Source organism: Pristis pectinata, chromosome 6, assembly GCF_009764475.1.
Source record: "Pristis pectinata isolate sPriPec2 chromosome 6, sPriPec2.1.pri, whole genome shotgun sequence".
NCBI lineage: Eukaryota > Metazoa > Chordata > Chondrichthyes > Rhinopristiformes > Pristidae > Pristis > Pristis pectinata.
This window is the reverse complement of record NC_067410.1, coordinates 109,736,807-110,007,887: the sequence shown is the minus strand read 5'-3', so window position 1 is coordinate 110,007,887 and position 271,081 is coordinate 109,736,807. Positions and strand designations below refer to the sequence as shown.

At 45.6% G+C, this 271,081-nt stretch overlaps 3 protein-coding genes across 8 annotated transcripts; all 3 read left to right on the top strand.

Annotated features, from left to right (window-relative positions):
* Window positions 1-29,469: 29,469 nt before the first annotated feature.
* Window positions 29,470-177,011, top strand: LOC127571990 (segment polarity protein dishevelled homolog DVL-3). 2 transcript variants are annotated; one of them, XM_052018790.1, is made up of 16 exons: window positions 29,704-30,149; window positions 70,870-70,939; window positions 83,388-83,509; window positions 99,864-99,970; window positions 118,497-118,661; window positions 136,178-136,313; window positions 144,813-144,906; window positions 145,809-145,878; window positions 147,013-147,152; window positions 154,546-154,622; window positions 155,764-155,831; window positions 162,679-162,828; window positions 166,046-166,177; window positions 169,453-169,620; window positions 173,748-173,966; window positions 175,301-177,011. In XM_052018790.1, exons 1-16 carry the CDS (start codon window positions 29,989-29,991, stop codon window positions 175,747-175,749), a joined length of 2,328 nt encoding a protein of 775 aa, XP_051874750.1. In that variant the 5' UTR covers window positions 29,704-29,988; the 3' UTR covers window positions 175,750-177,011. The 2 variants fall into 2 exon arrangements, with proteins under 2 accessions (XP_051874751.1, XP_051874750.1); XM_052018791.1 differs by lacking the exon at window positions 118,497-118,661 and having other exon boundaries at window positions 29,470-30,149.
* An 11,999-nt stretch (window positions 177,012-189,010) lies between these two features.
* Window positions 189,011-238,466, top strand: LOC127571326 (AP-2 complex subunit mu). 5 transcript variants are annotated; one of them, XM_052017606.1, is made up of 11 exons: window positions 189,011-189,166; window positions 201,112-201,228; window positions 209,966-210,231; window positions 210,693-210,775; window positions 214,310-214,445; window positions 220,154-220,295; window positions 223,117-223,236; window positions 226,504-226,639; window positions 233,915-234,012; window positions 235,712-235,823; window positions 237,150-238,466. In XM_052017606.1, the coding sequence occupies exons 2-11, from the start codon at window positions 201,155-201,157 to the stop codon at window positions 237,282-237,284; spliced, it is 1,302 nt and encodes a 433-aa protein (XP_051873566.1). In that variant the 5' UTR covers window positions 189,011-189,166; window positions 201,112-201,154; the 3' UTR covers window positions 237,285-238,466. The 5 variants fall into 5 exon arrangements, with proteins under 5 accessions (XP_051873566.1, XP_051873567.1, XP_051873569.1 ...); XM_052017607.1 differs by lacking the exon at window positions 189,011-189,166 and adding an exon at window positions 199,229-199,439; XM_052017609.1 differs by lacking the exon at window positions 189,011-189,166 and adding an exon at window positions 199,643-199,800.
* A 12,419-nt stretch (window positions 238,467-250,885) lies between these two features.
* mmp23bb (matrix metallopeptidase 23bb) lies at window positions 250,886-268,996 on the top strand. The gene is made up of 8 exons (XM_052018659.1): window positions 250,886-251,014; window positions 252,917-253,059; window positions 254,575-254,711; window positions 256,121-256,288; window positions 261,600-261,764; window positions 263,918-264,028; window positions 266,312-266,441; window positions 268,783-268,996. The coding sequence occupies exons 1-8, from the start codon at window positions 250,886-250,888 to the stop codon at window positions 268,994-268,996; spliced, it is 1,197 nt and encodes a 398-aa protein (XP_051874619.1).
* The last annotated feature ends 2,085 nt before the right edge of the window (window positions 268,997-271,081 follow it).

Below are 271,081 nucleotides of genomic sequence, written 5' to 3'. Positions count from 1 at the left end.
TCCAGAGAAAACAGTCCCAGCCTGTCCAGTCTCTCCATTTAACTCGAGCCCTCCAGTCCCAGTAACATCCTTGTGAATCTTTCATGTTCCATGTATCGCGAAGGGAGGAGAATTATTCTAATAATTAATTCTACCCCCCATCTATTGAAATAGTGGTAGATGATCCAGGGCAGCTGGGCAGAGTTCAGTGACAATCATTGGGCCACGTTATAATGTCAGTGGGACAGTCCCTTACCAAGACCACAATGCCATGTTTCAGGTCTTTCTTCAGGCATCCTTCACAAGAGTGAGGATCAGAGATCTTCCATTAATAGAGCTCTTGCCTTCATGCAGAGGGATTTAAAAAGTTAACATACTCGCACAACCTGCAGAGACGATCGCTTATGGGAAGTAGCTCATTCACGGTTTGTTGCCAGCACTTCATTTATTCCCATCCCCAATCGCCCTGTACTGAGCAGCTTGCTGGGTCCAATTAATGTCAGTATTGATGCCTTGGGTCTAGAAGGCCAGAATGATTTAGGACAACAGGTTTCCTGAAGAATGTTGGTGAATCAGATAGAAATACACTGTAATCCAATAGTTTCAAGGCCACTAATACCAGTACTGGGGTTTTATTCCAAAATTTATTTAACTTCCCAGCTATTATGGTGAGATTTGAAGTCACCTTTTTGCAGATCATTAGTCCAGGGCTTTGCCTTATTATTAACATAACCACTGTGCGACCATACCCCATAATCGGTACCAACTGAAAGGCACTGGTGTGTTCCCACAGCCCGAACTGTGTTGTGCAGACACACTGAAGCAGGGTTGCAGAGCCTAATGTGGTCTCTAATGCTCTGTACATTGTGTCTGCTCACTGAATGGAAAATTGTGTATGGGTGGGGATAGTACCAAGTTCATCTGCAGTGCACTCTGGTTAAATAGTCATTGCGCTGTGTTGAAGCTGACATGAAGATCTGGACATTTTGGCAAAACCCAATGCCAGTGGAATGTCGACCTCAACAAAGAGTTGGTTCCCAAGGACCCTATACCAGCCAGGAGTAGCCATACCCCAAGCTGTGACCAGTGGAACAAGCACCCCAGCTTGGAATCTGCTTCAACAGAGTGCCCAGAATTCCAAGATTTAATCCAGGCGGAAACGATGGAACCACGTGGAATTTGTAAGTCAGGAAGAGCGTGCAAGTTGGGATGAGATTGTATTCCCTTGACCCTCTCAAGATCATAGAAGCCACAGGGTTGGGAGGTCCTGTTGAATCAGCTGTTTGCTGAGTTAAATGAAGTTCGGTAAGTGCTTGATTGCTGCACCTAGAAGTATAAATGACCCGTGTGGTTAGTGGATTGTTGCTGACCGAGCTCCGCAGGGCTGGTCTTGTGGTCAGTGATTGACTGAAGGGCAGCACTGAGACCCAGAGGGCAGGAGCCGGTCACTTGTTTGTGGCTGAAACTCGCTGGATTGCACTGCCCTGTCGGGAGTTTACATTTTCTCTTTCTGTGCACATCTGTGAGTGTGGAACGAGACTCAAATCTCCAAGGATTCTCCAATATGCAGAGGTTGGCAGCAGTTCCAAAACCTGCTCAAAATAAATGCTATTTAAGGAGCTTGAAGTCCGGTTGGACCTTGCAGTTATTTATTTTAATTTTTTACTCAGCCATGTTTTTGGCACACATAGTTAAACTAGAGAAAACATTTTTTTATACGTGCAGTTGTGAGAGGGTGAAGGGATTGTGGGTTGATGGGTGTGGTGGTGGGATTGATTGGTGTGCCAAGCAGCTCCTGAAACACTCATTACTCACTCTCTTCCAACCTAGGACACCATTCGACCCATTGAATCTGTGCTAGCTCTTGATGCACTTCCATCAATCCCTTCCTCCCACTTATTCCCCTGTAACCTATTCTGTCAAATGCCCATCAAACACCCCCCTGATTTTCCTACCACCCATTGCATACTGGGGCCAATTAACCCACCTGCCCATTTGTCTTTGGGATGTCGGAGGAAACCCACACAGTCCCAGGGAGAATGCAAAATCCATGCAGCCAGCACCAGAAATCAGGCAGCTGGAACTGTAAGGAAGCACAGGAAGGTGGCGTTTGGCACTCTGGCCTTCATCAGTCAGGGCACTGGTATTGGTTTATTATTGTAACTTGTACCGAGGTACAGTGAAAAACTTGTCTTGCATACCGATCGTACAGGTCAATTCATTACACAGTGCGGTTCCGTTGAGTTAATACAGAGTGTATTGAGGTAGTATAGATAAAAACAATAACAGTACAGAGTAAAGTGTCACAGCTACAGAGAAAGTGCAGTGCAATAAGGTGCAAGGTCACAACAAGGTAGATCGTGAGGTCAGAGTCCATCTCATTGTATAAGGGAACCATTCAATAGTCTTATCACATTGGGGTAGAAGCTGTCCTTAAGTCTGGTGGTACGTGCCCTCAGGCTCCTGTATCTTCTACCCGATGGAAGAGGAGAGAAGAGAGAATGTCCTGGGTGGGTGGGGTCTTTGATTATGCTGGATGCTAGAGTGTAGAAGTTGGGAGGTTGTGGTTCAGTTGTACAAGAATTTAGTGAGGACGCACGTATTGTGTTCAGTTTTGCTTGCCCTGCTATAGGAATGATTTTATTGAACTGGAAAGAGTGCAGACAGGATTTACCAGGATGTTGCCAGGACTCGAGGGACTGAGTTACAGGAAGAGGTTGGACAGACTAGGACTTTATGCTGGCAACTTTACCGAGGTAGTGGGAAGTGTAGGCAGAGTCCGTGGAGGGGAGGCTGGTTTCCGCAATGTGCTGAGCTGTGTCTGTGACGTGCTTGCTCTTTGTATCAGGACTGGCCACTTGTGCTGCCTTTCCTCTGCCCCGTTTTATTTCCATTTGTATATTCTGACCTGCTTGGCACATCCCTGTACAACGTCACCTCCACCTCCCAACGTTAACAGCACAATACACAGACAGAGGAGCTCAAGTCTCCATTCAGTGGCTACATCATTTCACCCTATTGTCGATGTTCCCACTGTACCACCCATTGCCCTCCACCACCTCTGCCACTTAGACTAACTTGCTTTCTTTCTCAGTTCAGATGGTTTCTCACCTCACAGATGCTGCTCAACTGTCTGAGTTCTCAAGTTTATTATTATGGGCATACATACCCAGGGTATAAATGCTGTGAAAGTTAGCTTTCTACAGTAGCGGCACAGTATATTACAGACATGACTAACATAAATTGTACACAAGTTACTTGACAAAATCAACATAACGACACAAGTGCAAGTTGAGAGAGAGAGAGAGAAAAGAAATCCAGTCCGAGGTAGTGTTGGGGTTTTTCCAGATCGGTTCAAGAACCTGATGGCAGTGGAGAAGAAGCTGTTGAACCTTGAGGTGTGGGTCTTCAGGCTCCTGTACCTCCTGCCTGATGGCAGCATTGAGAAGAGGGCATAGCCCGGATGGTGAGGGTCTGAAGCAATGCAATTGTTTTCACCAGTGAGGAGCCACTCACAATTAAAAAGAAAATCAGCTTAGTTTGAGTTCAGTGCCTTCCCACAGATCGCATGTACTGGTTTTGTTGCCATTGACAAGTTTAACACTTCCAGTCCCTATTGAAGACACAAGAGATTCTGCAGATGCTGGAATCTGGACACACACACACACACACACCCCCATTCTCACACACACACACACACACACACACACACACAGAGGCACACACACACATACTGACATACATATTGACATAAACACACTTACAATCACAGTCAAACAGATGCACACACACACACACACACAATGCTGGAAGAACTCAGCGGGTCAGGCAGCATCCATGGAGGGAAATAAACAGTTGACGTTTCGGGTCAAGACCCTTCATCAGGACTGCTGGAAGGAAGAAGGCAGAAGCCAGAATAAGAAGGTTGGGGGAGGGAGTGAAGGGTCTCAACATGAAACATCGACTGTTTATTTCCCTCCATGGATGCTACCCTGAATCCAGTCAGGGCCCCTCTTGCCCCCTGGGGATATGGAGTAGAGGAGACTGCAGGCTGACGTCTGTCTGGTGTTGGAGAATTAAGAGAACAAAAGGAGAGACCTGGAGCTTTGTGAGCGTGGAAGGAGATGGCTTCAAGGTGGGTGAACACCGAGAGGCTGCTCCCCGACACAGCCAGGGCGAGGAGCTGACCACTGAAGGACAAAGCTCTGGAGAGGTTGAGGGGCTCTGGCCACTCAGTCACTGAGCATTTTCAAGACCGGGATCAAAAGAACAGTACAGTGCAGGAATAGGCCCTTCGGCCCACAATGTCTGTGCCGACCATGGTGCCAATTTTAAATCCCATCTGCCTGCACGTGGTCTATATCCCTGTTCATGTGTCTGTTTAAATGCTTCTTACATGTTGTTATCAGTTTCCACCACCAGCCCTGGCATCCTGTTCCAGGCACCCACCACTCTGTGTAAAAAGAAAACAAGAAACTGGCCTCTATGCAGGCACGGTAGTGTAGAGGTTAGCGTAATGCTATTACAGCGCCAGCGACCCAGGTTCAATTCCGGCCTCTGTCTGTAAGGAGTTTGTACGTTCTCCCTGTGTCTGCGTGGGTTTCCTCCGGGTGCTCCGGTTTCCTCCCACATTCCAAAGACGTACAGGTTAGGAAGTTGTGGGCGTGCTATGTTGGCGCCGGAAGCGTGGCGACACTTGCGGGCTGCCCCCAGAACACTCTACGCAAAAGATGCATTTCACTGTGTTTCAATGTACATGTGACTAATAAAGAAATTTTATTAGCATTTGACATTTTGACCCCATGGAAAAAGACTATATATATGCCTCATAATTTTATATACTTCTATCAGGTTGCCCTTCAGGCTCCAGAGAAAACAATCCAAGTTTGTCCAACCTCTCCTTATAGCTGATATTCTCTAAATCCAGGGGAACCTCTTCTGCAAGTTTTATACAGCTGCAACACAACTTGCCAAACTTTTATGCTTTTCATCCAAATCATTTATTTATATTACAAACAACAGAGGTCCCAGCACTGATCCTTGCAGAACACCACCCAAACTCCAGTAAGAAGAACATAGAACAATTACAGCACAATTCAGGCCCTTCAGCCCACAAAGCTGTGCCGAACATGTCCCTACCCTAGAAATTACTAGGCTTACCCACAGCCCTCTATTTTACTCAGCTGCATGTACCTATCTAACAGTCTCTTGAAAGACCCTATCGTATCAGCCTCCACCACCATTGCCGGCAGCCCATTCCATGCACTCACCACTCTCTGAGTAAAAAAACTTAACCCTGACATCTCCTCTATACCTACTCCCCAGCACCTTAAACTTATGTCCTCTTGTGGCCATCAATTCAGCTCTGGGGAAAAGCCTCTTGACTATCTACCCTATCAATACCTCTCATCATCTTATACACCTCTATCAGGTCCCCCCTCATCCTCCAAGGAGAAAAGGCCGAGTTCCCTCAACCTGCTTTCATAAGGCATGCTCCGCATTCCAGGCAGCATCCTTGTAAATCTCCTCTGCACCCTCTCTATGGCTTCCACATCCTTCCTGTAGTGAGGTGACCAGCACTGAGCACAGTACTCCAAGTGGGGTCTGACCAGGGACCCATATAGCTGCAACAATACCTCACGGCTCCTGAATTCAATACCCTGATTGATGAAGGACAATACACCATATGCCTTCTTAACCACAGAGTCAACCTGCGCAGCCGCTTTGAGCGTCCTATGGACTCGGACCCCAAGATCCCTCTGATCCTCCACACTGCCAAGAGTTCTACTATTAAGACTATATTCCGCCAACATATTTGACCTACCAAAAACACCGTCCCACCGCTACTCTTTGTCTTCTGAGACCAAGCCAATTTTATATCCAACTTGCCACAGATCCCATGTGACTTAAACGTATGGACCAGCCTAACCAAGAGGGACCTTGTCAAATGCTTCTCTAAAGTTCATGGAGGCATCGTCCGCTGCTCCACCCTCGTCCATCATCTTCCTCACCTCCTCGAGTTTGTGAGACACTGCTGACTGCCCCTCATGTGTCAGTGCTTTTCCTTAGGCACGAGGGGAATCCAGAGTGTGGGTATAGAGTGGGAGTGGAGTTAAATCAGGATCTTACTGTATGGCCAAGCACCATGGCAGGAGCTGTTTAACCTGAACATAGAACAGTGCAGTGCAGTACAGGCCCTTCAGCCCATGGTGTTGTGCTGACCCATTAAACCTCACCCACATACAATCTCTCCCTCTAGTTTTCTTTCACCCATGTGTCTATCTAATAGTCTCTTAAATGACCCTATGGTATCAGCTTCCACCACCAACCCTGGCAGTGCGTTCCAGGCACCCACCACACTCTGTGTAAAAAAAAACCTACCTCTGACATCTCTACTGAACTTTCCTCCACACACCTTAAATGTGACCTCTGGTATTGGCCATTTCCACCCTGACTGTCCACTCTGTCTATGCCTCTCATAATCTTATAAACCTCTATTAAGTCTCCTCTCATCCTCCGCCTCTCCAAAGAGAAAAGTCCTAATTCGCTCAACATAAGACATGCTCTCCAATCCAGGCAGCATCCTTGTAAATCTCCTCTGCACCTTCTCCAAAGCTTCCACATCCTTCCTATAATGAGGCGGCCAGAACTGAACACAATACTCCAAGTGTGGTCTAACCAGAGTTCTAGAGAGCTGCAACATCACCTCGCGGTTTTTGATCTCAGTCCCCTGACTAATGAAGGCCAGCACACCATATGCCTTCTTAAGAACCCTGCAACTTTGAGGGATCTATGGACTTGGACCCCAAGATATCTCTGTTCCTCCACACTGCTAAGAATCCTGCCATTAACCTTATATTCCGCCTTCAAGTTCAATCTTCCAAAGGGTATCACTTCACACTTCTCCGGATTTGAACTCCATCTGCCATTTCTCCGCCCAGCTCTGCATCCTGTCTATATCCCGTTGCAACCTACAACGACCTTCTACGCTATCTACTACACCACCAACCTTCATGTCATCTGCAAACTTAACAACCCACCCTTCCACTTCTTCAAGTCATTCATAAAAATCACAAACAGCGGGGGTCCCAGAACAGATCCCTGTGGAACACCACTGGTCACCGACCTCCGGGTCGAATACTCCCCTTCTACATCCACCCTCTGCCTTCTGTGGACAAGCCAATTCCGAATCCACGCAGCCAGGTTTCCATGGATCCCATACCTCTCGACTTTCTGGATGAGCCCACCATGGGGAACCTTGTCAAACACCTTGCTAAAATCCATATACACCACATCCACCACACTACCTTCATCAATTTGTCTTGTCACTTCCTCGAAAAACTCTATTAGGCTCATGAGGCACGACCTGCCCTTCTCAGAGCCTTGTTGACTTTCCCTAATAAGACTATGCTTCTCTAAATGCTCATAAATCCTGTCCCTAAGAATCCTCTCCAATAGTTTGCCCACCACAGATATAAGACTGATCTGTAATTCCCAGAATTATCCCTTTCACCTTTCTTGAACAATGGAACAACATTAGCCATCCTCCGGCACCACTCCTGTGGCCAGTGAGGACTCAAAGATCATTGTTAACGCTCCAGCAATCTCTTCCTTCGCTTTCCATAGTAACCTGGGGTATATCCTGTTCAACCCCAGGGACTTATTATCTTCATGCTTTTTAGTAGCTCCAACACCACTTCCTCCTTAACCTCGACATGCTCCAACACATTTGCCTGTTCTACACTAACCTCACATTTGTCTAAGTCCCTCTCCCTGGTGAACACGGAGGCAAAATATTCACTCAAGACCTCCTTTGCTTCCAGACACATTTTACTCCCCTTATCCCTGAGCAGTCCTACCCTCACCCTAGTCATCCTCTTATTCCTCACATATATGTAGAACGCCTTAGGGTTTTCCTTAACCCTACTTGCCAAGGCCTTCTCATGTCCCCTTGTATCTGTCCTATGTCCCTTCTTGAGCTCCTTCCTGGCTACCTTACAACTCTCAAGAGCCCTGCCTGATTTTTGCTTCCTAAACCTTAAATATGCTTCCTTCTTCCTCTTGACTAAACCTTCCACCTCCCGTGTTTAACCGTGGTTCACCCTGCCATCCTTTCCTTGTCTCAGCAGGACAAACCTATCTAGAACCCCATGCAAGTGGTCCCCAAACAACCTCCACATTTCTGCGATGCATTTACCAGAGAACATCTGTTCCCGGTTTACAGTCCCACATTCCTGCCTAATACCATCATAATTTGCCCTCTCCCAATTAAATACTTTCTCATAATGTCTGCTCCTATCCTAAAGGTCACGAAGTTGTGGTCACTATCCCCAAAATGCTCACCCACTGAAAGGTCTAACACCTGGATCAGGTTCATTGCTAGATTCAGTACAGCCTCTCCTCTGGTCGGCCTGTCCATGTACTGTGTCAGGAATCCTTCCTGTACACACCTAACGAATTCTTCCCCATCTAAACTTATTGCACTAAGGAGGTGCCAATCGATATTAGGGAAGTTGAAGTCTCCCATGACAATAACCCTGTTATTTTTGCACCTTTCCAAAATCTGCCTCCCAATCTGTTCCTTGGTGTTCTGGTGGCTACTTGGGGGCCTATAGAATACTCCCAATAGAGTGATCACTCCCTCCCTGTTTCTGACCTCCACCCACACTGACTCAATAGACGGTCCTCCCTTCCTACAGCTGTGATACTATCCCTGATCAGCAATGCCACCCCCCACCCCTTCTACCCCCTTCCCTACACCTTTTGAAACATCAAGCAGCCACTCCTGCCTTTGCGACATCCAAGACTCTGTAATGGCTACAGCATTGTAATTCCACATACTGGTCTGTGCTCTAAGTTCATCATCCTTATTCTTAACACTTCTCGCATTAAACACATTTCAACCCATCTAACTGACTGCGTTTATCCCCCGTCCGCCGCCTCTCCTTCCTCACAGTCTCTCTGCACGTTGCATCTACCTTTACACCAACTGCTCCATCATCTGACCTAACCACCCCCCTGCCAACCGAGTTTAAACCCTCCCCAACAGCTCTGGCAAACCTGCCCGCAAGGACATTGGTCCCTCTCAAGTTCCCATGTAACCAACCCATCCCTTTTGTACAGGTCATATCTACCCCAGAAGAGATCCCAATGATCCACAAATCTGAACCCCTGCCCCCTGCCCCAACTCTTCACCGCTCATGAGTCTTCCGTATCTTCCTATACTTGCTCTCCCTGGCTCATGACACAGGCGGCAATCCAGAGATTACTACCCTTGAGGTTCTGCTCCTTAGCTTCCTTCCTAACTTCCAATATTTGGTCTTCAGGACCTCATCCTTTATCTTACCCATGTCATTGGTGCTAACAGGTACCACAACATTTGGCTCCTCACCCTTCCCGTTAGGAATGCTGTGGACTCGATCCAAGACATCCTTGACCCTGGTACCCGGGAGGCACATACCATCCGGGAGTCTCGTTCTTGTCCACAGAATCTCCTGTCCGTTCCCCTAACCAATGAATCCCCTATTACTATCGTACTCCTCTTCTTCCGCCCCTCCCCGCCGCAACACCCTTCCTTTCTGAGCCACAGACCCAGAATCTGTGCCAGAGACCCGGTTGCTGTGGCTCTCCACTAGTGATTCATCCGCCCCACCCCCCCCCCCAACAGTATCCAACACAATATACCTGTTATCAAGGGAAATGGCCAGCAGGTATCCTGTATCGACTGCCTGTTCCTTTTCTGTCCTCTAACGGTCACCCAACTACCTGCATCCCGCAGCCTAGATGTAACTGCCTCCTGGTAACTCCTGTCTATCGTCTCCTCAGCTTCCAGAGTGATCCGGAGTTCATCCAGCTGCAGCTCCAGCTCCCTAACGCGGTCTGCAGGCCTCCGCTCACCTACTCCGTCTCTTTACGCCGAAGCCTCTTTACACTGAAGCCTCAGCTCTCCTCTCTAACACTGGCCCACTCTCACAGTGGCTGCTCCGCTTGACCCTAAGCCCTTTTCATTGGCAGCTGCTGCCTAATTATCCAATTATCTAATCAACAGGCCAATCAACTCACCATAGCAACAAGGACAACAAGAACGGGCCTACCTTTTTAAAGTGCTTCCCGCACACCCACTCTAGTTCTCGTGGTACTTACCACGGCAACAAGACTGCCCCGCTCCCGTACTACTCACCATAGCAACCTGCCGCTGTTGATGGTCGTTTGTCTCCGGAGAAAGGGAAATCTGGACGATGTCAAGCCACCATCACAGGGCAAACCTGTAAAATCTAGGGTGGAACTTGTGACACAGTTCTGCAGCTAGTAGGGATACTGCCTCAGAACGTCAGAGACCCAGGTTCAATCCTGACCTCGGGTGCTGTCTGTGTGGAGTGTACACATTCTCCCCCAGATGCTCCAGTTTCCTCCCACGTCCCAGAGTCATGGAGGTTGGTAGGTTAATTAGAAGTCAAAGTCAGGTTTATTGTCATCCGCACAAGTCCACGTGTGCACAGGTGCAATGAAAAACTTGCAGCAGCATCACAGGCACAGAGCACAGATACACAACTTTCACAGGAAAAACATAAATTAAACATAAATTATACACAATTTTTATAAGAAAACACAATTAAAACAAACAAAGTCCATTTTAGCGCAAAGTGATCACAGTGGTCATAGTGTTGCTAAACTGTAGTGATTAAGGTTGTGCTGGTTGGTTCAAGAACCGAATGGTTGAAGGGAAGTAGCTGTTCTTGAACCTGGTGGTTTAGGCTTCTGTACCTCCTGCCTGATTAGAACAGTACAGCCCAGGAACAGGCCCTTCGGCCCACCACGTCTGTGCCGACCGTGATGCTAAATTAAACTAATCCCACCTGCCTGCACGTGATCCACATCCCTCCATTCCCTGTCTGTTCATGAGCCTGCCTAAATGCATCTTAAAAGTCATTATCGTGTGTGCTCCTACCACCAACCCTGGCAGCCCGTTCCAGGCACCCACCACCCTCTGTGCAAAAAAAACTTGCCCCAAACATCTCCTTTAAACTTTCTCCCTCTCTCCTCAGTGCTACGCCCTCTAGTATTTAATATTTCCACCCTGGGAAAATGATTCTGACTCTCTACTCTATCTATGCCTCTCATAATATTATAAACCTCTATCAGATCTCCCCTCAGCCTCCACCGCTCCAGAGAAAACAACCCAAGTTTGTCCAACCTCTCCTTATAGCTCATGCACTCTAATCCAGGCAGCATACCGGTAAATCCCTTCTGCACCTTCTCCAAAGCCTCCACGTCCTTCCTGTAATGCAGCGACCAGAATCGCACACACAGTACTCCCAAGTGCAGCCGAACCAAAGTGGCTGTGGTAAATTGGGTGCAGGTGAGCAGTAAAATCTGTGGGGAGTTGATGAGAATGTGGGGAGAGTAAAATAAGATTAGTGTACATGGGTATGTGATGATCGGTGTGGACTTGGGCCAAAGTGCCAGTTTCCATCTGTATCTCTCGAAAACTCTCCATTTAGAGAGCGAAATGGAACATAGAAGAGTACAGCACTGGACAGGCCATTTGGCCATTGATGTTGTGCTGATCTTGGTGCTAATTTATAGCAGGCACGGTAGCATAGTGGTTAGCATAATGCTTTACAGTGCCAGCGATCCGGGTTCAAATCCGGCCACTGTCTGTAAGGAGTTTGTACGTTCTCCCCGTGTCTGCATGGGTTTCCTCCGGGTGCTCCGGTTTCCTCCCACGTTCCAAAGACGTACGGGTTAGGAAGTTATGGGCATACTATGTTGGCGCCAGAAGTGTGGCGACACTTGCAGGCTGCCCCCCAAAATCACTACGCAAAAGATGTATTTCACTGTGTGTTTCGATGTACATGTGACTAATAAAAGATCTTATCTTATCCAAATGTCCCCTTCCTGTGTATCATCCATCTCCCTCCATTCCCTCCATATTCATGTGTCTGTCTAAAAGCCTCTTAAACTCCACCAAACTGCCTGCTTCCACTGCTACCCCTGGAAACCCATTGCATTGAGGTAGTACAAGGGAAAACAATAACAGAATGTAGAATAAAGTGTTACAGCTACAGAGAAAGTGCAGTGAAAGCAGATAATAAGCTGCAAGGCCATAACAAGTTAGAATTTGAGGTCAAGAGTCCATCTTATCGTACAAGGGAACTGTTCAATAGCTTTATAACAGCGGGATAGAAGCTGTCCTTGAGCCTGGTGGTACGTGTTTTCAGGCTTTTGTATCTTCTGCCCAGTGGGAGGGGGGAGAAAAGAGAATGTCTGGGGTGGGTGGGGTCTTTGATTATTTTGGCTGCTTTACTGAGGCAGCGAGAAGTCCATGGAGGGGAGGCTGGTTTCCGTGATATGCTGAGCTGTGTCCACAACTCCCTGCAGTTTCTTGTGGTCCCGGGCAGAGAAGCAAAATTTACAGCAAAATTAAGAAATGAGAGGACTTTAAAAAAATTACTTCTGGAATTTTTTAAACAGCAAACAAAATACCAGATGCTATCTGTTTGAGAAATGGATGATAAATCGCTTGCCTGGAACAACACTGATAATCCAATCTCCAGCTACTTTCTTGCCTCCTGGGAAAAGGCAAAGGAATTCCGAGCTCATCGGAGGACCTGGAGTGACAGAGATCATCAGCTGTTGATGCAGAGGTTCCAGAGGCTGGGGAAGTTTGCAAACCACACAAGCTCAGACTACACCAATGTAGCTAACATGCTCCAGTTCCCCTTGAATTTAAAACGCTCCTCGTTACAAACTTTTTGAGACTGCTGGAGGCTTTGGAACATAGAAAATAGAACAGCACAACACAGGAACAAGCTCTACTTTGTTAGGAGTTTGAGGAGATTCGCTATGTCATCAAAGACTTACAAATTTCCACAGATGTACGATGGAGAGCATTCTGACTGGTTGCATCATCGCCTGGTATGGAGGCTCCAATGCACAGAGTTGCAAGAGGCTGCAGAGGGTTGTAGACTCAGCCAGCTCCATCACGGGCACAACCCTCCCCACCATCGAGGACATCTTCAAGAGGCGGTGCCCAAAAAGGCGGCATCCATAACTGAGGACCCTCACCATCCGGGACATGCCCTCTTCTCGTTACTACCATCGGGGAGGAGGTACAGGAACCTGAAGACCCACACTCAACGATTCAGGAACAGCTTCTTCCCCTCCGCCATCAGATTTCTGAACGGTCCATGAACCCATGAATACTACCTCGTTATTCCTCTTTTTTCTGCACTATTTATTTTTGTAATTTATAGTCATTTTATATCTTTGCACTGTACTGCTGCCACAAAACAAATTTCACGTCATATAAGTCAGTGATAATAAATCTGATTCTGACTCTGATTCATCCCACAGTGTCTGCACCATGCACAATACCAAATTAAACTAAATCTCTTCTGCCTGCACATGATCCATAATCCCTCCGTTCCCTGCATATCCATGTGCTGATGTAAAAGCCTCTTAAAAGCCACTATCGTATCTGCTTCCCCTGGCAGCTGGTTCCAGGCACCCACCACTCTCTGTGTAAAAGAATTTGCCCCACACATCTGCTTTAAGCTTTTCCCCTCTCAACTGTAAAACTAAAAAAGTTCCCATAGATTTTATGGTGGTTAAAATCACAAATAATTTGTAAAGAATAAATGAGTAGGAACCATTTCCTGTGGTAAAATGTACAGACCAGATCTCTGGCGCAGAGGGGTGTGGAGCAGAATTTTGGAATTTGATTGTCGCATTTATTGAATGCGACGAGATATTGTGATCTGGAATGCATGACCGAAAGGAAGAGCTCTTTCACAGATCTGGCATCATTATGAAGGGCTGAATGGTCTCCTTCTGTGTTGTGTTGTCCAAGTCAATCCAAGTTCATTGTCATGTGCACAAGTACGATGAGGTACAGGTAGAATGAAAACCTTGCTTGCAGCAGCATCACAGGTAAGTAGATTCAGACAACAACACCCAGAACATAAATTAGACATAAATTACAACCAGGAAAAGGTTTTGCAAAATAAACTATCAGTGCAAAACAAGACCACGATCAGAGACAAATCCATGGTGGTGCAAGAGGTGGTCTGTAGTGTCCCGTCGCTGAGGTAGGACTATTTGTTTCCGTGGGCATTTATTTTTATCCATTAGTTTTGAGAAATTTGCTGTCACAGGCATGACCAGCATTTACTGCACATCCATAAATGCACTCTAGTATTTGACATTTCTATCCTGGAAAAAAGATTCTGACTGTCTACCCTATCTCTGCGTCTTCTAATTTTATAAACCTCTATCAGGTCTCCCCTCAGCCTCCAATACGGCAACTGCTCTGCCCGGGACCACAAGAAACTGCAGAGGGTTGTGGACACAGCTCAGCACATCACGGAAACCAGCCTCCCCTCCATGGACTCTGTCTACACTTCCTGCTGCCTCGGTAAAGCAGCCAGCATAATCAAAGACCCCTCCCACCCCGGACATTCTCTCTTTTTCCCCTACCTTCGGACAGAAGGTATAAAAGCCTGAAAGCACGTGCCACCAGGCTCAAGGACAGCTTCTATCCCGCTGTTATAAGACTATTGAACGGTCTCCTGGTACAATAAGATAGACTCTTGACCTCACAATCTACCTCGTTATAGCCTTGCACCTTATTATCTGCCTGCACCGCACTTTCTCTGTAACTGTAACACTTTACTCTGCTTTTTGTTATTGTTTTCCCTTGTACTGCCTCCATGCACTGATGTGATTAAATGATCTGTGGCATGCAAAGTTTTTCACTGTCCTCAGTACATGTGACAATAATGGACCAATTTACCAGTTGTGACCTCAATATCGTCCTCAAGCACCTGCAATTCTTGTTCCACAACTTTGAACACCACAATGGATTTTTCCAGGTTGGTAACAATCTTGCATTTCCAGGACAAATTGTGCGTGAAATTGCATTGGTTTCTCAGGATTTGGTTACGGAGATATTTATGGTCAAATTAATTTGCATAAGTACAAAACTAAAGGGCTTGCCTTTGGCTTGTCTCTGCCTGCATCTCGGCACAGAATCTCTGGACTCTTTCCAGCAAGCTTGAGCTTCAGCGAAAACATTGAATGCCGACTTTATTGACGAAAGGTCTGCAGGAACAGTGGTGCGGGGGCGGCATGGCAGTGTAGCGGTTAGCATAACGCTATTACAGCGCCAGCGACCCGGGTTCAATTCCCGCCGCTATCTGTAAGGAGTTTGTACATTCTCCCCGTGACTGTGTGGGTTTCCTCTGAGTGCTCTGGTTTCCTCCCACATTCTAAAGACATGCAGGTTAGGAAGTTGTGGGCATGCTGTGTCGGCGCCGGAAGCGTGGCGACACTTGCGGGCTGCCCCCAGAACACTCTATGCAGAACACTAAGTCGGGAGAACACACACCAGTCCTCATTGAGGGGTCAGCGGTGGAAAGGGTGAGCAGCTTCAAGTTCCTGGGCACCAACATCTCCGAGGATCTATCCTGGGCCCAACACATTGATCCAATCATGAAGAAGGCACGCCAGCGGCTCCACTTTGTTTGGAGTTTGAGGAGATTTGGTCTGTCACCAAAGACTCTTGCAAATTTCTATAGATAAGATATCTTTATTAGTCACATGCACATCGAAACACACTGTGAACACATCTTTTGTGTAGGGTGTTCTGGGGGCAGCCCGCAAGTGTCGCCACGCTTCCGGCACCAACATAGCACGCCCACAACTTCCTAACCTGTACGTCTTTGGAATGTGGGAGGAAACCAGAGCACCCGGAGGAAACCCACGCAGACACAGGGAGAATGTATAAACTCCTTGCAGACGGATGTACGGTGGAGAGCATTCTGACTGGTTGCACCACCGCCTGGTATGGAGGCTCCAATGCATCGGATCGCAAGAGGCTGCAGAGGGCTGTAGACTCAGCCAGCTCCATCACGGGCACAACCCTCCCCACCATCGAGGACATCTTCAAGAGGCAGTGCCTCAAGAAGGCAGCATCCATCACTAAGGACCCTCACCATCGGGGACATGTCCTCTTCTTGTTACTACCATCAGGGAGGTGGTACAGGAGCCTGAAGACCCACACTCAATGATTCAGGAACAGCTTCTTCCCCTCCGCCATCAGATTTCTGAACGGTCCATGAACCCATGAACACTACCTCATTATTCTTTTTTTTGCACTGTTTATTTATTTTTATAATTTACAGTAATTTTTATGTCTTGCACTGTACTGCTGCTGCAAAACAACAAATTTCACGACATATAGTCAGTGACAATGGACCTGATTCTGATTCTGTCCCACTGAGTTCCTCCAGCAGATCATCTTTTGCTCCAGATCACGGCATCTGTAGTCTCTTGTGTCTCTCCATTTTTTTCACTACTTGTGTTTGCTTTAATGCTTTGAACCCTTATTATTTTTATGATGTTACAATTTTTATTATTTTAAATGCTCCTGAATTTTAGGAACATTCGGAAGCATGGGAAAGATCTTGGCAGAGATCAATCGTTTGTGCAGGATTTGTTCTGGCCCACCTGCCACACCCAGTTACATCGATCAAGGTCTGCAGTTGCTCAGGGCCTTGCAGTTGGGTTTCATTAGAACTGGGAGCAGGAGTAGGCCATCTGGCCTTCTTTGCCATTAACGAATATGTGCTGATCTTCTACCCTAGCTCCACTTTCCTGAACTATCCCCATTTCTCTTGATTTCCTCTATATTCAGAAATCTACTATGATTGAACTGCAATCACAAGGAAGGCGCGCCAGCACCTTTACTTTCTTCAGAGGTTAAGGACGTTCGTCATGTCACCGAACACTCTGACAAACGTCTACAGATGTACTGTTGAAAGTGTCCTGACTGGTTGCATCACGGTCTGGGACAGCAATTCGAATGCGCGGGAACATAAGAAGTTGCAGAGAGTAATGGACTGAACCCAGTACATCACGGGCACATCCCTCCCCACCATTGGGAGTATCTACAGGAGGTGCTGCCTCAAGAAGGCAACATCCATCATCAAAGATCCCCACCATCCGGGCCGTGCCATCTTCTCACAGCTCCCATCGGGCAGGAGGTACAGAAGCCTGAAGTCCCACACCACCAGGTTCTGGAACAGCTACTTCCCTTCAACCATTCGGTTCTTGAACCAACCTGCACAACCCTAATCACTACCTCAGTATAGCAACACCATGACCACTTTGACCACTTTGCATGACAATGGACGTTCTAATTGCGTTCTTTCTTGTAAAAGCTGTGTATAATTTATGTTTAATTTATGTTTTTCTTGTGAACGTTGCGTATCTGATGCTCTGTGCCTGTGATGCTGCTGCAAGTAAGTTTTTCATTGCACCTGTGCACACATGGACTTGTGCAGATGACAATAAACTCCACTTTGACATATAGGTCCCACTTCCCTCACTGGTGAGTGTCACCAGTTCCAGATAGGAACAGTGTTATCGAGGTCCTGGAGTCACACAGCATAGAAGCAGGCCCTTCGGCCCACTCAGTCTGTGCTGACTGTCAAATACGTAATGACGCAAATCGAATGCTTATCTTAAACAACAAACAGTCTGCTGGAGGAACTCAACAGGTCGAGCAGCATCTGTCGGGGAAGAGGAATTGTTAACGTTTCGGGTCGAAACCCTGCATCAAGGTTTCTACCCAAAACGTCTACAATTCCTTTCCCCCACAGATGCTGCTCGACCCTCTTGAGTTCCTCCAGCAGATTGTTTGTTGTTTAAGATTCCAGCATCTGCAGTCTCTTGTGTCTCCACTGATTTATTTAAAAGATTTATCACTAAAAGGAAGTCTCTATCTGAGTACCGATGAGTAACAAAGTTTCTGTACAAATAAGCAATGCTGAGTGATTTACAAGTTCCATTAGTGTATGTAGGTCAGGATCTTAAATTACCATTTTTATTTTAGGTGCAAAGACCCAAGTAAAGATTCTAAATATTAAAAGTTAATCTTTAATAGCTGTCCTGGTTGGATGTAATTGCAAGTTGGACAGCCTCATTAACTGAAGCAAATAAGATATCTGTACATCAAAACACACAGCGAAATGCACCTTTCGCGTAGAGTGTTCTGGGGGCAGCCCGCAAGTGTCGCCATGCTTTCAGCACCAACATAGCATGCCCACAACTTCTTAACCCGTACATCTTTGGAATGTGGCAGGAAACCGGAGCACCCGGAGGAAACCCACGCAGACACAGGGAGAACGTACAAACTCCTTACAGACAGCGGCTGGAATTGAACCTAGGTCGCTGGCGCTGTAATAGCGTTACGCTAACCGCTACACTACCCTGCCTGCCCAGCCAGTTCTATGGGCTGCCATACTTTCCAACGCAATTTTTATTTAAACCAAAGGAAGAAATCAGTTGAAAGTGCTCTACACCTGACATCTCCCTCAGCCTTGAACTCTGCCATGGTGGGTTGCACGGAGCAACTCTATTTGATCCCTCTGAATTTGTTCTGTCTTTTACTCTGTCACATAGTTTGTTCCTTTAGAAACCAGGGTGCCTCTCCTAATCTTTTCAGAAGTTTTAAAGACACTGCACATGTTTATAAGTAACATTTGTGTATGTAAGAGGCTTGCAAAAATAAATCTTTTAACAATTGCATTGTGCTGGTCCACAAAACTGGCCACAGCCTTGATCGAATTAATGAGATGCCTGGTTTCCATCAATTATGCCTGATTGAGACAGTTCTTCATTAAAAGTTAACCTTGCTGCCCTGGCTGAGAGAGAGTTTCCCATGGCACCATTGTTGGAGAAATAATTCAGCGGAGGGTTCTCTCGTGATTTGTTACCTGGGCACCCTGAACTGGAATCCTCCTTTGCGGCACCACCGAAGGTTATAGTACCAGGCCATTTGGCCCACTGTGTCCATAGTGGCCAAGAAGAGGTTGGAATTGGAATTGGAACTGGAATTGCTATATTACTATCACGTGTACTGAGATACAGTGAAAAGCTTTTGTTTGCGTGCCGTCCAGGCAAACTGTTCCATGCACAAGTACATCGAGGTAGTAAAATGAAATCAGAACGCAGAACATCGTTGCAGTTACAGAGAAAGTGCAGTGCGGGCAGACAATAAGGTGCAAGGGCCATGACGAGGTCAGAATCAGAATCGGAATTACCTGGTTTGATCAGGTATTTTTTGCTTTATTATTGTCACATGTACTGAGGTACAGTGAAAAGCTTTGTTTTGCATGCCATCCATACAGATCATTTCACCACATCAGTGCATTGAGGTAGTACAAGGGAAAACAACAACAGAATGCAGAATAAAGTGTTACAGTTACAGAGAAAGTGCAGTGCAGGCAGACAATAAGGTGCAAGGTCATGATGAGGTAGATTGTGAGGTCAAGAGTCCATCTTATCATACAAGACGTCCATTCAACACTGGGATAGAAGCTGTCCTTGAGCCTGGTGATATGTGATTTCAGGCTTTTTGTATCTTCTGCCTGATGGGAGAGGGGAGAAGAGAGAATGTCCGGGGTGGGTGGGGTCTTTGACTATGTTGGCTGCTTTACCAGGGCTGCAAGAAGTGTAGACAGAGTCCACGGAGGGGGGGCTGGTTTCCGTGACGTGCTGAGCTGTGTCCACAACTCTCTGCAGTTACTTGCGGTCCCGGGCAGAGCAGTTGCCACACCAAGCCGTGATGCATCCAGATAGGATGCTTTCTATGGTGCATCGATAAAAATTGGTGAGGGTCGACGGGGACATGCTGAATTTGAGGCAGGAGCTTTAATTTTGCGAATCTTTTTGCTGGAGATAGTTAGATGAATTGGATATCAGGTGAAGGAAGTGTTGAGGGCAGTGAAGAGAGAGGAGATTGGGACATTCAGTGGATCACCAGTGGATCACCAGTGGATTACCAGAGCAGGGGGTTATCAACAAGCTAGAGGAAAGAGGAACCATGACTGCAGATAACGTCACCAAGGACATTACGTCGAAGGGGAGTGCCGTTATGGGTGGAGAGCTTCTCAGAGAAATCCCGGTGTAACAGAGCAAGGTTGAGAAGTTCAAGGTCAGAGGCACGGAAGGCCATTCAGCCCCTGAAGTCATTCACGCCAAAAATGACTGATTTATAACATTGCCATTTCCTTGTTTTTTTCCAAGTGCCCCGCTAGCTTCACCAAACAAAACACCTTGAACATTTTCAATTAAGCCCTGGCCAACACAGCCTCTTGCAGCAGAATTTCAATTTTCATGACCACAGCATCTGGGGAGATTCAGTTAATTAAATAAAACTGAAAGAAAAGTCTAGCATCAGTAATGGGCATCATTAAATTACAAAAACCCATCTGGTTCACCAGTGTCCTTTAGGGAGGGAAACCTGTCATCCTTATGCAGTCCGAACTGGTCTCTATGTGATGCTAGACCCAGTTCATGGGGAGTTAGAGGTGGGGTCCACTGATGGTATCTATCTCTCCAGCTCAGACCGGGTGACAATAAATGCCATCTTTGCCAATGACACCCACACATCCCTTGATGGAATAAAACATAAAATGAGGAGAAATATATCCTGGTTCCACAACTAAATGTCAAACTTATATTTTTCTGTCTTATTTAGGATTCTACCAGGAGAGAAAATGGCTTCACTCTATTGAATTTTTATTCCTTTCAACATCTCAACCAAATGCTCCCATAAAACAATGACTAAAACCTAATGTGTGTCCTTTGCATGCCTTCCACTCCTGAGTACTGCACTCGGTGTTCACATTGTGGTCTCCTCTACAATGGACAATCCAAACACAGATTGAGTGGTCACTTTACGGGACATCTGTATTCACTCCACAGGGACACACAAAAAACTGGAGGAACTCAGCGGGTCAGGCAGCATCCATGGAGGGAAATGACCAGTTGATTTCCCTCCATGGATGTTTGGGGTCAAGACCCTTCATCAGGACTGGAAAGGAGGTACAGAAGCCTGAAGTCCCACACCACCAGGTTCAGGAACAGCTACTTCCCTTCAACCACTCGGTTCTTGAACCAACCAGCAAGACCCTGGATCATTAGAGTTTAGCAACACTATTAGCACTTTGCACTAAAAAGTTTTTTTATGTTCTAGTTGTGTTCTTTCTTGTAAAAATTGTGTATAATTTATATATAATTTATGTTTTTCTTGTGAATGCTGCTTATCTGATGCTATGTGCCTGTGATGCTGCTGCAAGTAAGTTTTTCATTGCACCTGTGCACACATGGACTTGTGCAGATGAAAATAAACTTGACTTTGGCTTTGAAAGAGGGGAGATAAAAAGGTGAACGATAGTGTGTCAATCTTGTGTCTTCGGTCCATAGGGGTGACCCAGAGCTTCCCATTGGCTGCCACTTCAATTCCCCATCCCACTCTCACCCTGACATATCGGTCTGTGGCCTCCTGCACTGTCATACTGAAGCCCAACATAAGCTTGAGGAACAGCACCTCATCTTCTGTCCGAGCACGATGCAGCCTTCTGGACTCATTATTGAATTCTACAATCAGAATCGGTTTATTATCACTGATTTACATGATGTGAAATTTGTTGTTTTGTGGCAGCAGTACAGTGCAAAGACATAAAATTACAAAAATAAATAAATAGTGCAAAAATAAAGGAATAACAAGGTAGTGTTCATGGGTTCATGGACCGTTCAGAAATCTGATGGCGGAGGGGAAGAAGTTGTTCCTAAATCACTGAGTGTGGGTCTTCAGGCTCCTGTACCTCCTCCCTGATGGTAGTAACAAGAAGAGGGCATGTCCCGGATGGTGAGGGTCCTTAGTGATGGATGCCGCCTTCTTGAGGCACCGCCTTTTGAAGATGTCCTCAATGGTGGAGAGGGTTGTGTCCGTGATGGAGCTGGCTGAGTCTACAACCCTCTGTAGCCTTTTGTGATCCTGTGCATTGGAGCCTCCATACCAGGCAGTGATGCAACCAGTCAGAATGCTCTCCACCGTACACCTACAGAAATTTGCAAGAGCCTTTGGTGACAGACCAAATCTCCTCAAACTCCTAACGAAGTAGAGCCGCTGACTTCCCCTCTTGATGATTGCATCAATGCGTTGGGCCCAGGGTAGATCCTCTGAAATGTTGACACCCAGGATCTTGAAGCTGCTCACCCTTTCCACCGCTGACCCCTCAATGAAGACCGGTGTGTGTTCTCCCGACTTCCGCTTACGGAAGTCCACAATCAGTTCCTTGGTCTTGCTGACGTTGAGTGCAAGGTTGTTGTTGTGACACCACCAGCTGATCTATCTCACTCCCGTACGCCTCCTCGTCACCATCTGAGATTCTACCAAAAGCAGTGGTACCAGATGGATGACTGATACAGTGATTTCTCACCGTATCCGTCACCCAGCTGTAATTTTAGCTCAGATTGTTGGGTTTTCTTCTTCTGGGAATGAAGAAGAACCTCAGCTCCCATCGTCACACCTACAGTGTGTACTATCTATATAATCACAGCACCACCCAAAATTTTAACCAATGTTACCAAGATGGACAAGGCACATGGAACACCACCACCTGCAGATTTCCCTACAGGAGGCTAAAGAAATTCAGCATGACCCCTTTGACACTCACCAATTTTTATCGATGCACCAGAGAAAGCATTCTATCTGGATGCATCACAGCTTGGTATGGCAACTGCTCTGCCCGTGACCACAAGAAACTGCAGAGAGTTGTGGACACAGCTCAGCACATCACAGAAACCAGCCTCCCCTCCATGGACTCTGTCTACACTTCTTGCTGCCTCGGTAAAGCAGCCAACATAATCAAAGACCCCACCCACCCCGGACATTCTCCCTTCTCCCCCCTCCCATCGGGCTATGTTGGCGCTGGAAGCATGGTGACCCCAGAACACCATACGCAAAGATGCATTTCACTGTGTTTCGATGTACTGTATATGTGACTAATAAAGATACCTTATCTTATCTCATCTTATCTTAAGATACAAAAGTCTGAAAGCACGTACCACCAGGCTCAAGGACAGTTTCTATCCCGCTGTTATAAGACTATTGAATGGTTCCGTAGCACAATAAGATGGATTCTTGACCACACTATCTACCTTGTTATGACCTTGCACCTTATTGTCTACCTGCACTACACTTTCCCTGTAACTGTAACACTTTACTCTGCATTCTGTTATTGTTTTACCTTGTACTACCTCAATGAACTGCGTAATGAATTGATCTGTATGAACGGTATGCAAGACAAGTTTTTCACTGTGCCTTGGTACATGTGACAATAATAAACCAATTTATTTGAAAAGAGAGACAGAAAGCAAGCCAGATAGCTTAACATCTGTCACAGGGAAAATGTTAGAAGGTATTATTATTATGGCAGGGCACTTGGAAAATGTCAGGGGAATTTTACAAGTCAAAATTGTCTTGTAAAATTATGTTTGATTGAGTTATTGCAGTTCATTGCATTAGTAACAATGGAGCGTAGAAGAATGAGGGGTGACCTTATGTAGGTTTATAAAATCATGACAGGCATTGATAAGGTGGACGGTAACAGTTTTTTTCCCCAGGTCAGGGAGTCCAAAGCTAGGGGGCATAGATTGAGGGTGAGAAGGGAAAGATTTAAAAGGGACCTGAGGGGCAACTTTTTCAAGCACAGGGTGGTGAGTATATGGAACAAGCTGCCAGAGGAAGTGGTTGAGCCAGGTACAATAGTATCATTTTAGAAGGGGCAGGCACGGTAGTGTAGCGGTTAGTGTAACGCTGTTACAGCGCCAGTGACCCGGGTTCAATTCCGGCCGCTGTCTGTAAGGGGTTTGTACGTTCTCCCCGTGTCTGTGTGGGTTTCCTCCAGGTGCTCCGGTTTCCTCCCACATTCTAAAGACGTACGGGTTAGGAAGTTGTGGGCGTGCTATGTTGGCGCCGGAAGCGTGGCGACACTTGCGGGCTGCACCCAGAACACTCTACGCAAAAGATGCATTTCACTGTGTGTTTCGATGTACATGTGACTAATAAAGAAATCTTATGTCATCTTATCTTAACAATCTGATAGGTACATGGAGGGGCGGGGCATGGAGGGATGTGGGCCAAACGCAGGAAATTGGGACTAGCTGGTTGGACACCATGGTCAGCATGGACTAATTGGGCCGAAGGGCTTGTATCCATGCTGTATTGCTCTATGACTCCATAACATCTGCTGTAGATAGAGAGGGCGCAGTGGATGTACTGCACTTAAGATTCCCAGAGGCATTTGATAAGGTGCCCATCAAAGGTTACTGTGGAAGTTAAAGCCTCAGGGGATAGGGGGTATTACATATTAACATCAGCGTTGGCTGGGCCATTAGGAAACAGAGTAGGTGTAAATGAGCAAAAGTTAAAAGAAACTGCTGATGCTGGAATTCTGAATTCTGGAAACACTCAGCTGGTCAGATAGCACCTGTGGAGAGAGAAACAGTTAATGCTCAGGCCAACAGAATGAAAGGACCCCTCCCACCCCAGTTATTGGTGTTGGTATTGGTTTATTATTGTCACTTGTACCGAGGTACAGTGAAAAACTTGTCTTGCATACCGACTTGTACCGAGGTACAGTGAAAAACTTGTCTTGCATACCGATCGTACAGGTCAATTCATTACACAGTGCAGTTACTTTGAGTTAGTACACAGTGCATTAATGTAGTACAGGTAAAAACAGTAACAGTACAGAGTAAAGTGTCACAGCTGCAGGTCAATTCATTACACATGCAGTTACATTGGGTTTGTCCAGAGTGCTCTTCTCCCCCTTTCCATTGGGCAGAAGATACAAAAGCTTAAGAGCACGTACCACCAGACTCAAGGACAGCTGTTATCAGACTCTTGAACGGACCTCTTGTACGATAAAGATGAGCTCTTGATCTCTCAGTCTACCTGGGTGTGGCCCTTGTACCTTATTGTCTACCTGCACTGCACTTTCTCTGTAACTACAAAACTATATTCTGCACTCTGTTTTTTTCCCTTTTGTATGACCTCGATGTACTTATGTACGGAATGATCTGTATGGATGGCATGCAAACAAAAGCTTTTCACTGTATCTCGGTACATGTGACAATAATAAACCAATCAGCAACCTATTACCAATGAATGTTGGACCTGTAACATTAACTCTGTTTCTCTCTCCACAGACGCTGCCTGACTTTCTGAGTATTTCCAGTATTGACTGTTTTCATTTCAGGCAATAGTGAGACTTTTTTCTAATTGGCAAGATGTAATGAGTGGTATATCACAGGGATTGGTGCTGGGGCCTCAGCTTTTAACAATCTCTATAAATGAAATGAATGAATACACTGAAGGTATAGTTGCAGAATTTGTTGATTGCAAGGTTAGGTAAATGTTTCTGAAAATCAAAATAAAAACTGCAGAATCTAGAAATCTGAAATAAAAACAGAAAATGCTGAAAACACTCAGCAGGTCAGGTAGCATCTGTGGAGACGGAGACAGAGTTAACGTTTCATGTCTGAGATCTTCATCAGAAATGTTAACTCTGTTTCTTTTTTCACAGATACTGCCCAGACTGCTGAGTGTCTTTGGTATTTATTAAAGGCTGGAGGTTGAGTTGTAAGGAGGAAATTAGAAGGGGATATGGATAGGTTAAGTGAGCAGGCAAAGGTCTGGCAAATTTATGTTGGACAATAAAATAAAAAAGAAAGGGGTGTATAAACTAAGCATTTCGCTGTGTGTTTTGAAGTACATGTGACTAATGAAGATATCTTATATAAAAAGAAGAGATTGCAGAGCTCTGAGATGCAGAGGGGTCCAGTTCCTGATTCACAAAGGGCTAGTATGCAGGAGTTAGGAGAGCAAACAGAATGCTATCGCTTGTTGTCTGGGCAACTGAATGCAAAAGTAGGGAGGTTGTGCTTCAGTGATACGTGGCATTACCCCGTGTTATAGGGGAGGGGGTTGCATTCCTAGAAAATAAGATATCTTTATTAGTCACATGTACTGTGCTCAGTTCTGGTCGCCTCACTACAGGAAGGATGTGGAAGCCATAGAAAGGGTGCAGAGGAGATTTACAAGGATGTTACCTGGAATGCGGAGCATGCCTTATGAAAACAGGTTGAGTGAACTCGGCCTTTTCTCCTTGGAGCAACAGAGGATGAGGGGTGACCTGACAGAGGTATATAAGATGATGAGAGGAATTGATCGTGTGGATAGTCAGAGGCTTTTTCCCAGGGCTGAAATGGTTACCACAAGAGGACACAGGTTTAAGGTGCTGGGGAGTAGGTACAGAGGAGATGTCAGGGGTAAGTTTTTTTACTCAGACAGTGGTGAGTGTGTAGAATGAGCTGCAGCAACGGTGGTGGAGGCAGATATGATAGGGTCTTTTAAGAGACTTTTGGATGGGTACATGGAACTTAGAAAAATAGAGGGTTATGCGTAAGTCCAGTAATTTCTAAGGTAGGGACATGTTCAGCACAGCAAATTGCGCTGTAGGTTTTCTATGTTCTATGTTCTATGTACAGTGAAACACACAGTGAAATGCATCCTTTGCGTAGAGTGTTCTGGGGGCAGCCCGCAAGTGTCGCCACGCTTCCGGCGCCAACGTAGCATGCCCACAATTTCCTAACCCGTACGTCTTTGGAATGTGGGAGGAAACCGGAGCACCCAGAGGAAACCCACGCAGACACAGGGAGAACGTACAAACTCCTTACAGATAGCGGCCGGAATTGAACCCGGGTCGCTGGCGCTGTAATAGCGTTAGGCTAACCGCTACACTACCGTGCCTGCCCTACGTTACGGACCAAAATGCGATCTTCCACATGCATCAAAGAACATGAGTTTTAAAAAAAAAAGAATTTTGTGTTTACTTATTTACTTTTATTCACATAAATTCCGTGAGAGTGAATTTTATTCAGTATCTCAAATTTCTGGGCAGTGATTTGTGAGTTCTGGAAGAGAAAATTTCCGTTACCAGAAAGGCACAGTGTTCGCCTGGGTACTGTCCATTGTATTAGTCTCTTTCCTTACTGCACTGGAGGTAGTTTGCTGCACTAATACTTGGAATGGGCAGGTTGTCTTATCAGACTGACTAAACTTGTATCCACTGGATTTTAGAAGAGTGAAATGTGACATTTAAAACCTATGAGATTCAGCAGGTTCTTGAACAGGGTCATAGAGTTATACAGCACGGAAACAGGCCCTTCAGCCCAACTGGTCCATGCTGACCAAGATACCCCATCCAAGCTAGTCCCATTTGCCGGTGTTTGGCCCATAACCTTTCCAATCCATGTACCAGTCCAACTGTATTTTATAAGTTGTTATTGTACTTGCCTCAACATCGTGGGCCGAAGGTACCTCTGGCAGCTCATTCCACACGGATACCACCTTTTATGTAAAAAAGTTGCCCCTCAAGTCCCTCTTAAATCTTTCCCCTCTCACTTTAAATGTATGCCCTCTAGTTCTTGATTCTCCAACTCTGGGAAAAAGACTGAGTGCATTCACCCTATCGATGCCCCTCATGATTTTACACATGGTGGCTGTGCAGATGATGTAGAACTCAAGGTTACTGTTTAAGAATAATGGGTCTCCCATTTAAGGTAGAGATGAGACAAGTTTTTTCTCAGAGGGTTGTGAGTCTTTGGAACTCTCTTCCTCTAAGTGCAGGGGAAGCACAAGTCTTTGAATACCTAAAAGGCGGAAGGGGATAAATTCTTTATAAGTCAGGCAGGGTGTTGAAAATAGGTAGGTAGGAATACAAGGTTGAACTTACAATAAGACCAGCCATGAGTATAAGAGTCAGGAAGTCATACAAAACCTTGGTTAGGCCATATTTGGAGAATTGTGCTCACCGCATTACAGGAAGGATGTGGAGGCTTTGGAGAGGGTGCAGAAGAAGTTCATCAGGATGTTGCCTGGATTGGAGAGCATCAGCTATATAAGGAGAGTTTGGACAAACTTGGGTTGTTTTCTCTGGAGCATCGGAGGCTGAGGGGAGACCTGATAGAAGTTTATAAAATGATGAGAGGCACAGATACAGTCAGGGTCTTTTTCCCAAGGTAGAAATGTCGACTACTAGATGGTAAATTTGATATTGTATAGTACAGGAGCCCGAAGACCCACACTCAATGTTTCAGGAACAGCTTCTTCCCCTCCGCCATCAGATTTCTGAACGGTCCATGAACCCATGAACACTACCTCGTTATTCCTCTTTTGCACTATTCATTTACTTTTGTAACTTATAGTAATTTTTATGTATTTATGTCTTGCACTATACTGCTGCCACAAAACAACAAATTTCACAATATATGTCAGTGATAATAAACCTGGTTCTGGTAAATTGTTAAATTGGTTTATTATTGTCACATGTACCAAGGTACAGTGGAAAACTTTGTTCTGCATCCCATCCATACAGATAGATTCATTACACAGTGCATTGAGCTGGTACAAGGGAAAACAATAACTGAATGCAAGAATAAAGTGTTACAGTTACAGAGAAAGTGCAGCGCAGGCAGACAATAAGGTGCAAGACCATAACGAGGTAGACTGTGAGGTGAGAGGGGGAAAGTATAAAGGAGATTTGTGGGGCATGATTTTTTTTTACACAGAGAGGGTAGGTGCCTGAACAGGCTGCCAGGGAGCTGGTGGAAGCAGATACGACAGTGATGTTTAAGAGTTTAGGCAGACAGGGGATGGAGGGATATGGATGATGTGCAGGCAGATGAGAATAGTTTGGACTGGCATCATAGAACATAGAACAATATAGCACAAAACAGGCCCTTCAGCCCACAATGTTGTGCTGACCTTTAAACCTCGCCTAAGACTATCTAACCCCTTCCTCCCACATATCCCTCTATTTTAAATTCCTCCATATGCTTATCTAACAATCTCTTGAATTTGACCAATGTACCTGCCTCCACCACCACCCCAGGCAGTGCATTCCATGCCCCAACCGCTCTCTGGGTAAAAAACCTCCCTCTGATATCTTCCTTGAACTTCTCACCCATTACTTTGAAGCCATGCCCTCTTGTATTGAGCATTGGTGCCCTGGGAAAGAGGTGCTGGCTGTCCACTCTATCTATTCCTCTTAATATTTTGTGCACCTCTATCATGTCTCCTCTCATCCTCCTTCTCTCCAAAGAGTAAAGCCCTAGCTCCCTTAGTCTCTCCTGCCCAAATCATGTTGGGCATAGACAGCGTGGGCAGAAGGGTCTGTTCCCGTCCTGTACTGTTCCACGTTCTGGAATGAATGACCTCCTCCCGCTTCTAATTCCAATGTGGAAGCGCAATTTCCCTCCTCAACACCCAGGGAGCACCTTCACGACAAGGATTGGCAGCTCACCTCTACAAGGCGCTGGCAATAAACCTCTACAAGGGGCTTGGCAACGCCCACGTCCTGTGGCAGTATCAATAAACGTGCTGGAACCCGGCAGAATGTGCCCCCTACCCGGGACGGAGCAACGCTCCACATTGTTTGGCGTGGGGAGGTGTTGGGTGGGTAACCACAGCCCTCCTCCTACAAGGGCCGATTCTTTTTTTTATTTCTACCAACCCCCCCCCCCCCCCCACCCCGCATTGAAGCGTCGGGTGGAATCCGTCGAGCCCGCAGCCCTGGCACCGAGCGGCGGGGAGGGGAGGTGAGGCGAGGCGGCGGTGCCAGCTGGCAGGCCGGGCGGGCACAGGCGCCGTGACGGGCGGCGGCCGCTCCCCTCGCCGTCTGATTGGGGCTCGGGGTCGCCGCTGGCAGCCGCTGGGCGGAGCACTGGGCCTGGGCTTGCGGGGGCCGAAGGATACAAAGTATCGGGGCCGGAGAAAGGAGGAGCTCGGCGGGGAGGGGGGGGGGACAGAAAGAAAAGGGGGGGGATACAAAGTATCGGCCGATCGGCGGCGGGGGATACGAAGTATCGGCCGATCGGCGGCGGGGGATACAAAGTATCGGCCGATCGGCGGCGGGGGATACAAAGTATCGGCCGACCTGCGGCGGGGGATACGAAGTATCGGCCGGCGAAGCGGGCGCGATCGGCGGCCTGGGAGATACAAAGTATCGAGAGGCAGAAGGCAGGCCCGGCGAAGGGGAGATTGCAGGGCGGCCTCTCCGAGGCTCGGAGCCCGAGCTCCGGCGGGCGACCATGGGCGAGACCAAGATCATCTACCACATCGACGAGCAGGAGACGCCGTACCTGGTGAAGCTGCCGCTGGCCGCCGAGCGCGTCACCCTGGCCGACTTCAAGCAGGTGCTGAACAAACCCAACTACAAGTTTTTCTTCAAATCCATGGACCAGGACTTCGGGTGAGAGCCGGGGCCCGGGTATTGGTGGGGGTGGGGGGGGGATCCGGGGGGGGGGGGGGGAGACGAGAGGGGATCGGGTGGGGTGCGGGGGGGATCCGGGGGGGGTGGTGAGGAAGAGCTGAGAGGAGATCGGGGTGGGGGGGGGAGTGGAGGGAGGGCCGAGAGAGAGGGAGAGGGGATCTGGGGGGAGGGGAGGGATAGCGAGAGGGGAGCCGGGGAAAAGAGAGCGGGGGTGAGAGGAGAGGCAGAGGGGAGGGGAGAGAGGGAGAGGGGGGAGGCCAGAGGGAGAGGGAGGAGGCAGAGGGAGAGGGGGGAGGCAGAGAGAGGGGAGGCAGGGGCAGAGAGAGAGATGGGGAAAGGGGGGCAGAGAGAGAGGGGGCAGAGAGAGGGGAGAGGGAGTGGGAGGAGGGAGAGAGAGAGTGGAGGAGAGAGAGAGTGGGGGTGGGAGAGAGAGAGTGGGAGAAGGGGGAGTAGAGGCATGGGGGTGGGGAGTAGAGGCAGAGATGGGGGAGAGTTGGTGAAGAGGGAGATTCGGGCCAGGACGAGAAGTTGGGAGAGACGGGAGCTGGAGCCGGGGAACCAGCCCCAACCCCACGGCCTGCTGTTGTTTTGATGCCCGGCCATGAGTTTGGCCCTTTGGCCGGGCGTTGGCTCTGAAGCCGGGGCTTGGAGTTGACGTTACAGCCGACCAGTGGCTCCCTCTGTGCTCAGGGAATGAGTCTCCTGTTCATTGCCCGGGGTTGGGGCGATCTCGGGGACGGGACCGGTGAGGTCCCTCCAGCCGACGCCTGGGACCCCCCAACCCCCATTTTATTTTTCTCCCCCTGGAACCAAGGCCCGGGGGGCGAACAGGCCACTGCTGCCCACAGCCCCCGGCTCCGGGCTGGGGCAAGATCACCCCGGCTCCAGGCTGACAGTTCCTCCGGTCCTGTCTCTTCATTTGTCCCGGGACTGGAGGCTCTTGGCACGGGCTGAGGCGGAGCCCTTGGCCCGGGGCCGGAGGGTTAGGGAGAGTCCCCGGGACCCGAGGTCTCTCCCAAGCCCCCCATCAGTGCAGGAAAAATGGCGGAGCCTCTTTGTGTGGGACTGTCTGCTGAGTGTCCGGTGTATTTCTGCAATGGGGCCGAGTATTCCCCGGCGGCTGGGAGCCGGGCTTTCCCGGGACAGGAGATCCGGGAGCTGCGGTCTGGAGGAAGCCTAGCCCGGCGGCTGGGGCCTGGGACACCGTCCCAGTCTGACAGCTCGCTGGCTGCTTCTGAAACCTCCCATCGCGGCTGCAGTTTCACTGAAACCCCCGTTTGGGGAAAAGGCAGCGGTGTTGCCTTCCTGAAGAGAAACTTTAAACCCGGTCAAGTGTGGTCCGAACCCAGACCAGCGAGCCAGCAATGTGAGGGTCCCAGCAGAGGCGAGGGTGGGGAAGGCTTAGAGAGAGTGCAAAGGCCAGGAGAGTCACAAATGACCAGAATTAGAGCAACAAATAATCTGCTGGGGGAACTCAGCGGGTCCAAACGCTGGATCAGGGCTACAATCAGACCCTTTGGATGATTCCTTTCCGTCCACAGAAGCTGCTGGACCCTCTGAGTTCCTCCAGCAGACTGTGTGTTGCTCCAGATTCCAGCGTCTGTGGTCTCTGGTCCGAATTAGAATGAGGTTTATTATCGCTGACATATGTTGTGAAACTTGTTGTTTTGTGGCAGCAATGCAGTGCAAGACATAAAGACGTAAAAAATTACTATAAGTTACAAAAATAAATAAATAGTGCAAAAGAGGAATAACAAGGTAGTGTTCATGAACCGTTCAGAGATCCGAGAAGCTGTTCCTGAATCATTTAGTGTAGGTCATCGGGCTCCTGTACCTCCTCCCCGATGGTAGTAACGGGAAGAATCACCACTGACTGTACTTAAACAAGAGCTGGGGGCCAATATTTATCCCTCAAACCCACATTATCTGGTATATAAAGTGCAGGGGGAGTGGAACAAACTCAAAGGGATGAATGGCTGCCCCCCTGAGGTGGTGTCACACTGTGATTCTGTCGTCACACTCTTGTGTCTTAGGATCTTGCTGTACACAAATGGAAAGTTGACTTCTGATGCAGGGTTTCACCCTGAAACGTTGACAGTTCCTCTCCCCCCGCCCCCCCCCCCCCACCCACCCACACAGATGCTGCTCGACCCGCTGAGTTCCTCCAGCAGATTGTGTGTTGCTCCAGATTCCAGTGTCTGTGGTCTCTTGTGTCTGGGTGAACTCAGCTGGTCAGGTGGCAGGAAAAGGACTGTCGACATTTAAGAGGTAGAATTAGAGAAACACAGAAATCTGAAGATAAATGGTAATTGGTTTATTGTTGTCACATGTACCGAGGTACAGTGAAAAACTTTGTTTGAGTGCCATCCAGACAGATCATTCCAAACATAACTCTGGTTAGGCCGCATTTAGAGTACTGTGTGCAATTCTGGTCATTTCACTATAGGAAGGATGTCGAGGCTTTAGAGAGGGTGCAGAGGAGGTTTACCAGGATGCTGCCTGGATTAGAGGGCATGTGCTATCAGGAGAGGCTGGACAAACTTGGGCTCTTTCCTCTGGAGCAGTGGAGGCTGAGGGGTGATCTGTTGGAAGTGTATAAAATGATGAGGGGCATAGATAGGGTGGACAAGCAATATCTTTTCCCCATTATTGAGCAATCCAATACCAGAGGGCATGCATGTAAGGCGAGAGGGGGTAGGTTCAGAACAGACGTGAGGGGTACATTTTTTACTGAGAGAGTGGTGGATGCCTGGAATGTGTTGCCTGATAGGGTGGTGGAGGCAAATTCATTGGGGGCTTTTAAGAGGGGCTTGGATGGACACATGAATGAGAGGAAAATGGAGGGATATGTAGGTAGGAGGGATTAGCTATGTCGGCACAACATTGTGGGCCAAAGGGCCTGTCCTGTGCTATACTGTTCTATGTTCTATAGGTACATCGAGGTAGTACAAAGGGAAAAACAGTAATACTGACCAGCATGGAGCAACACACAAAATGCTGGAGGAACTCAGTGGGTCAGGCTGCCTCTGTGGAGCAAAATGGACAGTCGACATTTAGGTTTGACCAGAAATGTTGACTGTCCATTCCCTTCCAGAGATGCTGCCTGACCTGCTGAGTTCCTCCAGCATTTCCTGCATTGCTCCAGATTTGCAGCATCTACAACCTTCTCGTGTCTCCACACTGGTCAGTATGGCCGTAGTGGGCCGAAGGGCCTGTCTGAGTAGGTTTCTACGGTTGCAGAGACAGGGAGGGTGAGGCCAAGATGCAAGCTCTCAGGTCGGGAATGGAGAGGGAACAATCTAGCGGTCAGGCGTTTAGAAAGGTAAACGTCCTCCTTGCAGATCAAGGGCAGAATAAAGTGAGTGGTCCAGAAATAGGCTGCCCTCGCCCCCTCTGTCGAAAGGGCTGCCCCGCATCTTGTCTCCAGCACAGACACTGTCCTTCTGCAGCTGCTTCTGTTTATTTGTAGTGGTGGCTGGCCAAGAGGGTGGGGTTTCACCTTCTCCCCTCCACTGGGACCTTGGTGAAGAGTTGCAGGTGTGCACAATGTCCAGCCGGTGGTCACCCACCCCTTTGTTAGGAGTGTTCCAAACTTGGGTGCGACCTGCGCTGTTGGGCACAGTTCAGTACAGGTCTGCCAACATGTAACATTGGCTCAGTAAGGGTGGTACTGGTCAGTCATTGTATTTCAGTGGATGCAGTGCTGTGAAGAAGTTTGCCAATGTGTGGTGCTGGAGTACAGTGCAGTGTGCCTCTGTGTTATGACATTTTGAGTAATGGGATTCCCTCCTCATGGAATTCCCAAATCACTACCAAAAAGTTTTCAGATACAACTAAGAATTGCCATGTGAGGGGGAAAAAAATAACTAAACACAAAATGCGGAATAAATAAATTTTGTCAAGGGTCTGCGTTATGGAAAATTGCGATGGAGATGTTTTCCGAGGAATGAAACCCCGAAACCCCTTTGTAATGCAGAGGTGTGCTGTACTGGTAGGTACCAGTCACGCACTATTACACTGATGTGGTACGGGTGGGGACAAGTCTTTCCGTGGATAAGGCTGTAATACCTGCAGTGGATGTCTATTTGCCATGATATCAGTGATGGTTACAGGTCCGTCACTGTGTAACCACTGTATGAAGTGCAGTTGCAAGAAGGAAACCAGAACAATTTGTAGTTGAACAGCCTCTTTTTCTGTATGGTAAAACATCCTTGCATATCAGAATCAGAATTATTATCACTGACTTATATGAGGTGAAATGTATTGTTTTGCATCAGCAGTACAGTGCAAAGACATAAAATTACTATAAATTACAAAAATAAAAAAAAGCGCAAAAGAAAAAGGAACAGTGAGGTCGTGTTCCTGGGTTCATGGACTGTTCAGAAATCCGATGGCGGAGGGGAAGAAGCTGCCTGAATCTTCTGAATTATTGAGTGTGGGTCTTCAGGCTCCTGTACCTCCTGCCCGATGGTAGTAACGAGAAGAGGGCATGTCACGGATGGTGAGGGTCCTTAGTGATGGATGCCGCCACCTTGAGGCACTGCCTCTTGAAGATGTCCTTGATGGTGGGGAGGGTTGTGTCTGTGATGGAGCTGGCTGAGTCTACAACCTTCTGCAGCTTCTTGCGATTCTGCGCATTGGAGCCTCCATACCAAGGGGCTGATGCAACCAGTCAGAATGATCTCCACCGTACATCTATAGAAATTAGAAAGAATCGTTGGTGACATAACAAATCTCCTCACACTCGTAATGAAATAGAGCCACTGGTGTGCATTTTTCATGACTGCATGAATGCGTTGGGCCCAGGATAGATCCTCCGAGATGTTGACGCCCAGGACTAGATTGGATAATGAACTAATGGACCAATGTGTTGGCAGAAGAGATCAATTTTAAGGAGAGGAGAGTCTTAAAGGAAGAGAAAGAGGTAGAATTATGGAGGGGGATAGGGAGAGAATTCCTGAAGGCCCCGTTCCCAATTTTGGATTAAGAAATTTCGTAGAGATCGTAACCAAGGGAGCACACAGATTTTGGCATTGTGGAGCTGGAGGAAGTTGCAGACTTTGGAAGGAATCAGAATTAGGTTTATTACCACTGACTTATGACATGAAATTTGTTGTTCTCCTGCAGCAGTACAGTGCAAAGATATTTATACATAAAAATCTATAAATTACAAAAGTAAATAAATAGTGCAACAAAAAAGGAATAACGAGGTAGTGTTCATGGGTTCACGGACCATTCAGAAATCTGATGGCGGAGGGGAAGAAGCTGTTCCTGAATCGTTGAGTGTGGGTCTTCAGGCTCCTGTACCTCCTCCCTGAAGCTAGTAAGAGAAGGAGGTACGTCCCGGGTTGTGAGGGTCCTTGGTGATGGATGCTGCCTTCTTGAGGCACCACCTCTTGAAGATGGAAAGAATGGAAGGGGTGAGGTGTCCAGGGATTTGACTGCAGAGAAGGAACATTTTAAAACTGAGACATTACCAGACCAGAAACCACTGCTGACAGTGGTGAATGATGAGCAACGTCAACTTCCATTTATCTTACACTTTAACGCAACAAAATCCCCCTCCCAGGGCACTTTACAGGAGGACTGTCAAACTAGGACCGACATTGAGGCAAATATCGGGGCAGCTAACTAAAATCTCGGTCAAAGAGCTCGGTATTGAGGAGGAGAGGAAGGTGATGAGATTTATGGAGAGGATTCCAGAGCTTGGGATGGTCGCAGCTGAAGGCCAGGTTTGCAGTAGTGGAGCAATTGATATGGGCATGATAAAGAGGTCAGAATTGGAATCACACTGAGATCTCAAGAGGGCTGGAGGAGATAACGGAGGCAGAGAGGAGCGAGGCTGTGGAGGAATTTGAAAGCAAAGGCTAGTTCCAGGAGTGTGTTGAAATAGTCAAGTGTAAAGGTAGCAAAGGCAAGAAGGAAGATTTCAGTGCTTGGGGGTCAAAGTCAGGTGATGTTAAGGAGGTAATCTTGATAATGAAGTTCACCTGTAAGACAAACCTGATACCAAGCCTGTGGACAGTTTGATTCTGTTTCAAACATTTGTAAGGCAAACATCTGTAAGAATCAGTGGCCCAAGACTCCAATTTGAAAAAAGGGATTCAAGACAACAGCCTTGATCCTCCAAGTATTTAGTTGGAGGAAATTCTGCCAGCAGGCGCGGTAGTGTAGCGGTTAGTATAACGCTATTACAGCGCCAGCAGCCCAGGTTCAATTCCGACCGCTGTCTGTAAGGAATTTGTACATTCTCCCCGTGTCTACGTGGGTTTCCTCCGGGTGCTCCAGTTTCCTCCCACATAACGTACGGGTTAGGAAGTTGTGGGCATGCTATGTTGGCACCGGAAGCGTGGCGACACTTGCGGGCTGCCCCCAGAACACTCTACGCAAAAGATGCATTTCACTGTGTGTTTTGAAGTACCTGTGACTATTAAAGGAATCTTATCTTATCTGGGCAGGCAGTCTGACACGTTGTCGGCAGTGGAGGGTTTGAGGGACGTGTTGGTGAGAGGGAGTCGGGTGTCATCAGCACGCGTAAGTCAACTGATGCAGTGATTTCCAATGTTGCAGGAGGGTGGCGTGTAGGTGGGAAACAGGAGGTGGGGGAGTGCTCAGAAACGGGTGTCTGCAGGGTGGGAGGTGTCACCAGAGGTGTAGGAAGCGACACCATTGACGGCAGTTCTCTAACTGTGACTGGTTGGTTAAGGGTGCAGAGCAGCTTGGGGGCCTGACTGCATTACTCTGGCCCGTTTCTTCTGACGGAACAGGACACCTCCGGTCCGACCTAACTGCGTAATCAAAGCAGAAAAAGTTGGGAACGCTTTGCAGGTCGGACAGCAATCGTGGAAAGGGAGGAAAATTTAACGTTTTACGTTGAAGACCATTCGTCAGAAAGCTGCCTGACGTGCTGAGTGTTTCCGGCAACTGCAGTTTTATTTGAGATTTTTCACCTACCCAACTTGGTGACTGGTGGAGAACTGTTAAGAACACAGAACAGTACAGCACTGGACAGGCCATTCGGCCCACAATGTTGTGCCGATCTTGATGCCAATTTACACTAGATGTCCTCCTCCTGTGTATCATCCACATCCCTCCATTCCCTTCATACTCATGTGTTGAAGAGGATGGTGTGCTCAGCCATAGCAAAGGCCATTCACAGGCCGAGAAGGGGTAAACTATCATTCTCGTGGTCACATGGGACGGGGTCGCAATCTGAAGCGTGGTGTCTCAGTTGTGCTCAGAGGTTGGTGGGTGAGGAGATCCATGTAGGATCTGATAAGAATGGGAGACATTTAAAATCCCAAGAGTAAGGGACCCAGAATGGAGTACCCATGATCTGAAGTTTACAGAGGGTGGGAGGATTCTCAGAAGTAGCTGCATCTAGATGTAACAAAGATTGTGTTTAAAAATTTTATTAAACAGAACTACGCTGGAAACACAGGCTGCATCTGTGGAGAGGCAATCAGAGTTAAAATTTCAGGTCAATGACCCTTCATCAGCACTGATTTTTGAAGGGTCTTTGAGCTGGAATGTTAACTCTTTCTCTCTCCACAGATGCTGAGTGTTTCCGACAGTTTCCTGTTTGTATTTGGTAAATTGGTTTATTATTGTCACATGTACTGAGGTACAGTGAAAAACTTGTCTTGCAAACAGAACAATTCATTACACGGTGCACTGAGGCAGTACAAGGACAAACAATAATAGAATGCAGAATAAAGTGTCACAGTTACAGAGAAAGTGCAGTGCAGACAGACAATAAGGTGCAAGGCCAGGATGAGGTAGATTGTGAGATCAAGAATCCATCTTATCGTACTAGGGAACCGTTCAATAGTCTTATAACAGCGGGATAGAAGCTGTCCTTGAGCCTGGTGGTACGTGCTTTCAGGCTTTTGTATCTTCTGCCTGAGGGGAGAAGAGAGAATGTCCGGGAGTTTTCAGATGAGAATTCAGCTCGAGTCATACAGCATAGAAACTGGCCCTTCAGCCCAACTCGTCCATGCTGACCATGGTGCTAGTTCCAATCGCCTGCCTTTGACCCATGTCCCTCCAAACCCCTCCTATCTACGAACATTCCAAATGTCTTTTTAATGTTGTTGTTAAGCTTGTGTGGATCCAAGTGAGGAAATGTGTCACCGGGATTTTTGCTCTGACCTTTGTGTCAGCTTGGCTCAGTTCGAAGAACTGCTGTCACACTGATAACTAGAACCCGCAGTCACATGTTCTAATTCCAGACCACGCTCACAGAATTAAAGTCTCCTGTGAGTCTGCTGGCTGTGGTGTTTAATGAGTTTTAGCCATCACGACACGGTGCACAGGATGAAGTACTAAATGAATAATCTCAGATCAGAGGTCAATGGGTGGCCAGTAGAAGACAGTAAATTACATTAGGGGGCATGCTGTTATAATTGTACAGAGTCTATGAGGACAGAGATTTGCTCTGTATGTAAGAAATGTCCCTGACTTTGAATTGATTTAACACCTTACAACTAGAACACAGAAAATAGAGCAGGCCCTTTGGCCCATGATGTTGTGCTGAACTAATTAAACAAAATAAAATGCCTAACTAATCCCTTCTGCCTACACATTGACCATATCCCTCCATTCTCTGTACATCCATATGCCAACCTAAGAGGTCCTTAAACCCCTCTTTCGTATCTGCCTCCACCCCCACCCCAGGCAGCACATTCCAGGCACCCACCACTCTCTGTGTGAAAAAAAACTTGCCCCACACATCTCCTTTGAACTTACCCCCCCCCCCCCCCCCCACCTCACCTTGAATCCATGCCCTCTAGTATTAGACATTTTGCTCCTGGAAAAAAGATACTGCCTGTCTATCTACGCCTCTCATAACTTTATAAACTTTTATCAGGTCTCCCCTCAGCTTCCCTGCTCCAGAGAAAACAGCTCAAGTTTGTCCAACCTCTCCTCATTAAGGCAAGTTCATTTTAAAAAAATCAGTTTTTTGAATGGTGATGCCCATAAAATAAGGTGCATGTGGTCCACAGGGCATGGATATCTGGAACAGTTACAGCTGATTGTGCAGTGTGAGAGATTTCCTGGAATTTCTGTCAGGAAACGATGTGGTGTGGAGGTGGCTGGTGATCCATGACAAGCAGCTTCTGGAATCTCTTGGTCGCTGGCTCTGAATCAAATGCCTTGCAGTCTTTGTGTCTGTGTGTGTGTGTCTGTGTGTGAGAGAGAGTGTGTGATGTGTATGTCTGTGTGTGTGTGTGTGTGTGTGAGAGAGTGTGTGTGGTGTGTGTGTGTGAGGGTGTGTGTGTCTGTGTGTGTGTCTGTGTGTGTGAGAGAGTGTGTGTGTCTGTGTGTGTCTGTGTCTGTGTGAGAGAGAGTGTGTGATGTGTATGTCTGTGTGTGTGTTTGTGTGTCTGTGTGTGTGTGTGTCTGTGTGTGAGAGAAAGTGTGTGATGTGTGTGTGTGAGAGAGTGTGTGTGGTGTTTGTGTGTGTGAGAGAGTGTGGTGTGTGTGAGAGAGTGTGGTGTGTGTGTTGGGGTTTGAATGAAGTACACAGACACTGCTTAGGAAACGGGAGAAGAGTCGTGTCTGCTTCACCACTGAGATAATGGCTTAACTGAATTCGGCCTCAGCTCCACCTTTCTGCCTGCCTCCCATCACTCCCCCCAAAATACACAACAGAAGCTCACGAGTCCCCTGTAGTCCAAAAATCTACATCAGCCTGGAATATGACCTGCTCTTTGTGTTCTGAGGTGGCCGAAGAGTCTGATTGTGGGATCCACAGACTCTATCATGAAGAGACAGGTGGTTGGTTACTTTGGACAGTTTTGAGCTCCTTCCACCATTTATATTTGGCCTCCGCATGCTCCTCTGGTCGAGATTTGAGGTGGAGACACAAGAGGCTACGGATGTTGGAATCTGGAGCAGCAAATAATCTGCAAATCTGGAGGATCTCAGCGGATCAGAATCAGATTTATTATCACTGACATGTGATGCAAGGACGGCACAGTAGCATAGTGGTCAGCACAATGCTTTACAGCGCCAGTGACCCGGGTTCAAATCTGGCCACTGTCTGTAAGGAGTTTGTATGTTCTCCCCGTGTCTGCGTGGGTTTCCTCCGGGTGCTCCGGTTTCCTCCCATTTTCCAAAGATGTACAGGTTAGGAAGTTATGGGCATGCTATGTTGGCGCCGGAAGCGTGGCAACACTTGAGGGCTGCATCCCAAAATCACTACGCAAAAGATGTATTTCACTGTGTGTTTCGATGTACCTGTGACTAATAAAGATCTTGTCTTATATGTGAAATTTGTTGCGACAGCAGTACAGTGCAAGACATAAAATTACTATAAATTACAAAAATTAATAAATAGTGCAAAACAAAGGAATAATGAGGTGGTGTTCATCGATTCATGGACCGTTCAGAAATCTGATGGCTGAGGGGAAGAAGCTGTTCCTGAATCGTTGAGTGTGGGTCTTCAGGCTCCTGTACCTCCTCCCCGATGGTAGTAACGTGAAGAGGGCATGTCCCAGATGGTGAGGGTCCTTAGTGATGGATGCCACCTTCTTGAGGCACCGCCCCTTGAAGATGTCCTCGATGGTGAGGAGGGTTGTGCCCGTGATGGAGCTGGGTGAGTCTGCACTCGAGCAGCATCTGTGGGATGGAGAGGAATTGTTGACGTTTTGGGTCGAAACCCTGCATCAGGACTATGGGTGGAGAAGGAAGGTGGCCATTAAAAAGAAGAGGGGGGCAGCGGCAAGGACAGGGGTCCATGGGTGATTGGTGGTCCGAGGTGGGGTGAAGGATGATGGAATGATCAAGCCAGGTCGGGAAGGAGATTTGAGGCACTCAGTCTCTTGCCAGGTTTTTCTTCTCCATTTGAAGCCGTCACGGGCCAGGGTCTTGAATGAGCTGAAGGAGACTTTTCAGATCTTCCTTGACTTTTCTCTGACCTCCTAGAAATTTCTTGCAGTGGCTGAGCTCAGAGCAGAGCGCTTGTTTCAGTCTTCTAGTGTCGGGCTTGGGGATGATGTGGTTTGTCCATTAGAGATGCTCAGGTGCCCTCAAAATCTTGATCCTCGGGAAAGAACCCTAACATTCATTTATCTATCTTGCCAGTGGATTTGGAGGAATTTAGGGACGTGGTTGGTGGTACCTCTCCAGTACTTTGACGTATCTGTTGTCAATGCTCCTTGTCTCTGAAACACAGAGGATGGTTACCATTGCTGCTCAGTAGGCCATGAGCTTGTGTTAGGCTTCTTAGTCTTGCGCTTTGAACATTCTTTTCCTCATTGCTTAATAACTGGGCTTCCAGTTTTCTGGGGGAGAAAATTCCAAAGATATTTCTTTCATTTCCTTGCGAAGTAGAAGGAAACCATTCAATCCATCGAGTCCATGCTGGCTGTAAGATTAATCCCATTAGCCTGCATTTTTTCTGCCTCCCACCAATTCTCCTGCACTAGGGGTAATTTACAATGGCTGGCTGACCTACCAGGGAGAACATGCAAATCCACACAGACGACACTGGAGGTTAGGACCGAATCTGGGTCACTGGAGTTGTGAGTCAGCAGCACTACCTCCTGCATCACTGTGCTGCCCGAAAGCTGGTGCTCCATCAGACGACTTCAGTTACTAACTGTATCGGTCCATGAAATTTTAATGATCTGTTTACAGTGATCGACAACCCTGTCCTGATGCAGGGTTTCGACCCGAAATGCCAACAATTCCTTTCCTCCCACAGATGCTGCTCGACCCACTGAGTTCTTCCAGCAGATTGTTTGTTGCTCCAGATTCCAGTGTCTGCAGTCTCTTGTGTCTTGACAGGTCTTGTTGGACCTCTGGTGCTTCTAGCTTTACACCAAGTGTTCCAACGCTTCTAGGCCCCAGTTGCCATGGTTTTTCGCCATGCATCTAACTTGGCGGTTTTGCCTTGTCACATCTTCACTGCAACACAGTGATTGGCAGTAACACACAAAGCACTGGTCAGACCACACTTGGAGTATTGTGTTCAGTTCTGGCCATCTCATTATAGGAAGGATGTGGAAGCTTTAGAGAGAGTGCAGAGGAGATTTACCAGGATGCTGCCTGGATTGGAGAGCATGTCTTATGAGGATAGGTTGAGTGAGCTCGGGCTTTTCTCTTTGGAGAGAAGATGAGAGGTGACTTGATAGAGGTGTACAAGATGATAAAGGGCATAGATCGAGTGGACAGTCAGAGACTTCTTCCCAGGACGACAATGGCTAACACAAGGGGGCATAATTTTAAGGTGATTGGAAGAAGGTATAAGGGGGATGTCAGGAGTAAGTTTTTTACACAGAGAGTGGTGGGTGCGTGGAATGCACTGCCGGCAGAGGTTGTGGGGGCAGATACATTAGATAGACACTTGAATGATAGAGAAATGGGGTGCGATGTGGGAGGGAAGGGTTAGATAGATCTTAGAGCAGGATGAAATGGCGGCACAACCTTGTGGGCTGAAGGGCCTGTACTGTACTGTAGTGTTGTATGTTCTATGTTCTAACTCAGCAGGTCAGGCAGCATCTATGGAGGGAAATGGACAATCAATGTTTTGGGTCGAGACCCTTCATCCGGTCCAGATAGTCAAGTCTTTTTCCCCAGGGTGGAAATGTCAAATACTAAAGGGCATAGGATTAAGGTGAGGGGGGAAAGTTTAAAGGAGATTTGCACAGTGTTAGTTTTATCTTACACGGAGAGTGGAACATACTCCTGGGATAGCAACTTTTAAGAGGTCTTTAGACAGACGCATTGAGGGACAGGGAATGGGGGGAGACTGTTGAATGTCAAGATAAGATAAGATAAGATAAAATACCTTTATCAGTCACGTACATTGAAACACACAGTGAAATACATCTTTTGCGTAGAGTGTTCTGGGGGCAGCCCGCAAGTGTCGCCACGCTTCCGGCGCCAACATAGCACGCCCACAACTTCCTAACCCGTACGTCTTTTCGTCCGGAAACCGGAGCACCCGGAGGAAATCCACGCAGACACAGGGAGAACGTACAAACTTCTTACAGACAGCGGCCAGAATTGAAGCCAGGTCGCTGGCGCTGTAATAGCGTTACGCTAACCGCTACACTACCGCACCTGCCAATGTTGTTTGAACTGCTCCGAGCCAGACTTGAGAAAGATGGCAAAGTGAGTTTCTTTCATCTGCCCCAGTCCTGAAGGTGAATGATCCAGTGTGATCGTTGCTCAGTGATTACCACAAGCAGCAGCTTGTACTTGTAACACAAAAAGCTTGAGGGACGCTGGGTCGAGCAGCAGCTACGGAGGGAAATGGACAGTCAACGTTTTGGGTTGAGACCCTTCCATCAGGACCTGATGAAGCGTCTCACTTTGGCTGTCAGTCCTAATGAAGGGCCTCGACCCGAAACATCGACTGTCTGCTTCTCCCCACAGATGCTGCCTGACCTGCTGAGTTCCTCCAGCATTTTGTGTGTTGCTCCAGATTTCCAGCATCTGCAGTTTCCTGTCAGCATGTACTTATGAAATATATTTGCTGCAGTAAAACTTTCTATGATACTTCAGGAACATTTTAAGGCAATGATTTGAGACCAAGCCAATCTAAGAGGTGGTAGAATTGGTGATCAAAGATTTGGTCAAAAGCTGGGGTTTTATTGAATGTCTTAAAGGAAGAGCAGATGGCAGAGAGGCAAAGGGGGTTAGGGGAAGAGAACTTCTGGGGCTTGGGGCTCGGAGCTCAAGTGCGTGGGGAGAAAAGGCCGAGTTCACTCAACCTGCTTTGATAAGGCATGCTCCCCAACCCAGGCAACATCCTTGTAACTCTCCCCTGCACCCTTTCTATGGCTTCCACATCCTTTCTGTAGTGAGGCGACCAGAACTGAGCACAGTACTCCAAGTGGGGTCTGACCAGGTTCCTATATAGCTGCAGTATTACCTCTTGGCTCCTAAATTCAATTCCACGATTGATGCAGGACAATACATCGTATGCCTTCTTAACCACAGAGTCAACCTGCGCAGCCGCTTTGAGTGTCCTATGGACTCAGACCCCAAGATCCCTCTGATCTTCCACACTGCCAAGGGTCTTACCATTAATACTATATTCTGCCATCATTTGACCTACCAAAATGAACCACTTCACACGTCTGGGTTGAACTGCATCTGCCACTTCTCAGTCCAGTTTTGCATCCTATCTATGTCCTTCTGTAACCTCTGACAGCCCTCCATACTATCCACAACACCTCCAACCTTTGTGTCATCAGCAAACTTACTAACCCACCCCTCCACTTCCTCATCCAGGTCATTTATAAAAATCAAAAAGAGTAAGGGTCCCAGAACAGATCCCTGAGGTATACCACTTGCAAGTTGAGAAAAGGCATTAGTGTGAATCGCTTTATTTCTCTGAGTATGAGTGCAATGGGCTGAATGGTGTATCATAAATGTCTATGAGTTGGGATACAGGTCTGAGAAGTTGTTGATGGAAGTGAAGGTCTAGAGTGATGTCTGAGCTTCTCTCTTGAGGTGCTCGGGGTCTGGCCCAGCGGGTGTTGCCACGAGCCAGGCGATGTTATCCAGGTAGCTGCTTCATTGTGAAGCAGAACTGCACAGTGGCACAGCCCGTAAAGCTGCTGCCTAACAGCTCCAGTGACCCAGGTCTGACCTGACCTACAGTGTTGTCTGTGTGAGGATTTTTGGTATTGGTTTATTATTGTCACGTACCGAGGTACAGTGAAAAACTTGTCTTGCATACCGATCATACAGGTCAATTCATTACACAGTGCAGTTACATTGAGTTAGTACAGAGTGCATTGAGGTAGTACAGGTAAAGACGATAACAGTACAGAGTAAAGTGTCACAGCTACAGAGGAAGTGCAGTGCAATAAGGTGCAAGGTCACAGCAAGATAGATTGTGAGGTCATAGTTCATCTCATCGAACTGTTCAATAGTCTTATCCCAGTGAGATAGAAGCTATCCTTGAGCCTGGTGGTACGTGCCTTCAGGCTCCTGTATCTTCTGCCTGATGGGAGAGGAGGGAAGAGAGAATGACCCGGCTGGGTGGGGTCTCTGATTAAGCTGGTTGCTTCACCAGAGCAACGAGAGGTAAAGACAGAGTCCAAGGAAGGGAGACTGGTTTCTGTGACGTGCTGGGCTGTGTCCACAACTCTCTGCAGTTTCTTGCGGTCCTGGGCAGAGCAGTTGCTGTACCAAGCCATGATGCATCCAGAAAGGATGCTTTCTATGGTGCATCTGATTGCCTGGGTTTCCCCTGGGTGCTCCGGTTTCCTCCCTCATCCCAAACACATCTGGCTTGGTAGATTAATTGGCTGCTGTAAATTGCCTTTGGTACATAGGTGAGTGGTTGGGAGTGCGGGGAGTATTGACAGGGAAAAGTCGGGGGGGATTGGGATTGCTCTGTGAACTGTTTGGACTGAAGTACAAAAAGAAGGGCATGAATGGTCCCGAGCAGAGTAGAATTACAGTGAACTGCTTTTCATTCATGGGGTGTGTGCATTGTTGACAACATCAGCATTTATCAGCCATTCCAAATTGCCCTCAAGGCTTGCAGTTCTGTTCTGAATCAACTGTATTACTGAGACCCTGGAGGCTTACCCCTCAGTTTAAAGTCAAACATCTTGGTCAATGTCACGTTACTATGGAGCTTTCTCTGCACAAATCTGCTGCCTCTTCTGAATTCTGCAGAGGCTACACTTCAAAATGGCAGCACTTTGCAACATCCTGAGGTCGTGTATGATATAAATGCAAGACTTTTTATTCTGTGATAGATCCTTGCATCATGTGTGATATGTAATCTCAGTAATGGCATATATTAGCAGTGATGTGACTCCTGGTTAGATGTGCATGGTCATTTCACCCTGAGGCAGAATTACTGATCTGGTAACAGCTCGTAATAGAGATATATTCTGCAGAAATCGCATAAATGTTTTATAGTGAGATGTGGTAACATGGGAGAAGAGGTAATTAAAATGCAGTTTCAAGACCTATCTCTGCTGTTTCATCAGCAGTTTAATCGTTGTCAGAGTGAATTGTGAATCACAGCTTTGTATTAAAGGATCTGTGCACCATACTCCTGCTGTGTGCGTTCTTTTATGTCAGTAACGTTACTGAACTCTCTGTACACTTGTGCATTGTATACTGTACCCAGTGTCCAATACACCAGGGTTCTGTATGTTAACGTTCTGGGTCTGTTTACATTGCCCTGAGTGTCATACAATGTAGAATATTCCTGGAGAGAGGATTAAATTGGATGATTATTGTCATATATACCGAGGTACAGTGAAAAACCATTTTGCATGCCATCTATACATATTTCATCACAACAGTGCATTGAGGTAGTACAAGGGAAAACAATAACAGAATGCAGAATAAAGTGTTACAGTTACAGAGAAAGTGCAGTGCAGGCAGACAATAAGGTGCAAGGCCATAACGAGGTAGTTGTGAGGTCAAGAGTCCATCTTAACGTACTAATAGTCTGATAACAGCGGGATAGAAGCTGTCCTTGAGCCTGGTGGTACGTGCTTTCAGGCTTTTGTATCTTCTGCCCAATGGAAGGGGGGAGAAGAGAGAATGTCCGGGGTGGGTGGCGTCTTTGATTATGTTGGCTGCTTTACCGAGGCAGCGAGAAGTGTCGACAGAGCCCATGGAGGGGAGGCTGGTTTCTGTGATGTGCTGAGCTGTGTCCACAACTCTCTGCAGTGTCTTGCGGTCATGGGCAGAGCGGTTGCCGTACCAAGCTGTGATGCATTCGGATTACACTGAAATGGAAGCTTAATGGAGTGGAGAGTGAGGAAAGCTTGGGCTTTTAAATGGTATGGGGAGAGAGTTAGACATGACTGGTTTGGGATGTTGGATGGTACAGGGCAGAGGTATTAGATGGAAGAGAGTATCACCAGCACAGGACGTGTTCAGAAATTCCAATAAGTAAACCCAGGGCTGCCTGCAGACCCATTTTAGTATTCGTGTGATGTCAAGAGCTGCCTGTGCCTGAGCTGTGAAAACCCACTGTACAAAGTAAGTACACGCTTCCCTATCTGCGGTCTGTTTACCTTTGCAATGCTCTTTTCCTTGGGTTTCGTGTCTGCCTTTCTCTCTAATTGAGTTTAGCATCTGGTTAGTGACAGGCTGGGACCTGTTGGATTCTCCCAGTGTTAAGTCTGCTTTCTTGCCCTCCAAGGTCAGGAAACGCAGAGAATCTAGATTGATATCCTTTTCCTGTCAACTCACTTTCAGTCATTGTGTTTAATTCTGTGCATCGGATGATGCTTGGAGACTGTCAAATAATCTCAGCTGACATATTTAACCCTCAATCGAAATCCAAATATTGTTGAATCAGGAATAATACACAAAATTGTCTAAATACTCATCAGTTCAGGCAGGTTCTGTGGAGGGAGAAAAAGGATTAACATTTTGAAATGTTTCTCTCCACAAGTTGTAACAAATTGGTAAATTGGTTTATTGTTGTCACATGTAACGAGGTACAGTGAAAAACTCTGCCATCCATACCGATCATTTCATTGCAACAGTGCATTGAGGTAGTACAAGGGAAAACAGTAACAGAATGCAGAATAAAGTGTTACAGCTACAGAGAAAGTGCAGTGCAGGCAGATAATAAGGTGCAAGGTCATAATGAAGTAGATTGTGAGGTCAAGGGTCCATTTTATCGTACTAGGGGACCGTTCAATAGTCTTATAACAGCGGGATAGAAGCTGTCCTTGAGCCTGGCGGTATGTGCTTTCAGCCTTTTGTATCTTCTGCAGAAACTGCAGAGAGTTATGGACACAACTCAGCACATCACGGAAACCAGCCTCCCCTCCATGGACTCTTGTCTATATTTCTCACTGCTTTGGTAAAGCAGCCAACATAATCAAAGACCCCACCCACCCCGGACATTCTCTCTTCTTCCCTCTCCCATCGGGCAGAAGATACAAAAGTCTGAAAGCATGTACCACCAGGCTCAAGGACAGTTTCTATCCCATTGTTATAGGACTATTGAACAGTTCCCTCATACGATAAAATGGATTCTTGACCTCACAATCTATCTCATTATGGCCTTACACCCGTCTACCTGCACTGCATTTTCTCTGTAACTGTAACACTTTATTCTGCATTCTGTTATTGTTTTTCCCTGTACTACCTCAATGCACTGTGCAATGAATTGATCTGTATGAATGGTATGCAAGATAAGTTTTTTACTGTACCTCGGTACATGTGACAATAATAAACCAATTCCAATTCTACCCGATGGGAGAGGGGAGAAGAGAGAATGACCAGGGTGGGTGGGGGTCTTTGATTATGTTGGCTGCTTTATCGAGGCAGTGAGAAGTGTAGACAGAGTCCATGGAGGGGAGGCTGGTTTCTCTGATGTGCTGAGCTGTGTCCACAACTCTCTGCAGTTTCTCGTGGTCTCCAAACTATTCTGGAACTACACTCCCTATTCTGGGTCCAGGTACTCTCCTTGTTGAATGTAAGTCTCCACAGCTCTTTGGGTGGAGAATTCCAAAGATTCATGACCCTCAGAGAGAAATTCCTCCTCATCTCCATCTTAAGTGTGTGATCCTTATTCTGAAACTGTGCACCACCCCTTCCCACTACCTCCTGATCCCCTCACTAGGGGAAATAATCTCTTCACTTCTGCCTTCACACCCCCCCCACCCCAAGCAGAATCTTGCATGTTTCAGTTATATTGCCTCTTATTTTGCTAAACTCCAACGAGTATAGACCCAATCTGCTCAACCTGTCCTCATACTTCAACTTCTTCCTTCCAGGTATCAACTTGATGAACCATCTCTACACTGTCTCTAATGCAAGCACATTCTTCCTTAAATGTGGAGACCAAAACTGTACACAGTAATGCTGGTCTCACCAGCAACCTGTAAAGTTTAGTCAAAACTTCCCTTCTTTATTGCAAGGAACATGGAGTATTATAAGTCAACATTCCTTTAGCTTTTATAATTACTTGCTGTACCTGCATTCCAGCACTTGTACACTAGGACCCCTGGATTGCTTTGTACTGCAACATTTTGTATTCAGAATCAGATTTATTATCACTGATTTGTATGACGTCAAATTAGTTGTTTTGTGGCTGCAGTGCAAAGACATAAAATTACTATAAATTACAAAAATAAATAGTGTAAAACAAAAAGGAATAATGAGGTAGTGTTCATGGGTTCATGGACCGTTCAGAAATCTGATGGCGGAGGGGAAGAAGCTGCTTCTGAATCGTTGAGTGTGGGTCTTCAGGCTCCTGTACCTCCTCCCCGATGGTAGTAACGAGAGGAGGGCATGTCCCGGGTGGTGAAGGTCCTTAGTGATGGATGCTGCCTTCTTGAGGCACCACCTCTTGAAGATGTCCTCGATGGTGGGGAGGGTTGTGCCCGTGATGGAGCTGGCTGAGCCTACAACCCTCTGCAGCCTCCTTACTTTAACAGCCCAGTTCCTTGGCCTCTTCTACCTATCAGCTTATTACATATTCTCCCCCTTCCCCATCCACTACCCCCTCTCATCTGGACTCCCCTATCCCCTACCTGCATGTCCTCCTCCCCCTCCCCCCCACCTTCTTATTCTGGCTTCTGCCCTCTTTCTTTCCAGTCCTGATGAAGGGTCTTGGCCCGAAACGTTGACTGTTTGTTTCCCTCCACAGATGCTGCCTGACCTGCTGAGTTCCTCCAGCACTTTTTTTTGTGTATTGCTCCAGATTCCAGCATCTGCAGAATTTCTTGTGTCTCCAGTTCCTTCTTGTTGTCTTGCTGCCTCTGACTGACCACTGTACACATCACCTCCTGCCAGACATACACAAACCTTTCTGGCTTAACGTTAAATCCACAGATCTGTATTTGAAGTAGGGAAGATTAAAGGTTATAGATTCCAGATGCTTGCACTGGGGAGAGGTTCTCTGGATTTATCAAGCAAGTAAGTGCATGAGAGCTTGGCTGTCTTGACACAGTCGCTTTGCCTGATCTGAAACAATAGATGGGCAGATGGACAGATGAGACATGTGAGGGCTTCACATATGTGAACATGTGTGCTGAATGCAAAGAGAAGTCTCCAGACATTCAATTCCCAGCCAGGTCTCTGCAATGATTTAGCTAACGTACTGGTGGGGGGGTGGGCAGATGTTCACAGAATGCATTCATTTGTACTGCAGCAAACATCCAAAAAAGATGTTTATAACCTCTGTACTCTCCAACTTGTAAATACCGGGGTCAAGCACACATCTGTCATTTTAGCTCATTTATATAAATTTGTCACCGTAACATGGCTGCAGTAGCAGCGGTTACAGGTTGCTGGTGGGGCAGGTCTGTCGCAGATTTAGGTGCAGGAGTAGACCAATTGGACCTCGAGTGTGGTCTATATGGCTGATCCTATTATAATCTCCACTCCGAATTCCTGCCTATTCCATGTAATCCTTTCATCGAGAATCTATTGATCTCTCTTGAAAATATTCAATGAAGAAGCTCCCATCATTCTTTGAAGAAGAGCAAAAAAAACTAAAATAAAGATGTAAACTACGGGAGGAACTCAACAGGTCAGACAGCATCTGTGGAGGCAAAAGGGATGGCTGACATTTCGGGTCGAGGCCCTGCATTAGGACTGGTGTAGAATATAGAACAGTGCAGGAACAGGCTCTTCGGCCCACCTTGTCTGTGCCAGCCCTGATGCCAGTCTAACTAATCCCATCTCCCTGCATGTGGTCTGTATCCCTCTATTCCCTGCCTATCTCCTTTGAAGAAGGGATTTCTAAATACTCATGATTCACTGAGAAATTTCACCTTGCCTCTATCAAAAATGGGCTATCTCTTTTAAACAGTTCTAAGTACTAGAAAACACCCTCTTGACATCCATCCTGTCAAGACCTCTCAGGATCTTGTATACCTCAGTTAAATCCTGTCTCACTTTCCTACAGTCCTGAAGGTGGAAACCTAACCTTGGCAAACTTCCCTCAGAAGACAATTCACCCATTCCACACTGTAGTCTAGGAAACCTTCACTGAACTGTTTGTAACACATTAATATCCTTGGTTAAGTAAGAAGACCAATGCTGTATGCAGTACTCCAGGTGTGGTCTCACCAATACCCTATATAACTGAAGAATAATCTCCCTATATCTGTATTCAGTTCCCCTCACAATAAATATTAACTGTTAGCTTTTCCTATTACTTGCCGTACCTACATACTAGCGTTTTGAGAGTCATGCACGAGGATACCAGAATCCTCTGCATCTCAGGGCTCTGTGGTGTCTCACCATTTAAATAATATCCTTTTTTTAATATTTCCCACTAAAAGTGGAACATTTCACATTTTCCTATATTTAATTTGCCAGATCTTTCCTTTTACCTGCAACCAATCTATATCGCTTTGTAGCTTCCTTGTGTCTTCCTGCTGTCTCTGTGTCATCAGCAAATTTAGCAATGATACCTCTGGTTCCTTTCTCATCATCATTGAAGGTGCTGGTTCCTTATTCACACTATTTGTTACATCTTGCCAACCAGAAAAGGGCCCATCTATGCCTACTCAATACTGTTAAGCACAGATCTATCAATGTGTAATACAGGTGGGATATAATGGTGCATACAGGTCTGACCCTGTATAATATGGGCATTATACTGATGGTTATAGATCTGATACCTGTGACAGTCTGGATTTCACAGTCAAAATTGAGTTTATTGTCACATGCACAAGTCCATGTGTGCACAGGTGCAATGAAAAACTTACTTGCAGCAGCATCACAGGCACATAGCATCAGATGAGTAGCATTCACAAGAAAAACATAAATTATACACAATTTTTACAAGAAAGAACACAATTCGAACAAAAGAAAACAAAGTCCATTGTAGTACAAAGTGAACATAGTGTTGCTGTACTGAGGGAGTGACTAGGGTTGTGCAGGTTTGTTCAAGAACCGAATGGTTGAAGGGAAGTAGCTGTTTTTGAACGAGGTTGTGTGGGACTTCAGGCTTCTGTACCTCCTGCCCGATGGGAGCTGTGAGAAGATGGCATGGCCCGGATGGTGGGGATCTTTGATGATAGATGTTGCCTTCTTGAGGCAGCACCTCCTGTAGATACCACCGATGGTGGGGAGGGATGTGCCCGTGATGTATTGGGCAGAGTCCACTACTCCCTGCAGCTTCTTGCATTCCTGTGCGTTCGAGTGGCCTCAAACCCACAGAACCAGAGGGGAAGTGAGTCATCCTCAATTCTGAGGAACTGCCTACAGCATTGAGGTGCATACCTTTGACTGCAGAACCCTAACACACGCGTGGATTCAGATTCAGATTAGTTTATCGATGTACACACCAGGGTGCAATGAAATTCCTTGTTCACGTGAAGCTCGCAGAGTATACAGTGTACGTGGTGATAATCAATACAACAATAAATGCAGTGACGAGTGCAAAACAGCAGAATGGTGCAAAGCACCGTAGTGCAAACTGAAGCAGTGCAAAAAGAAATGCTAAAGTGACAAGAACGGAAGAGGTTGAATTAAGGGTTTGAGACTGCGGCTTCTCCGCTGGGAAGGGGATATGAAAGAGGTGATTGGTTCAGAAGTCTGATAGCAGTGGGGAAGAAGCTGTTCTTGAACCAACCGGCACAACCCTAATCACTAGAGTTTAGCAACACTGTGACCACTTTGATCACTTTGCACTAAAATGGACTTTGTTTTTTTTTGTTCTAATTGTGTTCTTTCTTGTAAAAAAAATTGTGTATAATTCATGTTTTTCTTGTGAATGCTGCTTATCTGATTCTATGTGCCTGTGATGCTGCTGCAAGTAAGTTTTTCATTGCAGCTGTGCACACATGTGCATATGACAGTAAACTCGACCCTGACTTTGTTCTTGAGCCTGGACATCTGGGCTTTCAAGCTTCTGTATCTTCTAGAAGGTAGAACAGAGAAAAGGGAATAGCCACGGTGGCAGGTATCCTTGAGATTGAGGGAATGGCCAGGGTGGCAGGCATCCACTGAGACTAATAAGTAGCTTAGAACAGTATAGGAATTGTATGCATGCACTTGGTGACAGATCCCTGAGTGTACATCGCGTTATAAAAGTGCACTGCTGATGAGCGGTTGTGGCAACTGTCGTACCTTGCCACACACAGTGGCACGGTGCCAGTTAGCAGGTTAGCCCCCTGAAGAGTATTCCAGCCCAGCCTGTCTGTGTTGGAATGTGAACAGGGTTGGAAATCCAGGCTCTTTCAGTGTCATAAGCACTGCAGGAGTGCTGCTCTGCCGGGTATGTGGTTTCAAATGAGATGTTAAACTGAGTGCTCCTGTGTCATCTTGGACTCCTTTAAAAATCCCCAGGGCATTCCCAAGTGGAAAAGTTGGAGAGTTCTTCTTGGCGTCATGACCAATATCTTTGTCACTTCATCAACATTGTCACTCACCATTGACTCTCACCAACTTTTATCGATGCACCACAGAAAGCATCCTATCCCATTGCATCACGGCTTGGTACAGCAACTGCTCTGCCCAGGACCGCAAAAAAACTGCAGAGAGTTGTGGACACAGCCCAGCACGTCACAGAAACCAGCCTCCCCTCCATGGACTCTGTCTTTACCTCTCGCTGCCTTGGTGAAGCAGCCGGCATAATCAAAGACCCCACCCACTCGGATCATTCTCTCTTCTCCCCTCTCCCATCAGGTAGAAGATACAGGAGCCTGAGGGCATGTACCGCCAGGCTCAAGGACAGCTTCTACCCCACTGATAAGACTATTGAATGGTCCCCTAGTACAATAAGGTGGACTCTTGACCTCACAATCTACCTTGTTATGACCTTGTACCATATTGTCTACCTGCAATGCACTTCCCTGTAGCTGTGACACTTTATTCCGCATTCTGTTATTGTTTCTACCTCAATGCACTGTGTAATGAATTGATCTGTACGATCGGTATGCAAGACAAGTTTTGCACTGTACCTTGGTACAAGTGACAATAACATACCAATACCAATACATTGTATAAAAACAAGAGTATCAGGGTGTGGGATCTTTCTGTGTCAACTGCCTGCTGAGTTTTCTACATTATTGCAATGTCTGTATTGTATCAGTACACCCTTGCTTATTCCGTCAGTGTCACTGATGGTGCCATCTAATAATTTAATCACTGCTACCAGACCCCCAAACTCGGCTTGGAGCTTCCTGATGCCGTGAATGGTGCTGTTCAAACGCAACTCCTTCGGCGACGCAGAAGATGCGAGAAATACTCGGCAGTTCAGGCAGCATCGGTGGGGGTGGGGGTGGGGGCGGAGTAGTTCGCAGCTCGGGTCAATCAGAGCTGGGAGAAGTCGGGAACTCAAATAGGTTGTGTGGCAGCAAAGGAAAGGAGGGGTGCTGGGGGTGTATGTAAGAGGGTAGTAGGCGGGAGGGATTTGATGACACAAGTGGTGGTGGTGCAGGCTGACAGGGCAACGAGGGCTGGTGTCTGGGGGAGGTGTAGGTAGGAAGACACCAATGAAACCACCAAAATTGTGACTGGATAAACATCTGGTCAGACCACACTTGGAGTATTGTGTTCAGTTCTGGTCAAAGATTTGATTGTCCAAATGACCTCCTGTGCCTTTGTAACTCTAAATACTCAGCAGGCTATAACATTCTTATAGGAAGGATGTGGAAGCTTTAGAGAGGGTGCAGATGACATTTACCAGGATGCTGCCTGGATTGGAGAGCATGTCTTATGAGGATAGGTTGAGCGAGCTCGGGCTTTTCTCTTTGGAGAGAAGGAGGATGAGAGGTGACTTGATAGAGGTGCACAAGATGATAAGAGGCATAGATCAAGTGGACAATCAGAGACTTTTTCCCAGGGCAACAATGGCTAACACGAGGGGGCATAATTTTAAGGTGACTGGAAAAAGGTATAAGGGGGATGTCAGGGGTAAGTTTTTCTTTTACACAGAGTGGTGGGTGCGTGGAACGCACTGCCAGCAGAAGTTGTGGGGGCAGATACATTAGGGACATTTAAGAGACTCTTAGATAGACACATGAATGATAGAAAAATAGGGGGTTATGTGGGAGGGAAGGGTTAGATAGATCTTAGAGCAGGATAAAATGTTGGCAGAGCATTGTGGGCCAAAGGGCCTGTACTGTTCTATTAACAGTCTCCTTCCAAAGCTGCTGTCACAGTTTGTTGAGTATTTAGAGTTATAAAGGCACAGGAGGTCATTCAGCCTATCAAATCTTTGACAGCTGCTGGAATGTCAATCCCCTTGTCCCATGTCTCCCAGACCTTGGATGTGAATAGTACCTGTCCAGTTACTCCCAACAACCACTGATTGCACTGTTCCGCAGGCAGGCAGTGAATTCCAGACCAACCTTGCCCAGCTCCCTTTTTATTTCTGTTTTTCTTTGTAATTCTGTAATTTTGCTCTGGTTCACATCTTCCTTGGCTGATCCACACCTCAGCCCGTTTATTCTGCTCAGTTATTTGCTACATACCGCTCGATGCTGTGAGCCAGCACAGAGGTCTCTGCCTCTGAAAGCTCCAACCACTGCCGTCCCCTGCCGACTTCTTGAGGTTTGTAAGATGTTTCAGATTTGTACGTTCCCTGTGCCGCTCAAAGTTGGAGAAGGTTTTTATATTTCGTAAAAGCAGTTTGGTTATTAGGAGAGAAAAAGAAAACAGGGTGACATTTAGGATGTAACTGCTGGTTCAGAATTGGTCAGAACTACTTCCGGTTGATATACTGCTGGGGTAGTGAAATGCTCTTTAGGGACATTTCCAACTGCTCTGTTCGTTTCCCCACCCTCCCCCTGGGTTGTGGGACAGCTGCTCTGTGGCATTGTTGACCCTGGAGAGGCATGCGGCCTTTTCGAGTGTAGACTGAAACGGAGTGGGTGTGGGTTTCCCCATTGCCTCTGAGGCTGGCCATTGATATGCATGACAGCACTGTAGTCATTTGGCTGACTTATTGTGATACCAGATGGTACGGGGACAGTACAGTGCTCCACACTCTGACAATTGAATGCTGCTCTACAGGAGATTACTCCTGCCCCTGTTCTCATTAAGCACGTTGAACAAGGAGGGGCCTATTCATGTATTTATCAGCAGAACACTGGGTCTCTACAAGCTGGGCTCTGTCCTGTGAACTAAAAGAATATAAACAGATTGGAACTAGGCCATAGCCTGCCTCACCATTCAATGGCTGATCATCTACAGAGTCCTGCAGCACGGAAATGGGCCCTTTGGCCCAACTGGTCCATGCTGACCAAGATTCCCATCTAAGATAAGATAAGATATCTTTATTAGTCACATATACATCGAAACACACAGTGAAATGCATCTATTTACGTAGAGTGCTCTGGGGGCAGCCCGCAAGTGTCGCCACACTTCCGACGCCAACATAGCATGCCCACAACTTCCTAACCCGTAGATCTTTGGAATGTGGGAGGAAACCAGAGCACCCGGAGGAAACCCACGCAGACGTGGGGAGAACGTACAAGCTCCTTACAGACAGCAGCCGGAATCGAACCCAGGTCACTGGCACAGTAATAGCATTACGCTAACTGCTACACTACCATGCCTGCCCTCTACACCACCATATTAACAGCACTTAAAAGGTACCTGGACGGGTACATGAATAGGAAAGTTTTAGAGGGATATGGGCCAAACAAATTCCTCCCACATTCCAAAGACGTACAGATTAGGAGCTGTGGGCGTGCTATGTTGGCGCCAGAAGCGTGGCGACACTTGCGGGCTGCCCCCAGAACACTCTACGTAAAAAGGTGCATTTCACTGTGTGTTTCGATGTACATGTAACTAATGAAGATATCTTATACCTGCCTCAACCACTTCCTCTGGCAACTCATTCCATATACTGACCACCTTCTGGGTGAAAAAGTTGCCCCTCAGATTCCTATTAAATCTCTCCCCCCTCACCTTAAACCTATGCCCTCTAGTTCTTGATTCCCCAACCCTGGGAAAAGGACTGAGTGCATTCACCCTTTCTATGCGCCTCATAACCCTACACACCTCCACAAGATCACCCCCCAATCTCCTCTGCTCCAAGGAATACAGTCCCAACCTGCTCAACCTCTCTCCACAACTTAGTCCCTGAAGTCCCGGCAACATCCCCATAAATTTCCTCTGCACTCCTTCCAGTTTAATAATCTCTTTCCTACAGCAGGGTGACCAAAACTGAACATGACACTCCAAATGTGGCCTCACCAACGTCTTTTCCCTTGTCCACTTCCCTGTCTGAACCACACAACCTGTGATTTCCTTGTGGAGATGAGACTTGAATACACTAAATTATTGTGTGTCCATAACCCTCTGGCCTAGAGAACTCCAGTGAGTTGGAAACATTTGATAATTTTTTTTTGTCCTTGTTTCATTCCAAATCTGACACACTGCATCTTGGTTCTGAGCTCACCAGCAGAGGAAATAACAGTCCTGAGGAAGGGTCTCGACCCGAAATGTCGACTGTTTATTTCCCTCCATAGATGCTGCCTGACCCGCTGAGTTCCTCCAGCATTTTGTGTGTGTTGCTGGACAAAATAACTTTCCGTAATCTGGTCTATCAAGCCTTCTCAGCATCAAATAAAAGGCCAATTCAACCTGGAATGTAGAACTCACAGTTGGTTGAGGTGCCCTTCAAGAGGAATCTGTATAAGCACATGGAAGGGAAATGAATTGAAGTATGCACCAATAGGCTTAGAATAAAGTTGGGTGGAGTTATGAATGCTGGTTTGATCTGTTCTGGGCTATAAATTGAACATAACTGAGTAGTTGTACTTGTACACATGACAAATAACTCGACTTGACTTGATAATCAGATCAGACAGAAAGTGTTGGAAGTAGACAACAAGTTAGTCTGCATCTGTGGAGGGAGAAACAAAGTTAATGTTTCAGATTATAATATTTCATTTGGTGACAGGTCTTTGACCATGAAATGATAACTAATTAGTATGGTTTATTGTGAGGGGAAAAGAAGGCAGTTTGTGCTTTAGGGCATTGGTGAAACCACAACTTATTGATCTTCTTATCTAAGGAAGGATGTTCGTCAATTGGAAGCTTTTTTTAACATCGGTAATGTTTGGTTTTCAGCCTCAATGGATGAAAGTATGGGTGCCAGTGTTGTGATGATGGTGAAAAATAGTGATGTGTATGGGATCGAAATTGTTAAACAAGGAAATTGGGGAAAGCGTCAGGCATTTGAGATCTGATGTCCATCTTCATCTCGATGGTGTTAAACAGACATGTCTGTGTTGTATCACGTCCTTGGACCAGCGCCCCTCTCCTCAGTAATTCCCTATGTACTGGTTCAGTGGAATTTAAGTAATGAATCAGATTATTATTTAAATGATGAAAGATTACAGCATGCAGTTATGCAGAGGTACTTGGGATTGCTTGTGCATGAATTGCAAAAGGTTGGTTTACAGGTGCAACAGGTTATCAAGAAGGCAAATGGGATGTTGGTCTTTGCTGGAGGGATTGAATTTAAGAGCAGGGAGGTTATGCTACAACTGTACAGGGTACCGGTGAGGCCGCACCTGGAGTACTGCGTGCAGTTCTGGTCTCCTTACTTGAGGAAAGATATACTGGCTTTGGAGGCGGCGCAGAGGAGGTTCACCAGGTCGATTCTGGAGACGAGGGGTTAGGCTATGAGGAGAGCTTGAGTCGCCTGGGACCATATTCGCTGGAATTCAGAAGAATGAGAGGGGATCTTATAGAAACATAAAATCATGAAAGGGATAGATAAGATAGAGGCAGGAAGGTTGTTTCCACTGGTAGGTGAGATGAGAACTAGGGGACATAGCCTCAAGATTCGGGGAAATAGACTTAGGACAGAGATGAGGGGGAACTGCTTTTCCCAGAATCTGTGGAATTCTCTGCCCAGGGAAGCAGTAGAGGCTGCCTCATTAAATATATATAAGACTCAGATAGATATTTGCACAGTAGGGGAATTAAGAGTATGGGGAAAAGGCAGGTAGGTGGATCTGAGTCCATGGCCAGATCAGCCATGATTTTAATGAATGGCAGAGCAGGCTCGACGGGCCAGCTGGCCGACTCCTGCTCCTATTTTGTATGTTCTTATCTAATTTACGGAGCAGAAAATGAAAGAACTACCATAAAGTCACCTCTGTGTCAGGAACTTGAGAGTTCAAGTTCACCCTGGAGACTTGAGCACAAGAATCGAGGTCAGTGTTCCAGGGCGGTACCGAGTAGGCGCTGTGCTGGTGAAAGTGGTGTCCTTCCAATGAGGTGTTAAACAGAGGTCCTGTCCTGTTGGGACTCTTTCAAAGAGTTTGTATATTTCACTTCAACAACATAGTTGAAATAGATTGTTGTAACGTTGTTGTCTGTGACCTTGGTGTGTGCAACATGGTGGCTGCATTTGTCAAATGATAAAAACAATGAAGGTTGCAACAGGCCAGGCAAATCCAGTCTTATGTCTTTATACCTTGCACTGTACTGCTGCCGCAAAACACAGTGATAATATTAGCATGAACATTTGAATTCTCCCATGTTAATTAATCCCCAAAATCTACACCCACCCCTAACCATGCCTCTTCTTTCCTTTCCTAGCCTATCTCTCTTTTTTCCTACCCCACTTTTATCCTCCTCACCTTTGAGCCATCCCCCGGTGGATCTGCTCTCCCCTCCTCCCCCACACCTACCTACCACTGTCTCTTACCTGCATCTACCTATCACCACCCTGTGCCCACCCCGCCTCCCCTCTTTTGTCCACCTGTCACTGCTCTGCTTTTCCCTCCTTTATATTGGACTTCGCCCTTTCCCATCTTCAGTCCTGAAGACGGGTCCTGACCCAAAACGTTGACCGCCTGCTTTTCTCCACGGATGCTGCCTGGCCTGCTGAGTTCCTCCAGCATCATCGTGTGATAATAAACCTGATTCTGTCTCTGTTGAGAGGGAAGCTAAGGCTATGTTTCAGATGATGACATTACATCTATAATAACTGAAACATTAGAACTCTCTCTCTCTCTCCACAGATGGTATTGGTATTGGTTTATTATTATCGTACCGATGTACAGTGAAGACTTGTCTTGCATACCGATCGTACAGGTCAATTCATTACACAGTGCAGTTACATTGAATTAGTACAGAGTGCATTGATGTAGTACAGGTAAAAACAATATCAGTACAGAGTAAAGTGTCACAGCTACAGAGAAAGTGCAGTGTAATAAGATGTAAGGTCACAACAAGGTAGATTGTGAGGTCAGAGCCCATCTCATCGTATAAGGGAACCGTTCAATAGTCTTATCACAGTGGGGTAGAAGCTGTCCTTAAGTCTGGTGGTATGTACCCTCAGGCTCCTGTATCTTCTACCCGATGGAGAGAAGAGAGAATGTCCCAGGTGGGTGGGGTCTTTGATTATGTTGGCTCCTTCGCCAAGACAACGAGAGGTAAAGACAGAGTCCAAGGAGGGGAGGCTGGTGTCCGTGATGAGCTGGGCTGTGTCCACAACTGTCTGCAGTTTCTTGCGGTCCTGGGCAGAACAGTTACCGTACCAAGCCGTGATACATCCAGATAGGATGCTTTCTATTGTGCATCGGTAAAAGTTGGTGAGAGTCAAAGGGGACAAACCAAATTTCTTTAGCCTCCTAAGGAAGTAGATGTTGCCTGACCTGAGTGTTTGCAGCATTCTCTGTTTTTATCATAGATTTACAGCTGGGGCACTGGGACAGGGGGACCATGGAGTATGAGAACATGGTTCGCTAAAGGTGGAGTCATTGGCAGACATTGTGGTGAAGAAGGCTTTTGGCACCCTGGCCATCATAAGTCAGGGAGTTGGGAGGTCATAGTGCGGTTGTACAGGATGCTGGTGAGGCCGCACTTGGAATATTGTGTTCAGTTTTGGTCTCCTTGCTATAGGAAAGCTGTTATTAAATTGGAAAGAGTGTGGAAAAGATTTACAAGGATGTTGCTGGGACTTGCAGGACTGAGTTATAGGGAGAGGTTGGACAGGCTAGGTCTTTATTCCTTGGAGCGTAGGACACTGAGAGGTGACTTTACAGAGGTGTCTAAAATCATGAGGGGCACAGATAGTGTGACTGCACTCAGTCTTTTTCTCAGAGTTGGGGAATCAAGAACTAGAGCGCATAGGTTTGTGAGAGGGTAAAGATTTCATAGGAACTTGAGAGGCAACTTTTTTACACAAAGGGTGGTATGTGTGTGGAACAAGCTGCCAAAGGAAGTGGTTGAGACAGGTACAATAACGACTTTTAAAAGACAGTTGGACAGGAACATGGATTGGAAAGGCTTCCAAGTTTATGGGCCAAACACCGGCAAATGGGACTGGACTAGATGGGGCATTTTGGTTGGCATGGACCAGTTGGGCTGAAGGGCCTGTTTACGTGCTGTATGACTCTGACTCTATCTTGAATTTTTATTTGCCTTTTCATTTGCATTTGAAGAATACTTCACTGGGTGTAAAGTGATTTGGGACATTGGTTTTGATAGGTGCTATAGAAATGCAAATCTTTATCACTGTTCACACCCTCAGGTTTCACAGTCAATTGGTTAGTTTTTAATGCCGCTGCTGTTAGACAAATAAGGAGACAGTTTGAATTTAAAAAGGTCCCCAAAATGCGTTAATCTGTTTTGGATCATCAGGTTAACAGACTCGATCCAAGAGCTAATTAATGCGAGGCCATTTTTGTATTGGAAACTCCATCATGTCTCGGAGGGGGAGGGGAGGGGGAGGGGTGTGGTAGGGGGGTGGGGATGGTGGGGGGCGGAGTGCCCACAGATGCCTGAAGGCCGAAGTTCAACAATATCCCCATTACCTAAAGACCAGATGGTGCACAGAAAAAGCACAAGAGATCTAGCAACCAGTCGATAACCACAACATGTGTGGCTTCTTCGGGGCCATGTATGGAGCAAACACACAAGGGACACACAAGGCAAACACACCTGCTGGGAAATTTGTTGCTTTGCAGCAGCAGTACACTGCAAAGACATAAAATTACTATAAATTACAAAGTAAATAAATAGGTCATGGTCCGTTCAGAAATCTGATGGCGGAGGGGAAGAATCTGTTTCTGAATCGTTGAGTGTGGATCTTCAGGGTCCTGTACCTCCTCCCTGATGGTAGTAGTGAGAAGAGGGCATGTCCTGAGTGGTGAGGGTCCTTAGTGATGGATGCCGCCTTCTTGAGGCACCACCTCTTGAAGATGTCCTTGATGGTGGGGAGGGTTGTGTCCGTGATGGAGCTGGCTGAGTCTACAACCCTCTTCAGCCTCTTGTGATCCTGTGCATTGGAGCCTCCGTACCAGGCAGTGACGCAACCAGTCAGAATGCTCTCCACTGTATATCTGTAGAAACTTGCAAGAGTCTTTGGTGACATACCAAATCTCCTAACGAAGTAGAGCTGCTGGCGTGCCTTCTTTGTACTGCATCAATGTGTTGGGCCCAAGACAGATCATCTGAGATGTTGACACCCAGGAACTTGAAGCTGCTCACCCTTTCCACCGCTGACCCCTCAATGAGGACTGCTGTGTGTTCTCCCGATTTCCCCTTCCTGATGTCCACAATCAGTTCATTGGTCTTGCTGACGTGGAGTTCAAGTTGGCGTTGAGTGCGCCCACCATTTGACTGTAGCTGCCACCCTGGGCTGATAGGTTGAAAAAGTACATCAGATAGGTACATCAGTTGAAAGATGACATGGCCCCTGGAGAAGGTGGTATTCTTGCTGAAGCTTTTAAAACCTCTTGGGCACAAATTCACTTCATTGTCTCCCTCATCTGGAAAGAGGAGGATATGTCATGGACCTAAGGTGTAGTCATGACCACCTTCATGAAAGCAGACATAACTAATGGCCATCATTTCAGAGAGAGGGGCTCTCCCATTCTGTCTGCTGTGGAGTCCTTGCAGGGTATTGGTATTGGTTTACTATTGTCACTTGTACCGAGGTACAGCGAAAAACTTGTCTTGCATACCGATTGTACAGGTCAATTCATTACACAGTACAGTTACATTGAGTTAGTACACAGTGCATTGATGTAGTACAGGTAAAAACAATGACAGTACAGAGTAAACTGTCACAGCTGCAGAGAAAGTGCAGTGCAATAAGGTGCAAGGTCACAAGGTAGATCGTGAGGTCATGGTCCATCTCATTGTATAAGGGAACCATTCAATAGTCTTATTGCAGTGGGGTAGATTACTGCCTCTTAGTGGCCAAAGAGGACTCCCTGAGTCTCCATCCATCGAGAGGTACAGTGAGCAACATGAGCACCAAGTCAAGTCGGGTTTATTGGTTTATTGTCATGTGCACAAGTATGGTGAAGTACAGGTACAATGAAAGCACAAGAGACTGCAGACGCTGGAATCTGCAGCAACACACAATGCGCGGGAGGAACTCAGCGGGTCGAGCAGCATCTGTGGGAAAGAAATAGTTGACGTTTCGGGTCGGGACCCTGCATTAGGATTGAGAGTGGAGAGGGGAGATGGCTAGTATAAAGAGGAGAAGGGGAGTGGCGAGAAAGGATTCTGAGGAGATTGGTGGACTGAGGAAGGGCGTAAGATGATCGAGAAAGGATACATGGCTGTCCCAGTGAGTCTGACACTGAAAAACTTGCCTGCAGCAGCATCACAGGCACGTACGTTCAGACAACACACAGAACATAAATCATACATAAATTATACCAGCCAGTGAAAAAAAGACTGTATAACACAAGACATTAGTGCAAAAAAACCCCACAGAGACAAGTCCATGGTAGTGCAAGAAGTGGTCCGTAGTGTTCCGTTGCTGAGGTAGGGTTAGGGTTGTGCAGGTTGGTTCAAGAACCTGATGGTTGCAGGAAAGTAGCTGTTCCTGAACCTGGTGGTGTAAGACTTCAGGCTTCTGTACCTCCTGCCTGTGACAACTCTGTGAAAAGTCACTGGGAGTAGCATCTACCACTGGATATACTTGTCCTTTCTCATCAGAAGGGTCAGACTCTGATTATGAGGAATCCTTCTCAACTTTGTCAGGATTTCATTTCCATTCAACATCTGTTACACGATGACGTGCAAGGCGTGATTCGAATCCGATCCCAGTGCAGATGCGGGGATCAAACAAGGCTCTGTCAGTGCCCCAACCATCTTCCTTGTCTCAATATCCCAGCTCACCTGCAACAAGCTCCCTACTGGAATGTTGCTGAAATACAGGATGGATGGGGAAATTCTTCAACCTTTGCCTCCAATTCCAGAACCAAGGTCTCTCCACCCCTTTGTCGTAGTCACTGAATGCAGATGATATTTCTGATATTCTTGGATAGATATTTTATAGATATTGCATATATATTTTTGGAGGCTGGTCTCCAAACTTTCATTCACTGAAGCTTACCAGAGAATGGGCCTTGCACATTATTATGACAAAGGTGCTCTGACATCCTGCTCTGCTACTCGACATTTACCCCACAGCGACGGCAAGCAAAAATGACCTTCCCAAAAAAACACCCACTCGGCTATCAAACATCGCCTGTGGCAGAGTCTGTGAGTGTGTGAAGAGACTTCATCAGTCACCTCAGAGCCGACAGAACTGGAATTGACCCAGAGGGACCCAGACGGAATTGAGGGCTCTGTGGCCAAGTTTGCGGATGATACAAAGATAGGTGGAGAGGCAGGTAGTGTTGAGGAAACGGAGTCTACAGAAGGACTTGGACATATTGGGAGAATGGGCAAAGAAGTGGCAGATGGAATACAGCGTAGGGAAGTGTACGGTCATGCACTTTGGTAGAAGGAATAAAGGCGTAGACTGTTTTCTAAATGAGGAGTGAATTCAGAAGTCGGAGGCGCAAAGGGACTTGAAGCCCTAGTGCAGGATTCCCTAAAGATTAACTTGCAGGTTGAGTCGGTAGTAAGGAAGGCAAATGCAATGTTAGCATTCATTTCGAGATGACTAGAATACAAAAGCAAGGACGTAATGCTGAGGCTTTATAAGGCATTGGTCAGACCACATTTGGAGTATTGTGAGCAGTTTTGGGCCCTATATCTAAGGAAGGACATGCTGGCATTGGAGAGGGTCCAGAGGAGGTTTACAAGAATGATCCTGGAAATGAAAGGGTTAATGTATGAGGAGCATTTGATGGTTCTGGGTCTGTACTCGCTGGAGTTTAGACGTTTAGAAGGATGAGGGGGGGACCTCATTGAAACCTACCGAATATTGAAAGGCCTGGATAGAGTGGATGTGGAGAGGATGTTTCCAGTAGTGGGAGAGTCTAGGACCAGAGGGCACAGCCTCAGAACAGAAGGATGTCCCGTTAGAACAGAGATGAGGAGAAATTTCTTTAGCCAGAGGGTGGTGAATCTGTGGACTTCATTGCCACAGACGGCTGTGGAGGCCAAGTCATTGGGTGTACTTAAAATGGAGGTTGATAGGTTCTTGATTAGTAAGGGCGTCAAAGGTTTCGGGGAGAAGGCAGGAGAATGGGGTTGAGAGAGAAAAATAAATCAGCCACGATCGAATGGCAGAGCAGACTCGATGGGCCGAATGGCCTAATTCTGCTCCTATGTTTTATGGTTTTATCTAAGAAGAATCTGATTTTTAATGGCATTGCTTGATAAATATTGGTAATGTCACTAGGAGAACTCCCCTGCCACTTTATAATGACATCTGTGAACTTTCTTTGTGCAGAGTGTGTGATTCGATTTGAGAGATTGCATACCCAACAGCACATCACTCCCTCGATGCCATGCCAAGGTTACGTGTGGAAAAACGGTTCAATTGGAGGGGTGATGAGTAAAATAGAATGATCCACACAAATATTAATCTAATAGTCTGTTGGGAGTTGGGTGGAGTCATCTTACTGTGAGCTGTGGTCTGTGGTGAAGTCTTGATTGGAGCTATGATTTTACCACAGCTTCCTGTATTGGTACCTCAGCCTCCACCACTTCCTGTCTTCTACGTGTTGCGAGGCCAACGGGGGAAGGCTTCTCACTTCCTGAAACACAGTCTTAATCAGAATAACACACTCAAGTGCTCTGAATCTCTTGGCTTTGGTTGATACTTGACTGCCTGTCAGGAGTGTAAGGGTCATAGACATTAAATTGTGGACATGGGCGTTTCCTCAATGACGCCATTTCATTTAGCGCTAGATTTAATGAGGGTGTTTTGTTGATTTTTCTAAAATTGGGACCGTTTAAAAAATTTTAAGCAATCCTTTTATCATTAGCTGGCAAATGTAACCCCTGCCTTCAAATGTGGAGATGGAACTGACCTGGGGAACTGGGGGCCAGCTAGCTTAACGTCAGAGGTAAGAAAGATCCAAGAGATTCGGAATAGAAAGCATCAGGAAATGAAGAATAAAATGAACCTGTTTGACCAATCTTCCTTGAAGAAAGAACAGAAAGAGTAGAAAAGGGCAATGCTGTAGACTACGACTGAGTTACGGACAGAAGTTGAGCGGTCTAGGACTTTACTCATTGGAGCATAGGAGAATAAGAGGTGATGTTATAGAGGTGCATAAAGTCATGAGAAGCATAGATAGTCTGAATGCGCACAGTCTTAAGACTGTTAAATGGTCCCTTAGTAGATAAGATGGACTTATGACCTCACAATCTACCTCATTATGGCCTTGCACCTTATTGTCTGCCTACACTGAACTTTCTCTGTAACTGTAACACTTATTCTATTATTGTTTTCCCTTGTGCTTCCTCAATGCATTGTTGTAATGAAATGGTCTGTATGGACGGTGTGCAAAACAAAGTTTTTCACATGCTCTTTGGTACATGTGACAATAATAAACCAATTTACCATCTTTTTTCCTAGGGTTAGGGAATCAAGAACTAGAGGACATAGAGAGGGAAAAGATTTAATAGGAGCCTGAGAGGCAACTTTTTCACCCAGAGGGTGGTCAGTATATAGAACGAGCTGCCAGAGGAAGTGGTTGAGGCAGATACATTAACAACATTTAACAGACAGTTGGACAGGTACATGGATAGGAAAGGTTTAGAGGGATATGGGCCAAACAGGGGCAAATGGGACTAGTTTAGATGGGAATCTTGGCCAGCATGGATGAATTAGGCTGAAGGGCCTGTTTCAGTGCTGTATGACTGGCATCATATGGATATTGCTGGATGGATATTGCTGGAATTATCAATATTTATTGTCCATCTCCTGTTGTCCCTGAATTGGAAGTTAGTTAGGAATGAGGCACTTTGGTGGGTCTGGAGTCACATAGTGGCCAGACTGAGTAAGTAATGGGTAAGGACATTTGTGAACTGGGTACTTTTCTCTGACGTCTGGTTGTTTTATGGTTATCCATAAGATAAGGATGCATGGAGTTGGGGGTAATGTATTAGTATGGATAGAGGATTGGTTAACCAATAGAAGGCAGAGAGTTAGGATAAATGGGCGTTTCCCTGGTTGGCAATCAGTGGTGAGCGGGGTGCCACAGGGGTCAGTGCTGGGCTTGCAACTGTTCACGATGTACATTGACGATTTGGAAGAGGGGACCGAGTGTAGCCTATCTAAGTTTGCTTATGACACAAAATTGAGTGGAAAAGCAAATTGTGCAGAGGATGCAGAGAGTCTGCAGAGAGACATAGATAGGTTAAGTGAGTGGGCAAGGGTCTGGCAGATGGAGTACAATGCTGGTAAATGCGAGGTCATCCACTTTGGAAGGAAAAATAGAAGATCAGATTATTATTTAAATTGTGAAAGATTGCAGCATGCTGTTGTGCAGAGGGACTTGGGAGTGCTTGTGCATGAATTGCAAAAGGTCGGCTTGCAGGTGCAGCAGGTTATCAAGAAGGCAAATTGAATGTTGGCCTTCATTGCTGGAGGGATTGAATTTAAGAGCAGGGAGGTTATGCTGCAACTGTACAGGGTACCGGTGAGGCCGCACCTGGAGTACTGCGTGCAGTTCTGGTCTCCTTACTTGAGGAAAGATATACTGGCTTTGGAGGTGGTGCAGAGGAGGTTCACCAGGTTGATTCTGGAGATGAGGGGGTTAACCTATGCGGAGAGATTGAGATGCCTGTGACTATACTCGCTGGAGTTCAGAAGATTGAGAGGGGATCTTATAGAAACATATAAAATTACGGAAGTGATACATAAGAAGGTTGTTTCCACTGGTAGATGAGACCAGAAATGGGGAAATAGCCTCAAGATTTGGGGGAATAGATTTAGGATGGAGATGAGGAAGAACTGCTTTTCCCAGAGAGTAGTGAATCTGTGGAATTCTCTGTCCAGAGAAGCAGTAGAGGCTACCTCATTAAATATATTTAAGATGCAGTTAGATAGATTTTGGCATAGTAGGGGAATTAAGAGTTATGGGGAAAAGGCAGGTAGGTGGATCTGAGTCCATGGCCAGATCAGCCATGATCTTATTGAATGGTGGAGCAGGCTCGAGGGGCCAGATGGCCTCCTCCTGCTCCTATTTCTTATGTTCTTATGTTGAGACTAGTTTTGTATGCAGCTTTCACAAACAACTTTCATTTTAACTAGAAAAATAGCCCATGCTGTTTCACTGCATATCCTCTTTGGTGGTTTTGCATCAACTAGAACAAATATCAACCACTTTACTCCAAATCTGCCAGCTTGGAGAGAAGAGAGAAGTGCAGAGGCTTAACGAAGAAACTCCAAATTTGGATAGTGGGCAGTTGAAGAATAGGGCTGGCGTCGGTGTAACTATTAAAATTGGGGATGAGAAGGAAGCCAGAGCTAGAGTGCAGGTATTGTGGAAGCTTTAGGGCTGCAGGAGGTTACAGAGGTCGAGGGAGGCTATGGAGTAGTTTGGAAAGAGGTGAGAATTTTAAAATTGGAGTTCTAATTGAGGTGGTGAGAGATGGATGAATGGAGCTTGAAACAGGTAGACTGAGAGTCGCACAGTTTTGATGAGCTTGTTTACAAAGTTAGAGGCTGATCAGGAGTGTTGGAATAGTTGAATGTAGAACAGCAGAGGAACAGGTCCTTCAGCCCACAATATCTCTGCCAAATTACACTAATCCTGCCTGCCTGCACATGATCCACATTCCTTCATTCCCTGCATAGTCATGTACCTATCTAAAAGTCTCTTGAACACCACTATCGTATCTGCTTTCACCACCACCCCTGCAGCGCATTCCAGGCACCCACCACTCTCAGTGTAAAGAAACTTGCCCCACACATACCCTTTAAACTTTCCCCCTCTCACCGTAAGACTATGCTGTCTAGTATTCAACATTTCTACGCTGGGAAAAAGATTCTGATTGTCTACCCTGTCTATGCTTCTCCGAATTTTATAAACTTCCATCAGTCCTCCCCTCAGCCTCCGACGCTCCAGAGAAAACTTTCCAAGTTGGTCCAACCTCTCCTTCTGGCACGTGCCCTCAAATCCAGGCAGCATCCTGGAAAACCTCTTCTGAACCCTCTCCAAAGCCTCCACATCCTCAGCAACCAGAACTGCACACAATACTCCAAGTACGGTGCAACCAAAGTTTTATACAATTGCATCATGACTTCCTGACTCTTAGAGTATAAGAGTCCTGACCAACAAAGGCAAGCATTCCTTATGTCTTCTTTACCACTCTATCTACTTGCATTGCTACTTTCAGCGTGGTGTGGACTTGGACCCCAAGATCCCTCTGTTTATCAATGCTGTTAAGAGAACTACCATTAACTGTATACAAATAATGTATCAGTTGAGTCTTAAGTGAAAAGTCATGGATGAAAGTTTCGGTGGTAAATGAGTTGAAGCTGGACCGTAAATGAGTTGAAGCTGGTCCATAAATGGGGAAGTTTCTGCAGGTGAAAATCGAGGGACTTGCTGGTGGACAAAACATAGTCCTTGAACCTTGTGTCCGTATGGAATGATAGAAGATAGAAGATCATGAAGCACACAGTCTTTTTCCCAGGGAGGGAGTGCAGAAAAGATTTACCAGGATGTTGCCCGGACTTGGGGGCCTGAGTTACAAGGAGAGGTTGTGTAGACTAGGACTTTCTTCCCTGGAACGTAGGAGACTGAGGGGGTGACCTGATAGAGGTTTATAAGATCATGAGGGGCATAGACAGGGTGAAAGCACACTCTTTGCCCAGGGAGGGGGTGCTAAAAACAAGAGGGCACAGGTTTAAGATCAGAGGCGAGAGATTTAAAAGGGACATCAGGGGCAGCTTCTTCACGCAAAGGGCGGTGCGTATTTGGAATCAGCTGCCAGAAATAGTGTTTGAGGGGGGCACATTAGCAACATTTAAAGGCCATCTAGATAAGTCCATGGATAGGAGAAGTGTAGAGGGCTGTGGGCCAAACGCAGGCAGATGGGCAACACAGGGCAACACAGTTGGCATGGACGAGTTGGGCCGAAGGGCCTGTATCCATGCGGTATGACTCGCATGCCAAGGTTGCAGATTGTGGTTGGGTCACAGACAGTGTCCACTGAGAGGAATGGAGTCATTGGCATGGAAACAAAGTTTGGAAGTAGCACAAGAGCTTTTCCGTTTAGTTACTGGGATGAGAAAGTTGTCCTACGAGGAGGGAATGATTAGAATTGGCTTGTATTCTCTGCAGCTCTGAAGAAGAAGCAGTGATCTCAGCAACACTAGAGTTACTCCTTGTTGAACTAGGATTGTATTCTTCGGACAAAGGGTCAGTCATCTAGCACTGAGTTGAGGAGAAGTGTGTTCACTCACATGGTTGTGAATCTTTGGCATTCAAAGGGCCAAGGATACACAGTTGTTGATCTGTAGCATCCATGACATTGTCCGAGACCTTGTTACCTTGCATCTATTGGTGTGTGGTACATCTTCCAAACGCTCTAATTTAGGTGTGATGTTTGTGTTGGTCCTTCAGGAGGACTTAAATATGTCTCCATGTTCCTACAGGGTGGTAAAGGAAGAGATATCTGATGACAATGCCAAGTTGCCCTGCTTCAATGGCCGTGTGGTATCATGGGTGAGTAATTGGTTTACAATCTTACCAGCAATATACAAAGCAACAGGCCATATAATCCATACCAGTCAACACTGTGCTGCTACCAGCCTGGTTCAGCTCACTATCAGCATGTCCCATCCCCTTCTCCCCTTCTCCCTTCTATATTTTGTTTTTCTTTTCAAATCCATCTGATTCCCTTTAGAAAGTTTCCACTAAATCTACTTGCACTGCATTGACCAGCACGGTAGTGTAGTGGTTAGCATAATGCTATTACAGCGTCAGCGACCCGGGTTCAATTCTGGCCGCTGTCTGTAAGGAGTCTGTATGTTCTCTCCGTGTCTGCGTGCGTTTCCTCCAGGTGCTCCGGTTTCCTCCCACATTCCAAAGACGTACAGGGCATGCTATGTTGGCACCGGAAGCGTGGCGACACTTGCAGGCTGCCCCCAGAACACTCTACGCATATGACGCATTTCACTGTGTGTTTCGATGTACATGTGACTAATAAAATATCTTATTTTATTTTACATAGTATACTTAATATCACAACACCTAGCTACATAAAGAATTCTCCTGAATTGACCCCTTTGTTTATCAAGACAATTGCTTAGAAGTGTGTTTACTGACCCTCCCAGTCTTCCAATCTACTTTTTCCAAAGCATTTCTTAATGTTAAACAATTCTATTAATATAATGCTTTCATAACCTTGGTTTAAGGCCAGTAGAGTATTTCTCGCAGTGTAGTCAATATAATAATGAAGGATACACAGCAGCCTATTTGTGCATTGCAAGCTCCTGAGAAAAGCAACGTAATGATGGCTAGATAATGTTTTGTGATTAAAAATACATAATGCTGGAAACATTCAGCAGGTCAGGCAGCATCTGTGGAAAGAGAAGCAATCAATGCTGCAGGTCAAAGACCCTTCATCAGTTGTGGGTCTGAAGCGTTACCTGCTTCTCTATCCACAGGTGTTGCCTGACCTGCTAAGTGCTTCCAGCATTTTTATTTCAGATTTTCAGCATGTCAGCTTTTTGATTTTTTTGCAATCTATTTTGTGGTAGAGTCATAGAAAACAGGCCCTTCGGCCCAACTGGTCCATGCCAACCAAGATGTCCCATCCAAGTTAGCCCCATTTGCCAGCGTTTGGCCCATAACCTTTCCAATCCATATGATACTGAAGGATAAGTATCATTTGAAGCTCCAGGAGAACTCCCCCGCTATTCTGTGCCCAGAGATCTTTTGCATTCTTCTGAGAAAGCAGGCGGTCTTTCTGTTTGCAGCCTCACGTGAAAGACAGCACCTTCAGTATTGCAGCAACCATGCTGTACTGCACCAGGGTGTGGTCTAGATTTCTGTCCTCCAGTCTCTGTAGTGAGGCTTGAACCCACAAACCTCTAACCTGGAGATGAGAATGCTACCCAACAAGATGGCTGACACCATGAAACATTTTACATGACTAAAGCATCATAACAGAACTGTAAAATAGCATAAGGCAGCAAAAATGTGATAGCCTTTAAATTAACTTTTATTTAAAAAAAACTCACTAAGTCACATACCAACTTTTAAGTGTTAGCCATGATCCATTTATTGTATATAGGACATGGAAGCATAATGGTTATGTTACTGGACTTAATATCCAGACATCTGGATCACTGAGCCAGAGACACAAGTTCGAACCCCACCACAGCATCAAAGAATTTAAATTCAAGTAATTAATTAAATCAGGAGGAAAAAGGCAGTGTTGCTAATGGTGACTGGATTGTCATAAAGCCCATCTGATGAGCCTGAGGGCACATACCACCAGGCTTAAGGACAGCTTCTATCCCACTGTGATAAGACTATTGAACAGTTCCCTTATATGATGAGATGGACTCTGACCTCATGATCTACCTTATTGTGATCTTGCATCTAATTGTCTATCTGCACTGCACTTTCTCTGTAGCTGTGACACTTTACTCTGTACTGTTATTGTTTTTACCTGTATTACCTCAATGCACTCTGTACTAACTCAATGTCACTGCACTGTGTAATGAATTGACCTGTACGATCAGTATGCAAGACAAATTTTTCACTGTACCTCGGTACAAGTGACAATAATAAACCAATACCAATACCAATAATGTTCTTGTATGGAAGGAAATCTACCATTTTGGCCTAGTCTGGCCAAGCAATGACTCCAGATTCGCCAATATTGTTGACTTTGTCATCCTGGTAGAAGGGCAATTGTGAGAAGGAGGTAAGAACAATAAGTGCCACTGCCAGCAATGACCACTTCCCAACAATGACAATCAATGAATATTTATCTGTGTTTTTTGCCCATCTGACCTAGTCCCATTTGCCTGCGTTTAACCAATGTCCCCCTAAACCTTTCACGTCCATGTACCTGTCCAAATGGCTTTTAGGTGTTGTTTTTACTGTACCTGCCTCAACCCCTTCCTCAGGCAGCCCGTTCCATCTATTTACTACCCTCTGTGCTTAAAAGTTGCCCCTCAGGTCCCTTTTTAAATCTTTCCCTTCTCACCTTAAACCTATTGCCCTCTAGTTTTAGACTCCCCTGCTCTGGGAAAAGGACTGTGACCGTGCAACTTATCCACACCCCTCAGGATTTTATACACCTCTATAAGATCACTCCCATGCTCCAAGAGGAATAAAGTCCTAGCCTGGCCAACCTCTCCCCATAACATTGACTTTGTGCCCTTGTCAATAGTGGAAAGGCTTTGGGGTGTCAAGAGGTGAGTCAAATACCCAGCCATTGACCTGCTGTTGTCACCATGGTATTTAGGCGGTTAGTTCGGTTGAGTTTCCTTTCTGTGATGACTCTCGGGATGTTGGTAGTTGGGATTTAGCAATGGTAATACCATTGAATATCAAGCGTACGTAGCTAGACTCTCTTGTTGGAGATAGTCACTGTGTAGGCACTCTTGTGTTACTAATGTTACTTGCTACATGTTGTTTAGCTGTTGCTGTGTGCGGGCATGGGAAGTTACATTTGTGAATGGAATTGAACATCATGTTCAAGCATACATTTCTACTTCTGACCAGACAGTAGAAGAAAGGTCACTGCTGAAGTAGCTGATTTGGTTGGGGCTTGGACACTGTCCTGAGGAACTTCTGCAGTGATGGGCTGGGGTAATTGGCCTTAAGAAACCACAGCCATTTTATTCTGCTCAAGGTACGACTCCAACCATTGGACATGAGGATTTGATGCCATATTCAGTCAAGTCAAGTTTATTGCCATGGGTATATGTACCCAGGGTATAATACCATGAAGGTAAGCTTTTTGCTGCAGCAGCACAGTACATTACAAATATAAATTACATAAACTTAAATTATAAGATAAGATCTTTATTAGTCACATGTACATCGAAACACACAGTGAAATACATCTTTTGCGTAGTGATTTTGGGGGGCAGCCTGCAAGTGTCACCACGCTTCCGGCGCCAACATAGCTTGCCCATAACTTCCTAACCTGTGCATCTTTGGAATGTGGGAGGAAACCGGAGCACCCGGGGGAAACCCACACAAACGCGGGGAGAACGTACAAACTCCTTACAGACAGTGGCCGGATTTGAACCTGGGTCTTGGCGCTGTAAAGCATTACACTAACCAGTAATTAACATAAATTATACATAATTTACATGACAAAATAAACATGATGACTTTATTACAAGTTGAGGGAAGTAGGGTTTTTCGGGTCAGTTCAAGAACCTGACAGCAGTGGGGAAGAAGCTGTTGTTGAACCTTGAGGTGTGGGTCTTCAGGCTCCTGTACCTCCTGCCTGACGGCAGCATCGAGAAGAGGACATGGCCCGGATGGTGAGGGTCCCTGATGATGGATGTCACCTTCCTGAGACATCCCCTCCTGTAGATGTTCCTCGACAGTGGGGAGAGCTGTACCCGTGTTGGAACTGGCTCCACTCTCCACCACTCTCTGTAGCCTCTTGCGTTCAACTTGCCTCCATTGGAGTTTCCATTACCAGGCCATGATGCAACCAGCCAGAATGCTTTCCAGCTTGTCAACAGGTGCTGAGATGTCAAAGGCAATCACTCTGACCTCGCCTCTGGAACTCTGTGCTTTGGTCCATGTTTGGAGCCAGCAGTCCTGGTGAAGCCCACACTGGACATCAATGAGCAGGTTAATGGAGATTAGGTTCCAGTCAGGAAGCTGGGTGGTAATTAGCTGCATTGGATTTGTTCTGCTTTTTGTAACCAGGGCGTACCTTGACAACTTCCCAGAGTGCTTAGCTGGTGCTAGAGCACAGATCTTCTGTAGTACAACTGGGATGTTGAGTGGTCCCAGATTCTTTGCTGCATCGACTTGGCTGAACGTCACCTTCTGAAAGAAAGTTCAGAATTTACCACCTTGACGCCCCCGGCTGAGCATGGATATAAGTGCTTCAGCCTTGCCTTTAGCTGGTCCCCACCATCATCGAGGATGGAAATGTTCTTGGAGTTGTCTCTTCCCGTAAGCTATTTAACTTTCCGCCACCACTCATGACCGAATGTGGGAGCTTTGACCTGAGTCACTGGTTGTGGGATGGCTTGGCTCTTACTTTTCCTTGTGACTCAGCAGAAGGCCATTTGGCTCATCTAGTCTGTGCCTGCTCGCTGAACAATCCCATACCCCCACTTACTTTCCTGCAATCTGTTCTCTCTCACATGCTCACTAAACTCCCCTTTCCTGTTTCTCCTACCACCCATCTGCATTGGAAGCAATTTGCAGTGGCTAATTCACCCAACAGCCAGCACGTCTTGGGGATGTGGGAGGAAATCCACACAGTCACCGGGAGAACACGCAAACTCCACACAGACTGCACTGGAGGTCAGCATTGAAACCAGCTGGTTGGAGCTGTGTCAACTGCACTACCTGCAGCACTATTGAACATAGAACATAGAACACTACAGCACAGTACAGGCCCTTCGGCACACAATGTTGTGCCGACATTTTATCCAAGATCTATCTAAGCCTTCCCTCCCACATAGCCCCCTATTTTTCTATCATTCATGTATCTATCTAAGAGACTCTCAAAAGTACCTAATATATCTGCCCCCACAACCTCTGCAGGTAGTGCGTTCCACGCACCCACCACTCTCTGTGTAAAAAAAACTTATCCCTGACATGCCCCTTATCCCTTCCTCAAATCACCTTAAAATTATGCCCCCTCGTGTTAGCCATTGTCGCCCTGGGAAAAAGTCTCTGACTGTCCACTCGATCTATGCCTCTTATCATCTTGTACACTATCAAGTCACCTCTCATCGTCCTCCTCTCCAAAGAGAAAAGCCCTAGCTTGCTCACCCTATCCTTATAAGACATGCTCTCCAATCCAGGTAACATCCTGGTAAATCTCTGCCCCTCTCTAAAGCTTCCACATCCTTCCTATAATGAGGCGACCAGAACTGAACACGATGCTCCGAAGTTTGGTCTGACCAGAGTTCTATAGACCTGCAACATCACCTCGCGGCTCTTGAACTCAATAGCCCGACTAATGAAGGCCAATACTCCATACGCCTTCTTAACAACCCTGTTGATCTGCGTGACAATCTTGAGGGATCAACCGTGCCGCCCTTACACATGGATTGCATGCCGTTAATGATGTGTGCAAAAAGGCAAGAAAATAGAAGCAGGAGTAGGCCACTCGGCCCCTCAATCCTGCCCCGCCCTTCAATATGATTGTGACTGATCTGCCCCAGGTCTCAGCTCCTCCTCTGTGCCAGATCCCCATCACCCTCAATTCCCCAATCTTTAAAAAAATGTATATATTTCCACTTCTAAGGATTCGGCCTCCACAACCCTCTGGGGCAGAGGATTCGCTAGCTTTTGTGAGGAGAAATTTCTATGTACCTCTGTTTAAAACTACCGTCACCTTACCTCGTAACTCCGTCCCCTCATTCAAGGCTCTGCCGCTAGTGGAAACATCTCAACATCTACTCATCATGCCTCCCCATGACCTTGTACATTTTAATAAGGATGGAGGGGTGCCACTTGAACAGGCACCCCTCAATCTTCTAAACTCCAAAGACTACAGAATACATGTTGTCCTGGTTTGTAAATTCATCGAGGTGGAACTTCATTTCCAGAGGTTCCAGGGCTGGTCTGGAAGGTTAGATCGCATGGGATCCAAGTGGAGGTAGTGGATTGGATTCATAATTGGCTCAGTGGTAGGAAGCAGAGGGTGATAGTCAAAGGTTGTTTCTCAGACTGGAGGCCTGTGTCTAGTGGTGTGCCACAGGGGTCAGTGCTGGGACCTTTGTTTGTAATTTATATAAACGATTTGGATGTGAATGTACAAGGCTTGGTTAGTAAGTTTGTGGATGATACTAAAATAGCTGGTGTTGTAGATAGTGCAGAAGGTTATGAAAAATTACAGGGGGATCTTAATCAGCTGGGTACGTGGGCTGGATTGGCAATGGCTTTCAAGATAGGTTAAGATATGTTTAGTCACATGTACATTGAAACACACAGTGAAATGCATATTTGCGTAGAGTGTTCTGGGGGCAGCCCGCAAGTGTCGCCACGTTTCCAGCGCCAACATAGCATGCCCGCAACTTCCTAACCCATACGTCTTTGGAATTTGGGAGGAAACCGGAGCACCCAGAGGAAACCCACGCAGACACAGGGAGAACATACATACTCCTTACAGACAGCGGCCGGAATTGAACCTGGGTCCCTAGTGCTGTAATAGTGTTACACTAACTGCTACACACGTGCCTGCAATCCAGATAAATGTGAGGTATTGCATTTTGGGAGTTCAAACCAGGGTAGGACTTATACAGTGAATTGTAGGGTCCTGGGGAGTGTTATGGAAAAGAAGGACCTAGGACTGCAAGTGCATTGTTTGCTGAAAGCAGCGTCACAGGTAGACAGGGTGGTGAAGAAGGCATTTGGCACGCTGGCCTTCATCAGTCAGGGTGTTGAGTATAGGAGTTGGAAAGTTATGTTGCAGTTATATAAGACTTGGGACTATTGTGTACAGTTTTGGTCGCCCTGTTATAGGAAAGATGTTATTAAACTAGAAAGAGCGCAGAAAAGATTTACCAGGATGTTGCCCGGACTTGGGGGCCTGAGTTTCAAGGAGAGGTATTGGTATTGGTATTGGTTTATTATTGTCACTTGTACCGAGGTACAGTGAAAAACTTGTCTTACAAACCGATTGTACAGGTCAATTTATTACACAGTGCAGTTTCATTGAGTCAGTACAGAGTGCATTGAGGTAGTACAGATATAAACAGTAACAGTACAGAGTAAAGTGTCACAGCTACAGAGAAAGTGCAGTGCAATAAGGTGCAAGGTCACAACAAGGTAGATCGTGAGGTTATAGTCCATCTCATTGTATAAGGGAACCGTTCAATAGTCTTATCACAGTGGGGTAGAAGCTGTCCTTGAGTCTGGTGGTACGTGCCCTCAGGCTCCTGTATCTTCTACCCGATGGAAGAGGAGAGAAGAGAGAATGTCCCGGGTGGGTGGGGTCTTTGATTATGCTGGCTGCTTCGCCAAGACAACTAGAGGTAAAGACAGAATTCAAGGAGGAGAGGCTGGTGTCCGTGATGCGTTGGGCTGTGTCCACAACTCTCTGCAGTTTCTTGCGGTCCTGGGCAGAGCAGTTGCCGTACCAAGCCGTGATACATCCAGATAGGATGCTTTCTATGGTGCATTGGTAAAAGTTGGTGAGAGTCAAAGGGGACAAACCGAGTTTCTTTAGCCTCCTGAGGAAGTAGAGGCGCTGGTGAGCTTTCTTGGCCGTGGCATCTATGTGATTTGACCAGGACATGCTGTTGGTGATGTTCACTCCCAGGAACCTGAAGCTCTCAACCCTCTTGACCTCAGCACCGTAGAATGTAGGAGATTGAGGGGAGACATGATTGAGAGGTATATAAGATCATGTACTCCTAGGTCCCTCTGTTGCATAACAATCCCCATAAGATCAGGGTGAAAGCACACAATCTTTTTCCCAGGGAGGGGGTGCTAAATACAAGAGGGCATAGGTTTAAGATCAGAGGCAAGAGATTTAAAAGGGACATCAGGGGCAGCTTCTTCACACAAAGGGTGGTGCGTATTTGGAATGAGCTGCCAGAAATAGTGGCTGAGGCGGGCACATTAGCAACATTTAAAAGCCATCTAGATAAGTCCATGGACAGGAGAGGTTTAGAGGGCTATGGGCCAAACGCAGGCAGATGGGACTAGCTCGCTGGGCAACACAGTCGGCATGGACGAGTTGGGCCGAAGGGCCTGTTTCCATTCTCTATGACTCTGTGGTCTCAATCAGAGGAGTTTGTACCCTGGCTTAATCACAGTGAGAGTGTGAGGGCCAGAGAGGGTTGCAGATTCATAACTGGGAAATAAAAGAACCAAAGGTTTAGCCTTCTGCAAGTGCTTTTGAGTTGGTCAGAATTTTATTAAGCAAGGAAAGCAGGGCAGGCAAACATCCTTGAGTAGCTTGTTAATTATCCCTGACCAGTTCGATCAGACTTGGGAAAGGACAGTGGGGAGCTGTTTGAACAGGCAGCAGAGGACCAGTGGATTCCTGATGTTGGGTTAAAGTTCCCTCCACATGACTGACTGTTAAATCTCAGACTCTTAAATCTCAGTCAAACAACATTGCTCCACTGCACTTTGCCCGTGGCTAAGAGACAGTAATCTCGCAGACTAGATGGGTTTGTGGTGGGAGATCTGCCGGGTTGAATTTGGCAGATATCCACCTCTCCTTGCACTGGGAGAGAAGGAGTGATTCACGGGGGAGGCTTCTGATTCTATGAATTGGAGGCTAATCATCACGCACCAGGTATCCAAAACAAAGAGAAATCACTGGAACATGAGATGTTGAGTATTGACTTGCCACCTGATCCCCATGTAATATTGACAAGGCTTTTTGCCTCAGAGGGTTGGAATGTTCCTTTGTATAGCACTGGTTAGACCCAAGCTTGTTCAGTTCCGGTAAACATATTTCTATATTTCCTTCCCATGTTGAAGGAGGCCATTTGGCCCCTCGATTCTATGCTGGTTCACAGAGCAATCCCATTCCCTCGCCCTGTTTTATATTCTCCCCACACTCTCCTGGATCCTTCAACTTGCCTACACGCTAAGGGTAATGTACAGTGGTCAATTAACCTACCAACCAGCACATCTTTGGGATGTGGGAGGAAGCCAGAACACCCACACACAGCCACAAGGAAAATATGCAAACTATACACTACGCAGACTGCACCAGAGATCAGGATTGAACCTGGGTTGGTAGTGCTTTGAGCTCTGCTCTTAACTACCTACTCTGTGACATGTGGACAATGAAATTCCAATAATTTGGCACATTCAGGATTCTTCCAATTCACTTTTTTAGATGTTATCCAGCAGGATAATAACTTTTTGTGAATGGGGTGAATTTGGAAGGAGCATTGGAAACTGGGTTCCCGTGAGTTTAAAGGGAGCAGGAGGAACATTAGGAATTCTGAGCGATCGGATAACAGGTTATCTGAGCTTTGCTGTAATATGGAAATTTGGAGATTAGCATGGGGAAGGTCGACCAGCGGTGGTGGAGATGAGGGACTTCAGTCTTGTGGGTTGACTTGGAGAAATGGGGTTGTTCTTCCTAAAGCCAAGATGAGTTTGAATCGCAGCATCCAAAATTAAGATGAAGTTTTGGCAAATGCAGGACACAGACCTAAGCAAGGAACCAAAGGTGTTTTGCTTTTCACGGTGCATTGTTGTGATCTGGAATGTGTGGCCCGAAAGGGATTGGAAGCAGCTTCAAAAGCAGCTCCAAAAAGAATCTGATAAAAACCTAGAGGGAAAAGCCTCACAAGGCTATGTGGTAAGAGGAAGTGAAAGTGATTGATTGGCTCTCTCTCAGAGCCAGCACAGACTTGATGGCTCATATGGCTTCCTTGTGTGCTGAATCGTTCTATGATTTATATCTTCTGCCTTTGACGAACATCTGCTGATAACTTGCTGTTCCTGTTCAGATGTACTCGCTTACCTACCTTGGCTTCCAGCCCAGTAATGCCTCAGAATTAAAATTCGCGTCCTTGTTTTTCCAATCCCTCCATAGTTGGCTCCTCCCTTTCTCTGTAGGCTGCTCCTGCTCCAAACTCCTCCCAGTGTCTGGACTCCTGCCCGCCCCTGATTTTCACATTATTGGGCATGTCCTTAGCTGGTTAGTTCCTGATGTGTGGAATTCTTAACCTAAATTTCAATGTTCCTCTCTCCACCCGTTAAACAATCCTTGACCAAGCTTTTGACGATTTACACGTAATTTCCTTACCTGCCTTTTGAATCAAAGTTCAATCTAATGCTCTGGTGTGAAACGTTTTGGGGCATTTTATCTTTTGAAAACGCTAGTCTTTAATTTTTCTTTCTCTTGCCTAATTCTTGAAGTCACTCAGTACCTAGCACCTCTTTGAAACTCTTTTGGATGACTACATTTTTTGAAATTTATTCATTCACTGGCAAGCCCATAATTTATTGTCCTTCCTCAATTGGCCCCTGAAGTCGATGGCCATTTCAAAGAACTATTTCAGAGTCCACCATATTGGGGGGCTGGAATCATTGGGTAAGAACAGCAGATATCCTTCCTTGAATGCATTAGTGGCCACATATATTTTTGTGAAAATCCTGCCGTTTTAGAGTCATAGAGTACGACAGCACAGAAACAAGCCCTTCGGCCCACCTAGTCCATGCCGGTCTGGTTTTCTGCCTGGTCCCATCTACCTGCACCTGGACCATAGCCCTCCATACCTCTCCCATCCATGGACCTATCCAAACTTCTCTTAAATCTTACAATTGAACCCACATCCACCACTTCCACTGGCAGTTTGTTCCACACTCACACCACCCTCGGAGTGAAGAAGCTCCCCTCAGATTCGCCTTAAATATTTTCACCTTTCACCCTAAACCTATGACCTCTAGTTCTAATCTCACTCAACCTGACGCGAAAAAGCCTATCTATACTCCTCATAATTTGATACTTCTATAAGATCTCCCCTCATTCTCCTGCGCTCCAGGGAATAAAGTCCTAACCTATTCAACCTATCCCTGTAACTCAGGTCCTCAAGTCCCGGCAGCATCCGCGTTTTGTGGTCACCAACACTGAGACCACCTTTAAGTCCCGAGTTAATTAAGTACAACATGATATGGAAGACCTGTTCTTTTTTTTTCTCTTCCCTTCCCACCATTCAGGGACCCAAACAGTCTTTCCAAGTGAAGCAGCGATTCACTTGCACTTCTTCCAACCCTGTGCACTGCACTCGGTGTTCACGATGTGGTGGTCTCTACACTGGAGAAACCAAACGCAGATTGGGTGATTCTTTGCAGAGTGCCTGCATTCAGTTTGCAGGAGTGACCCTGAGCTTCAGTTGCCTGTCACTTTAATTTCACTTCCACTCTGATTTTTCTGTCTGTGGCTTTCTGTGCTGTTACAACGAGCTCCAACATATGCTTGAGGAACAATACGTGATCTTCTGTCTGGGCATGTTGCAGCCTTCCAGACTGAGTAAAACATTCTCCGACCCTAGATAACCCATTCTTTCTGTCTGCCTGAATCAGAACTGGCCATTTCTACCACTCACCCATCTTTGTAGAACATAGAACATTACAGCACAGGAACAGGCCCTTCAGCCTATGATTTCTATACCGACCATGATGACAAATTAAACTAAACCTATCTGCCTGCACATGGTCTGTATCCCTCCATTCCCTGCCTGTCCTTGTGCCTGTCGAAATGCCTCTTTAAGCGTCACCATTGTATCTGCTTCCACCACCACCCCTAGCGGCTTGTTCCAGGCACCTACCACGCTCTGTGTAGCAAGAAAAAAACTTACCCCGTACATCTCCTCTAAACTTTCCCCCTCTCACCTTGAAGTTATGTCCTGTAGTATTTGACATTTCTATTCTGGGTAAAAGACTGTCTATGCTATCTATTCGTTTTGGCTCAGTTTTTCTCTCTGCATTAGTATAGCCTGACCTGCAGGGCATGTCCCACCGCCCTGTTACCAGCAACACACAACACAGACCAGGAAATGAATTGTGCCACATTAATTGATTTGGTCTCGCCCCACCAGAGATATTCCCTTTGTTCTACGCATCCTTCCCCCAACCTTCATTGCCACTGAAAACCAACATGTTTTCTCTCCTTCCCAGTTCTGACCAAGGGTCTCAGACCTGAAACGATGACATCTGTGTTTCTCTCCCCACAGATGCTGCCTGACTTGCTGAGCGTTCCTAGCATCTTCTGTTTTTATTTTGGGTTTCCAGCATCTGCAGTTTTTAAAAAAATTTTCATTTTTATTTAATTACTTGAATTTAATTTCCCCCGCTGCTTTGGTGGGATTTCAGCTCGTGTCTCATAATGCAGGCTTATGTACACCAATCCAGTGATTTATCCACACTTGTACACTGTTTGGGGAGCAGCATCAAGGAGCCTGTTGCCGAGAGCTGCTGCAGTCTGTACCCAAGTTTATTGTCGCTTTGCCTTTCTCTCTTTCAGCTGGTGTCAGCTGAAGGTTCCCACTCGGACTCTGGATCCATGTGTGCGGACAACCAGTCAGATCTGCCGCCCCCCATCGAGCGGACAGGAGGAATTGGAGACTCAAGACCCCCCTCGTTCCAGTAAGTACATGGGGAGATGGGGTCCGTGTTAAGAAGGCAGACTCTGGCATCCAGTAGGAGGACATTATTTACTCTCTTGAGCCTGTTCCAACCTTCAGTGAGTTCATGACTGTTCCCTGACTGTTAACCTGCCTGTTTTTTATACTGGTTAACAAAAATATATCAATCCCAGATTTAGAATTAACAAATGTTCTAGCTTCAATAGCCATTTGCAGAAAATATTTCCCAATTGCTCCCACCTTTCAAGTGTTTCCAGATTTCACTCGGGAAAGCCCTGTGTCTAGCTTTCTAACAACAGTGGGTGACACAGTGGCTGCCTCATGGCTCCAGGGTCCCAGGTTCAATCCTGACCTCGGCTGTAGTCTGGGTGTAGTTTGCACATTGTCCCCGACATTGCGTGGATTTCCACTTTCCTTCTGTGTCCCAGAGCCAAGCTGCTAGGTTAATTGGCCACTGTGAGTGTAGGTGGGTGGGGAGTTGATGAACATCTGAGTTGACTGAGGCATTCCCAGAGTTTATCAAAGGACTACCAAGATAAAGGGACAGCAGGGTACAAGAGTAATCTGGTGAGAAACGTAACAATGGGTATCAAGAAGTCATTCAGCACAGGATTCCCAGTGTCATTGTATTTGTGTAGTGGTTGAGATACTTATGGTGACACCCAGGGTGGTAGAGGACTTGGTGACGTTAATGTAACAAATATCACAAGCCATTAGACTCCCTCTCGCTGGAGACAATCTTTACCTGGAACTACTGAGGAATGAATACACCATTTATCAGCATGTGCGTGCATGTTGTACAAGTCTTGTTGCAACTGTGAACTGCATCATTTTCTGTGATGTTCACCAACTGTAATCATCGGATAAAATCCCCAGTTCTGGCCTTGTGATGGAAGAACAGTAAATTGGTTTATTATTGTCACATGTACTGAGGTACAGTGAAAACCTTTGTTTAGCATGCCATCCATACAGATCATTTCATTACATCAGTGCATTGAGGTAGTACAAGGGAAAACAATAACAGAATGTAGAATAAAGTGTTACAGTTACAGAGAAACTGCAGTGCAGGCAGATAATACAGTGGAAGGTCATAACGAGGTAGATTATGTAGTCAAGAGTCCATCTTATTGTACTGGGGAACTATTCAATAGTGTTATAACAGCGGGATAGAAGCTGTCCTTGAGACTGGTGGTACATGCTTTCAGGCTTTTGTATCTTCTGCCCGATGGGAGGGGGGAGAAGAGAGAATGTCTGGGGAGGGTGGGGGCTTTGATTATGTTGGCTGCTTTACTGAAGCAGCGAGAAGTGTAGACAGAGTCCACAGAGGGGAGGCTGGTTTCCGTGATGCACTGAGCTGTGTCCACAACTCTCTGCAGTCTCTTGTGGTCACGGGCAGAGCATTTCCCATACCAAGCCGTGGTGTATCTGGATAGGATGCTTTCTATGGTGCATCAATAGAAATTGATGAGTATCAAAGGGAACAAGCCAAATTTCTTTAGCCTCCTGAGGAAGTAGAGGCACCGGTGAGCTTTCCTGGCCATGGCGTCTATGGTTGGACCAGGACAGGCTATTGGTGATGTTCACTCCTAGGAACTTGAAGCTCTCAGCCCTCTCGACCTCAGCACCATTGATGTAGACAGGAGCATATGCACCTCCTCACTTCCTGAAGTCAATTTTGTTCAGCTCTTTTGTTTTGCTGACATTGAGGGAAGGGTTGTTGTCATGACACCACGTCATGAAGCAACCGAAGAGGACGGAATGCTGTCCTGAGAAATTTCTTCATCAGTCCTCTGGTCTAGGATGATTGAACTCCAAAAACCACAGCGATGTTCCTCTAACTATGGAGTGTTTTTCCTTGATGACTAGATGATCTTGGCACCACACTTGGTCAAATGATACCTTGGTGTCAAGAGCAATAATTAGATGGGTCATTGAGTACAAGAGTTGGAACGTCATATTACAGCTCTTCAAGATGTTGGTGAGACCGCACCTGGAATATTGTGTGCAGTTCTGCTCACCATACTCTAGGTAAGATGTGATTTAAGCTGGAGAGGCTGCAGAAAAGCTTCACAAGGATGTTGCTGGGACTAGAGGGCTTGAGTTATAAGGAGACAGGCTGGGACTGTTTTCTCGAAGGATGGCATAGGGGTTTATAAGATCATGGGGGGGGTGGGGTCATAGATAAAGTGAATGGTCAAAGTCCTTTCCCAGGGTAGGGGAGTCTAAAACTAGAAAGCATAGGTTTAAGGTGAAAGGTAAAAGATTTAAAGGGGACCTGAGGAGCAAGTTTTTCACACAGAGAGTGGTGGGTATGTGGAATGAGCTGCAGAGGCAGGAACAATTACAACGTTTAAAAGACATTTGGACAGGTCCATGGATATGCGTCAAATGGAACTAGGTCAGGGCTGAAGGACCTGTTTCCATGCTGTATAACTCTATGACTCCAGCATTGGACTCCTGTACCTAGAGTAAGTTCTAAGTACTTCTCACTCTGATATTTCCAAATAAAGGAGTGCTGATTCATCAGCTGAGAGAGGATGGTTGGTGGTAATCGGGAGGAAGATTCCTTGTTCATGTCTGTCCTGATGCCATGAGCCTTCATGTGGTCTGGAGTCAATACTGGGGTCCCCCAGGACTACCTTGTACCTGTCTGTACATCACTATTCTACCATGTCTGGTGGGTCTGTTCTGGCAGTGTAACAGGATGTACCCAGGGAATGTGATTGAGTGGTCTTGCTTGGTTAGTCTGTAGGGTTCTCCCAATTTAGACACCAGTATCCAAATGTTTTAAACATTGAAAGGTCAGCTGAGCTGGAAGTTGGGGGCTAAGTCAATGCTGCATGGTCTTTCCAGTTTTATTCTAATATAGTAGTCATGGGAAGCTGAATTGTTGCTGGGCCACTTCAGGAGGTAGTTAATGGTCAACAAATTAGTGTAGGTATGTAGGACAGACTGGGGAAAGATGTTAGGCTTCCTCATTGAAGAACGTTGGCGATGATCTGAAGTTTATGGAGAGTTGAATGAGGGAGATTAGCCAGCCAGGGGCCCACAGATTTCAGTTGTAGAGGGGCTGTTTGATGCCTCCTTCTACCTCCACAGCAGTCTTGTGGGGGGATGGGGGTTGCCACAATTGTTTCACCCAGAGGGTGGTTTCAAATTGGAAAGCACTGCCTCTTCTAAGGTGGAGGCAGATACTCCCGCAGCATTTGATCAGCATCTACACATTCGCTTGAATCGCCAAGACATGGAAGGCTACGGACCTTCTGTTCATAAATGGGATTAGTAGAGATGAGATGAGATAATATTTCTTTATTAGTCACATGTACATTGAAGCACACAGTGAAATGCATCTTTTGCGTAGAGTGTTCTGGGGGCAGCCTGCAAGTGGCGCCACACTTCCGGTGCCAACATAGCATGCCCACAACTTCCTAACCTGTACGGCTTTGGAATTTGGGAGGAAACCGGAGCACCCAGAGGAAACCCACGCAGGCACTGGGGGAATGTACAAACTCCTTACAGACAACGGCCGAAATTGAACCCGGGTCACTGTCGTTGTAATAACGTTATGCTAACTGCTGCACTACCATGTCTGTTGGAGGAAACGAGCTGTTGGAGGAACTCAGTGGCTCAGGCAGCATCTGTGGAAGGAAATGGACAGACGAAGGGTCTTGACCTGAAACGTTGGCTGTCCGTTTCCCTCCATGGATTCTAGTTCCTCCAGCAGCTTGTTTTTTGCTCCAGCTTCGAGCATCTGCAGTCACTTGTGTCTGTAGTATAGATGGGTACCTGCTGGTCAGCATGGACATGGTGGGCCGAAGGGTCTGTTTCTCTGGAGTCTATTATCCACATCATCACAACCTACTTTTATTAGAGTTATACAGCATGGAAACAGGCCCTTCGGCCCCACTCGTCCATGACAACTGTGTTGCCCAGCGAGTTCGTCCCATCTGCCCATGTTTGGCCCATAGCCCTCTACACCCCTCCTATCCATGGACTTATCTAGATGGCTTTTAAAAGTTGCTAATGTGCCCACCTCAACTACTATTTCTGGCAGCTCATTCCAAATACGCACCACCCTTTGCATGAAGAAGCTGCCCCGGATGTCCCTTTTAAATTTCTCATCTCCGATCTTAAACCTATGCCCTCTTGTTTTTAGCACCCCTGGAAAAAGACCGTGTGCTTTCACCCTGTCTATGCCCCTCAAGATTTTATACACCTCTATCAGGTCACCCCTCAATTTCCTACGTTCCAGGGAATAAAGTCCCTGTCTACACAACCTCTCCTTGTAACTCAGGCCCCCAAGTCCGGGTGACATCCTGGTAAATCTTTTCTGCACTCTTTCTAGTTTAGTAACATGGTTCCTACAACAGGGCGACCAAAACTACACAATACTCCAACTGCAGCCATGCCAACATCTTGTATACTGTAAATGCAACATAACTTCCCAACTCCAGTGTTCAGTGCCCTGACCGATGAAGGCCAGCGTGCCAAACACCTTCTTCACCAACCTATCTACCTTTGACGCCGCTTTCAGTGAACTATGCACTTGCACTCCCAAGTCCCTCTGTTCCATAACACTCCCCAGGGCCCTACCATTCACTGTATAAGTCCTGGTTTGATCCCCCAAAATACAATATTTTTTCCAATGTCTTTACTGTATCCTCACCTGATGTGATTATACTTGCACCTTGTGTGAAGACAAATGCGAACTAATTGCTCAACCTCAGTAGATGACTTCTTATTTTGTCATTACTGACTGCACTGCTTGATATTATTTTGCCTCCTGTGCATCCGTTGTCACTGCTGAGCTTGATGGTGATTGGGTCTGCCCCCTTGGAGGAAGAGTTCATATTTTAAAGTATCGGCTAAATGCCCCAAATAAAATTATCTTATATCTTCCTACAAGACTGGAGGATGACATTTGGCCCATCAAGCTCATACTGGCAAAAAAAACAACTGTGGCTTAGGAACAATTAGGAACGGGTTAGGAACAACTGTGGAACATAAAAGCAAGAATGTACTGCTGAGGCGTTATGAGTTGCTGGTCAGACCACATTTGGAATATTGTGAGGAATTTTGGGCCCCGTATCTGAGGAAAGATGTGCTGGCCCTGGAGAGGGTCCAGAGAAAGTTCACAAGAATGATCCTGGGAGTGAAAGGCTTAACCTATGAGGAGCATTTGATGTCTCTGGACCTGTACTTGATGGAGTTCAGAAGGATGAGGGGGGAATGTCATTGAAACCTACTAGATACTGTAACGCCTGGATAGAGTGGACGTGGGGAGGATGTTTCCATCAGTGGGAGAGTCTAGGATCTGAGGGCACAGCCTCAGAATAAAGGGACCTCCCTTTAAACCTTAGATGAGGAGGAATTGCTTCAGCCAGACGGTGGTGAATCTGTGGAATTTGTTGCCACAGAGGGCTGTGGAGGTCAAGTCATTGGGTGTATTTAAGGCAGAGATTGATAGGTTCTTGACTGGTAACGGAGTTAAGAGTTACAGGGAGAAGGTGGGAGAATGGGGTTGAAAAAAAATCAGCCATGATTGAATGGCGGAGCAGATGGGCTGAATGGCCTAATTCTGCTTCAATATCTTATGGTCTAAAGGAGTTGAGGTGCAATTGGAATTGGTTTATTATTGTCACTTGTATGAGGTACAATAAAAAACTTGTCTTGCATACTGTTCATACAGATCAATTCATTACACAGTGCATTGAGGTAGTACAAGGTAAAACAATACAGAATACAGAATAAAGTATCGCTACTACAGAGAAAGTGCAGTGCAGGCAGACAATAAGGTGCAAGGTCAAAACGAGGTAGGTTGTGAGGTCGAGAGTCCATCGTATCATACTAGGGAACTGTTCAGTAGTCAGCAGGATAGAAGCTGTCCTTGAGCCTGGTGGTACACGCTTTCAGGCTTTTGTATCTTCTGCCCAGTGGGAGGGGGGAGAAGAGAGAATGTCTGGAGTGGGTGGGATCTTTGGTTATGTTGGCTGCTTGTAGTGTTCAGCGGGGGTTAGATTAAATAGGAGAAGCTAGTCAGGACAGAACCTTTTCAATTCATTTTTCAGCATGTAGTCATTGTTGGTGAGATGAACATTTATTCGCCATCTGTAATTGTCCTTCCAAGAGCCACTTACAAGTGGACCCTGGGTCACATATCGGCCAGCAGACCTGTTGTGCTTTTTTTGATCTCGTAGGTTTGTCATCATGACTTTTACCAATTTAACCTCCACAGCTGCTGTGGTGGGATTTGATACCAATCTGGTTGTTAGTCCAAGTCTTTGGACTATGGGTTGGGTAATTTAACCACTGCGCCAACACCCTACCCTATGTAATGTGAAGCCCGAAAGAGAGGCCACTGATCAGACCAGCCAGAGGCAGAATGTTACCATGTATACAGTTTGAGTGTGACTTGAAAGCGTTGATCTTAGAGCTTTGCGTTCAAGGTCTTAGAGTCATATAGCATGAAAACAGGCCCTTCGACCCATTTTATCCATGCCAACTGTGTTGCCCAGTGATCTAATCCCATCTGCCTGCATTTGGCCCATGGCCCTCTAAACTTCTCCTATCCATGGACTTTTCTGGATGGCTTCTAAATGTTGCTAACGTGCCCACCTTAACCACTATTTCTGACAGATTAAACATCGCTAAATACTTGAAGGGGGATGGAAATTAACTGGGCTGGGAGGCAGGAAGAAATGAGGGGAGATCTTTCCAAGATCTTGAATCGACAGAATGGGCTGAATGGCCTCCTTCTGTGATGTTCTAATACAGCAAGGTGAGAATGTAGGACCTCTGGATTCTGCCAGAGTCCCCTCGCCGACCATTGGTGTGTGGGGGGATATTGCTGTGTGATGACGATGGGATCCCCAGGGTGAAGGGGGAAGAGGGTAGGGAAGGGCAGTCACAATCAGATTTATTATCACTGATTTTATGAAGTGAGATTTGTTGCTTTGTGGCAGCAGTACAGTACAAACACATAAAACTTATTATAAATTACAAAAGTAAATAAATAATGAAAAAAAAGGAATAACGAGGTAGTGTTCATGGGTTCATGGACCATTCAGAAATCTGATGATGGAGGGGGAGAAGCTGTTCCTGAATCGTTGAGTGTGGGTCTTCAGGCTCCTGTACCTCCTCCCGATGGTAGTAACGAGAAGAGGGCATGTCCCGGGTGGTGAGGGTCCTTAAGCGATGGATGCCGCCTTCTTGAGGCACCACCTCTTGAAGATGTCCTCGGTGGGGCCTCAACATGGCATTTGATCCTGGAGTTAGAGGGAGCCTTGAGGCAAAACCAGGAACCAATTATTTAATTGAAACAAAACCAATTGAACAGGAAATGCTGCCTTCTACTCTGTTTTTAGTCATTCTTTACCTAGGCTGGCTTCTCTTCCAACAGTTCCAACAAAATCTATCCATCTCTCCTTGAATGCTCCACTTGTCCCCTAGAATCCACAGTTGTTTTTTGGGGGGGGATGGTCGCAAGTTCCACTAGGCAACAATTACCACTGCTCTTCGAAGGTCAGGGAATGGGACACTGTTAACTTTTAACGTTTAGTCTACCTAACCCCCCCGCCCCAGCCCTAACTCTCCTGGCCTCTGCTGTCATTGTGAGCTTAGCTCTAGGAATTCACCACACTGCTTGCTGGCTAGTTAATACCGTTCATTATTGGATTAGTTAGAGTGTGGTCCTGCAGCAGGAGGTGCATTGTGCCCGAGTTCCAAAGCCTACATTTATCTTATTACATTACGGACGAAACTGGCTCTCTAGACCATTGAGGGAGGGTGGGGGGGGGAGTTTTTGATTCAACAAATGGCTGCAGGGTCAGGCACAGAACACAAGAACAAGTTTTTGGTTGCTGGGGCTCACTCTGCCATTTTGTGAGATCACAGCTGATCCTTCGACTGAAACATATGAGGAACGTTTGACAGCTCTTGGGCTGTATTCCTTGGTACAGATTGAGGGGGTACCTCATAGAAAAATTTTGAATGTTAAAAGGCCTGGACAGAGTAGATGTGGCAAAGTCGTTTCCCATGGTAAGCGAGTCTAGTATAAGAGGGCATGACTTCAGGATTAAAGGGCGCCCATTCAGAACAGAGATGCGGAGAAATTTCTTTAGCCAGAGAGTGGTGAATCTGTGGAATTTGTTGCCACGGGCGGCTGTGGAAGCAAAGTCACTGGGTGTATTTAAGGCAGAGATTGATCGGTATCTGAGTAGCCAGGGCATCAAAGGTTATGGTGAGAAGGCGGGGGAGTGAGGCTAAATGGGAGAATGGATCAGCTCATGATAGAATGGCGGAGCGGACTCGATGGGCTAAATGGCCGACTTCTGCTCCTTTGTCTTATGGTCTAAATCTACTCTCTCATCTGACTTCCCTACATTGAGTCATAGAATTATACAACACAGAAACAAGCCCTTTGTCCGTGTGGACCAATATGTCTATCCAAGCTCGTCCCAATTCTCTGCATGTGGCCCATATCCCTCTAAACCTTTAGAAGTGACCTGGTGTCCAACATTCTACGATCTGCTCTTAGATGTACTCAATAACTGAGTGTCCACAATAGAGAACTCTAGGGCTTCAAAGTGAGGCAGTTCCTCCTCTTCTCCACCAGAAATGGCTGACCCCTTACATAAGGAAATGGGAACAGGAGTAGGCCACTCAAACCTGTCCCGCCAATAAATATGATCGTGGTTGATCTGCCCCAGGCCTCGCCTCCTCTCTGTGCCAGTTCCCCATCGCCCTCAATTCCTTGATCTTTCACAAATGTATCTACCTCCTCTTTAAATACCCAATTGGTCCAGTCTCCACGATCCCCCAGGGTAGAGGAATGCAGAGGTTCGCCGCACTTTGCAAGAAGAAATTGCTACACACCTCAGTTTTAAATGACTGTCCCCAAATCTCTCCCCACCTTCAAGATCCTCCTTCTAGTGGAAACATCTCAATGTCAACACTGTCACCTCTTGTCCATCTAAACTCCAAGGAACATAAATCTAATTGTTTTACCCATCTGATAGGGCAACTCTCTCATCCTAGTAAATTGCTTTTGGACTTCCTACAATACCAGTATATTATTTCTTATATAAAGCAATCAGAGCTCTGCACAGTGCTCCAGCTGTGACCTCACCAGTAACCCACGCAATGATAACAATACTCCCCAATTTCTAAACACCAAACCTCTTGCGGTAAAAGTCAATATACCGTTTGCCTTCCTGCCACTTATGCTGTTGCTGAGATTATCCTGAGATTATGTCTCCTGTTTTATTATGAGTTGATTTTTCATGAATCCTGAGCATGCAGAATCCTGGGCTCTTGTGGGCTCAGCATAAGGAAAGGAGTTGGAGTGCCTGACATTTATTACCTGGTTCTGCTGCTCAGTCCAGGGCAGGTACAGCACGGATTGCGCAGCGAGACTGTAAAGGTGGGAAAACAGAAAAAACTTCTGCAGATGCAAGAAAACTGAGATTAAAAACTAGAGAATGCAGAAAAGTATCAGTAGGTTAGGCAGCGTGGGTGATCAGAGAGATGATGTCACCATTACCTTTCATGGAAGTTGTGGGGATGCTATGTTGGCACCGGAAGTGTGGCGACACTTGCAGGCTGCCCCCAGAACACTCTACGCAAAAGATGTATTTCACTGTGTTTTGATGTACATGTGACTAATAAAGAAATCTTATCTTATCCCTCTTCTAATCAGATTTATTATCACTGACAGATGATGTGAAATTTGTTGTGTTGCGGCAGCAGTATAGTGCAAAGGCTTAAAATACAAGAAATTACAAAAATAAATAATAGTGTGAAAAGAAATGTTCATTAGTTCGTGGACCATTCAGAGATCTGATGGCGGAGGGGAAGAATCTGTTCCTGAATCATTGAGTGTGGGTCTTCAGGCTCCTGTACCTCCTCCCTAATGGTTGTAACGAGAAGAGGGTGTGTCCCGGATGGTGAGGGCCTTTAGTGATGGATGCCGCCCTCTTGAGGCACTACCTCTTGAAGATGTCCTCGATGGTGGGGAGGGTTGTGCCTGTGATGGAGCTGGCTGAGTCTACAACCCTCTGCAGCCTTTTGCAGTCCTGCACATTGGAACCTCCATACCAGACTGTGATGCAACCAGTCAGGCTGCTCTCCACCATACATCTAGAGAAATCTTTGGTGATCTACTTATGGAATGCTTGCTTTCATTAATCGAGGTATTAAGTATAGGAGTCAAGAAGTTATGATGCATCTCAATAGTACTCTGGTTAGGCCGCATTTAGAGTATTGCATGCAATTCTGGTCACCTCACTACAGGAAGGATGTCGAGGCTTTAGAGAAGGTGCAGAGGAGGTTTACGAGGATGCTGCCTGGATTAGAGAGCACGTGCTATCAGGAGAGGCTGGACAAACTTGGGCTCTTTTCTCTAGAGCGGCGGAGGCCGAGGGGTGATCTGTTGGAAGTGTATAAAATGATGAGGGGCATAGAGAGGGTGGACAAGCAATATCTTTTTCCCATTATTGAGTGATCCAATACCAGAGGGTATGCATTTAAGGTGAGAGGGGGTAGGTTCAGAACAGATGTGAGGGGTACGTTTTTTACTGAGAGAGTGGTGGATGCCTGGAATGTGTTGCCTAATAGGGTGGTGGAGGCAAATTCATTGGGGTCTTTTAAGAGGGGCTTGGATGGGCACATGAATGAGAGGAAAATGGAGGCATATGGGCATTCTGTCAGTAGGAGGGATTAGCTATGTCGGCACAACATTGTGGGCCGAAGGGCCTGTTCTGTGCTGTACTGTTCTATGTTCTATGTAAAATTCCCTACCATCTCTGACCACAGATTATCTTTCTGAGGTCAGACTGGGTTACCGAAATGCTGGCTGCCACCACCAGGGGTCAGTGAGCTGACATTTAACGTTTGGCTGTGTTCTGGGAGTGGTGCTTGGGTTAAAAAGCAGTCTTTTGGTCTTGCTGTCCCTCAGGAACGTTTCACTCCTACCTCAACGGACAAGGGTTCCCACAACTTTAGCAGTTGCTTCAAAGTCTGTCAAGGCCCAAATTAAACTTTGAGGGGAGAGCATTTCAGATTTCCACCAAACTTACTTTATTACAACACAGAAAGAGGCTATTCAGCCCATTGTGTCCACACTTGCTGCTAGCAGAGCAATCCTAGCACTCCTGTTCCCCCTGTATCCTTGCAACCTCTTCTCTCTCATGCACCCATCAGTTCCCCTTTGATTCTTTCTGCTATCCAGCCACATCGGGGGTAATTCACAGCGGGCAATTAACCTACCATCCTGCACATCTTTGGGATGTGGGAGGAAACGTACAGATCACTGGGAGGACATGCAAACTCCACATAGATAAGACCCAAGGTCAGGACTGGACTCAGACAGGAGCAGCTACTGCCACACTATCATGCCATCCTAAATTTGCTCCTCAAAAGTTTTATTCTAATCAAGTGCATCCTTGTGACTGACAGCTTGTGGTTTAGTGCACAGGTTAATCATACAATGCCATTAGTCTGAGCTTAGCAATGGTGAGGCTATTGGAATTGGTCGCAAGGCCAAAGTTCGTGCTCTTGTAACCCCTCTCCCTGACCTAGCCTGATGGTTGAGGGAAGTTGGGCGGGGTGCCTCCATGTTTCCTTGGTCGCTTAGCTCTTGCTCTGATTCAGTGAGATCTCCCCTCATCTTTGTGAGCTCCATCGAGTACAGGCCCAGAGACATCAAACGCTCCTCATAGGTTAAGCCTTTCATTCCTGGGATCATTCTCGTTAACCTCCTTTGGACCCTCTCCAGGTCCAGCAGCATCCTTAGATACGGGGCCCAAAACTGCTCACTATATTCCAGATGTAGTCTGGCCAACGCCTTATAAAGTCTCAGCAGTAGATCTGTGCTTTGATGTTCTAGCCTGCTGAGCGTTTCCAGCATTTGCTGGTTTTAACTATGTTAGAGTGGTATTTCTGTTGCTGGTTTAATATAAAGAATACTGTAAGCTCTGTGTACTGGTGAGGGAAATTGAATTTTTAAAACACAATTTAATGCAAAAGAAAATTTGTGTTTGCAAAAATAAAGAGATCCTCTGATCCCCTTCAGTATCATCCACCTCATTATTCAAGCTTGGCTCATCCCCCATGTTGCAGAGACCCCCTGAGATACAAAGACAAGATAACTGTAGCCCCAACAGATTGGACAGGGCTTCCAATATAAGTTTGGAAAACAAATATCGTATCTTCTTCAGGGGGTCCTTTTCCCCAGGGTGGAAATATCAAATAATAGAGGGCGTGAGAGGGGGAAAGTTTAAAGGAGATTTGCGAGGCAAGTTTTTTTACACCTGGAGTGGTGGGTACCAGGGGAAGTGGTAGAAGCAGATACAACAGCAACATTTAAGAGGCATTCAGAAGGCACACGAACAGGCAGGGAATGGAGGGATACAGACCGTGTGCAGGCAGATGTGCAGTTTAGGTTGACATCATGGTTGGCACCAACATGATGGGCCAAAGGGCCTGCTCTACTGTTCTACGTTTGATGTTCTATCCCAGATAACCATTACCAGGCTGCATTGTCTGATCTACCTGTGATAAACCTACGAAGGGAAAGGAAGCCATTGAGTCGAGTTGTCCATCCTGCCATTTATTTTGATGATCAGATCTCTACCGCAACACCATTCTTGTGTTGTTGACCTTGGTGTCTTGATACTCTGGTTAGAATTATACAGCACAGGAGCCCTATTTCTTCATTTGTTTCTTAGCATCTGGGCATTGGCCGGCAAGAGTTACATTTATTGCCCATCCTTATTTGTCCAGAGAAGGTGGTGGTGAGCTTCCGCCTTGAACAGCTGGACTCTATGTGATGAAGATGCTCCCATAGTGATGTTGGGGAGGGAGTGGCAAGGTTTAGACCCAATGACAATGAAGGGATATATCCAAGCCAGGATGGTATTTCCCCTGGAGGTGATGGTGCTCCCTGTACCATTCAAGATGGTGATAGACAGGTGTTGGAGTAGTTTGGGTAAGTAATAGTTGTGCGTTTTGACGATAATACACAGTCCACCCTCTGTGATGGACAGGGTGCCAGTTAAGCAGGCTGCTCGGTCCCGGATGCTATCGAGTTGCTCAGCTGCTGTTGGAGCTGCACTTGTCCAGACAAGTGGACCATACTCCTGCCATCCTCCCATGACCCTCTCGTTTTCTGACCACATCTTGGTATTGGTTTATTTTTGCCATATGTTGTCCCATTACGGGAAGGATGTGGAGGCTTTGGAGAGGGTGCAGAAGAGGTTCACCAGGATGCTGCCTGGATTACAGAGTATTCGTTATGAGGAGAGGTTGAACAGACTTAGGTTGCTTTCTCAGGAGCATTGGAGGTTGAGAGGCCTAGATAGAGTAGACAGACGGTATCCTTTTCCTGGGGTTGAAATGTCTAATACCAGAGGGCATGCATTTAAAGTGAGAGGGGGAAAGTTCAAAGGAGATGTGCGGGGTAAGTTTTTTACACAGAGAGTGGTGGGTGCCTGGAATGCACTGCCAGTGGTGGTGGTGGAGGTAGATACAATGGAGGTGTTTAAGAGGGTCTTAGATAGGCACATGGATGTGTGGAGAATGGAGGGATATGGACATTGTGTAGGCAGAAGGGATTAGTTTAGTTAGGCATTTAATTAGTTCGCCACAGACATCGTGGCCCGAAGGGCCTGTTCCTGTGCTGCACTGTTCTATGTTCTAAGTACCAAGATACCAGTGAAAAACGTTTGTTTGCGTGCCATCCAGGCAGATCATGCCATACATAAGTACATCGAGGTAGTAAAAGAAAAACAGAATGCAGAATATAAGATTTAAGATATCTTTATCAGTCACATGTACATCGAAACACACAGTGAAATGCATCTTTTGCGTAGAGTGTTCTGGGGGCAGCCCGCAAGTGTCACCACGCTTCTGGCACCAACATAGCATGCCCACACTTCCTAACCCGTACGTCTTTGGAATGTGGGAGGAAACCGGAGCACCCGGAGGAAACCCACGCAGACACAGGGAGAGCATACAAACTCCTCACAGACAGCGGCCGGAATTGAACCCAGGTCGCTGGCACTGTAATAGCGTTATGCTAACCACTACACCACCATGTTACAACTACAGAGGCAGTGCAGGCAGGGACAGTGTTTAGGTGACTGGTCTGACTATGTGTCTGGTCCAAGCAGAACCTCAGGAAGGTGATGCTGGGGGACTCTGACATTAGGGTGGCGCAGTAGTGTAGCGGTTATCGTAACGCTATTACAGCGCCAGCGACCCGTGTTCAATTCCCACCACTGTCTGTAAGGAGTTTGTACGTTCTCCCCATGACTGTGTGGGTTTCCTCCAGGCGCTCCGGTTTCCTCCCACATTCCAAAGACGTACGGGTTGGCAAGTTGTGGGCATGCTGTAGAACATAGAACACTACACACAGTACAGGCCCTTCAGCCCACAATGTTGTGCCAACATTTTATCCTGCTCTAAGATCTATCTAACCCTTCCCTCCCACATAGCCCTCCATTTTTCCATCATTCATGTGTCATTCTAAGAGTCTCTTAAATGTCCCTAATGTATCTGCCCCCACAACCTCTGCTGGCAGTGCGTTCCACTCTGTAAAAAAAAAACTTACCCCTGACATCCCCCTTATATCTTCCTCCAATCATCTTAAAATTATATCCCCTCATGTTAGCCATTATCGCCCTGGGAAAAAGTCTCTGACTGTCCACTCGATCTATGCCTCTTATCATCTTGTTCACCTCTATCAAATCACTTCTCATCCTCCTTCTCTCCAAAGAGAAAAGCCCTCACTCGCTCAACCTATCCTCATAAGACAAGCTCTCCAATCCAGGCAACATCCTGATAAATCTCCTCTGCACCCTCTATAAGCTTCCACATCCTTGCTATAATAAGGTGACCAGAACTGAACACAATACTCCAAGTGTGGTCTGACCAGAGTTTTATAGAGCTGCAACATCACCTTGCGGCTCTTGAACTCAATACCCCGACTAATGAAGGTCAACACTCCATAAGCCTTCTTAACAACCCTATCGACCTGCGTGGCAACCTTGAGGGATCTATGGACATGGACCCCAAGATCCCTCTGTTCCTCCACACTGCTAAGAGTCCTGCCATTAACCTTGTATTCTGCTTCTGAATTCGATCTCCCGAAGTGCTATGTTGGCGCCGGAAGCATGGTGACACTTGCGGGCTGCCCCCAGCATATTCTCAGTAACGCAAAAAAGATGTCACTGTGTGTTTTGATGTACATGTGACTAATAAATAAATAACTTATATCTTATAGTAAGGTGAATGTTTAGGCTGATTATTGAAGATGGTTGTTGCCTGACACCTTGTGGGGTTGAATGTTACCTGCCACTTATCGGCTCATCTGCTGTATGCTATTGAAGAACAGGGTGGTGGTGAGCAGTGTTATCCTGACTGGAGGTCTGTGACCAGTGATGTTCCTCAGGGATCAGTGCCAGGACCTCTTTTGTCTGAGATATATATATGTAAATGATTTGGATGTAAATCCAGTATGCGGGAAAGCAGCCAACATAATCAAGGACCCCTCCCACCCCGGACATTCTCTCTTCTCCCCCCTCCTGTCGGGCAGAAGATACAAAAGCTTGAGAGCACGTACCACCAGGCTCAAGGACAGCTTCTATCCTGCTGTTATCAGGCTCTTGAATGGACCTCTCATACGCTAAAAGATAAACTCTCGATCTGCCAATCTACCTTGTTGTGGCCCTTGCACTTTATTTACCTACCTGCAACTGGATTTTATCTGTAACACTATATTCAGCATTCTGTTTTCCTTTTTACTGCCTCGATGTACTTATGTATGGAATGATCTGTCTGGATGGCACGCAAGCAAAAGCTTTTTACTGTATCTCTGTACATGTGACAGTAATAATAACTAAACTAAACTGAGACACAAGAGATTCTGCAGTTGCTGGAATCTGGAGCAACACGCACAAAATGCTGGAGGAACTCAGCAGGTCAGGCAGTATCTATGGAGAGAAATAATCGGTCAACGTTTCAGGTCGAGACCCTTCATCGGGATTGGAAAGGAAGAGGGCAGAAGCCAGAATCGGAATGTTGGGGGAGGGGGAAGAGCACAGGCAGGCAGGGGACAGGTGAGTCCAGGTGAGAGGGGGAAGGTAGGTCTTCTGTCTCTACTTACCAGCTCGTTCCTGCGTTGTCCGGATCTTCATTCTGCTTTATTTGTGCCATTGCATTCTACAGCTGGGAACTTGCGCTGTGCGTATGTTTTGATGAGATGCTGATAATCCAGGATTTTCCTGGCCCAGCACTGGTGCGTTGCAGTAACCTGGGAACTCTGTCTCACCGTCTCTGTGCTGTTTATTTCTGTACAGCGCGAACGCAGCCGGGAGTCAGGACAACCTGGACAACGAGACGGAGACGGAGTCAGTGGTCTCGTCGCGAAAGGAGAGGCTACGCCGGAAGGAAGGGCACGAGCACGGTGAGTGGTCCTGATGGGACGTGCAAGGGGGGGAAGAAGATACGGTGGAGACCAGTTATATTAGTAGTTGATAGTGTCGCATTTGTCCTGGTAACCAGAGGTTTTGGGTTCAAGTTTTCTATTGCTGTTTCAATGCTGTAGGCCAGTGTGACTGTTGGTATTTATAGGAAGTTCTGTGTAACTATTGGCATACTCCTGTGTCGGCCTTGGCTTAGTTAATGAATATTTAATGACTACCTTGTGTTGGTATTTACCAAGGAAAAGATTGCTGACAAAGTACTCAACAAAGCAGAACTGTTAGAGGTAATGGCTGAGGTGAAAATTGTGTCCCTACGTCAATTTTGTCCATAAGTTGGAAAATACACAAAAATCACTCAATATGGTAACCGTATCACAGCGTTGTAATGGATGGCGTCAAAAGCACGTAAGACTGATAAGAACAATTTCTAAAAGTGGATAAAGAGAAGAAACTAGTTCTGCTTTTTGTAGGAACGAACTTAATGTACATACGTCTGACATTTGGATTTAATAATATTGTGGGAGCTCGTTCGTATGAAAGGGAGTCTGTAAGTCAGGGGTTCGTAACCCAGGGACACCTGTGTTGGAAATCGGCACACGTGACTCAAGGAGAAATTTTATAATCGGCTGATACCAAACATGGCCATCAGTGAGGTTGCTGTCAATCATCTAAAGCAGGGCAGAGATTGGCAGACAGGCGAATTGAACTTTCTACAGGGAATTACGAGGTGATGTATTTTGGCGGAAAGGAAGGGGAGAGGCAAAGACTTGTACGGCACGTTATGAAGATCATGTTTCCAACACTCACAGTGAATCACCTCACACTGCCCTGCTCTCCACCTCCCCACATCCACTCTCTCCATTGTATCCAGAACCCAGTGGCCTGAAACTGGGACAGATGACCCCTCCCATGCACCTTGTTTCCCGTTTCCTGATGTTTGTGCAGTTGTCGGGGAGGTGAGCCCCTGCGACATGTTTATTGCAGGCTGAGTGTTGATTTGTGGACTCTGTGGGCTTGTGTAATCACAGCACAGGGCCAAGGGTCAGTGTCACTGGCTCTAGTTACTCCTCAGAGGGAATCTTTTCATTGATTAATAACTAAGATTGGAAACGAGTGAGGGAGACTGTGGCAGGAGCAGGGTTGGTGCTTTGGGGGCAGGGTTGGTGCTGTGGTGGGGGGAGGGTTAATGCTGTGATGGGACAAGGTTGACGCTGTGGTGGAAGGAGGGTTCAGGCTGTGGTGGGGGGAGGGTTAATGCTGTGATGGGGCAGGGTTGGTGCTGTGGTGGGGGCAGGGTTAATGCTGTGGTGGGGGCAGGGTTAATGCTGTGATGGGGCCGGGTTCGTGCTGTGGTGGGGGGAGGGTTAATGCTGTGCTGGGGGCAGGGTTGGCGCCGTGGTGGGGGCAGGGTTAATGGTGTGGTGCGGGCAGGGTTAATGCTGTGGTGGGGGCAGGGTTAATGTGGTGGGAGCAGGGTTACTGTGGTGGGGGCAGGGTTAATGCTGTGCTGGGGGCAGGGTTGGCGCCGTGGTAGGGGCAGGGTTAATGCTGTGGTGGGGGCAGGGTTGGTGCTGTGGTGGGGGCAGGGTTACTGTGGTGGGGGCAGGGTTAATGCTGTGGTGGGGGCAGGGTTGGTGCTGTGGTGGGGACAGGGTTACTGTGGTGGGGGCAGGGTTAATGCTGTGGTGGGTGCAGGGTTAATGCTGTGGTGGGGGAAGGGTTAATGCTGTGGTGGGGCAGGGTTGGTGGTGGGGGCAGGGCTAATGCTGTGCTGGGGGCAGGTTTGGCACTGTGGTGGGGGCGGGGTTAATGCTGTGGTGGGGGAAAGGTTAATGCTGTGGTGGGGGCAGGGTTAATGGTGTGGTGGGGGCAGGGTTGGTGCTGTTGTGGGGGCAGGGTTAATGTGGTGGGGTAAGGTTACTGTGGTGGGGGCAGGGTTAATGCTGTGGTGGGGGCAGGGTTGGTGCTGGGGTGGGGGCAGGGTTAATGCTGTGGTGGGGGCAGGGTTGGTGCTGGGGTGGGGGCAGGGTTGGTGCTGTGGTGGGGGAAGGGTTAATGTGGTGGGGGCAGGGTTGGTGCTGTGGTGAGGGCAGGGTTAATGCTGTGGTGGGGGAAGGGTTAATGCTGTGGTGGTGGCAGGGTTAATGTGGTGGGGCAGGGTTACTGGTGAGGGAAGGGTTAATGCTGTGGTGCAGGCAGGGTTAATGCTGTGGTGTGGTCAGGGTTAATGCTGTGGTGGGGGCAGGGTTGGTGCTGTGGTGAGGGCAGGGTTAATGCTGTGGTGGGGGAAGGGTTAATGCTGTGGTGGGGGCAGGGTTAATGTGGGGGCAGGGTTAATGTGGTGGGGGAAGGGTTAATGCTGTGGTGGGGGCAGGGTTAATGCTGTGGTGGGGGCAGGGTTAATGTGGTGGGGCAAGGTTACTGTGGTGGGGGCAGGGTTAATGCTGTGGTGGGGTCAGGGTTGGTGCTGTGGTGGGGGCAGGGTTAATGCCGTGGTGGGGGCAGGGTTACTGTGGTGGGGGCAGGGTTAATGCTGTGGTGGGGGAAGGGTTAATGCTGTGGTGGGGGCAGGGTTAATGGTGTGGTGGGGACAGGGTTAATGGTGTGGTGGGGGCAGGGTTAATGCTCTGGTGGGGGCAGGGTTAATGCTCTGGTGGGGGCAGGGTTAATGGTGTGGTGGGGGCCGGGTTAATACTGTGGTGAGGGAGGGTTAATGCTGTGGTGGGTGCAGGGTTAATGCTGTGCTGGGGGCAGGGTTAATGGTGTGGTGGGGGCAGGGTTGGTGCTGTTGTGGGGGCAGGGTTGGTGCTGTTGTGGGGGCAGGGTTAATGTGGTGGGGTAAGGTTACTGTGGTGGGGGCAGGGTTGGTGCTGGGGTGGGGGCAGGGTTAATGTGGTGGGGGCAGGGTTAATGCTGTGGTGGGGGCAGGGTTGGTGCTGTGGTGGGGGAAGGGTTAATGCTGTGGTGGGGGAAGGGTTAATGTGGTGGGGCAGGGTTACTGGTGAGGGAAAGGTTAATGCTGTGGTGCGGGCAGGGTTAATGCTGTGGTGCGGGCAGGGTTAATGCTGTGGTGGGGGAAGGGTTAATGCTGTGGTGGGGGCAGGGTTACTGTGGTGGGGCAGGGTTACTGGTGAGGGAAGGGTTAATGCTGTGCTGGGGGCAGGGTTAATGCTGTGCTGGGGGCAGGGTTAATGCTGTGGTGGGGGAAGGGTTAATATGGTGGGGGAAGGGTTAATATGGTGGGGCAGGGTTAATATGGTGGGGCAGGGTTACTGTGGTGAGGGAAGGGTTAAAGCTGTGGTGCGGGCAGGGTTAATGCTGTGGTGGGGGCAGGGTTAATGTGGTGGGGGCAGGGTTAATGCTCTGCTGGGGGCAGGGTTAATGTGGGGGCAGGGTTAATGCTCTGGTGGGGGCAGGGTTAATGTGGTGGGGCAAGGTTACTGTGGTGGGGGCAGGGTTAATGCTCTGTTGGGGGCAGGGTTAATGCCGTGGTGGGGGCAGGGTTACTGTGGTGGGGGCAGGGTTAATGCTGTGGTGGGGGAAGGGTTAATGCTGTGGTGGGGGCAGGGTTAATGTGGTGGGGGCAGGGTTAATGCTCTGTTGGGGGCAGGGTTAATGCTGTGGTGGGGGAAGGGTTAATGCTGTGGTGGGGGCAGGGTTACTGTGGTGGGGGCAGGGTTAATGCTCTGTTGGGGGCAGGGTTAATGTGGTGGGGGCAGGGTTAATGCTCTGGTGGGGCAGGGTTAATGCTGTGGTGGGGGCTGGGTTAATGTGGTGGGGGCAGGGTTAATGCTCTGTTGGGGGCAGGGTTAATGCTCTGGTGGGGGCAGGGTTAATGTGGTGGGGGCAGGGTTAATGCTCTGGTGGGGGCAGGGTTAATGCTCTGGTGGGGGCAGGGTTAATGTGGTGGGGCAAGGTTACTGTGGTGGGGGCAGGGTTAATGCCGTGGTGGGGGCAGGGTTACTGTGGTGGGGGCAGGGTTAATGCTGTGGTGGGGGAAGGGTTAATGCGGTGGGGGCAGGGTTAATGCTCTGTTGGGGGCAGGGTTAATGCTGTGGTGGGGGCAGGGTTAATGTGGTGGGGGCAGGGTTAATAGTGTGGTGGGGGAAGGGTTAATGCTGTGGTGGGGGCAGGGTTAATGTGGTGGGGGCAGGGTTAATGTGGGGGCAGGGTTAATGCTCTGGTGGGGGCAGGGTTAATGCTGTGGTGGGGGAAGGGTTAATGCTGTGGTGGGGGAAGGGTTAATGCTGTGGTGGGGGCAGGGTTACTGTGGTGGGGGCAGGGTTAATGCTCTGTTGGGGGCAAGGTTAATGTGGTGGGGGCAGGGTTAATGCTCTGGTGGGGGCAGGGTTAATGCTGTGGTGGGGGCTGGGTTAATGTGGTGGGGGCAGGGTTAATGCTCTGCTGGGGACAGGGTTAATGTGGTGGGGGCAGGGTTAATGCTCTGGTGGGGGCAGGGTTAATGTGGTGGGGCAAGGTTACTGTGGTGGGGGCAGGGTTAATGCCGTGGTGGGGGCAGGGTTACTGTGGTGGGGGCAGGGTTAATGCTGTGGTGGGGGAAGGGTTAATGTGGTGGGGGCAGGGTTAATGCTGTGGTGGGGGAAGGGTTAATGCTGTGGTGGGGGCAGGGTTAATGTGGTGGGGGCAGGGTTAATGTGGTGGGGGTAGGGTTAATGGTGTGGTAGGGGCAGGGTTAATGTGGTAGGGGCAGGGTTAATGGTGTGGTGGGGGCAGGGTTAATGTGGTGGGGGCAGGGTTAATGGTGTGGTGGGGGCAGGGTTGGCAAGGATGCAGGATTGGAAAGGAAATGGCGCCAGGTTTTGCCGCTCTCTGCCTTTAACGGTTCCTCAGCAGACGCCATGAGTTGGGATCACTCCCCTTGCTCAACACTTTTAACCCTTCCTTCCCCTTCACTCTCTCTCTCTCACAATCCCCTGCTCCCCATCACTATCCCTTCACCATACTATCCCGCGCACCCTCCCAACTATTGATGCCGGTCCCTTTCACTATTCCTTCGCCCCTTTGCCCCCTCTCCCTCCACCCCTGTTCCCTTCACCTTTCCACTATCCCATTCAGCACAACGCCTTCACTCCCACTCACCTTTCGCTGTCTGTCACCCCCCGACTCTGCACTCTCACCATTCCTCTCACTTCCTCACACCACCTTCACCCCCTCTCTCACTTCCCTATCCGCACTCTCCCATCTTACTACCCCCTTCAACCCCACGCACGAACACCGCTCTTGACCCCACAATCTCCCTCGTTATTGCCTTGCACCTTATTGCCTGCACTGCACTTTCTCTGTGACTGTGACACTTTATTCTGCATTCTGTTATTGTTTTCCCCTGTACTACCTCAATGCACTGTTGTAATGAAATGATCTGTATGGATGGCATGCAAGTTTTTCACTGTACCTCAGTACATGAGTTCGAGAGTCAGGAAGTAAAACTCTAGTTAGGCTGCATCTGGAGCATTGCATTCAATTCTGGTCGCCTCATTATAGGAAGGATGTCGAGGATTTGGAGAGGGTGCAGAAGAGGTTCACCAGGTTGCTGCCTGGATTAGAGGGTATGAGCTACAAGGAGAGGTTGGACAAACTGGGGTTGTTTTCTTTGGAGCAACAGGGGGGACCTGATAGAAGTTTATAAAATTATGAGAGGCATAGATAGTCGGTATATTTTTTGAAATGTCTAACACCACAGGGCATGTATTTAAGGTGAGCGGGGCTAAGTTCAAAGGGGATGTGTGGGGCAAGGTTTTTTACACTTGGGTGCCTGGAATGTGCTGTCAGGGGTGGGAGTGGAGGCAAATACCATAGAGACGTTTAAGAGGCTCTTAGATAGACACATGGATGTGCAGAGAATGGAGGCATATGGACATTGTGTAGGCAGAAGGGATTAGTTTAGGTGGGCATTTGATTCCTAATTTAGTTAGTTTGCACAACATTATGGGCCGAAGGGCCTGTTCCTGTGCTGTACTGTTCTATGTGATAACAATAAGCCAATTTACTAACTTCTTCTTTCTCCCCCTCTCACTGTGCCCTTGACCCTTTCTCTCTCTCTCTCCCTTTTGCTCCCGCACTTTCCCCTTCTGCAACAACAGCTTGCGTTATGATAGTTCAGTCTGGGTGCTGTCTCCGTGTGAAGGTCTCCCTGTGCCGTGCGGGATACTTCGCGCTGCCCTCGTCTCCTCCCACATCCCCACCTGCCAGCAGGTGAACTGGCCGGTGTAAATTACCTCTTTGGGTAAAAGAATTAAAAGAATTTTCCACAGAGGGTGATGCGTCCCTGGAATCCTCTGCCCTCGAACATTGTGGAGACTGGATCACTCGGGGTACTTAAGGAGGAAATAGGTACATTTCAGATAGATCAGGGAATTGAGGGCTGTGGGGAACTGGCACAGAAGCAGATCATATTGAATGGCGAGCCCATGGAGGGCCAGATGGCCAACTCCTGCTTCTATTTCCTTATGTTCTTGTGTAAGAGCAGGAAATTGAAGGGCATGTTGAGAGAGAATTTGTCACCAGGCAAGAGAAGGGGAATGGAACTGATGGCATGGAGCTGCTAGGAGCCAGGGTAAACTCGTTGAGGTGTAATAAGAAAGTAAATTTACAGGAATAACATCAAGTAAATTTAACAACAAATCACAAGGAATATTAGGTTGGGATTGAAGCCAGGGTGCTGGAGCTGTGTGCCAGGTAGCACTAACTACCGCACCACTGTGCCGCCCAAATAGAACATAGAACGCTGCAGTGCAGTACAGGCCCTCCAGCCCACAATGTTGTGCTGACTTTATATCCTACTCGAAGATCTATCTAACCCTTCCCTCCCACATAGCCCCCTATTTTTCTATCATTCATGTGTCTATCTAAGAGTCTCTTAAATGTCCCTAATGTATCTGCCACCACAACCTCTGCCGGCAGTGCCTTCCACACACCCACCACTCTCTGTGTAAAAAAACTTACCCCTGACATCCTCCTTATACCTTCCTCCAATCACCTTAAAATTATTCCCCGTCGTGTTAGCCATTGTCGTCCTGGGAAAAAGTCTCTGACTGTCCACTTGATCTATGCCTCTTATCATCTTGTACACCTCTGTCAAGTCACCTTTCATTCTCCTCCTCTCCAAAGAGAACAGCCTGAGCTCACTCAACCTATCCTCATAAGACTTGCAATAATTGGATAATAACTGCACTCAGAACACTCTAGGGAACGCTATTTCCACTCTCCCCTCCTCACCTGGATCCACCTATCACCTGCCAGCTCTTGCTCCACCCCTCCACCTCACCTCTTTACACTGGCCATCACCCCTCTATCTTTCAGTCCTGTTGAAGGGTCTCAACCTGAAACGTCAACTATCCATTTCCCTCCACAGATGCTGCTTGACCCGCTGAGTTCCTCCAGCATCTTGTGTGTTGCTCCAGATTCCAGCATCTGCAGTCTCCTGTGTCTCCACTATTTTCCAGTATTGTTTCATACGTTCATTTACACCCAGCTGAGAGAGCAGGCAAGACTTGAGTTTGGAGCCTCGTCTGAAAGTTGGCATCTCCAATGTTGCAGCGTCCTGCTGAGTTACAGCTCCAGTAATGTGAGCTGAGAATTTATGCTTGAGATTCTGAAATGAGGTTTGACCCATAAATGCCTGACTTGTCACAGGGAGAATGCACTCCCTACTGGGTCATGGCTGAGAACTTTGTTCAGGTAGTAAAAACTTATGAATGCTTTCACTGTGGTGTATCCTGCCCCAATACTCGCCCTTTCATTCTCACAAGGATTTATCCTAAAGAAGCTCTCTCCCCAACCATGTCACAAGCTGCTTTGCAAGGCATGGGGTCAAAAGCCAGCTCAGGAAATGAGCTGCCTCTTCATAATAAAGAGTTAAATTATTGGCAGTCTGTCAGAGAGAGGGTGGTTCATCAACGACTTTTCCTCTTGTGTTTAGGTTTCCCAGAAACACTTAGCTGAAATAACATGTCTCTCCTGTGAGATCCTGTCTTTGATGCCTGCCGCAGATTATTCCTGCCAACAGCAAACAGAAAATAAAATTGCAACTGTTTTAGTATAGATGTTGCAGCTCTATAGAACTCTGGTCAGACCACACTTGGAGTATTGTGTTCAGTTCTGGTCGCCTCATTATAGGAAAGATGTGGAAGCTTTAGAGAGGGTGCAGAGGAGATTTACCAGGATGCTGCCTAGATTGGAGAGCATGCCTTATGAGGATAGTTTGAGCGAGTTAGGGCTTCTCTCTTTGGAGAGAAGGAGGACGAGAGGGGACTTGATAGAGGTGTACAAGATGATAAGAGGCATAGATCGAGTGGACAGTCAGAGACTTTTTCCCAGGGTGACAATGGCTAACACGAGGGGACATAATTTTAAGGTGATTGGAGGAAGGTATAAGGGGGATGTCAGGGGTAAGTTCTTTAGAAAGAGAGTGGTGGGTGTGTGGAACGCACTGCCTGCAGAGGTTGTGGTGGTAGATACATCAGGGACATTTAAGAGACTTTTAGATAGACACATGAATGATAGAAAAATAGGGGGCTATGTGGGAGGGAAGGGTTAGATAGATCTTAGAGCAGGATACACAACATTGTGGGCCAAAGGGCCTGTACTCTGCTGTAGTGTTCTATGTTCTATAGAAATTTTTCATTAATTTCCCAATCCTTCAAGAGTAATAGAGTAATACAGCACAGAAACAGGCCCTTCAGCCCAATGGGACTGGCTTAGATGACCATGGTCCCCATCTGAGCCAGTCCCATTTGCCTGCGTTTGGCCCAAATCCCGCTAAACCTTTCCTATCCGTGTACCTGTCCAAGTGCCTCAACCACTTCCCCTGGCAGCTCGTTCCATATACTCACCACCCTCTGCATAAAGAAGTTGCCCCTCAGGTCCCTTTTAAATCTTTCCCCTCTCACATTAAACCTATGCCCTCTAGTTTTTTGTTCCCTTTCCCAGGGAGAAAGACTGTGTGCATTCACCTTATCTATACCCCCTATGATTTTATGCACCTCTATAAGTTCACCCCTCAGTCTCCTACGCTTCAAGGGAGCAAGTCCCAGCCCACCCAACCTCTCCCCATAACTCAGGCTCTCGTGTCCTGGTAACATCCTCATAAATCTTTGCACTCTTTCCACGTTAATGTCGTTTTTGTCACAAAAATCCATTCATAGCACAGAGACAGGCCATTCGGCCCAACTGTTGCTTGCTGTTCTTCATACTCCATCCTACCCCATCACCACATCCTTCCATTTCCTTTCTCTCTTGTGCTTCTGATCAGCCTCTCCTTCAGTACCTGTTTGCTATTCCTCATTCTCACACTACGCTCCACATAAAGGAATTTCTCCTGAATTGTCCATCAGATATAGTTGTGATTATCTTACACATGTGGCCCCAGTTCTGTTTTATTCCCCACTATAGACCACCCCGTCAACTCTTTCATCCTCCAAAAACCCTTCATAAAATCACCCCTTCAGTCTTTCTTTTATAAAGAAAAGGTCACAGCAGAATCAGAAGCACATTTATTATCACTGACCTATGACGTGAAATTTGTTGACTTGTTTCATCTTCTCTGGATAGTTCTGGTGTCATTTTAAGCTTTTGTAGCATCTTTCCCCTGTGGTCCATAAACTTTTTGTTATGAGGAGGCCACAGTGCTCTGGGGATGATTGCAGCTTACCGTTTTTTTTTGAACATACAAAAGTACAGGCATGGTAGTGTGGCGGTTAGCACAACGCTATTACAGCGCCAGCAACCCAGGTTCAATTCCAGCCGCTCTCTGTAAGGAGTTTGTACGTTCTCCCCGTGTCTGCATAGGTTTCCTCCGGGTGCTCCGGTTTTCTCCCACATTCCAAAGACGTACGGGTTCGGAAGTTGTGGGCATGCTATGTTGGCGCCGGAAGCGTGGCAACACTTGCGGGATACCCCCAGATCACTCTATTGCAAAAAGACGTATTTCACTGTGTGTTTCAATGTACATGTGACTAATAAAGGAATCTTATCTTATTGACTAAAAGCACTACAAAACGACATCCAGGGCCAAAACTACAGCAACTCACACAAGAAAGAAAAAACTACGCAGACAGATTCTAACTACATAACTACAGCAAATAACGCTAACTAACGACCACAAAACACAATACTTCAGATAAGGATCTCGTTCACACTGTCCATGACACACGCGATCCCCTGGGGGGCCCACCGACTGCGAAATTCACCCAGGGTGCTGGCGGATACCGCATGCTTGCAGCTTGCCATTGACATTGTAAGGTGGTTCAGCCAGTTCCAAACTTAAATAAGAGGCCAGGACAGGTCTTCCATGCGCTTTGGAGATCCCAAACCCCCCACTCTTTCATATTACTTTTTCACCAAAAATCCCATCCCTTATGTCTGTGAATTTTGGTTCCCTGCTCTTTCTATCCTACTCCCCTCCCCCCACTGTGACTTACTGTCCCTCTTCTCCTCTGTTCAGCCTTGTTGCCTTGTCTCTGCTCCCTGACCTCTATGCCTTCCAATGCCTGCTCATAAATCACTCGGAGGCGCCTTTCTGTAACTGACGAATGCTGTAGAGGTGTAAGTTACTGAGAAAGGAAAATGAGTGGGCAGGGGGTGGAGGTGAGGGTGAGGGTGGGGTTGGTGAATGGGAATTGGTTTATTATTGTCACATGTATCGAGGTGCAGTGAAAGACTTGTTTTGCATACCGTCCACACAGATCAATTCAATACACAGTGCGTTGAGGTAGTACAAGGGAAAAGCAATAACAGAATGCAGAATAAAGTGTTACAGTTACAGAGAAAGTGCAGCGCAGGCAGACAGTAAGGTGCAAGGCCATAGCAAGGTGGCTTGTGAGGTCAAGAATCCCTCTTATCGCACTAGGGGACTGTTCAATAGTGTTATAACAGCGGGATAGAAGCTGTCCTTGAGCCTGGTGGTAGGTGCTTTCAGGCTTTTGTATCTTCTGCCCAATGGGAGAGGGGAGAAGAGAGAATGTCTGGGATGGATGGGGTCTTAGATTATGTAGGCTGCTTTACCAAGGCAGTGAGAAGTGTAGACATGGGAGTCCATGGAGGGGAGGCTGGTTTCCGTGATGCGCTGGGCTGTGTCCACAACTCTCTGCAGTTTCTTGTGGTCACAGGCAGAGTAGTTGCCATACCAAGCCATGATGCATCCAGATATCGATAAAAACTGGCGAGGGCCAAAGGGGACATGCCAGATTTCTTTAGCCTCCTGAGGAAGTAGAGGCACTGGTGAGCTTTCTTGGCTGTGATGTCTACGTGGTTGGACCAGGACAGGCTATTTGTGATGTTCACTTCTAGGAACTTGAAGCCCTCAACCCTTTTGACCTCAGCACTGTTGATGTAAACAGGATCGTGAGTGGTGAATGGGTTTGTGTGCTGAATAATTGACTGGTCCACAGGTTCCTAGAATGTGATGGCCCAGAAGGAAACAATTTGGTTTATCATGTCTGTGCTAGGTTAAACTTAATGCAAGACTCTACAAAGACTTGCATTTGTCATTAATGTTTCAAGGAGCTTGGTGAAGACTTAAAAGCACGGCACTAGAATGATCCAGCAGAGATGAAACCTGCCCTTTACAAAGAGCTTTGTAGACGTTTTTCTCAAGTAAGCATTTGATACAGATCCACAAAAGGAGAGGTTAGCTCAGATGACCAAAAGCTTATTTAATAGGTTAGGTTATAAGGAGTATTTCAAAAGATGTCTGTATGAGAGAGAGAGAGCGACAGATAAATTTGGAGAGATTTGTGGAGATTAGCTTCGAGCCTTGGCAACTGGAGAATGATTAAATTCAGGAATGAAAAAGAAAAGTGAGAATTGAAGGAACAGAGAGCTCTCGAGAGGTTTTAAGGCTGGAGGTGATTACATCATCCAGAAACATTGCACGATCCATGTGAGTGTGAATCATGAGTTAATCATTTCTACCAAGCAACTTAAGTGTCTCCGATGAAAAACACTGTGATGCTGGAGGAACTCAGCAGGCCAGGCAGCATCCGTGGAGAAAAGCAGGCGGTCAACGTTTTGGGTCAGGACCCTTCTTCAGGACTGTAGATGGAAAAAGGGGAAGCCCAATATATAGGAGGGAAAAGCAGAGCAGTGATAGGTGGACAAAAGAGGGGAGGTGGGGTGGGCACAGGGTGGCGATAGGTAGATGCAGGTAAGAGATAGTGATTAGCAGGTGCGGGGGAGGAGGGGAGAGCAGATCCACCAGGGGATGGGTCAAAGGTAAAAAGAGAGAGGAAGAAAGGGCTAGGAAAGGGAAGTGGGGGGGAGGAGGGGTGTGGGGAAGGGGGGTGAGGATTACCTAAAGTGGGAGAATTCAATATTCATGCTGTTAGGCTGCAAGGTTCTAAGCTATGCACCTATCGCTGCTCTGCGTTTCCCCCCTTTTCCCATCTTCAGTCCCAAAGAAGGGTCCTGTCCCGAAACGTTGACCACCTGCTTTTCTCCATGGATGCTGCCTGGCCTGCTGAGTTCCTCCAGCATCGTCGTGTTTTTCATCTGGATTCCAGCATCTGCAGTCCTTTGTTCCGCTATGACCATCCTCCATTGACTGGACTCAGTCGGCCAGCTTCACAATTAATAGCCGTATTTTGTTGATAACGGCAAGAAGTCAAACATAATCTGTGCTTCTGCCATAAACACAGGTGCAAGTCTGCACAGGTTTGGCAGCGTTTGTGTTTTTAATTAGTCGCGTTTATGCTACGCTGCAGCTCCAGAGCTCAGACTGATGTTTGCATGGTAAAGACTAGTGCCACGTCCTCTCTTGCCCAGAGACATTTGCACTTTGTCTGGACCACGAATGCACTGGTTCTTCAGTGCTGGGTCATTGCTTTTCTACGAGCTCGGGAGATTGGACGTGTGGGACCAGCTCCCCTCCAGGATTAGACACAGAAAATCTCTGCGCAAACAGAAGCAGTGCTCTGCATTGAAGTTCTGTGCCAAGAAACAGCTGATTTAATAGCTCCCAGCAAAACATTGCAAACAACCCGAGCCAAGTGAGTCACTCCTTATTGTAACTGTTCATTAAGTGTGGATTTGGCAGTTTGCAAAGCAATTAAAACAGTGGCAGAATCTGGATGGCAGCATCCAAAGTACTGAACAGTCTTATTTCTGTATCAACAAACGAGATGCTGAGGAACTCAAAGTCAAGTTTATTGTCATGTGCACATGTACAAGTGTGCACAGTTGCAATGAAAAACTTACTTGCAGCAGCATCACAGGCAGATAGCATCAGATAAGCAGCATTTACAAGAAAAAACATAAATTAAGCATAATTATACACAATCTTTACAAGAAAGAAAACAATTAGAACAAAATAAAATCCATTGTCATTCAAAGTGGTCACAGTGTTGCTAAACCATTGTGATAATGATTTTGCCAGTTGGTTCAAGAACCGAATGGTTGAAGGGAAGTAGCTGTTCCTGAACCTGGTGGTGTGGGACTTCAGGCTTCTGTACCTCCTGCCCGATGGTAGCTGCGAGAAGATGGCATGGCCCAGATGGTGGGGATCTTTGATGATGGATGTTGCCTTCTTGAGGCAGCGCCTCCTGTGGATACTACCGATGGTGGGGAGGGATGTGCCCGTGATGTATTGGGCAGAGTCCACCACTCTCTGCAGCTTCTTACATTCCTGTGCATGATGAGGATACTTCCAGCAGGTCAGGCAGCATCAATGGAGGTAAATGGACAGTCAAAGTTTCGAGTCGAGACCCTTCACCTGGACTCATCTGACATCTGCAGTCTCTTATGACTCCAGCCTTATTTCTGTGATGGACTCAAAGTGTGCCTACTTCTTTTCTTGAATTGATGCCTCTCCTAGGGTTAGTAGGATCTTAGAGCACAACAGTAGGCCACCATTCCATTGAGTTTGAGTTTGTGCCAAGGTTTCTAGAGAGCCATTCCATTCGACCCTTGCTTCCTACCCGATTTGTTCTACGTAATTTAGCTCCTCAAACATTTATCCAATCCCCTTGGAAAGTTGAATCTATTCCCTCGATCCTTTTTGCACATTTCAGATCAAAACAATTCAATTATAAATAATCCCATCGTCCTCATGGTTTCCTGATTCTTTTACCTGTGTTTCCTCTGGTTACCTAGTCTCCTGGCACTGGATACAGTTTGTACTATCCTGCTCTTTCAAAACTATTCAGATTATTAAATTGCCCCTTAACATCTCTGCCCTATGAAGAACAGCCAAGATCTCTCCCATAACAGAAATCTGAGAACCCTGCTCCAATTCTGGTAAATCTTCTCTCTGCTCATGTAGAGAAATCTTTACCTTCTTTAGGCACTGTGGAGTTCTGTGATTAAATATTGATCATTATTGTTAAAGCACCTGTAGATATAATTAAGTAATAGATGGTCAACAAAGATGCTGGAAAGGAAAGAAATGTGTCCATACAAGCCTGTCCTGGTCCAACCATGTTGACGCCTCGGCCAAGAGAGCTCACCAGCGCCTCTACTTCCTCAGGAGGCTAAAGAAATTTGGCATGTCCCTGTTGACACTCACCAACTATTATCGAAGCACCATAGAAAGCATTCTGTCTGGATGCATCACAGTTTGGTATGGCAACTGCTCTGCCCAGGACCGCAAGAAACTGCAGAGAGTTGTGGACACCGCCCAGTGCATCATGGACACCAGCCTCCCCTCCTTGGACTCTGTCTTTACCTCTCGTTGTCTTGGTGAAGCAGCCAGCATAATCAAAGACCCCACCCACCCAGGTCATTCTCTCTTCTCTCCTCTCCCATCAGGCAGAAGACACAGGAGCCTGAGGGCATGTACCATCAGGCTCTAGGACAGTTTCTACCCCACTGTGATAAGACTATTGAACGGATCCCTTATAGGATGAGATGGACTATGACCTCACGATCTACCTTGTTGTGACCTTGCACCTTATTGTCTACCTGTACTGCACTTCACTGTAGGTATGACACTTTACTCTGTACTCTGTTATTGTTTTTACCTGTACTACCTCAATGCACTCTGTACTAACTCAATGTATCTGCACTGTGTAATGAATTGATCTGTATGAACGGTACGCAAGATAAGTTTTTCACCAGCGCCTCTACTTCCTCAGGAGGCTAAAGAAATTTGGCATGTCCCTGTTGACACTCACCAACTTTTATCAAAGCACCGTAGAAAGCATTCTGTCTGGATGCACCACAGTTTGGTACGGCAACTGCTCTGCCCAGGACCCAGGACAGTACAAGTGACAATAATAAACCAATACCAATACCAAGATGACCCAAAATGTCAACTGTCCATTTCCTTCCACAGATGCTGCCTGACCCGCTGAGTTCCTCCCGCACTCATTTCTTGCTCCAGATTCCAGCATCTGTAGTCACTTGTGTCTATACAACATCTTTCTTGACCTCAGAATGTCTGAAAGTATTGAACATATATGAAGTACTTCTGAAGTATAGTTGTTATGGTATTGTAGGAAATCTGATTTAAATGTTGAACAGGAGCCCTCTCATCTTAAAATAGTATTGTGGAATATTTTACATCAACCTGGGTTTAATTTAATGCTTTGTCTAACAGGTAGTAAACAACTCTGACAATGCTGCACTTCCTCAACACTATGCCTCTGACAGTCCACAGTTTGGAGTACTTAAAAATGACTCATCTGCCATTGTTAACATTACTGGCACTGGGAATTTCATCCCGGATTACGTGATGAAAATAGAATGGGTCTTGGAAGGTTAAAAGGGGTGGGATTCTGCAAGAGGGAGGGGAGATGGTGACAGGAAGATTCTCAGAAAGGGGAGCAGACATTACTGTGGCAGGTGATGGAGCAGCAGGCTGGAACCTCCTGGATTCAACATTCTTTCTGATTCTAGTTAAGTGGTAAATTCCAGGAATCCACAAACACAAGACAGAAACCATCTTCAGGGTACCGCATGTTGGGAATAAGTTCAGAAATCGCAGCAGAAACATTAGGTTGCCATCATTGTTTAATCACCCATTAACAATCAATTAACACGCCTTTTGTCGTGTAATATTCATTATGTGATTTCCCTGGCAGTGAATATCACTGTGCGCTCATCCGTAGGCACTCACAATCAGCAGACCAGATGCTTCTGACTATCTGAAATGGTATCCCTTGCCAGCACAGTACCAAACCTGATTTGACAATGATTTTCTCAAAGCACAACTTAACTCTTTTGTTTCAGAAATGCAATAGAGAGAGTCAGAGAGTTATACAGCATGGAAACAGGCCCTTTGGCCCAACTGGTCCATGCTGACGAAGATGTTCCATCCAAGCCAGTTCCAGTTGTCTACGTTTGCCCCATAACCTCCTGAACCTTTCCAATCCATGGACCTGTCCGACTTTCTTTTAAAAGTTGTTATTGTACCTGCCTCCACCACTTCCTCTGGCAGCTCGTTCCACATAGATACCACCCTCTGTGTAAAAAAAAAAACTTGCCCCTCAAGTTCCTATTAAATCTCTCCCCTCCCACCTTAAACATGTGCCCTCTGGTTCTTGATTCCCCAACCCTGGGAAACAGACTGTGTGCATTCACACTATCTATCCCCCTCATGATTTTACACACCTCTATAAGATCACCTCTCAGTCTCCTACTCTCTAAGGAATAAAGTCCAAGCCTGTCCTATAACTCAGTCCCTCAAGTCCTTATGGATCTTTTCTGCACTCTTTCCAGTTTAATAACAGCTTTCCTACAGCAGGGAGACCAAAACTGAATGGAATACTCCAAGTGTGGCCTCACCAGAGTCCTGTACAACTGTACCACAACCTCCCAACTTTTATACTCAGTGCCTTGACTGATGCATTTCAGGTGTTTAGTTTTATTTTATTCTGCTTGATTTTTCCTTCCCCACCTAGTTCACGGAGGCTGACCATTGCTTGGTCAGTCTCCCGCAGTACCTAGCCATGGAGTCATGGAGCACTACAGCCCTTTGGCCCACAGTGTCGATACTGGCAATCAAATACCATCTGCATTAATCCTATTTCCCAGCACTTGTCAGAGTCAAGCTTATTGTCAGATGCACAAGTACATGTAGGCACAGGTACAATGAAAAACTTACTGGCAGGAACATCACAGGCACACAGCATGATATAAGCAGAATTTGTCCTGTAACCGTATATGCCGTGGTGATCGGGTCTTGGCCACTGGGTGCTTGGCTCACATTGGGCAATATTTTGTGCTAAATAATGGGCTTCCATTGGGTGCTGGGCTCCTGTTGGTCTTTGAGTTCTAGTTGGCTCCTGAATGTCTATTGGCCACTGTTGACTTTACTATCTCGAATTTACAAATGGATGTGTAGATGATGCTTGCAGATACCTCTCGCCACCAGATTGGAATGTGTCTGCTTGTACTACCAAAAATTTTCCTGTGAGGCATTTATATTGATCATCACCACAAAAGGTCTCCCATATTGTTGCCCAAATCCGTGACCAAGGGTAACGGAACTCTGGTTAGGCCGCATTTAGAGTATTGTGTGTAATTCTGGTCACCTCACTACAAGGAAGGATGTCGAGGCTTTAGAGAGGGTGCAGAGGAGGTTTACCAGGATGCTGCCTGGATTAGAGGGCATGTGCTATCAGGAGAGGCTGGACAAACTTGGGCTCTTTTCTCCGCAGTGGCGGAGGCTGAGGGGGGATCTGTTGGAAGTGTATAAAGTGATGAGGGGCATAGATAGGGTGGACAAGCAATATCTTTTTCCCATTATTGAGTGATCCAATACCAAGAGGGCATGCATTTAAGGTGAGAGGGGGTAAGTTCAGAAGAGATGTGAGAGCAAAGTTTTTTACTGAGAGAGTGGTGGATGCCTGGAATGCGTTGCCTCATAGGGTGGTGGAGGCAAATTTATTGGGGCTTTTTAAGAGGGGCTTGAATGGGCACATGAATAAGAGGAAAATGGAGGGATATGAGCATTCTGTAGGTAGGAGGGATTAGCTATGTCGGCACAACATTGTGGGCCGAAGGGCCTGTTCTGTGCTGTACTGTTCTATGTTAAAAAATGAATCTACAGCTCTGACTGGTTTAAGGTATTTATCAAGGGAGGTCAAGAAATATCGAGGGTAAAAGTTCAAGTTCAAGTTATACTTTGTTATTCACCTATACGCTGTTAAACACATAGAGGAATGAAATGTCGTTTCCCCCAGACACACAACAGAGGACATACATAGAACAGAGGACATACAATAAACGCAGACAGAAAAATTGTCCAAGCACAAATAGTGCAAAAAATGGTATATACAGGATACAAAATTAGTGCAAGATCAGTGCAAAACCAAGTAGGAGAAAGAAAATACAGAACTCAGTGTATTGCACTAAGTGTATACACATGTTCAACAGCAGCCAAAAGTTCTTACGCGCCGTTCTGCAACTGAGAAATGCTCAACTGAGAAAGAGCACAGTTCAGTGATTTCAGATGGGCTGTTGTACAGATGGATTAGAGAACGGAAATTGTAGGGAATAGCACATTAGGGACAGAGATTATTGAGGAGCTAACTTGGAATATTGCTTTAAAAGGAATCTGCAGAACATCTAAAGCCACTGCAGACACAAGGCTGCAATGGAGCGGCAAACAATCTGCTGGAGGAACTCAGCAGGTCAAGCAGCATCTGTGGTGGGAAAGGAATTATCGACGTTTTGGGTCAAAACCTTGCAAAGCCTGGATAACAAGAGAAATAAAAGGTTAGAGACAAATTTCAGAATGTTTTTGAAGGTAATGGAAATACTGGAGGGAAATGAAAAGTTAAAAACAAGAGGTAGAAAGAGGGCCAGGGGTCACTTGATTCCCATAATTTGCTTCACTAAATATAGGCAGGAGAAGCATTCCATTTACCGGTGCACTGTAGACAGATACCACCAGTTGATACAAGATAAGATTTCTTTATTAGTCACATGTACATCGAAACACACAGTGAAATACATCTTTTGCGTAGAGTGTTCTGGGGGCAGCCCGCAAGTGTCGCCACGCCCACAACTTCCTAACCCGTATGTCTTTGGAATGTGGGAGGAAACCAGAGTACCCAGAGGAAACCACGGGGAGAACGTACAAACTCCTTACAGACAGTGACCGGAAATGAATCCAGGTCACTGGCACTGTAATAGAGTTACGCTGACCACCACACTACCATGATGCACTACACATCATGTAGATACCAATATTGAGATTTATTTTCATTCATTGATGAGATGTGGATTGGGTAGCCAGCATTTACTGTCGATCCTTAATTGACCATGTCATTTTCAGGGTGGAGTTAAGAGTCAACCACACTGACCAGATTAGGTAAGAGAGATGTCCTCTGTAATCACAGTCAAGCATCAGTTGTGTGTAGGTGAGTGGTGAAATCTGAATCAGAATCAGATTTATTATCACTGACATATGACGTGAAATGTGTTGTTTTGCGGCAGCAGTACAATGCAAGACATAAAAATCTATAAATTACAAAAATAAATAGTGCAAAAGAAAAGGAATAATGAGGTAGTGTTCATGGGATCATGGACTTTTCAGAAATCTGATGGCGGAGGGGAAGAAGCTGTTCCTGAATCATTGAGTGTGGGTCTTCAGGCTCCTGTACCTCCTCCCCGATGGTAGTAATGTGAAGAAGGCATGTCCCGGAACGTGAGGGTTCTTAATGATGGATGCCGCCTTCTTGAGGCACCACCTCTGGAAGATATCCTCGATGGTGGGGAGGGTTGTGCCCATGATGGAGCTGGGTGAGTCTGCAGCCTCTTGCGATCCTGTGCATTGGAGCCTCCATACCAGGCGGTGATGCAACCAGTCAGAATGCTCTCCACTGGACGTCTATAGAAATTTTTAAGGGTCTTTGGTGACATACCGAATCTCCTCAAACTCCTAACAAAGTAGAGCTGCTGGCATGCCTTCTTCGTGATGCATCAATGTGTTGGGCCCAAGATGGATCCTCTGAGATGTTGACGCCCAGGAACTTGAAGCTGCTCACCCTTTCCACCGCTGACCCCTCAAGAAGAACTGGTGTGTGTTCTCCCGACTTCCCCTTCCTGAAGTCCACAATCAATTCCTTGGTCTTGCTGCCATTGAGCGCGAGGTTGTTGTTGCGACACCACTCAACCAACCAATCTACCTCACTCCTGTACACCTCCTCATCGCCATCTGTGATTCTGCCAACAGCAGTGGTGTCATTGGTGAATTTATAGATGGTGTTTTAGCTGTGCCTTGCCACGCAGCCATGAGTGTAGAGAGAGTAGAGCAGTGGGCTAAGCACGCAGCCTAGAGGTGCGCCTGGGTTGATTGTCAGCGAGGAGGCGATGTTATTGCCGATCCGCACTGACTGTGGTCTCCCGATATGGAGGATCTAGTTGCAGAGGGAGGTACAGAGACCTGGGAGGAGTTGCTGAGAATGTGGGGAGAAGTGTAAAAATGGGTGATGGATGATTGGCACAGACTCAGTGGGCTGAAGTGTTTTCTGTGCTGATGCTTACATCAATATGCATTGTCTATGTAATCCAAGGGATGAGTAATTCAGAGGTACACGGACCCTTGTGCTTGAAGGGCCATTTTCAGGATGGAGCAGAATATTGTTGGCTGAGACTGTTGCAAACAGAGAGCTTTGGGTCAGCACAGTGGCAGCAAACGGCATATAACATTTGTTTGACAGCACATGCACAATTCTTCTGTGAAGGGGCATGAGATGAATGAGTTGTGGTGGGTTGTTGGCAGATTGCAAAGAGACAGAAATATGATTGGCAATTGTAGAGAGAAGTGATGATTGGTTCATAGTTTGAGAGTGGGAGCTATGATTAACTCCCCCTCTGTAATATGGGAACTATGATTGGTTCCCCATCTGCAGTGTGGGAATAGTAATTGGCTGACTGTCTGCTGGGAGGGAATTCTGATTGGCCAGCTGCATGCAAAGAGGCAGCTGTGATTGGTTAGCTGCATGCAAAGGAGGAGCTGTGATTGGCTATTTGTCTGGAGGGTGGGAGTTTTGATTGGCTCTCTGCATCAGGAGCTGTGATTTGGTGCAGAGAGCTGTGATTAGTTCACTGTCAGCAGCTTGATAAATTAGCACAATCAAGACCTGTTTCTGTCACTGTGTCCTGGGATTGGTTAATGTCTGTTGGGAGAGCATTAGTAGAACGTGAGCCTCCTCCCTGTGGGGCCCACTGTCGGTGATATTCCCAGTGGGCGGAAGAAACAGTTGGAATTGTTGGAAACAACCTGTGAGAGCAGAAGCAAGAAAGCAGAGCACGGGAGGCTCAGTGCCAGGGATTAACTCTCCCAGTCAGCTTTATCCACACACTGGAGAGGATTACGCTCGGCAAGGGATGTAAGGCACAGGGATACCCCAGCCGGAGTGTCCACTGGATTGTCGGAACTTCCCTCTGCCATTCCCGTGCCGGAGTTTGGCACCATTTCCGCAAGGATGATTGGCATATTCTCACCCTGACTCCAGCTGCTGAACGATAGAACGATGCTTGTGTAAAGCATGGTTTGGTCCAGAGACAGGAAGATGCACTTTTTAAACTGAACCTCAAAGCTTCCTGGAACTTTGGATTTAACTGTGGGCTGGTGTTGTGCTTTTAATCTGTAACCACAAGTAACTGAATCTTTTTTCTTTCCCCTGAATACCTTTCTACGTTTCAGTGCTGTGAACTGCTCCCAATGGAAAAGGACTCTCTGTGTATCTGCTCGAGTCTGTTGCACTGACCCGGGTGTTGGTGTGTGTTGCTCAGTGTTGGTTACAGTGCTGGAGGACAGTGTGCTTGCCTCAACACCTTCTACAGCCCAGCTGAAGACAAAGGGTCGCTTGTCCACACAACAGCCCCCTCACACTGACTCCTGCCTTCCCATCCGCTTCATAGCGTGGGCTCTCCGTCACTCGTCTTACGCCTGGGGAATCGTTTCCTCTCCTTCGCCAAAGTGTACCTGGGGGGGGGGGGGGGGGCCCCGATGTGAAGGAAGGGGGTGAGGATGGTGTTCCTGTGTTTCAGGGTGAGGGGGAGAAGTCGAACCCTACCCCGCACTGTGTTCCCCCGTCGGACGCCAGGACCTTGGCACTGCTGGACCCTGCCTTCGCTGGGTCGAGTCCGCTGCTTCCCCGAGGTGCAACCTACTGCCCGTCTTTGTAAGTGGCCTTCACCCCCCTCCCCAACTCCCTCATCCCCCTCCTGCCCCACACCCACCTCTTCATCATCCCACCCCCCAAACTCCCTCATACCCCTCCTGCACCACACCCCACTGTCCATCATCCCCCCCACCTCCCCCCCCACCCACACCTTCCCAGGAAGCTGAGAACCTGCACGAGAGGATTAGACACAGGCAGATTTATGTCAAACTGCAGATGCTATTTCCAAGGATTAGCTGTGCCTCTCTTGCACTCCTTTTGCAGGAGTGCGATGTCTGTAACAATCGGAAAACTCGCAGGTTTGTGAAATTAATCCCTGTCTGTCTGCTTCCACACGGACTTCTGGACTCTTCCCCTTGTGAACTTCCCGTTGCCTGTCTCTGTGCAAAGTCACTGGAATTTCAGTGGACCTTAACTGGGTCTCTGTGAAATATTCACTGTGTTCTGACTACAGCCAGTGGTACAGTTACAGATTCTGTTCTAATAGTCGGTTTGGGCCCAGAGAGAGCATATTCAAATGCCTTACGGTACTACTGAGATCTGCCACTGTATAAAACCAAGTACAGTACCAGTGGGAAAGGTCTGCCAGTGTTCCACACTGCGGTACAGTACCAGTGGGGACGGATCTGTCACTGTATAACACCGGGGTACGGTACCGGTGGGGACAGGCCTGTCCCTGTATAACACTGGGGTACTGTACTGGTGGGGACGGGTCTGTCGCTGTATAACACTGGGATACGGTACCGGTGGGGATGTGTCTGTCGCTGTTTAACACTAGGGTACAGTACCGGTGGGGACTGGTCTGTCGCTGTATAACACCGCGGTACGGTACTGGTGGGGATGGGTCTGTCACTGTATAACACCGGGGTACAGTACTGGTGGGGACAGGTCTGTCGCTGTATAACACCGGTGTACAGTACCGGTGGGGACAGGTCTGTGGCTATATAACACCAGGGTACGGTACCGGTGGGGACAAGTCTGTCGCTGTATAACACCAGGGTACAGTACCAGTGGGGACAGGTCTGTTGCTGTATAACACTGGGGTACAGTACCAGTGGGGATGGGTGTGTCACTATATAACACCGGGGTACAGTACTGGTGAGGATGGGCCTGTCACTGTATAACACCGGGGTACAGTACCAGTGGGGACGGGTCTGTTGCTGTATAACACTGGGGTACAAGTACTGGTGGGGACGGGTCTGTCACTGTGTAACACTGCCCTCTAGTTTTAAATTCCCCTGCCTTGGGAGAAAGCCTCTATCTTATCATTGCCCCTTATAAACTCCAGAAATTCACCCTGTGTCTTCCTGCACTGCAAGGAGAACCCAACCTATTCGGTCTCTCCTTGTAACTCAAGTCCTCCATTCCAGGTAAGGTCCTGGTGAATCTCCTCTGCACTCTCCCCAATGCTACCACATCCTTCCTGTAGTGTGGTGACCAGAATTGTACACAATACTCCAAGTGCAGCCTTACTGGTGTTCTCTGCAACTGCATCAGGCAGGGACTGATAGATAATGGAACAGTCTTGAGCGGTTGAATGGCCATTCCTGTAGCAAGACTTAGAACAGACATTTGTGGTGGAATCCATGTGTGGGAGAGAAGTCTCTTCTAACATAAACAGGCTTTAATAACTAATTTGGAATGGCATTGAGCAGAACACGGAATGTTCCCAGGGTTCTGCGGTGCTGTTTCTGGATGTGCAGTGAGGTGCATCCACTCTCGCCTTTGATCACTCCTGTGGAGAGGGAGAGATGGGAGAGCAAGCCATTACTCAACCTTCTCCATTGTCTGCCAGGAGCTTCCACGACTGGTGATACAGGTATCAGATTTAAAGAAAATGCAAATAGCTGACCTTGTTCTGGTGAGATAATTAACCTCGAGACCAGAGCATCATGAACATGAGTGGGAAGAAATTGCCTGTAAAATAAACAGCAAAGACCCTCTGCAGACCACAGCAGGGTGTTTATCGCACAGAACTCCTGCAGTCTTTAATATTTAGATCTGTCACAATTGTGTGTTGCATAGAGACATAAAATTTATTTTGGAATCCTCATCAGAGAACATTTGACTTTCTCATCCTTGCTGTCACGTGTGTTCACCCCTGTTTCTGTTACCTCCATTTGTGGCTTGTGCACCTCCAGCTTCCACCATCTGGAATTGGAATTGGTTTATTATTGTCACATGTACTGAGGTACAGTGAAAAACTTGTCTTGCATACCGTTCATACAGATCAATTCATTACACAGTGCATTGAGGTAGTACAGGGTAAAACAATAAAGAATGCAGAATGAAGAGTAACAGCTACAGAGAAAGTGGCAGTGCAGGCAGACAATAGGTTGCAAAGTCATGATAAGGTAGATGTGAGGTCAAGAGTCCATCTTATCATACTAGGAGACCATTTAATCATCTTATAACAGCGGGATAGAAGCTGTCCTTGAGCCTGGTGGTACGTGCTTTCAGGCTTTTGTATCTTCTGCCCTGTGGGAGGGGGGAGAAGGGAGAATGTCCGGGGTGGGTGGGGTCTTTGATTATGCTGGCTGCTTTACCGAGGCAGCAAGAAGTGTGGACAGAGTCCATGGAGGGGAGGCTGGTTTCTGTGATGTGCTGAGCTGTGTCCACAACTCTCTGCAGTTTCTTGTGGTCACAGGCGGGGCAGTTGCCATACCAACTTGTGATACATCTGGATAGGATGCTTTCTATGGTGCATCGATAAAAATTGGTGAGCATGCCAAATTTCTTTAGTCTCCTGAGAAAGCAGAGGCGCTGGTAAGCTTTCTTGGCCGTGGTGTCTCTGATGTGGTTTGACCAGGACAGGCTATTGGTGATGTTCACTCCTAGGAACTTGAAGCTCATTATTATTTTAATTTAAATTGTTCAGCTCCATGATGGCAATTGAATTTGTGCCTCCAGATCACTGCTCCAGAATTCTAGATACTGGTCCAGTAAAGTAAGTGTAGATAGGGTGTCAAGAGCAGGACCTTGGCACGTACCTAGCTGTGTAATCAGGTGCTTGTTCTGAAGTGTGGCCCAGTAGTAGAACCACAGAACTAGAATGGAAAGGAAATATATACCTTTATCGAGGTTTATAAAGTCATGAGGGGCATAAGTAAGGTGAATGGTCACTGTGTTTAGCCCAGGGTTGGGGAGTCTCAAACTAGAGGGCATAGGTTTAAGGTGAGTGGGGAAATATTTAAAAGATAATTGGAGTTGAAATTGGTTTATTATTTTCACATGTACCGAGGTACAGTGAAAAAGCTTGTCACCAAACTCCGAGACCTAGGACTCAACACCTCCCTCTGTAACTGGATCCTTGACTTTCTAACAAACAGACCGCAATCAGTGAGGATAGGCAGAAATTCCTCCGGCACGATTATCCTCAACACTGGTGCCCCACAAAGCTGCGTCCTCAGCCCTCTACTCTACTCCCTATACACTCACGACTGTGTGGCCAGATTCTGCTCTAACTCCATCTACAAGTTTGCAGATGATACCACCGTTGTAGGCCGTATCTCAAACAGCGATGAGTCGGAGTCCAGGAAGGAGATAGGAAGCTTAGTGGAATGGTGTCATGACAACAACCTTTCCCTCAATGTCAACAAAACAAAAGAGCTGGTCATTGACTTCAGGAAAAGGGGCGGTGTACATGGACCCGTCTACATCAATGGTGCTGGGTCGAGAGGGTTGAGAGCTTCAAGTTCCTGGGAGTGAACATCGCCAACAGCCTGTCCTGGTCAAATCACATAGATGCCACAGCCAAGAAAGCTCAGCAGCGCCTCTACTTCCTCAGGAGGCTAAAGAAATTTAGTTTGTCCCCTTTGACTCTCACCAACTTTTACTGATGCACCATAGAAAGCATCCTATCTGGATGTATCACGGCTTGGTACAGCAACAGGTCTGCCCAGGACGGCAAGAAGCTGCAGAGAGTTGTGGAGACAGCCCAGCGCATCACGGACACCAGCCTCCCCTCCTTGGACTCTGTCTTTACCTCTCGTTGTCTTGGTGTAGCAGCCAGCATAATCAAAGACCCTACCCACCTGGGACGTTCTCCCTTCTCTCCTCTTCCATCGGGTAGATGATACAGGAGCCCGAGGGCACGTACCACCAGACTTAAGGACAGCTTCTACCCCATTGTGATAAGACTATTGAACAGTTCCCTTATACAATGAGATGGACTATGACCTCACGTCACTTGTTGTGACTTTGCACCTTATTGCACTGCACTTTCTCTGTAGCTGTGACACTTTACTCTGTACTGTTGCTGTTTTTACCTGTACTACATCAATGCACTTTGTACTAACTCAATGTAACTGCACTGCGTAATAAATTGACCTGTACGACAAGCTTTTCACTGTAACTTGGTACAAGTGACAATAATAAACCAATACCAATACCAAAAAACTTGTCTTGCATACCATTCATACAGATCATTTCATCACACAGTGCATCGAGGTAGTACAAAATAAAATCATAACAGAATGCAGAGTAAAGTGTCACAGCTACAGAGAAAGTGCAGTGCAGGTAGACAATGAGGTGCAAGGGATCTGAGGGGCAAGTATTTCACACAGAAGTAGATGGGTACATGGGATAAGCTGCCAGAGGAGTTGTTAGAGGCAGATACAATTACAATGTTTAAAAGGCTTTTGGACAGCTTCATGGCTAGAGGCACATAAGATAGCAGATGCTGGAATCTGGAGCAAAAAACAAGTTGCTGGAGGAACTCAGTGGGTCAGGCAGCATCTGTGGAGGGAAATGAACAGTCGACGATTTGGGTTGAGATCCTTCATCTGAACTGGATGTTTAGAGGGATATGGGCCAAACGCAGGCAAATGGGACCAGCTCAGGTAGGCACCTTGGTCAGCATGGATGAGTTGGGCCGAAGGGCCTGTTTCCGTGCTGTTTGAGCAGAGCTGGAGGTTGGTGCCTGGAACTGCAGCCTGCCATAGGGGGTTGGAGCAGGGCTTGGGAGCAGATACCTGGGGGTGTTTGTTGTACCTGAGAGTGCCTCAGACACAGCCAGGATGATACGTTACTGTTACTGAGCAAGGGAACAGTATGTCACAGGCCAATCAGACTGATTAAATTGTTTCAGACTGATTAAATTGTTTGTGTTTGAAGGGGATATTAAGTGACAATAATGACAACTGTGTGTGTGCTCCTCACCAAATTAAGGGGAGACTGAAAGATTGATGATCCCACCTGTCATCTCCTCCTTGCTCGGGGCTTTGCGTGCGTGTGTGTGTGTGTGTGTGTGTGTGTGTGTATGCGCGCAGTATTATTACAGAGGCAGAATTAATCCAAGAATGGGAATCAGATTCCTCACTCATCTTTCAACGCCGCAAGTGGAACTTGTGGCAAGGCAGTGCGATGCTAGTTGGAATCATAGAAGCCTTTCGGCCCATTAAGGTTGTGCTGGCTCCTGATCGAGGTGCAAGGAGGGAATCTCACATCCCTGTCAGAGGCGCAGTCAACGGAGTGCATTCGGCAGTGTTGGCACTGTGGTAATGTGGGAAACTCAATGTATCGCAAGCTCCCATGAGCACCTACAACAGTGCCACACTCCCTCGGTACTGCAGTGGGATTGGCAGCCTAGGTTACGCACTTGTTCTTGGGAGCACGTCTAAAGCTGCTAACAGAATATGCAGGCTGTTGATCCACAGCTGCCTGGCCCGTTTCTTTCTCCCCATTGCTCTACCAATCTAGAGCGCACCAAGGTTCCAGAGATCTCGGTTCAATGAAGGATATTGGTGCCTCGTCCATAAAGGGCAAAGGAGGGACTTGCATTTGATTAGCACCTCTCACAGTCTCAGGACTTCTCGAGGTGCTTTTCAGTCAGTGAGGCATTTTTGGAAACGAAGTCACTATTGTAATGTAGAAAATGTAGCAGCCAATTTGTGCTTAGTCAGCTCCCATAAACAGCAGTGTGGTAATGACTAGGCAATCAGTTTCACTGAGTTGATTGGAAGAAGAGTTGCAGCCAGAACGTTGGGGGGAACTCCCGTGCCTGTCTGCAAAAGTTTGACCCTCTCTGGAGAGATTATTGAGGCCCCCAGTATAAAATCTCATTTGTAGACGGCATCTCAGACACTGAGTAGCCTCAGTAGTGCCCTGGGAGTCTTATCTCTCGGCACGGTAGTGTAGCAGTTAGCGTAACGCTATTACAGCGCCAGTGACCCGAGTTCAATTCTGCCGCTGTCTGTAAGGAGTTTGTACGTTTTCCCCATGTCTGCGTGTGTTTCCTTTGGGTGCTCCGGTTTCCTCCCACATTCCAAAAAGACATACGGGTTAGGAAGTTGTGGGCATGCTATGTTGGCGCTGGAAGCGTGGCGACACTTGTGGCCTGCCCCCAGCGCATTCCCTGAAAGTGGCAACCCAATTAAGGTGAGCTAAGATCTCTTTATTAGTCACATGTACATTGAAACACACAGTGAAATGCATCTTTTGCATAGAGTTTTCTGGGTCAGCCCACAAGTGTCGTCACGCTTCCGGCGCCAACACAGCATGCCCACAACTTCCTAACCCGTATGCCTTTGGAATGTGGGAGGAAACCCACGCAGACACGGGGAGACCATCCTTACAGACGGCGGCCGGAATTGAACCCAGGTCGCTGGCGCTGTAATAGTGTTACGCTAACCGCTACAGTACCATGCCTGCCCATTGATATCATGTGTACCTTCATCGATTAGGGTGTTGAGGGTAACTTTATAGATTAGGGTAACTTGTTGGCAAGTTGTGCTGCAGCTGTATAAAACTTTGGTTAGACCACATTAGTTCCATAGAGTCATACAGCAAGGAAACAGGCCCTTCGGCCCAACTGGTCCATGCCGACCAAGATTCCCATAAGCCAGTCCCATTTGCCTGCGTTTGGCCCATATCCCTCTAAACCATGGGTTTCCTCCGGGTGCTCCAGTTTCCTCCCACATTCCAAAAAGATGTGCGGGGGTTAGGAAGTTGTGGGCATGCTGTGTTGGCGCCGGAACCATGGCGACACTTGCGGGCTGCCCCAGTACATTCCCAGACTATGTTAGTTGTTAACACAAAAAGATGCATTTCCTGTATGTTTCGATGTACACGTGAGTAATAAATAATAATAAATACTACTATCTAGGTGTGTGAGGATAATCAGTGCTGTTTGCAGTCCCTCACACCCTCACATCAATCAACCCACGATCAGAAACACTCAGGAGAAACACCACCTCCCTCAGCCTCTCTCTGCAGGCACCAGTGGAGAAGGTCACAGCCGAGGAGATGGAAATTGGAGCACAACTTACCTGAGCTTGGAAGTAAGTCTGTAGCGAGAAGGAGGATGGAGAGAGTGGAGGAGTTCCATAGTATTGGGGAGGTAGCGAGTCAGAATAGGGGATTGGTACCCTCGCTTCATCAGACGGGTGAAGGAAGGTCTGGTGCATCTGGAACTTCGACAGACCAAAAGGTCAAAACTGAACTGCAGATCATGGTACTTGGATGGTATTGCTATTTGTTTATTATTGTCACTTGTACCGAGGTACAGTGAAAAACTTGTCTTGCATACCGATCGTACTGATCAATTCATTACACAGTGCAGTTACATTGAGTTTGTACAGAGTCCATTGAGGTAGTACAGGTAAAAACAATAACAGTACAGAGTAAAGTGTCACAGCTACAGAGAAAGAGCAGTGCAATAAGGTGCAAGGTCACAACAAGGTAGATCATGAGGTCAGAGTCCATCTCATCATATAAGGGAAACGCTCAATAGTCTTATCAGAGTGGGATAGAAGCTGTCCTTGAGCCTGGTGGTATGTGCCCTCAGGCTCCTGTGTCTTCTGCCTGATGGGAGAGGGGAGAAGAGAGAATGACCCGGGTGGGTGGGGTCTTTGATTATGCCGGCTGCTTCACCAAGGCAGCGAGAGGTAAAGAGTCCAAGGAGGGGAAGCTGGTGTCCGTGATGCGCTGGGCTGTGTCCACAACTCTCTGCAGTTTCTTGCAGTCCTGGGCAAAGCAGTTGGCGTACCAAGCCGTGATGCATCCAGATAGGATGCTTTCTATGGTGCATCGATAAAAGTTGGTGAGAGTCAAAGGGGCCACACCGAATTTCTTTAGCCTCCTGAGGAAATAGGGGTGCTGGTGTTGAGGAACGGGGTATTATCATCTCCAGTGAAGTTCCCCATGGGCTCCAGTGGATTTCAAGGGAGTAGAATCGGGCAGGATATAAAACCAATTTTCCTGTCACTTGCTCCTGAGCTGGGGTTACAATAAAGCTTCCCCCAGTAAGTCCGGCACTAGGAATGTGGGTGAGACATTTCTGTGCTTATCCATTTCTCGCCCCTTTCTTTGTTCCACCATTGGCAGCCATGCCCAGACCCTACCCTCTAGGATCCCCATCCTAAATCTCTCCAGCTCTTGTCTCCTTTAAGAATCTCCTTAAAATTTGTCTCTTTATCCAAGCACCTGTCGCAATATCTTATGCTGAGGTTCAGTATCAAAGTTTCCACAACAGTGGAGCAAACTGGAACATTTTACTGCATTGGAGGCGCGATGCAATGCAAGTTGTCACAGACAAGGTTGATGCAAAGTTGAAGTTGAGTTTATTGTCACATGTGTATACCAGTACAATGTAAGCTATGTGGGAGGGAAGGGTTAGATAGATCTTAGAGCAGGATAAAATGTCGGCACAACATTGTGGGCCAAAGGGCCTGTACTGTGCTGTAATGTTCTATGTTCCAATGAAAAACTTACCTGCAGCAGCATCACAGGCACATAGTGTCAGATTTCACTATACATTGATTTCTTATTGTTGCTTAAAGTTCTGGTTTGTAGTTGGACTAATCATGCGTCTGTGGTACTCTCTCCTCCTCGTACCTCCTCCACAGGTTTTTATTTAGATCAGACTTGAAGGAGTTAACATTGAATTTAATGGTTCCTGGGAGCATGCAACAATGAGAGGGAGAGAGAATGTCTGCAAGAGGATCAGTTTCCCTTAACTCTGAATGCAATAAGGAACATTGAAAGACATTTTAAATTGAAAGTGCTCTAATTAATGTTGAACTCACAGACGCAGTACTGACCAATCTAATTAGATTCTGGGTGTGGTCAACAGTGTATTGTGGGAAAACATTGAAAGGTTTTCATCCTCATGGAGGAGTTAGCAGTAGAGAAGCAGACATTCTGTGACCAAGCCCATGACAATTTTGTAAGTCCTCACACAGACCTCGTATTATGAGCACATCATTTTGTCTCACGGCAGAGAACTATGCTTGGGGTGCAAGTTCATAGCTCCCTGCAGGCCTCACAAGTAGACAGAGTGGTAAAGAACGTGTACGACATGCTTGCCCTCGTCCTTCAGTATAAAGGTCAGGAAGTCATGTGGCAGCTGTATAAAACTTTGGTTAGGCCACATTTGGCATATTGTTCTGGTCACTGCATTACAGGAAGGATGTGCAGGCTTTGGAGAGGGTGCAGAGGAGGTTCACCAGGATGTTGCCTGGATTAGCTGTAAGGAGAGATGGACAAACTTGGTTTGTTTTCTCTGGAGCATCGGAGGCTGATAGAAGTAGGCATAGAGAGGGAAGATAGAGTGTTCTTCCCCAGGGCAGAAATGTCAAATACTAGAGGGCATAGCTTTAAGGTGAAAGGGGAAAAGTGTAAAGGAGATTTATGAGGTAAGTTTTTTTACACAGAGAGTGGTGGGTGCCTGGAACGGACTGCCACGGCAAGTGGTGGACACAGATATGATAGCAACGTTTAAGTGGCATTTAGATAGGCCCATGAACAAGCAGAGAATGGAGGGATATGGACCATGTGCAGGCAAATGGGATTGGTTAAAATTGGCATCGGGTTCAACGCAGACATTGTGGGCCGAAGGGCCTGTATCTGTGCTGTACTGTTCTATGTTCTATAATAACCTAAGCTGAAACCCCGTGGCACACTGAGTAAGCACTGGAAAGTCAGAAGTATCATCTTTTGAGTGAGATATTAAACCAGACGGAAAAGAAAGTATCATTTCAAAGAAGGGCAGGAGAGTTCATCTCAGTGTCCCAACCAACACTTCCTTCCCCCAGCCGTTACCACTGATTAAGATAAGATATCTTTATTAGTCACATGTACATCGAAACACACAGTGAAATGCATCTTTTGCATAGAGTGTTCTGGGGGCAGCCCGCAAGTGTCGCCACGCTTCCGGCACCAACATAGCACGCCCACAACTTCCTAACCCGTACGTCTTTAGAATGTGGGAGGAAACCAGAGCACCCAGAGGAAACCCACGCAGACACGGGGAGAATGTACAAAATCCTTACAGACAGTGGCCGGAATTGAACCCGGGTCGCTGGCGCTGTGATAGCATTATGCTAACCGCTACACTACCGGGCCTGTCGCATTGCCCTTTGTGGGAGCTTGCTGTGCACAAATTAGTAGCCACATTTCCTGCAGCAAAAATCGCACTACGACAGCTGTCAAGCTCTTCGGGACATCCCGAGAATGCAAGTGATGCTCTGGAAAGGTGCAATTTATTTTTTAAATATTCTTCCTCAAGAATTTATCCAGCTTCCCCTTAAAAATATCTGTCCTGTTCATGTGAACTTACCACCGGTAGTTGTGAGCACCACATACCTTAGTGAAGAGGCATCTCCTGAATTACTTTCTGGATGTAGTTACGGTCCCGGGTTTTGGAATCCTCTACACCCGGGCTTCACCACAGCAGATGGTAACACCTTCTTAACATCCACCCTTTCATGAAATGGTTAGTGACACCGGTCCATGAACCCATCAGCACGACCTCGTTATTTCTCTTTTGCACTATTTAATTATTTTGTAATTTATAGTAATTTTTATGTCTTGCACTGTAATGCTGCTGCAAAACATCAAATTTCATGACATATGTCAGTGATAATGAACCTTGATTCATAATCAGAATCAGATTTATTATCAATGACATATCACATGAAACTTGTTAGTGTTCATGGGTTCATGGACTGTTCAGAAATCCTATGGCGGAGGGGAAGAAGCTGTTCCTGAATCGTTGAGTGTGGGTCTACAGGCTCCTATACCTCCTCCCCGATGGTAGTAACGAGAGGAAGTCGTGTCCCGGATGGTGAGGGTCCTTAGTGATGGATGCCACCTTCTTGACGCACCACCTCTTGACGATGTCCTCGATGGTGGGGAGGGTTGTGCATAATTTTGAAGACCTTCATGAATATGTCAACATTTAGCACACAATGAGCTGTTTTAGAGTGGATCAGAGATTAGTGCAGAGGACGATCCCATATCAGATTTTAATTGATGGAGTGTGGGGGCACCCGGTGAACTCCAGGCATTACTGACACAGAGATCCATTCCAAGATGTAGAACATATTGCTGAGGCTTTATCTTTGCCTCTGAATTTGCAGTGAATTCAAACCAGTAAGAAGCTGTACGTGAGTCAAATATTTTGGCTCCCAATTCACAGAAGAAGGAAATACTTTACTTTCTGGAGCACCTTTCATGCTGCTTTACCATCAACAAATAAATTGGTTTATTATTGGTACTTGTAACAAGGTAAAGTGAAAAACTTTGTTTTGCATGCCATCCATACAGATCATTTCATTACATCAGTACGTCGAGGTAGTACAAGGGAAAAGTAATAACAGAATGCAGAATAAAGTGTTACAGTTACAGAGAAAGTGCAGTGCAGGCAGACAATAAGGTGCAAGGTCATAATGAGGTAGATTGTGAGGTGAAGTCTCCATCTTATCACACAAGGGGGCCGTTGAGTAGTCTTATAACAATGGGATAGAAGCTGTCCTTGAGCCTGGTGGTACGTGCTTTCAGGCTTTTGTATCTTCCGGGGTGGGGGTCTTTGATTTTGTTGGCTGCTTTACAGAGGCAGCAAGAAGTGTAGACAGAGTCCATGGAGGGGAGGCTGGTTTCCGTGATGCACTGAGCTGTGTCCACAACTCTCTGCGGTTTCTTGCGGTCCTGGGCAGAGCAGTTGCCGTACCAAGCCGTGATGCAACCAGATAGGGTGCTTTCTATGGTGCATCTATAAAAATTGGTGAGGGTCAAGGGGGACATGTCGAATTCCTTTAGCCTCCTGAGGAAGTAGAGGTGTTTTTGAAGTGGAACCACTGAAGTGCTCTTGAATGAGATCTTTACAGGCAACATTCCACCTCATCTCACAGTGAGAAGTTAGGCAATGCATTTCCCTCAGCATTTGCATTGAAAGTTGTGACTGTCCACTGAACCTAGATTCAGGGTGCAAATGGTACAAGGGTCCCTTCCCCACCTCTGGACTAAGCACTTTGCAGCCAATTGTATGCACAGTAAAATGCCACAAATGTCAATGCGATGATTTCTTTTAGTGAGGTTGATCAAGGAATAAATATTGGCTACAGCTACAGAGCGAAGACCCTTTCTTTTCAATAATAGTCTGTTCTGTAACGATTAACATCCAAAGCATTAATATACAACTTATTTCTGGCCGGCATGGACTTTGTGGGCCGAAGGGCCTTATTCTGTGCTGTATGATTCTATGACAGTGTGGGTGGGATGGTTAGGGAAACGAGTTGGGGAAGCTCAGTAAAATTGTAAGCAAGAGTTGTGCTGTGCAAGTGAGTGCAAAGCAGCGGCTCTACTTTGTTAGGAGTTTGAAGAGATTTGGTACATCACCATAGTCTCTTACAAATTTCCATAGATGTATGGTCGTGTTGTTGGTTGGTGGTATTGTGGATAGTGTAGAAGGTTGCTGTAGATTACAACAAGGCATTGATAGAATGCAGAGCTGGGTTGAGAAGTGGCAGATGGAGTTCAACAAGTGTGAAGTGATACACTTCGGGAGATCGAAGCAGGACTCTTAGCAGTGTGGAGGAACAGACTGATCTTGAGGTCCACATCCATAGATCCCTAAAGGTTGCCACGCAGGCCGATGGGGTTGTGAAGAAGGCGTGCAGTGTGTTGGCCTTCATTAGTCGGGGTATTGAGTTCAAGAGTTGCGAGGTAATGTTGCAGCTCTATAGAGCTCTGGTCAGACCACACTTGGAGTATTGTGTTCAGTTCTGGTTGCCTCATTATAGGAAGGATGTGGAAGCTTTAGAGGGGGTGCAGAGGAGGTTTACCAGGATGCTGCCTGGATTGGAGAGCATGTCTTATGAGGATAGATTGAGTGAGCTCGGGCTTTTCTCTTTGGAGAGAAGGAGGATGAGAGGTGGCTTGATAGAGGTGTACAAGATGATAAGAGGCATAGATCAAGTGGACAGTCAGAAACTTTTTCCCAGGGCGACAGTTGCTCACACAAGGGGTCATAATTTTAAGGTGATTGGAGGAAGATATAAAGGGGATGTCAGGGGTAAGTTTTTTACACAGAGGGTGGTGGGTGCGTGGAACGCACTGCCGGCAGAGGTTGTGGGGGCAGATGCATTAGGGACATTTAATAGACAAATGAATGATAGAGAAATGGGGGGCTATGTGGGAAGGAAGGGTTAGATAGATCTTAGAGCAGGATAAAATGTTGGCACAACATTGCGGGCCAAAGGGCGTGTACTGTGCTGTAATGTTCTGTGTTCTATATGGTGGAGAGCATTCTGACTGGTTGCATCACAGCCTGGTATGGAGGCTCCAATGCACAGGATCGCAAGAGGCTGCAGAGGGTTATAGACTCAGCCAGCTCCATCATGGGCACAACCCTCCCCACCATCGAGGACATCTTCAAGAGGCGGTGCCTCAAGAAGGCAGCATCCATCACTAAGGGCATTCACTATCCGGGACATGCCCTCCTCTCATTACTACCATCGGGGAGGAGGTACAGGAGCCTGAAGACCCACACTCAACGATTCAGGAACAGCTTCTTCCCCTCCTCCATCAGATTCCTGAACAGTCCATGAACACCACCTCATTATGCCTTTGTTTTTGCACTATTTATTTATTTTTGTAATTTGTAGATTTTTATGTCTTTGCACTGTACTGCTTTCGCAAAAGAACAAATTTCACAATATATAAGTGAGTGATAATAAACCTGATTCTGGTTCTGGTACAGGAGAGATTTTGGGGACCTCTGTGCACTTGGGCGTATATCCATTCAACTGACAAATTCAGTGTTTTTATTCCTCACTGTGCAATGGTGAGCATTAATCTCTGACCTCTTGCCTGCAGTTCCCCGGGTCAATGGCCACACGAAGATGGAGAGGCGGCATGAGATTGGTGGCTATGAGAGCTCCTCCACACTGATGAGCAGCGAGCTCGAATCCACAAGCTTTTTTGACTCAGATGAAGATGACTCGACGAGCAGGTACGAGAGCTGCAATTATATCAGGCCCTGGTGAGACCACACCTGGAATATCCTGTATGGCTCTGGTCAACCTACTTAAGGCAGGGTGTATGTGTGATAGAGGGAGTGCAGTGAAGGTTCACCAGACTGTTGTGTACATATCTGGTTGCTCCATTACAGGAAGGATGTGGAGGCTTTGGAAAAGGTACGGAAGAGGTTCACCAGGATGCTGCCTGGATTAGAGAGTACGAGGTATAAAGAGAGGTTGGACAAACTTGGGTTGTTTTCTCTGGAGCGTCGGAGGCTGAGGGGAGACCTGATAGAGGTTTGTAAAATTATGAGAGGCATAGACAGGGTAGAGATTCAGAATCTTTTTCCCCAGGGTAGAAATGTCAAATACTAGAGGACATGCATTTAAGGTGAGAGGGGGAAAGTTTAAAGGAGATGTGCGGGCAGGAATTTTTTTACACAGAGGGTGGTGGGTGCCTGGAACGGGCTGCCAGGGGTGGTGGTGGAGGCAGATACCATACTGGTGTTTAAGATGCTTTCCGATAGACACATGAATATGCAGGGAATAGAGTGATGTGGATCGTGTGCAGGCAGAAGGGATTTAGTTTAATTTGAAATCGTGTTCAGCACAGACATTGCGGGCCAAAGGGCCTGTTCCTGTGCTGTACTGTTCTGTGATATTGTGCATCATGAGCAGGAATCTTAGGGTAGGACAGGCTGAGCCAGGCTGACACGTGGTTTAAATGTGTGCATTTACATGGTTGTCTTCACCCCCTTATGGCAGGCACAGTAGTGTAGCAGTTAGTGTAACGCTATTACAGCGCCAGCGACCCGGGTTCAATTCCACTGTAAGGAGTTTGTACGTTCTCCCCCTGTCTGCGTGGGTTTCCTCCGGGTGCTCCGGTTTCCTCCCACATTCCGAAGACATACAGGTTAGGAAGCTGTGGACATGCTATGTTGGCGCTGGAAGCGTGGCGACACTTGCGGGCTGCCCCCAGAACACTCTACGCAAAAGACGCATTTCACTGTGTGTTTCGATGTACATGTGACTAAAAGAAATCTTATGAAGAAAAATCTTATAAAGAATAGAAAAAAACTAGATGGATGAAATGCCAACAAAATGTAACAATGAGCATGTTTCATATTTCCTTCCAACATAGGAAGAGGACATTTGGCCCATTGAATCCATGATGGCTGACAGAGCAATCCCACTTCCCCACTCAATTTCCCTGTAATCTATTCTCTCCACATTCCCATCCACCCCTCCGCCCCTCAAATTCTACCACCCACCTACACTGGGGGCAGTTTCCAGTAGATCTATCAACCTACATGTCCTTGGTATGTGGGAGGAAACTGGAGCATCCAGATAAAACCTATGTGGGGACAGGAGAACGTGCAAACTCCACACACATAACGCCAGAGGTCATGGTTGAACCTGGGCCACTGGAGCTTTGATGCAGTAGTACTAAGTGCTGTTCTTAATGCAAGTTACTGCAAGTTAAAAATGTTACCCTGTAGGCAAAGGCACAACACGGTGTGATGTTGTGATGTACTGAGCCACATCAGGACAATGGGTCCAAGGTGACGTCCCAGACATTGGTTAAGAGTCTGATCTGAGTTGGGATGCTGTGATTCTGGTTGGGTGAATTATCTTTGCTTATATACCATCCTGCAGGAGAGATCCTAGTGTGCTTTAGTGCTGGGTGGCATATTGGCACAGCTGGCGGAGCTGCTACCTCAACAGTGCCAGAGACCCAGATTCAATCCAAAGTGGATCGAGGTGGAAATATTGGGCACCAGAGTCACACCAACGCCCCCCCACCGCACTGGGATATTTTATATCTACCTGACAGGACAGGCAGGATCTCCACTAGAAGTCTCAGCTAGAAGAGGGCATCTCCAGCTCAGTTTCTAGAGTGGGGTTAGTGGGTAAATTGGTTTATTATTGTCACTTGTACCAAGGTACAGTGAGAAACTTGTCTTGCATATCGATTGTACAAGTCAATTCATTACACAGTGCATTGAGGTAGTACAGGGTAAAACAATACAGAATGTAGAATAAAGTGTGACATCTACAGAGAAAGTGCAGTGCAGGCAGACTATTGTGGTGCAAGTTCATAATGAGGCAGATTGTGAGGTCAAGAGTCCATCTTATTGTACTAAGGAACTGTTCAATGGTCTCATAACAGCGGGATAGAAACTGTCCTTGAGCCTGGTGGTACGTGCTTTCAGGCTTTTGTATCTTCTGCCCGATCGGAGGGGGGAGAAGAGAGAATGTCTGGGGTGGGAGGGGGTCTTTGATTATGCTGGCTGCTTCACTGAGGCAGTGAGAAGTGTAGACAGAGTCCATGGAGGGGAGGCTGGTTTCCGTGCTGTGCTGAGCTGTGTCCACAACTCTTGCGGTTTCTTGCGGTCCCGGGCAGAGCAGTTGCCGTACCAAGCCATGATGCATCTGGATAGGATGCTTTCTGTGGTGCATTGAGGGTGACTCAGAGGCAAGAGCGCTACCCGCTGAGGTACAGCTGTCAACGTCCAGTCACACATTGGGAACTGTATGTTTGTGGATGAGTACAGGATTGGTCTTGTCTTTCTCAAAGAAACAGAGCAACTTCTGGTACAAAGGAGGCTATATGACCCATCATATACATCGTAAATAGGAAAATAAATTTGTGAGGGGTTTCTGCCTCCACCACCTACTGTCTATGGTGTGGAAACATTTCTCTCAACCCTCCTACTGTAAATCTATGTCCCTTATTTACTGACCTCTCTGCTGGGCAACAGGTTCTCTGTGTACAACCAATTCAGGCCGTGGAAAATTATAACTGGAACGCGATGGGGATTAGCCCAGGTATTCTCAACGACTCTGAAAAGTGATTCTTTGTTATGAAAAGGGTGTAGATTGAGCTAATAAGCATCACCTTCCCTCGATGTTGTTTAACCTCACAGCAGCCTCCTATTCCCTCCACTAGACACCCCCAATATTATCCTCTCCACCTCAGTAGTTGTACCATCCAGTGCCAGAGTTCTCATCTCTGGAATGCAACCTCTCAATCTGCAGTCTCTTGTGTCTCTCAACATTTCCACCTTTCCATGGATATGAGCCAAATGCAGGCAAAGTCAAAGTTGAGTTTATTGTCCGAAGCACGTCCATGTGTGCACAGGAGCAGGGATGCAGCAGCATCACAGGCACATAGCATCAGATAAGCAGCATTCACAAGAAAAACATAAATTAAACATAAACACAAATTTTTAGAAGAATGAACACAATTAGAACAAAACGAACGTCCATTTTAGTGCAAAGTGATCAAAGTGGTCATAGTGTTGCTCATAGATGTTCTTGAACCTGGTGATGTGGGACTTCAGAGACATGAGAAATTCCGCAGATGCTGGAATCTGGAGCAATGCACAAAAAGTGAAGGTCAGGCAGCATCCATGGAGGGAAATAAACAGGGACTTCAGGCTTCTGTACCTCCTGCCCGATAGTAGCTGTGAGAAGATGGCACGGCCCGGTTGGTGGGGGATCTTTGATGACGGATGTTGCCTTCTTGAGGCAGCGCCTCCTGTAGTGATGGTGGGGAGGGATGTGCCCACGATGCATTGGGCTGAGTCCACCACTCTCTGGCGTTCCTGCACATTTGAGCGGCCAGAGGTCCTGTTTCCATGGTATCTGGCTCTATGACTCTACCTTCCTGCCTCTATATCCCATCTTGAAGCAGATCATTAAAACCCGACTCCTTAATTGTTCCTGGGACCTGTGCTAACATCTTACATAGCTCACTTTAACATTTTAGCTGTTTACCTTTCTGTGAACACTGCCGGATATTTTACTACATTGAATATGTTGTGCAATGCAACTAAGTATTTCTGAATGAGATCCTGTCGGTGATTTTTCTTCTTGAATTTTAATGTTTCATGCAAAAATCTTGTGTTTCTATGTTGTCTCCTGCCCTCTAGTGACATAGTTGGTTTCTTGCACCTTACTGCTGACAGCAATAAGAACGATTATCTAATCTTTGTGGAGGAGCTAAATCATTCTCTCTCATTCACTTTTTCCTCAAATCACTAATGCTTGCTGACGTCCAGTCCATGATTTCTAAATAAACTCCGAGTACGATGCCGATAGGGCAGTCCTTTGCCACTGAGTTGACATTGGTTGTATCACGGTCTGGTTCGGCAATTCGAATGTGCAGGAACATAAGAAGCTGCAGAGAACAGTGGACTCAGCCCAATGCATCACGGACACATCCCTCCCCACCATCACTACAGAGGTTGCTGCCTCAAGAAGGCAACATCCATCATCAAAGATCCCCACCATCCGGGCCGTGCCATCTTCTTGCAGCTCCCATTGGGCAGGAGGTATAGAAGCCTGAAGTCCCCACACCACTAGGTTCAGGAACAGCTACTTCCCTTCAACCGGTTCCTGAACCAACCGGCACAACCCTAATCAAGACAGTTTAGCAACACTATGACCACTTTGATCACTTTGACTAAAATGGGTTTTGTTTTTTTGGTCTAATTGTGTTCTTTCTTGTATAAATTGTGTATAATGTATATTTAATTTATGTTTTTCTTGTGAATGCTGCTCATATGATGCTGTGTGCCTGTGATGCTGCTGCAAGTAAGTTTTTCATTGCACCTGTGCACACGTGGACTTGTGCATATGGCAATAAACATGGTATATATTTAAAAGTTTTAAGAAGTCACTGCGTACCAGTCAGGAGTAGGTTCCCTGCTCAGCTAGCCTTTACACGTTGATCTATGTGCAAGTGTAGGAATATTAAAATGGAGACGTTGCTGATTAGGAGCCAGTTTAGATCGGTGAGGGAATTGGTGATGGGAGAATGGGATCTTTGTAGATGTGTATTTGGGGGTAATCTTTAAAAATTCATTCAAGGATGCCAATGGGTGCATCCTATCCACATGCATCATGGCTTGCTATGGCAACTGCTCTGCCTGGGACCGCAAGAAACTGCAGGGTTGTGGACACAGCCCAGCGCATCACGGACACCAGCCTCCCCTCCATGGACTCTGTCTACACTTCTCGCTGCCTCGGTAAAGCAGCCAACATAATCAAAGCCCCACCCACCCCAGACATTCTCTCTTCTCCCCTCTCCCATTGAGTAGGAGATACAAAAGCCTGAAAGCATGTACCACCAGGCTCAAGGACAGCTTCTATCCCCCTGTTATAAGACTACTGAATGCTCCCCTAGTACAATTATATGGACTCTTGACCTCACAATCTACCTCATTATGACCTTGCACCTTATTGTCTGCCTGCACTGCACTTTCTCTGTCACACTTTATTCTGCATTCTGTTATTGTTTTACCTTGCACTACCATCACTACTTGTGATGAAATGATCTGTACAAGCGGTATGCAAGACAAGTTTTTCACTGTACCTCGGTATAAGTGGCAACAATAAACCAATTTACCAATGTTGCTGGCGAGCACACCAGTTATTGCCCATGGGAAGGAAGCAGTGAGAAACAGCCCTGAACTCACGTCCTGAAGCTGTTCAGTTGTTGGGTCGAGGTTTTTCGGATTTCAATAGGAGGGGCTGATATATGGACAGTGACAAGCTTCCAGCAGGATGGTATGAATCGGACAGGAATGTGCAGGGCTTCCCGTTCACCTGATGTCTTTGCTCTTCTATGTGACAAAAGCCTCTTGAGCACTGCTCAATAATGGTTTCCCATATTTCCTTGTGACAAAGGCTTTTCAGCCCATCGACTCTATGCCGGCTCACTAACTCCCCCGTTAATTTTCCCTGTAGCCTTTTCTCCCACCTTTCCACCCACTCCCCCTCAGATACCACCACTCACCGACACACTAGGGAAAAGTTACAGTGGCTAATTAACCTACCGACCCGCACATCTTTGGGATGTGGGAGGGAACCGGGGCACCCCGGGGGAAACCCACCCAGTCACAGGGAGAACGTGCAAACTCCACACCGACAGCACCTGAGGTCAGGATCGAACATGGGTCACTGGTGCTGTGCTGGCGGTAGCTGCTCCTGCTTCAGTAACTGGCCAACTTTGATCAAAACTTGCCGCCTGTCAAGTCCTTGACCAGAAAGCCTCGGGTCTGATTGCGAAGCAATGCCGATCTCAGCTGAGACTGCAGAAAGGACCCTGGAAGTGGACACAAAGCCAATGCATCCTCGGGGTCATGCTCCTGACCACTATCCAGTGACCCCTGCTTTCTGCCAGAGAGCATTGAAGACATAGGATTCGGTCCCCGAGTCTATTCAGCCATTACATTAGATGTCAGCTGATCAGTACCTTAGCTCAATAAACCATCTTGGTCGCAGACTCTCAGTATTATGGGAGTAAGCCATTCGGCCCCTCAAGTTCTGCTGCACCATTCAATGAGATCACGGCTGATGTTTTACCTGCAGGCCACTTCCCGCACATGCCCACTATCCTTTGATTCGGTGCACGGTAATGTAGTGGTTAGCTTGATGCTAGTACAGCACCAGCGACCCAGGTTCAATTCCGGCCACTGTCTGTAAGGAGTTTGTACGTTCTCCCCGTGTCTGCGTGGGTTTCCTCCGGGTGCTCCGGTTTCCTCCCACATTCCAAAAATGTACGGGTTAGGAAGTTGTGGGCATGCTATGTTGGCGCCAGAAGCACGGCGACACTTGCGGGCTGCCCCGCAGAACACTCTACGCAAAAATATGCATTTCACTGTGTGTTTTGACGTACATGTGACAAATGAAGACACCTTATCTTGGAGGTGTTGTTTAATTGGAATCGGAATTTGAATTTAATATACAGACCTCGATTATACTCCATGACTGAGCTTCCACGGCCTTTCTGAGTAAAGAACTCCAAAGATTCACTGCCTTCAGGGTAAAGACATTTCTTCTCATCTCTGTCCAGAATGGCATACCCCTTATCTTGAGACTGACTTCTGGTCCTAAACACCTCTGCTGAGGGAAATATCACCCTTGCTTCTAACAACATCAAGCTCAGTGAGATGTTTTCATGTTTCGAGGAGGTCAACTTAATTCTTCTAAATACTAGAGAGTACAGGCCCAGTCTGCTTAAACTCTCCTGGGAAGACCCCCTAACTCCAAGAATCAATCTTCAAAGCACACCCTGTATCGCTAGCATATCTTCCTTTTGGTATGGAAATCCTAAATAGGCCCTTTGGCCCATGATACCGGTGCTGTCCATGATGCCAAATTACTCTCACCTCCATCTACCTGCACATGGTCAATATCCGTCCATTCCCCATCTGTTCCAGTACATTCAAAGCACCTACCACCCTGTGTAAAAAAAAACTTGCCTCATAAATCTCCTTTAAACTTTCCCCTTCTCACCTTAAACCTATGTCCTCTAGTATTTGACATTTTCACCCTGGGAAAAAGATTCTGACTCACTATCCTGTCTATGCCTCGCACAATTTTATATACTTCTAGCTGGACGCCCCTCAGTGTCCTCTGCTGCAAAGAAAACAATCCAAGTTTGTCCAAGCTCTCCATATAGCTAAAACTCCCTAATCCAGGCAACATCCTGGTGAACCTCTTTTAAGATTAAGATATCTTTATTAGTCACATGTACATCGAAACACACAGTGAGATGCACCTTTTGCGTAGAGTGTTCTGGGGGCAGCCCGCAAGTGTCGCCACGCTTCCGGTGCCAACATAGCGTGCCCACAACTTCCTAACCCGTACGTCTTTGGAATGTGGGAGGAAACCAGAGCACCTGGAGGAAACCCACGCAGAACGTACAAACTCCTTACGGACAGCAGCCAGAATTGAATCCGGGTCACTGGCGCTGTAATAGCGTTACGCTAACTGCCACACCCTTTGCAAAGCCTCCACATCCTGCCTTTAGTGAGGTGACCAGAACTGCATACAATACCCCAAATGAACTACCAGAGGGAGTATTTGAGGCAGGTACATTAAAAGGTACTTGTGGATAGGAAAGGTTTAGAGGGATATGGGCCAAACACAAGCAAATGGGACTAGCTTATGGGAATCTTGGTCGGCATGGACCAGTTGGGCCGAAGGGCCTGTTTCCCTGCTGTATGACTCTATGGCTCTAAATGAGGCCTAACCAAAGTCTTATACAGCTGCAGCACAACTTGCCAACTTGTATACTCAACACCCTGACCGATGAAGGCATGCATGCTATCAATTGGGTTGCCACTTTCAGGGAGCAATGGGCTTGCAATAAACCAGCCTATCCACCCCTTCATAGCCCGGCCTCCTTGAGATAAAGGCCAGCGATCCCTTCGGTTTGTCTCTAGCCTTTGATTAAGGTCACGAAAGGTTCTGAGCATCAGCTGTTGTGGTCTGGGCATTGTGCCCACCACCGCTGTATACCTTTGGCTGGGGAGGAGAGGTTACTTGGTGGTGCCTGGTGCCCAGGGAGCTCTAACTCTCCCACAATCTGGGCCGAATGCCTCGGGTGAGGTAGGAGGAAAGGCTGGGGTAGCGTTAGAGGTGGTGTTTGCCAAGCCGCTATGACCTCACAGTCTCCCTGTGACTCACTCCCGCTCCAGGTTCAGCAGCTCCACGGAACAGAGCAACTCGTCCAAACTCATGCGGCGACACAAGCGGCGACGGCGGAAGCCTCGGATCCCCCGCATCGAGAGGGTAGGTGCATTCCTCACCTCCGTCCCAGCCCACGTATAAACCAGCGGCTCCGATCCAAGGTGAAGGCCATTGAATTGTCCACACCACAGGTTAGAGACAGTAAACGCTCCCAGGGTAGAGTTCCCTCTACACTGTTCCGTCACACACTGCCAGGACAGGGACAGCACGGGTTAGATACAGAGTGAAGCTCCCTCTACAGTGTCCCATCACACACTGCCAGCGCAGGGACGGCACGGGTTAGATACAGAGTAAAGCTCCCTCTGCACTGTCCCATCACATGCTCCCAAGACGGGGGCAGCGGGGCTTAGATATAGAGTAAAGTTCCCTCTAAAATGTCCCATCACACACTCCCAGGGCAGGGGCAGCTCAGGTCAGATTCCGATTAAATGTACCTCTGCACTATTCCATGATGCGCTGTCAAGGCATGTACAGCATGGGCTAGGGACAGTGTTAGGCCTCGTCTCCATGTCCCATCCAAACACTCTCAGGTCAGGAACAACATTGGTCAGATACAGAGTAAAGCTCCCTCTGCACTCAAATGTCCCTTCCAATGGGCAGGTGCTGGGTGGGTACAGCTATGATTAAAATTTGATATCCTTTGGAAAATCTTTACTGGTGATGTTGAGCATTGGGACTGTTACTGGTTAGCTTGAAGCATCCAATAATACTTGCTTGGCACAGGCACCAAGCGTGAAGATGCCTTGACTCCTCGTGGTACCCTGAGAGTGTTTATCAGCAGAAATGCCTTTGGGAGTGGGTGAGTGAAGTAACGTGCAGGAGGGAAACGTCCATCTGCAGAAGAATCATCCCGCTAACTCTCCTTTCAGTCCTGGTCACCATTACAGTTCGGAGACGCTGTGGAGGATCTGTGACTGAATGCAAATGTTTCTGTTCTCTTTCAGTCCTCATCCTTCAGCAGCATCACAGACTCCACCATGTCCCTCAACATCATCACTGTCACTTTAAACATGGGTAAGTGCGCTGCTCTTCGTTGGGGAATGCTTGGTGATGTTTCGCAACACACATTAGAAAGTGAGGGAGTGCTGCACGACTTAGCCATGGAACGGAATGTGCAAAAGGACATTCGGCCCAATGTGTACATGCCAGCTCTTTGAAAAAACCATTTATCCCCACAGTCTTGCAGATTTTTCCTCATTCAAGTGTTTATCCCATTCCCTTTTAAATGTTTCTGCTGAATCTACCCTTTCATATCATACTAACTCACTGTGTGTATGTGTAAAAGAAAGTCCTCATCTCTATTCTGTTGCCAACTATATTAAATTGTTCACATTTTTCTCTCCTGTGACCCGACATCAATATAAAATATTTTCTTGGTCTCACTATTTACAGACTAACATGGTGACCTGAGATTAGAAGAGACTTGCAAAGGATATAAAGGTAGCTGTGATTGCAGGGGAGACATCTTTAATGAAGTGTTCCAAGTGTTAAAACCCCTGGTCCAGATGGATTGCATTCGTGAACATTAAAAGACAAGGGGAAGACTTAGCAGATCATATGATGTTGATTAAAAAAATTAGCATATGGTATAGAGTGATAAGTTTAGCAAATTGGTGATGTAATTCTAAATGTTAAAAGATGATGGGCAAGTCTATGGAACTAAAGATGAATTAGTTTAGTCCAATACAAAGTAATGATGTCCTGATGCAGGGTTTCGACCCAAAACGTTGACAATTCCTTTCTTCCCACATATGCTGCTTAACCTGCTGAGTTCTTCGAGCAGATTGTTTGTGGCTCTAGATTGCAGCATCTGCAGTCTCTTGTGTCCTCACTAATTACTTTAACAATGGTGACGGAAAAGATCATGAGATCTTTATTCAATTTAGAAATGAAATAATGCAAAAATACTTGCAAACTAAAAATGAAATGAAGAAGGGCTCCACAAAGGAAATTCTTGCTTGACTGCGTCATTGACTCAAAGAGAAGTGGAAAGGGTAGAGAAGGAATTAGATATTAATCGTTTGGATTTTCAAAAGGCCTTGATTTTGGATTGCCAGTAGACTCCTGATGATCAGGGCACGTGGAATCAGTGGACAAGCAGCAGCTTGTTTCTGTGCAGTACTCTGATGGCCACGTTTATCCCTTCAGAGAAATACAACTTCCTTGGAATCAGCATCGTGGGTCAGAGCAACGAGAGAGGTGACGGAGGGATTTACATCGGATCCATCATGAAGGGAGGGGCTGTGGCCGCAGATGGGCGAATCGAACCTGGAGACATGTTGCTACAGGTGCGTTTGTGGGTCGCGCTCTCGTATCACCACCTCACCAACCAGTTGACTCGAAATTGGAGAGGGGCTGGTGTTGCGTAGAATGTATAGCTGCGAAACAAGCCATTCAGCCCATCGCTCTGTGCTTGTCTGCATGCTGCAGATGAACCCTCTCCCACCATTTCTCTCACTCCTGCCACCGTCACCTCTCTATTCCCTTTAACCAGCTTCCCCTTAAATCCACCTCTGTTGTTTTGCCTCAGCTACTTCCCTGTGGGAGCAAGTTCCACATTCCCACTGGTCTTTGGATACAGAAGTTTCTCCTGAATTCCTTACTGGATTACCGGTTTGTCCTCCTCTTTCTTTCTTTTTCCTTTTTCAATCTTTTTATTAAATTTCGAATTAATACATAGCAATAGTGATTACACACTCGGTGTGAAGAGATCGGGATTACAGTAATAACAGTTGACATATACACTCACAGGGAGTAAAATATATAATCTGAACCTCCCAATCTCTTACTAAGTGAACATGATACAAAAGAATTTGAAAAGAAATTTGATTATATGAAAAGAGAACCCCAAAATTAAAAAAATAAACAAAAGCAAACCAAAAACTTCAAAAAAAAAGCTGGACTGTTATATCTTCGGCTAAAAAAAATTATTATGTCGTTAGCTCTGCACCTCTATATTCAAATAGAAGGTTATTGAAGGGGACTCGAGAAAGGTCTGCTTTGTCCTCCTCTGTGAGCTGACTGGAAACATCTCATGTAATTCTAGCCTGTATGGAAACCATTAATCATTTTAAAGATCTACAAGAGCAGAATCAGATTTATTATCACTGACTTAAATGACGTGAAATTTGTTGTTTTGCAGAAGCAGTACAGTGCAAAGACATAAAATTACTATAAATTACAAAATAAATAGATAAATAGTGCAAGAAGAATAGGAATAACAAGGTAGTGTTCATGGACTGTTCAGAAATCTGATGGCGGGGGGGAAGAAGCTGTTACAGAATCGTTGAGTGTGAGTCTTCAGGTTCCTGTACCTCCTCCCTGATGGCAGTATCGAGATGAGGCCATGTCCCGGATGGTAAAGGTCCTCAGTGATGGATGCCGCCTTCTTGAGGCACCACCTCTTGTAGATGTCGTCAGTGGTGGGGAGGGTTATGCCTGTGATGGAGCTGACTGAGTCTACAACCCTCTGAGGCTTCTTGCGATCCTGTGCATTGGAGCCTCCACACCAGGCTGTGATGCAACCTGTCAGAATTCTCTCCCCCGTACATCTGTAGAAATTTGTAAAAGTCTTTGGTGACATACCAACTCTCCTCAAACTCCTAATGAAGAAGAACTGCTGGTGGCCTTCTTCATGATCACATCAATGTGTTGGCCCCAGGATAGATCCTCTGAGATCACCACATCAGGTGAGCAATCCAAGGTGAATTCTGCTTCCTCCATCATAGGAAGAGGCAACAATGAAGGATCAAAAAGCAATGTCTCTGAACACATGACCACCTCAAGCCAATCATCCCTGTGGTAACCTTTCTGACACCTCCTGCTTTAAACCCCAAAGGTCAGAAGGATTGTGAGGCACCGCTTTCTTTCTCCATATTCGTACTTGAAACCAAGATCAGATGAGCTTCTTCACAGTGGCACAGCGGGTAGGGCCACTGCCTCACAGCACCTGAGACCCAGGTTCAATCCTCAGCTCGGGCGCTGTCTGTGTGGAGTTTGCATGTTCTCCCTGTGACCGCGTGGGTTTCCCCCAGATGCTCCAGTTTCCTCCCACATCCCAAAGGTGTGCAGGTTAGTAGGTTGATAAGAAAGAGGGGAGAAGGGATTAATATAAGGTTAATGTAAATGGGTGGTTGATGGTTGACACAGACTCAGTAGGTCAAAGGGCCTGTTTCCATGCTGTATCTCTCTATCATTCTACAACACCCCTCTCCCTTTTTTCTCCCCAGAGTGAGGAGACCAGGGTCATTCATTGTTTCCTGACAGGTTTAATCTTTCAGTTCTGTTAACATCCTTGTTAGAAAATCTGACCTTTCTGGTCCTGAACTGTCTTGTTCTGGATTCCCTGACCGAGAATCAGCAAGCTCATAGAACACAGAACAGTACAGCACGGGGCAGGCTATTCGGCCCACAATGTTGTGCCGATCTTGATGCCAATTTATACTTAATGTCCCCCTCCTGTGTATCATCCCTCCATTCCCTCCATATTCATGTGTCTATCTAAAAGCCTCTCAAACTCCACTAAACTGCCTGCTTCCACTACTACCCTAGTAACCCATTCCAGATACCTACCACTCTCTGCGTAAAAAACCTGTCCCTCACATCGCCTTTAAGCTTCCCTCCTCTAATCTTAAAAGCACGTCCTCTGGTGTTTGACATTTCCACCCTGGGGAAAAGATTCTGACTGTCCACCCTATCTATGCCTCTCATAATTTTATAAACCTTTATCAGATCTCCCCTCACTGTAGGAAGAACAACCCAAGTTTATCCAACCTCTCCTTATAGCTCATACCTTCTAATCCAGGCAGCATCCTGGTGAACCACTTTTGCACCCTTACGACATTCTCCACATCTTTCCTAGAATGGGGTGACCAGAACTAAGATATCTTTATTAGTCACATATACATCTAAACACACAGTGAAATGCATCTTTTGAGTAGAGTGTTCTGTAGGCAGCCCGCAAGTGTCGCCACGCTTCCGGCGCCAACACAGCACGCCCACAACTTCCTCACCCGTACGTCTTTGGAATGTGGGAAGAAACCGGAGCACCCAGGAGGAAACCCACGCAGACACGGGGAGAACGTACAAGCTTCTTACAGACAGTGGCCGGAATTGAACCCGGGTCGCTGGTGCTGTAATAGTGTTACGCTAACCGCTACACTACCGTGAACTGCACGCAATACTCCCAAGTGTAGACTGACTAAAGTTTTATACAGCTGCAGCATGACTTCCTTACTCTAGCACTCAACACCCCTACCAATGAAGGCAAGCATTCCATGTGCCTCTCATATAGACAAGGTAAGAGGCATATGGAATGCTTGCCTTTGAGATTCCAGAGTTATTCAGCAAGGAAACAGACCCTTTGGCTCAACTCTGCCATGCCAACCAAGATGCCCATCTATGCTAGTCCCACTTGCCCGCATTCAGCCCATATCCCTCTAAGCCTTTCCTACGTACCTCCCAAGTTTTTCTTACATTCCAACACATCTTCCCTCTTAACCCAGGGAGATGGGTCTGATGTTCAAGTTCAAGCTTATTGCTGTTGTTGCAGGCAAACATACACAGGGGCTAAATGCCATGAAAATTAGCTTTTTGTAGCAGCAGCACAGTACGTTACAAGACGAGGACAAATGTAAGTTAACGTAAACTTAAATTAGCACAAATTATACATAACTTACACGTATTTGACATGATGAGGGTCCCTGTTGAGAGTTCATGTCAGCTCTGGCTCAGTGGGGAGCCCAGTTTCCTGCGAGTCGGCAGGTCTTTGTGTTCAAACGCTGTTCCAGTGACGTGAGCTCATGATCTAAATGATGCTCGCGTGGCGCTGAAGGAGTGCTGCACTGCCAGATGCATGGTTTACAGGTGAGATGTTAAATCCAGGTCCCATTTGGTTCTTCCCCCGTGAATTGGCCAGTATCATCTCTCACCAAGGCCGATAAATCTAGTAAGGAATTCAGGAAAACCATCTATGCCCAGAGAGTGTTATGGATGAGGAACTTGCTGTAAACAGAGGTGTTTCGCAAACTCGTCCATTTGAGATGAAGTTGGATAAACATGATGAAAATATAGTGGAGGGTAATGATGATGAAGTGCCATAGAGTCATAGCTCGTACAGCACAGAAACAGGCCCTTCGGCCCAACTGGTCCATTCCAACCAAGATTCCCATCCATGCTAGTTCCATTTGTCCCTCTAACTCTTTCCTATCCATGTACCTGTCCAAGTACCTTTTAAATGTTGTTAATGTACCTGCCTCAACCACTTCATCTGGCAGCTCGTTCCGTATACTCACCACCCTCTGGATGGAAAAGTTGCTCCTCGTGTTCCTCTTAAATCTTTCCCGTCTCACCTTAAACCTATGCCCTCTAGTTCTTGATACCCTAATTCTGGGAAAAAGACTGAGTGCATTCACCCTATCTATGCCCCTCATGATTTTATACACCTCTATAAGATCATCTCTCAGACCCCTACGCTCTAAGGAATAAAGTCCTCACCTGTCCAACCTCTCCCTATAACTAAGTCCCTCGAGTCCTGGCAGCATCCTTGTAAATCTTTTCTGCACTCTTTCCAATTTAATAACATCTTTGCTATAGCAGGGCAACTAAAACTGAAAATACTCCGTACGGCCTCACCTGTGTCCTGTACAACTGCACTATGACCTCCCAATTGCCCCTATTATCTTATTAAATCTCTCCCACCTCACCTGAAACCTATGCCCTCTAGTTCTGGGGAAAAGACTGTGCATATTCACCCTATCTATGCCCCTCATAATTTTATACACAAGTTCTCCCCTCATTCTCCAATGCTCTTATGCAAAAAGTCCCAACTTGTTCAACCTCTCTTCATAACTCAGTCCCTCGAGTCCCAGCAACATCCTTGTAAATCTCCTCTGCGCTCTTTCCAGCTTGATGGCGTCTTTCCTATAGACCAAAATTGAACACAGTATTCCAAATGTGGCCTCACCAACATCTCGTACAACTGAGCGAGGTGTAAAGAGGTGACAAGAGGATCATGTGGAGCGTAAACACAGGCATGGACTAGTCGGGCTGAATGATCTGTTTCTGTGCTGGAGAATCTACAGCATAAAATCAGTGCCACACAGATCAGAAGATTTGGTAATGAGCTTGTTTGTGGGAGTTTGCTCTGTATTGGTTGGCGGTTACATTTTATGCTTTAGAATGGGGACTATATTACAAGGCTACCTTACAGGCTGTAACGCATTTCGGGGCATCTTGACAGCTGCTGTAAACAGCAAGGTCTACCTTTCTGTAGCCTACCTGCACAAAGTACTTCACCTCTAGATCTCAGGTGGGCTTCCTCGTTGCAACCATACATAACCTCTCCATTAACAGTGCCAAGAGTGCATTCTCTGCCCTTTCCCAGAAAGGAACCTGCACTTAGAGAAAAAGGGAGCAGAAACTTTGGACAGGCTGAATGACTGGAGTTATTTGGGTGTACTCGCCATGTCGTAATCACGTGACTTCCTGCTTCCCGTTGTCCTGCCTCCACGCCCAGATCATTGGCTGAGCAGCAGATTAATTCTCACAGCACGCCATCCTGCCACAGTAAAGGACAAACTCTCTGCAGCCCTCTTGAATGATTCTTAATTCTCAGCCAAAAAAAACTTTTCTCAATTGTCTGCATTTTTATAACTTTTCATTAAGTAACATTTCAGCCAAATTTTTAAAAATGCCCTATTTTTATAAAAACTCCCCCTGCAATTTTTTTCTGCTACATATTTTCCCCCAGAAGTTGCCTCAAATTATTGGAAACTCCCAACACAATCCTGGAAAATTAGCAACCCCAGGAAAGTCAGACTGTGCCAGAGTGAATTTACTATGAAGCACCAACCACCTGATAGAATGGCAGTCCGAGCCACAGCTTTAGTGGACCAGGATGCTGGAGACGATTCTTGCCTGTCCCTCAACCAAGAAGGCATATGTTTGCCTTTGAAGCAGTGTAAGGACGATTCACTAGCCTCACTCCTGGCACGAAAGGGCTCAAGTCATAGAGTAATACAGCATGGAAGCAGACCCTTCGGCCCAACTCGTCCATACTGACCAAGTCCCATTTGCCTGCATTTGGCCCATCTAAATATTTCCTATCTATGAACCTGTCCAAATGTCTTTTAAACATTGTATTGTACCCACCTCTACCATTTCCTCTGGCAGCTCGTTTCATATACCTACCACCCTCTGTGTGTAAAATTTGCCCCTCAGGTCCCCTTTAAACCTTTCCCCTCTCATCTATAGTTATAGACTCCCCTACCCTGGGAAAAAAGGTCTGTGACCATCCACCTTATCTATGCCCCTCGTGATTGTATAAACCACAAAAGGTCACCCCTCAGCCTCCTTCGCTCTAGGGAAGACAGTCCCAGTCTGTCCAGTCTCTCTTCATAACTCAAGCCCTTCAGTCCTGGCAACATCTTTATGAATCCTTTTTGCACCCACTCTAGCTTAATCGCATCCTATTGTTTGATGACCAGAACTGCATACAATATTCCAGGTGCTGTCTCACCAAAGTGTTGTACAGCTGTAACATGACCTCTCAACAACTCCCTGTCTGATGAAGCATGCTATACGCATGAAGATAGAATGTGTGGAAAAGCCTTATAGTTTATGGTTTCTAAAAGAATGATAGGTGTTGGTATTGGTTTATTATTGTCACTTGTACCGAGGTACCGTGAAAAACTTGTCTTGCATACTAATCGTACAGGTCAATTCATTACACAGTGCAGTTACATTGAGTTAGTACAGAGTGCATTGATGTAGTACAGGTAAAAACAATAACAGAACACAGAGTAAGTGTTACAGCTACAGGGAAGTGCAGTGCAGGTAGACAATAAGGTGCAAGGTCATAACAAGGTAGATTGTGAGGTCAAGAATCCATCTCATCGTATAAGGGAACCGTTCAATAGTCTTATTACAGTGGGATAGAAGCTGTCCTTGAGCCTGGTGGTACATGCCCTCAGGATCCTGTATCTTCTGCCTGATGGGAGAGGAGAGAAGAGAGAATGACCCGGGTGGGTGGAGTCTTTGATTATGCTGGCTGCTTCACCAAGGCAGCGAGAGGTATAGACAAGAGTCCATGAAGGGGAGGCTGGTTTCCGTGATGTGCTGGACTATGTCCACAACTCTCTGCAGTTTCTTGTGGTCCCGGGCAGAGCAGTTGCCATACCAAGCCATGATGCATCCAGACAGGATGCTTTCTACGGTGCATCAATAAAAATTGGTGAGTGTCAAAGGGGACATGCCACATTTCTTTAGCCTCCTGAGGAAGTAGAGGTGCTGGTGAGCTTTCTTGGCCATGGCGTCTATGTGGTTGGACCAGGACAGGCTCAAAGCTGAACACATCAAGACAAGTAAAATTTAGAGGGCTCAACGAGGTAGATGCTAAAAGGCTGTTTCCTTTGGATGGAGTGCCAAGAACTGTAGGAGTGGCTGGAGGTAATGGGGATAGTGAGTTAGTCGAGGGATGAGGTGTTAGGTATTGAAGACAGAGGTTTGTACGTCTTTGGAATTTTTTGCAGAGCCGTGTGGATGCTGCGAGATTCAGTACAGACTTGTGTGTGCTGTAAGTGGAGATGGTATTGATGGTGGAACAGCTTTGAGCAAGTGTACGGCATATTCCAGTTCATCTTTCTATTGATGAATAACTTTAGTCTTTCTCTGTCATCTTAGGTTAATGACATAAACTTTGAGAACATGAGCAATGACGACGCAGTCCGGGTTCTGAGGGAAATCGTGCACAAACCTGGGTAAGAGAGTAAGCCCTCATGGTGCTGCTACAGACCTTTCAAGTCGCGGGTTCAAGTCCCACATAATTCAGGACAATGTTCCCAGCGGGTCGAGCAGCATCTGTGGGAAGAAGGGAATTGTCGGCATTCTGAGTCAAAACCCTGCATCAGGACTGGTGCGAGATTTTGACCCAAAACGTCGACAGTTCCTCCCCCCCCCCCCCCCCCCCCCCCCACAGATCCTGCTCGTCCCACTGAGTGTCTCCAGCAGATTGTTTGTTGCTCCAGGCTCCAGTGTCTGCCGTCTTTTGTGTCTGCCTTAGTGGAGTGCGAGGGATGTGCTGCACTTGAAGAGGTAGACGAGACCGTAGACCAAGCTAAAAGTTCGTGTGGAAAGCACAATAATGCTGGAGGAATTCAGCAGGCCAGGCAGCATCCATGGAGAAAAGCAGGCGGTCAACGTTTCGGGTCAGGACCCTTGTTCAGGAGGAAGGGTCCTATCTCCCTCCTGAGGAAGGGTCCTGACCCGAAATGTTGACCGCCTGCTTTTCTCCACGGATGCTGCCTGGCCTGCTAAGTTCCTCCAGCATCACCGTGTTTCTCATCTAGGTTCCAGCATCTGCAGTCCTTTGTTTCTCTAAAAGATCGTGTAATACAATCCTGAAGAAGTGGAGGAAAATTCTCCCTGATGACCTTAGATCTAATATTCACTCCTTAGTCAACATTAATTAAAGTATAATCTGACCATTGCAGCTTTCAAGAGCTTTCTGTTCATAAATTTACTGACTTATTTCCTACATTACAACAAGGACTATACTCAAAGTACTCCATAGATTGTGAAGCACTTTGAGATGTTCAACAGTTATAAAGATACTATAAAACGCACATTCTTCGAATTCTTTGAGCAGTCTTTAGGAAACAACAACTAACTGCAGGAGTGAATGGGAGTGAGCCAGACTCTGGTACATAAGATTTATGTTGTTCATCTGTATTTTAATGCAGCCCACTCCTACAGTACACATCAGCACCTCGAAATGGAGCAGATACTGAAATAATTTTGTTTGATTTATCTTTTTAGCTTCTGGAATCTTGAATTCTGTTTTTTTTTTCTTATGCACTTGGTGCGTGGAAGTTCTAAGTTCCTTTGTGTTCTTTCCCAAAGGCCCATCACACTGACTGTTGCCAAATGTTGGGACCCCACTCCTCGTGCCTGCTTCACGCTTCCCAGAAGTAAGTCGTTTCCAGAGGTTATACGTTGGTCCTGGAGAAGAATAATCGGATAAAAAGGGACCAAAGAGGAATGGAATGGGATTTACCATCTCATATCTGTGAAACAGAGTTTTACAGCACGGAAACAGGCCCTTCAGCCCAACTAGTCCATGCTGACTGTGTTTCCCAGCGAGCATTTGGCCCATAGCCCTCTGAACCTCTCCTATCCATGGACTTATCCAGATGGCTTTTAGATGTTGCTAATGTGCCCGCCTCAACCACCATTTCTGGCAGCTCATTCCAAATACACACCACCCTTTGCGTGAAGAAGCTGCCCCTGATGTTCCTTTTAAATCTCTCGCCTCTGATCTTAAACCTGTCCCCTCTTGGTTTTAGCATCCCCTCCCTGGGAAAAAGACTATGTACTTTTACCCTGTCTGTGCCCCTCATGATCTCATCACCGCTTCATCTCCTACGTTCCAGGGAATAAAGTCCCAGTCTACACAACCTTTCCTTGTAACTCAGGCCCCCAAGTCCGGGCAACATCCTGGGAAATCTCTTCTCACTCTTTCTAGTTTAATAGCATCTTTCCTACAACAGTGTGACCAGAACTGTACACAATACCCCAAGTGCGGCCTCACCATCATCTTATATAACTGCAACTTAACTTCCCAACTCCTATACTCAGTGCCCTGACTGATGACGGCCACCGTCCCAAATGCCTTCTTCACCACCTATCTACCTGAGACACTGCTTTCAGCGATCTATGCACTTGCATTCCTAGGTCCCTCTGTTCCATAACACTCCCCAGGGCCCAACCATACAAGTCCTACCCTGGTTTGATCTCCGGAAATACAATACCTCACATTTATCTAGATCAAAAACCATTTGCCAATCCTCAGCCCACATACCCAGCTGATCAAGATCCCCCACAATTTTTCATAACCTTCAACACTGTCTACAACACCACCTATTTTAGTATCATCTGTGGACATTTTTTTCCCATCATAAAATGTCCTGTAAGAACTGGCTATGTAAACTTATCATGCTGTAATTAAACCCTCCTTCCACTGAGTGGAGCTGTAGCAGAATATTGACAGGGAGGTTCAGCAGCAAGGTTTCCTTGATAATTGTGGGCGTAGGAACTTAAAATGGAATAACACACATCTGCCTGTATGTCCATAGTACTCGGCATGCTCAGATCCAATTGTTCCTTGGTTTCTCACCCCTTGGGCTTTACATTCTGTTTGCAAACTCACAGGGGATGGTCTGGTACCCTTTTGAAATCAATGCCCCTGTTGTTCTTGTGGAGGTTACTGGTTTGGGAGGTACAGTCAAAGAAGCTTTGATGTAATGCTGCGGTGTGCCTGATCTTATAAAATCATGAGGGACGCAGATAAAGTGGATAGTGACAGGCTTTTCCCCAAGGACGGGGAATCAAAAACGAGGGGGCAGATTTAAGGTGAGAGGGGAAAGGTTTAAAAGGGACCTGAGGGGCAATTTCTTCACAGAGGGTGGTGTGGTTATATGGAACAAGGAAGTGGTAAAGGCAGGTATAATACAACTTTTAAAAGACATTTGGACAGGTACATGGATAAGAAAGTCAAAGCCGAGTTTATTGTCACATCCACAAGTACATGCATGCACTGTTGCAATGAAAAACTTACTTTGCAGCAGCATCACATGCACATAGCATCAGATAAGCAGCATTCACAAGAAAAACATAAATTAAACATAATTATTCACAATTTTTACAAGAAAAATACACAGAACAAGAAAAAACCAGAGTCCATTTTAGTGCAAAGTGACCAGAGTGGTCATAGAGTTGCTAAACTGTAGTGATTAGGGTTTTGCCGGTTGGTTCAGGAAACAAATGGTTGAAGGAAAGTAGCTGTCCTTGAACCTGGTGGTGTGGGACTTCAGGCTTCTGGACCTCCTGCCCGATGGTAGCTGCGAGAAGATGGCATGGCCCGGATGGTGGGGATCTTTGATGATGGATGTTGCCTTCTTGAGACAGCACCTCCTGTAGATACTAAGCCAAACACGGGCAAATGGGACTAGGTTGGATGGGCATCTTGGTTGGCATGGACTAGCTGGGCTGAAGATCCTATTTCTATGCTGTATAACTCTTTCTTGTAGACAGTGCACATTGCAAACTGTCCTCTTAAATGGATAACAACAACCGGAAATCCTGAGGTTCCAAGATGCTCTGTGGAATCAAATTTATCTCTCATATTTCTCATGTTATGATGTTGAAGGGAGGCCATTTGTCTCATCAAGTCCATGCCAGCTCTCACAGTGATCCCATCAACCCCATTAGCCACTTTTTTCCTTGTACCTTATTCTCCCTCACTTGCCCATTCAATTCCCATTCATTCTCCTGTGTAAATGATTATTTTTTAAAAAGCTGCAGATGCAGAAAACCTGAAAGAAAACCAGAAAGGGCTGGGAGGAAATCTCAGCCTGTCAGGCAGCATCTGTGGAAAGAGAAGCAGATCCCATTTCATAGATGCTGCCTGACCTGCTGAGTTTTCCAGCAATTTGTGTTTTTATTTCATGATTCCCCTACCAGCCACCTACACGAGAGACAGTTTACAGCAGCCAAGTAACCTACCGAGTGTGCATCTTTGGGGTGTGGCAGGAAACCGTGTGGTCACAAAGAGAACATGCCAACTCCACACAGACAGCAACCAAGGTCAGAAATAGACTGGGTCACCAAAGCTATGGGGTAGCAGCACTACCCGCTGCACCATTATCTCCATTCTGGTTTGGAAATGAAAAGCTAATATGAAAAGTATTGCTGTGTAAAAAAAATGAATTGATTCACCAACTTTACTTGGGGAAGGAAACCTATTGGTCTCTTTCCTCATAGTCTGCCTTCTTAGTCTCTAACTTTAGGCATGAACATCGATTTCTCTAACTTTTAACCACTCCCCTCTGTCCCTTCCCATTTTTTTCTGATCCCACCGGCCCCCATTACCCCGTCCCAACCCCTTCCCTATCTGCCCGTCACCCACACACTCCTCCCACTGGTTCCCCTCCCCACCTGCCTCCCTTTGTTCCAGGCTCCACCGTCCTCTCTCATCAGATTCCATCTTCTTCAGCCCTTTGTCACTTCCACCAATCACCTCCCAGCTTCTGACATCAATCCCACTCTCCCCCTCCCTCACCTGCCTATCACCCCCCCTCACCTGGATCCACCTATCACCCCCAGCTCTTGCTCCAACCCCTACCCCCCCCCACCTTTTTATACTAGCTACTTCCCCTCTTTCTCTCCAGTCCAAGTGAAGGGTCTCGACACGAAATGTCAACTGTCCACTTCCCTCCATAGATGCTGCCTGACCCGCTGAGTTCCTCCAGCTCCTTTGTGTGTTGGTCTGTTTGTAACTCCAGTTCCCCACCAATTTAACTGCCCACTGAATTTCTTTAGCAAGCCACTCACTTGCAAGAAACCATCACAACCATCTCCAGACACCCAGGGGGTGGTATTGTGAAAGGGGTAGGTGACCCAATGACGGTACTGGCCATTAGGGGAAATACAGTTAAGATAAGATAAGATATCTTTATTAGTCACATGTACTTTGAAACACACAGTGAAATGCATCTTTTTTGCATAGTGTTCTGGGGGCAACCCGCAGGTGTCGCCATGCTCCCGGCACCAACATAGCACGCCCGCAACTTCCTAACCTGTATGTCTTTGGAATGTGGGAGGAAACCAGAGCACCCGGAGGAAACCCACGCAGACACAGGGAGAACGTACAAACTCCTTACAGACAGTGGCCGGAATTGAACCTGGGTTGCTGGCACTGTAAAGCGTTATGCTAACCGCTACACTACCGTGCCTGTCTGAGTGAAGGAGAATAAGGCACAAGCAGTTGACATTTCGTGCCAACTAACGCATTAATGTACATCCGAGTTCTATGCAGAAGCCGAGATTTTATTCACCCTTGGGATGTCGGCGTTGCTGACAAGGCCACCCATATCGTCCTTGCACCAGTTGCCCTTGAGAAGGTGGTGGTGAATTGCCACCTTGAACCACTGCAGTATGAGCAGCACAGGTGTTCCAGAGTCTTTATGTCGAAAGCTTTAGGATTTTAACCTTGCGATGGTGTGTCAGTACGGTGTGTGACTCCGAGCAATAAGTGGTGATCCAGTGCATCTGTTGTCCTTATGGAGGTTACTGGTTTGGGAAGTTCAGTTATAGAAGCTTCAGCGTAATGCTGTGGTGCATCGGACCTTATAGAAGTGTGTAAAATCATGAGGGGTGTAGATAAGGGGGATGGAATCAAACACTAGAGGGCATAGGTTTAAGGTGAAAGGTGAAAGATTTCAAAAGGACTCGAGGGGCAACTTCTTCATGCAGAGGGTGGTGCGTACATGGAACGAGCTGCCAGAGGAAGTGGTTGAGGCTGGTACTATAACAGCATTTAGAACATAGAACCATACAGCACAATACAGACCCTTTGGCCCACAACGTTGTGCCGACCTTTAAACCTCGCCTAAGACTATCTAACCCCTTGCTCTCACATATCCCTCTATTTTATATTCCTCCATTTGCCTATCCGGCAATCTCTTGAATTTGATCAATGTACCTGCCTCCACCACCGTCCCAAGCAGTGCATTCCATGCACCAACCACTCTCTGGGTAAAACACCTTCCTCTGATATCTCCCTTGAACTTCCCACCCATTACTTTAAAGCCATGCCGTCTTGTACTGAGCATTGGTGCCCTGGGAAAGAGGCGCTGGCTGTCTACTCTATCTATTCCTCTTAATATTTTGTGCACCTCTATCATGTCTCCTCTCATCCTCCTTCTCTCCAAAGAGTAAAGCCCTAGCTCTTTAAAAGGCATTTGGGCAGGTATATGGATAGGAAATGTTTACAAAGATATGGGCCTAAGGTGGGCAAATGCAACCAACTTAGATGGGCATCTTGGTCAGCATGGACCAGTTGGGCCAAGGGGCCTGTTTCCATGCTGTGTTACTCCATGACTCTATATTGTAGATAGTGCACATTACAAAGTGTGCTGAGTATGGATGGTGGAGGGAGAGAGAGAGGGAGGGAGGGAGGGAATGATTAAGCCAGCTTTTTATTCCTGGTAACATCCTGTATATATTGTCCTCTTTGGATGTTAGCTTCGTCTGCCACTGGCTAATTCTGAGCTGCTTCCTCTTGGCTGACTGCACCCACCAAAATCTTCCTTCCCCCGACCTCACTCCTCTGACCACCAACAAGATAAAGACAACCCATTGACTGATGACCTTCTGGATTACAATCTGATCGCAAATGTATTCTAAAAGCCTCTTAAGATGTTAAGATAATAGAATTGCGATTCCTGTCCACCATGAGCGCAAAACCTAGGCTTATGTTCCTAACGTAATACTGAGGTGTAGGTGCAGTGTTGTAGGTGCTGTCTTCGGCAGAGACATTCTGCTGCAGAATTCTGTGATTCCTCCTCTGTAATTAGCTGCTTGTCCTGCAGAGAACTTATTTAAAGGATTTAACAGAAGTTTATCTAGTTTCTGTGAAATTCTGTGAAAGTTCCTGTGGGTAATTGTTTTGGTGGATGGTGAGGCCAGTAGCTGATGGGAATTGTGATCTACCAGGGGTAAACACTGGCTGTCACAGAACAGAGAACAGAACGGCACAGGAACAGGCTCTTCGGCCGGTGATGTTGTGCCAAACCAGTTAAGCTAATGATGCCTAATCCCTTCTGCTGACACAATGTCCATATCCCTCCATTTTCTACAAATTCATGTGCTTAAATGCCTCTGTCATACTTACCTCCACTAGCATATTCTAGGCACCCACCACTCTCTATAAAAAAGCCTTGCCCCATACATCTCCTTTGAACTTACCCCCTCTCACCTTAAATGCATGCCTTCAGGTATTAGACATTTTGACCCTGGGAAAAAGATACTGGCTGTCTCTCTATGCCTCTCATAATCCTATAAACTTCTATCAGGTCTCCACTGCTCCACAGAAAACAACTCAAGTTTGTCCACCCTCTCTTTATAACACAGACTAGATTATAGTCTATTTAAGTCTGGTCTAGTGCAGTCTTTTAAGGGATTCTTGTCTCTGATTCTCTCAGGTATATTTGGCTGTCTGACTGTCTTCAATCCCTTGATGCCCCTTCCTGCATTTCCATTAACTCTTGTTAATATCAGTTTCAGAATTATACACCATTACAATGATCAGAAAAATAACCTGGTTTATTTGTGCATATTCATGGTATAATTTGGATGAGGACGATGTATCTTGCATGCGCACAGATATCCACGCACTTGCATTTAAACCCAGACACATTCTTGCACAGGCGCGCGCGTGTGCGCACGCACACACACACACACACACACACACACACACACACACACACACACACACACACACACACACACACACACACACACACACACACACACACACATTTCCAGTATAAAACCAGACACAAATGCACACACATATACAGGTTCATACACACATCACAAACACAAACTGAAAGGTCCATGCAGGACTGTTTAAAGTCCAAACCAGACCCCATTTCCGGGAAAGAGACTCTGGGTAGGTTTATGGTGAGAGGGGAAAGATTTAATAGGGACCTGAGGGGCAACTTTTTCACCCAGGGAGTGGTCAGTATATGGAACAAGCTGCCAGAGGAAATGGTTGAGGCAGGTACATTAACAACCTTTGAAAGGTACTTGGGCAGGTGCATGGATAGGAAAGGTTTAGAGGGATATGGGCCAAATGCTGGCAAGTGGGACTGGCTTAGATGGGAAACTTGGTCGGCATGGACCGGTTGGGCTGAAGGGCCTGTTTCCGTGCTGTATAACTCCATCACCGTACTGACGTCTCTTTGCTTTCTTTAGGTGAGCCCATCCGCCCCATTGACCCAGCAGCTTGGGTTTCGCACACAGCGGCCATGACTGGAGCCTATCAGCCTTATGGTATGAGCCCTTCCATGAGCACCATTACTTCCACCAGCTCTTCCATCACCAGCTCCATTCCAGAAACCGAACGTAAGTTCCACCTGCTCGTTACCATTGACTACGTCTGACGTTACGCAGCATGGCTTTCCAATCACCAAGCTACTCTGTTCATCACTTCTCTATTCTTTCATATGTTTGCATGTATGTGTGTATGTCTGTGTCTTCCTTGGTGCACCCAGAAGTTACAGCGCTTTTCACACCAGAGGCATAGAAAGATTCTTTTCTATAACACCTCACCATTCAATTCATATCTTGGAAAGAGCAGCTTCACCCAGCTCAACATCAAATAGTTCAAAAACTCAGTGAATCGGCATATAAATTTTAATTGAAATATCAAAATGAAGTGTCAGGGGACATAGCACAAGCCAGCACCAAGATTGACAAGAATAAAATATAAACTGAAATAAACTTCTACAATTTGATCATTTGACAATTACAAAAGACATTTGGACAGGTACATGGATAGGAAAGGTACAGAGCAATATGGGCCAAACACAGGTAAATAGGAGAGAGCCTACTCGCATTTACTCAGTCTATACCCCTCATAATTTTGTAAACCTCTATCAAATCTCCCCTCATTCTTCCCAGAGAGTGGTTGGTGCATGGAATGCACTGCCTGGGGTGGTGGTGGAGGCAGATACATTGGACAGGTTCAAGAGTTTGTTGGATAGGCATATGGAGGAATGTGAGATAGAGGGATATGCGGGAGGAAAGGGTTAGATAGTGTGAGGGTGGTTTGATGGATGGCACAACATGGTGGGCCGAAGGGCCTGTTTTGTGCTGTATGTTTCTATGGACCAGCTAAGTTAGGCAACTTGGTCGGCATGGACGAGTTGGGCCGAAGGGCCTGTTTCCGTGCTGTATAACTCTATTGACTCCAACCATGAAGCCAAGATAATTTTACCCAAAGTCGAGTTTATTGTCATCTTCACAAGTCCATGTGTGCACAGGTGCAATGAAAAACTTACTTGCAGCCGCATCACAGGCACAGAGCATCAGATAAGCAGCATTCACATAAACTAAACATAAATTATAGACAATTTTTGTAAGAAAGTACACGATTAGAACAAAAAAAAGTCCATTTTAGTCCAAGATGAACAACTGAGCAAGGTGAGGAGTTACATCTGGGAGTCATACAGTTACACAGCATGGAAACAGGCCCTTCAGCCCAACCGGTCCATGCTGACCAAGATTCCCCTCTAAACTAGTCCCATTTGTCCGTGTTTGTCCCATATCCCTCTAAATCTTTCATTTCCATGTACCTTTTGCAAGTAAGAGTGAGTTACTTCCTAGTCTTTCACCCTCATTCACCTGTAGTTCTGTGTACGGGTGACTGAGTTGTTAAGAACTGGAAGTAGCGCCATGAGTCTTGAAATCAAATTATTAGCATTGTCAAAGAAAATAAATTGGGCCACAAACTGAAACAATGACTTATCTCCCTAATTTGATTTGTTTTAAGTGTTAGCAGAAGTGAGGTTGTATAAAACATTGGTGAGGCCAAATTTGGAGTATTGTGTGCAACTCTGGTCACCTAACTATAGGAAGGATATCAGTAAGATTGAAAGAGTGCAGAGAAGATTTACTAGAATGTTGCTGGGTCTTCAGGAGTTGAGTTACAGGGCAAGATTGAACAGGTTAGGTCTTTATTCCTTGGAGCATAGAAGAATGAGGGGAGATTTGATAGAGGTTTACAAAATTATGAGGGGTGTAGACAGATTAAATGCGAGTAGGCTCTTTCCACCTAGATTAGGAGAGATAAGTATGAGAGGATATGGCTTTAGGGTGAAAGGGGAAAGGTTTAGGGGGAACTTCTTCACTCAGAGAGTGGTGGAGTGTGGAACGGGCTGCCATCTGACGTGGTAGGTGCGGGCTCACTCTTAAGTTTTAAGAATAAATTGGATAGATACATGGACGGGAGAGGTCTGGAGGGTTATGGACTGGGTGCAGGTCAATGGGACTAGTGGAACAAAGTTTCAGCACAGACTAGAAGGGCCGAGTGGCCTGTTTTCTGTGCTGTAGTGTTCTATGGTTCTAAGTGAAGGTGTTATCAGTGAACATTCAAACAAGAAGGTCTTGGGAAATCTGGAGTTGTTGTGTCTGATGGTCAGTTGGCCATTCGAAGGCCGAAATGTTTGGCAGGCTCTGATAGGCAAGCTATGGAGCCAAGGCAGTAGGAACAGTTGGATTGGGGCACGATGGGGACTGCAGTTGTGGTAATACTGATTGAACTACAGAGTGGAATTTGCTCAAGGACTGACATTATCAGATGCAGAAGAGCTGTCTCCCCAGCTCTGTTGGCCTTGAGCTTTATAAACTGTGCTAGTTACTAAACTCGGCTCACGTACTCTGGAATGAGTTTAAGGGGTGAAATAATTGAACTTTGTCAGATATTAAGGTGGACAGAGAGAAACTGGGAAGTCTAGGGCTGGTGACAGGTCCTAAACATTAGAGCCAGGTTTTTTGGGGAATGAATTTGAGTGACATTTCTACATGCAGGGAGTGGGAGACAGTTGAAGCACACGTCCACAAATGGCATTCTGTTAGTTCATTTTAAATCGGAGATATGTAGATTTTTGTTAACCAGCTACTAAGAGATATTAGTAGAGGTGGGTATATGGAGTTAGCCACAGATGAGTCATGATCTCATTGAGTGGTGGGAATCTGCTCAGGGAGGGGGCTACACCTTTTGCAGTGTTGTCGAGAGGGAAGAGGGTGAGTCCCAATTTACTGGAGGCAGCTATAGTGGTCGAGCTTTGGATGCTTGTGGGAAAGGCATCATAACCAACAGTAGAATACAGGTTAGTTTATTATGGAACACCATATCTCTCACATAGTCAGGTAGGAGGTGCCAGGAAGCGATCCATTTGTCATCTTTCCACCCAGGAGTCTAGTGACCCATCGACAGTTGAACTCTCCTCCACATCGTAGGTAGGTCATGATGGCTCTGAGTCGAGAAATCTATCTCAAGCACGGTCGAGGAAGGTGTGAAAACTCCCAAATAGATGGCCCTCCTTAAACCAAGGAAGTAGTAAATCTATTCTTAGTCCCAAGCGGCACAAAAATTCCAGTTTGCTGAATTTTGGGGCGAAGTTGCTGTAGCAATGGTTCTGGTCAGTAGGTGTCTCTGGTGTGCTGACAATTCTGACACCTAGTGGCAACAGATTTAAACTACTGGTTCATCTTGTCCTGTCACTGACACCATTGCCCATTTAAGTTGGGATTGATTCTGTTCTTGTCCATCCCCCAGGGTTCGACGATTTTCATCTATCGATTCACAGCGACATCGTCACCATCGTCAAGGCCATGGCATCTCCAGAATCAGGCCTGGAAGTCCGTGACCGAATGTGGCTTAAAATAACAATCCCAAACGCTTTCATTGGTAAGTGGAACCCAGCCAGTGAGCTGGTCAACTGTATAGATTAGAATCAGAATCAGATTTATTATCACTGACTTAAATGACATGAAATTTGTTGTTTTGCAGCGGTAGTACAGTGCAAAGACATAAAATTACTATAGATTACAAAAATAAATAAATAGTACAAAATACAGGAATAACAAGGTGGTGTTCATGGGTTTATGGACCGTTCAGAAATCCGATGGCGGAGGGGAAAAAGCTGTTCCTGAATCGTTGAGCGTGGGTCTTCAGGCTCCTGTACCTCCTCCCCGATGGTAGTAACGAGAAGAGGGCACGTCCCAAGTGGTGAGAATCCTTTGTGATGGATGCCACTTTCTTGAGGCACCGCCTCTTGAAGAGGTCCTCGGTGGGGAGAGTTGTGCCCATGGTGGAGCTGGCTAAGTCTACAACCCTCTGCAGCCTCTTGTGATCCTGTGCATTGAAGCCTCCATACCAGGCGGTGATGCAACCAGTCAGAATGCTCTCCCAGGTACATCGACAGAAATTTGCAAGTCATTTTCCAAGGATCCATTGCAAACAAGACCAAGACTGTGTGATTAAACATGGGAAGAGGTTCACCACCATCTTCACGCATTCACGTCCTTCACAACCACCTCAGTTATCACTCCCCAGTAAACAGTGATTGAAGCTCAAAATCAAAGTCGGGTTTATTGTCATCTGCACAAGTCCACGTGTGCACAGGTGCAATGAAAAACTTACTGGCAGCAGCATCACAGGCACAGAGCATCAGATAAGCAGCATTCACAAGAAAGACATAAATTAAGCATAAATCAAACACAATTTTTACAAGAAAGAACACAATTAGAACAAATAAATAAAGCCCATTTTAGTGCAAAATGATCAAAGTAGTCATAGTGTTGCTGAACTGTACTGATTAGGGTTGTGCCGGTTGGTTCAAGAACCAAATGGTTGAAGGGAAGTAGCTGTTCTTGAACCTGGTGGTGTGGGACTTCAGGCTTCTGTACCTCCTGCTCGATGGTAGCTGCGAGAAGATGGCACGGCCCGGATGGTGGGGATCTTTAGAACCATAGAACAATACAGCACAATATAGGCCCTTCGGCCCACCATGTTGTGCCGACCTTCAAACCACTCCTAAGTCTATCTAACCCCTTCCTCCCACATATCCCTCTATCTTAAATTCCTCCATATGCTCATCTAACAATCTCTTGAACTTGACCAACATATCAGCCTCCACCACCGCCCCAGGCAGTGCATTCCATGCACCAACCACTCTCTGGGTGAAAAACCGTCCTCTGACATCTCCCCTGAACTTCCCACCCATTACCTTAAAGCCATGCCCTCGTGTATTGAGTATTAGTGCCCTGGGAAAGAGGCGCTGGCTGTCCACTCTATCTATTCCTCTTAATATTTTGTATACAAAATATTTGATGACAGATTTTGCCTTCTTGAGAGAGCGTCTCTTGTAGATACTCCCAATGGTGCGGAGGGATGTGCCCGTGATGTATTGGGCTGAGTCCACTACTCTCTGCAGCTTCTTACATTCCTGTGCATTCGAATTGCCGTACCAGACCATGATGCAACCAATGTCCTGTAGCGGTGTCCTAGTGGTGTAACCCTGGTTTATAGTTCATCGCCTTTAAAGTAAAGGGTGATCTACTTGCAGTGTTTAAGACAAATGCAGGATTTACTGGATAGAGACAAGATTGGCTGCTGTCCTGTTACTGAAAGAACAAATGAACATCTACTCCTGATCACTACATGACCTGGTGGAGAGAAAGGACAGGCTTGGACTGGATGGGATGCTCTTTTCTTATTGCAGCAGCCGATTGGCCCACACAATTCCGGAGAGTAGCTGGTGTGCAGTGAATCCGGAGAGAGTGGGTTGGGATATCACCACACAGTTGGTAATGGGTGTGAAGCTCACATTAAAGCCAGACTGTACAGGAGTGATGTGAGGAGATCAACAAGAGCTTGGAAACTCCCTGCCCTCCAAACCTGTTAATTGAAAATTCAGAAACAGAGCTTGCTCGATATTTGTTAGACCAGGGCATTCATTTAGATAAGCCAATGGATATAAGATAATCAACCGTTACCTAGTTGAATGGCAGAATAGACTTGAAAGACTTTTCCCTTCTGTTCCCATCTATGTGAAACTGGAAACCAGTGGTGGGGCATCTCTTTCCGGTGGAGCTGTCCCACAGTGAAGCATCAATGCCCTTGTAGAGGGAGGTAATCTGAAAAGGTTTTCTATGAAAAGGCATTGGCTGGCCTTCATAAGTCAGGGTATTGAGTACAAAAGTTGGGAGGTCATGGTGCGGTTGTACAGGACAGTGGTGAGGCCGCACTTGGAGTATTTTCAGTTTTGGTTGCCCTACTATAGGAAAGATGTTATTAAATTGGAAAGAGTGCAGAAAAAATTTACAAGGATGCTGCCAGGACTGAGTTATAGGGAGAGGTTGGACAGGCTAGGACTTTATTCCTTAGAGCGTAGGAGACTGAGGTGTGATCTTATAGAGGTGTGTAAAATCATGAGGGGTAGAGATAGGGTGAATGCACTCCGTCTTTTTCCCAGAATTGGGGTATCAAGAACTAGAGGGCATAGGTTTAAGGTGAGAAGGGAAAGATTTAAGAGGAACATGAGGGGCAACTTTTTTGCACAAAGAGTAGTATCCATGTGGAACGAGCTGCCAGAGGAAGTGGTTGAGGCAGGTACAATAACAAGTTTTAAAAAACATTTGGACAGGTAACATGGATTGGAAAGGTTTAGAAGGTTATGGGTCAAATGCTGGCAAATGGGACTAGCTTGCATGGGGCATCTTGTTCGGCATGGACCAGTTGGGCCGAAAGGCCTGTTTCCGTGCTGTATTACTGTGACTAAAACAGAGGTTCTCTTTATCCATCCTGAGCTGCTGAGTATTTCCAGCTTTGGCTGGCTTTATTCAGATTTCCAATGTCTGCAATATTTTATATTTTGTATGAACATTTTAGTTTAAAAAATATGCTTTTATTTCTGTCTTCTGCTTCTGTTGTGTCTTCCGAAAGAATGCATTGAAACAGGTTTCTTGAGTTAGCATTAAATAATTCATCAACACTGAACCATTATGGTCAAAGTGCTTCTTGAAGAGGCAGTGATAGCAGGGGCAACGGTAATTTTTAAGAGGATTAGACAGAAGGGGGGAAGATTTGCTGGTTACATTGAATGGACATTGAGCTTAATGGGTTGGTTATCTAAAAGAGGGAGATGACTGAACGTCTGCAATACAATTGTATCTCTGCAGGTTCTGACGTCGTCGACTGGCTTTACAATCACGTTGAAGGTTTTCCAGACAGGCGAGAAGCCCGAAAATATGCCAGCAACCTCCTTAAAGCTGGCTACATCCGACACACCGTGAACAAAATAACCTTCTCCGAGCAGTGCTACTACATCTTCGGGGACCTCTGTGGCAGTGAGTCAGTCGCTTCGTCATTGCAGTGTGGTGGCTTCCCGCGTGCCCAGTCTGCTGATGCAGAGCGTCTGATTGGGGTTAGTGCACAGTGCTGCACAGAGGTGTCATAGTGCACACACTGTGCGAGCACTGTGAGCAGTCCTGGGTGTGCGTACTGTGAACTGTTCACGGTACGCATACGGCACGTAGTGGTGCACAGTGAAATGGGTAAATTGGTTTATCATTGTCACATACACCAAGGTACAGTGATTGTCTTACACACTGTTCATACAGGTCAATTCATTACACAGTGCGTTGAGGTAGCACAAGGTAAAACAATAACAGAATGCAGAATAAAGTGTTACAGTTACAGAGAAAGTGCAGTGCAGGCAGACAGTAAGGTGCAAGGACCACAATGAAGTAGATTGTGAGGTCAAGAGTCTATCTTATCACTAGGGGACAGTTCAATAGTCTTATAACAGTGGGATAGAAGCTTTCCTTGAGCTTGGTCGTACGTGATTTTAGGCTTTTGCATCTTCTGCCCTATGGGAGGGGAGAGAAGAGAGAATGTCCGGGGTGGGTGGGGTCTCTGATTACGTTGGCTGCTTTACCGAGGCAGCGAGAAGTGTAGACGGAGTCCAGGCTGGTTTCTGTGATGTGCTTAGCTGTGTCCACAACTCCTTGCAGTTTCTTGTGGTCACGGGCAGAGCAGTTGTCTGGAGCATCTGGATAGGATACTTTCTATGGTGCATCGATAAAAGTTGGTGAGGGTCAAAGGGAACATGCCAAATTTCTTTAGCCCCCTCAGGAAGTAGAACCTCTGGTGAGCTTTATTGACCATGGCATCTACGTGGTTGGACCAGGACAGGTTATAGGTAATGTTCACTCCTGGGAACTTGAAGCTCTCAACCCTCTTGACCTCAGCACCGTTGATGTAAACAGGAGCATGTACACCGCCCCCTTTCCTGAAAAGACCAGCTCTTTTGCTTTGCTAACATTGAAGGAAAGGTTGTTGTCATGACACCATGTTACCAGGCTGAATGCGCGCGCGTGCACGCGCACACGCGCGCGCACACACACACACACACACACACACACACACACACACACACACACACACACACACACACACACACACACACACACACACACACACACACACACACACACACACACTGTGTGAGCGGCACTTGGTTTACATAGCACGTGCTCCACGAGCCACCTTAGCTGTATACAGGCACACGTCCCAGGTATACACAAGCATGCACCTTGGTTACATACAAGGCAGGCTCTTTGAGCCTCCTGGCTATATAGAAGCACGTGGCCAAGTGCTATCATGCGCATATACAGAGGCATGCCCTTTGAGCTGCCTTGGGTGTACACCAGCACGTACTCTGTGAGCCGTCCTGGCTATATCACATGCCCCACACACAGACTCTCAGGTTTCTTGAGTGCACACAGTGTAAGTTACTGCATTGGCAATAGACTGTCTGACCCTTCAAACCTGATCCACACCATGCAGTGGTTAGAAACTTGTGCCCAAGTGCTCCCCAGCCATGAATTCTCTCAGTGTATGGGGAGAATGGGTTGTGTTATTTTCTCTGCTGTGCCTGGGTTAGGGGCTGGTGGTTTTTCCTTTCCTCGAACTGCTCCCAAGGGATAGCACTCAACCCACCGTTCCCCTTCCCACTTGCTGGGGAGGACGGGAATCTGGCTCGGCAGTTACACCTCGCGTGAGGCAATGGTCTGCCGCTGTTCCGTTTTGCTTGATGGGATTCTGCAATGAGGAAGGATATAATGGAGGCTGCTTGTCCCCCTGGAACCAGAGCCTTCAGGAGAAAGGGGTCTATTAGACTACGGGTCACGGAGCAAGGCTAAGGGTCACTGAACTTTGCACACCAATTCACAATCGCCATGGAATCCGCTTCCCTGGGGGCTGTGGAGGCTAGATCCTTGGAAGAAATAAATAAATATATGATATTTAGTTAAATAGATAAATACTTGATATACAGAGGGACCTTAGGGTGTAAGTCCACGGCTTCCTAAAAGTGGCAACACAAGTGGATAAGGTGGTAAAGAGGGCATACTCGCCTTCATTCGGAAGGGTGTTGAATATAAAAATCAGGAAGTCATGTTGCAGCCGTATAAAACATTAGTTAGGCTACATTAGGAGAATTGTGTGCAGTTCTGGTCGCCCCATTACAGGAAGGATGTGAAGGCTTTGGAGAGAGAGGGTGCAGAAGAGGTTCACCAGGATGCTGCCTGGATTAGAGAGTATTAGCTATAAGGAGAGGTCGGACAAACTTGGGTTGTTTTCTCTGGAGCATTGGAGGGTGAGGGGAGACCTGATAAAAGTTTATAAAATTATAAGAGGCAGAGATTGAATATTTCCCAGGGTGGAAATGTCAAGTACTAGAGGGCGTAGCTTTAAGCGAAATGTTTAAAGGAGATTTAAAAACCAAGATTTACACAGAGCGTGGCAGGTGCCTGGAACATGCTGCCAGGGGATTTGGTGGAAGCAGATACGATAGCATGTTCAAGAGATATTTAGGCAGGCACATGAACAGGCAGGGAATGGAGGGATATGGACTATCTGCAGGCAGAGGGAATTAGTTTGGATTGGCATCATGGTCAGCAGAGACATCGTGGGCTGAAGGGCCTATTCTATGTTCTATGTTGCACACCATCCTAATTTGGAAGTATATTGTCATTGAACATAGAACATAAAACAGTGCAGCACAGGAACAGGCCATTCAGCCCACCATGTTGTGCTAAACTAATTAAGCTAGTCGTTAAATGCTTAACGAAACTAATCCCTTCTGCCAACACAATGTTCATATCCCTCCATTCTCTGCACATTCATGTGCCTATCTAACAGCCTCTTAAGTGCCTCTATCATATCTGCCTCCACCACCACGCCTGGCAGCACATTCCAGGCACCCACCACTCTCTGTGTAAAAACTTGCTCTGCACACCTCTTTGAACTTACCCCCTCTCACCTTAAATGCACGCCCTCAGGTATTAGACATTTTGACCGTAGGAAAAACATACCAACTGTCTACTCTATCCATGCCTCTTATAAACTTCTATCAGGTCTCCCCTTAGTCTCCGCCGCTCCAGAGAAAATAACCCAAGTTTGTCCGACCTCTCCTCATAGCACATGCTCTCCAATCCAGGCAGCATCCTGGTGAACCTCTTCTGCATCCTCTGCAAAGCCTCCACATCCTTCCTATAAAATGGGGTGATGAGAATTGAATGCAATACTCCTGATGCGGCCTAACTAGAGTTTCATAAAGCCTCAACATAGCTTCTCGACTCATAAAAGCAAACATGCTGTACGCCTTCTTTACCACCCGATCAACCTGTGCAGCCACTTTCAGGGAGCTATGGACTTGGATCCCAAGATCCTTCTGTACATCAACACTGTTAAGGGTCTCACCACTAACAGTGTACTGTCCCTTCACATTCGTCATCCCTTCATTTCCACAAGCTTTAAATCCTGTTCTGTGTTCTATTCGAAAGAGCAAGGAATTGCGGGTGATGGGGAACTGGCACGGAAGAGGTCACTGTGGATCATATTGAATGGTGGAGTAGATTTGACGGCCCGAGTGGTCAACTACATCTCCTCCTTTCTCACATTCTTCTGCAAAGCAATACCCTCCTACAGCTACCTTGTTTGACCTTGCATCTTATTGTCCACCTGCAATGCATTTCCCTGTTGCTGAGACACTTTACTCTACATTCTGTTATTGTTTTACCCTGTACTACCTCAATGGTATTGGTATTGGTTTATTATTGTCACTTGTACCGAGGTACAGTGAAAAACTTGTCTTGCCTACCGATCATACAGGTCAATTCATTAAACAGTGTAGTTACATTGAGTTAGTACAGAGTGCACTGAGGTAGTACAGGTAAAAACAATAACAGTACAGTGTAACTGCACTGTGTAATGAATTGATCTGTACGATCGGTAGGCAAGACAATTTTTTCACTGTACCTCAGTACAAGTGACAATAATAAACCAATACCAATACCAAGCCTCCAACATGCGTTAAGTTACCACTGCCTCCCAGTCCTGAAGCCGAAGGATTGCCTGGTGTTTGGAGTCTGACTGAACTAACGGCCTGTTGCTTATCTTGCCCCCACAGATATGGCTAACCTAACCTTACACGACCATGACGGATCCAGCGGCGCTTCCGATCAGGATACGCTGGCACCTCTGCCCCATCCGGGGGCAGCGCCCTGGCCCATCGCCTTCCCTTACCAGTACCCACCCCAGCACCCCTACAACCCGCAGCCACCGGGCTACCACGACGTCACGGGATTTACCTATGGAGGGGGCAGCGCTGGCAGCCAGCCCAGTGAAGGTGAGGAGCCGGCGGCAACTGGGACCCCAACACGTTGTGTGGGTGTCCAGACCTTCGAACCCCACCACCCCACACCAGGGGTCAGCGCACTCTTTTGGCACGCTGGCCTTCATCAGTCAGGGCACTGAGTACAGAAGTTAGGACGTTATGTTGCAGTTGTACATGACGTTGGTGAGGCCGCATTTGGAATATTGTGCTCAGTTTTGGTCACCCTGCTATAGGAAAGATGCCATTAAGCTGGAAAGAGCACAGAGGAGATTTACGAGGATGTTGCCGGGACTCAAGGGACTGAGTTATGGAGTAGTTGAGTAAGTTGGGACTTTATTCATTGGAGCATAGAAGAATGAGGGGTGATCTTATAGAGGTGTATAAAATCATGAGGGGCATAGACAGGGTGAATGCACACAGTCTTTTTCCCAGGGTTGGGGAATCAAGAACTAGAGGGCACAGGTTTAAGGTGAGAGGGGACCTGAGGGGCAACTTTTTCACCCAGAGGGTGGTCAGTATAGGGAACGAGCTGCCAGAGGAAGTGGTTGAGGCAGGTGCATTAACAACATTTAAAAGGCACTTGGACAGGTACATGGATAGGAAGGGTTTAGAGGAATATGGGCCAAATGTGGGTAAATGGGACTAGCTTAGGTGGGAATCTTGGCATGGACCAGTTGGGCCGAAGGGCCTGTTTCCATGCTGTATGCCTCTATGTCCTTGATGGTGATGGAACTGGCTGAGTTCACCACGCTCTGTAGCCTCTTGCATTCCTGTGAATTGGGGTTCCCATACCAGGCAACATCTGTACCACAGAATCAGAATCAGATTTATTATCATCGACTTGTATGATGTGAAATTTGTTTTGCAACAGCAGTACAGTGCGAGGACATAAAATTATTACAAATTACAAAAATGCATAATAGTGCAACAAAGAAGAAATAACGAGGTAGTGTTCATGGGTTCATGGACCGTTCAGAAATCTGACGGTGGAGGGGAAGAAGCTGTTCCTGAATCGTTGAGTGTGGGTCTTCAGGCTCCTGTACCTCCTCCTTGATAGTAGTAATGAGAAGAGGGCACGTCCCGGGTGGTGAGGGTCCTTAGTGATGGATGCCGCCGCCTTGAGGCAACACCCCTTGAAGATGTCCTCGATGGTGGGGAGGGTTGTGCCCGTGATGGAGCTGGCTGAGTCTACAACCCTCTGCAGCTGGTTGCGACCCTGCGCATTGGAGCCTCCACACCAGGCGGTGATGCAACCAGTCAGAATGCTCCCCACCGTACATCTGTAGGAATTTGGAGGTAAACCTTGCTGTATGTCTGAAAGCCCTTCTGCCGTTTTCCACCTGCAGGGAGTCGGAGTAGTGGATCCAACCGCAGCGGGAGCGAGAGGCGGGGGGGAAAGGAGAAGGAGGCCAAAGCTGGCGATCCCAAATCCGGGGGCAGCGGCAGCGAGTCGGACCACACCACGCGGAGCGGCCTCCGGCGAGAGCGAGCAGCCAGCGAGCGCTCGGCCCCCGCCAGCGAGCACAGTCACCACAGCAACCTCAGCCACCGCAGCCATCACTCCATGGCCGCCAGCGTCCGCAGTCACCACACGCACCAGTCGTACGGGGCACCAGGCCTGCCTCCCCTCTACACCCCGCCCCTAATGATGACGCCCCCACAGTCCGCCGCTGCACCCCCTGGGGCACCGCCAGTCCGCGACCTGGCCTCGGTGCCCCCAGAACTAACGGCCAGCAGACAGTCCTTCAGAATGGCAATGGGCAACCCCAGTGAGTTCTTTGTGGATGTCATGTGACTTGTTTCCTTCATCCTTTGTAAAGAAAGCATCATCTGCGCTGTCGTCTTACTAAAAGCAGAACAACTAAAATGCGGACCCGCGTGTGATGAAGTAGCACATTTGGAGTGTGAACAGGATTGTATTTATTCAGCACTAATCTTGCAAGATTTATCACCATAAATACTTGTTTTGCTTCCCTTGCCCCTCCCCACCCTGCCCTGCAACCCCTGACCCCTTATAAAACTGGACTGCATTTGTAAGTGGACAATACCCTGTCTGTTTGCCTCTTTTAACACTTTCTTCATTGTACGGTTTTGTTTTTTTTAAAAAAACAAACAATATTCTGCATCTATTGAGAGTTTGTTGTAAAACCAACAGTCATTTCCCATCTTATTTTCCTTTGAACTAATCTCCTGAACCTCTCGTGTGTTTCTTTCCTTGTCATGCAGCAAAGAATGAAGGGGTGTTTGATTTTCTCTGAAGCCAACTGGTAAGCAGTTGGTGCAGTGAGGTGAAAAGTCATCTGCCGGATTGTGTCAGTCCTCTGTGCCTGGCGTGACAGTCACTTTTTTTCATAGTCTGGTCACCAGACAGAAGGAGAAAGTGGGCAGCCCCAGAGAGCAAGGAAGAGCATAGAAGAGTTGGTTGATTTTCCTTCCTTATGTTAAACTTGGTCATTAAGTGTATGATTATGAATTGCATCATAAACTCCTTCAAGGAAACACCGCAAGCCTTATAATTCACATAGGAACAAACGAAAAACTGTCCAACAATGAAATCATGTTCTAGAGCTTCTGATGTTTGTGTTTTGTGTAAAATTCTTCCTTTTATGAATAATGTTTCATGGCTTGAGTTTGTGGGAAATGAAGTCAAGGCAGTTTGGATCAAAGCACAACATCGACACCCCAGGCCCCTCCTTCCCAAACCTCTACCCCACCCCACCCTCCCCTCTCCAGCTGTTGCCGTTCAGGAACTGGCAAAAGTAAAAGGTACCTAATGATGAATGAAGCCTCACTACAGTCAGAGCAGCAAGTAGAAAGATCGTAGAATCAGATCCCTCAGGAACAACCCAACGGACTCTCCGTACGGAGGACGAAGACTCCCTCAGACAATGAAGGGCAGCTGCACTAATATCTCACAATCTATAAACCTCTCCATTCGCTCACTGAATCTTAAATTGAATAAGAGAAATATATAACTCGGAGATGAGATGTGACCCTGAATGATGGTTTTGTAGCTGAAAGTTGCATTGTATACTTTAATAAAATGGTTCTAGATGATGTCTTTACATCAATTCATTTGGTCACTTGGAAGAGAGTTACAGATTTTTTAACAGGTTGGTCAAACTGTCCATAGCAGTGAAGGTCAAGACACTTACATTTATTGTTAAATCTAACTTTTGCCCTTAAATGTGCTCTTGGACTCACAGTCATAGAGTTATACAGCACAGAAAGAGACCCTTCGGACCAACTGGTCCATGCTGACCAAATGCCAATCCAATAAGTTTATATCCTACAAACTTAGACCATGCGGTTCCTTCAACGTGTAAACATTGCAGACAAGGAGACCAGCTTTCAATTCTGTTTTATCAATGGACAACGTACGAGATGTCAGATAGTCCACATTTCACAGTGTCGAGTAATCCCAGGATAAGGTCAGAAATGACTAACTCCTTCCACAAATGCAAGTCTTCGTCCATGCCCCGAAAATCAAAGAACTGCAGATGCCGGTAGAAACACTCAGCAGGTCAGGCGGCATCTGTGGAGGGGGAAACGGTTCACCTTTTGGTTCAAAAACCCTTCACTTCTGACAAATTAGTAAATTGGTTTATTATTGTCACACGTACCGAGGTACAGTGAAAAACTTTGTTTTGCATGCCATCCGTGCAGATCATTTCATCACATCAGTACATCGAGGTAGTACGAGGGAAAACAATAACAGAATGCAGAATAAAGTGTTACAGTTACAGAGAAAGTGCAGTGCAGGCAGATAATAAGACGCAAGGTCATAATGAGGTAGATTATGAGGTCAAGAGTCCATCATATTGTACTAGGGGACCGTTCAATAGTCTTATGACAGCGGGATAGAAGCTGTCCTTGAGCCTGGTGGTACGTGGTGTGACGGCCCTCTGCCAGAACGGAAGACTCTTCGACCTGAAACGTTAACTCTGTTTCTCTTCCCACAGATGCTGCCTGACCTGCTGAGTGTTTCCAGCATTTTCTGTTTCTATCTCTCCACACTCTCCCACCTAGGGATTAGATCTAGAGTAAAGCCGGTTCTATAGTGATTCAATGGCAGATGGAGGAGGACAGTGGTCACTAAATTTGATGTTCCAGAGTCAATGCTGGAGACTAGACTCCCTTCAGATCTAATGTTCTCCCTCACATGTCATTATGACATGGAAGAAGGCCATTCGGCCCAAGGACTCTATGCCAGCTCACAGCACAACCATTGGTCGGACTCCCCCGCTCATTGCCCTGCATCCTATTCTCAATCACGTGCCATCAACCTCCCATACCAGGGGCAACTTACCAGCCCATTTTTTTTTGAGATGGGAGGAACTGGCCAAAACCCACAGTCACAGGGAGAATGTACAAACCTGCACACAGACAGCACCAGAGGTCAAGGATTGAACCCACGTCGCTGGAATTCAGAGATGACAGCATTGGTTGCTGTACCACCTAGAAAGCTACTGACTTTAAGCACAAACTTTGCATGAAAAATCAGAATGAGGGCAGCTACAGACTTCTCAATGCCCTGGCTGGTTTTTAAGGCAACTTCACAAGGTAGTATATCATTCTCAGAATCCTTTCTCTGGGTATTGTATCTACAAGGTGAAGTTCTACATGGTATTGGTTTATTATTGTCACTTGTACCGAGGTACAGTGAAAAGCTTGTCTTACAAACCGATCGTACAGGTCAATTCATTACACAGTGCAGTTACATTTAGTTAGTACAGGGTGCATTGAGGTAGTACAGGTAAAAACAATAACAGTACAGAGTAAAGTGTCACAGCTACAGAGAAAGTGCAGTGCAATAAGGTGCGAGGTCACAACAAGGTAGATCGTGAGGGCAGAGTCCATCTCATCATATAAGGGAACCGTTCAATAGTCTTATCACAGTGGGGTAGAAGCTGTCCTTTAGCCTGGTGGTACGTGCCCTCAGCCTCCTGTATCTTCTACCTGACTGAAGAAGAGAGAAGAGAGAATGTCCCGGGTGGGTGGGGTCTTCAATTATCTTGGCTGCTTCGCCAAGATGACGAGAGGTAAAGACAGAGTCCATGGAGGGGAGGCTGGTGTCCGTGACGCGCTGGGCTGTGTCCACAACTCTCTTCAGTTTCTTGCGGTCACGGGCAGAGCAGTTGCTGTACCAAGCCGTGATACATCCAGATAGGATGCTTTCTATGGTGCATCGATAAAAGTTGGTGAGTGTCAAAGGGGACATGTTACGCAGTTCCATGTATACTTCGTGTTTAACTACCATAACCCATGCTATATCTAGACTCTTTAGGATTATCTGAACTTAGAAATGTTATTTGTAGGACATCAATCTTCTCTGCTTTGGAAAATAGATCATTAATCATTTAGATGCCGTAATGCTGATACTTGACAGTTGAAGTTAGTATGAGAACGGATTTAAACAAGAAAGGGCGGATGGGGGAGCAAGTCACCTGGCCATGTCTAAGCCTTGCTGTTCAACATCAAGTAGAGGTCAGGGGTCTGGTGTCTCAAGTGGACAATAAAAATGTCATGACAATTTAAAAAAAAGAGCAGGCAAGTTCTCTCTGTTCTGGTCAACATTTGTCCCTTAATTAAGATCACCAAATAAAACTTCTGTTCATTATCACGTTGCTGTCTGTGGGAGCTTGCTAAAAGAAATTGGTCACTGCCGCTTGCACTACAGCAACCACATTGCAGAAATACTAAATTGGCTGTAAAGAGTTTAGGCTGTGCTGAAAGGGATGTTAAGGGTCCAATATGCCTATTTTACTTTCCTCAGCCACATAACTTGAGTCATAGAATCATACGGCACAGAAACAGGCCCTTCAGCTCATCAGATCCACACTGATCACCAACCACCCATTTACACTTATCCCACAGTCCTACAATCTACATCAATGAATATTGGAGGAAACGAGCAGCTGAAGGAAACCCGCGTGGTCACAAGGGGAATGGGCAAACTCCACACAGGCAGCACCAGAAGTCAGGTAGCCTTGGTGCAGGGTCCCAAACCCGAATCGTTGACAGTTCCTTTCCCCCCCACAGCTGCTGCTCGACCCGCTGAGTTCCTCCAGGAGTTTGGTTTTGTGCAGGATTGAAACTGGGTCGTGGAGCTGTGAGTCAGTAACTCAGCTGTGCCAATCTGCTGCCCTAATGTTAAAAGTTAATGTAGAAAAGGAAAAAAAACTATGTCTTCTTAGGTAGAACATAGCATGGCACAGGAACGGGCCCTTCTGCCCATTATGTTGTCCAAACTAATTAAGCTAATGACACCTAATTCCTTCTGCCTGGACATAGTCCATATCCCTCCATCCTCTGCATATTCATGTGCTTATCTAAGAGCCTGCTAAACACCACTATTGTATGCCTCCACCACCATCCCTGGCAGCGCATTCCAGGCACCCACCACCCTCTGTGTAAAAAAAAACTTGCCCCACACATCCCCTTTGAACTTTCCCCCTCTCACCTTAAATGCACACCCTCTAGTATTGGACATTTCAATGCTGGGAAAGAGATACCAGTTGTATTATAAAGGAATTGTTGACCCTGCATCAAGGTTAGGAGACCTTTAATGCTGTCCGTGTGGAGTTTGCATGTTCTCCCTGTGACCACGCGGGTTTCCTTCAGATATATTACAAACTGATAGCCTAGAGTTCCGATGTCCCTCAAATAATTCAACATCATGCTTATAGTTTAGGAATGTCATTGGACTTCATTAGGATCACTGCCAACCATATTCTTTTATTAATAGTGCAGAATTCCTATTGGTTAAGATTGAGAAAATCATTTTATTTCTGGACCATTATACTGAGACCACTGCAAATTGGTCAAATAGTCTCATAACAGCGGGATAGAAGCCGTCCTTGAGCCTGGTGGTACTTGTTCTCAAGCTTTTGTATCTTCTGCCCGATGGGGGTGGGGGGGGGGAGTGGGGGGAGAAGAGAGGATGTCCAGGGTGGGTGGGGTTGATTATGTCGGCTGCTTTACCGAGGCAGCGAGAAGTGTAGACCATAGAGGGGAGGCTGGTTTCTGTGATGTGCTGGGCTGTGTCCTCAACCCCCTGCAGCTTCTTGTGGTCTCAGGCAGAGCAGCTGCCATACCAAGCTGCGATGGATCCAGATAGGATGCTTTGTATGGTGCATCCATAAAAATTGGTGAGGGTCATTGGGGACGTGCCGAATAATCAAGCTTAATTAGTACCACCAAGGATCAACTACATTCCCATTAGGTATGTATTTTCTGCAAAGTGCAATTGACACCGATGATAGGAACAGCTCAGTGATGCTTTGATGACCCAAACTTCAAGCAGAAGCTACAATCCCAGAATCAAAATGAAACCTAAAACTACACACGATATCGTTACTTCGAGAACAGGTCCAATTTCAAGCCCATGATCAAAGACACAAATGGAAACTACAGACCCTTTATCCAGGTGTATTTTGGAACTATAGACTCATTATCAGGAAGTTATGTTGCAGCTTTATAAAACTCATCTGAAGTATTGCATACAATTCTGGTCGCCCCATTGTAGGAGGGATGTGGAGGCTTTGGAGAGGGTGCAGAAGAGGTTTACCAGAATGCTGTCTGAATTAGGGGGCAGGTGCTATAAGGAGAGGTTGGACAATCTTGGGTTGTTTTATCTGGAGCGGTGGAGGCTGAGGGGAGACCTGATAGAGATTTATAAGATTATTAGAGGCAGGCGGTATCTTTTTCCCAAGACTGAAATGTTTTATACTAGAAGACATACATTTAAAGTGAGAGTAGGTAAGTTCAAAGGAGATGTGTGGGGCAAGTTTTTTTAAACAGAGTGTGGTGGGTGCCTGGAATGTGCTGGACTGGTGGTAGAAGCAAATACCATAAGAGGTGTTTAAGAGGCTCTCAGATAGGCACATGAATGTGCAGAGAATGGAGGGATATGGACGTTGTGCAGGCAGAAGGGATTCGTTTCGTTAGGCATTTAATTACTAGATTAATTAGCTTGGCAAAACATTGTGGGCCAAAGGGCCTGTTCCTCTGCTGTATTGTTCTATGTTCTCTCTCGGCACACTGCATGTTAGGAATAAGGTATCTAGAACAAGTATTTCTTAACCTTTAACTTAGCTAAATGTCCAAGTCACTTCACAGGAGCATTATCAAATGAAATTTGGCACATGGGCCGCATCTGAAGAAATCAGAGCAGGTGTTCAAACCCTTCGCCAAAGTGAATTTTAGGGGAAGGGGAGGTCCAGTGAGGGAGTTTGTGCACTTAAGGCCTTGGCAGCTAAAGGCAATAACCTAATAGTGGGAGAAGTAAGTTCAGGGATGCTGAAGAGGACAGACGTAGAGTAACACAGTGATCTCAGAGGGATATGGGGCCAGGAAACATTAGAGAGACAGAGAATGGGGACGCTGAACAGCAGCTGAAAAGCGGCGTCATCTGTTGCCTTGACTGCTCGTTGCTTGATTTTCAGCGCACATCCACCAGTAATGACACAAGACTTCCTGGTACACTGCAGCAGTGAAATTCTATTGCATTTGGCCCAAAGTGTCTGTGTCTAAAGCATTCTCCCATTGATGTCTCTGCACACAGGTGAGTAAACACAATGTGAGGCATAACTTGGTTTAAGTGCTTTACTCTGCAGAAGGAAAAACTACAGATCACAGGGATACTGGACCACTTGAGAAGATTTACTACTTGAGGTGAACCCACTCTCTACTTATCTGCACAGCTGTCCAGAGGTCAGCTCTGTTCTCCCTCATAGCCCCCGGTCCTGTTTGATGGCTGCAGAATCATAGAAATTTATGGCACAGAAGGAGGACATTTGACCCATTGTTTCTGTGCTGGCCAAAATATGGACTTTAGTTTCATCCCATTTCCCAATTCTTGGTCCATAGCTTGGTTCTGACAAAAGGTCCTGGACCTGAGATGTTGACTGCTTCTCTTTCCATGAATACTACCTAACCTGCTGAGCCGCATTTTCTGCTTTAGTTTTGGATTTCTAGCCTCTGCATTGTTTTTATTTTCAACTTGGTCCATGACCTTGAGGTTGGTTATTGGTTTATTATTGTCACATGTACTGAGGTACAGTGAAAAACTTTGTTTTGCATGCCATCCATACAGATCATTCCAAACATCAGTATATCAAGGAAGTACAAAAGGAAAACAATAACAGAATACAGAATAAAGTGTTACAGCTCTAAAGAAAGTGCAGTGCAGGCAGACAATAAGGTGCAAGGGCCACAATAATGCAGACTGAAAGATCAAGAGTTCATTTTTATTATATAAGAGATCCGTTCAAGAGTTTTTTAACAGTGAGATAGAAATGTCCTTCAGTCTGGTGGTATGTGTTCTTGAACTTTTGTATCTTCTGCCCAATGGGAGAAGAGATAGTGTCCAGGCTGGGAGGGGTCCTTGATTATGTTGCCTGCTTTCCCAAGGCAGTAGGAAGTGTCGACAGAGTCCATGGAGGGGAGGCCAGTTTGCATGGTGGACTGGGCTGTGTCCACAACTCACTGCAGTTTCTTGCAGGCTTGGGCAGAGCAGTTGCCGTACCAAGCTGTGATGCATCCGGATAGGATGCTTTCTGTGGTGCATCGATAAAAATTGGTGAGGGTCATTGGGGACCTGCCAAATTTCCTTAGCCTTCTGAGGAAGTCGAGGTGCTGCTGTGCTTTCTTGGCCACAGCGTCTACTTAGCTGCACCAGGACAAGCTATTGGTGATATTTACACCAAGGAACTTGAAACTCTCAACCATCACCACCTCAGCATCTTTGATACACACAGGGGTATGCACGCTGCCCCGCTTCCTGAAGTCAGTGGCCAGCTCTTTTGTTGACATTGAAGGAGAGGTTAGCTCTTCATGTTCTCATACAGTTATTTTTAAATATAGTGACTATATTAGCTTTTCAGACTTTGTGTTCTGGGCTCCCTCTGCTCATCCTCCCTTCCAGCTGGTCCAACTGTGGCACAGATTGACACTTCAAGGAAAATCTACTTCAATGATTCGCACAGAGATTAAGAATTTAAATCATCCCTTGGACAGGGATGGCAGCAGCTGGCTCTTTCTGCAAAGTCTCAGAAGGTGGCCAAAGATCGTTCAGATAAAGATTGGCAGAGTTGATCAAGAAAATTGCAGCATTTCAGATAAAAAGTATAGGAGGAAGCATAGATTAGTACAGCACAGAATGATAACATACCTTTATTAGTCACATATACATTGAAACACACAGTGAAATGCATCTTTTTGCGTAGAGTGTTCTGGGGGGCAGCCCGCAAGTGTCGCCACGCTTCCGGCGCCAACATAGCGTGCCCATAACTTCCTAACCCGTACGTCTTTGGAATGTGGGAGGAAACCGGAGCACCCGGAGGAAACCCATGCAGACACGGGGAGAATGTACAAACTCTTTACAGACACTGGCCGGAATTGAACCCGATTCACTGGCGCTGTAATAGCGTTACGCTAACCGCTACACTACCATAAACAGACCCTTCAGCCAATGTCCATGCCAACCAAGGTGCCCACCTCAGCTAGTCCCACTTTCCCACATTTGGCCCATATCCCTCTCAGCATTTCCCACCCACATACTTATCCAAATGTCTTTTAAATGTCGTCATTGTACCCACCTCAACCACTTTCTCGGGCAGCTCGTTCCACGTGCACAACATCCTTTGCATGAAGAAGTTGCTCCTCAAGTCCCTTTTAAATCTTTTTCCTCTCACTTTAAATCGTTCTACTCCAGGATAGCAGATCAAGTATTGAGGTGTTAGTTATGTTAAATTCCTCCTTGCTCATTGTACGATACATTGCTCAGACAGTTGTGTTCAGATTCCCAGAAACACTTCACAAAACCTGATGCCAAAGGATCCACTTACTCCCGGAGGTAATGTACAGGAAAAAGGAATCACACTTCGTTGTGCCAAAGCAGCCAGCATAATCAAAGTCCCCACCCACCTGGGACATACCCTCTTCTCTCCTCTTCCATCGGGTAGAAGATACAGGAGCCTGAGGGCACGTACCACCAGACTTAAGGACAGCTTCTACCCCACTGTGAAAAGACTATTGAACGGTTCCCTTATACAATGAGATGGACTCTGACCTCACGATCTACCTTGTTGTGACCTCGCACCTTATTGCACTGCACTTTCTCTGTAGCTGTGACACTTTACTCTGTACTGTTACTGTTTTTACCTGTACTACATCAATGCACTCTGTACTAACTCAATGTAACTGCACTGTGTAATGAATTGATCTGTACGATCGGTATGCAAGACAAGCTTTTCACTGTACCTCAGTACAAGTGACAATAATAAACCAATACCAATACCAATAACCTCAGTCTGTCCACACATATGAATCTGAACCAGGAGGAAGGCAGAATCAAAATCAGATTTATTATCACTGATCTACATAACGTGCACCACCTCTTGAAGATATTATCGATAATGGGGAGGGTTGTGCCCGTGATGGAGCTCGCTGAGTCTACAACCCTCTGCAGCCCCTTGCAATCCTGTGCATTGGAGCCTCCATACCAGGCGGTGATGCAACCAGTCAGAATGCTCTCCACTGTACATCTATAGAAATTTGTAAGAGACGTTGGTGATAAACTGAATCTCCTCAAACTCCTAACAAAGTAGAGCCACTGGCGTGCCTTCTTTGTTGTTGCACCAATGTGTTGGCGCCAGGATACATCCTCTGAGATGTTGATGCTCAAGCACTCTGAACCTTTCCTGACATTCGATAAAATCATGGTGATTGTAACTTCTGTATTCCCATCTGCCCACTGTAGCTTTTCTTGTAAAAAAAAATATATTTCCACCTGCCTTAAAAATATTCACACTCTGCTTCCCCCACCTTTTGGGGACGAAAGTTCCAAAGACTAATAGCTCTCTGAGGAAAAATTCACCTCATCCCTGATTTACAGACGTGGTCCCTTATTTTTAAATAGTTACTACAGTCAATTAATCATTTTAAAGTGCAGTAACTGTGGTAATATAGAACATCTGGCAGCTGAATTGCACTTAGCAAGCTTCTATAAACAGCATTGTAAAGTCTTATGTACATACCCCCACTCCCCTCTCTGGCCCAACCCACCTGTCATCTTACACCCCTCCTCAGTCCACACCAGTCACCTAGGACTCCTTTCTCACCACTCCCCATAGTGGTACACCACCACCATAGTGGGCTGAATCTCAAATAACGATGATCAGTTATTTACATACAGGAAGGAGATAGAGAGCCCAGTCACATGGTGTCATGACAACAACCTTTCCCTCAATGTCAGCAAAGCAAAAGAGCTGGTCATTGACTTCAGGAAAGGGGGGCAGTGCATGTGCTCCTGTCTACATCAATGGTGCTGAGGTCGAGAGGGTTGAGAGCTTCAAGTGAACATCACCAATAGCCTGTCCTGGTCCATCCATGTAGATGCCATGGCCAAGAAAGCTCACCAGCGCCTCTACTTCCTCAGGAGGCTAAAGACATTTGGCATGTCCCTATGATGCTCACCAATTTTTAAAGATGCACCATAGAAGGCATCTTTGATATGGCAACCGCTCTGCCCGTGACCGCAAGAAACTGCAAAGAGATGTCAGCACAACTCAGCACATCACAGAAACCAGCCTCCCCTCCCTGGACTCTGTCTACACTTCTCGCTGCCTCATTAAAGTAGGCAACATAATCAAAGACCCCACCCACCAAAGTTTGTCCAATATCTCCTTATAGCACACGCCCTCTAATCCAGGCAGCATCCTAGTAAAACTCTTCTGCACCCTCTCTAAAGCCTCCACATCCTTCCTGTAATGGGGCGACCAGAATTGAATGCAATACTCCTGATGCAGCCTAACTAGAGTTTTATAAAACTGCAACATAACTTCCTGACTCTTGAACTCAATGCCTCAACTTATAAAGCCAAGCATCCCATACTCCTTCTTTACCACCCTATTGACTTGTGCAGCCACTTCCTCACACAAATTTCCTCCATTTCCCCCAATTCTGCTCTCACACTCTGTCCCCAGAGGTCCCTTGGTCCTTACCTTTCACCCTTCGAGGCTCCACATCTAGCCTATTATCTTACACCCCTTCTCTCCCCACACATCCCTCTCTGTCCCCTGGCACTTTCCCCTGTAACCATAGGAGGTGCAACACTTGCCCCATGCACCTCCTCTCTCACCACCATCCAAGGACCTAAACAGCCCTTCCAGGTGAGGCAGAGATTCATGAGCACCTCCAACCACCTGGTCCGTTGCATTTGGTGCTTGCAGTGTGGCCTCTTCTACATTGGTGAGACCAAGCGTAGACTAGGCCATTATTTTTCAGAGCCCCTGCATTCTGTCCACAACAGCCGACCTTGAACTTCCAGCTGCATGTCATTTCAGCTCTGCTTTCCATTCCCACAACAATCTGTCGGTCCTCAGCCTTCTCCACTGCCATGGTGTAGCCGACACAAGCCAACTGATCCACGCCAACCAAGATTCCCATCTAAGCTAGTCCCGGATATTTCACTTAGGTAGCCTACAACCTAATGGTATGATCATTGAATTTTCCAGTTTCAGGTAACCCACTGCCCCTGTGTTCCTTTCCCACTTGCACCAATCCTCCCTGGGTCTCTGTCCTCGTGTTCACCTTTCCCCTCTTTCGCCACCCCCCCCCCCCCCGGGGTTCTGTCTACCCCTCACCCCCATACCTCTCCACCTGGGTTTCTTCTCCCTTACCTTTCCTATCACCTCCCCCTGTCTCATCCCTCCCTCTCACTTTTACGTACTGGCTATTTACATTCACAGTCATGAGTCTCAGCCCGAAACGTGGCCCATCCCTTTGCCTCCATAGGTGCTGCTTGACCAGCTGAGTTCTTCCAGCAGTTTGGTTTTTGATTCAAACATGTTTGTTGGGAGTTCAGACACCCAAAAAACAGCATATTTTTACCATTGTAAAATATTTGCAGATTTATCATGTTAATTCATGCAGCTATTCTTGTCCTAGATTGAAGACTGGTTCTCGTTTATATTAATGGCCACTATAGGTTACACATTATACTCTCAAACTATGGCTGCTTCTCCCTAACAGATGCAGTACTATTGCACCTTATTTCACAGAGATGGGTCAAAATACTTAAAACAATGAATTATTTTACTTTGCATGTGTCAACGTATTAACCTGGCTAATTTTTGTCTTCATAGCACTGGATTTGCTGGCAATTCACTCAAGAATGGACAGTTCAATGAGTACAGTAGATGTTTATCACCATTGACGCAAAGCAACTTTGAAGAGACAGCTCTTTGCCATCAAGGAATGATCTCGATGTAGACAGAGTCATAGAGTTATACAATACAGAAATTGGCCCTTTGGCCTAATGGTCCATGCCAACCAAGATTCCCATCTATGCCTGTCCCATTTGCCCATATTTGGCCCATATCCCTCTAAACCTTTCCTATCCACGTACCTGTCCAAGTATCTTTTAAATGTTGTTAATGTACCTGCCTCAACCACTTCCTCTGGCAGCTCGTTCCATAAACCCACCACCCTCTGGGTGAAAAAGTTGCCCCCCCTCAGGTTCCTATTAAATCTCTCCCCTCTCACCTTAAACCTAGTTCTTGATTCCCCAACCCTGGGAAAAAGACTGTGCGCATTATCTATGCCCCTCATAATTTTATACACCTCTATAAGATCCCCCTTCATTCTCCTACGCTCCAATGACTACTTCACAAAGGTATACAACGTCCTTAATGAGTGGGGATTGCTATAATGAGAATAATAACTCAAAAAAAGAAAATCTGTCCAGAGCATGAGAAAGACAATTTAAGTTTATGTTCCTCATGGTTGTAACGTACTGTGCTGCTGCTGCCAAAAGCTAAAGTTAGTGGCATTTATACCCTGGGTATGTGCGCCCATGACAATAAACTTGAATGATTTTGAGAAATCATGAAGGGTTTTGCACTGGGCATTCATAAATAAGTCTGCATTCTAAGCAATGTGTAAAATCATGGACAGAGACGGAATAACAACTGAAGAATAATCCGTTTTATTTCAGATTTATGACAAGTTCATGCCAGCACTCAAAGTGCCCAGGAGAATGCAAAGTGATTGACAGAGGGGAGAGGTCACATGACCACCGCCGCTCCGGCGTCTTGACGTCAGCCGCAGCCGGTGCGTGGGTGTGTCATGTGACCTGTGCGACAGCTGAGCCCGGGCAGGAGGGCGGCGGCGGACATTTTGTGAGGAGCGGCCGGAATCACCGGCAGGTGAGAGGCGGGGGGGGGCCGGGCGCTCCGGTGGCGGCCCCTGCCAATCCGGGCTGTCGGAGACTCCCCCCACACACACACCCCCTCCTCTTTTCCGCCCGGGACGCGTTAGCGGCTGGAGAGGGGTGCGGAGTCGCGCTCCTGCCCGGGGAAGGGCGGCGGCGGACATTTTGTGGAGGGTGGTCCCGGGGATGGAGGGGGGCAGAGGGGCACCAACACCCCCCACCCACCCCCCCCGGCGGGCCGCTGCCAGCCCCACCCTTCCTTTCAGACCCCGGGGGTGGTGGTGAGGAGGCTCCAGGGCCCGGCCCCTGCCAGTTTGGGATGTGCCCGTTCTCCTTGGGGAGCCTGTCCCCAGTGGTGAGGCTACCCTTGGGAGTATTGTGCTCGGTTTTGGTCGCCCCGCTGTAGGAAAGGTGTCATTCAGTTGAAAAGAATGTAGAAAAGGTCTACAAGTATGTTAGACCTCGAGGGACTGTTATAGGGAGAGTTTCTTCCCCCGGGCTGAAATGGTTGCCACAAGAGGACACAGGTTTAAGGTGCTGGGGAGTAGGTACAGAGGAGATGTCAGGGGTAAGTTTTTTACTCAGAGAGTGGTGAGTGCGGGGAATGGGCTGCCAGGCAACGGTGGTGGAGGCGGATACGATAGGGTCTTTCAAGAGACTGTTAGATAGGTACATGGAGCTGAGAAAAATAGAGGGCTGTGGGTAAGCCTAGTAATCTCTAAGGTAGGGACATGTTCGGCATAGCTGAAGGGCCTGAATTGTGCTGTAGGTTTTCTGCGTTTCTATGTTGGGCAGGCTAGGACTTCTTTCATTGGAGCGTAGGGGGAATGAGGGGTGATCTTATTAGAGGTGTATAACACCATGAGGGGCGTAGATAGGGTGAAGGCACACAGTCTTTTTCCCAGGGTTGGGGAAGCAGGAACTAGAGGGCATAGGGCAACACATCAGAGGAACTCAGCGGGTCAGGCAGCATCTATGGAGGGAAATGGACAGCTGATGTTTCATGTTGAGACCTATCATCTGAACTGGCATTCATTCCAGTTAAAGGTTCTCAACCCGGAATGTCCACTGCCCATTTCCCTCCATAGATGCTGCCTGACCTGCTGAGTTCCTCCAGCTCTTTGTGTGTGTCTCTCCAGATTCCAGCATCTCCAATCTCCTGTGTCTCCACTATAGATTTAGGGTGAGAGGGGAGAGATTTAATAGGAAACTGAAGGGCAACTTTTTCACCCAGGGAACGTGATCAATATATTGAATTAGCTGCTAGAGGAAGTGCCAGATATATTAACACTTAAAAGGATTTGGACAGGTACATGGATAGGAAGGATTTAGAGGGATGTGAGCCAAACGCAGGCAAATGGAACCAGTTTAAATGCGAATCTTCATCGCCAGAGATCAGCTGGGCCGAAGGGCCTGTTTCTGTGCTGTATGACTCTTGTGGCACCCCATCGGTACAGGCAGCACGTCCATCACTCGCCTAGCTGGTCCTTCGTACTAATCCTCATTCCCGCACTGAGAGGGTGCGACAATGCCAGAAAAGCTTCTTTTGAAATGAGACGCTAAGTCATCCACTCATTTCCTCCTCCCGCTAACGCCATTGAATGCCAAGGTCAGTTGACACCTTTTGATGAAGGGTATGGTAGTTCTGCTTAACTGGGTGGTATTCTCATCTAAATACCACTAGACATAACAAACTAAATTTTCTAGGTGGCTGCCTTATAGCTGTTTATAGTTCTGCTTAACTGGGTGGTATTCTCATCTAAATACCACTAGACATAACAAACTAAATTTTCTAGGTGGCTGCCTTATAGCTGTTTATAGCATCTGGCTCTATGTGAGTGTAAATTGGCTGGAGTTAGAATGTTAACCTGATTTTTGTTTGTGTGTGCTTCAGTCTGTGGTGTGGAACTTGAACCAACAACTCTCCAACTCTGGAGAGAATGCTATTCTCTGAGTGATGGCTGCCACTAATTGTGAATGGGGAATTGAATATTTGAACTTCTCAATCCCAGAGACTTGTGGATGCTAGCTATAATGTATTTTTACTGTCGCAATTGTAATCTACACCCAGTGTCAGTTTATCCATTGGCAGTGTTAGAACATCTAGCATGTCACTTGAACAGTGAAATACACCTAATATTAAGTGTTCAAGTATTAAGTTAGAAGAAGGGGTCCTACAAACTAGCGCTGTATATCTTTAGAATTTATTTTAGTGGGTGATTTAGTCAAAGTTTACAAAAACAACTAAGAGGAAATGGTGAGTTAGTGCAAAACACTTCTGATTAGGTAGAGTAGAAGTAGGAGGTAGGGTCCAAATATTACAGCCAGGCATTTGGGTGAAATTAGGAAACACTTTTACCTTCAGAGGATGGTAGAAATTTGAAAATCTTTCTGCAAGTAGTAACTAATTTATGCTAAATTATTAATTTTAATCTGTAATTGCTGTTTTTAGTGAGAATATTTAAGCAATATGTGGACATGGAGAATTGGGTCATGGATCAGCCATTCGCATTGAATAGCAGAATATGCTTTGGGGTGGGCATATGATGTAATGGCTTACTTCGGTACTTGTATCATTTCATTTCCATTACTTATCAGGACAGAATCCAGATAGATGGTCTACATTTGACACAGTAGTACTGTATTTTAGTATTTAACCTTTGTCATCATACTTAGTAGGCTGCATTTTGTGCATCTGTTTGGTTTGGCTTATTATTATTGTCACATGTACTGAGGTACAGTGAAAAACCTTGTTTTGCATGCCATCCATGCAGATCATTTCATCACATCAGTACATTGAGTTAGTACAAGGGAAAAGCAATAACAGAATGCAGAATATAGTGTCACGGATTCAGAGGAAGCGCAGTGGAGGCAGACAATAAAGTGCAAGGCCATGATGCGGTGGACTGTTAGGTCAAGAGTCCATCTAATCGTACTAGGGGACTGTTCAATAGTCTTGTAACAGCTCAAGAGAAGCTGTCCTTGAGCCTGGTGGTACGTGCTTTCAAGCTTTTATATCTCCTCTCCGATTGGGGGTGGGTGGGTGGTGCGGGCGTGGCGTGGAGAACAGAGAATGTCTGTGGTGGGTGAGGTCTTTGATTATGTTGGCTGCTTAAGGCGAGAGTAATTGATTGAAATTTATGTGTATTTGTAATTGAATGATGGCAACTGCATTGATCCAGTTTTAATTTGTTTGGTGCATTACCTTTAATGCTACAGTATCCCTCAGTAGCTAAACAGCTTCTTCATCTCAACTTCGTCTCCTTATGGCGTAAGAAGTCATTCTGGTCGTCGAGTCTATGCCAGCTCTCGGAGCAATCCCATTTTTCCCTCCACTTATTTCCGTCAAACATGCCATCAATTCCATACTGATTTTTCTGCCACCCATCTACATCATGGGCAGTGTACAGTAAGCAATTAACCTACCAACTAGCATGTCTTTAGGACATAGGAGGAAAACTGGAAGTCCTGGGGGAACACTCCCCGTGGTGGGGACAATGTACAAACTCAGCCAATTTAATGATAACCAGGCTTATGGTCATTGAATCTGCTTTTGGTGAAAAAGGGATACTGAGTGTTTTTTTGACTCTGCTCAATGCTGTTGCAATGCTTCCAGTAATCTGAAACTGTTTTAAGAACCATTACTGCTTTGGTTTCATATGGCTTTCCAGTTGCCCAGTATATCTTAAACCTTGGTTTAGCCTTGAGGGAGATTTGACCTCTGCATTTTAAATTAGTTTGCAATAGAAACCAGGGTACAGGATTATATGGTCTAAACAAAGCCTATTGCATTTTCATTCAGTGTGGCTGTGTCCTCAAATCTTCATGTAAAAGGTGAATTGATTAGTGGCATAAAATAACCCTGCATATTTTTTTTCATCCACATGCTTTTCCTTGGCGACATTATTCTAAAACAGTGTCGATTTCCACCTATCTTTTTATCTCTCTACCATCTCTAAATCTCAAAATGCTTATCTGCTACCCAGTTACTGAATGAACAAACGTTTCCTCCAGCTAAATTCTGTGAAATCCAAAGCCATGGAAATCCAACAGTTATATTCTCCAGCCTCTGGCTCTGTCCCACTCCTTGACAACTAACTTGAACTTCACTATTTTCCATCTTGGTGTCACATTAATTCCATGGTGAACTTTAGAATACATTTCCCAGCCATCAATAAGATCATCTATTTTCACTTTTATTATATCAATTGATTTCAACCCTGCCTCAGTTGATTTTCATATTTCACATTTCCTTGCATCTTAGAAGGAAGCCCAGCAAATCTGTGCTGGCTCACAATATTCCTTTTTCCCCATTGATTTTTTCCTGTAGTCTATTCTGCTCACATTCTCATCAACCCCTACAGATAGTCCCACTCACCTACACACAGAGGCATTTTACAGTGGCCAATTAACCTGCCAGCCTACATGTCTTTGGGATGTGGAACCAAACCAGAGCACTTGGGGAAAGTCCACGTAGTGACAGAGAAATTACAAACTCCACACAGCATGGGAGGACAGAATTGAAGCCACCTCACTGGAGCTGAGAGGTAGTTTTTCTAGTAGCTGTGCAACTTTTCAACTCAAATTTTCTCCTGAAATACTTGGTTATCTCTGCACATCACAATACCCCAGTATTCTTGACTTCCTTCATTCTCCTACTCCCATCCTCAGTCCACCAATCACCTCACCATTCCCCTTCTCTTCATACTGGCCACCTTGCCTCTCCACTCTGTCCTGATGCAGGGTTTTGACCTGAAATGTTGACAAATTCTTTTCTCCCACAGATGCTGCTCGACCCTCTAAGTCCCTCCAGCACATCGTTTGTTGCTCCAGATTCTGCATCTGCTGTCTCCTGTGTCTCCTTCATTTCCTTAATAAATTAGATCATTCAAACTCTGTTACAGTCTGCACTTGTCCTGTTACAGTCTGCACTTGTTGTGCAACATTTGCTGTTTGATTAAGCAATGCTACAATTTTAAAATGTTCATGCTTGTTTTCAAATCTGTGCACGTCACATCCCTGTATTTCTGTGTTATCATCCCCTCCCCACCCCCCAACTGTATAACCCACCTCTGTTTCTCCAATCCTGGCCTTTTCTTCATCCCAAACTTAAATGTTCCATTTATGGTGCCTCTTGTCATCTATTGCCATCGCCTTCAAAGTCCCTCTCTACACTTCAACTCTTCTATATTTTAGTTTCTGATGCTCAAGGCTCTGCTACTGGAACCTTGAATGCCGTAGGCCAGCAAGCCAGACCAGGAAACTGCAGGCTTTGTCTGTACGATCTGGCCCAAAGACCAAATGAGCAAGCTTGAGGATGAGAAATAATCCAAATGGATTTGACAGCTACCTTCCTAAAGGGAAGTGATATCATACCCTCATGGAGCAGCAAACATTTCTAGAGCATGATTTCAACCTCTTACCCAAGGCCCGATCATTGGGGGTGTTTAAGGAGGAGATTGATAGGTATCTAATTAGTCAGGGTATTGAGGGATATGGGGAAAAGGCCGGGAATTGAGGCTAGATGGGAGAATAGTTCAGCTTGTGATGAGGTAGCGGAGCAGACTTGATGGGCCGAATGGCCTACTTCTCCTTTGTCTTGTGATCTATATGGTTCTTCCCTTTTCAAGACTTTCTTTGATACTTTTCAGTCAAATTTCTCATCATCTAAGTTGCTGAAGTGTGCTCAGTGTTAATTTTTGTTAGTACTCCTGTGAAATATGGTGAACTGTTTTGTGTTATAGTTGCTTTTAAATGGGAACTGATTAATATCTAGTGAAGAAGATTGTACATTGTAGTTACTGATATGTAATCTTGCAGTCATGAACTGATGTTTGCTCTGAGGCTTTGGATAATGGCTCTGTTGTTTAGTTCAAATTCAGTTGATAAAAGGACAATAGATATTTTCTGTGTTTGGCTTGTTGTACTTTTTGGAAGTGCTAAGAAATTTTGTATAACTTTCATTCCTGGATGAATTGCTCAATTCTGTTTTGGTATCTCATGGGAAATTTGTCTTTATCAGTATGTGACTTTGATCACAAGAAATTCAGCATAGTAAATTTACAGCTTTGATCAACTTTTATTTGTTTGACCATTTCAACCTCAAAATAAATAATTTTTTTAAACCCTAAAGTGGGGAAAAACTGAAGTTTTTCTTGGGTAATGAAGATTGCAGTAAACAGAAACATCTTGCCTCTCCCTCGTTCCCTCTGTTGGGACAGTATTTCATAAACTGCATAATACTGGGGTAAGACACAGTGATCTGTCAATACCGTTGTCTGCACTTGTTTGGAGAACAGTTTGAGATGATAAGAGCATTGGACTATGTTAAATGTCGTTGTCCAAAGTGCTCTGCAGCATTTTGATATCAGTGGAAAATGGCATGTCCATGCCTTATTTGATTCAGATAACTCTGTGACGACCTTGTTCTTGGGTTGAATTCTGTATTTGTCTAAGAGATAGCTAATCAGACTTCTTCAAGTCAAACAGTAAACGGTGAAGGGGTGGGGGAGAGCAGACAGACAAAGAATAATTGAACAGAGAAAGTCATGAATGAGCAGGAAAACCAAAAAGCAAAGTACTGAAGAAAACTGATTGCAACTTGCTGATATTTAGTTTTAACACAACGTGGTATTTCTGTAAATCCTTTTTCAGCAGCAGGTGGATTTGCAACTGTAGATAAGTGTTATTTTTTCAAGTTTTCTAATGCTTTCCCTGTTCTTCCTGAATCCCATATCAAGAATTAAAAGCTTGTATCAGGAGCAGTTGCTGAGTCCTGCTTTTCCAGGTTACAGGTCCCACATCAGGGTACAATTTGGGCTTCTTTTTCAATGCATAAAGAGGAGAATGCAGCATTGTAAGTGTCACTGTCCTTTGGATGAGACCTGAGTGTTAGACAATGTGGCATTATTTGAAGAACAGTGTTCTCCCATGGTCCTGACCAATTTATTTTTAACAGCACATTACCAAACACAGATGGGATTCCTTTCACTACTGCTCTTTGGATCTTGTGTCCAATGGTCATCACAGCAGATCCAGCTGATTCACTGTATTTAAAAGACTGGAATATCTGGGTGTTGCTTTTCCTGTGTTTCCTAATCTGATGATACTGTTGCGTTATTTTTTTATTTTTTTTGAAACTGGCACCGGCTTTTCCTGAGAATATGCTATTGGTTATTGAGGTAAGATGTTCACCGTGAGAGTTTTGTATCTGGCAAGATATTCTTTGTACTGTGCTCATTTGATGGAGATCAACTCGCCTAAACTCAGATAGGTCTTTGCGCTAATCATTTAGGCTATTTGGCTAACTTTCATTGTCATTGTAAGAGGTTTGTTTGAGGATACTTATTCAAAGCACTGCAAATTGTTTCCAAATAAAAGCCCATTAACAAGGTAGCGTTTTTCCTTCAATTTTGCACTATTTATTTATTTTTGTAATTTATAGTAATTTTATATCTTTGCACTGTACTGCTGAAAAACAACAAATTTCATGTAATCTAAATCAGTGATGATAATTGTAATTCTGAAATATAACTATTCCTGTTTTGTTACTGTTTGAGGATAACTCATAGGAAAAAAATTAATTATATGATATGCTGTTTGTGAGAGTTTCTTTTACTTCAAACTGCTCCCAACACTGCCATAATTAATGTCCCCATTTACAGTTTACACAGCAGCATTCATTGAGGTATTGAGTATTGGAGTCAAGAAGTTATGATGCATCTCCATAGAGCTCTGGTTAGGCCGCATTTAGAGTATAGCATGCAATTTTGGTCACTTCACTATAGGAAGGATGTCGAGGCTTTAGAGAGGGTGCAGAGGAGGTTCACTGGGATGCTGCTTGGATTAGATGGCATGTGCTATCAGGAGAGGCTGGACAAACTTGGGCTTTTTTCTCTGGAGTGGCAGAGGCTGAATGGTGATCGTTTGGAAGTGTATAAAATGATGAGGGGCATAGATAGGGTGGACAAGCAATATCTTCTTCCCATTACTGAGCGATCCAATACCAGAGGGCATGCATTTAAGGTGAGAGGGTGTAGGTTCAGAAGAGACGTGAGGGGGTAAGTCTTTTACTCAGAGTGGTGAATGCCTGGAATGCATTGCCTGATAGGGTGGTGCAGGCAAATTCACTGGGGGCTTTCAAGAGGGGCTTGGATGGGCACATGAGTGGGAGGGATATGGGCATTCTGTCAGTAGGAGGGATTAGCTATGTCGGCACAACATTGTGGGCTGAAGGGCTTGTTCTGTGCTGTACTGTTCTATATTCTTAGTGGCTGCAGGGTTGAGAGATGAGAACATAGAAGATTTTCTGCAGAGGTCTAAATTATCTTTATTTCTTCCCCTTTTCCCTTTCTCATCCCAGTCCTTACACTGTGTGCCCCACCCTCAAAATACTTTGTGCCAATTGTTTTAAATTGATTCATTAAGTTGGGTTCCTACGATATTTTTCTAATGGGAGATTTGCCTGATGAATTTGTGTAGATTAATCATTGAGACAACACCCACTACATATTTTTCTGTGGTTTTTAACCATTCCATATTTGTGATGTTATGTGTTCCCATGAGGAACAATTGAAGCTTGAGGCATTGATTCTAACTGTGCAGATTTGTCATCATTTTTTACCTACTTAGTTGGATGGTGTGTCAAAGAGATACAATTGGGACTTGAAGTTTATGTGATATTTGAATAGACTGTTAAGTGATGAATTATCCATCTGGCTTCACTTAATTTTGTGTATGATATCGCTGAAGTAGAGCAGGGAATGATTTGTAGGCTGTCCCCAAGTTATGAATGCCTGACTTCTGGACACCCCTACATATGAACAAACTCCCATAATGTTATTAAATTCAAAAGTTCAACATGCATGCACATGCTCGTTCCTACAAATGGCAGAACTCGTTTCCTCCCCCTCTCCACTTCTAGTAATTGTTCTTATCGGTATTGTGTGTTTGCAATGCCATTCATTACAGCACTGGAAGTATGGTTACCCTATTGAATGATTTTTGTGTATTTTCTGACTTGTGGACAAAATCAACCTATGGACATCTGTAAAAACAGAACCTGTTCATTACTCAGGGACAGCCTGTATGTACAAGAGCTTATAGATGCTTGGGAGGTTTAGAAGACTTGGCTAGATTATCCAACAATAAATTTAGTTTCACTTGTGACCAACAGGGTTGTATTGTAAAGTGGGTTTTCACCGAGGATCAAAAATTAGAATGCAACCCAGAATTCTGGGCTGGAGGTTTCCTCTCTGCTGGTTATAAGACCCTTGTATCCTATCCTGTATCTGGCCAGTGCTAGTCTCAGTCACCTAGTAGCATGGTTAACTGCCCCAGGAAGTGGGGAAACAAGCTTCTGTGAACATGGGGTGCAATGGATCAGGAAGAATGTACACTCCCATCACCTCAATAACCACTATCTCCAATACTATCTTGGCGAAGCAGCCAGCATAATCAAAGACCCCACCCACTTGGGACATTCTCTCTTCGCTCCTCTTCCATCAGGTAGAAGATACAGGAGCCTGAGGGCACGTACCACCAGACTTAAGGACAGCTTCTACTCCACTGTGATAAGAGTATTGAAGGGTTCCCTTATACAATGAGATGGACTATGACCTTGCACCTTATTGCACTGCACTTTCTCTGTAGCTGTGACACTTTGTACTGTTATGTTTTTACCTGTACTACCTCAATGCACTGTGTACTAACTCAGTGTAACTGCACTGTGTAATGAATTGACCTGTACGATCGGTATGCAAGACAAGTTTTTCACTAATAATAAACCAATAATAAACGATATTATTGACGATAATAAACCAATACCATTGCATTCAGTGTTTGAGCTTCCACAGCCCTCTTGGCTAGTGAATTCCAAAGATTCACCCCCAGCTACAGAAATTTCTCATCTCTGTACTGACGTGGCTGGCCCTTTTTCTTTTTTGCAAAAAAACCCAGCTAGGGGAAGCATCATCCCTGCGTTGACCTATAATTGGGCAGAGCCATTTTGTACTGAAGCCTAACCAGCGGCGGTGTTGGTGTCCACAACATGCCAGTATCTGAAATAAAATAAAAAAAAATCCGTCCTGGTACAGGGTATCGACCCAAAACGTCGACGGTTCATTTCCTCTCCACCCACTGTCCGACCCGCTAAGTTCCTCCAGCAGATTTTGTATCTTCCAGATCCCAGTATTTCCAGTCGCTTATGTCTCCTTAAAAAAAATACTCGTTTGAGAGGGTGAGGCAGGATTTTACGCGGACGCGTGTTGGTAAGGTGCTTGAATCTATCCCCCGCAGAGTGCTTGCGAATATCTGGTATTGCCGCGTTTGGATTGCCTGCTGATTCCCGCTGAATGGGGTAGGGCTGCTTTGTCGCATTGCAGACTTCGGTTTCCCGGAGCTGCCATTGAAATGTTTTTTTTCGGGCGCAGACCACGCCCGAGCTTTGCATTTAAAAAAATAATTCCACATAGCAGACAGTGAACGCCGCAATGAGGTTGAAGCGAACACATTGCAAAGCAGGGTCATTGGAGTAACGTTAGGACGGCACATGGCTGTGATATCCGACCGCTAGTTCCGTTATATTCAAATGAGGCCACCGCCCCTCCAACTCTCGGCTGTTTAAAATAGGTGATGACTTCGTTTGCAGGTGTTCGCGGGTGGTACGTGAGGAGGACGGAATAGCATCTCTTTTGAAATGGTGCATCTGTATTTTTCGAGAGCTCGTTCTGGGGAAAATGGTACATTGAAACGCTGAAATGAAAGTCCAGTGCGGCATCTAGTGCTAAGTGTTCGTGTGATTTGTCTTCACCTGATGTGGCGAGAGCAGAGATGGTTCATTTGGAGTCTAAGCGCAACATTGATCTGGCCTGTGTATGATAGGGTATTTGTGAAATATTTTTAGTTTCTGAAAGGTAAAAGCCCACATCTGTGATGTTACTTAACGAGTTTAGTTTGCCTCTGGATCTGTTTATGTGTATGCTAATGTGATCATTTTTATCAAGGATATTTTAGCCCTGCTAACTACTGTAATCCTATTTTGTGCAAATTTAATCCCGCTACTTGATGTGGTGTACTGATCTCAAGCTGAGCACTATGTCTGAAAACATCCAGCCTGACACACTGGATATCTTTAAGGAATAGGATTGTGAATGATGTCAGAACATGATCTGGTGGTTCCTGCTGAGATGTTTCATTTTGGATTTTAGTTCTCAGGGTGATCACGGATCCTGTGCCTAGCCCTGTAGTGTGACAGATAGCTTGATGAGATGAGTGGTGGTTGGGGGGATTTTGATGGTCTATATGGTTAAGGGGAAAGGGAATCATTGATGCAATGTTCTGGGAAAGAATAATGGGATCAGAACGCTATGTATTTAATTTCAGCACTGTATGGGTTCAGGAAGGAGGGGCAGCCTGTATTTTAGAAAGAGAAGATTTGCATTTGCCTAGCACCTTTTCACTGCTTTTTAGAAAGTTACAAATTGCTTTGTCATTGAATACTCCTGAAATGTTATCAGCATTGTTAAGTTTGGCATATTTAGAAAGCCGATCTAAATGGGGGCCTGTGTACGATGAAGAGTTTTTCATAGGTGAATGTTTCCCTTAAGAGCTTTTACCATTATATGGCTGTGGGAGCCTTTTGCCTCTTTGCATGTTAATGCTGTGTTAAATATTCCACGTGACCTTGCTGGGAAATGGAAATAACTTAAACTAAACTTTTGCCCAGCTGAATGGCCTCTGTGCCTGCAAAATTTATATTTGTGCGGAAAAAAGGAAAGAAGTTTGAGGTTAGTTGAATTGTTAATGTGCAAGAGTAGAGGAGTAACCATGATCTGAGGTAACCTTGAATAATATTTGAACAAAAAGAAGTAGAACATAGAATGAACTTTTAATCACAACTTTATTTTCTTTATTATTGATATTTTCTTTATTTTGCTTTAGGCCTTAATCAACATGGGAAGGGAGGACTAACCAAGATTCTAACATGATTGGAGGTTTATTCATTTACAATCACAAGGGAGAAGTTCTCATCTCCAGAGTCTACAGGGATGACATTGGGTAAGTACTACTGCCATTGAGACAGACTTTTCCTTTGAGTAACTATTTTACCTTTAAGATCTTTTTGCATTGTACTGTTAATGAGATGATGTTGCCTTGAGCCATGGGGAATTTCCTCAAGAACTGATCATGTTGAATAAAAGTACCACATACCACCATCGTTTGGGTGGCTGGCAGTGGGCTTGTAAATAAGGTGAACAGGATAATTAGCTACTTATTAGCAGGGATTGTTTTCACCCAGTCTTGAAGGTCAATAGCCAGAGATGTGTGGTAACTTAGTTTGAAAGCAGTTGTGTATGCCCAGTATAAATGGGACAGAATGATTTGAACCATATCCAATAAAAATTAAGCTTACGATAGATAATACTCTAAACTTAAAATAATTCTAACCTCATGCAATTCGGTCATAAAATAGAGAAACTACAAAGTAAAATGAAATTATGCAGCTGCCTCATTTTTATTATTGATCCCAGTTATCATTGTGTGACATTCATGCAATCCTTTCTCTGCTCCCAGAATGCTGACTTGAATCATGTAAACTTGTGTGTGAAATTTACTTGAGTGCTTTTGCCTGTATTTTAAAAAAATTTCTCAACAGCGGTAAGATTTGTAAGCTGTGAAGGTAAAATGGAACTGCTTCAAACAGCCCTTTCTGAACATCGCTTTCTCTTTCCACCACTACTAAGTGCTGGTGCTTTGGTTTCTACCACTGTGGTTTTCAGTATTTTGAAATGGGTTTTCAGGTTGCCACAAACTAAAATTGATGTTGCGTAAATGTGTTTGGCTGAATGATTTTGCAGCTGCCTTAAGGAAAGCTAAAAACTTAGACTGTCTAATCAGAAATTAAACTGAATGGAAGATGATGTTTAAATGGTGTAGAGGATGGGGTGTAAATTCGTGGGTGTGTTGCCAGGAGTGAGGAGCTTAAGTAGAGAGGTCAAAGTAATAGAAATTGTTCTTGGAGGAGAAGATTTGATAGGTGTTTGTTCAAAGTTGGATGTTTTTAGAAGCATAAATTGGAGCTAATTGCTTTCATTGAGAGGAAGCTGGATAACTAGTGGGACACAGATTTAAAGCTCTTGTTTGGGGGGAAAAAAGCATTTATTTTCTTTGAAAGTTGTTGCAGTCTGGAATGTACTGCCAGAAGGGGTGGTGGAAAGAGATTCATGAATAACTTTCAAAAGAATCATCAGTAATATGGCAGGAAATAATATTCAGCACTCTGGAAGGTCAGTGGAATTTATTGGATAATGCACAAGCGTAATGTTGCAATGGCTCCTCTTGAGCTGTGTAGGTTGAAAGTTTATTGGCTGAACATCACTCTGTAATAAGACACTTGATCCTTATTTGAACTAGGATTTCATTCTTGATGCCGTGCTAAGCTGCAGGTGAGTTAATCTGTGTACTGCCAGGACTTCAGCCACCTCTGCTTAGGTGGGGCTGAGAAAATGATCAGCCACAATTTCTGCTTGAAGTAATGAACTGGGTGAAGGCAAGACCATGTTCAACCACACTGACACCACCATCACCAGTGGTTGGGTAATCCAAGGGTACTCTGTATCCAGATAGGCACATGTGTCCAAGGAAAGAGGGCTGGAGCAGAGGAATTCAAATTACTTTGATTAGAAGCCTTCGGTGGGAGAGAGAAGCAAGTATCAGACTAACTAATGTCTTTTGTTTAAAAAAATACTGTTGTTGCTTGCACCCTGGGTTGCAAGTAGGTTGCTTAAAACTTGGGTGAAAGGTCTTGTAGTCCTTTATCAAGATGTATGATTCAAAATCATGAAGTCTATAAATTATATGTATCTTTTCCCTTCTTTTCTATTCCATCACTCACTTTTCCTCCCCCCCCCTCCACCCCCAGTACTGTAATAAAATCATCTTTATCTCCCATTCTTCCTGCTCTTGCATTAATCCTTACTTTGCCTCTCGTATATGCAAATGAGTGGAAACAATCTTCCTTTGTCTAGATCTTGCATCACTTTTAACCCCCCCTACCCCCATTAGATCTTTCCTCAGGTCCTTACTGTGCTCACAATTTTTCATATTGTGACTTCATAACATTTCTAATCTTTGCTTGTTGGAGGGCTTTATAAATCTGTTTCCATCATGGTTATGTGCAAATAAGAATTTTTCTTTTCGATGAGGTTCATTTCATTCAAAATATGAATCTTTGGAAAACTTTTAAAATCATTATCTAATTTTATTTCCTGTCAAGTATGTGGCACTGTTGCTAGCAGCCTTTTACCATGTCACAGTTGCTGCTGTTGTAAATCTAGGTATTGAGTGCTGATAATCTGTTTGACGGTTTGGGGTTAGGGAAAGTGAATTGGAGAAGTCTGGTTCTATTGTGCTATAATGGGATCATCCTTACTTGATCATCATTTTATGGTAATCAAGAGCATGAGTGCTCGTTGGCTCACCTTACCACCACCACCCTCAGCATTTTTCAAGTTTTGTAGTACTAAAGTTGATTATAGCAACTCTGGCTCAAATTAAATTATTTAAAAGAAAATATTCTTGCTCTCAGGCAGTTTAGTACCTGATTGGCATGGGCAGTATATCGTTCTTAGCATAGGACTCTACTAATACTCAGCTACTTGTGTCAATCAAATTCTTCTTTTAATTCCCTGGGTCTGTTTCAAATTTTATAAGGTGAGCCTATGTTGACACTGCTACGTCAATTCACTCCAGCAGTGTAGACAAAGTGCTGGCCACATTTTGGCTAAGTTAAAAAGCAACTCTCTATTACTTATTAAAATTACTTCATCAATATCTTGTGCAGCCTCTCTAAAAGTAGCCATTTTACCTTCTAACGCTATGGTCAGGTTACACGGAGGAAGGGGGTGCTAGGAGCAAGTGAATCCACTTCTGTCCATTGGGGTGCACTGCCTTAAGAAAGTTGCAGAAGCAAATTCATGAGTATTTCAAAAGGATATTGGATTCTTACTCAGTGCAGACAAGTGGGTCAAATTAATCTTTTAATTATGTAAATGGGAAATTTAGAAATATTAATAGCATCCACTGAATAAAGATTGGAGTAAATAATGCATTTGAACAATGGTGGAGTGAGTCAATAGCTATTCCCCTCCTGGGTGAAATAAATGTGCTGTAAGATTAAATGCTCATAGTGGGCAATTTATTAATGATCTATGCACTTCATGTTTCTCAGGATGAGAGATATTGCCACAAAGAAATGGAATACTTTCCTTGTCAGGCATATTGTTAGGAGCGTAATGGCTGTTGACTGGCCCTGTCAATAATCAAAATTGAAAATATGGAAAACAGCAGATTAGGTTCCACCTGTGGAGAGATAAATAAGTTAGTTTCGGATCAATATACTTTCATTGGAACGAGCAAAGTTAGAAAACAAGCATATTTCAAGTTGCAGAGAAGGAGAAGCATGGAGAGAACAGGGAATTTCTGTGATAGGTGGAAACCAGGAGGCTGATGTGACAAGTGGTTATTCGGGCTGAGAGGGTGGTGAAGGTGTATTAATTGCAGATCATTCTTTTTCTCCACACCTGCACCTCTGCAGCTTTTGTATGTTTACTTTCTAACTTTTTGTTCTGATAAAAAGCCATTAGTCTGAAAATTTAATTGGTTCTCTCTGCACAGATGCTGGCTGATCTGCTGAATATTTTCGTCATTTTCTGTTTTTTATTTCTGATTTCCAACATCTGCAGTTTTTGAATTTTCAACCCTGTCATCAAGTTCAACCACTTGCTATTGAAATATCTGAAGATTTTGTGGATTCAACTAATTTCTGAATTTCTTTCAGTGCTTATTATTCTGCAGACGGTGAAGGTTCTCAAGTCCTGACAGTATTTGCTTGGAATTAAGTCAAAATCTCAGCCACATCTGGCTGCATCTGTGCATAAGTATTGCTCTGCACAGGTAGCTGAGTGTCACTAGGTGAAGGAGTTTTGTTTTTTTTCAATCTAATTTGTGGCCAAAGCCAAATTGTAGAGACCTGGGTGAGATTATCGAATATCACAGTAGAGGATGCCATTGAACCCAATCCCCACAACTCCTCTCGCTGCCTCATCTTTCAATGCCGCCTTTCAACTATACACTTGACTATTCTACCTTTTGTACATTTAAGATTAATAAAGCTTTCCTACCTGGTCCTAATTTGCATTGTCACATTACCACCTCTCCCCGTGCTTGCTGATCTACGCTAAGTGTCAAACAACACCTTGAAATGTTAAAGCAGGACCTTGATTTTAAAATTCTCAACATTCAATTCTCTTCTCCCCCAGCTCAATAATCCTTAACCTGGGGAATGAATAAGATAATATTTAATTTCTTTGCCATAGTCAGAATGTTTCTCCCCAAACTTCTCCATCTCCCTCCTTGTTCCTCTCAATTGCAGCTTAAAACCAGACTCTCAAACCTTTGGCCATCTACCTATTATCTCCTTGTGTGACTTAATGTCAAATTTTGTTTGATGTGAAGCACAATGGGATGCTTTTATGGTAATTAAAGGTATTATATAAATTCAGCTTGTTTCTAAGGGTTAACAACGAATCACATTTCCTTTTGCTTCCATACCATTTTCAATTCAAATGATTCTTTCCTCTTTTAAACCACTGGATTCTGCTTCTGCACTGTTTCTCGTCGGGATGGCTTTCAGCACTGTTTTTAATTGGAATTCTGCCATGTTTCAGCAAATGTTCTTTGTTAAGTTTCTATCACAAGTGATGAGGAAAAGAGACTTTGTAGTGTTAAGGGTTACTGGAGCATTTGGTACTTGGGTGGGGGGCAAACACGCTATAAATTGGGCATGCAATGGAACATGTTAACATGGTTCCAATCCTCAGATAAACTTCTAATTTAGGGAGTAAAATGTTAATTGTTTCTATTCCATTATATGGATCAGGGAGCCTTTCATTTTGTCGTCCTAAACAAAGTTTGATAGTCCCCATTGTGGTGATGTGATGTCCTTGCCAAGGACATCTTCTACGGCCCTTTGATTTGAAGTCACTTTTAGTTTTAGCACTGATCTGTTTTGGATTATTTGAGAATAATGCTTCAAAGTAGCAGAATCTTAGACCCACCCAAATATGGGTGTACAAGTTTCATGGTAGATCAGTGGAGTTGATTTTCACAAGATAGACACAAGCACATTTGCAGTGTTAACCTCAAACTTAAGAAGTTTCAAAGAAAAAGTGGTTTGAGAACAACATAAGTTATCAAAGCCCATTCCAACACGCATGGGTTTACAAGTCTGTCTGGATGAGGCATGTAATATGTTGATTTATTAATTGTAATGCTTTTGTACGTGTTGGTGATTTGCACCTCGCAGTTATCCATTGTTCTCCTTTAGATGTCTGTGAATAGTCCTTTGTGTTTCTCATCTGTGTTTTTTTCCCCTTTCTGGGCTTTGTATGTTCTAACCCTCTCTCTCGTTGGTCTGTCACTTCCCCTTCCTTGCTGACGTCTCATTTTTCCTCATCTCATCATGTGCTCATTGGCTGCACTAGGAATAGGTAAGAGTCATTTGTCACCTTGTACTATTTAACTAGTAATTTGACTTATTTTGAGCTGTCGTTGGGCATGTTGGAAGTTGTTACATGGTTGAATTAATTAACCCTGGGGGTGGGTTGATGGGGAAGCGTTTGAGCAGCAGTGGTTGGCAGTGGATTCAGATTAGTTATCATGAATTTAGCTTCACTAGGTTTAATGTGATGCTTTTAAGGGAAGCTCTTAAGCATGAATGAGGTAGGAATAGAAGGATAGGGTGAGCTTATGAGGGAGGCATGAATGAATGTTAATACCAGCACAGACTGTGATACTATGTGCCTTTGATGCTGCTGCAAGTAAGTTTTTCATTGCAGTTGTGCATATGATAATAAACTCAACTTTGACTACACTCTACTACGCTCAAGGTGTGTTCTTGGGAAAAGGCATCATTGTTAATATTAAATAGAGAAGTGCTACTGATATTGCTATTTTGCTAGGAGCATAGCAGGGATGCCCTATCCCATCTGCTGCTGCATGCTGCTGAGTCAGGAACCTGGAGTGAATCCACTAAGAATCTCCCCACAACTCATTGTGGAAAATCTTCCTGTGAGGGATGGGTGGTATGTCTTTGCTGAGATGTGCTTGGGATTGCACCCTGTCTGGCACAGTGAGTGTGGATCATTGCCGGGAGCTAACAGCATCTACCTGCTCCATGTATGGATGGACTACCGGGATCCTACAGTTTCTCTCATTGATTCTTGTTGGATGTGATGGAAGCTGCTTTCTCCTCTGGCTCTACAGCTAACCCCATCCCACAGATTTCTCTATTGTAACATGCTCAAGGGCCAGTGACCACCGGCTTCCATCAAATTTTGCAGGAGGCGATAAGAGAGACCATAGGATCTGGGTGGTCTGGCAACATGTGGACCCCAGTGTTGGCCTGCACTCGTGGGCACCTTCTCCACACCCAGCCATGGGGTGTTTTCATTGCTTTGTCAGCGGAGGGTGGGCATTCATGTTTGGCTTCCTGCACTGCAGCAGGGGTGGGAGGGGGGCAGGGAGCAGGTGTCCACCAGGCTCCTGGCACAGCAGTGCACTGCCCAAGCAGATGCCTTTTTAAAGTACAGGCAGGTGTGTGTCCACAAGTACTCAAACTGGAGAACTGATGACGCTGTTAGGAATTGGCCTTCTGTGGCACAGGGCTAAGTGAGATACAAGTGTAGTTGGACTGAGCCACCTGTTTCTGAGCTAAAGAAGGAATGTATTTTTGTTCCTACCAACCATGACAAGAAGTTAATTGAATTACAATGCAACAATTTTATTCTCTGCTTCTGTCAACTTTCTGGAGTGCAGCCATTGCCTAAAAACTAAAATATTATATTTATGTTGTGGATTATATCTCAGGAAAATGTGCTAAATATGCTTCTGTCAGTGTTTGAGAATTTGTGCATTGTGCAAATGCAGACTGTCTGTGACTACTTGCCATGCATTCACGTTAAGAACTTTATGTAAGTCTTGGCAACAAGTTCCACCTGTAAGAATTGCTTTTCTTTGATGGGTCTCCTAGCTCCTGGCAAGAACATGGTCAGGTTCTTGCCAGAAGGTAGGAGACCCATCAAGTAAAATTGGGAGATGGATCTAAATGAATGAAACATGTTGGTAGCCACAGCAGAAGAGTCATGCAAGTAGAACTGACAGATGGAAGTGAAATGAAATCGAGTTTAGTCTGTGGTTGGTTGCCTGAAAATAATATAAAAGGAAACTATGTACATGCTAACTTAATGATCCTGAGTTAGAGTGGTATTGGTTACTAATTGATCTTAACTCTCACTTCTCTTCATTGCCCTCCCAGGTTTGGAGATTGCAAAGTAATTCAGATTCCTTCTGAATCAGTTTAGTAACACATTCCCTCCAACCCTCCATTGCTGGAAGTATGTACCAGTATGGATCATCAATAGGGGAAAGTGTACTTCTTTTGAAGGACCAATTTGAAAATCTTATTCACCCATCTATCCCTGCATCCTGGGCAGGTGTGACTATCAGATTCAGAAAGGACTTTTAATTTGTTCAAAGGCAACTTTTGTTTGTAAAGTTGTTTCTTTGCTAAAACTATTTTCCTCATCCTATAGATCTGGCTTCCAGTTTACAAGTGTCACTTAATATAATGATGTTAAGCGGTTTTATTTTAAGTGCAATGTGATTTTTTTTTGTATTGCATGACCTTGTTTTTTTACCAAAATGCACTGTCTGAAGTTGAGTAAATTCTTTTGCAGCTGAGCTAGCATTGTTCTATGACTGGTGACTGTGCAAAACCTTGTCTGGAGTGTAGATCTAGGTCTTGGCTGTCAACCCACCATTTAGACCAGTGTGATTATGAATTTCACAGGCGGAGCTCATCTTAAGTCATAGAGTATTACAGCACAGAAACAGGTCCTTCGGCTCATCCAGTCCATGCCGACCTGATCTTCTGCCCAGTCTCATTTACCTGCAGCTGGACCATATCCCTCCAATCCATGTATCTATCCAAACTTCTCTTAAATGTTACAATTGAACCTGTATCTACCACTTCTGCTGGCAGCTCATTCCACACTCTGAGTAAAGAAGTTTCCTCTCAGATTCCCCTTATGTATTTCACCTTTCACCATAAATCTATGTCCTCTAGTTCTAGTCTCACCCAACCTTAGGGGGAAAACCCTGCATGCATTCACCCTATTCATACCCCTCATAATTTTGTATACCTTTATACGATCTCCCCTCATTCTGCTGTGCTGCAGGGAATAAAGTCCTAACCTATTCAACCTTTCCCTACAACTCAGGTCCTCAAGTCCCAGCAACATCCTTGTAAATTTTCCTTGTGTTCTTTCAAGCTTATTGAAAGTGTTTTGTACTTCTTTGGTATGTTGCCGTCCACAAGTTGAATGGCAACTTTGTAGTCTTTAAATTAAAAATCAAGAAAACTGCAGGTGCCAAAAATCAGAATTAAAAACACAAAATGGTGGAACTACTCAGCAGGTTGGGCAGAATCTGTGGGAAGTGAAAAATGGTGAATTTTCAGGTCGGAAACTTCTCTTTCCCAGTTATGATAAAGGATCTTCGACTGGAAACACTAGATGTTCTTCACAGATGGTGTCTGACCCAAGTGTTCCCAGCATTTTCTGTTTTTATGGGTTCTTGAGTTTCTCATCTCTAAAGATGTAATTGTACACAATATTTAAATGACATGAATATTTGTTGACAGAACCTGACCGATTTTCTTGGACTTCCATTTCAGGCGGAATGCAGTGGATGCTTTCCGTGTCAATGTCATCCACGCAAGGCAGCAAGTGCGCTCACCAGTGACGAACATTGCACGTACCAGCTTCTTCCATGTCAAGCGTTCGAACATATGGCTGGCTGCTGTCACCAAGCAGAATGTCAATGCAGCCATGGTTTTTGAGTTCCTGTACAAAATGTGTGATGTTATGACTTCATACTTTGGAAAAATCAGTGAAGAAAATATAAAGAACAACTTTGTCCTCATCTATGAGCTGCTGGATGGTAGGTGCAGTTTACCATGGTGGAAGGTGTGTGTGTGTGTTTGGGTAGTGTTGGGGGATGCTGTGGAGTATGAGAGAATCCTGAAGTTCTAATAAATAAGACTTTGGAGGGAGTTGAACAGAAGCTTTTAAAATTGAGATCCATAAGTAAAATACTTTGGATGCTGGCAATACAGCAGAATTTAAAAACATAAAGGGTGGGAAAGTTGAGGACACACAGATTTGGAAATAAGAATGAATATTTTGAAATCTAAGAGTTACCAGATATGGAGCTAGAGTAGGTAAAAGAGTCTGATGATGCAATCTAATGGCCATTAATCACAATTGCAAATTCCTTAGCTGTGACAATCAGGGCAATGTATGAGTCAATATGCTTTGATTTCCAATTTTGGAAATTGAAACTTGCCTAAGATCAATCTTTTACTCTGAGTAGTTGAAAGAAGTTGTTTTTATTCCACACAGAAATTCTGGATTTTGGTTACCCGCAAAATTCTGAGACTGGAGCATTGAAAACATTCATTACCCAACAAGGAATCAAAAGTCAGGTGAGCAATACTAAATAGTCTGAAGAAAGCTGCATTGTTGCAGGTAATGGCAATGGGTTATTTGTACATTTGCTCGCGATACGATGAGCTTGCCACAGATTAAATGGTGGCTATGTTTAAAACAGTTTTAATTAAGAGGCAGCTGTAAGCGCACGTTCTACAGAGGTGTTTTATCCTCCACCCAAAGGATGTGAACGTGGCACTGGTTATCATTCTCAAAATAAGGAATACCTTATTTAGGACTGAAATTGTGAGACATTTCTTTTCTCAGGGCAGTGAATCTTTAGAGGCCATTACTCACAATTGCAAATTCTTTTGGCCATGCTAATAGGGGCAGTGTAAGAGTCAATATGTTTTTACTTTGTTTTCTACCCTGAGAAGCTGTGGAGATTCAGTCTTTGAGCTCTTTCAAAATCAATAGATTTCAATGGATATTGAAGAGATTTGGGGATTGTGCAACAAAATGTTTTGAGGCAAATCAGCTGTGATCTTTTTAAATGATGGAGTAGGTTCGAGGGGTAGAATGGCCTGCTCCTAGTGACATTCCTATTTCTGAAGTTGTCTCCACTTCTGAAAGGCTGCCATTCTTCCTGTGTAACCCACAGTAATAAGGTTATCTGAGTATGTGGAAGGAAAAGGTTTAGAGGCAGATGGGAATCTTGGTTGGCATGGACCAGTTGGGCTGAAGGGCTTGTTTCCGTGCTGTATGACTCTGAGTGTGAGGCCCTCACCTATTCTTGTGCTGTGGTCTTCGTACATTTGTTTGCATGTTTTGTAGTGGGAGTTGATGTTTTCAGAGCAGTACTTCTGGATGATCCTGTCAGCTGCACCATCCACCCACCCCAAACTCTCCCCATCGAGCTTGATCACTGTGCTGACTTTTGGCTGCCTGGCGGAAGGACACAAGTTGAGAAAAGTTAACTAAGCAATAGCTACTTCCTTTTAAAATCGGCTGTGATTCTTATTTCGCTCTTCAATTAAAGAGTATAGAATGAGAAATGGAAGTGGATTCTGTCAGCAACAAGTATTGTGTTGATATTCATTCTTTGTGCAGTAAGCACTTTCTCCTGAGGCATGCCTCATGGCCAGATACTCCATAATTTTGCTCCCAGAAGCACAATGATGTGATCGTCTTCCTGAGGCAAGGCTGGTGCCAGTACTGTGATAACATTTCCTGTTTGGAAAGGCTGGCTGCTGCAGATAGTGTTATTTGTGCTGGTAGACTTGGAGTGGATTATGATCTGGCGCATATCCTGTGTTTGCTGCTATTGCAAAGTAGTACACATCCTGACTCAGTAGGAAGTCAGTCACTGTAACATTAGGAGCTTTGAGGATTTTTTTCTGATGTCACTGGTTTACATCCACCTGAGTTGTGGTCTGAGCTTTACTCTCTTAGGATCATATGTGATGCCAATGATCAGCATCATTTTTTTTTAAAAGAAGCACTATATAGCATAATGAAACACTTTCGTATTTAATCTGGAAGGAATGTGCTATCTTGAAAAGGAAGATATGTTAGTTGAAGGCTTTGTACCTAGGTTACAAGCACTCACTGAACTTAAGTGTGGCTTTTGGTGTTTTGGATCACTTTTGAGTTGAGGCTAGGGGTTTAGTGTTGAAGTTTTTTTCATAAATCACTTTAGCGCAGAGTTTATTTCTGCATGTCCATCACATCTGGGTCTTAATCAAGTCACATCTCCAGCATTTATAATAGGCTGAAGCGCGCGCGCGCACACACACACACACACACACACACACATTTTATAAAGGTTGTTAGTCACCTAATTTTGTCAGAGTTAGGTTTATTATCACTGAATTATATGACGTGAAATTTGTTGCTTTGCGGCAGCAGTACAGTACAAAGGCATAAAAGTAGCTATAAATTACAAAAGTAAATAGTGCAAAAGAAAGGAAAGACAAGGTAGTGTTCATGAAGTGTTCAGAAATCTGTTGGAAAACGCACTGGAGGAAGATAATTGAATGCTGCAAAAGCCATTTGGGGTGTGGTGGGGTGTTGGAAATTTTGGCAAATTTAAGTTTTATTAGCTATATTTAAAACAAAACATTGAAAAATATATTGATATATGGAAGGATGATCACAAGAAGAGTAAATAGGGCAATAATTTAACAATTTTGTTAGCACGTCTTTAGGCCAGAGGTGCCTGAGGTGAAGCCAAATAAACTTGGTCAGCCTGTAGGACAGGAATTTTCCTGTCACTCGTATAGCTTAATCTGAGACTGTATCTAACTTCTCAAAGTATGTATTATATTAGAGAACTGAACATCCTATCCATTGGAACAACCTTTCGAGGCAACGTAGGAGATCATATCATAATATGAAAATCAGATTCCCCCAAACTCCAGTTGTTCATAACTTGGAGTAAGCAACCATACAGGGAAAGAAAACGTCTTGTCATGAAGGCAGAGATCACCTTTCACCAAGCAAGTGATGAACTGGGGAACCAAAAGTTATTTTTTTACTTGTTACAGTGTAGACCTATTCCATTCTTCCCCTAGTTAGCAATGAATTTGTTTCAGTGAGTAATCAATCTAACTCCAGGCAAGTGGAACCTATCTCTTGGATTTTCAATTGCAGTAAACTACCCAGGTGAACCCACACTTCACAGAAGTATCAGAGAATGATTGTGGTTAACGAAGCATTCTATTTATGCTGATGAAGAATGAGGAAGGCGATGGTGTTATTTAATCAATTCCTGTTTCATTCTAATGGGACGCCATTTAAACATAGGCCAGATTTTTTAAATGGAATAATGTGTTAGTAAAAGTGCAACATCCACAGTTATTCAGTTAAACAGTGTTGCAGAGCTAAGCTCATTTAGCAACGTAATTTTTTTTCTAAAGGATCAATGTTGTTTATTGCATTGTGTTTTGACCTTCATGAAAATTACTGGATTATTGGTGTCTGCAGAGCTTGTATAGCAGAGAATTGTGATTAACCTTTTTTATAATGTCACTGTAGTCAATGTGTGACAGTCACTGAATTACAAAATGATTAGTTGTATACAAACTGTTTCAAGAACATGAAGCAACATGATAGACAGCTGTATCAATACATGTCAGTTTTTATTGTTGCACTTGCCCTTGTTGCTAACTTGTTCTCTCCTTTTTTATCAACTCTTCTGTGTACTGACTGCTTGCCTGTTAACCGTGTGTGTGGTGCTCCTGGTTCTAATCCTGCTGTACTGCTTTCTCTTTCTCCACCTGTGACTGGCGACCTGATATATAGCACCAGGTAGGAGAATCTGCCTGCTTCTGCATTGCTTACTGGTGGTGGGGGAGGGAACTCCAAACAACCCACGGAAATTCCTTGGAATTATTGACCTGAATCTAGTTTCGCTTGAAGTAAGGGGAAGTCATTGCAGAGATCTGCTACGGTGTAACATGTTGTGGATGTGATGTCTTGTTGCTCCAGATGGTGGCAATTGACTGTGTTTGTAATCTGGCAGTATTACAAAAATGTTTTGAGTTTAATTCTAACAAGAATTTAGATTGGGAAAATGTTCCTTATTCCAGACCAAGGAAGAACAGTCACAGATCACAAGCCAGGTAACTGGGCAGATTGGATGGAGGCGTGAAGGGATCAAGTACCGTCGGAATGAACTTTTCCTGGATGTTCTGGAGAGCGTCAACCTGCTAATGTCACCTCAAGGTATGAGATGACTAGGTGCTGCTGTCAATTGAAGGTTCACCTTTTGGTTTTCGCTCTCATTTTTATCTCTGCCATTTCTCAGCTCCATAGCAAATTTTGCATGCATGTCTCTGTACTTCATTATTGTCGGCAAGTTGTGCAGCAGATGTGCCCGTAAGGAAAGATGCACTAGCCTTGGAGGCAATGCAGCACAGCACGTGTCAATGGCTTATCCTGTGAAGAGCATTTGAGAAAGATTAGCGTGTACTTGGAGATTGGAAAAATATACTCAACCGGTCTTGTTCCACAATCGCCACACTTGACCTGACTCGACTCATTCTCACCTTGAACAACTTCTGTTTGACACCCCTCACTTCCCCCAAATAAAACTATGGTAATATTATGGTTACAAGCTATGCCAGTTTCTATGTGGAATTATCTCTGTTTCATTTGTATCCTCTGGATTTTGCCCTGACTTTTTCCAGTATGTTGATAGCCCTGTGGATGTTTTTCTTCCTAGTCTTGCCTTGAATTAGAACATTTATAACTCTTGCTGTCAATTTCCACCCTGCCCTCACTTTTGCATGGTCCACTTCTGGCTCATCCCTTCCTTCTCTGTCTTTATTGGATGGTTAGGTAAGTGACCAGTACCCACCACAAAGCTAACAGACTTCCACAGATATGTCCAAATATTCGTAAACGTTGCATTCGTATCTGCTTCCACCATTTCCCTAGGCAACGCGTTCCAGGTACCTACCACTTTCTGTAATTTAAAAAGAAAAACTTGTCTCATAAAGCTCCTTTAAATTTTCCCCTTCACTTTAAAGCTATGCCCTCTAGTATTTGACATTTCCACCCTGGTGGGAAAAGACAACTGCACATTCCCCTTGAAGAACTCCATTACATTCTTCCAGTTTCTCAGTCTGTTCCAGCCATTCTAACAATGCCACTTTGCATTCTAATGCTTTCCTATCCAAACTTAACAGAGTCCTTGTTATGCCAATCCCATTTCTGCTCTGTTCTCTTCTCAGCCTCAGATTACCCTTGTCATCATTTTCCCCTCCACTCACCCTCGTTTCAAAAGAACGTATGCAATTTTCAACATACTGCAATTATATAGGGGTTTGGTGTGATTACAGCTGCAGTATTGCGTGCAGTTTGGTCTCACCTTTTTAAAGGAAAAATGCTTACCAAAGAGGGAGTGCAGTGAATATTCGCCAGACTGGTTGCTGGTGTGGCATATTAGCCATAAGAGGAGAGAATGTGTTGACTAGGCCTATATAACCTAGAGTTTAGAAAAATGAGAGGAACTCTCATTGAAACTTAAAAAATTCCTTCAGGGCTTTACAGGCTGGACTTCTGAAGATGTTTCCCTGGGCTGAGAGTCTGGATCCAGGGGTCACAGTCTCAGAATAAGGCGTAGATCATTTAGGACCAAATTGAAAAATTTGGAGGATAATGAATCTTTTGAATTCTATTACAGGACTGGATCACTCTACTTTCTTATAATCTTAGCTCTTGGTTATGGGAAACCAGATTCTCTTTAAACTTGATGCCTCATCATGTGCACTTTCATGAGGAATTACTAGATAGCAGACAGGAGTGGAGTGTAGACCTTCCATAGCTTAGGGCATTGATGAAGTGCCACCATCACTGCTCTGACTGAAACCAGATAACTTGGTGTAGGATTTAAACCTGAATCTTTCTAGTCTCTAATCCAGCTTTTGATTTATACAGCTGGCATGTTTATTGGGAATGCATTTAAGTAACATTATTCTTTCTCCTTCCCACTTACCACCCCCACCTCTACCAACCCTTTCCCTAGACTTGTCCAAAGTACTTAAGACACGATTGTTCAAATTCAAGTCACTAAATAAATCCCAGATGAGCTTGTTCAGTGCGAATTACCTCATTACATATCATGAGCTCTGTAGTAAGATGCTAAACTCAGAATTATTATGGTTTTCATTGCCTGGAAAACAGTTTAAATATCAATCAACATTCCATGCCTGTCTGGAGTATTAAGACCATGTTATCTCAGAATAATAAGTTTCATGTAAAGTTTAGCTGGCTTTAAGTTTCAGAGACTGCTTCATTTTGGACATTTTTTTGGTAACCAGCTACACTTGGCTCGCACGTGGGTCATTAAATGTAGGACTTAGCAGAAAACCATCCAACTAATGGAATGTGGTGCAGTCTCCAGTGGTTCCAGAAGCCATAAGACTTCTGTCTTTACCTTTTAATTGCTATTGTTCAAGATTTTAAGTTCATAATGGGCTAACAACTGACAACCTGGATTGGTTCAAATCCTATTGTGGCATCTCGGGAATTTAAATTCAAGTCATTAAAAAAAAATTAGATTTGAAAGAACAAAGCTTGTGATCATGATAAAAAAACTCAATGGTTCACTGGTGTCCTTCAAGGAAGTAAATCTGCCATCCTTACCTGGTTTTCCCATATATGATTGCAATGCAGTGGACTTTTAACTGTTTCCTCTGTTCAGTGGTACTGAGAGATAGAAACAGAAAAACTACAGCACATTTCAGGCCCTTCGGCCCACAAAACTGTGCCGAACATGTCCCTACCCTAGAAATTACTAGGCTTACCCATTGCCCTCTATTGTTCTCAGCTCCATGTACCTATCCAACAGTCTCTTGAAAGACCCTATCGTATCCGCCTCCACCACCGTTGCCGGCAGCCCATTCCATGCACTCACCACTCTCTGAGTAAAAAAAACTTACCACTGACATCTCTATACCTACTCCCCAGCACCTTAAACCTATGTCCTCTTGTGGCCACCATTTCAGCCCTGGGGAAAAGCCTCTGACTATCCACCCGATCAATACCTCTCATCATCTTATATACCTCTATCAGGTCCCCCCTCATCCTCTGTTGCTCCAAAGAGAAAAGGCCATTTTCCCTCAACCTACTTTCATAAAGCATGCTCCGCATTCCAGGCAGCATCCTAGTAAATCTTCTCTGCACCCTTTTTATGGCTTCCACATCCTTCCTGTAGTGAGGTGACCAGAACTGAGCACAGTACTCTGTGGGGTCTGACGAGGGACCTATATAGCTGCAACAATACCTTTCGGCTCCTAAATTCAATTCCCCGATTGATGACGGACATTATTACCATATGCCTTCTTAACCACAGTCAACATGTGCAGCCGCTTTGAGCGTCCTATGGACTCTGACCCCAGGATCCCTCTGATCTTCCACACTGCTAAGAGTCCTACCATTAATACTATATTCTGCCAACTTATTTGACCTACCAAAATAAACCACTTCACACTTATCTGGGTTCAACTGCATCTGCCACTTCTCAGCCCAACTCTGCATCCTATCTATGTCCCTCTGTAACCTCTGACAGCCCTCCAAACTATCTGCAACACCCCCAACCTTCGTGTCATCCGCAAACTTACTAACCCACCCCTCCACTTCCTCATCCAGGTCGTTTATAAAAATCACAAAGAGTAAGGGTCCCAGTAGAGACCCCTGAGGTACACCACTGGTCACCGACCTCCACTCAGAATACGACCCTTCAACAACCACTCTTTGCCTTCTGTGGGCCAACCAGTTCTGGATCCACAAAGCAATGTCCCCTTGGATCCCATGTCTCCTCACCTTCTCCATAAGCCTTGCATGGGGTACCTTATCAAACGCCTTGCTGAAATCCATAGACACTACATCTACTGCTCTCCCTTCATCAATGTGCTTAGTCACATCCTCAAAAAATTCAATCAGGCTCGTAAGGCAGGACCTGCCCTTGACAAAGCCATGCTGACTATTCCTTATCATATAATCATCATCAAAGGCAAAACATTTACTACCCTCCAGTCTCCCAGTACCTCACCCGTAGCTAATGATGATGCAACTGTGAATGTTCATCCAGCATTTTCTACATGATCAATTAACTGCCAGTGATATCCTTCTGAATAAACTGGGAAGTCAACACTCCTCTACACCCACTACCTAAATCATCACCACCACCACTACCTTAACAGCATGGTGGTATTCAAAAACAGAAGTGCCTCATGCAGGGGGAAGTGAGTGAAGGTGTTGGTTGGGGTGGGGTGGAAGAGATTGACCAAGGGACTAGGAAGCAGATGAATGGATAGGGCTATGTTTTGAGAATGGTGAACAAACCCTTGGTGCCAGGGCGAAAATAACCCATTTTCATTAAAGCAAGGAAATGCAGGTTCATCGGCATTTATAGATGGATAAAGTTGCACTACATTAGGTGGTGTACTCTTAATCAGAGTTGATTGGCAAGCAAGGACCAGATTGAAAAAGGATTTATGTGTAAGATCTGCATGAGCTGAGGCTAGCTGCATGGCTAGCAAATCTAGTGCCAGGTGGCTTTATAACCACAGGCAACATAAGATGAAACAGTGGAGATGTGAGGGAAATGGAGGGAGAGGGAAAGAATGCTGAAAAGTGGCTGAAGAAAAGGTCAGTGATGAGCCATATGTTCAAGTCAAGATCCAGTTAAATCTGCATAACATTTACTAAGGCATAAGATTAGATAATGTATGAAAAACAGAATGCTGGAAACACCCAGCAGATTTCCAGCATCTGCAGTTCTTTGATTCTTGTCAGCAGATAATACATAAACCAGAGCAAAAGTTTCCAAAAGTGAATCATCTCCACTGATACTTTGCTTAGCGTTTAGCCTCCAGGAACAAGCTCTAATGGAATCAGCGGTAAAAGGGATTATTATTGCATTACACAGAGTTTAGTTTCTGACAGTGCTGATGTGCCAGGAACCTGGTGCAAACCCCTGATCTACACTGGGGACTGAGTGTAAAGTCACCAGTGGTGATCTTGCAGCAAATAATCATGGTTCTTTGTGGAGAGACAGCCAATGATGACAAGTGTTAGGTAGGTAGCGGTACGTGGTGTGGCCTCTCAGTACTGAGATGTAGAGACCTTGACTTGAACATGTGGTTCATCACTGACATTTTCTTCAACCACTCCACAACATTGTTTGCCTCTCCCTCCACTTCCCTCACATTGTAACTATTTCATTTGAGCCTGTTGCAATGGCTATAAGCCATCTGCCACTAGATTTGTTAGCCGTGCATGTCACAACTCATGCAGGCCATTGTTATAGACTGGCAGCACCTGCTCCTTGTATTGACAGACCATCAAGATCCTTCTGTTGGACGTGATGGAATCCACTCTCCCTTCCCCTCCTTGTTTGGCTGTAGCTTTGAGCTTGTATCATGGAGAACTCTGGGTTAGATAGAGCTCTGTAGCCAAGCAAAGAGAAGGGGACACAGCACCTTGCATCATATCCAACAGGAGATGACAAGAGACCCTTGGATCTGGCACTCTGGACCCTGCAACCATCCCTGCTGCAGCCCTAAACCGCACATCTCAGCACTGGGTTTCACAACAGGTTCTTGGTAGAACCTGAGGGTTCATACTGCAGGACCAGGAATACTATAACAAGTTGCTCCTCTGTGGGTAGCACTAAAGGGTAAAGCCATGTATCTGCATCTGAAAAGCATTTGCAGGTTACCTTCACCAGGTGAAGTTCTGTTTCTCAAATCTCAACATCCACTTGGTGCTTGTGGATTTCCAGAACGTTTTGTTGCAGCAAACAATTGGGCAAAGTATTCTGCACCCCAGTAAGATCTGAATCACTCCATCTTTTCCCTAGGGTTGTGGATTTTTATTGTAAAGGGAGTGTTGGTTAATGTTGAACCTCTCTACCTCTGTTTCAGGTCAGGTTCTAAGTGCGCATGTCTCAGGTAGGGTGGTAATGAAGAGTTATTTGAGTGGAATGCCAGAATGCAAGTTCGGAATGAACGACAAGATTGTTATCGAGAAGCAAGGAAAAGGAACAGCTGATGAGACCACAAAAAGGTGAGGGACAAAGAATCAATTCTGTCAGAGTACACTTGGTTAGTAGGTTAATTGGACTCTGTAAATTATTCGTAGCGAAGGTAGATCAGGGATCGATGTTGGGTCCGTTATTGTTTATTGTCTATATTAATGATTTAGATGATAACATGGTAAACTGGATCAGCAAATTTGTGGATGACACCCAAGATTGGGGGCGTGGCGGACACTGAGGAAGGCTATCGAAGCTTGCAGCGTGATCTTGACCAGCTAGGAAAATGGGCTGAAAAATGGCTGATGGAATTTAATGTAGACAAGTGTAAGGTGTTGCACTTTGGGAGGACAAACCAGGGTAAGACATACAGTGAGTGGTAGGGCTCTGAGGTGTGTGGTAGAACAAAGGGAGCTGGGAATACAGATCCATAGTTCCATAGAACAATACAGCACAATACAGGCCGGCCCACCATGTTGTGCTTTGAAAGTAGTGTCACAGGTAGATAAGGTCATAAGAGAGCTTTTGGCACTTTGGCCTTCATAGATCAGGGCATTGAATACAGGAGTTGGGATATTATGTTGAAGTTATGCAAGATGTTGGTGAGGTTGAATTTAGAGTATTGTGTGCAGTTCTGGTCACCTAGCGACAGGAAAGATATCAATAAAGCTTGAAAGGGTGCAGAGAAAATTTAGAAGGATGTTGCTGGGACTTGAGAACCTGAGTTATAGGGAAAGGTTGAATAGGTTAGGACTTTATTCCCTGGAGCACAGGAGAATGAGGGGAGATTTTATAGAGGTATACAGAATTATGAGGTGCATAGATTGGGTGAATGCATGCAGGCTTTTTCCGCTCAGGTTGGGTGAGACTAGAATTAGTGGACATAGGTTTAGGGTGATAGGTGAAATACATAAGGGGAATCTGAGGGAGAATTTCTTCACTCAGAGGGTGGTGGGCCTGTACTCTGACTCTCTGACTGTTGTTGGTAGGAAAATTGAGGGGGAGGGGTGGGAATTGATGGATATGTGAGAGAAGGTTATTGGGGAATGGGCCAATGGGAATGTTCTAAGAGCAAGCACAGGAGACCATTCAGCCCAGAGTCTATGTTGTAAAGAAATATGAAAATTATGATTAATGGCCACAGAATGATCAAGACTGGCAGTCTGTCCTGGGCAGCTAGCTTTTAGTCGATGTTTGGTCCTGATTATTAAGAGTTAGAGATTTTCAAAAGATTACTTTTGTCCCTTTGTAAATAGATAAATCCCAGTCCAGAAAAACATTGCAATAAAAGACCCAGTGTAGAATAAAGTAAACTTTATTTTCTCTAAGACGAAGTTATATTTTCTTTTCCCCCTCTTCCTTGGATTTATTTTTGCCCTGGATTATTTTGAAAAAATCACTTTTTTTGTACTTAGAGCAAAATGGCTATTAAGTAATTGTGATTTTTTTTGTGTGAAGAGAGGATGAGAAATTAGAAATTCCATGTCAGAGACTGAAACGTTCCATTTATTTGTTTTGGCAGTCACTGGTTTTCTATTGCTGCTTGTCTCTGAGCCTACAGCTGAGTGACCTTCACTTAAGCCATTCCCAGAAGTCACCTTGAAGGACCGAGCAATAAAGTTCTGGATCAATCATTAGTTTTGTTCAGATGGTTTGAGTCTGTGTCTGACCGGAAGTCTGTGGGTGGTGCAGTTAAGTGAAAGGAGACAGTCAGACTCCTAGGCTGCAGGAGAATGGAATATTTGGACTGGAGAGAGGTTGGGAGACAGGACCATGTCATTTGAAAATTTAGAAAAAACTACATTGGGATGAAAGAAGCAAGTGCAGTGGAGTGAAGGCAAAGGTGTTAGTTGAGCAGGATTTAATATAAGAAGCATAGTTACATTTTGAACTGGTTAAACTCTGGAGGATGATAGTGAATTAAGATATTGGAAAGGTCAAATCTGGATAGGGGAGGCAACTGAACAGGATGCTAGATCTCCTCTGTTAACAAAAGATGCCATTTATGATTTGGTGAGCAAAGATCAGAAAAGTGGTTTTGTTGGGGATCTACTGTGCTTATGTTTCTGTTGGGAGAGACGTGTAAGGAATGTTGAAAATATTATTTGGGAATGTCGGGTAGGAATGATTTAGTTGGAACCTCATTTAGAGGAGGGGTTATGATGGTGCTCAGCGAAAGGTGGGTGGAAGTTGCTTGAGTTTGAGTGAGATTGGAGGCTGCAGTGAATTGAGTGGTAAAGGAACTGGATGATGAGGAACAGAGGTTGGATTTCAATCCTGATGTATGTAAGCGATTTGCATTCGTTGAAGTACACGAGGTTCACACTAATTGAGTAATGCATTTGTGAATTAATCAAAAATATCAAGAAATGCTGGAAATACTCAAGATGTTAGGCAGCATCTGTGGGGCAAAGAAACAGTTAACATTTCAAGTTGATAACCCTTCAGGTCTGCTGAGCATTTCCAGCATTCTCTGTTCTTTCAGATTTCTGGCATCTGCAGATTTTTGCTTTTCAAATCTAAAATACTGTTACTTTGTATTGATCCTCGTGCTTTTGGTCATTATTATGTTTTCTGTCCTCAAAAAATACTTTGAAGTCCAGTTGCTCTAGTGCTGTCTGTTCTGATTCTGGAAGAAACTGGTTATTAAGTTTCACTGTGTAAAAGAGCAGATGTGTTTCCTTTCTGAGGGGGAGGCTTTGCAGTCTGCACTGTGGTCCAGACAGCATTTTTTTGTAGGAGGCTTGTCATTACTGTAATATGAAGGGGGAAACATGAACACTGTCGTTAGCGCAGTCTGTATTTTATTAAACTGACTTTTAATGTCAACCCTTCCCCTTTCAATTTTTGCAGTGGCAAGCAATCCATAGCAATCGATGACTGCACATTCCACCAATGCGTAAGGCTCAGCAAGTTTGAATCTGAAAGGAGCATTAGCTTTATTCCACCAGATGGAGAATATGAACTCATGAGGTAAATACTCAACCGTGTGTGGAACAAAGGGGCCAGTGGAAACATGGGGGCTGGCTTCAGATTTCCAGAGTTTTGGCCTGCATTGTGCAGGCCAAATCTCCTGAATCCAATTTCACCTTTGTGAGATGTAAGATTTCTTTTACATTATCTAAAACATTCAAGTTGAAATCCAAATAAGTAGTTAACATCGGCAAGGTTTCTGAATCCTTTATTTTCCATAATGTACTCCATGAGATTTGATTAAGTATTTAAGATACTTCAGTTGTACTTGCCTAAATGCTTCAACTTAACTTGAGTTCTTCAATGCTGGGTGGCTGAAATTTGAAATTAAAGTCTGTGAACTTTTATAAGCAAGTGAGATGCCAATGCATTAACAAGCAATTAAATGAATCAAAGACATTAAACATCCCTTCATCTTGTGATGTTATTTACTTTAAAGAGGACGTTTAATATTCTAATCAGGAAACTTAGTAAATACCACATTTATTGCTGTGTATGAAACAGTCACTATATCAATTGGGCTTCAAACAAAAATGCTGGAAATACTCTTGGATATCACAAACACACAGAAAATAAGGCCATTCACCCTTCAAGCCTGCTTTGCCATTCGTTGTGATCACAGCCGATCCTGTCTCAATACTACATTCTTACCATCTCCCCTTTGATGGCTTTTGCACTTAAAACCTCAAATGTATTCAATGTCTTGGCTTCCTCCACCTTCAGTGGTAGAGAATTTCACAGTTTCACCCTCTGAAGAGATTTCTCTTTATTTTATTTCTCTTTATTTTAGTCCTAAATATCTAACCTAGCTTTCTGAAGCTGTGACCCCTTGATCTAAATCCTTCTTCCCAGCCAGGGGAAACATCCTCTATCTATCCAGTCTGTCTAGCCCTGTCAGAATTCTGTTTGTTTTGATGAGATGCATTATTTAGGCAGTACAGGCAAAGTTGAACCAATCTCTTTCTCGTATGGCAATCTTGCCATGTCAGTAAACAGTTGGGTGAGTCTTCATTGCACTCCCTTTATGACAAGTACATCTTTGGTAAGAAGACCAAAACTGTACACAGTAGATGTAGTCTCAACAGTAATTGCAGCGAGACATCCTTGTTCCTGTATTCTCAACCTTTTGCATTGAAGGATTACATACTATTTGCCTCAAGTGCTTGTTGCACCTGCTTTTTGCTTTCAGTGATTAGTGTACAAGGGAGCCATGTCCTTTTATACATCAGTTTCCAGTCTCTGACTATATATATATATATTCTGCCTTTTTCCTACGCAAGTGGATAATATCACATTTATCCATGTTATTTTGCATCTGCCATGTTTTTGCCCAGTCACTTGTCTAAGTCATCTTGAAGCCTCTTACATCCTTAACTCTCCATTCTGCCCAGTTTTGTGTCATTGACAAACTTAGAAATGTTACATTCATTCCCTCATCCAAATCATTGATGAACATTTGAGTAGCTGGAGCACTGATCTCTGCAGTACCCCACTTGTCACCGCCTGCCGCTCTGAGAAAGTCACATTAGGTGCAGGGTTTCAACTGGAAAGGTCGACAGTTCCTCCTCTGCCCACCTGCCCCCCCAACAGATGCTGCTCGACCCACTGAGTTCCTCCAGCAGATTGTTTGTTGCTGCAGATTCCAGCATCTGCTGTCTCCTTTGTCTTGCATTTATCTCTACTGTTGACAATCACAGCCAATTTTCAATCCATGTCAGTTATGAACCCCAATTCCACGAGTCAAAACAGGAAAGAGTTAATATTTTGTGTTGATCTTTCATTAGAGTTCATGCCAGAGACCGAACGAGTTTTAAGATGCAATGAATGTGGGCAGGGAGGAGAGCAAAAACTTTTTTTTGGTGAGGGACCAAGACGTTAAATGGCAAAACAGAATTTGGAGGAAGGCAAAGGACAGGCCATGGGACATGTAAAGAAGCAAGAGATAGGTCAAGGTGTATTTTTAATAATAGCTAACCCCAATCTAAGAGCACAGTCGCATTTAGCAAAGTTGTATAGATAGACTTTTCAGAAAATTTCTGGAAAATGCCAAGAATGAGGTTGTCCATTATAACATGAGAATGAAATGAACAAGAAAAATAATAATCCTTAAAAAGAAGAGTTTGGCCCCAGCTGGAGTAACGAAGTACAAATGAGGTTACCTATTTGGGTTGCTTCATTTCATCTTCCATACAATATCCTCCCAAACCCTTACCCACCTCTTTTTCACCACCCCCACCCCATCCACTCAGTCCAGATGATTTGACAGTATCTCTTGAATGATTCATGGGACGTAAGAGAGGAGTAGGTCATTTGGCCCTTTGAGCCTGTACTACCATTCATTCAGCTCTCAGTAAATCCTCTGCCTCATCCACTCTTCCTCACTATCCCCACATCCTTTGATTCCCTTAATGTTCCAAAAGCTATTACTGTTTTGAATATGTTCATTGAGGGACCAGCCACAATGTCTTGAGGCAGAGGGGTTTAATAAATAAATTTATTTCTCTGTTTCAGCTGACTGACTCCTTATCCTGAGGGTCCCCCAACTGTGCCCTCAGATCTGAGGAAAATCTCAGCATCTACCCCTGATAGTCCCTTTCAGAATCTTGTATGTTACAATGAGATCCCATCTCATTCTGCCAAACACCAGTGAGTATGGGCCATCTTTACTCCTCTGCACCACTCCACCACCTGAATATCCCAGTAATCAATAGAATAAATTGTGCTACTGCCTCCAAGGTAAATAGTCATAGTCATGCAACATGGAAATGGGCCCTTCAGCCCAACTCATCCAGGCCGACTGTTGCTGCCCAGCGAGCTAGTCCCACCTGCCCGCGTTTGGCTCATAGCCCTCTAAACCTCTCCTATCCATGTACTTATCTAAAATGGCTTTCAAATGTCACTAATGTGTACTATTTCTGACAGCTCATTCCAATTACGCACCACCCTTTGTGTGAAGAAGCTGCCCCTGATGTCTCTTTAAATCTCTCGCCTCTGATCTTAAATTTCACAATGTAACCTTGTATAGTTATTGTCATTTTTGTAATTGTTTGAAACATTGGTGGTAAAAAGTATTGCTGGTAGCCTTTTGCTCTTGTATCATATTGCTGTAAGAAACCATCAAATGTAGATTGTTATTACAGATGTTTGCAAGTGAGCAAAAGGATTTGTGTGGATAGATTAAATTACAAACCTTAGTCAGCAGTCAAGAGTACTGTTTAATATGCTTATTTTCACCTGTTTGTAACAGATTAAATTATTTTTCTTAAGGTATCGAACCACTAAAGACATCATCCTGCCCTTCCGTGTGATCCCATTGGTCAGAGAAGTAGGTCGCACTAAACTCGAAGTGAAAGTTGTGATTAAGTCGAACTTCAAACCATCCCTGCTGGCTCAGAAGATTGAGGTAAAATATTTCCAAACTCTTTTAATATCCGCCTGCTTCCTTTCAGCACTTCCTTATAAGCTCTGGACAGCTAAGGGTTGGAGTGGTCTTGCTGGCTGTCTTCTGTAAGTGTTACCAAATTAGCCTTAAGAAGCCATGGGTTCTAGCTCCAGCTCATATCCTGAGTTCACCATTTGGTCTGATGAAAATGTGGCAATCGTATCCTAAAATGTCATGCCTTTGAGTTATTAAACGGAGGCTTTGTCTCATTTGCTTTATCAGGTTGGCTTTTGTATCACTGCTTTGGTTTTTAATGTCTCATTTGCAAGAAGTTACCCCTCAATACCAACGGTTACTCACTTGGGTCTAAAGTCGAATCCTTGAGGGTTAGCAAAGAGTCAGTCATCTCCCAATGACTGATGATCCTATTGATGTACCTTGGCTGTTTCAAATTGATAACTGCAATTGTATACAAAACAAGAACCTCTAATTGAAAAGTATTTTGTTGCAGCACACAAAATGCTGGAGGAACTCAGTGGGTCAGGCAGCATCTATGGAGGGAAAAGAACAGTCAATGTTTCGGGCTGAGACACTTCTTCAGGACTGGAAAGAGAGCAGAAGCCAGAATAAGAGGGGGGAGGGGCAGGGGGAGGAGCACGAGCTGGTGGGTGATAGGTGAATCCAGGTGAGAGGGGGGAAGGTAGGTGGGACGGTGGGGTGGGGGGTGGTAAGTTGGAATGATGGGAGAAGCTGGGAGGTGATAGGTGGAAAGGGGCAAAGGGCTGAAGAAGGTGGAATCTGATAGGAGAGGACAGTAGACCATGGAATAAAGGGAAAGAGGTGAGGAACCAGAGGGAGGAAGGTGTGGGTGAGGGTGAGGGGCAGGTCGTGTTGATTATGGCCTGCTTTAGAACAATAAGGTGCTAAGTGAACACAAATATTTCTCCATGTTACAATCAGCTGGTGTTTTGTCCAGCAGTATCTGAGTACCAACTTTTTGGAAGTATGTCAAGATCTTGAAAAGGGTGGAGAGGCTGTTTACTTGTAATGGGGAGCAGTCCAAAGGAGAGTCACCAGGCTAATTCCAGGGATGAGAGGGTTGTCTTATCAGGAGAGTCTAAACAGTTTGGATCTGTATTCCTTACAGTTCAGAAGAATGAGGGCTGACCTTATTCAAACATACAAGGTCCTAAGGGACTTGAAAGGGTAGATGTTCAGATGTTCTCGCTAGTTGGAGAGTCACAAACAAGGAGACATAGTTACAAAATAAGCGGCTAGTCATTTAAAACTGAGGTGCATAGAAATTTCTTCTGAGGGTAGTGAATCTTAGAGACTGCCAGATCATTAAGTAGAACAATAAAGTACAGGAACACTCTCTTTGGCCCACAAAGTCTGTGCTGACCATGATGCCAGTTTAAACTAATCCCTGCCTGTTCATGTCCCCTGTCTAAATGTTGCTATCGTATCTGCTTCCACCATTTACCCGGCAGGGGTTTCCAGGTATTTAAGGTGGAGATAAATAAATATTTGAAAGATCAAGCGGTTGATGGTTGTTGGGAACTGGCACAAAAGAGGAGTTGAGGCCAGCACAGATCAGCCGTGATCACATTGAATGGCGAGGCAGGCTTGAGGGGCCTCATGACCTACTCCTATTTTTTTTGTTTTCTTATGAGTCAGAGAAGATGGGATTGTTCCAACTAGAGTAGGCTGGATAAGGAGAGGTTTACTGGAAGGGTTTGACGGACTAAAATAGGAGAAACTGTTCTCACATATTTGGGCATGGGTCATTCGCCATGTCAGTTTTTATGCTCTACAGGAGCTGCTTTCTGTGCACCTTAATTGGTTTGGACACTATAGACCTTAGGCAGGGAGTACTTGATTAGATTTTGGAATAATTTTATTAATCAATTGATTTTTTTTGATTACCATCATGAGAAGTGTTTGTGCTAAAGATTAAATGCTGGATACATTCCATTCCATTTGTTGCAGAATAAAGAGTTTAATTAAATCCACTTTAATTGTGCTTGCATTGAACAGTTGATGGAGGATCAAAGAAATATACAGGGCAGGAAGAGGCCCATATCCAGGCTGAAAATAAATGGAAGTAATTAGATTGCTCTTACTTCTTAGTAGGTAGCCTTGGAGATCAAGGCTCCAAGTGTCCATACTAGTGATGAGCGCTTCATTGCAGCAGCACGTTCCAGAGTCTTGCTCTGGGTGAGAAACAATTCCTCTGCTCCCCTAATTGTTATACCTATTATCTTAAATCTATGTTCCCTAGTTATTGACCCCTCTGCTAAGATAAGTATGTCCTTCCTGTAGGCCTCTGGTAATTTTGCACAAAATGAAATCTCCCTTGGCCTTTCCTGTTCCAAAGAAAATAACCAAGTTGGTTTCTGTTCATATCTGTAATTATACAGCTTAAATATGCTCTGCAACTTCTCTCGAGCTATCACATCCTTTTTCAAGTGTGGTCATATTCTATCAGTCATAGTTAACTTTCTGAGAAGCAAGTTGGGAGCTCAGTGGGTAACCCAGGCCATGCTATTTAATCCTGAATATGTAGCATTAGGCCAAATGTATTTGGCGGCCCCCAATATATTGACTTCTCTCAGTTGCCATAAAACTTATTGGTTCCATGTGCCGACAATCAGTAGGGAATCTACATCTGCTGGGAAAGGCATCTGCAGATGGTTTGTTTCTTGGCAGCCGCTTGGATTTACAGATTGAACCTGCACTCCTGGGAGTGTACACGTTGCATGGATTTGGCAAACTTCAGTACATCCTGCACACTGCTCTTTGTTTTGCTCATCGAATCAAGGGCGTGAAAATGCCATTTGGCCCATTGGTGCTCATCCTTCAGTAGGTGACCTCTCCTAGCTGACGGCATTTTGAATGGTTCCTGTGTTTTGGCTGTTGCCCACTGGATTACTGGATTTGCATGTTTCTTATATTTTAAATAAACACAAGACTAAGATAATCGGGTTCAATCTTTGGATCTTGAAGGATATGGCTACATTCCATATAAAGTTGAAACCAAGTGCCTGTTAGTTTTCATCTCAAGTTGCTGATCTGTTTTGTTTTAGGACGCATCCATCATTGAGGAAATCCTGAAATCTAAACCTTTCCAAACAGCTGGGCCTTTGAAATTCAAACAGGGCAAACTAGCGAAATAAAGCACTTGCTGGAAAGGTGCCAGGAATGGGAGAGTCTAGTGTAGCTGGATTTGTTATCCTTTTCAGCGGGAGAATTGTGGGAGATTTAAGTCCTTCAGTGTTGTGGAGTTGATTGAAGACATCAAAAGAAACTGCTTCCACTCATGAATGGTAGCTAGAGATCATAGATTTAATGTAATTGGCAAAAGACTAGAGGAAATAATGTTTTTATTTAGTGTGTCACAGTCTGCAGTGGACTAACAAAGGATGGTGGAAGCAGATTCTGATGTCTAATTCCCATCTGTAAGTTGATACAGACGATCCCCACACTACAGCGGAGGGGGTTGTATTCCTACAAAACAGTCCGTATCGCGATTTTCCGTAACGTGAAGCCTTGCCATCTTCAGGAAATAAGTTGGAGGAAAAAAATAGTTTTATTTACTTCACAAATTCCATGAGAGTGACTTTTACTCCATATCTCAACTTTTTGGGTAATGGTTTGTGAATTCTATAATGGCGAATTTCCTTTACCCAAATGGCCATCACACGAGGGTCGGCTGTAATCGGGGAGGGGGAGTCCACATCTAGGGAAAGTGTCGTGAGCACTAGCACAGATAGGATGAGCTTACATGGCCCACCCCTGTGCTCTGTGGTTCTGTGAGCTCAGACTGAATTCCCCTGGGACTGTGGCCTGTATTGTCTGAAACTGCAGTTTGGTATTATAAAGAGTTCCAGTCACAGCTGCAGCAGGCATGGCAAGTAGTGAAAATCACAGTCAAAATGGTTGTTTAATTCACTGGCCTGAGAAAGCAAGGTACACAATAGGAGAAATTTAAATAATTGAGCAGCAGTCTCGAACAATTTTATATTACTTTTCCATTAATGTTAAATAAATACTGTTAAATAAATCATAAACTCCACCCCACAAAAAGCTGTCATTTGTTTATTCCAAAGTAACTTGTATGTGATATTTTACCTTTTAAATGCAAGTCAATTAATGTGGATTGATAGTGTGCCTGTTTTCAGATTAGCAACTTTTTATGTCATCTCTGTTGAGGAATTCTTGGGAACTTTGAGCATGGTGATTACTGGTGAACAGTTTGCCTTAATGTTAGACTTGCATATTACATGTACTGCAATACATGAATATAATTTCACTCTTGTTCCTCCGATCCTCTTATCAAACTAATTCCAATCCACCCACTACCACCCAACTCTCCCTCTGTGCAGATGTGTTCAATTGTTGGTAAACTTCATGAAAACTGACTACAATTGCACCTAACCCTGTTCACATCTAGCATGTTAGCTGACCTACTATCCAGGGACATGAAATGGCACTAGTGTCAGGAGGGATGTTTGTGGATACTTTAACCATTCATTAATGGGGGTAGGGGGAAGATGGCTAGGTGATCTGAAATAATCTGGGTTGGCTTGAATCTGGAACTTCCCTGTTTACTGAGGCTGTTTGCTCATTGACTTAACCAAGTGAGACAGTCCTAAAGAACATCTGGATCGCAGCAGCATCTGTGGAGGCAAAATGGTGTATGTTGAAGTTCTACCTTTTGCCTCCACAGGTGCTGAGTTTGTCCAGCATTCTGTTCTTTGTTCCAGATTCCAGCACCTGCAATCTCTGCTCCTGAAGAGCATCTATATTTGTTGGAAGCAGGAAGGGGAAACTGGTGCAACATTGAAAAAAGGGTTGGCCTCAAAGGAGATCAAAACCCAGTTAAAAATATTTGATGGAGTTTGAAAGAAACAGAATGATATCTGGGCAGATCTGAAAAGTTCTTCACAAATGAACTTTGGATTAAAATTCAGATTCTTCACTGAGCAGCTTGCTGCATTTAATTTTCCTTGAGCTCCTGTTGCAGATAAAGTTCATGCTTCTGTTTCATGGAGCCAGCTGGTTTGCCCACTGCCAGCATTTACAATGCTGAGCTCTGTTTGAATTCTCACATTTGGACATGCTGCTTCTAAACTGAGTGAAGTGTCAGGAAGCTGAATAGTGTGTTTTCTACGGTTAAATATTCATTTGGCTGCAAAGGGGGTCTAGAGTCCAGTCTACTGGCTTAAGAGAAAGTTGGAAATATACAGCAGATGGGCGAGAGTTTTAAGTATAAATCGGTCATCTTCCTTGAAACTTTAATGTTTGTTCTCTCTTTGGATTGGTGTGGATCTGACTTGTATATTCATATTTTTACTTCACGATTTCTAACGTAATTTTATTATATCTACTCCAATCCATTTTTGAGAAGTTACGTGCTGCCACCACCAACCCCCCCCCCCAAATGAAAAAAAACAGGCCCACATCTACATGTGAGTGTATTTTCAACAGAGATCAGGCTGGGAGCCTGCACAGTAGTGATATCAGCTACAGTATTCACAACAGTTAACAAGGTCTGCAATGGGAATTTATATAGTTGATCTGCATATTCGGGTGATGAGGTTCCTGTACTATTCTGCACCCCACACTCCATTCGGTCACCTGAGATTTGAGAGACTACAATACCACTGATCATCATCTAAGGCTAAATTGCACACATGAACATGAAGGGAATGGAGGGATATGGGTAATATACAGGCAGATGGGATTAGTTTCATTTGACCTCGTGGGCTGAGGGCTCTGTACCTGTGCTGCACAGTTCTATGTATCACACAGGTGTTGAACAGTTGCTGTTTGCATGTTTCAGTCTTGGCTCTCTCCTCCCCCCCACACCCCCAGTACCCATGTAGTGCTTCAGTGAAACAATACTTCATTGTGGTGCCATGTAAGATTTTTTTATTAGTCACTCGTACATCGAAACACACAGTGAAATACATCTTTTGCATAGAATGTTCTGGGGGCAGCCCGCAAGTGTCGCCACGCTTCCGGCGCCAACGTAGCATGCCCACAACTTCCTAATCCGTGCGTCTTTGGAATGTGGGAGGAAACTGGAGCACCCGGAGGAAACCCACGCAGACACAGGGAAAACGTACAAACTCCTTAAAGACAGCGGCGGGAATTGAACCGGGGTCACTGGCGCTGTAATAGCGTTACGCTAACTGCTACACTACCGTGCTGAAGGAGTGGCTGTTACTGGTGGGACAATAGAAATGAAGGCTACGTAAGAGGCCAGAGCTGGAGAAGTGCTAATTTCAAAGGGTTGGAGGAAATTGAAGAGGTGGGTGGGTCAGGTCTTGGAGGGAATTGAGGAAGATGGTATCAGGAGCAGAGATCTGGCAAACAAATCTTCTATAAAACTTTAAAAAGAGCTTAATGGGTTGATGTGGCAAGTAATGTTGTCACCATACAAGGACCAGGCAGTGACCATCTCCATCTCTGTGACAGAAGCGCAGTCCAGTACAAATCTGAAATCAGGCCAGGCAGTATCTGTGGAGAGAGTTTTTATGTTAATGATCTTTCATCAGAATTGGGAGTCTAACCACCAATCTCTGGATATTCAATGCTGATGTTGCACCACCAACAACATTTAGCATGTAGTAGCTTTAATAATGGCTGGGACCCTGACTGCTACAAAGTACAAGTCCAAGGTGTGGTAAACACCAGCCATCATGAAACATACTGCACCAGTCGTGATCTGGGACTTCAATTCATTTGCTCCAAAAGCAAGATTAGAAACAGACTAAAATACAAGAGTCAGACAGCTTCTGTAAGCAAAGAACTGTTGCGGGCTACGCACCTGAAATGTTAGTGACTTTATAACTACTAGTTGATTATGTACTTTCTGTATTTTGGTTTTCTACGATGTAATTTTTTCTCTAAGTTGCAGTTTTGTTTTCCTATTTTCATTAGATCTCATCATTTTTATGTATGACTTGGGTCCTGCACTAACTTTTCCATTTTTTGGGATCTGTGTTTGGCCGTGAAGTCAGCATTATTGCCCATCCCTAACTGCCCTTGAAGGTAGTGACGAACTGCCATCTTGAACTTCAGCAGTCTATCTCATGACAGTGCTCCCACAATGTGGAAAAATTGCATTTCCCAACATCTCCTTGAGTGATTCAGTCTCGTCTGCCATCCATCACATGACTGACAGGTTTAACTTTATTCTTGCCAAGTTAGTCATAACTAAGGATATGGTATGGTTGTTTCTCTATTCTCAGCTGATTCATTATTACTTGGTTTCTGCTCTGTCTGCAGGTGCGTATTCCAACCCCACTCAACACCAGTGGAGTGCAAGTCATCTGCATGAAAGGGAAAGCCAAGTACAAGGCTAGCGAGAATGCAATTGTGTGGAAGTAGGTGATTTTAAATTTTTAAACCTTGTTATTAATTATGCTACAGGCTAACTGGCGCAAAATTAGGAGCGGCGCAGGTAGTAGAACTGCTGCCTCAGCTCCAGTGACTGGGTTTAATCTTAGCCTCCAGTGCTGTCTGGGTGGAGTTCAGAGATTCTCCCAGTGATTGTGTGGGCTTACCTCATGTGCTCCTGCTTCCTCCCAGATCCCAACGGTGTTCAGGTTTGTAGGTTAATTGGCCACTCTGAATTGTCCCTAGTTTGCAGGTGAGTGGCAGATCTGGAGAAAGTTAATGGACTGCATGTAGAATATCATGGGATTGCTGTATAATAGTGCAAATGGGTACTTGACAGTCATTGCAGACTCGGTGGACTGAAGGACCTGTTTTCATCCTGTATGACTTCAAAAGTTAGCCATGTTACCAGTATAAATACCAGCTTTGGATATCCATGATTATGATAAATTCAATAGCACAGTGGGTAATGTGGAGACCAAAACACTTTCTACAGTAGCCCATCAGAAGAGCAAACCTCCCTGCACCAAGAGTGATATTTGTATTTCTTCTATCCCACAGCCTTATTACCTGCTTTTATTTAAAGACATCTTTGCACTGTAGATTCCCCTCTGCAAAGTTCTACACTGATGGCTACATTCTGTCAACTTAATTCCAGTCATTTGGAACAATGTGACCACGACAGAATAATCCTGCACTGACAGGTATTGCCACTTAGCACATCAGTGGGTGCAACTACATTAATTCCTTCCTTAATCTTTCAGAGAGATCTGCTTTTTGACCTCAAAAGCCCAGGTTCAGAATTGAAAGATCTCTTAGAATGTCCAAGCTCCTATGTAAAATGATCTTGATGTTCTGTTGAATTCCTACAATGCACAGTAACTTCCAAAATCGGCACACATGGGCAATTCTAACTGCACAAGGTGTGGGAGATGGACAATTGCCCCAGTCAATTGCTTATCTTGGCCAGTTTGGGAGGAGTATCACTGTGTTGTACAATAGTGAAACATTTGTTTTTAAACTGAAGAATGAATATAAATCCCTGTGACTTAAGGACACTTTCCTAAAGTTAGTGTTCTGGTATATTGAAAGCAAATACACCACATTAGTGCTGTTTTGTCCCTGGTTGTCATTGCAGGTAAGGGTGTGCCTGACAGCTTGGGGCCATCAAACAATATTTTGTTTGAAATGCCAATATTTGGCTTGTGTAATCTATCGTAGAAAAATAGCAAGTTCTGTTTGGAAGATATTTGACTGTATTATATGGGTAATAGAATATTGTGGAGCAGCGAACAATCTGCTGGAGGAACTCAGCAGGTTGAGCAGCATTTATGGGGGGTGGTAGAGAACTGTTTAGCGTTTCAGGTTGAGACACTGGGAGTCCTGCTGCAGGGTTTCAGTCAGAACACTGAGTCCTGATGCGGGGTTTTGACCTGAAACATCGACAGTTTCTATTTCTCCACCGCACCCTCCCCCCCCCCCCCCCCCACTGATGCTGCTTAACCTGCTGAGTTCCTTCAGCAGGTTGTTTGTTACTCCAAATTCTTGCAGCCTCTTGTGTCTCCAGAATATTGTCAAACTCTGGCTGTTTTATGTATTGGGGTGATTTTGTAAGTTGGCACTAGATTGCTTTGGAAAGCAGGTTTACCTGCTATTCATTAATCCCCCAGTTACTTGTCTCCTCAGGATAAAGCGAATGGCAGGAATGAAGGAATCGCAGATCAGTGCTGAGATCGAGCTTCTACCCACTAATGATAAAAAGAAATGGGCTCGACCACCCATTTCCATGAACTTTGAGGCAAGTATGGCAGCCTTAAGGGCACTAATGTACGAATGTCTTTGTAAGTTTTAACAGCTTGTGAATTCTTTAACACAAATGATTGCTGTTTCCTTCTGAACTTACATCCCTTCACATAGCAACGTAAGAGCATAAGAATTCTTCCCTCAATTAAGGAGTAGGCTATCTGGTTTTATGAGCCTGATCTGCTGTTCATCAAATCCGTGACTAAGTTTCTACCTCAGTGCCACTTTCCTGCCCTCGTATCCAGAAATCGATCGATCGATCTTTATTGTGAATGAACACACTAACTGAACCTCAACAGCCCTCTGAGGTAGAGAATTCTAAACCTTCACCACCCTCTGATTGAAGAAATTACAGCACATCAGTCCTAGGTAACCCATGCGTTCTCAGCCAAGAGAAACAACATCTCTGTTCACCCTGTCGTGTCCTGTAAGAATCTTGTGTTTCAGTGAGATCACCTTGTATTCTTCTAAATTCTAGAGAATACAGGGCTAGTCTACCAATCTCTCCTCAGTCCCATTGTTATGTCCATGAGCTTCATTCTCCAAAAACTTTCATTTAATCCATTGCCTTAACAAACTTGGGTATTTTATCCTGTCTCCCCATTGTAAAAAAAAATGACATAATTTCCTCCTCCGTTTCATTGAAGTGGGTGTAAGCCACTCAGCCCTCTGACATTCAATTCAAACATGCTGATCTGTATTTTAACTCCACTTGCCTGAAAGCCTAATACTCTTGTCCTGCAAAAACTGATGCAGGGCTTTGACCCAAAACATCGACATTTCCCCAAAGATGCTGCTCAACCCACTGAGTTCCTCCAGCAGATTGTTTGTTGCTCCAGATTCCAGCGTCTGCAGTCTCTTGTGTCTCAATAGCTTTTTGGGGTTGTGATCCTTTGTGCAACATGCTTCCTGAGACCACCTCTGTACAGCGCAGGTTAAATGATTGCCTCCTCGTTTTGGGCCCCTTGACTACATCTGACTAAATTTATACACATGTTACTTTAAAGTTTTTTTTAGTATATTCATTAAGCTTTGCTGTTTTCCTAACCCTTGGTTTTCACATATTCCCCTTAACCTACAGAATATTTTGGATTGCTGTGTCGCTAGAGGAAAACCTACTGTAAAATGCCTGCTCCAGTCCAGATGCAGGGTCTCGACCCGAAACGTCAACTGTCCATTTCCCGCCACAGATGCTGCCTGACCCGCTGAGTTCCTCCAGCATTTTGTTTGTTGCTCTACAAAGCCTTTGCAGGCTGGAATGCATCTTTTTCGGACTACTGCCCACTTTAGATAACCGACCTTTTCCCGTTGCTGTCTGCAGGTTCCATTTGCTCCTTCTGGGTTGAAGGTGCGTTATCTGAAAGTGTTCGAGCCAAAGTTGAACTACAGCGACCACGATGTGATAAAATGGGTCCGGTACATTGGGCGAAGTGGGATCTACGAGACCAGATGCTGAGAGTGGGGCTAACCCAGCAGCTCCCCCCCATGGCACCCACTGAAATACATCGGACTCTCTCCTTGTTGGCCACTACACCGTGCACTTGATGTTGCCCAGGAGAAGACGGTAGTCACAGTTGTAAGGTTGTGGCTGCACCACCAACAACGGAGACCCAGTCGACAAACAATCCTGCTTTTGCCTCGTTTCCTTTGATTTTTATTCCGTTTCCCGACTCCCACCCTACCTGTCCAGTTCCCCTCTGACTGTACCCAATCCTGAGAGCAGCTCCCATTTCATGTCCACTTGACATTCAGCTCGTACAGTGTATTTTCCAACAATGTAAGCATATTGTAGTTCAATAGAATATAGAATGTAACAGGACGTACCTGGTAGAGATTGAACTGTACTGATAACAATGTTGTAATGAATGTTCTGTGCAATTGAGGCACCGCTGGTCCTTCCTTCAAGCTGTGGTCAAGTTGCTGCAGTGTCTTTATTAATCCCTGTGACTGAAACGCTTTGCCAGAAATGTTACTAGTCTGTCTTTGGTTAGTGCAGTGGAGTGTAAGTTCACTGGCTGACCCTTATTTTTGTGGAATCTTGAGCTTTGCCACTGGGGGAGGGGTGCTGATGTCATCACATCGGAAGTGATGAAGCTTGGTTCATGGGAAAGGAATGTGAGAGTGTATCAGTAGGCAGTTACTGATCAGAGGGAAAGAATATGTACTTAACATTAATGAAATCGAAATCACATCTTTATTAATCCCAGGTCTAATGACCAGGACCTTTGTAAGGAAGGGCAAAACAAGCCTAGAGCCAGAGTGATTGGAGGTCAAAGCCAATTAGTTCATGGTCCCTTCCAGCCCTGAAGATTCCCTTTTTTTTTGGGGGTCACTCTGGCTTTTGGCCTGTCTTCATGGAACTGGTTGGTGCACATAACTTTACATTACAGCACAAGTGTTGCGTAACCCTGCACAGTTCTGTTAACAGTGGGCCTGAGTACTGTGTGTATGTGTGTCAGATCATGGCTACTTTGGTCAGTCGGTGACCCAAACCTGCACCGTTTTCACAGAAGGGAAGTCTTAAAAGGATGAATGCTAAGGTGCTCATCTGTAAATCCTTTTGCTTGATGGTGTGATTCCTCTTGAGCAACTTTTTGTGATTGTCCAGTTAACCTTAATAAACCATACAGAATCAGTACAGATTGTGCCACTTTATTTAACTAAAGAAATGGTGGAATTTAGTGTTTTATAATTCCCTTTGCTCCTCAGCAGAAACGTTGACTAAGACTTGTATTGCCTAATCTTCGAAGTTACCCTTTGGTGGCATTTCTTTGGTTCTTCCCTCTTGGTGATCTGAAGACGTGAAGATAATGAAGGATAAATCTTTGCTGGATAATAGTGTCAGGGTGTACAGGGTTGGAGTTTGGGTCAGCCTTGCCTTAATTAAGTAGTGAATGTTCCGGTTTTCTGTGTTTCTTCCTTGCTTCCCTCTTGCCTTGTGGGGAGATTTGATAAAATGAACAGAGCTTCATAAATACAGACCAACAAACAATCTGCTGGAGGAACTCAGAGAATCGAGCAGCATCTGTGGGGGAGACAGAACTGTCGACATTTTACATCAAAACCCTGCATCAGGTCCTGCTGGTCCTGATTTGCAGGATTTTGACCTGAAATATCGACAATTTTCTCCCCCTCCTTCAACCTGCTGAGTTCTTCCAGCAGATATCTGTCGAGCACCTTTGCTCCTTCCGCCGTCCCAGCCAGGATCTCTTGCTGGCCTGCCATTTTAATTTCACTTCCCATTCCCACACTGACGTGTCTGTCCCCGGCTGCCTCCACTGCCAGGTTGAGGCTAAATGCAAATTAGAGGAACTGCACCTCGTATTCCACCCGGGCAATCTCCAACCTGGCAGCATGAACGTTGAATTCTCAAACTTCTGGTAGCTGCTCCCCCTCCGTCCCTCTTCCATTTTTCTTTTCTCTCTTCCTGATCCAACTGCCCCCTCATCACTCTTTCCGCTCGCCTCACCTTCTCCCTCTCCATCCACCCACACACTCCTCCCGCTGGTTCCCCTCCCCATCGCTGTTCCATGCTTCACTGTCCTACCAGATTCCATCATCTTCAGCCCTTTGTCGCTTCTGACAACATTTCCACTCTTTTTCCCCCGCCCCCCACCCTCCCCCAGCTGCCTATCACCCACCCCCCCCCCCCCCCCCCCCCCCCCTCACCTGGACCCAGCTATCATCTCCCAGCTCTTGCTCCATCTCTTAATACTGGCTATCTCCCACTTTCTACCCAGTCCAGTGAAGGGTCTCGACCCGAAACGTCGACTGTCCATTTCCCTCCACAGATGCCACCTGACCTGAGTTTCTCCAGCAGCTAGTATGGAGTTCTTCCAGCAGACTGTTTTCTTGCTCCACATTCCAGAATTTGCTACCTCTTGTGTCTCCATTTATAAATATAGACTTTTCCCCCTGCCACCTCACCTGAAGGCTGACTCTTAGCCTGTACTCTTGGAGCTGCTCATCTTTGCCAGATACTATTGTTCATGTGTGAACACAGGACATTTGATGCTGGTGAGCTAATTACGAGATGCAATGTGACCAAGCCTTGATTCTGTCCTCCAGTTGAAAAAAGGTCAAAGCTAAGATGCATACAAATTTTGTTTTTTTTTGGGGAGGGGGGAAATAAAATGCTAGTCATTTAAGTGTCAGATTTTTGCCTCTAGCTGTTCAGTAAAAATGTTCCTTATCTACATCTTTGACCAAACTTTTGTCAGTTATCCTAAAATCTCATTTTGCGTTCTATTTGGTTTAACACTCCAATATTTTACTGTGTTAATGTCACTATACAATTATGAGTTTTGATTAAAAATCGGAATGTAGGATATGGAAAGCTAACATGGATTTTGAGGAAGGAGGTTTTATTTTGCAAATACATCAGCCAATAAAGAATTTGTCAGCTTGGACTTCAGAGAAAGAAATGTTTATTTCCAAATCATAAAATAACAGGTATTTAATTACACAAGCCTTTAAGGAGAAGGTTGGGTTGTGGACAGTGAGCAATGTTAATGCACTGTAGCAAGTGAAGTGTATTTTCATCTAACTTCTGTTTATCATGTTATTTCTCCCTTTTTAACTTGGTAAATTGGTTTATTATTGTCATATGTACAGAGATACAGTGGAAAAACTTGTCTTGCATACCGTTTATACAGATCAATTCAAGATAAAACAAGGTAGTACAAGGTAAAACAATAACAATGCAGAATAAAGTGTTACAATTACAAACTGCAGTACATACAGACAATAAGGTGCAAGGCCATAACAAGATTTTGAAGTCAAGGGTCCATCTCATCATATTAGGTCAATAGCCTTGTAACAGTGGGATAGAAGCTGTCCTTGAGCCTGGTGGTTCATGCTTTCAGACTTCTGTATCTTCTGCCCGATGGGAGAGGGGATAAGAGAGAATGTCTGGGGTGGGTGGGGTCTTTGATTATATTGGCTGCTTTAACGAGGCAGTGAGAAGTGTAGACAGAGTCCATGGAGGGGAGGCTGGTTTCCGTGATGTGCTGAGCTGTGTCCACAACTCTGTAGCTTCTTGTAGTCTCAGGCAGAGCAGTTGCCATACCAAGCCGGATAGGATGCTTTCTATGGTGCATCGATTTAAAAAAAAATCTCAAATTTTGTAATGAATTCCAGAGCTACTGTCTGATCATAGGCAGACTGTAGATCAGCTTTTACTGAATATATATGCCTTTGGACTTTCCCAGAAGTGGAATCATCTCAATATTCTGCCAAGTTCCTTCATAATTTAAAAACGTGATCCTCCAGTCTTCCCTGCTGAAAAGAATCCTGTTGATTTTTGTTTCCTGAAAAATATAATCTTGCATTTCTGGCATAATTCTAATTTTTTTGTTCTACATTCAGCTCTTCTGCAACCTTAATATGGACCCTAAATTGTTCAGCATACTCTGATCTAATCAAGGCTCCATGAAAGTTTGACTGCTGTGAATATTATTCTAGAAATGAACCTCGATTTTGTTTGCTTTCTTTATGCTATTGGTAAGCTGTGTTGCTATTTAGCAATTTCTGTATCTCTACTACCATATCCCGCTGTTCATGTTAATTAGGTCATGAAGCTAAACCTTGGAACCTTTGTGTATGCCCGGAGTTTGTGCATTAATATATTGCTGAAGTCCTAGAAATGTTAGAACAGTGTACCAGAGGATTAGAAAAATAACTAGTTCCATTCCCTTTTTAAATATAGATGGTAATTTGAGCTATCACCAGTGCCAGTTTATAATTGTAGCAGAGGGAACTGAACTGTTCAAATAGAGAAAACATTACAGGCTTCAAAAATAGTGTCTGACAAACCTTCACATTCTTTAAGAAGGCAATGGGAGATCTGGTTTTGGGAATGCCTTTTACAAGAAAATGAGGATCATCAAAGAAAATTAGTGGTGATAAAGTCAGGAAGGGGATAACAAGCTTCAAAGACTAGAGCATGACTGAAGACTTCACAGATATTAGATGTGGGTGGTTGGGTGTGAGTGTTTTGGGGCCACATCAGTCTGCTGTCAGTGATTTGGGTATCAGCCTGCAGAGTGTCAGACTTTGCAGGTACCAGTAAGAAGGTAACAAAAGGAGATGGACTGAAAAGTGGGACTTAATGTCAGGGAAGTGGTACAGTTTGGTCAATAAAACTAATGATGCAGATCATCATTTGGAAATAGTGCCATTCAATCATTGCTGCTGGGTTAGAATCTTGGAACTCTGCACCCAAGTGTTTTGGGTGTATTTTCACCAGCTAAATTGCAGCAGGTTCAACAAGGTGGCTCACTACAACCTGAATGCATTGCAAGGCTACTGTAACTGCATCCCCTCCACATCCCGCTGTAAGTTCCCCTTCAAGTCACTGTATTGTGGGTCTTTCATTGCTGGCCTTAAATGCTGGAGCTCCCTACCATCAGCACTGTGGGAACACCTTCACCAGAAGGACTAGTGTGTCACCTTGTCAAGGGCAATAAATGCTGATTTGCCAGCAATACCCAGATTTCCGCCCTGCCAAAAAAAAAATGCAGGAAAAAACAATAGAAATTGACATACAGATGTCAAATAAAAAGATGTTCGGGAAAGATCCTTTGGGAATGGCGTGGGCAGGCATATCAAGCAGAGATCAATAAATAACCTGGAAGGCCTCAGCACTGTGGTTCCATTTTAGATTTACAACATATTAATGGGAGCACCTCGATTCAGAAGGCCATTAATTATAACAGTGGTGAGAATTTTATTGCAGGGTTTATGCAGCAAGGGATAAGTCTGGGGTTAAAATAATGAAGTTCTCTGCTCCCCTGTACAGAGGATGCAATGCAGATTGGTTACTCATACACAGGAATAGGCTCTTCAACCCACAATGTTGTGCCAATCTCATTAAGCTAATGCTCCCTAATTAACACTAATCCCTTCTGCCTGCACATGGTCCATATCCCTCCATTCTTTGAATTTTAATGTGCCTATCTGAGCCTCTAAAACCCCTCTATCACATCCATCTCCTCCACCACCACCACCCCGGCAGTGCATTCCAGGCACCCACCACCCCTGGCAGTGCATTCCAGGCACCCACCGCTGTGTGTAAACAAAAAACTTGCCCCACACATCTCATTTGAACTTTTCCCCCTCTCACCTTAAATTAATGCCCTCTAGTATTAGACATTTTGACCCTGGGGAAAAGTTACTAGCTGCCTAGTATCATAGGTTATAATACTGAAGTTTTACAAACTTCTATCAGGTCTTCCCCTCAGCCTCCGCCGCTCCAGAGGAAACAACCCTAGTTTGTCCAACCTCTCCTTATAGCACATGTCCTCTAATCCAGACCACCTCCTGGTGAACAACTTCTGCACCCTTTCCAAAGCCTCCACAACCGGGGTGACCAGAACTGAATGTACTACTCCACATGCAGCCTGTCCAGAGTTATATAAAATTGCAATATAACTTCCTGACTCTTGAATTCAATGTCTCGACAAATAAAAGCAAGCACACTGTACACCACCTTTACCTCCCTAGCAACTTGTGGGGCCAATTTCAGGGAGCAATGGCCTTGCATTCCAAGATTCCTCTGTACATCATTGCTGTTAAGGATCCTGTCGTTAACTGTATACTTTCTCTTTACATTTGATCTTCTAAAGTGCAATACGTCACACCTGCCCAGATTAAACTCCATCTGCCATTTCTCCACCCATATCTGCAACTGATCTAATATCTCGCTGTACCCTTTGACAATCTTCTATACTGTCCGTTACACCACCAGTCTGTCATCTGCAAACTTATTAACCCACCCATACACATTTTCATATGTAATATGTACACACACACATTTATATATGACAAACAGCAGAGATCCCAGTACAGATCCCTATAGAACACCACTAGTCACGGACCTCCAACCAGAGTAAAAACCCATTGCCACTACCCTCTTCTATGGCAAGCCAATTCCGAATTCAAGTGGCCAAGTCGCTATTGGACTCCATGCATCTTAATATTCTGGATGAGCCTACCATGAGAGACCTTGACGAATGCCTCATTAAAATCCATGTAGACAACGTCCACTGCTTTACCTTCATCAGTCACCTTGAAAAACTCAGTCAAGTTAGTAAGACATGATCTGCTCCAAACAAAGCCATTTATAAGGATCTATAATTGTCAGGATGATCCAGATTTCCCTTCTTGAACAACAGAACAACATGAGCTACTTGCTTGTCCTCCGGGACCTCGCCTGTGGCTAGACAGGGCACAAGGATCTTGGTCAAGGCCCCAGCAATCTCATCTCTTGCCTCTCTCAATAACCTGGGGAATATCCCATCAGGCCCTGGGGACCTATCCACCTTAATGTTCTTCAAGAGACCCAACACTACCTCTTCCTTAATCTCAGAATGTCCTAGCATTTTAGTATGATCCACACTGATCTCATTATCCTCCACGTCCTACCCCTTGGTAAGTACTGACACAAAGCACTCATTTAGGACCTTGCCCACATCTTCTGCCTCCAAGCACATGTTCCCTCCTTTATCCTTGAGGGGTCCTACCCTCTCCCTCGTTATCCTCTTGCTCGATTTATCTATAGAATGCCTTGGGCTTTTCTTTAGTCCCACTTTCCAAGGACTTTTCATGGCCCCTCCTGGCTCTCCTAATTCCTTTCTTGAGTTCTTTTCTGGCTTCTTCATCGTCCTCAAGGGCCCTGTTCGATTTTACCTTCCTAAACCTTACGTAGGCTTCCTTTTCCTTCTTGACTAAATTCACCACCTCTCTCGACATCCAAGGTTCCCTTACCTTGCTATCCTTCTTACTGTTAAATAACCTCCACATGTCAGATGTGGACTTGCCCAAAAACAGCTGTTCCCAATTAACTCTCCCTAGTTCCTGCTTAATGCTCCCATAATTTGCTCTGCCCCAATTTAATACTTTCCCGCAAAGTCTATACTTATTCATAACTATCTTAAAACTTAACAGTTTACATAACATTTTACCCTAACACCCATTTGCCTCTCTGCAGAGGGAAATAGATTCCTGCTGTATGCTCTGTCTGGGCCATTATACATCACATTTAAATATTCTCTCAATTTTGTTTCAAAGTAGACAACTCCTAGGTAGTCTGAAGACTATAATTCTCTGGACTTGACAGTATTCTCATAAAGCTTCTCTGCACACTCCAGTACTATCACATCCTTCCTGTCATGTTCCGATGAGAACTTTGCACAGTGCTCTAGCTGTTGGCCCAACTAAAGTATTATACAGTCCCGATAAGACCTCCCTGTTTTAATATTGGATTGTATGCCTCGGCCAATATAAAAAAAAGAGATCACGTTAGAACTGTATAAATCATTAGTTAGACCATCCAGTAAAAGGAAATAATAAAGATGAGAATTTGGTTCATTGTTAAAACAATGCAAATTGTTTGGAGATATGACAGGTTTTAACGTGTTGGGACACAGTAGCTAGAAAATATTTCTTTTATTAATGGAGTACAGAGGACAAGGCAATAGGTACAAGAATAAATGTGAAAAGAAGGGACCAAGAAAAAAATTTGTCTAGATCAGGGAGAGGTTTTGCCAAACACAAATTTTAGGTTGAAGGATTAACAAGTCTTTGAACGGGCTTCTCTCATGGTCATAAATACCGTGTGTGACTGTGACAAATGTAATCCTGTCCTCAACCCTTTGACGCGGTTGACCACACCTTGCTCCTCCAATTATTGTCTTCTGTTGTCCAGCTGGACTTTCCTGGATGCATCATGGCTTGGTACAGCAACTGCTCTGCCCAGGACCGCAAGAAACTGCAGAGAGTTGTGGACGCAGCTCAGTGCATCATGGAAACCAGCCTCCCCTCCATGGACTCTACACTTCTCACTGCCTCAGGAAAGCAACCGACATAATCAAAGACCCCACCCACCTCAGACATTCTCTCTTCCCCCCCCTCCCCCCCCCACCATGGGGCAGAAAATTGAAAAGTCTGAAAGCACGTACCACCAGGCTCAAGGACAGCTTCTATCCCGCTGTTATAAGACTATTGAACAGTCCACTAGTATGACGAGGATGGACTCTTGACCTCACTATGTACTTCATTATGGCCTTGCACCCTATTGTCTGTCTGCCTGCACTGCACTTTCTCTGTAACTGTAACACTTTATTCTGCATTCTGTTATTGCTTTTCCCTTGTACTATTTGAATATACTGATGTGATGAAATGGATGGCATGCAAAACAAAGTTTTTCATGGTACCTCAGTACATGTGACAGTAATAAACCAATTTACCATTTTATCAATCTTTCCCTATTCATTTACCAGAGAATCATCAATAATCCCTTAACCACTGTTCCCTCTGTGGTTCCCCAAGAATCTGTCCTGAGCCTCTTCCTACTTGTCGTTTATGTGCTGACCTTTAGCATTGTCATTCAGAACATTACTTCCACACAAGAGCTGACTACACCCACCATCCCCTCACCTTATGCTCCACTGTCTAAATCATCAGACCTCTCATTCAGTACTGGGTAAGCTGAGAATTCCTCTAACTATGGACAGGTACACGGATAGGAAAGGTTTACAGGGATTATGGGTCAAAGGTGGGCAAATGGGACTAGCTTAGGTGGGCATCTTGGTCAGCATGGACCAGTTGGGCTGAAGGGCCTGTTTCCGTGCTGTATGACTCTATGAGTAAATACTAAAGCCCAAACCATTATCTTTGCTGCCTGAACCTTGTTCCCTAGTCACGGATACTTCCCTTCCTGCACCAGGTGTCCCCACCAACACCTTCTCACTTATGACCCTGACAAATTTGTGGCCACGCACCTGCACCATTTCAACACCCACCTCTTTCAATGAACAGAACGCTGGAAGAATTCTGCAGGTCGAGCAGCAACTGTGGAGGCCAAAGGTGGATATCGAAGTTTCGGGTCGAGATCCCGAATCAAGCTTGAGAGGGAAGGGGAAAGCTTGCCAGTACGTAGTAATTCGAGGGAGGGGTGGGGTAGAGGCTGGTGGAACCAGATGGGAAGGGGCTGATGGGCAGATGAAGGAGGGGAGGGGATGAGACAGGTGAACAAAGGGAGAAGAAAACTGGGTAGACAGGTGACTGTGTGAGGGAGAAGTACACAGGGTGTGGGTTACCTGAAAATGGACAATTCAACATTCACGTCATGAGCTACCAAGCGGAATATGAGATGTTGTTCTTCCAGTTTGCGTTTGGCCTCTCTGTAACACTAGAGGAGGTGGAGGACAGACAGGTTGGTGTGGGAGTGGGAAGGAGAGTTAATAGGACATGCAGAGGAAAAGACTGCAGATACTGGAATCTAGAGCACAATATTATTATTATTATTGGATTATTGGTTTATTATTGTCACTTGTACCGAGGTACAGTGAAAAACTTGTCTTACAAACCAATCATACGGGTCAATTCATTACACAGTGCAGTTACATTGAGTTAGTACAGAGTGCATTGATGTAGTACAGGTAAAAACAATAACAGTACAGAGTAAAGTGTCACAGCTACAGAGAAAGTGCAGTGCAATAAGGTGCAAGGTCACAACAAGGTAGATCATGAGGTCATAGTTCATCTCATTGTATAAGGGAACCGTTCAATAGTCTTATCACAGTGGGGTAGAAGCTGTCCTTGTCTGGTGGTACGTGCCCTCAGGCTCCTGTATCTTCTACCCGATGGAAGAGGAGAGAAGAGAGAATGTCCCGGGTGGGTGGGGTCTTTGATTATGCTGGCTGCTTCACCAAGACAGCGAGAAGTAAAGACGGAGTCTAAGGAAGGGAGGCTGGTGGCCGTGATGCTCTGGGCTGTGTCCACAACTCTCTGCAGCTTCTTGCGGTCTTGGGCAGAGCAGTTGCCGTACCAAGCCGGGATACATCCTGATATGATGCTTTCTATGGTGCATCGGTAAAAGTTGGTGAGAGTCAAAGGGGACAAACCAAATTTCCTTAGCCTCGTGAGGAAGTAGAGGCGCTGGTGAGCTTTCTTGGCCGTGGCATCTACGCGATTTGACCAACACAATCTGCTGGAAGAACTCAGCTGGTCATGCAGCAGCTGTGGAGGTACCAAGCGACCTGAAACGTTGACCATCCCTTTGCCTCCACAGATGCTGCTCAACCTGCTTATTTCCCCCAGCAGTATGTCTTTTGCTTAAGGTGACATCCGAGCAGAAACTCAAGATGGCCGTTACAGACGGTGCACAAAATGGTCGCCTAGACTACGCCTAGTTTCACCAACATAGAGGAGGCTACATTGGGAGCACCGGATGCAGTAGACCCTGTTTGAAGTGGTGCAGGTGAACCTCTGCCTCACCTGCAAGGGCTGCTTAGGTCCTTGGATGGTGGAGAGGGAGAGAGGGGAGAAGTGCCAGAGGATGGGAGAGGGTGGGCAAGGATGTTGCCGGGACTCGAAGGATTGAGTTATGGAGAGAGGTTGGGCAGGTCGGGATCTTCTTCATTGGAGTGTAGGAGAATGTGGGATGATCTTATGGAGGAGCATGAAATCATGAGGGGCACAGATTGAATGATGACAGTTTATTTCCCAGGGCTGGGGATTCTGAAACCAGAGTACATAGATTTAAGGTGAATGAGGAAAGATTTAAAAGGGACCTGAGGGGAGACTTTTTCACTCGGAGGGTGGTGGGTATATGGAACGAGCTGCAGAAGAAGTGGCAGAGGTGAGTACAATTGTAATGTTTAAAACATTTAGACATGGATAGGAAAGGTTTAGAGGGATATGGGCCAAACACGGGCAAATGGGACGTTCGGATAGACATCTTGGTTGTCATGGACGAGTTGGGCTGAAGGGCCTGTTTCTGTGCTGTATTAGCTCTATGACTCCAAATGCTGTTCACCCAATAGTTTACTAACCTACACTGGCTCCCATTTTAGCAACGAGTACAAAATTCTCACTCTCATTTCCAAGTCCATCGATGGCATCACCTTATGTATCCCAGTAATCTCCTCCAGCCTTCCCAACTCTGCACTCCTCCAATTAGGTCTCCTTGTGCAGATATAATTCCTCTTCATTTATCAGCTGTATTTTCAACTGCCAAGGCTCCAAACCCTGGGATACCTTCCGTAGACCTCTCCACAAGGACCACAAACAGGAATAAAGCAGGTGGTCCCTTTACCTGTCTAGTCCTATTCCCATAGTGTATAAATGTCAGCCTGGGAGAGCACTCAGTGACTAAGCCTCCTCAGCTCTCGAGAGTAGGGAGCTTTCACTTCAATCTAAGTGATGAAGTTTTTTCTCCACTCTAAGAACTAAAGTGCTGGAAATCCTCTACAGCATCTGTGGAGAGAGAAACAGGGTTAACGTTTCAGGTCAAAGAACCTTTGTCGAATGGGGAAAATGAGAAGACAAAAGTGGTTTAAGTTGCAGAGAGAGGGAAGGGCGGAAAGAACAGAGCGAATGTTTGTGATGAAAACAGAGACTGCAGTTATCACCAGAGATACCCAGCACCAATCCAGCATAAGATGGCCCTTGCAAGTAATATAATTTTAGTTTCTGTGATGTAGGTTTGGCCAGGGTGTTAGGTTAAACTCTCTTGCTCTTCTTCAAAAGATACCAGTGAGAAGGGAGATGGGAATCTCATTGTCTCACCAAACAGTGCAGCACCCATTAAATACCACGTGGTGAGGTGGGACTTCAACTAACAACCACCCTATTGCAAACAAGACGAACATTAACTGATTTGCTGCCAAAATGTCTACAGAGATAAGTGAATAGTTAATGGAAGTGCAGAATTAATACTGAGGATATTCAGTCACCAGAGGGAACTTGTCTCTTAAACCCATGTGCAGAAATCCTTCCAGTGGCAGAAATATTCCACAAATCGGATTACTAATCTAGAGACTGGACAAACTTGGGTTGTTCGCTCTGGAGTGGTGGAGACTGAGGAAATACCTGATGGAAGTTCATAAAATTAAGAGAGGCTTAGATAGAGAGGACAGTCAAAATCTTTTTCTGCCGGGTAGAAATGTCAAATACTAGAGGATGTGCATTTAAGGTGAGAGGGGGCGTTTAAAGGAGAATGTGTGAGACAAGATTTTTACACAGAGGGCGGTGGGTAAATTGGTAAGGTGGTAAATTGGTTTATTATTGTCATGTACCAAGTTACAGCGAAAAACTTTGTTTTGCATGCCATCCATACAGAGCATTTCATCACGTCGGTTCACAAGGGAAAACAATAACAGAATGCAGAATAAGGTGTTACAGATACAGAGAAAGTGCAGTGCAGGCAGACAATAAGGTGCAAGGGCCATGACGATGTAGATTGTGAGGTCAAGAGTCCGTGGTCAAAAGGTCAAGGGTGCCTGGAATGCATTGCCAGGGGTGGTAGTGGAGGTAAACACAATAGACGTATTTAAGAGGCTTTTAGACAGGCACATGAATGAGCAGGGAATGGAGGGATATGGACCTTGTGTAGGCAGAAGGGTTTTAGTTGAGAATTTAAAGTCAAAGTCAAGTTTATTGTCATGTGCACAAGTCCACGTGTGCGCAGGTGCAATGAAAAACTTACCTGCAGCAGCATCACAGGCACATAGCAACAGAAATACAACACTCATAAGAAAAACATAAATTAAATATCAATTAAACACAATTTTTACAAGAAAGAACACAATTAGAACAAAACAAAGTCCATTTTGGTGCAAAGTGATCAAAGTGGTCATAGTGTTGCTCTACTGTTTAATTACTAGTTTAATTAAGTTAGCACAACATTGTGGGCCGAAGGGCCTGTTCCTGTGCTGGACTGTTCTCTGTTCTAAATTAAACAAAGACACAGCATTTCTGTGCTGGCATGAGACTGCCCTTGCTGTCTTCTCTGATTTCTTACAGCTGGTTTCAATCTAGAGAGGTGAGACTGAGAAAGGGCTTGCCTTTGAGGGCTGTGAGCCACTCCTGGCATATCTGCGAATGTTATAACAATGCTGAGAACAGAAATATGCAGGGTCTTGTTGCTAACTCACTGCTAACGGGGACTCAAACGACTATCGTTTCAGCAACGGGTGAAACTTTTACCTTTGCATTTACTTAAGAGGCATTGCTGGCTGTCTGTGGAGTGAAATGTGGATGAAGTTTTTGGAAATGAGTTACCAGTGTAAAAGGGCTAATTCTGAATCGTTTTCTTGGAGCTTTCCTTTGTTTCTTTTGCTGTGGATATTCTTGCTGTTCCCCCATCATGTTGAAGCTTTCCCCACGTGGAAGATCGAGCTGGTAAGAAAGAATTTTGCAAATATTCACCCCAAAAAAATAAACTAGCAGTCAATTCACAGAAAGACAAATGTTGATGCTTTCTTTTGGGAAAACCATAACATCAAGATTCAGGAATTATACATTTTTTTACAGCTTGTATAACTGCTTTAATATATTTTTGACTTCATCCAAAAAGATATTTCATAAAATAATAAATATTAAGGCAGCTGTCGGTAAAAACTGCCATATTCCTGTTTCTAACTGTGTCCTAAAGTTGGGGTCCTCTAACGTTCTATGCAAGTAAAATCTTACCAAGATGTTTAGTTCCCGGATATTTCAGTGACCAGGGTAAATCCCTCTCTTCTGGAATTTATGCTATTTTCTCTGTGGCTTCCACAAATCTTTTTTCCAACTCGGAAAGATAGACTCCAGAAATTAATTATCAATGCAATAGGGCATGTAAGTCCTGGGGTGAAAAAAAAATCACAGTGGTTTTCAAAGTTGTGCATTTTTGTTTTACTAAATTTTCCTTGATCGCCCTCATTAATTACAAAAGGTTTTGGAGATATCTTTAAAAATAGTTTGACTGATAATCAATTACCATCCAAGTGTGTATTAGAGTGTTTAGCACAGCCCAGTCCATCCAGGAAACCAGTTTCCCCTCTGTTGACTCTTCCTGCACTTCCTGCTGCCTTGGCAAAACAGCCAACATAATCAAAGACCTTTCCAAACTCAGTCATTCTCTCTTCTCCCCCCTTCTGTCAGGCAGAAGATACAAAACTTGAAAACACATATATCCAGGCTCAAGAACAGCTTCTATCCCACTGTTACAGGCCTCTTGATCAGAACTCCTGTATGATAAAGAAGAACTCTTGATCTCTCAATCTACCTTGTTGTGGCCCTTGCACTTTACTTGTCTACCTGCGCTACACTTTCGCTGTAACTGTAACTCTATATTCTGCATTCTGTTTTCTTTCCTTTTGTACTACCTCAATAAACTTGCCTACACAAGGTCCATCTCCCTCCATTCCCTGCACATTCATGTGCCTATCTAAGAGCCTCTTAAACGCCTCTATTGTGTTTACCTCCACTATCACCTCCGGCAGCGCATTCTGGACACCCTTGACCTTTTGACCACGGACTCTTGACCTCACAATCTACCTCGTTGTGACCTTGCACCTTATTGTCTGTCTGCACTGCACTTTCTCTGTATCTGTAACACTTTATTCTGCCTTCTGTTATTGTTTTCCCTTGTACTACCTCAATGTGATGAAATGATCTCTCTGGATGGCACACAAACTAAAGCTTTTCACTGTACCTCAGTACATGTAACAATAATAAACCAATGACCAATTATCCCCTTCCCAATTTGCTGGGCACAGTGTAGACTGTTGTGTAGGGTAGCCAGTGGGAGGAGGCTGGAGACAGGAGACCAATTGGTGGGGTCTAGCCAAGTATAGTTGGCATTACTATAGCCAATGTTATGGTGTGACTTTGGTTAATGATGGGGTTTCGGGTGTACTAACAATGTAACTGCACTGTGTAATGAATTGACCTGTACGATCAGTTTATAAGACAAGCTTTTCACTGTACCTCGGTACAAGTGACAATAATAAACCAATACCAATACCAATACCAAGTTGTTGGATGTGGTCTTCAGAACTCCACTATGAGATAATTTTGGGGACAGGACTAAACTTCAGAGATTGATGGGTTTTGACATGTTAATAGTTTGTAATGAAGATGGTGCTGTCTGGTTGCATGCTTTTGAGTCCTTCCCATCTCCCTGTTCTCAGGTGCTGGAAATCTAGAGTTATTTATGTTGGAAGTGGGAAAGTCAGAGGAGATCCCACCACCCAGAATATCGAGAGCCTTCACTAGAGCCTTTTCTGTCTAACTGCATCATTTCCATTACATTTGCAGGAAGGAGGGAGAGCTGCACTCAGGAAATCCTACCAGATCCCTACCTCACCGGAAGAGCTGCCCAACACATTTCTGGTGCGCAGGAAGCGTTACGCCATTAACCCCTTGCTCCACAAGTGGGATCACTTCAACATCACCTACAAGTGAGTGAACCACTGCAATAGGCAGACTTTACCCCAGGGACACTAGCCCCACTGAACCAAACTGGTTTTCAAAGGCAGTGGGAAAATTCAGACAGTAAACTGATAGCTCAGTCTTTAACATAAAAGGTGCTGGAAATCTGAAGTAAAAATAGAATATGCTGATAGTACTCAGCAGGTTAGGCAGCATCTGCGGAGAGAGAAGCAGAGTTGACATTTTAGGATGATGACCTCTCATAATCATTAATACTGTCCTTTAGTGACTATCAAATCATTCCCTCAAATCTCTCTAAACACAATGACCACATCCGCTAGTCCTTCCCTGGCTTTATGCAGGTGATGGAGCTGTCTCAATAGACAGTAATCAATAGCACGTCTCCTGTGTTACACAGGGACAGACCTGTACCCAGTGTACTGGTCCCCAGTGTTACACAGGGACAGACCACTACTCAGTGTACTGGTCGCCAGTGTTAGACAGGGACAGACCCGTACGCAGTGTAATGGTCCGCAGTGTTACACAGGGACAGACCTGTACCCAGTGTACTGCTCCCCAGTGTTAGACAAGGACAGACCCGTACCCAGTGTAATGGTCCGCAGTGTTACACATGGACAGACCTGTGCCCAGTGTACTGGTCCCCAGTGTTACACAGGGACAGACCTCTACTCAGTGTACTGGTCCCCAGTGTTAGACAGGGACAGACCCGTATTCAGTGTACTGGGTCCCCAGTGTTACACTGGGACAGACCTGTACCCAATGTACTGCTCCCCAGTGTTACACAGGGACAGACTGTACCCAGTGTATTGGGCAGAGTCCACCACTCTCTGCAGCTTCTTGCGTTCCTGTGCATTCGAATTGTCCTATCAGACAGAAAACAGTAAATTGCTGAGTATAGATTTCTTTCACTTTATGTTCCTGAGAGCAAGTTTAATTTCTGGTGACTTCTGGTAGATAACTTTGGAATTAGCCGTTTGATAGCTAGCCTTAGACACATTTTACAGAAATCCCAATGACAGCACAGAGACTACGTTAGGGACTTTTCTACCTCTCTAAGACAAACGTGAGTGACGTTTGCTTTCTTTAATTGGAGATGAAAGGAGGAGAGATATATGATGGTTGGATTATTCACTGTTGCCCAGAGGGCTGGAGAACTAGAGGGCGCAGCTTTATGGTGAAAGGGGAGAAGTTTAAAGAGATTTGAGGGGTGTGTTTCTCATGCAGAGGGTGGTGGGTTATATGGAACATGTGGAACGAGCTGCCAGAGGAAGTGAAGACAGACACAATGTTTGAAAGGCATTTTGGATAGGAAAGGCAGAGAGGGATATGGACCTAATACAGAGAAAATGGTATTAATGTACGGCAGAATGATCAGTATGGACAAGGTGGGCCACAGGACCCATTTACTGTGCTTGCATGATTCTATGAGTCTGTGAACAAGTCCTGAGACCAGAATGAAGCAGTAGACTAGAGGGAGGGTGTCTTACACAAGTGATCACTGAACCACTTTCCTTCCTTCACAGGATCGTGAAGTTTCCAAGCACTCTGAACAAAGATGACACCAGGAAAGCCATTGCAATCGCCTTTGTAATGTGGAGCGATGTCTCACCTCTCACCTTCACTGAGGTCCCAGCACAAAAGGATGCAGATATCACCATTGGTGGGCACTGAGCTCTTTCCGCTTCCTTTTACTCAGAACCATTTTGCTTTAAGCATTGACTTTATAATCCCCATTTGACACAGAAGGGGGCCATTCAGCCCATCGAGTCTCAATGCAATCCCATTTCTCTCCTAATCTTCCCTGTAATCGAGTCTCTCCACATTCCCACCAACCTCCACCCAGGTTCTAAATGTGATTATGTTTTTTCAGCATTATCAACCAATATTTGAAAGGTGGCCTCATCTGTTACATTATTTTGGACTCTAGGCATCGCTGACAAGGCCAGGATTTGTCACCCATCCCCGACTGCCCTTGGGAAAAGGGGACTGAGCTGCCTCCCTGAACTGTCTTGTAAGTGGGTTTGTTACTTGACCACTAAATCCAGGAGTGGGGAGTAATATTCCAGCAAACTGAATTCAAATTCCTCCTGTGGGAGCTTGGAAGCAAAAAAAAAGCTGTGGGTTGCTGTAAAAATCCAGCTGGTTCAAAAGCCCTGGGAAATAGCAGGAATCAAACGCGGCTTCCTTGCCTAGACCGACCTACTTGTGACTCTTGCATCACAGCAAGGCGATTAACTCTTCGGTGGCTGAATGATAGAAGTAGCATTTCATTGCCCTTATCGCACTATTATCTCACATGCCCACCAACTGCCCTTCGGTTATTTTTGGCTCCACAAAGCAGTAACTTACAGACTCATAGATTAATTCAGCTCAGAAACAGGCCCTTCAGCCCAACTCGTCCATGCTGACCCAGATTCCAGTCCCATTTACCCTAGCTTGGCCTGTCTCCCTTTAAACCTTTCCTATCCATGTCCTTATTCAAATGTCTTTTAAACATTGTAATTGTACCTGCCTCAGCCACTTCCTCTGGCAGCTCACTCCATACACGCACCACCCTCTGCGTGAAGAATTTGCACCCCAGGTCACTTTTAAATCGGTCTCCTTTCACCTTACACCGTGTGCACTAGTTTTTGGTTCCCTTTCCCTGGGAAAAAGACTGCGTGCGTTCACCTTATCTATGCCCCTCATGATTTTACACACCGTTATACAAGAGGCTGATTAATCTTCCCACTCATTCCCACGAACCCCCCCCCCCCATCTTCCTATCATCCCCCTCACCTGAATCCACCCATCACCTGTCAGCTCTTGCTCCACCCCTTTATACCGGCTATCTCCCCTCTATCTTTCAGTCCTGATGAAGGGTCTCAGCCTGAAACGTCGACGGTCCATTTCCCTCCACAGATGCTGCCTGACCCGCTGAGTTCCTCCAGCGTTTCGTGTATTGCTCCAGATCCTAGCATCTGCAGTCTCCTGGGTCTCTCATTACCCGTTACATCCTGCAGAAAATCTTCTTCTCAGATCACGGGAAAGTGGATCTTTTCTTTACATCTAAATTTATATGCATTTCAGGGTTTTACACGTTCAACCACACTGACTGCTGGTTTGCCCCTCTCCACCCCTGCTTCGACGGACTCAACGGAGAGTTGGCACACGCCTTCCTGCCACCACTCGGAGAGATTCACTTTGATAATCACGAGTTCTGGATTCTGGGCAAGTCCCGATTCAGCTGGAAGCAAGGTACTGGCAGCAAGATGGTGTTTGTAATGGCTCAGTGGGTGTTGGTATTGGTCTTGGTTTATTACAGAGCAATACAGCATGGATACAGGCCCTTCGGCCCAACCAGTCCATGCTGACTATGGTGCCCACCCAGCTAGTCACGTTCCAGCGTTCAGCCCATATCCCTCCCAAACCCCGCCCCTCCATGTACCTATCCAAGTGCTTCTTAAATGATACTGTTGTACCTGCCTCACCCACTTCCTCTGGCAGCTCGTTCCATATACTCACCACCCTCTGCATGAAAATATTGCCCCTCAGGTCCCTTTTAAATCTTTCCCCTCTCACCCTAAACCTATGCCCCCTAGTTTTGGACTCCCCTACCCTGGGGAAAGATTGTTACCGTCCACCTTATCTATGCCTCTCATAATTTTAAACATTTCTATAAGGTCGTTCCTCATTCTCCTGTGCTCCAAGGAATAAAGACCTAGCCTGGCCAACCTCTCCCTACAACTCAGGCCCTCAAGTCCTGGCAACATCCTCATAAATCTGCAACTCTTTCCAGTTTAGCCACGCCTTTCCTATAACAGGGTGACCAAAACTCTACACAGTGCTCCAAGTGTGGCCTCACCACCGACTTATACAACTGCAACCTAATGTCCCAACTCCTATACTCAATGCCCTGACGATGAAGGCCAGCATGCTAAACACCTTTTTTACCGCCCTGTCTACCTGTGACGCTGCTTTCAATGAACTATGCACTTGTACTCCTAGGTCCCTCTGTTCCATTACACTCTCTAGTGCCCCACCATTCAAATCCTTCTCTAGTTTGACTTTCCAAAATGGTATTGGTATTGGTTTATTATTGGTATTGGCCTAATATTGGTACATGTACCGAGGTACAGTGAAAAACTTTGTTTTGCATGCCAACCATACAGATCATTTCACAACATCAGTACATCGAGGTAGTACAAGGGTTTTGGTATTGGTTTTATTATGGTCACATGGACTGAAATACAGTGAAAAGATTTTTGTTCATGTGCTATCCAGTCAGATCATTCCATCTGTAAGTACATTGAGGTAGTAAAAATGAAAACAGGATGCAGATTATAGTGTTACTGCCACAGAGAATGTACGTAGACAAATAAAGTGCAAGGGCCCCGAGGAGGTAGATTGGGAGATCAAGAATTCATCCGTTAGTGTATGAGAGGGTCTGATAGCAGTGGGATAAAGCCATTCTTAAGCCTGGTGGTACATGCTCTCAGATTTTTGTATCTTCTTCCTGACAGGAGAAGGGAGAAGAGAGAATGAACTGAGGTTGCTTCCAGGAACTCGTGAGGGGCATAAATAGTTTAGACAGTAGGAAGCTTTCCCCAGAGAAGAAGCATCTAAAACTAGGAGGCATGGTTTTAGGATAAGGGGTAAGAAGTATAGAAGGGTCTGATGAAGAATATTTTCACCCAGAAGGTGGTTAGAAGTTGGAACGGACTACCTGAGGGGACGGTGGAAGCAGATAATCTCACAGCCTTTAAGAAGTATCTAAATGAGCACCTGAATCACCAGAGCACCGAAGGATTGACCCAAGTGCTGGGAAATGGGATTAGTGTGGACAGGTACTTGATGGTCAGCATGAGCATGGTGGGCTGAAGGGCCTGTTCCTGTGCTGTAGAGTTTTCTAGGTTGTAACTCCCAGTGCAGTGTCCAGGGAGAGCTGTCAGAAGTCCTGCCCTTCAGATTAAACCAATGCCCCCATCTTCCCAATGCCCCAATATCCGGGCCATGCCATCTTCTTGCAGCTACCATCGGGCAGGAGGTACAGAAGCCTGAAGTCCCACACCACCAGGTTCAGGAACAGCTACTTCCCTTCAACCATTCGGTTCTTGAACCAACCTGCACCCTAATCACCACAGTTTAGCAACAGTCTGACTACTTTGCACTAAAATTTTTTTTTGTTCTAATTGTGTTTTTTTGTCTAATTTTGTATAACTTTTATTGTTAATTCATGTTTTTCCTGTGAATGTTGTGTATCTGATGCTCTGTGCCTGTGATGCTGCTGCAAGTAAGTTTTTCATTGCACCTGTGTACACGTGGACTTGTGCATCTGACAATAAACTCGACAAACTAAACTAGAATGTAAGAGATCGCAGGGCTCTATTTCTGAAGAAGGACTGATTTCCCTCAGGATCCAGTGGCCCCAATTATTTACCTCACAAGTAATTATCAATAAAGAACAGATTTTCCACCTTTCACCATGGCAGCCTGTGGGATCTTGCTGTGCACACTTTGCACACTTTGCAACAGTGACTACACTTCACAATCACCTTACACTTCATGTATTTAAAGGGCTTTCCCACCAGTCCCATTATTTTCCGGTCACATGACTATCAGCTCTACCCCTCCCACCCCCCCAACCCCAGCCCCACCCTTGATCTCCTGCCGCCCATCCAACCTTGGGGTGATTTGCAGTTAGCAATTAACCTCCCAAACGCACGCATCTTTGGGACATGAGAGGAAGCAAAACACCCGGAGGAAACCCACGTGGCCACAGGGAGGACGTGCAGACTCCACACTGACAGCACTGGAGGTCGGGGTCGAAACTGGGTCACTAGAACTGTGGGGCAGCAGCACTACCCGCTGCACCACCGTGAGGCCCAAGGTACCTCGGTGGTTATAAATGGCTTTGGAACATCCCTACATTGTGAGAGTTGAGTTTATTAGCACTGACATACGTCGTGAAATTTGTAGTTTTGCGGCAGCAATACAGTGAAAGGCATAAAGTATTACTATAAGTTACAAAAATAAATAAATAGTGCAAAAGAGGAACAATGGGGTAGTGTTCATTGGTTCATGGACCGTTCAGAAATCTGATGGCGGAGGGGAAGAAGCTGTTTCAGAATCGTTGAGTGTGGGTCTTCAGGCTCCTGTACCTCCTCCCTGATGGTAGTAACGAGAAGAGGGCATGTCCCGGATGGTGAGGGTCCTCAGTGACGGATTCCACCTCCTTGAGGTACTGACTCTTGAAGATGTCCTCAATGGTGGGAAGGATTGTGCCCGTGATGGAGCTGGCTGAGTCTACAACCCTCTGCAGCCTCTTGCGATCCTGTGCATTGGAGCCTCCACACCAGGCGGTGATGCAACCAGTCAGAATGCTCCCCACCATTTACAAGAGTCTTTGGTGACAGACCAAATCTCCTCAAACTCCGAATGAAGTAGAGCTACTGGCACGCCTTCTTGGTGATTGCATCAACGTGTTGGACCCAAGATAGATCCTCTGAGATGTTGATGCCCAGGAACTTGAAGCTGCTCATCCTTTCCACCGCTGACCCCTCAGTGAGGACTCAATGAGGTGCTGTAGCAATGTGAGTCTGCTCCTTCTTCTTTCAATGCACTTCAGTCACTGAGGCCTTGCAATACAGACAGAGGGTTAAGTGTAACTGGAAAAGAAGCTGACTGTTCCACTGGCAGTGAGCCCCTGGTGTTTGCTTTGTTCCCGTTTCAATTGCTATTTTCCTGGCAGGAACAGAGCAGCCAGGTGACCACACTGGAAGAAGATGGTTCCTGCGGAGATCCAGTAGCAGATGGGGCGAGGAGCTGTAGAGAGAGAAGGAGATAGAAACATTGCTGCGGTAATGGGGCTTGAGTAATCAGTCGAAGAGACAGTGAATGTTGTGGTTAAATTTAACCAAATTTACAGCAGATAGGATTAACCATTCCACTACAATGTTTGAAACGTGCGTTTAATATGATGGACAACTGTGCCGTGAATTATAAAACTTCCCACTACGTTAACTTTATTTCAGACTCGGTGATGTAGAGCTTGCTTCCATTCTGGCATTGTGAAGTGGGCAGGACAGTGGCACAGCAGGTAGAGCCGCTGCCTCACAGTTCCAGTGACCCCCGGTTCGATCCTGACCTTGGGCGCTGTCTGCGTGGAGTTTGCATGTCCCCTCTGTGACTGTTTGGGTTCCCTCCGGATGCTCCGGTTCCCTCCCACATCCCAAAGATGTGCAGGTTAATTGGCCGCCGCAAATCGCCCCTGCTGTATAGTGAGTGGCAGAATCTGGGGGCAGTTGATGGGAATGTGGGGGGAGTTAAAAAAGATTTGTGTAAGTGGGTGCTCAGTGGTCAGCACAGACACAGTGGGCTGAAGGGCCTGTTTCCGTGCTGTATGACTGTCAAAGGTGTGACTGTAAAATTAGAATCAGCCCATTCACAGATGATGTCAAGACGTACAAATATTCAGAGGTTCATAACATGCTGCAGCCCCAGACAAGGCTATTCGACCCACTGAGTGTGCCTCAGCTCCTTCCAAGAATAGTCCAGTTAGTCCCAGTCCCAAGATTTGTCTCCGCAATGCTTCTCTCCTTCACAGGGCAGTGGGAATCTGGAACAGCCTCCCCCCTAAAAATGTTGTTGAGGGTTAGGGTACTTATGCATCTCAAGAGGTTGCCTTTGCTCTACATTGGTGAGGCCAAACACAGACTAGGTGACCACTTCGCAGAACACCTGCGCTCCGTCCGTAACCGCGACCTGCATCTCCCCGTTACCAGTCACTTCACCTCCCCCTCCCACACCATCACTGATACGTCAGCCCTCGGCCTCCTCCACTGCCAGGAGAAGTCCAAGCGCAAGCTGGAGGAACATCACCTCATTTTCCGTCTTGGAACCTTGCAGCCTGACGGTACGAACATTGAATTCTCCCACTTTAGGTAATCCCCACAACCACCCCCACACACACCCAACAACCCTGCCTCTTCTTTTCTTCCCTTTCCTAGCCGCCTTCTCTTTTTCCTACTCCCCTTCTTCCTTCCTTACCTTTGAGCCATCCCCCGGTGGATCTCCTCTCCCCTCCTCCCCCGCACCTGCCCATCACTATCTCTTACCTGCATCTACCTATCACCACCCTGTGCCCACCCCACCTCCCCTCTTCTGTCCACCTATCACTGCTCTGCTTTTCCCTCCTATATATCGGGCTTCCCCTTTCCCTATCTTCAGTCCTGAGGAAGGGTCCCTGACCCGAAACGTTGACCGCCTGCTTTTGTCCACGGATGCTGCCTGGCCTGCTCTGAGTTCCTCCAGCATCATCGTGTTTTTCATCATGACTTAAAGGGGACCTGAGGGGCAACTTTTTCACACAGAGGGTGGCGGGTATATGGAATGGACATAGAATTGGTAGAGGTGGATTCAATTGCAATGGTTAATAGGCAGTTGGACAGGTACGTGCATTGAAATGGTGTCCAGACTGTCTGATGAAAGTAGCTACTGTAGAGCATAAAAAGTAATTGTCATGGATTAGTGGTTAACCCCTGTGTGGTTTACTCTGCCCTGTTGACAGGTGTTTGGCTGAATGACTTGGTCCAGGTTGCAGCTCATGAGATTGGGCATGCACTTGGGCTGATGCACTCCCGCAACATGAGTGCACTGATGCACCCCAATGCAACGTACACAGGGCAGCGACGGATCACACAGGATGACATCTGGGGAATCCAGAGACTCTACGGTGGGTGAATTGTGTACTAACACAGAGGTGTGTATGATTAGCTGTTATTCTGGTCTGCGCACAAGAAAATAAGAGCAGGAGTAGACCACTTGGCCCGTCAAACCTTTGTTTTGTGACTTTGAAATAGCAGTGGTTTTCTGGTAATTGGTAAATTGGTAAATTGGTTTATTATTGTCACATGTACCGAGGTACAGTGAAAAACTTTGTTCTGCATGCTGTCCATACAGATCATTTCATTACATCAGTACATCAAGGGAAAACAAGAACAGAATGCGGAATAGACACAAGAGATTCTGCAGTTGCTGGAATCTGGAGCAACACACACAAAATTCTGGAGGGACTCAGCAGGTCAGGCAGCGTCTATGGAGGGAAATAAATAGTCGATGTTCCAGTCCTGATGAAGGGTCTTGATCCGAAATGTCAACCATTTATTTCCCTCCATAGATGCTGCCTGACCTGCTGAGTCCCTCCAGAATTTTGTGTCAGTTGATGCAGAATAAAGTGTTACAGTTACAGAGAAAGTGCAGTGCAGGCAGACAATAAGGTGCAAGGCCATAATGAGGTAGGTTGTGAGGTCAAGAGTCCATCTTATCGTACTAGGGAACTGTTCAATAGTCTTATAACAGCGGGATAGAAGCTGTCCTTGAGCCTCGTGGTACATGCTCTTAGGCTTTTGTATCTTCTGCCTGAGAGGGGAGAAGACAGAATGTCCGGGGTGGGTGGGGTCTTTGATTATGTTGGCTGCTTTACTGAGGCAGCGAGAAGTGTAGACAGAGTCCATGGAGGGGAGGCTGGTGTCTGTGATGTGCTCTGTGTCCACAACTCTCTGCAGTTTCTTGGGGTCCTGGGCAGAACCAACTTACCAACCAGTACCAACTTACGTCACGGCTCATAGAAACATGGACTGTATGGTAAACTGATGTCATTAGGGGGCTGCGAGACCATCAGACGCACTGAGGTGGGTTGTGACTCGAAGTGGAGACACAAGAGGTGCTGGAATCTGCAGCAAAATAAACCTGCTGGAGGAACTCGTGGGTCAGGCAGCATCTGTGGAGGCAGAGGGATGGTCAACACTGTGGGCTGAGACCCTTCATCGGCCTCACTCCTGATGCAGGGTCTCGACCTGAAACATCGAGCATCCCTCTGCCTCCACAGATGCTGCCTGACCCACCAAGTTCCTTCAGCAGGTTTGTGTTGCTTGTGGCTAGAAACTCCTGGTTTGGATCATATGGCATTAAAGAAAAAATTACAGTTTAGTCCAGATTTTGGACACAAGATTTTTTGGTCATTATCATTTAGTTTTAATGGGAGCTTGCTGTTCACACATTGCGTGTCACTTTCACTATTAAGGTCAAAATTTCAATGGCTTGTGAAATGCTTTAAGATGCCGTGAAAGGCGCCATAGAAATTAAAACCTTCTTTCTCTGTGCTAATCTGGCGAAAGTAACCCACAATGTACCTTTCCTCACACTCTCTCAAATCCTTCTCTATTCAATGTTTATCCATTATCTGTAGAAAATTGGCCTTTCACATGTTTATGCTTCTGTGCCTGTTTTTCTGCTGCTGTTTTAGAGTCATAGAGTCATATAGCATGGAAGCAGGCCCTTTGGCCCAACTCATCCATGCTAGTCCCATCTGCCCGCGTTTGGCCCATAGCCCTCTAAACCTCTTCTATCCATGGACTTATCTAGATGGCTTTTAAACGTTGCAAACGTGCCCGCCTCAACCACTATTTCTGGCAGCTCATTCCAAATACGCACCACCCTTTGTGTGAAGAAGCTGCCCCTGATGTCCCTTTTAAATCTCTCACCTCTGATCTTACACATGTGCTCTGTTGCTTTTAGCACCCCCTCCCTGGGAAAACGACTATGCGCTTTCACCCTGCCTATGCCCCTCATGATCTTATAAACTATCAGGTCTCCTATGTTCCAGGTTTCTTCTGTGCTGTCACACGCAGTGACAATGCCCAGGTTGTCCATTCTCCACACCTGCCCAGATGTGCTGTTTACCCACAGGGGAATTGGCCTTGTGCACCTCTCAGCTCCAGTGTTGGTGTGGACCTGGGTTGGGAGACGGTGAGGAGGGTCAGCAAAACAGAACGATCGCCCACCCTCCGTCTTGGTCTGCTGACTGTAATGCGTCTCCTCTTCCAGGCTGCATTGATAAGAAAAGGCTGTGCGATCCCTGGGCTCGCGTTGGGTTCTGTGAGAAGCGACGTTCGTTCATGAAGAGGCATTGTCCTAAAGTGTGCGACCTGTGCTTTGGTGAGTTTGAATCTAGTCTGCTTAATGCAATGGCAATGAGACGTCCACCAAACCACCCGTGATAAAGTCTGTTCTCGTTCTGTCCAATCCGCATGGTTACACCACTATGATCAGTGTCAAGGTGGAGATTGGTATTGGTTTATTAAATAGGTAAATTGGTTTAATATTGCCACATGTACCAAGAGGAATGAATATAGAGTAACCTACTTCCCTTAACAAAGGTTCACAAGCCAGGGTCATTGACTCAAAGTGAGAGGGAGAAGCTTACAGGGAGATGAGGAAAGTATTTTTCACTCAGAGGTGGAAGAGATCCAGAACTCACTGCCTGAAAGATCGGTAGAGGCAAAAACACTCACCACATTTAAAGACTTGAGGAGCAATGCTGGAAGGACTATGTACCCAGGGGAGAATAGAATTCGCAGAGTCATAGAGCAATACAGCAGTATTCCAAGTGTGGTCTAACCAGAGTTTTATAGAGCTGCAACATTACCTGGCAGCTCTTGAACTCAGTACCCTGACTAATGAAGGCCAACACAGCATATGCCTTCTTAACAACCTTATCAACCTGCGCGGTAGTCTTGAGGGTTCTGTGGACGTGGACCCCAAGATCCCTCTGTTCCTCCACACTGCTAAGAGCCCTGCCATTAACCTTGTATTCTGCCTTCAAGTTCGATCTCCCAAAGTGTGTGGGTGATAGGCAGACGGAACCAGGGGAAAGAAACCGGCTAACAGGGAGGCTGGAGGGGGTTTTTGGAAAGAAGGAGGTGTGTGAGAGAACCTGGGTGCTCCAGTTTCCTACCACATACCATCCTGTACGTCTTTGGGATGTGGGAGGAAACTGGAGCACCCGGGGTTAACCCACCCTGTCACAGGAGAGAATGTGCAAACTCCGCACAAGCAGCACCATAAGTCAGGATTGGACCTGGATTGCTGGTGATATTAGGCAACAGCTCCACCAGCTACGTCACAGTGATTTTTATTCAAAAATAAATACTTAATTAAAATAAACCACTATAGTAGGCTGACAATCATATCAGTTTCAAAATTAAGTATTGGATTGACAATCCTTGCTGATGCTCAGGGCACCAATGCTCAAGACGAGAGGGCATGGCTTTAAGGTTCTGGGTGGGAGGTTCAGGGGAGATGTCAGGGGGAGGTTTTTCACGCAGAGAGTGGTTGGTGCATGGAATGCGCTGCCTGGGGTGGTGGTGGAGGCAGATACATTGGACAGGTTCAAGAGTTTGTTGGATAGGCACATGGAGGAATGTGAGATAGAGGGATATGCGGGAGGAAGGGGTTAGGTAGTGTGAGGGTGGCTTGATGGACGGCACAACATGGTGGGCCGAAGGGCCTGTTTTGTGCTGTATGGTTCTATGGTTTATGCTCAATAATGAATTATGTGATTGACATTCACAAATAGAACATAGAAGATGGAATATTACAGCACAGGAACAGGCCCTTCAGCCCACCATGTTGTGCCGAATTATTTAAACAAATAATTAAACAAATTAACTAAACAACTCTCCTCTGCCTACACCCCAGGTCCATCTCCCTCCATTCCCTGCACATTCATGTGCCTATCCAAGAGCCTCCTAAATCGTATTTGTCCCACCACCACCCCTGGCAGTGCATTCCAACACCCACCACTGTCTGTGTAAAAAAAAACTGCCCGCATGTCTCCATTGAACGTACCCCCTCACCCCTAAATGTGTGGCCTCTAGTATTAGATATTTCGACCCTGGGATAAAAGGTACCGGCTGTCTTCTCTATTTGTGCCCCCCATAATCTTATAAACCTCTATCAGATCACCCCTCAGCCTCCACCGCTCCAGAGAAAATAACCCAAGTTTGTCCGACCTCTCCTTATAGCACATGCCCTCTAATCCAGGCAGCATCCTGATGAACCTTTTCTGAACCCTCTGCAAAGCCCCCACATCCTTCCTGTAATGGGGCGACCAGAACTGAATGCAATACTCCAGATGCGGCCTGACCAGAGTTTTATAAAGCTGCAACATAACTTCCTGACTCTTGAATTCAGTGCCTTGACTAATAAAGAAAAGCATGCCATACACCTTCCTAACCACTCTATCAATGTGCAACTACTTTCAGGGAGCTATGGACTTGGTCTCCAAGATCCCTCTGTATATCGACATTGTTAAGGGTCTTGCCATTAACAGCGTACTGTCACTAACAAAATAGGGAACAGATGGGGAACCGGATTATGAACAGCCACCAGCCAGTGGTGACCAAAGTTCAGTAATAGACCTCTAACCTTTCCTTTCAGAACCACCAGATGCAGTAATTACAACCACAGCTCTACCTCAGAATATTAAGATGAAATATGTGTCCAAAGGTCGTATTGTGACCTTCCGCTGTGGACAGGCTCCCTCAAGGATAAATTCTCTTAAAGTCAGGTGAGTTTCATTGGATCATACCATTTAATTGCCTGCTGAGTACTGCAGAGTAATCAGAGGGTTAACTGAACCATAATGGGAGATTTTCCCAGTGTCTGGCTTACAGTCTTATCTCCCACTGTAGTACAGGAACAACAGTGTGGAGTTTTTTAATTCTCTGGCAGAGTATTGCCCATTGGTAATTATCCTTGAGAAGGTCTCAGTGAGCTGCCTTCTTTAACCATTGCAATCCTTCTGGTGAAGGTGTTCCACCAGTATTTTTAAATGGGGAGATCCATGATTTTGTTTTAGCGATGTTGAAGGAACATCTGTATATATTTATTTAGAACATATGTCGACTGTCTATCTCTGTAGATGCTGCCTGACCTGCTGAGTTCCTCCAGCGTTTTGTATAGCACAAGAACAGGCCCTTCAGCCCATGATGTCTGTGCTGACCATGATGCCAATCTGCCTGCACATGGTCTCGATCCCTCCATTCCCTTGTCTGCTCATGTGCCTCTTAAATTAACTGCCTCTCAAGTGCCTTCAATGCAGTCCCGATCAATACTGAGGTATCTATTAGTGTGGGATGTGTCAGGCAGTAAAATAGTGGGTTGTGTATAACATTCTCACAGTCAGAGGATTGTGTGTTCAATTCCCACTCCAGGGACTTGAGTACCTCACCTTGACGAATATTCTACTACAATACTCAGGGCATGCTGTTCTGTTGGAAGTGCCATCTTTTGTATGTAAAAGGCATAGTGCAATTCTCCCAGTTATCCTTGCCATCTGTAAAACAGATAACTTCACGTTGTCGTAAGTGGAAGCATATTACGCACAAATTTGCGGCCCTTGTTTCCTACAATGCCAACATGGCTACACTTCAGAAGTCTTTCAATGGCTGAGAAGCCTTCTGGGATGCCCTAAGACTGTGAAGGATATTATCAAAGTTATTTCTTTCTAATACCCAACTCCAACAGGGATGCAAAGCAGCCAGAAACACATCAGTCAGACATTCTGCACGCAAAGCAACTTACTGCCCCAACACTTATTTCAAGGAAAATTGACTGGTGTGTTCAGAAGGTGGGCAGGGTGTGTCTGCTCACCTTGCATCGACAGGGAGCTCTGCTGTTTGTGATATATATAAATGACTTGGATGAAAATGTACATGGGTGGGTTAGAACGTTTGCAGATGATGCAAAGGTTGGTGGTGTTGTGGATAGTCTAGAGGATTGCCAAAGGATATAGCGGGATGTAAATCAGTTGTAGATATGGGTGGAGAAATGGCAGTTGTAGTTTAATCTGGGCAAGTGTGAGGTGTTGCACTTTGGGAGATCAAATGTAAAGGCACAGGACACTGTTAATGGCAGAACATTTAATATCATTGATGCACAGAGAAATCTTAGGGTCCAAGTCCATAGCTCCCTGAAAGTTGCCACACAAGTCAATAGGGTGGTAAAAAAGGAATATGGAATGCTTGTCGAGGCATTGAGTTCAAGAGTCAAGATATTGCAGCTTTATAAAACCCTGGTTAGGCTGCATCTGGAGTATTGCATTCAATTCTGGTTGCCCCATTATAGGAAGGATGTGGAGGCTTTGGAGAGGGTTCAGAAGAGGTTCACCAGGATGATGCCTGGATTAGAGGGCAGGTGCTATAAGGAGAGGTTGGACAAACTTGGACTTTTTTTCTCTGGAGCGGCGGAGGCTGAGGGGAGTCCTGATAGAAGTTTATAAGCTTATGACAGGCATGGATAGAGTAGACAGCAAGTATCTTTTTCCCAGGGTCGAAATGTCTCATACCAGAGGGCATGCATTTAAGGTGAGAGGAAGAATGTTCAAAGGAGATGTGCAGGGCAAGATTTTTTTACACAGAGAGTGGTGGGTGCCTGGAATGCGCTGCCTGGGGTGGTGGTGGAGGCAGATACGATAGAGGCATTTAAAAGGCCCTTAGATAGGCTCATGAATATGCAGGAATGGAGGGATGGACCATGTGCAGACAGAAGGGATTAGTGTAATTAGTCACCTTGAGTTTAATTAGTTCAGCACAACGTGGTGGACCGAAGGGCCTGTTCCTGTGCTGTACTGTGCTATGTTCTATGTTCTAATACCAAAGTTGAATTTTATGCCCTCCCTCTTGGTGTGAACATCAAACATCAAATTTGGTCTTTGGCATTTTTTCCTCAAAAAACATCATTAAAACTGATCATTGATTATCATTGTCCTTCGTGGGATCTTGCTGTGTACAGAATAAGCTGTGCGATTTACACTTGTCTTCACTTCCAGTTGATCAGTAAGTTGTTGTATAAATGTAAGGTCTTCCTCTTCCTTTACAATGATTAGCATTTGGTTTGGTTTCTTTCAGTTGGTACAAGGATGGGGAACTACTGGCTAATTCCGTCCCCGGATACTTCATTGTGAAAGGGCAGGACCTCAGTATTGTAGCAAACGAGTTTAACGAGGGCCTGTACACCTGTCAAGTCCAGCGCAAGACCACCACGATTCAAGCCAATTCTTGGTGGATCAGAGTCAAGGAAGACAATGATATTACTGAGCCACAAAATACCAACTTGCATTAAGGACGTGGGTTCCCAACCCATTGTAAAGCAGGTAAAGTGACCCTGGAAGATAATGCCTTAGTTTTAACCAATTGCTTAGTGATGACAGTAGACTTCATCTTGGCAATAGCTTTGATTTCCCAACCAGATCATCATGAGGTCAACTTAGTGAAACTTCTTGATATTGTAAATTGATGACTACCAAATTTGTCCTTTCAACTTGTGGAGATCATTTCACTGGAGGAAAAGATTCCCCCCCACCCCTCGACGGAAGTGGCCCGTTTAGCTCTGGTCCACTGCACAACCTGGGACTGCCCAGAATACAGCATTAGCCAACTGTTATGATGATTTGATATCCTGACAAGCATTAGGAATCGGGGCTGTCAGACACACAAGTGGTAATGGAATGCTTGGACATTAAATCAGACAGCAGTGAGGGGGACTAGTGTTCGTTGGCCGGACTCTAAGGGGGTGAGGGGAAGGTTCAGCTGCACAATTTAAACAAGAACTACAATCAGCAGCTCTAAGCTCATTTGTAACATTGGAGTGGGAGGGAACACAAGAGGACAGGCCTGCAAGAAGACTAAGGCTGCAGATGCAGGGCAGTGCACCTTAACGTTAGACCCATTCACCCAGCGCAGTTAGAAGCACCAACACTCCACTTAAGGCCTGCTCCAATGTGAGTACCCTGCCCCACACTCCTGATGTGAATGTGAAAAGGATTTTGAACATGTGATCTCAAAGTGTATACCACACACGAGTTGGCATCCCTGCGCCTGTTCAAAATCTGCTGTGCGTAAGTCCATTGTGCACGGAGGACCCGATTAACAGGTTACACTGCGGAGAAAGGGTCTGGTTACACTTAAACAATAGTGATAAAATCCATTTGCACTGTGCACAATGCTGTTGAGATGTGCTGAAGAGTTTCCAACCTGTTAAATGATCTGACACTGCAGTGGGAATTGGTTTGTTTTTATCAACTCTGCAAACGACCAATTGGTGAGCTAGGAAATGTAATCACTTGGAAGGATCCTGTCCATGTACATGGAGATTTGTGTGCAGCTCTATGAGTATACCCCCACTCTTCATCCATCCTTTATACACAAGCATGAATTCTTTCTAAAGTCTTGTCCCTGTGAATGTTGGAGCAATGAACTTCTCACAAAGAGCAATGAGCCGATGACTATTTAGTTTTGGTAATGACTATTAGTTGGGGCATCAGGGACGTTCCTCTGTTCCAATGGCTTTTTGGGACTTTTATATTCACCTGGGAGTGCAAAGGGCCATTGTTTAATGTTCCGTCCCTGAAAACATTATTGTCTGACAACATGTTAGCCTCCAGCACAGATGACAAATTGGGATTTCAGATGTGATTAACCATAATTTCTAATAAGGAAATAAAATGTGTCTAAACAGTCACTGGGCCTGTCTTTACAAGTCATTATTTCATAGACTGCAGCTCAACTGTGTAATAGCTCAAAGGCAGTTAGAGATGGACCTTACATATTGCAATTGACACCCACAGCCTAAGAATAAATTAAAAAAAAGATCTGTGCACTAATGTATGATGTGGGCTTGCACCTACTGTAGACCTTCTTTGTGCATTTGCTTGTAATATGGTAAGACAGAAAGCAAAGTGTGCAAATGGTTTTAATCACTGTAAGTGCCCTACTCACTTGGTTTTGATTGGTGGTAAAGATCTGAAGCAATGTGCACATTGGTGATGTGCATTACCCATACAGATAGACCAGGGGAGCTAAAAACAAAACGTGTTGCCAAAACAGTGTTGCAACAGTCATACATATGGTCAGTAAAGGGAGTTTTGCTCCACAACACTGATATTCAGATTGTTTTTTATACATGTTAAGGGAATCAATGAAAATGGAGTACAGAAGGTGGTCAGAATCTCAGAATCAGAATCAGGTTTATTGTCACAGACATACATTATGAAATTTGTTGTGATGCGGCAGCAGTACAGTGCAAGACCTAAAAATGACTATAAGTTACAAAAATAAATAAATAGTGCAAAAGCGGAATAACGAGGTAGTGTTCATGGGTCCATGGACTGATGGCGGAGGGGAAGAAGCTGTTCTTGAAATGCTGAGT

Excerpts from the sequence above, each read along its gene's own strand:
- LOC127571990 (XM_052018790.1), top strand. The coding sequence starts at position 29,989 with ATGGGCGAGACCAAGATCATCTACCACATCGACGAGCAGGAGACGCCG. Across the intron at positions 162,829-166,045 it reads CTCCATTCCAGAAACCGAAC|GGTTCGACGATTTTCATCTA; the intron begins GTAAGTTCCACC and ends TCCATCCCCCAG. Across the intron at positions 166,178-169,452 it reads AATCCCAAACGCTTTCATTG|GTTCTGACGTCGTCGACTGG; the intron begins GTAAGTGGAACC and ends GTATCTCTGCAG.
- LOC127571326 (XM_052017606.1), top strand. The coding sequence starts at position 201,155 with ATGATTGGAGGTTTATTCATTTACAATCACAAGGGAGAAGTTCTCATC. Across the intron at positions 210,776-214,309 it reads AACAAGGAATCAAAAGTCAG|ACCAAGGAAGAACAGTCACA; the intron begins GTGAGCAATACT and ends TCCTTATTCCAG. Across the intron at positions 235,824-237,149 it reads CCATTTCCATGAACTTTGAG|GTTCCATTTGCTCCTTCTGG; the intron begins GCAAGTATGGCA and ends TGCTGTCTGCAG.
- mmp23bb (XM_052018659.1), top strand. The coding sequence starts at position 250,886 with ATGAGTTACCAGTGTAAAAGGGCTAATTCTGAATCGTTTTCTTGGAGC. Across the intron at positions 261,765-263,917 it reads GGGAATCCAGAGACTCTACG|GCTGCATTGATAAGAAAAGG; the intron begins GTGGGTGAATTG and ends CTCCTCTTCCAG. Across the intron at positions 266,442-268,782 it reads ATAAATTCTCTTAAAGTCAG|TTGGTACAAGGATGGGGAAC; the intron begins GTGAGTTTCATT and ends GGTTTCTTTCAG.